A 286606-nucleotide genomic window follows, 5' to 3' on the forward strand; every position below is an offset into this window, starting at 1 on the left:
GCAGGAATTGTTAGCCGAGCAGAAGCTTCTGTGCTACGAGATGTTTCTCATACGGCACTGTTTAATTTGTTACAAGAACTCATCTTTCTGTTAAATTCCCGTCTTCACCCTTATTTTATTATGCATGTTCGATCTCACACTTCTCTACCTGGTTTTATTGCAGAAGGGAACCGACAAGCGGATTTGCTTACGCTACCGGTGCAGGTGTTACCAGATCGATTAGCGCAAGCTAAACTCAGCCACTCCTTTTTTCATCAAAACGCTGCAGGCCTTAAGCGTCAATTTGACCTCACTATACAACAAGCCCATAATATCATTGCGGTGTGTCCTGATTGTCAAAGGCACTCTTTCCCTTCTATAGCAGAAGGAGTCAACCCCAGAGGGCTACAGAGCCTTCAACTCTGGCAAACAGATGTCACTCATTTTGCTGAATTTGGTCATTTAAAGTTTGTTCATTGCTCTATTGATACATTTTCAGGAATGTTATTTGCTTCCTGTCATATAGGAGAAAAAGCACGTGATGTGCAAAAACATCTAATGGGCGCTTTTGCTACTTTAGGGGTACCCTCTCAAATTAAAACTGACAATGGCCCCGCATATGTATCTAAAACCTTAACAACCTTTTTTGCCTCTTGGGGTATATCACATGTTACAGGTATCCCTCACTCTGCTACGGGACAAGCTTTAATAGAACGTTCCCACCAAACCTTAAAACGTCTGTTATTAAAACAAAAAGGGGGAATAGGAGCCGCTACGCCAGAGGAGCAAATACAGAAAGCCTTGTATGTTTTTAACTTTTTGAATTGTTCCCAATTAGACAGCAATCCTCCAGTAGTTCGCCATTTTAGCACAAACACCCTTTTTGAACCCAAGATTAAGCCGCCAGTATTGATCCGGGACCCCGAAACAGGTAAGATAATGGGACCCTATCCCCTTGTCACGTGGGGAAGAGGCTATGCTTGTGTTTCCACAGAAAGAGGTCCTCGCTGGATCCCGGCTAAAAACGTGAGACCTTTTCGAGAGACACTGCAGCAGCCTCCTGAAGACATTCCTGGTCCTGATCCTGCGACTGATATAGAAGACACTACCGATCAATAATTGAATGAACTCTGTTCCAGAGGTTAACAAATGGGAGCTTAAATGTCCCCAATGTGAAAAATGTAATCCGTGGATTTGTAGAATTTGTGCTAATTGTGGAAAATCACAGTGGCTAAATCGCCATACAGTAGGACGCTGGTGTGATAACTGCCTAACAATTGAGTGGAATACAGTTCAGGTGTTATTGATAACAGGTAGAGAGACAGAATATTCTCCCTGGTATGATTATTATTCTAACAATTGGGGGAAAATTGTAGCACAAAGGTCTGGGGACATTTTATATTCTAAGATTGAATGCGCCAAAGACATTCAAATACCGCAGATTTGGGTAGTCACCCCCGGAAAGTGGGAATAGACAAAAAGAGAGTGTATACGGAGGAAGAGCAAACAATTACGAAAATGGGCAAAAGAATAGTTGTTTTACTTGTGATTATAGCTGCTGGTATGGGCTTTGATTTGCACCACATTGATCCTCGTACTAATGTGTGGCTTACCTGGGCTAATCGTACCGGGACTACAGATTTTTGTTTGTCTCTAGCGCAAGTAGGTGACCCGTTTAGGACATGTTTAATTGGATACCCGTATGTAGATTTGATGGATTTTGTAGGGTACGTAAACGAGTCAGACTTGGAAAGCAATCTCAACCGCTCATACTGGAGCTGGCGTAATGACAACCTAAGGGGCTTGTGAGTTTCTGTTCTTTTAATGATTTGTGCATTATTAATAGTAATCCCATGTGTGTTACAATGCTTGCAAAAATCAATAACTGCTTCAATGAACAAGATTTTCCTCGTGCAGCAAGGAGCAGACCAAGATCAGAAAGAAATTACGAAAACCCCCAGTACGGAGCTGTTAGTGAAATAAGATGTCCTCGAGTTGGTCGTTCGCCGACCTTGGGAGGGTCAGTTAATTAAAACAAAAAGGGGGAGATGTGGGTTGTCTGAATTTAGAGTTGATGAGTTAGTTTTCTGTATTTGGAGCTAATAGGCTAGTTTCCTGTATGAATAAAGTTAAGTGTTGCGGTAGTTGTGAGGCGACTTGGAGGCGGGGAGCTTGTGGTCGGTGGGGGTGCCTGTGCCCTGGAGCCCTGGAGCGGGGGACAGCTTGTGACTACGAGATAACGATCTTGTTACCATGCGAACACTGCCTGACTAAGATTCCCACCTTAGCTAGCTTAATGTCTGTTAAAGTGATTAGCCAATCAGCATGAAACATGTGTGCCTTAGACTATATAAATGTATGTTTGCCATACAATAAAGCGGACACCTTGCTTGCATCAAGCTGCGTCCCCGTCTCTCAATCGCGGCACCCACTGCCTCGTCAGGGCTGTCATTGGCTATGGTGAGTTGAGGAGGTGCAGGAGGACACACACAGGGTACCCCTAAAACCAGGCTGAGGATCCATCTGTCCCAGTGTCTTGGCTGGTGGCAGAGAAGGGCAACCTGAGAGGACCAGGGGGGTCTGTGACTACGTCGCTGGGACACAGTTGTGCCGATTTGGATGGTGTCTGCCTGGAGCTGAGGAAGAGCCTGTGTCCCCTACAAGATGACACACCCCCTATGGTGTCCCCTCATTGGGACTGGCCCCCACTCCTACAAATAAGCCCTGGCAGAGAAACCCTCTGGCATTATCTCCACCCTGGGTGCCTTAGTGTGGCAGTGTCTGTATGTCCATCAGCAGAGGGTGAGGGGTGCAAGATCTGCCCCTCTGGCTGGACGCTGCATGGAACCAAGTGCTACTGGGCTGCTGATGAGACCAGCTCTTGGAGCGAGAGCCAGGAGGACTGTGTGAAACGGGGGGCTGAGCTGCTGCTGCTGGGAGACCAGGATGAGTTGGTAAAGGGACTGATGACAGCAGGGATGTGGGACGGGTCCTGGGGCTGGTGGTACCTGAGGAGGGGTGAAGCCTTGCCCAGAAATCTGGGGTCAGCTACCAGCCCTGTGCCCAAACCTCTGCAAGACCTTTGCTCATGTCAGACTGTGGGGGACACTCGTGGGGCTTGGGCCTGGGAGGGGTCTAAATGGGGACAGGCTTGAGCCTGGGAGCAGTTCTGGGTGTTTGGGTGGGGGCATCCACATCACCTAAGCTACCCTTGTGACAGGGCACATGCTCACTCATTCCCACCTCCATCCCCACATTCCAGTTGAGCCCCTGGGCTGCAGGCAGCAGATCTCAGGTGCTGAGAGGAGACAGGATCATCTCTGATAACTGCAGCTGGGCCTGTCACTTGAAAGAAACAAGTTTCTCTCTTAGTGAATTTTACCTGTCAGCTAAAGCCTTCATAGTAGTTGCATTTCCCCAGAGAATTCAGGGACTTATTGATAAAAAGGTATGAATATAGAGCTAAGGGAATGGCAGGAAGCTGCGCCGGGGAGGTTTAGGATGGACATTAGGAAAAGGTTATTCACCCAGAGGGTGGTGGAGCACCAGCACAGGTTCCCCAGGGAGGTGTCACAGCCCAAAGCTTGACAGTGTTCAAGAAGAGACTAGACAATCCCTCAGACACATGGTATGAACTGCAGCCTTGTCATAGGGAGGGACAGGAGCTGGACATGATGATCGTTGGGGGTCCCTTCCAACACAGGACCTTATAAGATAAGCAAAAGGGACATACAGAGTTACAGCAGCAGACTCAGAACATGCTATTAGGAAACAAGACAGACCGATACACCACAGTGAAGACTTTGAGGGTTTAGAGCTTACTTCCAAGTTCAAGACGGCCAAAAATGCCAGCCTTCAGGTACTCAAATTATAAGATTTTCCTGCTCTTGGGTTTTCCTACATGTACCAGGCTTGGAGCTTTCACAGCTTCTGTTGAGACTTCTGAGGGGGCAGCTGTTGAAGAGGATTCCCCCAAGAAATGAACCATTCTGCTACAAGAGGGATTTTTTTACTGTGCTCTGTGGAATGCACTCTCTGCTATCTGTAACCCCCTCTCTCCCCAATAAGTTGCCAAAGAGTTGAATGTTGGGCCCACCTGTGAGAGCAGGGATGCAGAATTGAATATCCTCCCTCAATACCACAGTATGATGAGCCTTTGTGAAATACCACAGGACATTGATAGCACCTGTTAGTTAGACCAGCAGTTATTTTCCAGAGACCCTCTACCTTGATGCAAACATGCAGGTACATCACATAATACTATGAAGAAAAAGGTGCTAGCACTGCTTCTGTATCAGGCTTCCCTTTTCTAAATGCAAAAAAAGAAATCTTCACTCTAAATAGTGAGTGAGCATGTTTAGTCTTGGATTTCTCTTCATATTTCAGACAACATTCCCTAACTCACTGAACCTGCAGCCAAATAGACACAGGCTGGAGCTGCCCTGCCCAGCACACGCTGGCATCGCACTGTAACATTCCCTGAGCCCTTTACCCACCCAAAGGGGACTGTTCCTGGACTGCCCTTTCCCTTAACAGAACTTTAGCCCCGTCCCTGCGATTCCCAGCCCCTTCCCAGCCCTCGTGCCTCCACTTAGCTTTCAGAGGGCCAAGGGACCAAATCCATCTTCAACAGAGAAAATGCCATGTGCGCTAACGGGGATCTTCCTGCATTGCTGGATTCTTCTTCAATGTCTACAGGAACACTAGAAAACACATGCTTGCTAAGCTGTGCCAGCACACAGTGCCGTGGGGTAAACACCAACCCCTTCCGTAACACCCACCTCCTCCTAAGCTGCACGGCGTTCCGTTTGGCGTGTCGTGGGTGCAGTCACAAACCCTCATCGCTCGTGACGCCTAAGACAGCAAGAAGCAAAAGAACTGTAGCTCTTGGAACGAGTCCCTGGCCCCACACTCCTCCTCGCCCCCAGCCCGGCTCACCGCAAACGCTCCTCTGAGTCCAAAGGGCCCACAAGGAGCCTGCAAAGCAAGAAGGAAACACTGAACCCAGTCACCGGGCAATACTGGGCTCCTCCACACCCACCACCGCCTCACCTTCTCGGCTGCCAGCCGGCATGCGGCTTCGCCCCTCCCAGCTCGTCTGTGGCACCTGCAAAACCAGAGGCACATGCTCGGACACTGCCTGAAAACACAGCTAGCCTGGAGACAGTCCCATCTAGCCGGTGGGGAAGACAACGGGCTTGGCTAAACAGGGAGATTCTGAATGAAATCAGAAATAAGAGACTTGACCGACTGTGGAAAAAAGGGCTGGCTACTTATGAAGAATTTATGGAAATAGCTAGATCATGCAGAAAAAAAAAAAATCAGGGAAACAAAAGTGCAATTTGAAGTTAATTTGGCCAATTCTGTCAGGGATAATAAAAAGTCCTTCTTCAAATATGTTAACAAAAGGAGGGGCAAGGAAAACCTCCATTCTCTGTTTGACTCTGAGGGAAATATAGTTAACAAAGACGAGGAGAAAGCTGAGGTACTTAATACCTACTTTGCCTCAGTTTTTACCAGTAAGACAGGTGGCCCTCAGGACAACTCACCTCTGGAGGTGGTTGACAGAGATAGGAAGCCAAATAGGCCCCTTGTATTCCAGGAGGAAATAGTTGGTGATTTACTGAGCCATCTGGATCCTCACAAGTCTATGGGACCAGATGAGATCCATCCTAGGGTGATGAGGGAGCTAGCAGAAGAACTTGCCAAGCCACTCTCCATCTTCCAACAGTCCTGGCTCACTGGGGAGGTCCCATATGATTGGAAATTGGCCAACCTTACCCCAGTCCACAAAAAGGGCTGCAGAGCTGACCCTGGCAACTACAGGCCTGTCAGCCTGACCTCTGTGCCTGGCAGGGTTATGGAGCAGATCATCCTGAATGGAATCACACAGCACCTTCAGGATGGACAAGGGATCAGACCCAGCCAGCATGGGTTTAGGAGGGGCAGGTCTTGTCTGACCAACCTGATCTCCTTTTATGATCAGGTGACCCAGCTGGTGGATGAGGGGAAAGCCGTGGATGTGGTCTATCTGGACTTCAGCAAGGCCTTTGACACTGCCTCCCATAATATACTCTTGCAAAAGCTGGTAGCCCATGGCTTGGACAAGTGTACTCTACGCTGGGTTAAGAACTGGCTGGAGGGCCGGGCCCAGAGAGTGCTGGTGAATGGGGCTGCATCTAGCTGGCGGCCAGTCACTAGTGGTGTTCCCCAGGGGTCAGTGTTGGGTCCAGTCCTGTTTAACATCTTTATTGACGATTTAGATGAGGGGATTGAGACCATCATCAGCAAATTTGCTGATGACACCAAGTTGGGAGGGAGTGTCAACCTGCTGGAAGGCAGGAGGGCTCTGCAGAGGGATCTGGATAGACTGGAAAAATGGGCTGATTCCAATGGGATGAAGTTCAATAAGGCCAAGTGCCAGGTGCTGCACTTTGGTCACAACCCCCTGCAGGGCTACAGGCTGGGCGCAGAGTGGCTGGAGAGCAGTCAGACAGAAAGGGACCTGGGGGTACTAATTGACAGGAAGCTCAACATGAGCCAACAGTGTGCCCAGGTGGCCAAGAAGGCCAATGGTATCCTGTCCTGTATCAAAAACAGCGTGGTCAGCAGGACAAGGGAAGTGATCCTTCCCCTGTACTCTGCATTGGTGAGGCCACACCTAGAGTATTGTGTTCAGTTCTGGGCCCCTCAGTTCAGGAAAGACACTGAAGTGCTGGAGTGGGTCCAGAGAAGAGCAACACAACTGGTGAAGGGACTTGAACGTAAGACCTATGAGGAGAGGCTGAGGGAGCTGGGGTTGTTTAGTCTAGAGAAGGGGAGGCTTAGAGGTGACCTCATCACTCTCTATAACTACCTGAAGGGAAGTTATAGCCAGGTGGGGATTGGTCTCTTCTCCCAGGCAGTTAGCAACAGGACAAGGGGGCATGGGCTTAAACTCTGCCAGGGGAAATTTAGGCTGGATATTAGGAAGAAATTCTTTACAGAGAGAGTAGTCAGGCATTGGAATGGCCTGCCCAGAGAGGTGGTGGACTCGCCATCCCTGGAGGTTTTTAAATTGAGACTGGACATGGCACTTAGTGCCAGGATCTAGTAAACGGACTAGAGTTGGACCAAGGGCTGGACTTTATGATCTCTGAGGTCTTCTCCAACCCAGTCAATTCCGTGATTCTGTGATCTCGCCCTCACTTACCTGGGCCGCTCGCCCACCCTGCCGCCCTTGCTTTTGACTGCCATGCTGTTGACCACGAAGACCTTCAGCTACTGCCTGTAAAACACAACCAAAGGACGCTCAGACCTGCACCAGCAACACAGGACCTGAAACAAGCTGCCGCTTCGGCCCAGCACTCCGTGCTCACCTTGCCCAAGGAGCTGCGGTGCCGATACCCAGCTTTCCTCTTTGCTTCACACCTAGGAAAGAGAGAAACGACCATATTTAGCTAGAGCCACACAGAACAGCTTCCCTCCGGCACCACGCACCGACCCACCTGCTTACGGCACTCAGCTCGCCTCCTCCGTCGCTCTTCCGTGCCAAGTTGTCCCTCTGCATCTGAAATCAAGGTATTCAACAAGTTACCCAGGAGCTCATCAACAGCTTGACCATTCCACAGGTCTGCTTTCTATTCAGGAATCCCACAAAAAGGTCTAATTGAGTCCCACAAACACTGGGGAATGGACTGTCCTCTCCCCAGCCCACACCTACTCCATCCCAGATGACTGCACAACCTTGGCCTACGCAGGTTAACATGTCCACAGATTAATCGTGGACTCCTAGAACTCAGTCCACCCACTCCTGACTACACCACCGGGCAGAGCAGCTCCGAGCCAAATGCGCACATGCTTAGACAGATGCTCCACACAACATTACAGATGTCACGACGGCAACAGCACCAAAAATGCTCCACAACAAAAATTATTCCTAACCAGAGACTGCAACAATCAAAATAACCTGCGGGGAGGCAGTGGTGAGGTGAGGAGCCTCTACTGCAACCCCAGAAAAAAAAAAGAGCGGAATGTCACAGCCTCTTATGAGACGGCAGCTCTGGCACAAACACACAGACGGCGCGAATACAAGAAGCTGCTGCAAGACTTAAAACTTTCAAGATGCTGGGAAGAAGTGCCAGTCCCTTAGACTGCATGGGTAGAGAGCAGAGCTGCTGTTGCAGCCCACAACGACACCATAAAACACAACTGACCAAAAACGTTCAAGATGCAAGAACCATGCACCCTTTCAGCTGCTGACACAAGAAAACCAGCAGCCGATTGGTGCTATGCCGATCGGCACCGGCTTTCCAGACCCTGGGATGGCGCTTGAAATGACTTTTGTGCCCCTGGAGCACAATGATACCCCAGGATCATCTGACAGGCACGAGGCGGGCTTCCCGAACCACACGACAACGCAGACGCGGGCTGGAGCTGCCCTGCCCGGCACACGCTGGCATGGCACTGTAAAGTTCCCTGACCCCTTTTATCTGCCCAAAGGGGACTGCTCCTGGACTGCCCTTTTCTGTCTGAGAACTTTAGCCCCATCCCTGCGATTCCCAGCCCCTTCCCAGCCCTCGTGCCTCCACTTAGCTTTCAGAGGGCCAAGGGACCAAATCCATCTTCAACAGAGAAAATGCCATGTGCGCTAACAGGGATCTTCCTGCATTGCTGGGTTCCTCTTCAGTGTCTACAGGAAGACGAGAAACACACGCTTGCTAAGCCGTGCCAGCACACAGTGCCGTGGGGTAAACACCAACCCCTTCCGTAACACCCACCTCCTCCTAAGTTGCACAGCGTTCCGTTTGGCGTGTCGTGGGCGCAGTCACAAATCCTCATAGCTCGTGACGTCTAAGACAGCGAGAAGCAAAAGAACTGTAGCTCTTGGAACGAGTCCCCGGCCCCACGGTCCTCCTCGCCCCCAGTCAGGCTCACCGCAAATGGTCCTCTGAGTCCAAAGGGCCCACAAAGAGCCTGCAAAGCAAGAAGGAAACGCTGAACCCAGTCACCAGGCAATACGGGGCTCCTCCACACCCACCGCCGCCTCAGTTTCTCGGCTGCCAGCCGGCATGCGGCTTCGCCCCTCCCAGCTCGTCTGCGGCACCTGCAAAACCAAAAACACAGCTAGCCTGCAAACAGTCCCATATCGCCCTCACTTACCTGGGCCGCTCGCCCACCCTGCCGCCCTTGCTTTTGACTGCCACGCTGTTGACCACGAAGACCTTCAGCTACTGCCTGTAAAACACAACCAAAGGACGCTCAGACCTGCACCAGCAACACAGGACCTGAAACAAGCTGCCACTTCGGCCCAGCACTCCGTGCTCACCTTGCCCAAGGAGCTGCGGTGCCGATACCCAGCTTTCCTCTTTGCTTCACACCTAGGAAAGAGAGAAACGGCCATATTTAGCTAGAGCCACACAGAACAGCTTCCCTCCGGCACCACGCACCGACCCACCTGCTTACGGCACTCAGCTCGCCTCCTCCGTCGCTCTTCCGTGCCAAGTTGTCCCTCTGCATCTGAAATCAAGGTATTCAACAAGTTACCCAGGAGCTCATCAACAGCTTGACCATTCCACAGGTCTGCTTTCTATTCAGGAATCCCACAAAAAGGTCTAATTGAGTCCCACAAACACTGGGGAATGGACTGTCATCTCCCCAGCCCACATCTACTCCATCCCAGATGACTGCACAACCTTGGCCTACGCAGGTTAACATGTCCACAGATTAATCGTGGACTCCTAGAACTCAGTCCACCCACTCCTGACTACACCTTCGGGCAGAGCAGCTCCGAGCCAAATGCGCACATGCTTAGACAGATGCTCCACACAACATTACAGATGTCACGACGGCAACAGCACCAAAAATGCTCCACAACAAAAATTATTCCAAACCAGAGACTGCAACAATCAAAATAACCTGCGGGGAGGCAGTGGTGAGGTGAGGAGCCTCTACTGCAACCCCAGAAAAAAAAAAAGAGCGGAACGTCACAGCCTCTTATGAGACGGCAGCTCTGGCGCAAACACACAGAGACGGCGCAAATACAAGAAGCTGCTGCAAGACTTAAAACCTTCAAGATGCTGGGAAGAAGTGCCAGTCCCTTAGACTGGATGGGTAGAGAGCAGAGCTGCTGTTGCAGCCCACAACGACACCATAAAACACAACTGACCAAAAACGTTCAAGATGCAAGAACCATGCACCCTTTCAGCTGCTGACACAAGAAAACCAGCAGCCGATTGGCACCGGCATTCCAGACCCCGGGATGGCGCTTGAAATGACTTTTGTGCCCCTGGAGCACAATGATACCCCAGGATCGTCTGACAGGCACGAGGCGGGCTTCCCGAACCACACGACAACGCAGACACGGGCTGGAGCTGCCCTGCCCGGCACACGCTGGCATGGCACTGTAAAGTTCCCTGACCCCTTTTATCTGCCCAAAGGGGACTGCTACTGGACTGCCCTTTTCTGTCTGAGAACTTTAAACCCTCCCTGCGATTCCCAGCCCCTTCCCAGCCCTCGTGCCTCCACTTAGCTTTCAGAGGGCCGAGGGACCAAATCCATCTTCAACAGAGGAAAACATGACATGGGCTAACGGGGATCTTCCTGCAGTTGTCACTTTTTTCCATCATCACCTACAGTAAGAAAAGCAAGGACATAAGTACAATTAGGCACCCGAATAATATTTATCGGTCATAGCCTACGAGTCATTGCTCACCTTGGCTGAGTTCCGGGAGGTACATTTGAATGATCTACCAGGGGCTGCTGCACACTGCAAAGGTTCTGGAGACAAGACAGTCTTCTAGGAGAAGAGATTATATTAACAGCTATTAATACAGCAATAGAAACCAAAAAACAACACTCCATCTTCAGCATAGTCAGGAATTATTGGAAAATGCAAAGCACCTAGAACTAAATCAACAAATTAAACATAATGACAATCAACCTTTCTACTACAGCTGCTACTGAAGCTTTGCTGCACCCAAAGCTCTTACCTCAAATGGACACCTCCTCTTCTACTACGACATCTGCCCACGTAGCGTAAACAACTCAAAAGCTGCCGACTGCCGAAGGAGCAGCAGAGAACCACCAACGAAGCAGTCCTGGAGCAGAATGAGCTCCCTGCCTGGGGACTGGGGCTTAAATACCCTGAGCCCCGCCCACCCCTTCCCACAAGCCCCTGGGAAAGGGGAGGGATCAATCACCCCGGGCCCCACCCACCACCCTTATCAAATTACCTGGAATCAATCTCACTTGAAGTGACAGCACCTGCACTTTATTACTGCTATTGCATCTACAATGAGACTCAGCATGGATGTCTCAACGTCAACAAGTGAAACATAATGACAACCTTTCTACTACAGCTGCTACTGAAGCTGTGCTGCGCTCAAAGCTCTTACCTCAAATGGACACCTCGGCTTCTCCTAAGACGTCTGCCCATGTAGCTTAAACAGCCCAAAAGCTGCCGAAGGAGCAGCAGAGAACCAGCACCAAAGCAGTCCTAGAGCAGAATAAGCTCCCTACCTGGGGACTGGGGCTCAAATACCCTGAGCCCCGCCCACCCTTTCCCACAATCCCCTGGGAAAGGGGAGGGATCAATCACCCCAGGCCCCGCCCACCACCCTTATCAAATTACCTGAAATCTCACTGGAAATTACAGCACCTGCACTTTATTACTGCTATCGCACTTGCAATGTGACTGAATACAGATTTCAACTTAGATTTTCTAGGGAGTAGATAGAAAATCAGATACAATAATTATGTTACTAATAAAATTGTGTATTGAAATTTCCTATAAAAGGGGTCAGAGCTCAGTGTCAAATGTCAGAGGTCATCAATGAAGGGTCTGAAGTCAAGAGTCATATGTCAAGGATCAAAAGTCAAGGGTCATAGCTCAAAGGTCACATGTAGATGGTCGGGGGTCAGACTCACAGAGACCGACAGGGCCTGACAGGGCCCGACAGGGTCTGGTAGTGCCCAACAGAGCCTGGCATGCTCTTACTATTCCTTTGGCTTCTTCTGTTGTGATATTGAACTGCTTTTTTAGTCCTTCAGCATTCTGATGAAAAGTACTGTGTGCTTCTCGCGCTTTAACAAAGTCATTTAGCGGTACCGTGAACGCTACTAGGTGGTCAGCTCTGTGATTTCCTTCACCTAAACCTTCCGTCCACATATGGCTCCTTATGTGGATAACTGCATATGATTGCCGTCTCTGTTGAAGTGCAGACTGAAGTTGACGAAAAAGTTCGTAAAGGCGAGGATTCTTAATTTCCTTGAGTCTGGCATCTTCTATTCTTTGAAGAACTCCAGCGATGTAGAGTGAATCAGTCACAACGTTAAGGTTCCGATCATGCCACCAAAGGACAGCCCATAGCACCGCAGACAGGTCCAACGTTTGCAGCGAGTCTCCTGGCACAGCTGGAAGGATGCGGTGGTGCCGCTTAGCCAGGTGACAGCTGCACATTGCGACTTTCTTCCCGCCTCTGTGAATGCTGTGATCGCAATCGGTAGGGGCATTTAACTTCTCTTAGATGGCATAATCCAACTATTTTGGCTGATCCACTGAAGTGTTGGTGATTTAACAGAATCTACTACAATGTCATTTGCTGTTGATAGCAGACTGATTTGAAGTTCTTCTGATTGTTGAATACACCATTCTAACATTTCCCTTTTTATAGGTAACCTAATGATTCCCGGTTCAGATCCTGTAATTTGTAAAATGCATGTGCTTCCTTTCCTGATCAATTCAGCTAAATTTTCTAGCTTTTGTTGTATCGATTTCTGTGGTTGTAGCTTCGTGTACAACCATTCTGAAATGCGGACCTTCTCCCCCTTTTTCTTTTTGCACTGTGTTAGTGCACCTATGAGTTGAGAGGGCCCATTGAGAATGGTCAGATCCACAGTAACATTTGGGTCATGTCGATCAACCCGACTTTGGGTGACTTGTTCTGTGATTCGTTGGAGGATCACTTCTTGCTGCGGGGACAAATGCACAGATTTAGCTGGATCAACCCCCTGCAGCAAAGGCCGTAGAGTGTCAAGGTCGTCATTAGAAATTCCCACTACTGGCCTTAGCCATTGAAGGTCACCCATCAGCTTTTGGGCATCATGTAGTGTACGGATGTCAGTCTTTATTTCTAATTTCTGTGGCCGAATTTGGGATTCTGATATTTACCAGCCTAGATACTTCCATGGGGCTGCTGATTGAATCTTTTCAGGAGCAATTACCAGTCCTTCTTGTTCTAAGGTCTGTGATAGAAATGACCGTTGCTGCTCAGTAAAGGGATCTTCTTGGGTTACTAATATATCGTCCATATAATGGTACATCACTGCTTTGGGCCAGGCAGACCAGACTGGCCGCAACGCGTTATCTACAAAAAGTTGGCATAGCGTTGGGCTATTCTTCATTCCTTGCAGGAGTACTGTCCATTCAAATCGTTGAGCGGGCGACTCCTTGTTAATTGACGGCAGAGTAAATGCAAATCGCTGAGTATCTTTTGGGTGTAGGCATATAGTAAAGAAACAATCTTTTAAGTCAACTATTAATAGATGCCATTGCTCAGGTAACATTGCAGAATTGGGCAGTCCCAGTTGTAAAGCTCCCATGGCTTGCATTTGTGCATTCATGGCTCGCAGATCGTGTAGAAGTCGAAATTTCCCTGATTTCTTCTTAATTACAAATATAGGAGTATTCCATGGGCTTGTAGATAACTTAAGATGGCCTTGCGATAGTTGTTCCTCTACTAGCTGATGTGCTGCTTCAAGACTTTCCTTTTTCAATGGCCACTGCTCGATCCAGATCGGCGCATCCGTTAACCAGTGCAGTGGGATCGGGAAAGTCCATGTTGCAGTGACCGTTACTAAAAAGGGTTTTTGGTGGTGAGAATAACTCCTAGTTGGTCCAGGACATCACGACCAATTAGTCCATTAACGTCTTGAGGCAGGATCATAACAGTAATGTGAGTTGATGCGGTCCTTCCATCTATGACAATGGAGATACGGTCCCTGCTGTGCAGGATGGAGGAGAGGCCTCCTACTCCTTCTACTCCTCTGGCCATGGGCAACAATGGCCAATGATGAGGCCATCGTTCTCTCACCATGACGGTAAGGTCAGCTCCTGTATCCAGTAGTGCCTCCAAGCTGATCTGCTCTCCTCCGACGCACAGTGTAACTAGGGTCACTGGTCGGCGATTCATAGCCATTGTTAACATGACTAGGCCTCCTGCTGATCCAAATCCAGCTGTCCCTCTTTCTGTCGGAGATAACGCTTCCATGTCTTCTGTCAGTTGTGGAATAGGAACTAGCTGTGCAATTTTACTTCCAGATGGAATACATACAGGTGGAAACAATGTCTGTACTACTATAGATATTGTCCCTTTAAAATCCGCATCGATAACTCCAGGCAGAACAAAGACTCCTTTTATTCCACTTGATGATCGTCCAAATAGCAATGCACCTTGCAGTTCGCCATTAATCATTATAGGTCCAAACGTGGTCGTGTTGATCTTTTGTGGCCGTTGATCTACCAGCCTGCAGTCTACTGCTGTTGCCAAGTCCAGGCCGAGGCTCCCGCTTGTGGCTGGATGCAGGGAGTGGGCAGGAACGGGTTGGAGCTGGGGTTCGGTGCTAGGTGGTGCTGTTGTTGTGCTGGCCCTGGCATTCCACTCAGCTGAGCAGGGGCTGCAACTGTTGTCGTTGCGCGTCGGCCCTTCGCGCTCGGCTGCCCGTTTCCCGTTCACCGGCAGGCCGCGGTACTGTGATTGCTCATATCACAATTGTCACACCAGACTTGAGCGCGGCATTGTCTTCGGATGTGTCCCTCTTGTCCACAGCGGAAGCATTTATTTCCCCTCTGCATCGGGGGTCAAGGCTGCCTTTCGGTCTGTCGCAAGGGTGCCAAGGCTGCGAAGGCTTGATATTGTGCCTGTATAAGATCCTTCCCTAACTCTTGCGCCGCTTCTACCAACGTGGCTTGCAGTCCTACTGGTACTCTGCTCATGTGTTCTAGCATCTGTTCTACTGTAGCGTCTCCCGGCAGTGTTAGTATAATGGACTTTGTGAAAGGATTAGTATTTTCTAAGACACACTGCCTCAACAAAGCTGGCTTCATCCACTCTTGTACATCAGACTGATCTATGGCTGCACTTACTCTGTCTACAAACTGTGCAAAAGTTTCCTTTCCACCTTGCTTTATTGCCGTATATGATGGTGAGGGGGGGCTGGTTTTAACTGCTGGAATTGCTAGCTGCGCTGTCCGCATTGCTTCCAAACAAATATCTGGTCCCAGCTGAATTTGCACATCTATGGTAGCAAATCTGCCCATCCCCATTAACTGCTCAACTGTAACCCCCGAAAGGGGGTCACCTTGTTATCAAGGCTGGTGAGAAGATACTTCACAATAACGCTGCCAATTCACTTGCCACAATAAAAGCTGCGACTGAGTCATAATCATTCTAACAATTCCTTTGATATCCTCCAGACACAAAAGAGTTCCTCCTCATATATAATTTAGTAATTGCTTTGTGGGCTCACCATGTAATCCGGACTCATTCACTGTACTCCTTAGTTGAGATAACAACTTCCAATCCAATGTGTTATGCGTGCCATACAGCTCCCCGTCGTTTCCTACCTCATACCTTACTGAGAATGCAAGACTTTCAGAAATGCTTCTAGCAACGTCGAATTGTTTCTCTTCTGCTGCCTGCATCATGATCTTTTTCCAATTTACAGGGGTCATTTTGGGATGACCCATGGAAGCTGGAACTGTATCCCTCTTTTATCTTGCTTGGGGAACACTCCAGTTCTTTCTCCTCTGCCTCAGGGAATGGGGCGGGCAGAGGGTTCTACAGGGCAGTCATTGGATCGCGGGGGCGCTGGAGGTGGCCCTACATTCAACCCCTTTACATCGAGACTCACTAGGATAGGACACCCATTAGCAGGCACAGGAACATGATCGTTTCCAATAGACAAGCGGCTTGCCGTGGGTGTATCACCCCCTAAGCGTTCAGTGGCTACGGCTGCTAAATTCTTCTCTAATTGATATTGTTTAATGTTATTGACTACTTCACGCCACGGCTTAATAAGTTTTTTCGCAGATTTATCCTCATCTATTACCATATCCCATAACATATCACCTAACTTTCGCCATTCGCTGACATCAAAAAGTGAATCAGGGTTTTGAAAACACCCCTTCACCCTTCCTAATGCGACTAACCCCGACAATTGCTTAATACAATCTACACCCCACTTTTCTAAAAAGCGCTGTAATAAATCTAGGGCTACCTCAAGATCCATGTTGCCGGTACTTCTATGCTCTTTGATTAAGGCACCACGTCAACTTTTCTCGTTGTATTCGTTGCAGCCTTTCCAGCAGCCCCTGCAGACGGCGAACCCCTTCAGGACGGTCCAGGCTTTTCGGGTCGACACGCCGCGTTGATCAGCGTTCAGTCGATCTTGGCCCCCAGGTCGCTGCTACCGGTGTTTTCTGCATCTGCCGCTCCGAGTAGGGACGTTCGGGTCCCCGTTTGGGCGCCACTTGCGAGCGGTGGAGGAACAAGCTGAGACGACTCAATGTGAGTGATAGAGCATAATTCGCTTTATTAGTTCAAACAGCGCATACCTATACAGTCTACAATAATTATGCCTACTTGTCACTCACTAATTGGCTTAAGCTCTAACGGGCACATTTGCATGGTCCTCCTACTTGCGGTTTACTAGCTACACATGTTCCACGTTCCTGTGCTCTTACTTCCTTAAAGTTTTTTTATGAAACTCTGCCAAGGTCGCAGTGTCCTTGCCAATTCTGCTGATGCAGTCAGTAGTTTCCACTGCAGCCTAGTCTTGCTACTTATGCTAAGGCTTTCAGAGCAGGCTCTGCTCGTACAACTGCTCTGTAGACCCATGTCCTTTGTCCTTAAGCCCTTCCCCAACATTCTCCTACTGGGCTGTGGCTTTGGAAGGTGTGCAATTACTTCACAGCTCGTGGCTTCTGCTGTCCCAAACAACCCTTACCAGGACCCTTCTCCCAGACCAAACTATACCACCAATAACTCTTTCTCTCATGACAGCACTTCTATTTTAGCTCATACTCCGCCTTGGCTTTCTGAATTTTTCCAGGTGAAGGCAACAAACAGTCTAAATAATCTTGATGTGTGCAAAACATGAAGCACTAATATTTTAACTGGAGTGGATCAACTCCTACAATGCTCCATAGAGAGATAATAGACCACAAAGAAGTTATTGCTGCTCACAAGAAAGATAAAGATATATTTAGTAGGTCTAATGGTGAAAAGAACGAAAACACAGCAAAAAGTAAATAGAATAGCTTACGTAATATTTAGTCTCCTGCACTGTTTACAGAATTTGCTTAATGACATTTACACAAGAAGAAAAATGATCATAGCCTCTTCTGCAAATGCCCCTGAGCAGTAAATCTAGCCAGTCCGACTATTTAGCAAGGCTCCGAAGTGGAAAAGCCTCTTGAGCACAAAACACAACGGCGGGCTGAGAGTCTAAGGGATTTTCTGATCTCCCTTCATTATCTTACAGAGCAAAGAAGAGGCCACATCTTTTCCTCTTCAAAGACCCCCAGTGGGGCCCTTCAAATGCTAGTGGCAATCCCCGGGGTGGTTTCTGAGGTGACTATAACGACTTTCTCATTCATATTTCATTCATTTGCCCTTTTAAGCACCACTACAGTCCATGTGGTGCTTAAGATATTCAGATGCATACAAAACAGTCACCTGCACACAACCTGCGAACTCTCCTGTGAATTTTTGTGAGCTCACTCAGGTAGTTAGGGCTAAGTTTTCTTGACTTCACCAACTTCGTTCAGTGCCACAGCGCTTCATTTTGTTGTGTAGAAGACTAGTCACTAAATCAGTTCATCGTTAAATAAATACATGAACTCAATTAGATCCCAATACTTCAACTGTAATCAGCAGTGAATCTTCCTTGCAAAACCAATGAATCACTTAATTCACGTGACTTGTGCATTCATAGATAGGAACTTGTACTTTTAACCGGTGATCAAACACAGTATTGTCAATCATAATTGTAACCAACACTAGAAGTTCAATTAAGGCTATTTGTTTGTTCCTGATTATCATCTCTAAAATGTTTTTTTCAGGTGATGCTCTGAACTTTTCTGAAGGGTGAGAGATCTGCTAGTTTCTCTAACCAGGAAACTGCAATGGAGTGGAAACCAGGCTCAGTTACAGAATTTCTGGCTTCCATTAATACCAGGAATGACACAACGTCTGCAGCGGATAACTGTTAACATGACACAAGCCAGATAAGAACTCCAGGAATAACGCCCCAGCATCTCCACGCCTGAGGTAGATCTGGACTGTCAGCAGGCATGCTCCACAGCATATCCCTTGTTGTGGTTCTCTGATTTTTCAGCTCGCTTCCGCTCTGTTCATCTTTCCTTCCAGTGGAGACTACAATGTGGGGGCAGCATGGGGGACAGGGATGGTCTGCACCCAAGTCCTGGAACTAATGTGAAGTCAGGACAGTTTGGGACATGGATGCTGATCCAGGAACTGGGAAGTGCTCCCAGTTATGGAAAAACAAATTCAGAGTCAAGCTAAAAATAGCACTTACCATTTTTATTAATCGCAGTGATGTTTTTACATTATTCTAATTCAGCCTGAGAAAGCCAAGCTTCTTATTGTCAGGCAAAAAAGTAGCTTTATTTTTGGATGTGCAACATAGTGTGCAACACAGAACATAATCTGCGGTGTCAAACATCATGCACATTTCTCGTTATGCTCCAGGAGACACTCACTGGTTTTGAAATCAACTGGAGCTTAAATGTGGATCCGGGTAACAGGAACATTCATCCAAAAATAATCCAATTATTAGGATTGCCTTTGCAATCCTAACAGATCTGAGTGCATGAAAAAAAAATGCTATTCAACGCTAATTTTCTTTACTTTGTGATGTTAAAACTGAGCTCTGCAACAGCGGAGTATTTTGGAGTCTAGATAAACACAGAACAGTGCGTGTTTGTTCATGTCCTTTCTGCACAGTATGGAGTGCTCGTGAGACCAGTGTGTGCACTCCTCGTGTGATCATCGTAGCATCACAGAACAGTTTGGGTTGGAAGGGACCTCCAAAGGTCACCTAGTCCAACCCCCTGCCATGAGCAGGGACATCTTCAACTAGATCAGGTTGCTCAGAGCCCCGTCCAGCCCAGGCTCGGATGTCTCCAGGGATGGGGCATCTACCACCTCTCTGCGCAACCTGGGCCAGTGTTTCACCACCATCAGTGTAAAAGATTTCTTCCTCATGTCTGGTCTGAATCTTCCCTTTTAGTTTAAAACCATTACCCCTTGTCCTATCACAACAGGCCCCACTAAACAGTCTGTCCCCATCTTTCTTACAGGCCCCTTTTACGCACTGAAAGACCACAATAAGGTCTCCCTGGACCCTTCTCTTCTCCATGCTGACCAACCCCAACTCTCAGCCTGTCCTCACAGATGTAACACTCTGCTCCGCTTTACAGACATTAATTAAAGTCCTCGGCTATTAAGCAATCAACACACTTTCCCTCCGCTGGGCAGCACTTTCCTCGGAGCTGAGGCCGCGATAAAAACACGAGTGAGCTCCCAGCATGAGCCCCATCCCCGCAGACAGAAGAGGCCTGGGCAGCCGCTTACTCCCCACACCCGCGGCGCACAGCGGCACCGGCACCCGCGCTGCTCCCGCCCGCTGGGGAGCTACGAGCCCGCGGCCCAACATGGCCACGCAGGGAACGGCAGAGGCGGGGCGGGAAGCAGCGAACCGTGAGCCGCAAACACCGGGAGCAGCCCTGGGGCGGCCCCGGCGGGGCGGAGCGGAGCAGCACCGACCCTTGCCCCGCGGGCAGCCGCCGCTTCTGCGGCCGCCGGAAGCCTCCCCCTCCCCGCGCGGAAGTGACGGCCCTGTCCCGCCCCCTCTCTCGCTCCGTGCCTCTCTCCCTCCCCCCTCCCGGCGGCGGCGGCGGCGGCTCCGGAGCCGGGCGCGGTTGGCGGCGGCCCGAGGCGCGGCCGGGCGGGATCATGGCGGACGGCGTGGACCACATCGACATCTACGCCGATGTGGGCGAGGAATTCAACCAGGTACGCGCGGCCGGCGGGGCCGGCGCGGCCCCTCCCCGCCTTTCCCTTCCCTCGCCCGCCTTCGCCGCCGCGCCACCTGCAGGGCCCTCAGCGCGGCGGCCGCGCCGTTGACGCCGCCATTGTTCGGACGGCTCCGCCGCCGGGCCTTCCCGCCGCCGCACGCTGCGCGGGGGACAGGCCGCGCCTCGGGCCCGTCCCCGCCCGCGGGGCCCCTCGGGGAGCGCCGCCCGGCCGCGGCCTGTGAGGGGAGGCGGGCGGGGAGCGAGAGGGGCCGCGGTGCGCCGGGGCGAGCGGCTGCCCTCCCTCCCTCCCTCCTTTCCTCCTCAAGTGCCCGCGCAGCAGCGGTTCCGGATCCCGCTCCTGCCGCGGCGCGGGGCCGCCCGCAGCGGACGGGGCCCTGCCGGATGCGGAGCGGGGAGCAGCTCCTTCCCGGCGGCCGAGGGGAAATACAGCCATTGTTCGCGAACGGGGGAAAGAAGCCGCCGAGCCGTAGCGGTTTCTCGGTCGATCTCTGCGGGGGAGGCGGAACTAGTGCAGCTTTATTTTTGCATCGTTGGAGAAACTATCTTCCTTTTATATTTATTTATTTATAATCGTTGTTCTCCACTAGTTAAAAGTTACGCAGCCCTTCTTTAGAGGAGGAGCTCTATTTTGGTAAGGAGGTGAGGGTGAAATAAACAGAACTTCCTTGTATTACAAGCAGTCCACTTTTCTAGGTTGGTTTGTTGTTTTTTGTTTTTGTTTCTTTTCTTTCCCCCTTATTTTTTCCAAAAAGCTTTGTGTCTGCTTTCTTACCAAAACCGAAAACCTGATGATCATACTGGTTTTGTGTGCCATCTGTCCTGTTTGTGACTCTTGCACTTCTCCGGATCGTGTTGCCCCAGATTGCATTGTTCTTGCCCTAGAACATAAATAACTGAGAACAACTGCACTCACACGTTTACTGGGAGATAGGTAATAAGTTATGGAAGTCACAGTTAATTTGGATAGCAACTTATAACGATCTCAGGAAACTTTAATTCTTTAAATATCTATTGATAGAGCAATTCAGAAGTAATCTCAGAAAGGTATACTGTAAAAGAATACCAAACTATAGAGTAGATGATGCAGAGGACTGAGTTGCTTTTAGTTTGTCTACCTATGAAAGTTTCTCCCTTACAGTTGAAGACCCATTACATGAATTTAAACGGGGATGAACCGTAGCACAAATACCATTTAGCATGAGAGTACATCTCTTCAGTTTTTTTAATAACTTGGTTTTGTTTTGATCAGTTCCAGGTAAAACACTGATAACAAGTCAAGTCTTTCAGGAAAAGACCTCATTTGAATCCAGTCGTGTTTGTGTACATTCCTGTGTGCAGAAGCCCTCTGCATAGAATAGCGTTGTGCTATGAGTATGGTGCAGACAGATGCTGCCAGAACAAAAGTGATGGGGACTCTGTTTCACTCACATGCTTCTGGTCTACTCAGGTTATGGTTAATGTTAAAGTTCTATGTAGCCACGATGCACGGAAGGATGGTGGTACACATGAGAGACTTGTGATAATTTAGTGTTGCTTATTCCAGGAGTCAGAAGAATCTTTGCTCTTTTTGCTGTATTTACTACAGTTGCTGTCCTGCTACGTCTGTGTTTCTGCAGTCTCAGTTTGTGAACATTGCAAAAATATAGGGCAGAAAAGTGAGAAGAGGCTAGTGCCCCTTTTCCCTTAGCTCATGCAGACTGTTTTTCTGTCTCTTTTTTTTTTTTTTTTTTTCCCCCAAAAAATTTTGCTCTTTGTTTTTTGTGGCTTTCATTTTGCCTCAGGACCTGATCAGTTGAACTACATTACTTAAAAATAGAAAGTTTTACTGGGAGAGATTGACACCTCTGCACTTTCCTATTTCCCTCTGTAAAGCACAAAAGAAGGCTGGTAGTTACTGTCTACAGTATTACTTACTATTTTAATTCTGACATCTAGAAGCTTCTATTTGTGAATTACTGTTTCTGATTTGAAGATGACAGCTTAAATTGATAAGGCGGCCATGGTTCTGCATATCTGTGGATAGCTGAAGATGACAATTGAGAAAATGCTGTAGGGAGAAAGTGATTTGCATTATTATTTTTTTATGTAGCAGACATTTTATGGAACACATATTTGTAAGAAAAAAATAGCTTTATGTGTAAAGCACTAAGCGATTGTTTTTTGATTTTGTTGTACTATGTTAATTCGACCTGCCAATATTGATTTGAGTTGGACTATAGGAACCAAACTTTCCATTAGTTTTGTCGGTAAGCAGGAACTGAAAAATATACTGTGTAGTTTTGTTGTTCTTCTGGGTACAGTATAACTGTATTTATACCCAAGCCGGGATAAAACTTTTGTTTGCATCTGTAGCAAATGTGTCATTCAAGACTAAAAGCTGGATGAGCTTCCCTTCCTTGTTTTGTCTTGTTCTGGGCCTCAAGGTACTCATCCTTGAGGCTCTTCTGGGATATTTTTAAAGTCTTTTTCCAGGAGAACAGGGAAAGGGATGTTCTGCTTGATTAGCGCTAAATGAACCATAGGTTGTAAGGATGAAATAATGACCACAGAGCCATGGATTTACACGCTGGCAAAGATGGATGACAACCGAGAGCTGTCTTGGTTGCAGTGAGCTGGCTAACTTGACTTGAAGTCGGATCTTTTTAGTGAAAGTGCATCTTTCCCATTCCATCTGGAGCTCATCAAAACTAGTCTGTGTTGCCTCTTACCCGTTCGTTGACTTACTGTTCATCAGAATTGTAATTCTTTGTACTTAGGCTTACAGCCTTACTGAAGTTGGCTCCCACTATTTTTTTTCTGTGTGTGTTGTTGTTTGTTTGTTTGTTTGTTTTAAATTGTGCTTTCCTCTTTTTGTTTTAAGAACTTGGTTGAGTCATTTTCCATTTTCTTCTTTTAGGCTGGCTTCCCCATCCAACGATCTTTCGTATTGAGAGTCTTGTTTTAAAGTACATTAAATTAAAGTAAATTTAATGCTTCCTGCATGCATTGCTTGTGACCTGTAAGAAATAAGTATTGCATGGTATATTTTACTTTGGCCATTTCCCTACACATTGTACCTCTTGCTCTTCAAGAACGAGAGATAATGTGCTGCACATGAGAACTGCATTATCTGCATACAAGTGGCTGACGCTGGCATTCTCTTGATGCCAGAAGACCACAGACGGATTACTTTACCAGATTTTAGGATGTCTCTGTACATGAAACCTGAGCATATCCATGCATGATAGAAAGATAATGAGGAGCCTGTGCGTGAACCCAGCTTGGGTCTCAAGGTTGCCTGCAACTTTGGTCAGTAAACTCTGCTACTTTTCTGCAGTCCTAACAATGTGAACCATCAAGTTCTCTGGTGCTCTAATAAACTTTACATTTCCCATTTTTTTTTTCTTCTTTCACGTGCACATAATTAAATGGTAAAAAACTGCTTTTATTATGCGTTGTAATTTACTGTCATCTTATGCAGTAAAATAAATTTTATATGTATACATATGGGAAATTTTACATGGTTTTGTATCCTCTGCTTGGTCAGAAGGATCTCTTATTTTAATGCTATGGAAAAAGTGCTTGCTTTAGTTTATACTCTAATGAGTACACTCTCATAGTTGTGTTGTGGATATGTCTAAACATGCCTGTAGTGTTCTGGTTTGATATTTAAATACTAACAAATTAGAAATGAAAGAGCTTTGACTTTGTATTTTGTAACTGGATAATTAAAGTGATTTAGATGTAGTAACCAGCTAAGAGGCTAATTACCTGGAAACCTCTGTGGCTACAGATTCTTAGGAATATGTTAGTTACTCTCTTGATTTCTTGTCTAGAATGCAGAGAGAAAAATATTTTTGTGTAATTAATAATAAAAGCTAGTATTTAATTACCACATAAAACAAGCTGTTTTAAATGGCCTTTATATCAGGAAGGCAGTCAAGTCATTATGGAAGGTGATGTACACATTGTGGTATAATAAATTTCCCCTCAGATGGGCAGAGCTGTCCTGGTCATAAAAATCATAAACTGGCAGACCTGCATTTATTATAAAATGTATGTGCGATACCTTATTGCACATGAGTTTCGTCAGTACTGTTGATCTGCTGAAAGGGGCCTGGGAAAGAGATAACCTTTGTATATTTGCAAATATCAAACTACAAAGAAAACCTGAGACCATCTCATCTGATGCCTCTTTGCTTCCTTCTAATGCAAACAGCAGTACTACTTATATTTAATGTATGCTTTTGACTACTTGTGAATTTTTAGTTACTCTATTTGGCAAGGGATCAGATTGCTTAAATTTTAGTGGTGTGCCAGTTGTAGAGCTGAGGGCCTTTGGGCTTAAAGAATAAATGTGAATCTTATGGCCTAGCAAACTTCTCTACTGTGGTGGATGTTTCTGCCACAGGCAGCGTGTGCTATTTTAGAAACATCAAAGACCTGCTGTTCTGTTAAAGGTTCCAATCTGTGTGTACAGACAGCTAATTGAGACCAGAAATATTTTTTTGCTTATCTCTTTAACTTGTTCTTCAGGACATACAAACTTTTAATAAAAAGTTAGGATGCTAACAAGCGTTTAGAGGTTTTGGCCACATATATTGTAACTTGAATTTTTAAAGTGTTAAGGGAGAAGCTGGATAATTTGCTTCTTCTTGACCAGTTCTCTGCAAATCAGAGGAGTATGGCTGCTAAGTTTGAAAAAAAAAAAACCAAAACACTCTTAATTTGTCCCTTCTGGACATGGCCATGATGTTCCATGTGTTTATGGCTTTCATATTCGAATGTTGCAAAACACTGCAAACAGTAATTGAAATACAAAATACTGAGGAAGGGTGTAGTAACTGGAAGTTAATAGCTAGTCTGGCATCAATCTTTGAGAGCTTCTTTTCAGTACCCTTTTGATTCATCCAGTCCCACATAATAGCACAGGCTGTGGTATTTCAGTCCTGATTTTTCAGAGCAAATGATCTAGTATTTCAGACAGTACTCAAGTTAAAACACAGGCTTTTGAAATGTCTTGCTACTCTGAGTCAGTTGTGGAGGGGGCTGGAATAATGATGCTAACTTTGTTTCTTAACATGTTGGTAACATTTTGAATGACTATAATCAAGCAGAAATAATTTCTCTTTATGCTTGATGGTCTTCTCTTAACTAAGAAAGTCAGAAGAGGTCAAAACTAATTCCTGGTAGTGTCAGAAAATTTGTTGAAATAGCTAAGACTAGAGAAGTAACACTTCCTGTATTCTTTTTCATGCTCTTCTGCATCTAGGAAAGAAGAGTGTGTTTAGGTAAGTTTCCATGGTATACGTGTGAAGGAGGAAGGGTTGTCTGGTCTTGTGCAACAGCCATCGAGACACCTCTCTCTTCCATCTGCACTTGCAGTTGCTGACTCAGATCATTCTTAATCATCAAACCACACACCTTGTTGACGGCTCATAACTGAATGAAATCCATGCATGATGTAGGAGGAGATTATGGGGAACAACATCAGGTTTTCTGTTGTGTCTTTGATTTAAATTAAGACACTTAGGTTGTTGGGCATTTTGGGGCCCCCCAAAATTATATGCAGATGATGCTGCCCTAATAATTCTCTCCTTCCTTCAATCACGACTTGAAAGTTTATGTGATAGAAACTTGATCTGTTTCAGAGGAGTTTCTTGCCACTAGGGAAGTGCAGGAGAGCTGTGGACTGCTGCCTGCTCTGGTATTTTGGCAATTCTGACCTCAGCCTCTTCAGAGAGATAGGTTAGTGTACAACTGCTCTAAGACGGGTCGCTGCCTGCTTGGATCTGTCTACCAAGACTAAATTCTACTTCCCTGAAGTCATCATCCATACACACAGATGACTAGAATCACTGCACGTTTAGTAGAGGATTTCTTAAATTGCCTTGTGACATCATCCTTAATCTTGCTGTAAGATGTCGTGTTGCAGCTTGTCCCAGGCAGGTCTTGGAGCCTGCTTTCATTAGTTAAGATGATAGGAGGAATCAAACTGAGACAGATAACAAGAGAGATGAGGTGAAAATATGAAACCCTTACTTAATTTAATGATGATAAACTCACATTAAGAGAGGTTAATTTTCAATTGAAGTTTAGAGTGTATTGGGACAGTACAGTTTACTGAGGATCAAATCTACGTGATTGACAATGCCAAAACTTAGGTTATCTGTTTTTTTGTGTGTGTATGTTCTTTGCTTTTGTTTTATTTTAATTTAATTGTACTTTCTCTGTATGAGTAGCAGTTGATAACGAACGTGTTAGTATTTTCAAGACAGTGGGTCATCTGATGGCTGCTGTAGATAGGTTGGGTTTTCAATCAGGATTGTTAACTTTGCAGCCTGTGTTCTGTGGAATCCAGCTTGACTCTCTCTAGTTACTATATCTAGTACCTTGAACTATTCTATCGAGGATGCTTGTTTGTGTTTCTAGAGACATTTTCACAAGATGCTGAATGCTGAAATATGCCTTGCTAACAAAACCTGGTGAGGGGGTTTCTGTTCTGGATCAGGGCGGAAGAGTCCAGGAACCCTCTGCAGGCTTTTCAAGTCTCACCTTTTGCAAGTGGCAAAGCCACCTGTGAAAGTAAAGATATAAAAGCTTTGAAGGTTAATGTTAAATACTGCTTGTGCACTGAGAACTTACTGCCTTCCTGTCAACAGAAATTTAAATAGTGCCTCTTTTTCACACAAATTGGGCTGGTCTATCATAAGTAGGTGCTAGGATACTAGAAGAGGGTAGCAGCATCCTGTTGCATAGTTTTATCACCATTAAATATGATGAATGACGGTGTCTACGCTGAAAAATGCCGACTATCAAAAGTCTTTGTTTTAAAAATAGTTCCTTAATGCAAATATATAGCACCCAACTTAATTCATGTTTGGAATTAAGCAATCCTGCTGGTTAAGGTTACACTGTTTTAAAAAGGTTTTTTGCATGTTTTTAAGGAGATTGTTGTGATTTACAGTCAACATTTTACCTTTCTCCCAATGGTATGTCATCTGTGATGACAGTATAGCTGTCTCTAATAAAAAGTAATGTGGCTTGGTAATCAGCAGATCAAGGCAGTTGGTGCTCAGGCCCCTCTGTCAGCCTAACACACTGTTTGCATAGTCTACTTCAGACTATATTTAGTCTGGCTTTTTGGACCAAATATTCCTAGCACACTTACAAATCAAAGCTGTCTGAAGGATGACTGATTGATCTTGACCTATCTGTTCCCATTTAGGAGCTAGGATGCAGTTGTTGAACATATGAAGCAGAACTTCTGGAAGGAAACTCTCATTTCCATTCCTTCCAAAAGGATTCTGCTTCACTTGGCCAGAACTTTCCTGCAACCTGTACCAGCCCAAGGGAGAAGGGAGTGATTCACTCCAAAACACCTCAGTGCTTTTCTGAACCAAAATGTTTGAGAGGCAGCTGTGATGCTGTAGAATAGTCTCTCTGTAGCCCTAGTTTTATTTAATTCAATGAAACAAAATATAATTGTGTCCCTGTCTGGTCCCCCTGTGAATGAGGATATAAAAATCAAGTTAGGAATGCAGTAGAAATCTGAAATATAAAGCATTGTGTTTGTCAGTGGGGCTCTTGTTGAAACTTGATCTGTTCACTTTGTTAAATGTTTTGATGGAAAAAAGATTTGCTTGCGAGTGAATGTTAGACTCAGTTTGCACATTGCTTGCACTTGCTAATGTCTATAATTCTGGGAGTAGGGCTTGTGCGTTTTTGGATTTCTGTTTATATTACAAGGGCAAAAGTACTGCAGTGCAAAACAGTGACCAGAGGTATCTTTGGTTTTGTTTCTTTTTTCCCTGTCAGTTTAGGATATAGAAGTCATAAGAATTTTATATACTTTCAATGTGGATGAAATTGGGGGTTAGCTTTTCAGCAGGGATGTGATGTAGGTGTTATATCAGACTCACCAAGTCTGTGGAACGTGGCAGTTATCACAGCATTTTGTTTCAAGTAAGTTTTAAGAGTGTTTAATGTTAAATATAATCAAGTTGGTTTTTGTATTTTAGGAAGCTGAATATGGTGGACATGATCAGATTGATTTATATGATGATGTAATTTCTCCATCTGCAAATAATGGAGATGCCCCAGAAGATCGTGATTACATGGATTCTCTCCCACCATCTGTTGGGGATGACGTAGGTAAAGGAGCTGCACCAAATGTTGTCTATACATATACTGGAAAGAGAATTGCCTTGTACATTGGAAATCTTACTTGGGTAAGTGTCTTATTACTATTTAGGTGTAGCCAGGAATTTTTAAATTATGAATGTAGTTCTTTGTAAATACTTTTGGCTTACAACTTAGTTTATATGGAATATTAAGAGTACAGCAAAGCAAGTGGTGTGTTTTGGTTGTTCGTGGGTTTGTTGGTTTTGTTTGTTTTCATTTTTTCCTTTTATCTGAAATTTAGTAAGCCTGTCTGGAGCTGTCTTAATATCTAAAAAAATCAAAGATCTCTTCAGTAAATGTGAGCTGTAAAGTTTCCTGCTGTGTTTGAAGTATTATGAAGGGGTGTTTGTGTTACCATCTTGTTAAGGTTTTCGGAGAACTAAATGAAAGAGAACAAGCTTAAACTACCAAATACTTTCTGCCTGCAGATACTTTAGGGCTAGTGAATTAACCCATTTATTAGTAAACCCTTGCTGAAGTTTTGTGTTTGAAAAGGATCTGGAAGGTTCTCTGGGATTTTCTTGGAATTACTTTTCACCTTCTTCCAGGGCAGTGACTCTTGAACAAAACTGCTTTCAGGTATTTGCCTTGAGGCTTATTTCTGCTGTCCTAGGAGTAACAGGTCTGGGATAACTCACTGAATGGCAGTTGTGCTTAAGACAATTACTTTTGTTAGCACTACGGCATTTTAAAACAAAGTGCAGTTAAGCAAAGTGTGAGAGCTGGTCCGTAGCTGAATTGACTAGAGTTTATGTATCTGTTTACCTGAAGTCAGGTTCTTCCAAGTCCATGCATGGAAAGTTCTCATTCAAGGTTTTTTTCCCACCTGAATTTCTTACTATTGCGAAACCTGGAAAAGAATGCTTTATGGGTGCGTAGGTGTCTTTTCATTACTTATTACAGTGTCCTAATTTCAGGAGCTAATAGGTAAGTAAAGGAGCAGTTGACTTAAGAGTTGTACCATTTCAAAATACGTGAATGGAATGGGTAAAATGCACATGAATTAGCTGAACTCATCCAAGTCAAGTGTCACAATTCCTAAAACAGGTGGCCCAGTGTGCAGCGATATGTACTTATTGCTCATTATTTGGCTTCACAAGTGAAGTTATTCACAAAAAGTGCATTTATTTACTTTAATGTTGCTATTGTGTGGGTTTTCTTGCATGTAGCTCTCAGGAAAGTAATTTGTTGAATTTTTAAAAGATGCATTGATTTGAGAGAGAGCAGATAAGTAGTTTAGAATCTTAAAAGCCTGATTTGCACTTCCCATATGAAATCTAAAGAGGTAATGAAGTTACAGAAGTAAGAAGAAAACTATAAGTATTGGTCTACTACTGTACCATCAGATATGAGTGAAATTGTTCAATGTTGCATAGTAATAAATAGGAAGTTACAGCAAGTAGGTATGGTTAATTGGAAGCAGTTGTTTCTAACCATAGTTTCTGTTTCGATTTCCCTTCTTTTGTCTGGAAATCGTGCTATTTTTGTGAAAATAATATATAGTTCACTAAACTCTCATTCATCAGAGCTCTCATAAAGAGCACCTAGTTAACGAGTCATTTAAAATTTACTTTTGTGTGAAAATAATAGAATCGGTGGGATAAAAAATGGTTTGGGTGTTGAAAAAGTTAGTTGCTGAAATAGTTCTGTTGAAGCCTTGTGCTCTCAGAAGACAAGTGTTACTGAAATACAATGTTTTTTCTTTGGTAAACTGTAGCTGGTAAACTGTGTGGAGGGATTGGTGCAGTGTAACAAATGAGGAAGTGTGGATGTTTTTTAAATTAATTTTCTGAGAATTGTAGGATATAAATGACTGCTCTCCAAAAGTCAGAAAATACTCACAGCCTGAATAAAATATTCCTCTTGACCAAGTTCACACCAAATAGAGTTGCCCTTTTCGTGGTGTTTTAGATAAGCTTTCATAGTTGAATATTAAAAATATTTTTCAGTGGACAACCGATGAAGACTTAACTGAAGCAGTTCATTCACTGGGGGTAAATGATATTTTGGAGATAAAATTTTTTGAAAACCGTGCTAATGGCCAGTCTAAAGGGTAAGAACTTGTCATTTGTTTTTTCTCTAAATGAACTGAAGCTTGGGAGGGTGGAAAAGGGGAAAGGGTAGTCAATTTTCATAACTGTCAGTACTGATAATCTTTGTTTATTGATATCCAACAATTATTTGGTGTATAATTTCATACTAATGACTTAAATTTCAGGCATAAATTTTTATGACAGTATTGTGTGTCTTGTTATTTTGTGAGTTAAATCTTGTTGGCAATCTTCATTGTGAGTCTATTCCTTGATTTCAGTTAGTATTTTTCACTGGCAACTTAATCTTCCTTGCATGAATGTGCCTTTCTCTCTCTTTAGTAGTAATGAGAAAATAGTGAATGCTTATAATAACTTGGTCATATGAATTCAGAGATAGAATATTGATACTCTACCAAAAAGCTGTCTTTGTTGTGATATATGTTGGTGCGTCTTGTACTTGTGGTTTTAATATGTCCTAGAATTAATTATTGTATCCGTTCTGAAAACTGGGCTAAGACCTGTGAGACAATCTCTGTATTTTGTTTTCAAGTATTCTTTTGCTAACTGTGTGTAACCTTTTTCATGGTCCATCAGGATATCCAAGAAACAGGAAAAACTGGTGTAATTTTTTTTTCTTCATTATTTCAGGTTTGCCCTTGTGGGTGTGGGATCAGAAGCATCCTCCAAAAAGCTGATGGATTTATTGCCTAAAAGAGAATTGCATGGGCAGAATCCTGTTGTGACTCCGTGTAATAAACAATTTCTGAGTCAGTTTGAGATGCAGTCAAGGAAAAGTAAGCTTTTCTCATGTACTGTCTTGGAAAAATAGGAGATTATTCCAATAGTTTTTCTCTTAGCGTCCCGTAATTTCTACGCAGGTTTAAAGTAACTATAGAGTACTTCCAGTAAGGTGAATAAAGTTGCAGATTTATTTAAAGATGATCCTCTTAAAAGTAAAAATTAAAAAAAAAAAAAAATACTGAAGATCTTTTGTTTTAGCAGGTGAGAGCACTCACTGAAAGAAGGTTGCAGCTTTGTGAAACTCTTGTTTTACAGTTGGAAAAGCTTTCTCATCTTCTTGCAGATTTAATTTTTTTAAAACACATCAGCATTTAGAAATTTAACATTAGTAGACAAATTGGACTAAATTCTGATGTCTGGTTAAGCTGTGCTTATGATAAAATGGAGAATAGGAATTCTGTGTTGTTCTTTCGTCCAGCACCTTGTCTTCTGCATCCCAGTCCTAATGTGTGAATATGTTCTATTGTGGCCTTGGGCTGCATTGAAGGAAGGACTGATGGTCTCCCCAGATGCTGTTCCATCAGTATGGGAGTACTGGACCACTGCCATATTTTAGCAAAGCACTCTTGGGTTTGGTTACCGAGGAACAAGTTGATGTTCATAAGATCGTGCTTTAGCACTGAAGAAAGTTTCATGTCAAGAATTGAAAAGCTGTAGCCTATTTTGATTCGTATAATTACACTTTTGCTTTTTGGCTTTTTGCAGCCACACAATCTGGCCAGATGTCTGGAGAAGGTAAAGCTGGTCCCCCAGGAGGAAGCTCACGAGCAGCATTTCCACCTAGTAATAGAGGGCGAGGTCGTTTTCCAGGTGCCATTCCGGGTGGAGACAGATTCCCTGGACCAGCAGGGCCAGGAGGGCCACCACCGCCTTTCCCAGGTACAGTAATTCGTTTGTGGATTTAGAGGTTAATTTGCGCTTTCTTGTATTAATGTGGCATTATCTGGGGAATTACAAAGATCAACACAATCCAGTAATGTGCTATAATCAGTGTTCTCAGCTGGATTCTAGGATTCTACAGTATTTCTTTGTCGATATTCAAACAGGGAGTTTTACTTACTAAATTTGATAGCAACGTAATAACATTTTTAGCTACAGTCTTTCTAATGTGTCAATGTATGTATTTTCAAAGTATGGAAAAATTAAGATCATGTTAGCAAGCAGACTTGTTTTTAGTGCAGCGTAGTTCAGATTTTCTGAACTGCTATCTGGGGTGAGAATGCCTGTGTCGCAGAGTGCAAAGTAATTAGTTTTCTTACTGCATTACAAGTTTGCATGTCATCAGAAATTCGGTTTTGATTCATGCCCATTGACAAGCCAGTTAGGTGGCACTTAGAATACCACAGATGTGAAGAGAAGGTGTTCACGTTCAGTCAGGTATCTGATATGGGAGAAATCTCTGTTTAACAATCAGGCTTGCACTGCAGTGTAGTTCTCATTTCAGCTTAAGTATTTTTAATAAATGTTATTCAGTAGTAGATTGTCTACTGACAAGCAAAGGGATGTGGTCAAATTGAAAAACCACTGATGAGGACCTAAAAGTACATTTGGATACTGCATTTACCTTCTGCAATATAGCTTTCTCCATATTTTTAATGTATATTCCATCTTATGCCCCATATGAAAGACTTAGCTGCAGATATAAGTAGCGTGCAATATTTTCTAGTTTTTGTAAGTGTTTTGGGGGGTTGATAAGAATAGCAGGTGATTAAATTATTGAGTGGGGTGGGTTGTCAGTTTTCCAGTTAATGTTGTTTTCTTTAGATATTTTTAGTTAAGCAACTGTTAAAAGTTTTCTAAGCTACTGGAGCCAAAGTGGGACCATGCATGTCTTCTGTAAGTTGCAAATTGTTCAGTGAGGGTTGTTTTCAAGTTTTTGGTTGTTTTTAAGCATTAAAAAAAGGCAAAAATTTTAATTATTCTGGTAAGTATTTTATTTCTTTATATTTCTTAACTCTGTTTTTTAAAAAATTATTTTATTTTTTTATGTTTTAGCTGGACAAACTCCCCCACGTCCACCTTTAGGTCCTCCTGGCCCACCAGGCCCACCAGGCCCTCCACCTCCCGGTCAAGTCCTCCCACCTCCATTAGCTGGACCTCCTAATCGTGGTGACCGTCCACCACCACCAGTTCTGTTTCCAGGACAGCCCTTTGGTCAGCCTCCACTTGGGCCACTTCCTCCAGGCCCTCCACCACCTGTTCCAGGCTATGGGCCACCACCAGGTCCACCACCACCTCAGCAGGGTCCACCTCCACCTCCAGGTCCATTTCCCCCTCGTCCGCCTGGTCCTCTTGGCCCACCCCTGACTCTTGCTCCTCCTCCACATCTCCCTGGGCCACCTCCAGGTGCTCCACCACCTGCACCACATGTGAATCCAGCTTTCTTCCCCCCACCTGCCAATAGTGGCATACCTACTTCAGACAGCCGGGGCCCACCTCCGACAGACCCGTATGGCCGACCTCCACCCTATGACAGAGGTGACTATGGGCCACCTGGAAGGTGAGTGCCTTTGTAATGTGCTTGGTAGCAAATTTTACTTCTCTTCTAGGAAGCATTTGACTTTCCTTTTGAAAGCAAATCTTAGAAATAATGGAAAATAGGGCAGGAAGGGATCCAAATGGTCTTCTGATTTGTCCCTTTTCACTTCTCTTGATGAAATATCTCTCAAACGCGTTTGTAGCAGTAAGAAAATCCTGAAATGCAACACCAGTAATCTCATTCTTCCTTTTCAGCTCTGAACTGTTTTGCCTTCACTGTTTGTATTTGCAGTGTCATCATTCCATTTGTCCTATAAGCAAACGTGTCACTTCTTATGCAGCAGCTTCTGGTTGTGCTTCTGTCTTAACTTGAAATTCTGACCGTACCATTACCATTGTGCTTCGCAAACCATCTTTTTAGAACGCTCTGGAGTTCTGCTTTTTGGATGTGTGTGTTGAGTACAGTGCCATACCAAGCTTATACCATTTTCACCTTCCAGCAGCTCTGCTTGTCCCTTTTTTCTTTGGGATCCAATTCAAAGTTAGCCTTTGTCTCAAAAGCTAGGTGTGAGTTCACTGGAAGATACTTGTCTTCCTTTCCTGTCAGGACGCTTCTGCTCATTTGGTGCAGGCTTGTAGCGGTGGCTTTCCTGTGGTTAATCCTGTCTGGGATAGTGTTTTTTTGAGTTTCTTTGACTTGACTTGTCAAGTTTTTCACATCTTGTTTGAAACATCTTTTACATCTGTGCTTTCAGGAATCTCTGTCTTGGTCGTATTTCTTGATTTTTCACTGTATTTGTATTCATCACAGAAAATTTTGGGATAAATTGTAAGAAAGACACTTTATACATAGTTACATTTAGATTTTTCAGTTGTAATTTTACTGCTAGCGTGAGAGACACTTATCTTGCTTAAAATGTTTTCTGCAAAGGCACTTTCATTCTTTTACGAATTTTAAAAACCCCACGCGTCTGTACCTACTGTGTTCATACAGAAACTATAGAAATTCAAGAATTTGGCTTAATTGCCTGAAATAAAATGATACGGTGTTGGGATTTTTTTGATGGACAAAATTCAGGTTGTCTGCAGTTCGCAGAATGTCTGGGGAGGGAAGGAGTGGGAATAGGACAGTATAACTTACTGTCCAGTATTTTCATTGATAATGTTAAAGCTATTATCCATAACTATTTAAATTGTCATTAATTATATATCATAGGCGTTTCACTGGAAATAACATGTCCATAAGAGAAAAATTACATATTCCATTCTATGGGAGGCACACGAAAAATAATACTCAAAACTCAGGGAGGTATGAATTTTTAGACATTTCCTCTTATGCTAAACTGGCTATAGGATCTTGTTCCACTTCTTGCAATTAAGAGGATAGCATTGCTTATTATTCTGCATTTTCCTTCTACCAGAAGAACTAACACTGTTCTAGAAATATCAAGCAGTGGGCCAGTTTCATAGTCCGAACATTTGCCTCTAACACATTTCTCCAAATTTTCTGTGTGATAAAGAGACTGGCTAGTAGGACACTGCAAAACTTTTGGGAAAATTTTTGGATAGGTTAATTTCTGTTACTTTGGGAGCTCTATATAGGTAGCTGATAGTTAAAGTAAGAAAGTGTAATGAGTACGAGGATTCTGCTTTATCGCTTCCTCCTTACTGTGACTCTGTGACTGGTTTGGAGATCAAATTAGAGAACCTTGAATTAAACCAGAAAGTTTTAAAAAAAGAAAAAAAAAAAAAAAAGAAAAAAAGAAGGAATTAGCTGTGGAATGTTGAAGTATTGTTCAGAAAATTGAGTGGTTTAGAGATTATGGACTATATTTGCTTTGTATGAGTTATAGCATTCTGGTCTTAGTTAGAGTCTGGGAAACAGGATCATATAGTTCTAGTTCCAGTATTGTTATAAAAATTATCTCTAATTTTGCTCAAAGTCGCGTTGCCTATGTACACGTGTTTCCATATCCATTCAATTGGGATGATATCTACTTAGATACCTTCAAGGACTTTATGAAAATCATAAATATTTGTAAAGCACAATAGTAAGTGCTGCTTGAATCTTCAAAATAGATGGGATTAACAAAAATAAATCTATTTATACAGCAATCTCTCAATTGTTTTTTACCTTTCTTTAAAATTTTATTTTTAGCTTTCAGGATATTATACTTGTAAACATGGTCCTTAACAAAAACCAGAACCAAACCCAGATCCTGCTTTCTTTTCTGTTTGTCACTTCGCTTAAAGTTGCAATATCATCTTCTGAAGTTTTTCTTAACCTTTTAAATACAAGTTTCATTGCTTGCAGAGAAATGGATGCTGCAAGGACACCTCTAAGTGAAGCGGAATTTGAAGAAATCATGAATAGAAATAGGGCGATCTCAAGCAGTGCCATTTCGAGAGCTGTATCAGATGCCAGTGCTGGTTAGTAAAACTTGATCAACGTGTTTGCTATTCTACCCTACTGAAAAGAGTTTTCAGTTTTTTCTATTAGGAAACTGGTAGCCCTGAAGCTACATTTTCCTAATACAAAGCTGAATTTAGGTACGTCCTATGTCTGAGAAGATTCTCAAAATGGTAGTACTATTACAGATAAAAACCTTTGGTTTAATTTGCATAATTTTCTGATCGTGATTTTATGTCATTTTCAGGGGACTATGGAAGTGCTATAGAGACCTTGGTAACTGCGATTTCCTTAATCAAACAGTCCAAAGTATCTGCAGATGATCGCTGTAAAGTGCTCATTAGCTCTCTTCAGGACTGCCTTCATGGAATTGAGTCCAAGTCTTATGGCTCTGGATCCAGGTAAAACTTTCCTCTTCCATCTGCCCTTAGTTGTAAAAGGGAAGGTGTAGTGCAGGACTAGTTCACAGGGAAGAAAATAAGTCATATAAGAAGCTTAGTGATTTCCTGAGCTGCACAAGAAAGGGGTGAAAGAACCAAGCAGGGGTTTCTCAAGCTGCCTTTTAATTAATGCTCTTCTCGTTATTGATCCGACTAGCTTAAATTTAATTAGTCTAATTTAGTATCCTTTCCTACATGGTACTCTTGCAATGTGTAATCTTCAAAAAGAATGATCATTCCTCAATTTAGATGTCCAGTGCATAATTTTTATTAGAATTTGCTATTGAAAATTAAGATTGAGCATATCTATGCCATTTTTAATTTTGTTTAAAACTAATTTTCTCCACGCTTGTCACAGTAGAAATACACTTGAGTTGGGGAAAAACATAAAGTTGGGCAGAATTATTTTGCCTGTTGTCCTTTGTCATACAATTTAAAATTGAGAGTAGGTAGATATGAAATTCATGGGCTCTTCTACCTAGTACAAATAAGAGATGGGGAGCAATTAAATAGTCTGGACATCCATAAATCCATGTGTCCAGATGGGATGCATCCACGGGTGCTGAGGGAGCTGACTGAAGTCATTGCTGGACCGCTTTCCATCATCTTTGCCAAGTCTTGGGAAACGGGGGAGGTGCCCGAGGATTGGAGGAAAGCAAATGTCACTCCAGTCTTCAAAAAGGGCAAGAAGGAGGACCCGGGTAATTATAGACCGGTCAGCCTCACCTCTGTCCCTGGGAAAGTAATGGAACAGCTTATCCTTGGTGCCATCTCAAGGCATATCAAGGATAAGAGGGTTATTAGGGGCAGTCAGCATGGCTTTACCAAGGGGAAGTCATGCTTGACCAACCTCATAGCCTTTTATGAGAATGTAACAAGGTGGATGGATGATGGCAGAGCGGTGGATGTGGTCTACCTTGACTTCAGTAAAGCCTTTGACACAGTCTCCCACAGCATCCTCACAGCTAAGTTGAGGAGGTGTGGTCTGGACAATAGAGTAGTGAGGTGGGTTGCAAACTGGCTTAAGGAGAGAAGCCAGAGAGTGGTAGTCAATGGTGCGGAGTCTAGTTGGAGGCCAGTATCTAGTGGAGTGCCTCAGGGGTCAGTGCTGGGGCCAGTGTTATTCAATATATTCATTAATGATTTGGACGAGGGAATAGAGTGTACTATCAGCAAGTTTGCTGATGACACTAAGCTGGGAGGAGTGGCTGACATGCCAGAAGGCTGTGCTGCCATCCAGCGGGACCTGGACAGGCTGGAGAGTTGGGCGGGGAATAACCTGATGAAATTTAACAAGGGAAAGTGTAGAGTCCTGCATCTGGGCAGGAACAACCCCAGGTTCCAGTATAGGTTGGGAAATTACATATTAGAGAGCAGTGTAGGGGAAAGGGACCTGGGGGTCCTGGTGGACAACAGGATGACCATGAGCCAGCACTGTGCCCTTGTGGCCAGGAAGGCCAATGGCATCCTGGGGTGTATTAGAAGGGGGGTGGCTAGTAGATCGAGAGAGGTCCTCCTTCCCCTCTACTCTGCCCTGGTGAGACCACATCTGGAATATTGTGTCCAGTTCTGGGCCCCTCAGTTCCAGAAAGACAGGGAACTGCTGGAGAGGGTCCAGCGTAGTCAACAAAGATGATTAAGGGAGTGGAGCATCTCCCTTATGAAGAAAGGCTGAGGGAGCTGGGTCTCTTTAGTTTGGAGAAGAGGAGACTAAGGGAGGACCTTATTAATGTTTATAAATATATAAAGGGTGAGTGCCATGAGGATGGAGCCAGGCTCTTCTCGGTGGCAAACAATGATAGGACAAGGGGTAATGGGATCAAGCTGGAACACAAGAGGTTCCGCTTAAATTTGAGAGGAAACTTCTTCTCAGTGAGGGTGACAGAGCACTGGAACAGGCTGCCCAGGGAGGTTGTGGAGTCTCCTTCTCTGGAGACATTCAAAACCTGCCTGGACACGTTTCTGTGTGACCTCACCTAGGCGTTCCTGCTCCAGCAGGGGGATTGGACTAGATCATCTTTTGAGGTCCCTTCCAATCCCAAACATACTGTGATACTGTGATTTCTTTTAAAACTTAAATAATGCCCCTTTCAGAGTTGGGACTAACACTGAGCCTCTGGTTCGTTTGGATACTGTAGGAGTGGCGTAGTTTGCCTTGAATATTAAAAACATAAAGACAGCTGGTTTTGGCACATACTTTCACTATGCAGATCAGCAGCCATGTTATACTGATCGTTTTGGGGTATGGTGCATATACAAAAACATAACCTGCATCACAGTGAACAGATGTTTCTCTCATATAATTTTTTGATACAACTCTTAAACAGAATACAAAATCAGCATGCAAACAGTTTGTGTTTTGAAGAAAAATTTAATGAAGTAATTTCTTTTAGAAGACGTGAGCGATCCAGAGAGAGGGACCACAGTAGGTCACGAGAAAAAAGTAGGCGCCACAAATCACGTAGTAGAGATCGTCATGATGACTATTATCGGGAAAGAAGCCGTGAGAGAGAGAGGCATCGTGATCGCGACAGAGATCGTGACAGGGAACGAGACAGAGAGAGAGAATATCGTCATCGTTAAAGAAGGTGAGCATTTGTTTCATGTTCTTGAGCTTTAACCACAAGTAACTACTCTAGGTTTGGGATTATTTACACCGTTAATGTCTGTATTTCAATGGTCCTGCAGTATGTACTGAATCACTTTCTTCTTGCAGCATCTGAGGTGAAAATAGGTAAGTAACAACAGGTAACTGGTCTCAGGAGGGTGAGAGTATTTGTGTGATTATCATTTGCAGTTTACATGCCAGCTTTTTAATTTTAGGTGATATTAATGTTTGGCATTTTTATTAAACATGATTAAATGGATTCTTCAAAAAGCAGTAAGCCAGACTGATAAGTCTACTGTTTGTAATTTTAGAAGATTATATAAAATTTATGGGTTTATTTCTTATTTGTATTTTAAAATACCAACTTTGTATTTTAAAATCTACTTTTGTAAGGACTGCAGCATTTATACCTTCACATGTCATGTGTGGATTATTTCAATTTAGGGAACACGTGTACCTACAGAGGTTGTCCTTGCACGAGTATGGCCATGTTTTTGTTGGTTTTTTTTTCTGGTTTTGTTTCCCCCCTGCCCTGTGAGTTTTACTCAAATACAAGAAATACAGCGAGACTTTGCTCTTTATTTTATCAAATGTGACCTGTCAGTATCTTCTGCCTTCTAGCTAAATTCAGGTGTTATATTCAACAAGATTTACGATCAGTTGTTCCCCACCACCCTGATTTTTTTTTTCATTCCCTTCTGCCTCTGATAGTTAAGTCACTCTCTGAAGACTAGTGAACAAATGTATGACACAAGCATTGTTTCTTTTCTGGTTGTTCACAAGCTAATGTGTTGTTTTTATTCCATATATCTGCAGTCTTGAATGCATCAAATGTTTAGGTAGCTACAGAGTAGCATGCTAAATAATATTTTTTTAATTGTACTGCTGGGAGCTTTTAAAATACATAGAAATGTTCATCACATTATAAAATATACCATTTTGAGGGTTAGGAATTCAAGCTACACATGGTTCCCTATATTTGACAGTTGGAACAAACACGCCCGTTAGTTTCTCCGCAATGATATTTTCCCTTTTTAGAAGAATTTCCCACTACATCTACACTAAAACTGAAGATTGCAGGCTTGCCTGTCTGACCAACTTCCATTTCTTATGTTTACCTTCAGATTTAATTTCCAGATTTGTATGTGGTGTTTAGTCATGGAAGTTCATTTACAGAAGTGAAATAGAGCAAAGCTATTACGAAGTCATATAAAATGGAATGTACTCCTAAGTGAAAATATTATTTTGTATTAGTTAAATCTCAGTTTTTCAGTCAGGCTTTTGTGTCACTGACTCCTTTGGGGGAGAACAAATTCTGATACTGAATGCTCTAGTCTATTGAGTGTTAAGTGGGATGTTGTCTTGGATTCATATACTAATGGGACACACAAAGCAGGAACCAAACTAGAGAAGGGGAATCAGAGGCTTAAATAGGAAGGTGAAACATGGCAGCTGAAATTAAGTTGGCAGTATGTATCTGTTAATGCCACTTTTTGTCATAAAAAATGGATTGGTAGAAATATTGCTGGAATTGCATAAAAATAGCTACTCTTGTTCTTAATTTGTGAAGTATAAGCACATAAAAATACTGATTTAACAATAGTAAGTGGTGTTTCTTTTGTTGAACTGGATTTTTACCTTTTATGATAAATGCGTACTTGTGTTATTTGCAAGTAGGTGTTATTAGAAGGAGGTAACTATTGAGCTGAGTGATGGATGCATTTCCAAAGTGTTTTCCTTCTGGTGGAGATAAGCAAGCCATACTAAAAATCAATAATAACCTTGAATTTAAGATAACTTCTTGTCGTCCTTGGCATGCTTTATTAATCTAGCTTTAATTTTTGTGTGTTTAGTGTTGTGGATGTAGATACAGAGTTTCTGTGCCGTGTACAGATTTCCTACCCTGTCACCATACCAAATAGTGTTAGGTCGCATTTCATCATTTCCAAAGCACAGTTTTAAAAATAAACTGTGGCTTCAGTCTCAGTTCAGGTGGGATTTATATACGCAACATCCTTCTGCTTTGTCGTGTGCTGGGACTCCTCTTTCAGAGGGGTTGCGTAGGTAAGGTTCCCTTGTTCAAAGAAGAAAATAGGTCCTAAGAACTTCATTTAGAGGGCAAATTTAGTATTCTGCATGTAAACGAAAGCATTTGGTATTTTTTTCAAGTTAAGTTGTAAACATTTTGTCTCGTTGCTGTCTTAATGAAGAAAGGCTTTATTGTAGTTTTGTTTTTATATATTTATACACACACGCGTATAAAAGAAATACAGTTATCTCCTGGTTTGTGTGTTTCATTTTCACTAAGATGTATGTTGCCATACATTTTTTTTGTTTCATTCTTTACATTGATTAATATTCATAAGTGGATTTAACAGTCTCAGTCATTTAATAAATATCAGTAATGCTGAAAAGAGTTACTCCCCATATTACTATGTTTTGCCAGATAACATGAAGTTGCCTCTGTGCCTGCAGCCTATGAATGGCACCTATACTTCTTATTGTGTACCTATAGTCATAACTGTGATACTGTACTGGCATTTTTTAAAGTGTTACACATTTAGTTTAGAAGGGTTTTAAAGGTCCATTGTGAACATTTTTGTATACAGCAAAATTCAGTTTGTACTGTATTAAGTTTATAGAGATGGGTTAAATTGGAATAACTTACTAAATGTGTTTATGATAATAAAACTCTATTAAAAAGTTTAGATGTACCTACCTTAGCAGGTATTTACACTTCTGTTTGTACACTTCATGATTTAACATTAAATTATTGTAAGATTTTTTTGTACCTTCACTTGAGTAAGGCTTCATGTACATTGATAATCCATTCTCCAGAATTACTGTAAGTTGAACGTTTCCTTGAAATATCTTGCCTGCATTTGCTTGTACAAAACCTATAGGTAACAAAATAGAACAATGCATTTAAGACAAATGTCTAAACTGTATTAGTAAAAAAAAAATCCACTAGAATGATATTTAGAAGGATTAACAGCAAAAATATTGTGTACAAACAGAATAGTAATGTAACTTCATCAGCATGAGTCCTGACTCTTTTTTTAGACAGATTTTTTTTTAGTGTAATTGCTACTGGATGTATTTCTAGCTGATACATTGTCCCAATCTTAATCTGTCTGAATTTCTATAACTGCTGAATGTTAAATTTTTCATTTTATGTTTTTGTTATTGGGTTGATTATTTCCTATTTAAACTGGATTTGGACTGAATTGCAAAGACAAAACCACACTAACATTGTAACATCTGATATGTATGTAGACTTTGTACTCCATATTTCATGTTTTTTCTCTGATTTTTCTGCTCTCAAACCACTGTAAGCAAAATAATTTCAAATCTAATGCACTTCTGAGGCTCATACGCTTCTTTCAAAGCTGCTCTCAGCTCTTCTGAAGTAGTTTTAGCTTTGGAGTGATCTGAGAACTAACACGGCTGGAATATTTTTGGTGTCAGTAGGAGGGGGAATGGTACTGATAGTTGAAGTAAAATTCATTATATTTTTGCTTGTATAAGTGGGAACTGTCCTGTAACAGTGTGTTAGCAACCACTTAGACATCATTTGAAGTATGAAATTAGCCTTTTAAGAAACCTTGTAAATTAATAGGAAAATGCCTATTTTTGTAAGTTATTTTAATAATAAGCTTTTAGTCCATAATGGAATTTTAAATGAATCGTGGTAGCATGGTTCAAAACCTGGGTATATGTACCTGTCTAGGGTTATTTCAGATCTTCTTAGTATTAAGCTATTATGAATGTTATTTACCTAATCTCTCTTTTAAAAAAATCTGTATTTTTGAGGAAGCACATATTTGGGGCTGCATTATTTTATTGCATTTAGCATTCACCAGAGAGATAATGACTTGTGCATCTGTTTTGGTATTGGAAATCCACCACAGAGTGGAAGAGACGAGCAGTGCCCCTGTTCTATGTGCTTCTTAAAGTCTCTTTTGTGGCTACTCTGGTGCGTTTCAGAAACATGTAGTTTGTTTCTTAATGTTCAGTGATTTCTTTCGTTTTATCGAGGGTAATAAGGTGATTGAAAAAGTGAACTGAAAGTGTTCTGCTCTTATTTGCAAATGCAAAATTTCATAACCTTTATTTTTTTCTGTGGACATGTTGCTGTAATTTTGTTTTTTTTCTGAGATGTCTTCAGACACTTTTATATTTTTTCTGTTTACCACATCCTGTGCTTTTTTCTTTTGTTTGTGAAATCAGTAGTTTTGACAAAGTTGAGCTGTGTGAAAGTTCCCTGAGAAACCTTAAGGCTTCATAGAGCATTTGAAACTTGCAAGTGAAAATGTTGGCTTGATGCAGTGTTCTGCAAAAGATGAACAAATTCATTTTTCTCCTTTTGCTCATTGTGGTTTGAGAACTAAGATTTCATTTTACGAAAAAAGAGAGAAATGAGATATTCATTTTTATGTTTTCCTGTGGCAGCCTGACCTACCTTTTTGTGTCTTCCTCATATATCAATGTGAAAGATACTTGCCAATAATTCGAATCTTTTAAATTTGTAAGCCAAAGACTGAGTTTTCTGAACACATCTCTGTTCATTCATTATTTTTGGTGAATAGAAAGGCTGGGATAGTAGGAGAAAGACATATGATGAATGAAACTAGTTTGGGAGCATTCTTCCTGTGTAAAATCATTTATAAAATCAACAAATTGTTCTGGTGTTGATCTTACATTATACACCAAGCTTGAACAAAGGTACCAGGTAAGTACACTAATAATAGGGAGAAAAATATATGCAACAAATGGAAGAAGGTGCCAGTGGTGTAAAATAGTCTATTTGTACGTGTATGATGAACAGAATCACATATATATATATATAAAAATATATCTCAGCTTACATGCAGAAAGACACGTATAGAGTCAAGTTTAAAATTCCTTCCTTCTTACTGTGTTATAGCTAAAGTATTTGGAGTTTGTGGTGTTCTGGAATGTAGGTTAACTTCAAACAAATTTTGGCTTTCAAGCTGATACTTTGTGTGGGATTTTTACTTTGTGTATTTTTTTCCTTTATGTATAGAATAAAATAAAAATAAAGGAGAATTACATGAAGTAATTCTTAGGAGCTATTAGGATATAGTGACAAAAGTGTATCGTGCATTTTACTGAAATGTGAACGTGTTGGGAGATTTAAATTCAGAGTCTGAAAATATCAGAAATTACACTACTATAACAAAACTCGATGGGTATATACACATACAGCTTTAAACTGCTGTAGAATTTTCACACTTCTAAAAGCTGTTTAAAGCTTTTAGATACTTATTTGGATAATTGGAATTAAAGGGAAAAAACAGAGTTACTACTGCAAGATGCTTTATATAATAAGAGATCGGTTGGATTTTGTTGTAAGAGACTGTCTTAATGCAAAAAAAGCTTAAGTTCCGTCTTGCATAAATACAAAAATACTTGATCACTTAAGTTCTGGGATTTCATTTGTGAAATGTTCTGGCATAAACCCCTAACTTTTAAACCACAAAATACCTATTTAACAGATAAGTCTGAAATTTGGGGTTTATTAGTAGAAATGATGAAAAGCTGATTGCTGTGTGGTGTTAAATTGTACAAACCGAACACGCTTGGGATGGGTAGCTGATAGGAGCTTGAGGCAGATGGGAAGCAGCATCACTGAGAAGTACTGGCCAGAGATTTAATCTTATTTTTTTTTCCCCCTTAAAAAGTTGTTTCTTACTTCAATATTCTACTTGCTCGTAGAATACTGAAAAGGGCTGAGCATTAAGGTATAATCCATACAGATTTATTTCTTCCTTATGGAACCACAGAGGTTTGCAGTTTTGCCAAGGTGCAGTGGCAGAATACTTGGAACCAAAATGCGCACCACTTTGGATTTTAGTTGCTCCTGTTCTTTAAAATGAAGGTTCAGTGTGGTGCTGACCATCTTAAGAGCCCTATAATGAAAAGTATTAATCTCAAGTCCAGTTTATCACGCATTCTTTAAAGTTCCTGTAGTTCTATTAAGCACCCTTATGGATCTAGTGAATGGTTCTCAGGAACTGTAGCTGTCTTATGCTAGTACTATAAATCATATATATGGTGCTTTGGGTCTGTTGAGTGTTGCCATAGAAGTGATAAAGGTCCATAACTCTTGCTGCAGCAATTGTATGATGAGAGCAGCAAATTCTGACACGCAGTCTCACAGCTGTCACATACTTACATTCTCCACTAAAAACCCTGGGATTCTCCTGTCTGTGCTAACTTGGCTCCCAACTCCAAACACATCTTCTTGTGGAGGCAGCACTGTGTCACTTTGCTACTAATTAACTTTAAAAGTACGTAACACCTATGGAAATTTGGGTTTCTGGGGAAGGAACTTCTGAGAACTTCCCCAGAATTAATTACTGGCTGATACATTCATGACTTGGGAACAAAGGGAAAAGAAATTCCAGTCAGTGCTTTCAATGTGGATTAATTTATGTGCATACTGTAGTGTATAGAGCCTACTTGGTTATACATTTCTGAAAAAATATTGTTAAAAGTCACTTTGAGGAAAGGAAGAAAAAATGTGTCGGTTGTTCATGCAAAAATTGAGTACTTAGTATTCCCAACTGCTTTGAAGTTATTATACTAGAAGAAGAATATTTGACAGCTGTGTACCAATGTGTGTTCATGAAATTGCTCCTCTAAACGTCTTGTTTTTCAAATGAACCATTTAATGTGTTGGGTTTTTAAACGATTTGATTTAAGCTATTTTGAAATTATTGAATGTTGAAATTGTTAATTATTAATGAAATAAAGATAGCTAATTGTTTCGTAATGGAATTCAACTGAAATCCAATGTATGGAATTATACCATCCCGAGTATTTTGTGAACTCTTAGAGTAATTAACACTGGTGTGGTTCCTTAATTTGCTAAAATAGATGAGAGTAGGAAGTAGGGCCTGGGTTTGTTTTCTGGGGCAAGTAGGTGAGGAAACCTGAAAATCTATATTGTATTACTTGAAAAGTGGGTTCTTGTGATTGAACTGCAAGCGTGTATTTTTAGATGCGAAGCCGATTCTGCTTGCCACTAGTCTGAAAATTCTGAAGTACTGGCATCAGATTCTGTGCACTTCTAAATGTTACTGAGCTGTGAGCCATCTACTTCATTATACAAATCAGTGCATTAATTAAATATCAGACCAGCTTAAACCTCCTGTAAGTGGGCAGGTAAAAATGTAAAAATCTAGTGGCAAAATTACCTGGTGCGCTTGTCTGTTTACTCTTGCAGAATGCATACTTTAGGAAATGTTCTCTATAAATGTTTCCATCAGTCACAGGAACAGTAGCTATTTCTTCCTTTATCATTTGATAATTCAACTGCAAAATGCGTATTTCAATTTGGTTGTACAACATTAATTTTAACTATTGAATTGGAAAGCTATTTCATTCACAAACAAGTAGCTACTGCTTCTGGGTATTTTGTGTTAGTTTACATTATGGTGAAAGTAGATGCACGACTTGTGTATGTATAGATAAGCCAACAATTTTCTGTGTATTATGGGGACTAGCAAAATCTACATCACAAATTTTGACACATTACAGCTGAAGGAAGAGGAACAGCGTCCAAGACAAGATACGTTCTTCAAGGAAAGATGCTTGTCCAGCAGTTTGCTTCATGTGATTGAACTGAGCCTGTAAGGATTCATGGATAAAATGAACAGGAATAGATCTGAATAAAGCAAATCTGCATACATGGTAACCAGTAGCTCTTTTACTTTTTTATGTTGCTTAACTGTTTTATTTGAGGGAAACCTGTGTGATTTAAACCTTATAGCTTTTGCAAGTTTATTACTGGTTATATACATTTGGCAATTATAATGTGCAAGCAATTGGAAAAAGTCAAGTAAATGCTTGTTTTTATAGTAGTTTGTTCATGTTAGACTGTTCATATGATAATGTCTGTAAACAGCACCACTCTGATTACAGTAGATGTAGTGTTGTAATAAACTGTTTAATGGGGCTGATGTGTAAAGCTGTTCAAGTTATTTGATGTTTACACCTCAGGGAAAGTCTTGTGTTCAGCAATATTTAAAGATAATGTTACGATGAAAACATTGATGCTGTCTTTAAAAACATTGCAATAGTTCTTGCATATGCCTCAGCCTAATCTTGCATTCAGTGAGTTAAGCATACTAATGTTGCTCTCACACATTCATTTTTGATATGAAAATAGGTGGTTACGTAAAACCTTTAATGCTCTTTTGCTTTCTAGCAGTGTTTACCTAGGTGGCTTGTGAATTTGCGAATTGACGTGTAAAACTGTAAAAACTGCAGCTCTTTGTGGTCTGTTGTTTGGAGGAGAGGTGGTCCCAGGTCTGTGGCTTCAGCATGCTGAAGATTCTTTCTTTCATACAGCCTTGATCCCGATCGATGCTACAGTTTATATAAACTTAAACTGTCCGTAATAAGGGGTGGAAAGGTTAGGTTTAACGAACAAACCAAAACCCTGCAGTTGTTTACAGTTTTATAGGAACAGTGCTTGTGTGCGTTCCCCTCTGCCCCCAAGGCCGTAGCAGTCTGTACATAGCTGTATATTAGAAATGTGCCAGAAGAAACCAGGTGTTTCCATTTTTCAGACTTTATGGGTTTGGTATTTTCTTAATACTCCGGGGTTTATTCACACATGCATATAAAAGAGAAGGTGCACTTGTATGTCCTTGTTTAGTGATGGGCAATATTTAAATGTCTTAGCAAAAAGCGCTACATCTGTCAGATGAGGTTTTGTAAATTTACCTAAAAACAAGTTATTGGATCTCGCAGTGGAAGCTGACTTCAAATTTGAGAATTGGTTTTAAATTTCATCAAGTGTGAAATGCAAGCGAATAGAAAGTTCATACGAGTTGCAAAGACTTAGTTTCTGGCAGCCTTGCACAAAGGCTCACTCTTAGTACGTTGTAAATCGTTATGTAACGGATTCATTCTTGGAGTTTTCAGTTGTTCAAATAGCTGCACTTAATGTTTTAAGTTAAGTTTCAAGACCTCAGATGGCTTTAAGAGGCAACTCTTAAGACAACTCTTGATTTCTTTTTTTACCCGTTTCGGAGATTTTTTACAGCAGACCTAAAGTGTTACCCTGTTCAGGAAAGCACTTAAATCCCGTTGTTTTTTCCAGAGCATTTAAAGCAAGTGCTTACATTCCATAGATTTCAGGGGATGTAAACATATGCTTTAAGTACCTCATTTGCATACGTGAGTGATTTTTATGCTTTACTGAGTTGGGACCAGTAGCCTGTGCAACCACAACAGCTTTGCCTAAGTCTGAAATTGTCTAATATTTTTGTCACCTACGACTCAGCCAGGTTTCCTGCAGCCAGGTTGATGCTGTTGGACTTGGTTACAACTTCAGACCCCCCCGCCCCGTCCCCCTTTTTCTTTTTCCTTAAATTGTGTACCTCAGTTCCTCATGCATGGGATCGCTGGTGTTTACTGAACTATTTGCTACTGAGAAGCTATTTGACATGTTTGTTTAATCCTGTTTGAAAGTGGAAAACTGCCTTTTAAAATTTTGTAAAACCGAAAGTTGTATCGAACAAGTCATGACTCGTTACCTGCTTTTTGTGAATAGGTGTTGGTTACAAACAGTACTGTTGTAATTAGTTGTTTTTTGGGTTTTTTTTGCTTAAAAACATTGTTTACTGCTGTGTGTAATAAGTTTAAGGAAGAAATAATCTGCCTGTAGCTGTTACATGGGGTATAGCTAATACTGGAGAGGCAGCAGGTAAGTAATGTTCCATTGCATAGATATATTAAATCTTAAAAAAAAAGAAGTAAATTTACAAGCATTTTATGCAGGAACTGATATTTTTCTCCACACTGACACAGATTTAAGGAGACTGTTACTCCTTTTACACAGAGTGTATTTCTCACTTGCATCTAGATTTCCATTGCTGGCAATGGAAATAGGGAGGGAATAGCAGGGGAACAATAAGTTAAACTGAGCGCTCATTGTGACCTGAGAGATGAGGTCCCTGTATGAAGCCGCTTATTTCTGCCTGTTCTCTTAACACTTAGTTTTAACTGATAGATGTACCGTGTTGCAATTTGATAATATTCTCTTGTTATAGTGAATTTCATTTGTTAGCTTTTTTTTTTTAATGAAACAAAAAAAGTGTACAGAAAAAAAATCCAAAGACCTTGATAGACACCAAAAAGGAATATGTTTAATGCACATCATGTATAACTGGATCTGTAGTAGAATTTTTACCAGCTTTTGGTTTATTAAACATGCCTGGCAATTTCCTGTGCATGCTCAGGATATGGCAGTTTGGTAATTTACTGACTGGTGATGATGCCACGGTGGCTACTGCTGTCCTCTTTGATATTCATCCAGTTTTATTTCATCTCCTTTTGCTGATGGAAGGACAAAATAGTCTGTGAGGAAATACTTTTATTTCTTCTAAATATTCTTATTTTCAATGTTACTTATATATATATATAAAAAAAAAAAAAATTAAGGCTGTGTCCTTTATCTTGAAAGACAAAATCAACAAGTGTGGACTTAAGGGTGACAGTGCTTTAGCAACAGAAGTTGTTTTACTGGAGGTTTGTTTTTTAGCGGTAGAGTGGATCGGTTGGGTTTTTTAAAGTAGAATTTCTACTGGACTATACGTTTTGATAGGTCAAAAATACTTGTCCAGAAGAAGAACACAGCGTTTTGGAAACTGTACATACAGTCTTTTTTCCTCATTCCCTTTTTGCTTTCTGTGCCAATAATTTTGGTTCTGATTGCATTTTGACAAATGATCGGTCAGAACTTCCATGGTTTTTTTCACAGTGTGGCTGTAAGCTTGGATAGCCGTTGTTTTTGTGGTAAAAACGACACCCTATTCAATTTAGGCATTAGCTTGACTCTTTTTTTTTAAGGAGTGAGTTTTTTCTATTTTTGTTCCTTTGAAATTGGTGAGGCTTAGTTTTTCTAACTGTATTTTTTTACCTGATTGTTTAGTTGCATATCCAAACCCTTGTAAATGTTTTCCTAGTTGTATGTGGATAATTGGCGATATAAATGTTGTACATACTTGTCATCCGTGTTTGTAGTAAAAATACATGACTTTCTTTATAGAAATACTTAATTCCCGATTTCCTTTTCTTACCCACTTGCTCTCTCTGTGTACAGGTTAAACAGACTTTGCTCCTGTTTTTTATTTATAGACTTTTATACATAGCCTCTTGAAGTTATTATTGGTTCTCGTGTGAACTGAGATACAGCCTTAAATTTCCTAGCATAATGCTTGTGAAGATACTGTTAGTCGTATAGATTCAAATATAAAACGTGCATGTTTAAGACTGATACTCCTCAGAGATGCAAGACACTAAATCGCTTCTACATTGAAACGCAAACCCTTCAAGATCTTAGAGGAGGCAAGTGCAGGTCAGTGTGCACACACTTAAAGATTTCATTCTTTCCAAATAAGTATTTTGACATAGAAAAGAAGGAAGGTGGATTTGTTTAGGTTTTAAATTGTTCTGGTAACTGACCACATAAGTCTTAAACATAATGGTTGCAGCATGCTGATTAGTCATGTTTGTGCAGAAATATTGTCTCTTGCACCTGTTTACTACGATGCCTTGCAAATAATATCGCAGACAGGCTTGGGCTGGGTGGGGGTGTTCGGGCGGGTTGTTGTTGTTGTTCCCCACCCTGCGCCCCCCACCTGAAATTAAGATCTGACATGCTCTGTACTTTGAGGTTAATTTTAGCTTTAGAGTGTGAATTACTAAGGAGAAGTTTCAAGCTTAAAAGTTCTTCAGTTTGATGTTCTCATGGGATTTCCACCCCCCCCCCCATGCTGGACAAAATATGAGGGAGCATCTCATTCTATTTGTAAATTACGCACCTGTTAGTTCTTGCATCCTTTCTATAGCCCCAGTTATCGCAGTGGGTTTTAGGTTCTGATATGACCTATGTCTGTGCTTAAATCTTTTACTATATACTAGTTTTATTGAAGTCTCTTGAAATAGTAAACAGTATACCAGTATACCTTTGATCCCAATCAAATGGAGCATTTAAGTTGTAAAAATTCCCATCTATTCATACCATGTAATGTGATTTTACATGATTCAGTGCGAACACTTTGGGGTATATTCAAGTAATAGACTTTGACCTCACCCTCTTATATACTGTATTTTGTATTAAACTGTGCATATTATTATTATTATTATTACATTACAAAACAGACATTCCGTTGATCTTCAAATGTAAGAAAATGAGGAATGTGTGTGCTTTTATAAATACAAGTGATTGCAAATTAAGTTTCCTTACTACCGCAGATGTCCTCCTTTAACATGAACAGAAAAAAAGCCAAGTGTTTTAAAGGTGAAATACATTCCTGTTTGGTAAACCTTAACATTTTTATGACAATTACCAGCACTGCTGACTTTCTAAACAAAAGGCTGTGTTGTCTTCCTGTACCATTCCGTTTCCCGATTCCCATTTTGCACAAGGATGTACGAGTAAGCTTTTCAAGAAATGGTTTTGAAATACAGCAGGGAATGCAGAATTGCAATGCAAAATGTAAGGAAATGGATGCCTGTCAGAATGCCTGACTCCGAAGGATTTTATATATGTATAGTAAACAGTTTCCTGATACCGGCAGGCCAAAGAGTCTGTTGAATACTTGAGTTTCTGGAGACCTATATTTTTCAACAAGGTAAGATGGTATCCTAGCAAATGTGGATTTTAATACATTTTCAGCAGAGGTACTTAGTTAAGTTTAGGGATCATTTCATCTTTTTTAGATGTTATACTTGAAATATTGCATAACTTTTAGCTTTCACGGTTTCTTTCTTTCCAGCCTTTAGGAGACTGTTAAGCAATTTGCTGTCCAACTTTTGTGTTGGTCCTAAACTGCAATAGTAGTTTACCTTGTATTGAAGAAATAAAGGCCATTTTTATATAAAAAAATACTTTTGTCTCTCTTCATTTCAGCTTGTCTGATTTCTCCTCAGTGCTCGTTATGTCAGTCTTTTCAAATATTCAGACATTAAAACTTTAAGCCTGGATGTTCTAATGTCATAGCCAGATTCCGTGCTGTAATTATTTCTGAATTTAAAAATAGTTCTGTTATTAGCTCTTGTCCTTCTCCTCTGGTCTTCAAAGACTTTTTGCAGAGTTTAAAATCAGTGAGAAGTGCAGACTTCTTTTACTAAGCCAACCTCTTTTTTTGGTCAGGCATTTTTGTGTAAAACGCGGTGACCCACATGTAATGTGTCAACTGAAGAACAAAAGGCGGCGGCATAAAGCAATGTCAGGCTCTTAAAATTACCTTTTCAGACTCAGATGTGTAGTAATGCTTGGAGCAGTGGGCTTGCTATATAGGAGGCATTAAACCAGTGATGATAAGCCTTTTTATTTTAATCTGGCTTCTCAAATTGACTAAGTCTGGCAAATGTTGGTAAACCAGCTGCGTGGCAGGTTGAGCTGTTCACGCAGAGTTGTCTGATACCAGGGGCAGTTCCATCCTGCAGTGATTTGAAATCGCTTTGGGCACTGTGGTTTGTGGCCAAATGTTTCACTCTGCTCCTAAAATCAAAACGTTGTATGTGTAAAACACACATCTGTGCGTTATACACGAAAAGTCATTAAATTGCCATGCTTTGCCTCACTGATGGTGAACTTCTCATAATATTTGTTGAAAACTTTTCATAATATTTGTTGAAGTTAATTTACTGTAGCACAAAATGAGCTACATCTGTTGTACCACCTTAGCTTTCTGGTACCATTTTGCAGTGTTGTCAGCTTGACTTCTGTCTGTGACAAGCCTCCAGCATTTGGCAGGCATAAGATTATTTGAGAATGCTGATTTTCATTTAGGAAAAAATAACTGTTTCTAATCTTTATAGCTTCAAAAAAGTCTGAAACACAGTCTGATTGGCTTGGAAAATCACAACGTTCATGATTTTATTTGAACATTTTTGAGTGAATGAAGGGGGGTGACTGTATGGGTCTGTGTGGAGGAAACAATATCACTCATTAGGAAATGAACCTGGATTTCTTGTGACTCGCGCCCTAAACCTGTGATAAAAATAACATTTGCTTGCTCTAAATGGTTCAAATTTTAATTGTTCAAAATAGCAAGCAACAGGTAGGAAAACAAACTTGGCCACTGATTATTTACTGCACTATGTCTGAATTGCACAGTTAACCTGGGTTTTTAGCCAGGTGAGCGTGGGTTATAGCTCAGCTTCATTGACAGTGTGAAAGTTTGGACGTGCTGAAAGGAGTGTTGGGCTCGGAGGACTCCAGGCTTCCTTCTGCGTGGAGAGCGTGGGGAAAATCATTGCTAACTCGTTATTTTAAAATACCTTGCTGGAATTTTCCTCTGTGTTAGGGTGTTCAGCAGTTCCTGTTGCTGAATGGCAGAGAGTTGTGTTATAAAGCATCCTGTCCCCAAAAGCACGGGCTGTGTACTCAGAGGTAAACACAGTGAGGATTCAGTAGCGCGTGGATGAATTTGTTGGGGAAGCATTCAAGCACAGGTTAACTAACCAGGGCGCCAGATTGTCAAGGTCTGATTTGAAACTGTTTCAGAAGAACGAGGAAAGTAAACATTCTGAATATGGTTGGGTTTGTTTTTCCTTTCCTGGAGGCTCTCTGGGGAAAACATAATCCCTTGAATTGTTGTCCTTGCTTGTTCCCCCTGCTCCAGTGCCCAGTGATGTGGAAAGGGGTGCAGAACCTCTTCTCTGCCACCTCTTCATGCTGGCGGATTGGCTGCAGAACAGAGCTGACCCTTCCCATCCATCCTGTGCTCTGAGGGCTACAGGATTTAAAACAAACAAACAAAAAAACCCCATGACCAAAAGAAAACACAAAAGGACCCCCACCAGGATGAACCTGTTTCTGAGCACAGCGGTACTGGCTGAGTAACATCCCTGTGCACCCCGTAATATTGACTGGCAGTTTTTTGGGGAGGGGAGGGGAGGGAGGTGAAAGGCGTTTGTGAGGTTTAACACGGGGGCTTCAAACAGTCGCTTCCATGAGCTGTGCGTTCTTACGCTGCGATGGAAGGGCGATCTGTGGACTGCAGGAGCTGTTCCTGTGAGGGAGCCCTGGAGACCTTGTGCAGGTGTTGGGCTATGCGTGGTGCAGCCAGGCCATGGGACAGCGATGTCCCCAGGGTGTCTTTGTGCAAAGAGAAGATATCCCCTCGTGCTGCTGCACCCGTTCGGCGCAGCCTGGCTGAAGGCACTGCTGAGCTTTGGCAAAGCGGCATCCTGCTTCGTTTCTTGTCAGCAGAGGAGCATTGCTGGCTGGGGACAGGCTTGAGTTGTTGAAATCTGTGGAAACAAAAGACACCCAAGTGCCTGCCGGGAAGCAGACCTTGAGTAAATAGTTAGAAGTGTCCTTTTTGACTCCTGTTACATTTGGGGAGGGAAGAGATGCTCAGGGTATTATTCCTGTTCTCTATCTTTTTACTCTCCCCTGGTTTGTCTTTCAAACCTTTTCGTCATTTTGCAGCTGGTCCAGGAGAGATGGTAAGTTGTAAAGGAGGAGAGCAGCAGAATACAAATCAAGTTCCAAAAAAGTCAACAGAGCAAAGTGTCTGAAGATGTGGAAGGTAAGTTTGTGCAGCACAGGCTGAGTAAAGCAAGGCCTGGATATATGTGTAGCTTATGATCACAAAGATACCTTTTTTACAAACATTATTACAGGGAAATCAGATGCAAATACCCGAATGTCTTTATTCCCAATTTATCCTGAAATGCTGGACTATAACTAATCATGACATGCCAGGAAAGGAAACATTGACAATAGTTTTGGGGACAGAGCGTCTGTCTTACATGTGGGAATTAGCCAAGTCCTCTTGAGGGCCTGTAGCATCACACTCTGGGAAATAAGGCAGTCAACTGGGAGATGTGTTTGCCGAGTTAACATCTGCGTTCTTCCACAGATAACCACCTGGTAGCATAGCGTATTTGTTAAAGGAGTGTGGTCTGCACACTCAGCACCCCTGACAGTGGCTTTGGCATCTCCTAAGGTGGTTAAAGCACAACACGCCTGCTTGAATTTCTGAATGCACCTTGACTAACAACACAGGTTACCCCAAACATCCTGAAGAACTTAAAGAGTTGATGCTCATTCATGCTCTGAGAGCAGGTAAGGCCGCTGCTGCTCTGGAGAGCTTGCCGTGTAAGACATGGATGTTTACCTGGGAGTGCAAGAGGAAGGAAGTGTATCAGTATAATCAAAATTTATCTGTTTTAGCTCTTTGAAGGTGCACAAGCAAGCAATTGATTCTTAAAAATGTGAGTAAATGGCTGGAGATGAGACGATAAGCCTGCCACACGTACTAGAAAATTAAGTTGTTGGGAGATGTAGAAGAGGGAGCCTTCAGAGAGGCAATGGAGAAAAACCGAAGTGAGAATGAGGTAACAATATGTTAATGTTTTATTTTATTATTATATTAATAAAATGTATTGATATTTCCTTTCTTAGACTGGAGGTGAAAAGAGGGGTTTGGGAAAGGCACAGGAGGAGTTTGAGGCAGCAGCGAGGAGAGGGCAGGACGTTTATTTTCAAGGGTGTTGCAAGCTGAGAGTGTGATGGGCTGGGAGGGGGGGCTGGTGCCAACCAAACAGGTGGAACTTTTGCTGGTTAAGGTTGAGCTGGAAGTAAATCAGAGAAGAAACTCCCTTTTGGTCACGTAACATAATGTATAATATTATAGAAAACAGAGATGCTAGTCCATGCTTTTAATGCTGAGACACTGAGTGTATGGTGTTCAAAAGTGATCAAGAATTCTCTGCCTTTCTTACTCTCCTCTTTTAGTGCTCCTGGAGAGACGGCATGAAAAACTATTGCAGAGCATTTTTATTCATAGAAATAAGTGTCTTTTTGCTGCAGGTAGAAGATTGCTATCCCTTTTAATTATTTTTTACAAATGAGGCATTGGATAGATGAGTAACATTGTTATATGTCTGGGACCCTCATTAATGTGATGTCCCTACGTTGGTCGTGCATCACACATATCCACCTCCTTATGAGCTACAGGCTTTGTCAACAGAACTAGATGTAATAATCCCCAACTGCTCTAAGTTTAAGGAGATGGCAGTTGCTTCTTCCCCTTTTCCCACAAAATAAACAAGCTCTATTTTTCTCGTCCTTACCTTGACACCTCATGAAAAAGTCCTTGTTTCTTTCCTTATTTTCTCCATATTATTTGAATGCCTCTTCAGTGCGCTGCTGTTAAATTCCTGTGCATGTTTTCCCATATAATACACTTGGAGTGAAAGAAATGTTTTAATGCTCAAAAAGCCTTTGACACTGAAAACACTGGAAGACGCTGTCCGCACAGAAAATGTTGGCTGTAGCTGACGGCGTCTCCAGAACCCGGCAGAAGATGGGGGGGTTCCCAGGCAGCATTTGCCTCTGAAGGATCGGGGAGCTCTGCAGAGTTACTGTATTTCAGAATGGTTAAAATGATGCTTAAAACCAGTTTCCAAAGCTCGCTGGTGTTCCCTTTCCCTATTTAGCCATCTACTTCTTTTTGACAGACAGGCAGCTGCCCTCAACACCTTTTACAATCTACAGACTGTGCTTCATTTAAAAAATACGTGGTTCTGCCTGGATGCGTCACAGATCCGCGTTGGTTGGAGGGGATGAGAACAGAGACCATTCATCCCAAACAGAATCCTTATTCATGGATCGAGCTGTACAGGACTTGGGCTCCCACCTCAAAATGTTAATTGCAGCCTATGTGTAATTAAATCTGTAGTTCTCACTCTCCTGAATCACTTTAGCTGGGCATCTTTGCGAGATGTAGGTCCGCAGCTCCCATTTTCTCACAGACCCACAGCGTAAGCGTAGTGAAAATGGTGAATGGTGTGGAACAGCCAACAGAGCTCTGCAGAAGAAACTGTTGGAAATAATGTCTAAATTGTGTGCTGGGCCCTTTTTTAAATACATAAAATACTTAGAATGAAAAGGGTCAGAGAAGACCAATGTTTTATTAGCAGCTATTTAACCAGATGAGAGCGATTAGCCTTTTATTCTACAACAAAAGCTATATTTTGAGCTCACAGATCACTATAACTGACATTAAAAGGAACTTTAAAAACGTTTAATTTGAGAGGAGTGGGCTGTTTGTGGGAATGAAGCCTGTACATAAAAATTCTCCATAAGGATTAAAGCTGTCTGCTGGCTGCCTTCCATCTCAGCTGGAGTCCAGTACAAGTTTGTTGGTGTTTCTTTCACAGTGGTAGCGAACAGTCTGATACTTCAGATTTTTGATTCCTTTTTCTGTCATGTGGGATCCCTACTGTGCCCTCCTCATTTTAGGTTCTCTCCTGACTGTTCCATTCAGTGAAGCTATTTGGGAAATAAAAAGAAAACAATAATTTTATGCGTTTTGCTCAAATTTATTTAGAAATAAAACTCTTAACCCCTCTACATTACCACCTCCCTCGCCATTTTTTTTTTGTTATAATGACAGCACAAACTATCTCAGATTTTTCACTGTGTGGGGCTTGGGTGCATTACTGAAGAAGGGAAAGTTTATATAAATTCACATCTTTATTTAGAAAACTGGCAAGCTGCCAAAACCAAAACAACAATTAAATTAATAGTCTGTTAAAACCATGGGGGCCAACATGAGAGAGATTGGTTTGGTGTCATCGCTGGAGCCAGGTCTGTGCTGCCTCCAGCTGCGCCTGGTCCTTGGAGCTGGTGGCCTCAGCACCCACTTGGGTTGATCCTTTCCAGGACTGGAAGAAGCTTGGGGAACATCTTACACGACACACGTGTGAGGGCAGCTCTTGTGAGACTGTATGTGACACTCTGATGAATAAAACTGTTCCCACCTCTTTTCAAGTTGATAAAAATTGAAAAATTTAAAAGCACAAATTCTGGAATTAAATCTTGGACTTGACTTGACCTAGGTAAGGATGCTAAGGCACCTGGTCATTTTGCTGGGAGTCTGGAGTTGGGAGTTGTTCTTTATTTATCAAAACAGTGCCTGTGTGCTGTCTGAGGGAGCTGTAAAACGGGTGAGGGACTCGAGTCTGTGAGGAGCTGCCTGGGCACCGTTTCTTTCACAACAGCTGCATATGATAAAGCTTCACCTAAACCACATGCCTGGGCAGAGGCTGGGCTCAACAGTTACGTCACAGGGGCAGCAGCCCCCCAAAATAGGCTGGTAGAAGTGGGTTCAGCACCTGTATCCTTCATGGCACTCCCAGCCCTTTGCTGTAGGCAAGAGCCATTTCCAGTCCTTCCCACGTCATCTCATTGCGCAGATTTTTTCATTCCGCTTTGTTCCTAAGAAGGTTTCCCCCCATAGCCGGCCATATGCCACAACTTACTTGTGACTCTGAAAGTGGCTGCTTTGAAAACTGCTCCATTTAGGTGATTTCCTCAATTTCAGTCGGTGCGGACCATGTGTCCAATGCCCGTTTCTCCAGGCTGCTTCTGTTAGGTTGTTAATGGTGGTAGATTCATGATGAGCAGTAACTGCATTAAGACCAGGACTTTGATAATAATTTTATAATAATCTGAGTAGCAGAGTTTAGATAGCCAAATCCCCCTTTGGTAGGTATTGTGAGAGAGTTTAAACAAAATTCTGAGGTGATGTTACTTTGGCTGTGGCTTTCCACATCATATATGTACAATTTTGGAGTGATGCTTCAAGTATTGGAAAATGCCCATGTACTGAAGAGGCTGCGTTTCTGGTTGCTACAAAGCAGAGGAACCAAAAGGGAGTGGGAGAAGGTTAAGAGATGAGATAAGTGCAGGAGAGCTGTGGTTTCAGTATTAAGAGGCTGTATGCACCATGAAGTCTTGACTAATCCTCACATTTTGTCTTCTACCCCTGGCTGCTCCAGGGAAGGTCCATGAGAGGTGTCAGCTGTCAGCAGCTATGAAACGTCTTGGATCAAATAACCTTTAGGGACACAGCCTGGGATTCTCCAAGTCTGCTCTTGTGACTTCCAGGGGGCACATGGGGCAGGAACTTCCATTTTAACATGCTTTGTTAAAATGAGCACCTGAATGCCGGAGTTTAGAAGTCAGGATCCCATCGGCTTAGTCCATCTCTGCTGACACAGACTTGCTGTCACTGTCTGCAACTTTTCACCCTCTCTAGCCCTGCCACTCTTCCACAGTCTGAGCTGACCAATGGGTTCAAACTGAACACAGGAGGTGCCACTTAAGTATGAGAAGAAACTTCTCGGTGAGGGTGCCAGAGCACTGGAACAGGCTGCCCAGGGGGGTTGTGGAGTCTCCTACTCTGGAGACATTCAAAACCCGCCTGGACACATTCCTGTGTAACCTCATCTAAGTGTTCCTGCTCTGGTGGGGGGATTGGACTAGATGATCTTTTGAGGTCCCTTCCAATCCCTAACGTTCTGTGATTCTCTGGTCACCAGGAAGCTTCTCCCAGAAGCAGCCTGTCTCATCACACCTCCCCAGTTCCTGACTGCGTTGCTTTTCCTTGCTGCAGTTCCTTGTCCTGCTGGTCATCTGCCTATGGTGGCCGCACTGCTGGAGCGGGGAAAGCAGGTGAAGCTGTGGAGCAAACTGGAGTGGGAGTGGAGGACAGGTACTGCCGGGGGACCTGGGGACACGGAGGAATGAGCGGTGGCAACAGGCTCTTGCTAAACTGCTGTCCTTCGGAGAGAAGTATTCATGGGCTCTGATTGCGGGTCTTGGGAACAATCCATGTGTTGGCCATGGGCATCTGTGCTGGTTTGACTGAAAATGGGTTAATTTTCTTCATGCAGTTAGAAACCTTTGTTTTTCATAGCTAGCGTGATCATTATTTGGACTTAGTTTGACAACAAGAGATAACACCCCAGCACAGAGCTCATGTTTTTAATTGCTCTGGTCTGAGAGCCAGGGACACTCTGAGCGTTCTGCCCACAGGTGTGAGGCAGCAAGGAAGGGGAGCAGAGATGGGGCAGAGCTTGACTGATGTCCAGACTGATCAATATGACTATTCCAGCCCACTAGCAGCATGCTTCATATTTAAGGAGGCGGGGGGATATTCTGGTCTCTTTTGTCTTCATCACTATCTTGGTTCTTTTTGTTGAAGCTGGGGGAGTTCTGTTCAGGACTTTCATTAGTTCGGCCTTTTGCCATTTTGCAGAGGCCTCTGGGCCTTTCTGCCTTTTTTGTCTTTTCTCTCTCTGGGATCAGCTGTTTGGGACCAGGTGCTGCTGCTGCTTCCTGGGACTGGCTGCTCAGTGTGGATGGAGTTCGTGAGGAATTGCCTGAGTATCTTTTATTTCTCTTTTATATATATATATATATATATTTACTAGTAGCATATTAGAATTTTCTCGTTTTATTGAACTGTTTGTCTCAATCCAAGTTTCTCCCTTTTGATTTTCTCCCCTATTTGGGGGGCGAGGAGGGAGGCGAGCGAGCAGCTATCGTGGTTGTATTGCCAGCTCACATTAAGCCACAACAGCATCCACGTTGGCCAACACTCGCGTTTCAGATGAGAATCACAGTCCCCGTCCCTTCTCCTTCCTGCTGCAGATATAGTGGCGTGTCCATAGGACAAAACAGGGCAGGCAAGTCATAAGAAGGGAAGGGCAAAGCCCTGAGGCCCCTCACCAAAACCAGGTATTTGTGCAGCAAGAAGCTCCACAGGCGCGAGCCTGGTGGCAGGAGCGAGGTGAGCGGGTCTGTTTGGATACATCTATGGAGGCTGCCAAAAACACCCTTGGGGCTGCCCGTGAGAGCAGCTCTACCCGCTCTGGCTGTCAACAGCTTCAAAGCGCAGCAGGAGCTGCTGCTGCAGAGGACACCCTGCCTGCCACAGCCCACCCGCCAGCCCATGGCCCCTGACATGCACTCAAACCTGCAGGAGCCAGCAAAGAAACTTGGTTATCTTTGGAAGGAATTATTTTTTTTGGCCATTCCCCGTGTCTGCGCTTTCACCCTTAGGGCAGTAACGGCAGTGGGAGGGCCCCAGCACTGCGCTGGTTTCCAAAGTTTCCTCTGAAATCTTGCTTGCACTTCATTTCTGTCCAGGCAGAGGCCAGCATTGATTAAATACAGTCAGAACCACTGCATAAACTGGCCATGGTTGTATTTTCCTCTCTTGTTTTTGTGGAAATACATGTTGGGCTTGATTTGTACTTCTGTATATAGAGAGCAATGTACAGAATCACAGAATGTCAGGGATTGGAAGGGACCTCAAAAGATCATCTAGTCCAATCCCCCCACCAGAGCAGGAACACCGAGATGAGGCTACACAGGAAGGAGTCCGGGCGGGTTTTGAATGTCTCCAGAGAAGACATAATGGAATTTATTTCCAAAAGTAGAAAACCTGTGTTGTGTTTTCCAAGGGCATTTTTGAAGTTAAGACACATTGCATGTGTTTTTCATATTTGGTTGGATTAAAGAATAAAAGGACCACCCCCTCTAGCACGGGCATTCTCTATACAGTCATATTTTTTTATTTTCTGTATCAGAATCATGGATCCTACAGACCAACAGCTGCTGGTGGTGCAATGGTGGCAGGATCCCGAGGGCCAAGCAGATGTGCAATAGCCCCTGCTGAGGTGAGCACAGTCTCTCGAGGTGCTGCTGTGGTGGGCTGCCCTCTCATCTCCCAGTTGCAAATAGATTAGCTGGTTACAGCTCTGTCTTTAAAATACACAGCAGAGCAACATTCAAGCCCATCATTCCCCCTTTCCAAAGGGAGATCTGCAGGGCAGTCATCACACATGGGAGGAAAAGGTTTCTGTACAGCAGGAATGGCATCATTCTTCTTTTTGTCTTTGTTAATGTTTACGGAGTAAAGAGGTTAATTTAATTAGCAATTACATTAACCTCAGGAGATTTAATTTTTCTTTGAAGACAGTGAGAACTTGCAAAAGACTGGCCCACATGCCAGTGTTGCCAACTTGCTTCATTTTAACAAGAAGAGCTATAATACTGCAGGGCTGAGCAGCACTGTCACGTGAGATCTAGTTCATGCAAAGAAAGAGATAGGGAACTTTTGCTTCCCAGGAGTGGGTTAGGCATGGTATTCATAGATTCATAGAATCATTTTGGTTGGAAGACACCCTCAAGGTCATCAAGTCCAACCATAACCTAACTCTGGCACTAAACCATGTCCCTAGGAACCTCATCTAAACACCTTTTAAACACCTCCAGGGATGGTGACTCCTACACTTCCTGGGCAGCCTGTTCCAATGCCTGACAACCCTTTCCAGGAATAAATTTTTCCTGATATCCACTCTGAACCTCCCCTGGTGCAAATTGAGGCCATTTGCCATCTTCTTGTCCACCAGGAGCCCTGGCACACGCTGGATGCCATGGGAGGGGGCGCTCGGGAGAGCGGTTTGCAAGCAGGGTCTGGCTGCAGCTCCGTGGAGGAGTTCCTTGGTCCATCGCGGGAATGGCCGCAGCTGGGCAGACCGGAGGCTACAGCTGGGGCACGGAGCAGGGACTCACCTCCTCCTGAAACGGAGAAATCAGTGACCCTTGAGTCGGCTCAGCCCACTGTGTGTTACCCTGCATGGGCATCACTCCCCAGTCACCAGCAGTTCAGCAGTTCTGACCTCTGCTGCTGTTTGGGTACCACGGGATGCTGACCGCCTTCCTACAAGAACAAGGAAATATTTAGATCACATATTCTGTTATATCCAGCTGCTCAGGAAAACAATGTAAATAAGGGGTCCTGCTCAGCCAGCTCCTTTTGATGAAGACAAGGGCAGCTGACATAAGCTGCTCACACCTAAGCAGGGTGAAACATTGCCAGTTAATTTTTAATACCTTGTTCACCCAAAGAACTGTCAGGTTCACAGGGTAAATAAAATGGAAACTGCTGGAATTGAGCAATTATGGGTGTTACTTACATACAACTTTGAACCAGAGGCATAACTCGTTAGCTTGCAGCGTGACACCCTCCTGCTGCGCCAGAGCACAACTGAACAGTCACCGGCCAAGAAGAGTACCTGACAGCTCAGTTATTTCCCCATAGGCAAAGGAGCTTTTTTGCAGATTAACCATAAAATGGTGGCAGAAACTAGTTCGTTGCCACCCTACTAACCTAGTTCTGTATTTTAACTTTGCCATCCAAAGATAAATGCATGAAATACAGCATCCTCTTGCAGCCTAGTTTATTTTGCATTGTTTGTGGACTTGCTTCAATAGATTTATTCTGCTTGTTTTCTGGTAATTGAAAGTTGCCAGAGGAAAGTTCTTTGTTTTTTCTCAGAAACTACAGGGTGTTTCAAAAAGACAGACTCAATGTCAAACTGAACACAGAAACTGTCACACATCTCAGCCTTTTGGTTTGTGTTGCCTGGAAGACAACGGGATGAAGTCTTACCAAAGGTGATATCCCATATATTCCAAAGATGTACAAAAATTTCTGGACTGGTCAGCCCACAAACTGAATATTTTGAAGCCTGGAGTGGCTGTGCAACTTTTAGCATGCTTGCAACCCTCTTTCCCCCCCTCCTTTTTTTATTTTTAATAGGCTTTTCCTTCCCTCCTTGTGACCGCTCTGATTGTGCAGGATGCTTCATTTAACCAGGCACCGTGTGTGTCCATGGGAATGGTGCACAATGAGACCAGTGAACACCAGCATATGCTAGTTGAGTGTGTGTTTGAAGGCTACAAAAGTAAAAATATGGAAAGAAGAAAAAGAATCAATATAATTCCCTGCTTCCTTTTTTTAAGCACCGCTGAGCTCACAGCAGTACGGTGACCTGCACGCAGAGGCCTGTCAGCCGTGGGCATGGCGTGAGCGCGGCGGGTTTTTCTGTTTTAAAAAGACTAAACTGTGTTTGTAAAACACAGCCAAGAGAGGGAGCATCATTTAAAGTTAACTAGGCTTAGAAAGGTCACGCATATCAGAGGGGTCCTTTACATATCCATTTCAATGTGGAGGATGCAAGGAAGACAAGGAATTATTGGAGAGAGTCCAGCAGAGGGCTACAAAGATGGTGAGGGGTCTGGAGCGATTTTCTTATGAGGAGAGACGGAGAGGGCTGGGTCTGTTCAGCCTGGAGAAAAGAAGCTGAGAGGGGATCTCATCAGTGTTTATAAATATCTCAAGGGTGGGTGTCAACAGGATGGACCAGACTCTTCAGTGGTGCCCAGTGACAGGGTGATGGGCAATGGGCACAGGCTGAAGCACAGGAGGTTCCATCTGAATATGAGGAGAAACTTCTTTACAGTGAGGGTGCCAGAGCCATGGAACAGGCTGCCCAGAGGGGTTGTGGAGTCTCCTTCTCTGGAGACATTCAAAAGCCCCCTGGACACATTCCTGTGTGATCTGCTCTGGGTGACCCTGCTTTAGCAGGTGGGTTGGACTGGATGATCTCCAGAGGTCCCTCCCTCCCAAGCCCACCCACTCTGTGATTCTGTGAAGAGCGGTGACCAAACCGGGGAGCGGTGAGGCGGCGAGGCCGGCCAGGAGCGCCTCACACCGGCAGTCACTCAGTCAGTCAGTCACTCAGTCAGTCAGTCAGTCAGTCACTCAGCCCCGCCCCGCCGTTCCCGCCCCGCCGTGACGCGGACGCCGCCGGAAGCCGCAGGGGATGGCGGTCGCGGAGCGGCGGTGGCGGCGGGGCCGGGCTAGGCGGCCGTGGCGCGGGAGTTGAGCGCGGTCGGCGCGGCTGCGGGCGGCGCCCCCCACGCCGGGGCAATATGTTCAAGAGAATGGCTGAGTTCGGGCCTGACTCCGGGGGCAGGGTGAAGGTGCGGGCCCGGCCCGGCGCGGGGGATGGAGGAGCGATGGCTGCGGCGGGGAACGGGCCTCGCTCCGCGGGGCACCGGCTTCGTTCGGGCTACAAGGAGCAGCGCGGCAAACGCCTTTCGAAACGTGTCGTTGGTTTTCTTTTCTCTTTTTTAAAGGGCGTTACCATTGTGAAGCCGATCGTGTATGGAAACGTCGCCCGGTATTTTGGGAAGAAAAGAGAGGAGGACGGTCACACGCACCAGTGGACGGTTTACGTGAAGCCCTACAGGAACGAGGTGTGCGGGGAGCGGCGGCGCCTTGTCCTTACTGTGTCTTATGGCTTTAAACTGAAAGGTGGGAGATTCAGGCCAGACATGAGAAAATGTTTTACACCGAGGATGGTGAAACCCTGGCACAGGTTTTCCGGAGAGGTGGTAGATGCCCCATCCCTGGAGACACTAAAGGCCAGGCTGGACCTGAGCAACCTGATCTGGTTGAAGATGTCCCTGCTCATTGCAGAGGGGTGGACTGGATGAGCTTTGGGGTGTGAGGAGAGGGCAGGAGGGTGCTGGGGCATAAGGGGAGTGCACACACAGGCTGGGGGGGGGGGGGGGGGGGGGGGGTCCAAAAAAGAGTAAGAGAAGGAAGATGCTTTTCCACTTTTGTTTGTGGAGTGATCTTTCCAGGCCAGGGGAGAACTGGAGAGCATTCATGAGGACAGAATACTGACAGACCTGTGTGCCAGTACTAACCATTGGATTTACTGTCTTGCTTTCCTACTCACGAAGTCAGAAGAAATACTGTATTTAAGTCAGAAGAAATGATAGGCATGTAGGATGGATGAATAAACAATAGTTTGCTGTGCTGTCTAAATAATCAGAAATCATGGCATTTCTATTTTAGGATATGTCTGCCTATGTCAAAAAAATTCAATTCAAGTTGCATGAAAGCTACGGTAATCCTTTACGAGGTAGGTTTTACGTTTGGGCATTTGTTCCTGGAAACGGAATTTTGATTAGTTCTGATGAGGAGTTATCACCTGTATTAACACTTTTGCATCTCCCACTGCAGTTGTTACCAAACCGCCTTATGAAATCACCGAAACGGGCTGGGGTGAATTTGAAATAATCATTAAGATATTTTTCATTGATCCAAATGAGAGACCTGTAAGTACATTGAACTTGTTAACAACACTTAATCAATTATGGTGGCCTCAAGCTGTGCTGTAGGATATTTCTGGTCAAAATAGATCCCATCAGCCATGGAAATAATAAAGCCTGTTTGCATAAGAAATATATTTAATGGTTGGCCATGTTTTTCTGTTTCCGTGCTTTTCTACTGGTGTTCGTGATGGTTTTTTCTGTGCTTAACTTTTCTGGTGTTTACTGGTAGGTGGCTGCATGTTGCACCTTACCTGGGCTGAGCACACACCAGGAATTTATCTTCCTAGTTACAGGATTTTAGAATATTTTAATTGTCTTTTTTTCAATGGTGCTATGCTAGCATCAGTGTCTTTCCTAAGAAAAACACAAAGTATCAAGAAGCCTTTGGATAGTTGGTGTGTTTTACTATCAATACTAAATTTAAGTAATCCTGCTGAAGCTATATGACATTTAGTTTTGCATTCCTAAAAGATTTTAAATCCTACACAACTAGCGTGGGAAAAAATCCCACTTACTGATATCTAGAAGATATCATTCCCCTGCAGTTGTCAAGCTAATACAATTTTGTCTTTTTATAGGTAACCTTGTATCACTTGCTGAAGCTTTTTCAGTCTGATACCAATGCTATCCTGGGAAAGAAAACTGTAGTTTCTGAATTCTATGATGAAATGGTATGTTAATTTTTAATGTAATCCTCACTTTATATTTAACAGTATTGTTGACACCATGTATTTTTCTCCTTCGTTAGATATTTCAAGACCCTACTGCAATGATGCAGCAGCTGTTGACAACATCTCGTCAGCTAACGCTAGGTGCTTATAAGCATGAAACAGAATGTAAGTTGAAAATCAAAATATTTTCATTTTAGCAATAAAAAAGAGTTTGTTTTGGTTTTAGTTGTGTGGTTTTTGGTGTTGTGTTTTGGGTTTTTTTTTTCTTCCCCCTAGGCTGTAATAGTACAGCGGATTTGGATGCTGCTAAGAAGTCATATTTTTGCATCAAATTAGCTTCAACTTTTGCAAAGATATTAATACTTATTTGAAAACTTCCAAGATTTTCAGGTCTGTGTGCCTGCTGAAGAAAATTATGAATAATTTAGTATTATGAGTGATGGCATGCAGCAAAATCAGATAAAACTGAATAAATTCAGCCTGCTGAATTTGTGATAAAGTTGGTTTCATCAGGATTTTAAGTGCAAGCAAAGATCCCACTTTACCGCTGAAATCTAGAGCAGTTAGTACTGTGTTAGTCAAAGCAGCAACCCTTTTGGGATAGAGCAGTGTCTGAAAGCTCTTCCTGTCTTTTTCCCTTCTAATTCCTTAGGTAATTTAGCTGAATATTCTTCGTGTCCTTCCTATTTAATCTGTCTTTAAATATAAACTAGAATATTAAGGGAATGAAAGAAATGGAAATACATTGATTCATTTAGCGATGATGTATGTTCTGACCTTCTGAATTTCATCTCTTCCACTTTCAGAAAGTAAATGTAATATGTATTGAGCCCAAATCCTGCCATGTTAGTTGCAAACTCTGGTGCGGCTCACCTGGCCTTTGGCTTATATGCAGGTTCCCCTGAGAACAAGTATTTTTAGACAGTGAATACCTCAAACTAAGAGTAGCTATGTGTTTGAAGCTTTACAAAGTTACCTTTGTCATTTGCCTTATGTCCGTTTGGGTGTGTGGACTTGTATTTTCTACCTCAGCTTAGCCAGTCTTAAGGTGGACTTTTGGTATATTTCATGTTGCTGTGGTTTATGTGTAGAAAGTGTTTAATAATTTGAATAATAAAAAGGTCTTGTCCAAACGTAAACTTTTCTCACTTAAAATTTCTGGATGCTTCTCTTGAGCATAGATAGAAATTTTTAGTGTTGTTGTTTTGTTTATTTGTTTTAAAAATATATTTCTTTAGTATGTGCTACTGAAGCAGATAAAAAAATCAGTGTTTTGGTTTGGTTTTGTTTTTTTACACTGCCCACAACTCTATAACTTATGAGATATGAAGGGATATCTGTGGCCTCCTTAAATTTGTTGGCGTTACCAGCTTTGTCCAAAAACTTGTGCGTGAACAAATAATAACTCCATCCACAAAACTGATGAGCAGAATGGGGCCACAAAACAGGCTTTCTGGCTTTCTCTTTTAATATTTATTTTTCTTTATCGCCACCACAGTTGCAGATCTTGAAGTAAAAACCAGGGAAAAGCTGGAAGCTGCCAAAAAGAAAACTAGTTTTGAAATTGCTGAACTGAAAGAAAGACTAAAAGCAAGTCGTGAAACCATCAACTGTTTAAAGAATGAAATCAGGAAACTTGAAGAGGATGATCAGTCTAAGGATATGTGACGAGCGCTGACTTGATAAGGAACCTTTCAGGATACTGAAAACAGAAGGACTTGAGTCCTGGAATTGTATTTGTCCTCTCCAGTACTGTAACTGAGACTAACATGAATTTCACTTGCAAGTGATTGAAGTGCGTGGCAATTGACTTCATAAATGGAAGAAAAAAGAAAGGATGTATCCTAGTTTTATAGTTGAAATCTGTGGGTACTTAATCATTTATTTCAAGTAGAAGGGGTCTTGGAGACCGGACTATTTTTTTTTTTAAAACTGCATTTGAATGGTATATAAAAACTTTGTATTAAGTCTTTTATTAGTTCTATGTGATTTTACAAAATGCCGATGTTTACTTTTTTTACTTGTGTTGTTTTTTTTTTTTCTACTGATCGTTTAGAGATGCATCTTTAAAGCTGAAAATAAAATATGCTATTTTTTATTTTAATATTCTTTGTCTCTGTCCAGTTCTGGTCTTCAAGGACAATTGTAAATAGCATGCCCTGATTTAAGGTAGAGGTTGACACATAATTGTATGCAAATTGCTTAAGTCTAGTTACAGTGATTTCTGCATGTCTGCCTGTGATCAGCACAATGAAAGAACTTTCTGAAAACAGGATTTTAAGTAACTCGTATATTTACAGATTATTTACAGAGTTTCTAGTGTCACATCTGCTTTGAAGTACAAAGTTATGTGCAGAAGCAGAAAATTATTCTGGTCCTGTTTTGTAGAAGTTTGTTTAATATTTGCACTGTACTGTGTTTATTCTTAATTATAGAGTGTTCCCCCTGAAAAATCAGCAAATTAGTACATGATCTTTTGCCTGTAACTTTTGGTAGAAGTGAAAGAGTGTAATAGAGATGGTGCTGCTTCAGGTTTTGAAAAGGCCTGGCCTTTTCTACTGCTTCAAGATACTGTGTTGCGATAAACTTTGCCAGAGAAGCAAAAACCCCACATCCTTTCTCCCAGAGAAAACAGTATGATCAGTGCTTTGGGAAGACAACACTGATTTCTTCATGCTTGAAACAATTGATGATTAGCTTTTACAACAGCTTGGTAAAGATTTAGAACTGAAACAGTTTCAGCACTCCAGATGCAGACTTAAGCTTTTCATCAAGAAAAATAACTGTTAAAACTTGGCATGTTTAGTTTATGGTATTATATAAAAACATAGGTTGAATATACACATAGGTTGAGGAACAGCTTCTAGCACTGGTGTCCATACAGACTCTTTGTAGCACTGCAGACTATCCACATTTCTCTGGCTACTGAATTGGTTTGTTGATTCAGTAGCCAATTTCCTTTTAAGCAGTAGCCTAAGAAGAATATGCTAGGCAATTCCAGTACAGTGGAACATGCCATTTTCAGAGGTCTCCAATGAAATCAAGACTTGCATGGGCCACAGTATATTATATATTTTAAGACCGAAAAAACACTTCTCAGTGAAAACGTACAATTTTAATACAATTTGATTATACCTTATCATTCAAACTGTTTGACTGCTTCCTTGTCTTTGATGACCGTCAGCAGAATTTTAAGAACAAATGTAATAGTGTTAGCATGAAGTGACTCCTTCCATGTGTATTCTCTTAGCTTCTTGCATATTTATTCCATTACGTGAGGAGGTTTTTAAGGTCCGTTTGTGCATGCTGAAACAAAAATGGGAATGGAAAACAGAGTTTTGGTGATAACTAGTTGTATTCAACATTGTTATTTGTCAGTTAAAATAATACTAATGTAGATTAACTCAGAACATTAAATAGGTTCTGCAGGAGCCATGACTAACAACAGAGTTGCTGCCACAGGCTTAAACAGACCAAAAAGTAATGGAGTGGTACCTTTTGAATGCAGTGTTTTTGTAGCAGCCTAAAGTATTATTTTTGTCTACATTTTAAATAACATCCAATAATCAGTGTAGTATTCAACTTTAGGGAAGCAATGATGCTGGCTCTACTGTTAGTAGCCATCAACATGCTAAACTACTGATGTAATTTTTGTCTGTGGTTAGTGGTTCCCCCCCCGCCCCAGCTTTTTCTTTTGACTTTGTGGACTGTGTTTTCTTCTGCTTCATGCTCTCTGTAATGATTGTACAAGAGTTGTCATGTTCCCCCATCAATACTAAGTCAAGAAAATAGCGCTAACGTCTGTGCTGAGCAGTTACTGTTGAGAGAAAACAGGAAGAATATCTTCTGCTCTACAAAGTTCCTTATTCTGTTCTGTGTTTTCATTAGGAAATACTTTCTTCAGATGCTGAGAAAGCAACTGAGTCCTCTATTAATAATTAAATTCTGGGAAAAGTTCATGAGAATTAAACTGTTTAAGATTTTGGCTTGAGAATAAAATGTGGAAAAAAAGCAAACCAAACAAAAAAACCCCACCTTCCCGCATTTCACAAGTAAACCTGTAGCTACTTTCTCCATGAACAACTGCATGGTTCTCAGTTAACACGTTATGTTTGGACCTATGGGTCATTGAAAGACTTGTTGACACAAGCACCTGACATAGCATGTGTACACTGTAAGTGTACAATACAGTGTTGACCTTCTAGTGCGTATCATTTCCAAAGTTACTAGAACTGAAATGGAGTCTGGTGCCCAGGGACACAGTTGCATTTGACCCCCATTGCCTTGAAGAAAAAGAAAAACTCGCTACACCCTGCTTAATTCTTGGCAGCCCTAAGAAGATGTGATTCCAGACAAATAGTTACAGTTTGTCTGTGATTCCAGACAAATAGTTACAGTTTGTCTTTGCCAGGGGTGCTAACTTAAATGCTAGTTATTTATGTTGCTGAGACTGACTTTAGACTGTGGTTTCATCCTAAGTTATAATTGTGAAACACAGATGTATTTAAATTTGCTTTGCAAAGGAGAGAAAAAGAAAATCCCTCATCGTGCTTAAGTACAGTTTGATATCACTGAACAGCACAGTAATTCGTCCAATTGCCTACACTGAACCTTTAGGCCCCACTTGAACTAACCCTTAGGTATGTAAAGATAAAACATGGTTTATCTCAGTTTATGTGTTTACTGGCATCAATTTTACCAACAAAGAATGTTTACTTCATAGAATCATAGAATCATTTCGGTTGGAAGAGACCTTCAGTATCATCGAGTCCAACCATAACCTAACCTAACTCTGGCACTAAACCATGTCCCTAAGAATCTCATCTAAACGCCTTTTAAACACCTCCAGGGATGGTGACTCCACCACTTCCCTGGGCAGCCTGTTCCAACGCCTGATGGCCCTTTCCGTGAAGAAATTTTTCCTAACATCCAAGCTAAACCTCACCTGGCACAACTCGAGGCTGTTTCCTCTTGTCCCATCACTTCAGGCATCAAATACACGAAACTAGTAGTTATTGCCGTTGCTGCTTCCACTATAAAGACTTGGGATTTTAAGTAGTTTAGCTGAAACACATTAGTAGTCATCGCAGTAATTTCAAACCCTGACTGCTTACTACCCAGTATTATTTATCGCTAGTCCTTTTTCTTACCTAGCTCCAGCTCATACAACTTCTTTGCCTCTGGGTTTGGCACACTGTAGTTTACAGTTAGACTGTGAAGCTGTATAAGGTTGTGCCTGGGAGGTTTCTCATCAAAAGTGCCATTACCTGATGGGAGATTTGTAAATATACTTAATTCAAAGATGTACTTGAGAGTTTTTGTGGTTAGTAGAGATGGGACTCAAAGGAATGTTAAGTCACCCTGTTCCTTTTCTTTCTAGACAGATGCTGGTAGTAATACTAACCTAAAGACACTTTTGGTGCTTATCCATTTAATCCACATTAAATACATCAGTGTCTGCTTGCTTGTTAAGGGGAATCCAGTTTTAAGAGCATTTCAGGCTGTTTTCACACATAAGGTTGTTTTCCGAACACCAGGTGGCAGGTATGTCCAAAATATTCTCCAGTCTCAACAGCATTTTTATTACTGGGATTTTGGCAGATCTGTGATATCTTTGGTTGATCTTATTTGCTTTGAGACTTGACCATCTGATTAGATAATTTGTATTTGTTTCTATACAGATGACCAAATTATCTTGTGTGTTATGAAACTGTTCAGCAGCCTTGTGAGCAAATTGAATATACCGTGCCAGGAAGCAAAAGAAAGAGTGTGAATGCTTGTTCACAATTTTTGTTCATTTGGCAAGGGAAACAGCTTTCAAATACAAATCTCTGGGGTCTCTGGGGTTGTTTTTAGCGTTGTGTGGTTTGTGGTTTTTTGTTTGGTTGGTTGTTTTTTTTCCAGAAATGAACAAAACATAACTTGGATATTCCTCTGAACTGCATCCTTTGCTTGCACTCAATTGCAGGTGCAAAATGGCGGGATTTTCTAGAAGTAATTACTTTTAAAAACTTAATAGAATTCATAAGCTTCTTTGACTACTTACAGCTTAATAAATACTATGAATGAACCTCTGGCTCCCAAGTATACCAAAACTTTTGATTTTCCTGAATAAAGTAGGGAAGAACAGCCTAAGTCTAGTAAGGGAAAGAAGAAAGAATTAGGATGGTAAAAAAAGAATAGCAACAATGAGAAATTATTGTTATTTATGCATCACAATATACTTAGTTGGGATTTATTTTAACATTCACTTATGATACATTTATACTATTTCTGTTTTAAAATGTTTCAAGCTAGAACGTGATATCAAGTCAGTTTCTAGTGAAACAGTCTTGCAAATAGCTAATGCACATGCAAAATTAAAATTTATATTTCAATTTTCATAGGAAAAATCTCTTGAAGGACTAGTGATTAGGCCATAAAAAGAACTCACTAGCATTGGAACATGCACTATTTGTCCTGCTCCCTCCCTGATAATTACTATACTTTTTAAGGTGTTCATGTGTTAAACGAGTGGCTGGCACTTCTTATTGCCACAGTTGTGAAGAATTCTGTACTTCAGGACAGAAACAGATTTCATCTTATCTGCTGGCTTCTGCTTTGTGAATACTTTCACCTGAAGTGATCAGTAGCAGTTTTTCTTCAATATCTACTTCTAAAATGTCTGGCAAGTCTCACATTTTTTTCACACTCTACAATTCACCTTTATTTCAAATTTAACTTCTGATCTAGAATGTTATTAAAATGCACGAGTTTTCATTAAACACACTTCTAAATTTCTCAGTGAAACATTCCAGTATCTTTATTCATAGGATCAGGAAGTAAGACATATGGTTAGAAAGGTCTCCTTCACCTGCTGAATTGATCAGGCAAAACTGCACCTCAGTTACATGACTCCAAACAAAAGATTTGAAAAACTTTCACAGTTAAATCAGAGTCTCTAAGCTTGCATCTTTAAGCACGAGCACACTGGGTAAATACAGGTATTAAGAGCTTTCAAAACCAACAAGGTTTATGTCTCTATACGTGTAACAAGGGTGACAGCTTTTGGCCTTAAAATCTGGAGAATTAATACCACTGCAGCACTCTGCTCTTCCATGTGTAGCAGGGCCAGCACGTGGCTCCTTCTTCCTGTCCGTTTATTAAAGCAAGAATGAATCAAAGTCACTTTTGTTTTCATTCCAATCCTGATTAGGGTGATAACTGTCCCACCTAAAGCTCCATTCAGGTCCTAAACCACCTGAACTCTGAGTAAGCAATATGGAGAATCTTGGAAAGTCAGGTCTGAGGGGCTTGTGGTTAACTTTGGTGTTATTTCCTGGTTTCTGTATGGAAGTCTATGTAGTAGTTAAAGCATTTACCCCAGGAACTAAATATTCCTGAGGAAGACTGAATTTGCATCTCACAGTTTTAGAAGTTCTTAACCATGAGGACACAAGATCTCTCCCCATTGCTGCTGGCCACAGTGAGCTTGTAGACAAGACACTTCTGCAAGACTTCTCCAGGACTGGGCAGGGAACAGGCGAAAGAAAACCATCACCTCGCTTAGTGGTTAGGGCATTGGGGAAAACTAATTGAGTGCTTTTGAGCTGAATAAAGCCACCACCTCAGAAAAGGGTAAATGAACATATCTAAATTACATGGAGTTGATTTTTTATTGCCTTCAGAAATTACGCACCTTTTTAGTGACTGTAGAAGAAATATATATATTAGACAAATAGAAACTGATTTTTTTTCCTTCTTGCTACAGGTTAAGCCATTTACATGGTGAGGCAAGACACAGGATAGACATTTAAACTAGACAGGCTGGACTCTACTACACTCCTACGTAGTGTTTGGAAATGATCCAAGCATCTGCTGCTTTGCAAAGCTTTGTATTTGCTTTGAATCTTCCCTTTTCAGTCCTTATCAGCAACAGCCAGGAACTGCAGCGTTAAATGAACATGGGCATTGCCTTGGATCATGACAGAACGTTGTGGGCAATATCAGAGGGTGAAAGTGATTTGGTATGAACTCAGCTGCCAGGCCCGCAAGTCAGCACGTGGCTACTCCTCTTGGGTACTAGTTCATTTTAACATGGAAAAGCAGTGAAACTTTTCATGGTTTCGTTGCCTGAAAAGTGAAATTTCATTAAAGTTTGTTCTTTGTCTAATGGTACTGTGTGGTACTGTGTGGTACTAAATGCTACCAAGTGTCCTGCCTCTGCATTTAGAGCTGGAAATGCATAGTACTTCAGTAAATAAACCTTCAGTCCTCGTGAAGCCAGTGAGTTTCAATCAGACCTCTGGTGAATGAAAGTTATAGATCAGTAAATGAAGAAGCCACATTTCCATACTAGAAAGGCCACTTGAGAAAAGGGCTACTTTAGTAATGTTTTATATTTCCTGATAGTTAGGCTTCCCAGCATTCCTTTGTAACTATTAATCTAAGGCTTTTGGAAGTCTGATAGGTACCTGCGCATAAATTTAAACAAAGTATGTTTTTCAGTTTATCCCCTAGCCATTGCTACTGTACGCCCTCTTGTTGATTCTGCAGTAAAATAATTTTCTTGTACTGTATTTTGTACATTTGCCATTTTTAAGCTCCTTCTCAGTTTTGTGCTACAGCTCCTTCGCCACTCAACAAGGAGCACTAAAGAGAAATGATCTATAAGACAAAAAGCTGTTTTGCTTCAAGAGCTTTATTTGACACTGACGCTGTCGGGTGTTCTCTTCAGAGATTTACCTCAGTCTAGAGCGAGTTTGTGTGACAACTCTGAATACACTTTGTAATTGTCTAACAGCTGTCCCCACATGAGCATGTTGAATTTGGTTAGCGGCCATTATACCTGTGTCATCTCTCTGTGGTCTTGTGTAAAAATATCCCCCCAAACCAGAAACCTGTTGCTGAGCATCTTTTGTAGTGTCCTTGATACAAAAAAAAAAAAAAAAAGTTTGCTGATCTATAGTATTTTAACAATCATAACATTTTGTAAACTGCCTCTAATGCTAAATCATTGATGCACTGCGTCAGACACTTGTTCCATTACAGCTTCAGTTGAAATTTCTGCCTAAAAAAATCCCACCACCAATCAACTCAGTTACTTGGGTGCCTTCTGATCTCTTTACTGCTCTGTAGTCATATCTGTTTTCTGAGGATTGTGGTTTACTCCACTTGGACTAGAATTGCATCCAACTAACTTCAGTAAAGACACTTTGTAATTGTGAAGCAGAACTGGATTTGAAATAACATTCACATGATCAAAGATGCTAAGAAGCTTTTGTAGTAATTGGAGAACAACAACTACATAAAATGTGTTTGCTTCTCATATTTAAATTAAGCATAAAGATAAAATGCATGTGAGGCTTATTAAATGAACACACAGATACTGCATCTGATAAGATCAAAGCAATTGAGTGGGATTTTAATTTAGGCATTTGACTGACTTTGTCTGGAAAAAAAATGTTTTTGAAGTAATGCTGGCCTTATTCCATAATATCTGAGAGGTTCACTCAGTTGTGGATTGCTCCACTGGGCTATTCACTCCACTGCTGATACATTATTATTTATATCATATCCTGAGAATACTGTACATGCAAAATGCACAGGCAGAGCTCCAGGCCTGAAGGCCTTTAATGTAAATGGGCAGCATAGGATGGGTGGTATAATAAACTGCAGTTCTTTACTTGAACTGTAAACAATGTCTTTCAGCTCTAAAATTATACCCTTAATTCTCTTTGAACTGAAGAAGCATTCAGTACAGTTCTCATCCCATGGCAATATAATCCAGTGTGACTATAGTGGATTAGTGAAGTGACTGCTGTCTGTGGGTTTCACCATCTTTAACAAAATAGGCTTCTTTTAAAAAAAACAGTACTCCTGGAAGTCACTTACATGAAAATTTTTCTTATGGTTTTAAAAAAGGAGATGGAAATAAGACTTGAGCCAAAATTATCTGAAAATCTCCCGTTTGTACAAAAAAAGGCTTTGATTTGAGGGCTGGAGTGGGCATGCAGTTGTTTGGTACAGAATTAAGTAGCCTTGGGAAGAAAACTTAAGAATAAAACCTCTGAGCATCTTCATTACTTGGACAAAATAAGCTTGTATCTGCAATTGTGAATGCAGAACAACAACAACGAAAAAAGACAAATACTTCAGGCTGCTTCACAGAGGTTTGCACTGACAAGTGAGTCTTAAATAAGACCAGGATACGCAGCCTGCCCTGAGCTCTAACACAAAGAGCAACTATTTGAATATCTCAGGAAAGGCCAAGGGTATGACAGAGAGAGAAGGAAAAAAACATCAAAGATCACCTATGGTTCACAGTTACCAGTTTGGTTCTTGTGTCACAATGAAGCTCTCTTCTGTGAGGGGGCCGAAGCTTTTTTAGCAGTGGAATTAACTTCCACAAGGCTCATAAACTTCAAATTTTCTCACTTTTTCTTGAAGATCTATTTTATTTGGAGTTGTTCAATATAAGCACGAGCTATTTTTTAAATGCTTCATTACAGCACAAAAGCCGTTGTGTCATCTTTCTCTCCCCCTGCTAAAAGGCATTTGGAATAACACAGTTGGGACAAATATCTGTCTACAGTAGCATTAGCTCATCCCACCCGAATCAAACTGTGTTGAGAAAAATTCCATGAGCAGGACTTCTTTGGTCTCCATCCTTCAGACTTCCCCTATACATGTTTCTGCATGAGAGAATGATGTTGGTATACATTTTGGTTCTGTCCCCGATTTGTCTTTAAAAATATGCTACTACACCTAATTGAAGGGAAATAAAATTATTTCTGCCTAAAACAATTAATGCTTAAAATACCATTAAATTAACAAGTCTGTTTTTATTTCCTTTGTTTCAAGCAATTACGTAGTTTGCTTCTACTAGATTTATGTGTGAATTTAGGCAGTCCAAAATAAGGCACTGCAAAAGCAGCTTTATATTGCATTACCAATATTTCTGCTTTATCATACTTCATCTTTTCTTCTTCCATGCCTCTTTGAAGGGAACATGCCCAAAATCTTTTCACAGACCTTTATGTTGGCTATATCAGCTCTAATTCTGAAAGTTATTTTGCAAGGGCTGGAGTGGTTCCTCACCTTGGATGGCCTGTTACCCTCACTCAGTGGTTTCTGCCCACATGGTGAGAAGGTTTTTGCTTTCCTGAAGAAGCCCACTCCTTATGTACTGGGGAGAAATAAAAACCCCTGGATTTTATGTTTTTCTTCTCTTAAAATGTCAGGCTGTGATCAGTAGTTCAGCAGTGGCTTCATAAGCTGAGCCTTCCCCCCAAGCATGGGAGAGACCCTTCAGGAGAAGGGTAGGTGATACCTTTCGCAGTCCTCCAAGTTTCATCTGTCTGTATAAATCACAATGCTCCGTTATCCATTCATTTCTAGATGTGATTCTGGATTATGTGGCACAAAGGCACATGCATGAAGGAGAGTGAAGCCTGCTGTACCAGTGTTCAGAACTGTTGATCTTGCACTTTCTCTGACCACTGCTTTCACTAACAAATTATGATTAAGAGGCAGAAGAGTAATCCTGCCAGTGGGAGCTTGTGTTCCCTGTGCAGATTTACTGCTGAGCAGGCAGAGTTGTTTTGGAAGACAGAAAGAGAGTGTGTTTCATTGTTTTTCAATGTGACAATCTGACTTCTTTAGAAAAGCTTTTATGTCTTGCATAAAGTAATACATCCACCTCAGAGAAACTGCACAAGGTCACTGTGGGTCCAATTTACTTCACTATTTACGTCAAAGTCAATTTGAAGGAATGTATTTTATCTTTTCTACTCCAGCTAGGAAAAACAATGGATGAAAACAAACACAATTATATCTAATATTGCTAAGTCAGATGTATCACTTCTAGGGGGAAAAAATGTAGGCTGCAACTTTAAATGTTCCTTTAAATGTTCTTCCTGGGCACACCGAAAGTTAATTTTCTTGAAAACGCTAGGGTATTTCTCTCATTGCACAGGACACAGTAACTTGAGTGTTAGAGGAGAGAGTTTCAGAAAGGCAGATACATAACTCTGGCATGTAATGTAGATTATGGCCAGACTTTCTGCTACGAAAGTGCTTTATCTGACTGGAAACTGTAGCAGGACACACTGTAAGGATGCAGGCCGAAGGAAAAAGTAGTGTTGGTTTTTGACACTTTCTCTCTAGTAGTCACTGTTCGTAACTTACAATATATACTGTGAAAAGACTAAGAAAACCATTGATTGATTTAAATCTGCCTTAATTTTTTACCAAAGGCAAAAACTCCACGCACTGGTGCCTAATCATACTTTGCATCATGTACAAGCATGCAGTTTTCCATACAAATTCCATAAGGTGTTTAATCTGCTATTGCAAAAATACTCATTTGCATACAATCACACCCTGCTGTGGTTTTAAATGTTTTCTGAGAATACATTTTGAGCCTATTATCTTAACCTCACTGCCTTTCTACCCACATATAGACTAACAGACATGCAAACCCTTTAATTTTTATTCAGGCCTGACTGCAATTAAGTTGAAGTGCATTTGTTCTTTAAAACTATAAGACTCAGCTTATTCCTTAAGTATTGTTGGTGAAAACACTGTCATTCAGCTGCTGAGCTGTAGCAGAGTCTGCATCTTACAAATGAAAGTTCTTACTACAGGAGGTAACAGTTATGGGCAGTTTTGGGTATTTTTTGTAGCCTGAAATGTTTGCTCGTGCCATGCATGCCAGCTGTTGAACAGAAGCACTCTGTGACGAACTGTGGAGGGGTTTTTAATAGATAAAGATTTGTTGCTGAATTAGTCAGGCTCAAAGGAATCTCAAGGCCGCTTCAAGAAGCTGAGAACAGAATCTGCTGTGAGAAAGAGGGGCGTACATGGCCTCAACGTGACGTGAATCATCGGACCTATCATCAGTGAGACTCCAGCGCGTGGACAGCCCATGATACTCATTTAGCGAATCCATGCTTGGAGCGTGGACGTGTGATTAGAATATAGTTGCATATATAAGGAGGCCTGTTTCTGTAATAAATGGCTTTGCGTAGTTCATATTGAATCGGAATGCTGAGTCCTTTATCGTTCCAACAACAAACAGCACTATCTTTGTTTCAAAAATTTTAACCCAAATACCAAGAAGCGCTGACCTTAGGTAGAGAAATCAAGGTGAAGAAGAACATCTTTTTACTGGCTTTCCTGTGGGAGACACGTTTCATCCAGATGCAGAGAACACATGCTTACACAATCATATCGTGTGACATGGCAGCACATGCTACACTGGGTGTACTCTTCCCTGCCATTCAGCGTCTGACAAACTAATTATTTATCATTTGTTTAAAGAAGACATTGGAAGTAAAGACCAAAAACTGTGAGCATGGACAACTGTGCCATTTACTGACTCCTGCTATTGCCGCACCCTGACTAACAGCTCCTCTTCTCGATGCATTTTTATGAAGTACTTTCATGACTACTATCAAGACACAAGACAGAAAGTACCACAGCTGACTCTTGCTTTCTTGATGGCAAATCCAAAGTGTCTTGTCTCCACTATTTTCTTGCACTGAGTTTTAATATATATTAGTTAATGCTGATCAAATCCACCATATGGAATAATGTATCCTTTGGGTACAAGCACATGGTAACAACCCATCTGAAGAAGACAGAACCATGTAGGTTGCAATGGGACCTCTGCAAGTCACCTGGGAGCACCTACTGCTCAAAGTGTGACCACTTAGAGCAGATTGCTCAGGACCATGTCTAGTCAAGCTCTGAGTATCTCCCAGGAAGGCAGTTACACAACTTCTCTGGGCAACTTGTTCCAATGTTTGACTGTGTCCATGGTAAATATAAACAAACAAACAAATAGATCTCTGTATCTAAGCAGAATTTCCTGTATTTCAACTTGTGTCCATTCCCTCTCAGTCTCTCTGAGCACAATCTGACTTCATCTTCCATACAAACAACAGCAGTAAGTCCTTCTCTTAGTCGCCTGCTTAAAGCTGAACAATCTCAGTTCTCTCTACAATCTCAGTTCTCTCTCTCTATTGTCTCCTACAATATACCATTTTTCAGTCTCCTGACCATCTTGGTGTCTCTCTTCAGTATGAGCTGCACAATGGTCATATTGCATGGGGACTACACAGGTATCCCAAACTTTCTTCTGATCCTAATGACCAAGACTGATCAGTCAGGAAGAGAGTATAAAGAACAGGTCAGGTATAACACCATCCTTCTAGATATATAATCAGAGTTTTCAGTAAATAATTGGTTAGGGAAAACCTGAACCAAAGGTTACTGTATTCTATTCTATTTACTAGCTGCCAATGCACTGCATCCCTCTTGAGTTTAATCCCTTTTTGAAAGTAATGGTAGCTTTAGCTTCCACATTTTTGGAAGCAGTGAGCTCCATTCTACAGTTCTGCAGCATCCGAAAAAAATACGACCTTTTGGTTGTTTTAAACCTGCTGTCCATGATTTCCCCTGTGTGCCACCTACTAGAAAAAGTGAGTGAGAGCTCCCTACCTTCTTTTCACAAGCCACCATTTTATATAATTCAATCACGTTTCCTTAGTCACCCAGACGTTGTCACTTTTGTCTTTTTCAAACAGAAAAGTCCAAGTGTTGACAGTCATGCTTTAAACAGAAACCATTCTCTATGTTTTATTATTCTTTTCTACCTTTACCTTCTTTCTGACCTGGGAAACCAGAGCTTCGTACTAGATGTGGCCATACCATTGATCTACACAAAGATATCATGATTTTTTTCTGCTTCATTCTGTCTTCCTTTTCTAATAATTCCAGTTATTTTCGACTTGGAGCTGGAAATGAAGTTTCCAAAGAATTACCTATAGAGACTCTAAGGACTCCTTCTACAGCAATAACAGCAGATGTGTAACATACTACTAGGCGCATAAAATTAAGATGGGTTTTGCTGTATGTATTACTTTACATTTATTGATACTGAATTTCAACTTCTAATTTAACATCCATGCTGCGTGGCAGAATAACAGTCTTCGGAACTCCTTGCTGTCAGCTTCATACGCCACTACTGTAAAGCACTTTGCACCAGCAGCAAAACGTGCTGGTTCCTTTCTCACTCTCTTTCCATGACAATTTCTGAGTATGCTAACTAGTGCAGGTCCCAGCATGAATCCCTGTAGGAGTCCAATCGTAACTCTCCAGCAGTGTAAGAAAATGACTATTTATTGCTACCTCATTAACCCTTCTCTTTCAGCTAGTTACTAATTCACAAAGCATGCTTCCTAACCTATGACAGCTAACGTTCTTTAGCAGCACTAGTGAGGAACTGTGCCAAAAGCTCTTTTGAAATCATTACAATGAACATATCACTCTGGTTTATCAGTTTGTTGGTTTCATGAAAGAACTTCATAACTATGACAAAGCTTCTCTACAAAAACCCATGTTGATTTTTCCATAGTCTGACGTATTTGTCTGTATGCTGAAGCCTCACCCCAGCTCTCTGTCACTGATTTGCTTGTGTGACCTGAGACAAATCTCGGTGACTAAACCAGTAAGAGGACTCAGATGCTGAAAACAAACACTTACAATCCTTTAATTCAAAATGACAGTCTTCAAAATTCTCATCCAGTTGCTTTCCAGCTATGGAAGTGCTAACGTTCCATAAATTCTTACTTCAGTGAGGTTCCCAAAATGTCTCTGATCACTTTAGCATATACTTCCCAGCAAGCTAAATTTACTCCTAAAGGTCCAGCCCAGACAGTCACAACTAAACAATTTCAGTAGCTAAGATGACAGGCTGCCCAGGGAGGTTGTGGAGTCTTCTTGTTTGAAGACATTCAAAACACGCTTGGACACATTCCTGTACAACCTCATCTAGGTGTTCCTGCTCCAGCAGGGGGATTGGACTAGATGATCTTTTGAGGTCCCTTCCAATCCCTAACATTCTGTGATTCTGTGATGAGGGAAGCTGTAATAACCACATGATTGTTAGAGCACAACCCGAGCGAAGGAAAATATTAATCGTTATGTTCACAAACAGAGGATGAAACCAAAACCAGGTCCCCCACAAGCAGAGGTTTGGGGTTTCTAATTACTGAACTATAGGAAAAGGACAGAGTGGTTTCTCCTACCCCTTAAATGTTCACATTCTGTAATAAAGGGCCCCCCTCAGGCATCTAACATGAAATAGTGTACTGAAGTAAATTCCAAGTAGAGCAAGCAGCTCCTTCCAACTAAGTTTTGAGGGTGCTGAGAGATACAATTGTAAGTTTTGCAGCTGTACTTGCCTGCCTGCTCTGCCTCTGCATCGAAACACCTCCCATGTACCTGTGTGGGCAAAATGGACTATTGGTCAGTGTCCTGGTTATGAACTTGGCAGTGTGGATCTAACTTAACATTCCTGAATAAGCGCTGTAGAGGCTGAGGCGAAGGCGCATAGTCCATCTACCAATTTTCCAACAGCAGTTGTAACACCTGCTTATGGGACACAACAGACAAACCCGGCATCTTAAAAGATTCTGCAGCACTCAGGCCTGGTCACTGTAACTTCAGTCACATAGATGTAATTGGCCTTTCACAGTGAAAAGCTGAGCCAGCTTCTTGTTCATAGTGGATCCAACATAAGCCTATTTATTCCTCTACTTGCTTCTGCCATGTACCATACAGGAAACCTGGACAGCGAACTAGTTGCAATTGATTTCACCCAGCAGCAAGGTTCTTCAATGTTAACTGCCACAAATTTGAGCACAGCAGCACCAAGACCCTCCGTGGACCTAATCCATGCTCTCTTCTAAGTAAAATGAAACTGTATTTCTTCTCTCGTACAGAAAACATAGAAAAAATTCCACTAATGCTAATGAAGTATCAACTAACACAATGATAAGTGCCTGAAGGACACCTAAGTCGTTGTTCATTGAATGAATAAATAAATAAGGCAAAAGGGCACTTGCCGCATGCAGAGATTTGAAATAACCAGCTGTTTTCTCTTGTGAGAAGCACCTCTTCTGTGTCCTGAATGAGGAAGGGGCAAAACAGAAAACTGGTCTACGATAGGCTACTTAAATTTATCATACTTTGTGCCCAGAACAGAGTCAAAATTACAATTGCACAAGTTGCCTAATTTTTAAAAGTCTGACATTGTGACGAGGCTCTTTGAACACTGTTTTGTACACAATCAAGTGTGTAGTTTTGAGGACCTGAAACTCTGAAATACAGAGGGGTGAAATAAGAATGGAGCAATCTTCACTTGGAATTTCCTTGCTTTTGTCAGTCAAAGTCTGATCTTGAATGCTGTTGCAACACACTGTAGCTTTTTTCTGCATTTAGTTAAATTTACATCCCACCTGGTTATCACAGGCTAGTTGGAAAAAGATGTGTGTACACTCTACTGCCAATACATTGATGCTCTTCCTGGCAAACAGCCTGCAAGAAGTTACAGGAACTGCATGCCTTTGTTAGGGGAATGAAAACAGTTCAATTTGGTTAAGCAGAACATTCATTTGTGAGGAGAAATGAATTTGTATTTATATTTTGGAGGCCCAAAAGGCAGCTTCACTTGCAATGATGTTTTTCAGGCTTTCAATATTCAAATGGTAAGGGACCAAATACCTAGTACCTCAGCCAGCAAGCTCAGCCTATAAACAGGTCAGAGAAAACAACTAAGCTTCAATTTATGTTCTTGCAGCTCATTGTATTATCTTTAAAAGTCTACCGACCAACTGCCACAGTGACAAGTATCTGCTTCTTCACACTATGTTTACTTAGAGCTCATGTATCCTTTAACCATATCAGTGGTATATTTGTTCAAAAACAAAACATCTGAGGAAAACAAATTATAATACAGTCACCTGAGGAATTCCTGAATGACCAGTTCTGGTCCACTTTTCCCGGGATATCACAGGAATGAGAGCAGAAGATTTTTCATATTCCAGCAGTCATTTCAGGAAAAGTTTCACTATGTGAATTAAAATGTCCATCTGCAAAATGCCTTTATTCACTATTGGATTGAAATTTCTATTTTCATATTTACCTGAAATGTTGACAACTTAAATAATTTTGACAGCATCCAATGACGTAGTGAACTAGTAGTTTAAATTATTGACTCAATCTTGTACTTCCTTCTGAAAAAAAGAAAAGCCTACTAACTTTACAGAGGAGGTGTTCTTTCTTAAGAAATGCAGGATCAGGCCATAAGTGGCTGCTATCTAGCCCTTACTATATGCAAGGGCTTTGTTCAATTGTGAAAACAAAAACTTCTTGATTGATATACAAAGGGTCATTCCACTTAGCATGCCACATGAGGGGAGGCAGAATGTGATGTGACTGGCACTACTCTGTTCAGCTAACACACTAAGTCCAACTCTCTCTCTTTGTAAATCTGTTTTCTAGCTCCTGAAATGTTGTTATAGACCGAATGTGTTTCTTTTTTTTTAAAAAATAAATTTTGTTACAGTGTCAAATGGATTTTGGAAAGAGGAGGTCAGGATAAAACCACACTCTAGGTAGCCTCTTGCAGCAGAGAACGAGCTTCTGTACCACATTTCAATCAGAAACATACTTTCACTGCTGAGTCACAAACCCTGAAAGACAATATTTATAACAGAGCCCTCACCTATAGCTGGGTTTGGTGGTGCCTATAGCAATATCAAAGGCCTTATTTATCACAAAACAAAGTGATTGCAAAGTTCTGTCATTTGTCATGAGGCTATTGCTATGGTTTCATTTGTAAGAGGAACTGTTTACTCTCTTATGTTTACTTCAAGAGCAGAATTTATAGTTGAAACATTAAGGATCTGAATCAGTATCTATCTCCAAAAATACATCCAGGCTTCCTGCTGGGGGATACACATTTATACTGATCAAAAAAGACTTCCCTGCTGTGAAGACAAACTATACATGAAATGGGATATGTTCCAAACTTCCGGGAGAGAAGAAATGTAACTCCTTCTGTGCAAACCCTTGAGAAGTTTGTTGCCATTAATCTCTGAACAATGTATGAAAGGAAACTGCAGAAACACAACACAGAATCTGGCATCATATTCCCCAAGAATCCCCTCTTTGTCAGACCCAGGCATTAGGAAAGAATACAAGATAAACAGGGAAGCGCTTTCCTAATCAGATAAATCTGCTGTAATTATAAAACGTTGCATATGACTGGACTGCTCTCTTGCTTACAGAATTGAATACTGCCTAAATCAATGTAGATCACAGGCAGAAGCACTTGACCTGTAGAGTCCAAATTTCATAATAAAACCCACCACAAAATGTTGTTCCCATCTTGTAAGAATCCAAGAAATGGAACAAGAGGGATCTATGAATCCATACTGAAATACATTAAGACAGTGAAATGAGAACTTCTGGAAATACAAGCTATAGTATATCTGACACAGTTCAAGCTTATTTCCTCTTCAAAGACTATTTCCAAAATACTTATTTGACCTTCTAATTTTTTATTAATAAAGGAGTTAATTCCAAACAGTAATTGTGCAGAACAGCTATGAATTGCAGATTGGTGAAATATATGATTACTTTTGTTCCAAGCAATTAGCACACCCAGTAGCCACTCTGTAAGACCATATAAGAAATGCCCAAGCAAACAAGTTGAAATGTTTAGCTACTAAAATAATAATTTTACAAATTTTAGCCATGGGCTAACCACTTATGGAAAAGCTTTAAAGGTGGCACCAGCATCCAATTTTTAAGAGAGAACAGGAACTATAGCAAAACAACACAGGAGGTCTCTGACTTCAAAGTTGATCTAAAGAAAGTTTAGGAAGATGCAACAGAAATGAAGATGCCATCAAAGGACTTAAAGCAACGTAAGATTGTAATTTGCAGAAGTCTGCAAGCAGCTATGTGATCTTTGAAAGACTAGTAATCATTACGGCAGCCGAGCAGAGCTGCAATAATCTCAGTCTGGAATGACAGAAATGACCGTAGCTATGACCAGCAACCAATACGCCATGGATCCAAAGCATCTATGAAGTGAAAAAGAGAAGGAACAACGTGACCAGTCAGAAATTCCCAGCAGGAATGAGACACAGCAAGGTCCTAAGAAGCCAGAAAACCACATGGAGAAAGACACAAAGCAGCCACTGAGCACCACAGACTTCTAGTATCTAAATGCAGAATTGGTCTGGCAGTAAATCTGGGTGAGCTAGGTAAAATAACACTTAGGTAAATGCTGAATATGACCAGTTTGACAAGTGTGCTCGGTCGGTCAAGACGGGGTTAATTTCTACACTGAAGACATTTGGGTATTCTATACCATATAAGGTCAAGCTAACTTATAAAAGGACAAATCAAGGGGTTGGTATATGTGTATATGTATTTAAGGTGGTAGTAATTAGTTGAAGCATGTGGGTACATGTACGACCTGAGCATGACATAAATGGTATAGAATAAGGGGTGGAATGGCTCAGCTGGTCAAGACGGGGTTAATTTCTTCACTGCTAGGACATCTGGGTATTCTATACCATATAAGATCAAGCTCACTTATTAAAGGGGGTGGTCTTGGCTGACCCAGCACAACAGGTGAACAGAAACAGCACTTCACCTTTGATGAAGACATTGAACTTGACTGTTGAAGAGACACTATGCTATCCAAATTTAATATAAATCCTGACATATGGTTTAAATGCAGCCATTCACAAGAGCTGGTGATGGCATGGTGAGAGGTAGAGAGAGCAGAAAAAGAAATAAATAACCAAGACCAAGCAGAACAGACATGTGGAGGCTTTGTTCCCTGCTCATCCAGATGCTGCTGAGAATGCTATGGAAAAACTGCAACGTACAAATACTTAGTTGGATGTGGACTCACAGACTGAGGTCAACGACTGGAGCCAAGCAGACTTTATGGCAAGTCTGCATAACAGAGGACCTGAAGGTCATAAAGAATCCTGCAGATGTTTGTCTTAAGCGCAGCTCATTGCTTTCTAGCCCACTGATATATTACATTGATAGGATATGAGCATGTACAGTATGTTAGATGACGGAGTTTGCTATGTGATTTTGCATAGTACATGACTCAGCTATAGGAAAATCCCATTCCCTTTGCTTTATCCATCTAGCTCTCTGAGCACTGACTCACATGCACAGAAGCCAACAGCTGCAATGGTACAAATATTAAACCACAGTTGTGTTCTCTCTACCCTTTTCCTTCTAGATATTATCACCTTTCTAGCATGTGCATGCAAAGAAAATATCTGCATGGACTCCAGCTTCTCCAGCTCTCGTACATCCTACAGATTAAATGAATATTGGAGTATATTGGAGAATATTGGAGTGGCTTCTGCCACTTCTGCTATGAAGCAGTAACTGCCTAGGGAAGCGAAGAGTGAGTGGCTATCATCAGAGCAAGACTCTCCATTCTCCCTGTCAAAGGCTTTAGATAACTGAAACAGTCAAAACATGAATTGCACAACCTGTGAGAAAGTAAGATACAGGAACAGAGCAGTTCTGTGAAGTAACTCAGTGCTTGGGATTGTTTGGTAGAGAGGACAAAAGTTAGAGCAAGGTCAAAGAAGCCAGACAAAAAGAGGGAGCCATATATAGCATGATCGCAGACAAAGCTGAGAGTTTTGTGCAGGCTGCTGGCTGCTCTAACTGCGAGCCATGTGTTTGATTTTTGCATGTTTTGGGACACTAATTACACATTCGAGATTACAACTGTAGATTACAAGGTGTTCTGGTGCAAGACCTGTCACACGCATCGGTCTGCAAACAGGCGTCAGACAAGATGACGTACGGGCAGCGACAGTACAACCAAGCGTGTGGCCTTTTGTTGCTGTGCCTGACAGAAGCGCCCGGCATTTCCACAAATCACAACGCGCAGGTGTGGCATCTTTTCTCATTCTTGTTTCCCACACTTCTTTTTGCAGCATCTTTGGCTTTAATATCTACTCTGTCTACCTTTGCTTCCAGTCGCATGTAGCGTAGTTTATGTAAAGAGATCAGCTCCCTTGGCTGTAGCGGAGCTCCCACACCGCGTGCAACACAACCACCAGAAATAAAGAAATTTAAAACAAACCACACCAAACCGACTGAACCAATGTTTCCCAAAGCTATGCGCGCAATTACAGCTTTAATTCTTTATTTTATTTTATTTTTTTACCTGAGAAACCAGTAAGACCCGCTTCGTGGCCGCCTCCCTGCACCGCTCTGGGCCGCGCTCTTTACTGCCCGCCGTTTGCCGGGAGAAGCCCTGCCGGTTGACCCCGCCGGGCGGGTAACAGGCTGGGGCCGGACCAGGTGACAGGACGGGTGACGGGGCGGTCGCCACCCCCCTCACCGTTCAACGGCCGCTGCCCCCGGAAAGCGTTTTTGCCGTGCCCCGGAAGTTGTCGCGGGCAAAGTCCGGCCCAGAGCGAGGCCCTGTTGCTGCCGCTGTCGGGAGGCGCAGCCGTTCCCCGCGGCGCGACGCGGGGCCGCCGTCTGGCCCGTCACAGGCGGCCCGGCGGGCTCGGCGCGGCGGCCAGCGCGGGGCTCATGGAGGAGGTGGGTGTGCTGGTCCTCCCTCCCCCCCCCTCACCCCGATTCCTTCTGGCGGGGGATGCCCAGCCGGCTCCGCGGGGAGGGGGCGGCGGCGGAGGCTCCCGGGGCCGGGCCCGGCTCGCCCGTGGGCGGGAGCAGCCTCGTGTCTCGCCTCCTCCCGTGGGAGCCGAGCTGGGACGTTCCCCGCGGTAGGACCTGCGGTCCCGTTCCCGGCCGAGGTGCGGGTCCGGGTGCGGGGTCTCGCTGTGCCGGTGGCGGGAGCTGCCTGGCAGCCGGGGCCGGCTGGGGCACGGCGGGGGCGGGAGGCCGAGGCCCGGCGGTTGTTTGTGGGCGGGGAAGGCCGTGGGGGGATCGCCGCCTTGCTCGGGGGCGGGAGGGAGGGGAAGAGCGGGGCTGGGTGAGTGGAGTGTGAGTTCAAAAACAAAAGAGGAGCCGTTGGAGTTGCCCTGGCGGTTGGTTTGCGGGAGGCGGGTCTGGCGCGGGGTGCGGATCCCGGCGGCCCCACCGCCCACCCGGCCTGGTGGGTGCTCGGTGTGCCCGGCGGTTCGGCTCGTCGTGTGTGACCTGTCAAGCGCTTGCAGCGTCCTCGGGGTCAGCTGCTTCTGTCACATGCCTCTCCACACGAGTGCGTTTTCTGCTCCACGTCGCCGAGCAAGTCCAGGGGGGGGCTTCGGAGGTGCGAGCCCTGAGGCTCATGGAGAGCTCCGCTGGGTCGGTTCAGACAGAGTCACCCCAGGGGATGGGGGTCGCACGGGCTTCTCAAAGTGCTGCTGTGTGTATGAATGAAAGCGAGACCTAGCTTGCTTGCTCCTCGTTTTAAACTCCCTTTCCTCTGACGTATCTCTGCATGCCAGTGTAGTAAGGGTAGGTCTGAGGAATCACAAAGGTCGAAAGGTGTCTCTGTACTGGTTTGACTCAGTTCTCCGTCTGAACTTGATTTTCTGGAAAATGGAAGCGCGTTTTCTCATCTTCCTGGTCGCTGCATCTTGTTCGGCATTCACGCATGAGAAGTGATAATTATGGTTAGAAATCACAAGGAATGTTGTTGGGCTGTGAGTTGAAAATAGTACTGTTATTGTAATTAATACGTACAGTAGAAATCTGTGTTGATTTTAGTAAGTGTTGAAAAAGTTGCCATCTGTGATTTGATGTTCATTATATTTTTTAAAAGTTTTTTCATTTGTGGCTTTTTTTGAATAGTCTGATTTTTTTGTTAGCCTTTTTTTTTTACTTAAAGTGCTAGTGGTAAAGTGACATTTGTTGTAATGAGCAAAAAAGTTTTCTGAATAAGTACTTTTTATCTTTAATGGTGTTAATGTCACCAGCCATTCTATATTATTAATATGGCCTTAAATCTGCTCTGCTAGCTCTGCAACATATTTCTATTCAGGAGAATTAAAAACTAATTTTTCTAAGATTTATTGCTGTGCTAGAAGTGATTTGGTATTAAGACACATGGGTTCAGATCCAATAAGCATCCTGTTTTCTTGTTGAAGTCAGCAGAACTGCCAGGGTAGTTCATCGTCTGTTTTCCTCGGTTAGCAAGTGCATTTGAAGAGCACACCAGTCTGTGCCTACTTAAAAAGGAACTTTTATCAGTGCAGATCACCAGTTCAAGTCCAAAAACTGCTAACTCCATTCCAAACGGAAAGTGATTAATAATGTTATTCCTTGACTGAGATTCCCTGAGTCTGTCTCTGTGTCAAGATTGCTTTGAAAATGCTCCTTGAAACAATGCACCAACAGTTTTATGTACATCTGGTTAAATGGCTTTCTAGGGTTTTGCTCACTTTCCAGTTCAGTGTCTTGTCTTAGGTGGTGGTGGTGGTGAGTTGAAGTCAAAATAAACTGTTCTTATTTCTAATTCTTACAGGTAGAGTAATATGTGACAGTTCGGAAGACTGATTTGCAGATGCATGAATCTGATTCTGCACTTCAGTTACACAGTTCTTGAACTGTGATGTTGATATGTTTTGCCTTTTGAATTGATATGATTATGTTTCTTTTCTTTGTTAACTGGATGAACATAAATATCTTTCCTTGCCGTAGAAATAATTCCCTGCTAAATCTAATGATCCAATAACAAGTTCTGTTCTTTGGAAGTTAGCAAGATTATTTCTCACAGTCTGTCTGTGTACTCTTCCTTACAATACTTTACTGGCAAAAAATAGCTAGAAAGTAGCATGTTTATTGAGGGTCTGATTCTGAACTCACTGAAGTGAATTTTGTTCACTTCTGTGACCATCGGGTCTCGTAGCTTAAACAGAACAACTTTTTGAATAGTGGATGAAATTCACTCCTGAGCAGAGAGGTTTATAAGACCACTTTAATCACCTGAACCATTGTTTAAATTCCTTGCAAATAGTAAATTACAGTAAATATAATACTTAACATGACAGCATTGGTTTTATTACAGGTATGTTCTCCTGTGGAAATATCTGAGGTGATTAAATTAATGATATTTAAAAGAATATTTGGTGAAAGGATCATTAGAGTAACTAATACTCTGTTTTACTAAACATGAAGAGTGAAATTGGTTAATGTAGTGAAGTGGCATCACTTCCTGCTACTTGTGCCCAAGTAGACTATGGCTGCTTACATTTCTGAAAAAAAAAATGGGACAAGCTTTAATCTTAAGAACAAATTAATTAAAAATAATCACGTTCAGCTGCTCTGGCAAGTTTAAATTTAAAATGTGGCGGTGTACGAGTGTTTCCACGTAAGGTGATCAAAACTGGACCTTCTGCCTTCCCAGCCTCTTTCCTCCTCTTTCTTCCATGTGCTGGTAGCAATTGCACCAGGAGCTGTTTCAGGGAGCTGAACTGGCCGAAAACTAGCAACTTTTTCTTTTGGTAGAGTTAGTTTAGAATTGACTCAGCACCCTGAACCGACTCACCTCGCAGTCACATACCTGTCAGTGGCCACATGAGCAAAGAGGTGGGATCCAGGAGAGGGAGGGGAGGAGCTCGGAGGCCGTGAGGCTGATGTGACGGGACTCCAGCCTGCAGCCTCCTGCTTTGCACAGGCGTACAGCTGGCATGGACCAGCTCCACCATTGAAAAACACCGTCCTGCTTGTTTCCACCCCGCTCTTCTGCTTCCTCCTTTGTGCAGGCAAATACTTGTAGGGTTATGTGGTGAACTGGGTTGAGGTTTGAACTAACTTGGGGGAGGGGCAGGGAGGGGAGGGTTAGGTTTAAGCTGGATCAGTTTGCTGCACAAACATTTGTGCTGGCGCGAAGATGGGGGTGGAAGCAAGCAGTAAGGGGAGCAGGGTGTGTCTGTTTCTTTTGGTGACAGTGACACTCTATGCTAGTTTAAAGCGTGTTCAATACTGGCCTAATCCAGTGAGGTTAAGCTCATATGGCATTGATGGTTTGAATATGTTGCTCAGTTATCATTCATGGGTATATTTTACATCTAAGACCTGTGGCACTGCATCTCTGATGTCATTATGTACTTTGAGGGAAGAATCTGGCCTTTTGTATAGTACCCTTTTTTTTTTTTTACTATTTTTATTTGGTACCTCTTGTTTCATTTAGTGGTACTTAATGGGAAAAATATGCTCCTGTTTTTAACTGCTATTCATCCATCAAATTCTTGAAACAATGAATTTGTTCAGCATATATGTTGAGCTTTTAAATTGAAAAGTCTAAAACCAGAAAAGATAGTGATCAGAGCATTCACTAAGAAAACTGCAGGATACTTTGCAGCAATAAGTAGATTAAAAAAAAAATAATGAACACACCTATGAAAATTATAAGGCTGACCTAAGACATATATTATAACTTCAGACAGTTTCCTAGGAGGCAGTGTGTGACTTTTCTTCTTAAGTAACTATTTAACGTTAGTGGTTTTCAAAATCTTTCTTAAGGCTTTCAGGCTATCACGGAAGTTGTACTTAATGTTTCAGGATATGGATAGGCATTGATTTTTTTTAATTTCTTTTTAATTTTTTTTTTTTCAGTCATCCATTACTATTGTAGATGCTCTGTCCCCCCAGCCATTTGCCTCTGCCACTCTGACATAGATTGCCGTACTTAATGATCCTTCTCACCAAAGAAACTGGATGCAGTGTTATGTGCTTTAGGCATAATCAACAGTTAAATGGGCAGTATAATATCAATCTACCTTCACTAGTCGGTTACTTTGATTAATTTTTCCTCAAGTGGATTAGTGTGCTTTTACATGATTCATTCTCTTACAAGTCTGTATGGGTGGTAACCTCTCTTTGCTGGGTGGCGATGAGTAACTGTGGGCAGTAGCTACTGCTGGAAGAGGTTGACCTATCTGCAGTTTTTCAGTGATGTTTTTTGGAACAAACGTTATGGGTTTTATTTTTGTCTGCTACTGCATAACATTGTTTTTTATCAAAACTATTTGAGGAGCTGTTGGCTGAAAATTGCTGTCCAGAGATGTGTAATTTCATGCAGCATATGCAGATGATATTTTCACAGAATCACACAGAATCACAGAATGTCAGGGATTGGAAGGGACCTCGAAAGATCATCTAGTCCAATCCCCCTGCTGGAGCAGGAACACCTAGATGAGGTTACACAGGAAGGCATCCAGGCAGGTTTTGAATGCCTCCAGAGTAGGAGACTCCACAACCTCCCTGGGCAGCCTGTTCCAGTGCTCTGTCACCCTCACTGTGAAGAAGTTTCTTCTCAAATTTAAGTGGAACCTTTTTGGTTGTGTTATTGGTTGTAGAATAGCAGTCATAATATAACAAACTCTGACTTTTCTGCTCTTAAGCATCATCTTTCCTTGTTGGCCCTTCTGTGTAATTTGTGTTAGAAGTGAGCATTCTTTTTGAACTTGAACTGGTGCTAAAGTAGTATGTGGTGTTTTCTCATATAAGTATCTATGCATATAAATGTGTGTATATGTCATGTATTCTCCAAATATAATATACTTCTCAAAGTTTCTTCTTCACTGCTTCTGGTGAGGTGGCAATAATCATGACAACCAATTTAGTTCCCTCTTTATTTAGGCATATCTTCCTGGAGCTGTGTGATTCTCCAGAATTTCAGTCTTTCTCTCAAGCTTGAAATGACAACAGAAATAATTATCCCTTGGCTTTAATAAAAAGAACTAATAACTTATTTCTGATGTTTATACAATAAAATTTCATGATTATGGCATGTTTGGGACTGATTATTATGCATTCTTTTCTAATTAGTGGAAATGTTGTTGTGATTACTGACTGTTTCCTCCTCTTGTCTTAGAGTACTTTAATTCCATGTCTTATTTGTTCTTTTTCTAAAATGTTTTCATGTCTGTATTTGGGTAGTGAGATGGGAAGTTTCTTTTCACATGAGCAATACTTAATGTCACTGACTTCTCAGGTGGTCCAGGATAATTCCTAGATTTTTTGCCTGAATCTCAGTCAACAGAGTACTGCTAATATCTGTGTAAGGCAATGTGTTCCCCTGAATTACTGCCAAGTGTGAGATGATTGTGTTGCGTGTCATTGCTATCATAGCTGCCCATGCTGGGCAGTCACCTTTATTCATCTTCCAAAATCAGTCACAGTTATTAGACCTGCCACTTATTCTTGCAGAACTTTTTATTTAATGTAAATGTTCAGGTTCCATATTGGCTGCTGGTAGAGACACTTTTGTGTTGGTATGCTTTTGAACAGGGATTTTAAAAGAAGATCCCACTGTAGGTTTGAGCTTATCCTTTTTATTTCCCCTTATTTATGATCAACGTGTATCTTACAGCAAAGGTAGTCAAGTACATCTTGCTGTTCAGCTTTTTCTTGTACATTTGTCTATTACTTTTCTGTTGAGGAAAACATGGTTCAGAAATACTGTATGAATTGTCTATTGTTTTGGTAAAAGCTGAGAACTGTAGGACAGTTGGCATGTCTGAAATAGTGATGGTTTTCCTAGACTGTGCTCCAAACTGAAATGAGGCCGATGGACCATGTTTTCAGTCAGGAGAGCTGACTACTTTCCCTTGGCCTTTCTTCATAGTGATTTTGGTCCTGGCAGGACTGAGATGCTACAGCTGTCATTCATACAGTGGTGACGGTTACTGTAAACCACTGATCTGTTACTGTGTGCTGACTCAATGGTGAAAAGTTGCTTTAATTTTTTGCCTTTTCAGGGGTAAAATAGACTCTCTATCCAGTGTGCACCTGGTACTTAGGTTCCTGTGTTTCTAGTGGAAGATACAGAACTTGCATCTATCTCTCACTGGAGCTGCAGTTTAAACTGATGTGTTGATGTTTGCACTGTTTTCCTTTGGCTGATGCCAAAGTTAAACTGCGTAGTAGTTCTTATCTGCTGGGATTACTCACCTTGGCACAAAGGAATCATTTGTCTTTTGAGCAAATTTTCTTAAATGCTTTGGACAGGGATATTATATTTTTGTGCATTAGTATGGCATCTGGCACAATACGTAGGTGGGGACATTTTATTCTTACCATAATTCAGTCAGTAAAAGCGATTGTAGGAATACCATTTTGTTTATTATGTGAACATTGGAAAGATAATCATCAGCACAATATTAGATACATTTCTGAGATGGAATGTCTTTATTTCATGACTTGCAAGATATTTGGCAGGGTGGAGAGTTGACTGGTTTTGCCATGTCTTAGCACAGCGTGGCATCTTTTTCCCAAATGGAGATGCTGAAGTGGTAGCTTTAAAGGAGAAACTCCCACTTTTTAAATTTTATTTTTTTATTTTGCAGAAATGCAACCTCTGATTTATAAGCGAACTCCCAGTGGAAAATGAACAATCTAGTACTAACTGTGTTCCATCTTGGCAGCAATGTATCTGATGCTGAGCTTTTCTGGAATGACAGCAGTAGCTTTTTGCTTAGTTGCACAGCAGAGCAAAACAGAGCTGACTGTGCAGCAGTTATCCTTCAGACATGTCTAAATTTTTCAGTCTATTTATGAGTATCAACAAACACTTTGTGCATACTTTTGCCATGCGTTGAATGCTTCTATTTTCCTTTAATTTCGCTTAAAACTAGTAATGGAATTCCTGAGGTTTTGAAAGGAATAGCTCTTGGCAAGCCTAGAGTTTTGAAACCAAACGCAAATTAAGATACCAAGCAAACACAGGGAGGGCTACTTCAGGGAAGTATGTTAAGATTCTTCCGACATCTTAGAGTTTGTTGTATTTATGTTTAAAAATATATATATATATATCTTTTAATTACTCTGTTAAAGCACAGTTGTTGTTATTTTTCTTTTAAAAAATTCTTACAGGAACACGAGGGGACTTTTTTTCCCCCTTGATGTCACTCAACAAGTTTAGCCAGCCATTGGAAGCAGAGGTTGTAATACTTCTTTCTTTGTACCTGTCTGTATTTTTCAGTAATTCCAACATTGATTGAAACATATAATTAGATTACTAGTTTTAGTTTAAAGAAAATATGCTTTTGCTTTTAAATCACCACAATAATTGTAATTGAAAATAGTTGTTATTATGCAGCTATCAGGTAGTACAATAATGCAATCAAAACATTTATTTACATTTTCAATGTGTAGTTGTGCTTTTTATAAAGCATATAGCTAAACTGCTTTACCTTTGTGGGGATAAGAGGAGATATGATGCAGGGAAACTTGCCTGGCTGTCACAGCCTTGTCCCTCTTTGGCATCTGTGGTACTGCTTGCTGCATCTTCCCTCTTTTGTTCCTTCTTGCCACTAATCCTGAGGTGTACAGTGTTCATAGAAGTCTTGCAGACTATCCTCTTTATTTAGGTTACTGCATTTCTTGGTAGAATTTCGTGGCTCTTTGTGCCTTCATTCAGTCCTGTATTTCCTTGCAGTGTTTCTAATTTTCATAAGCGTTTTAAATGTCTCAGAGCTCGTTCTAATCTGTCTCAAACTTAACTCATTTGCTTGCCATTTGTGATGCTGCTGACAGCAGTATAATCTTCTGTTTCCCAGGGCAGTTGTTTGGCAGTAGCCCCCCCCTTTTTTTCTTTTAACCTCTTCTTGAATCCAGAGTCATGTTTTATTCATGTCCTTCTTCTTCCTTTTCCAAACAACATTTTCAAGACTACACTTTCTGTCTTTACAAATGAAATTTAGGCCTGTATCTGTCATCTGGAGTACTTCAAGTACCTCCTCCCTCCTCTCCTGATATTCGTATCTTTGCAAGCTGTTTAAAATACAGCTGGTATGATTTTTCAGTAGTCTGTGAGACTGCTAGTTTTCCTCATCAAGCTAAAGCCCATTGTCTTTGAATTCAAAGATCTGCATCTCATATTTCTGCCTCCTACTCTGTGTTTTTTTTTTTTTTTTGTGCTACTCTTGGCACTCAAATCTATGTGTTGTTTTTTTTTTTTTTTTTTTTCTTTCTCCAATCCTCATCTTTACTTATGTTTGATGTCATATTCTTCACTTTGATTTAGGAAACTTTGGAGTATAATTGTATGTTATGTATGTTAATGCTACTAGAAGAGAAAAGGATTGCACCTCTGACTTCATGGGTATTAGAGTATCCTGTTGTCTCTCTACTTATACAAATGAACTATATTTTTATCTACCAAAGCTGACAGAGATACGTGCTACCTTGGGATCTTTTTTTATAGACACCTGTGAAATGTATGTTTCTGTACATCTTCCAAATCTGATTCACTTGTCTGATGACTATACTTTTTACTTTGGGATAAGCAACTTTACTGTATTCTGAGAGTAAGATGTCAGACTTTGTGGTCTTTTATTATCATATTTGATTTCAGTCAGTAAATATTTTTTTCTGCACTTGGCAGGTTTCTTTGGTGAGACAACTCAGATGTGATCTGCAGCTTTTATTTAAATAATATCCAAATTGAATTAAATTGCCAATAAAAGTAGTATTAAGTGCCATGTCCTATACTTGACTTATTGTAGAACTAAAACTAATATGAACAGAGTTAATACTTTTTAATAAGGAAAGCCAAGTGACTTACATTTTATTTTTCATGTCTCATGAAACTTTGGGTCACAAGGTTCAAGGCTTTTTGAGCCACTGACGTGTTTCAGTTTTTTTGTTTGTGGGTTTGTTCCTAAAAGCATTTAATTGGCAAATGTTTGGCTGCTTCTGTGAATGCCTATATTCTTATCTTTTGGTAGCTCTCCATTTCTTCATTTACTGTGTAAGTTTCAGGCAATGGTGTTCCTGAGAGAACTTCCTCGGCACTTGCAGTTGTGCTGGGAAGGATACCATTACATTAATCTTTGTTATTAAAAGGCATTAGGCTAAGACATTTTAGGTCTTAAAAATCATAGACTCACAGAATCATTTTGGTTGTAAAAGACCCTCAAGATCATCAAGTCCAACCATAACCTAACTCTGGCACTAAACCATGTCTCTAAGAACCTCATCTACCTGTCTTTTAAACACCTCCAGGGATGGTGACTCCACCGCTTCCCTGGGCAACCTGTTCCAATGCCTGACAACCTTCTCTGTGAAGAAATTTTTCCTGATATCCGATCAAAACCTTCCCTGATGCAACTTGAGGCCATTTATTCTTGTCCTGTTACTTGAGAGAAGAGACCAACACTCTCCATGCTACAGCCTCCTCTCAGATAGTTGTAGACAGTGATAAGGTCTCCCCTCAGCCTCCTTTTCGCCAGGCTAAACAGCCCCAGTTCCCTCAGCTGCTCCTCATCAGACTTGTGCTCCAGACCCCTCACCAGCTTCGTTGCCCTTCTCTGCACTCTCTCCAGCACCTCAATGTCTTTCCTGTAGTGAGTGGCCCAAAACTGAACACAGGATTTGAGGTGGGGCCACACGAGTGCTGAGTACAGTGACACAATCACTTCTCTAGTCCTGCTGGCCACTCTATTCCTGTTAGAAGCCAGGATGCTGGTGGTCTTTTTGGCTACCTGGGCACACTGCTGGCTCATGTGCAGCTGCCTGTCAATCAACACCTCCAGATTCTTTACCTCCAGATCCTTTTCCTCCAGGCAGCTTTTCAGCCACTCTTCCCTGAGCCTGTAGCACTTGGGGTTGTTGTGACCCAAGTGCAGGACCTGACACTTGGCCTTGTTGAACCTCTTACAATTGGCCTCAGCCCAATGATCCAGCCGGTCCAGATCCCTCTGTATGGCCTTCTCACCACTCAGCACTCCCTCCCAACATGGTGTCATCTGCAAACTTACTAAGGGTGCACTCAATCCCCTCATCTAGATCATTGATAAAGAGATTAAACAGAACTGGCCCCAATACTGAGCCCTGGGGAACACCACTCGTGACTGGCCACCTACGGGATTTGGCTCCATTCACCACAACTCTCTGGGCCAGGCCTTCCAGCCAGTTTTTTATCCATCGCAGAGTACACCCATGCAGGCCATGAGCTGCCAGCCTCTCCAGGAGAATGCTGTGGGATACAGTGTCAAAGGCTTTACTGAAGTCTAAGCACACGACATCGACAGCCTTTCGCTCATCCACTGAACAGGTCAACTTGTCATAGAAGGAGGTCAGGTTGGTCAAGCAGGACCTGCCTTTCATAAACCCATGCTGCCTGGGCCTTATCACTTGACTGTCTTGTATATGCAGTGTGATGTCACTCAGAATTATCTGCTTCATGACCTTCCCCAGCACTGAGGTCAGACTGACAGGCCTGTAGATTCCCAGATCCTCCTTCTGGCCCTTCTTGTAGATGGGCATCACATTTGCCAACTTCCAAAGTAATGAATAAAGTATAAAGAAAAAGTAATGAATAAGCTAATATTAAATACAATATTATACAATATACTTTTCTCTAAACTTGAACTTTGTGGTATTTATTTAGTATTATTATAATGACATTGTTATGCCTATATTTAGTAAAATTCTGAGTAATACATGCCAGTTGGTCAGTTCTGGAGCCCAGAAGAGTGCTCTGTTCCTAAAAATTGCTGGACTAGAAAATAATGCCTACAGGAAAGGAAGAACAGAATGTGCTACATAGGCTTCAGATAAACTATTTTCCTTTTTGATATTTCTTTTCTCCTTTTTTTAATAGACAGGTATATGGGTGAACCATTATTATCGAGTGACTTACACCTCCACCCCAGGTTCCAGAACTTTTTCTGATTATAGAGGTGGGGAGAGCATTTCCAGCTTGTCCTCCGGGTCTTCAGTTCTAGAGCAATGTATGTTTTGTCTTAGAGGCACAACATATACCAAAAACTTAAATAAGCTAGTTTCTGTTGAAGTGTATATTATGACTGTTACTTTAAGATACCTATGGCCACTTAGGATCTTGAAATATTTCTACTAGGAAAGGGCAAAAAAGTGTCCTTCAGAATCTAAAGTTCAAGTTATTTGCCTTGGTTTTTCTGTTCCGACAGTGAATGTACATCATCTGACCTTCACAAATGTGTTTTATTATTACGTTAGTTCATTAGTGTCAGTACATTTGCTTAATAAATACTTATTTCTTCCTGCTTCAGGGTTCCTTGTTCTGCTAAGTCTTCATAAACTCATCCCGTAGAGCACAGCTTTGTGTATGTCTGCAATTTGCTTCTCTTGCAGAGTTTGTATTTCTCAATGTTAGGTCTAATATAGAATTTTATTTGTTAAAGGATGTAACTTACTAATTTTAGATGCTATGTTTTTAAATAGTTTCATATTAATGTAAAAAGTAGTTTAATGTTGTCAGTAGTGTGAAATCAAAAAGAAAGCCAGCTTTCCAGAGGTTTGATTGTGCCAATACTGTATCAGTTCAGCATTTTTTCTGTGAATTCTTCACTGTTGATGTTAAATCAATAAAGCTTATTTATACTGAAGCTTGTCCTGTCTTCCTCCTCCAAGAACATAAGCACCTCTAATTTATGCTTGGGCTTAGTGTAAGGCAAGCTGTGAATGTTTGTGTCCAGGTCTAAATATTTGTGAAGTGTTAAGGTTCAGAGGTACAAGTGTATAAAAAGAAAAAAAAAAAGTTGGCAAGCAGTTAAATTACGTTTTATGTTCACATCTTGCCTCTGATGACTTCCTGTACTCTTTACCTGTTGATAAGTAAATTGAAGCACAATTTTGAGCAGATTCAGATTCACATAGTTTTCACTTAGTGTTTTGAGTTCTTATTGAGCTATATGTGACAAAGCTCAGTGAGATATGTAGGAAGAATAATGTTCAACTTAAGCATATGCTGGTCAGTTTGGAATTTTATAAGCTCTCCTTAGGAAGGATAATTTCTTTGTAGTTGGGAGTAGGATGATGTCTGAAGAGGGATAGACGGGAGTACTTAATGATAAGTAGTGTACTCTAGGGAAAGCTCTTAATGAAGTGATTAAATGTTGACTACCATGAGATACTTTATGTTAATGAGTAGAGAGACATTAACCAGTGTTTGTTATGTGATATGTCAATCTGCTCTTGTGGTACTCTTAGATTGATGGGATCTGGTGCTGACTTGCAAAGTGAGCTGTGTGTTAAGGATGGTGTATATTGGATTCTTATGATGTGTTCTGTCATACGCATAAATTTTTATGTTGTACATAAAGTGTCTAGTTTTAGGCTTTTGCACTATAAAAACTAAGTATTTGTTTCAACATGCTACACATTTAGTAGCTAATTATTTTGAAATTGTCTGGCACTTTTTTTTATGAACTACTGTAGTGCTTGGTTACATATAGTTCTAGAATTTTTTCAAGAAAATAAATTTGAAGTAAGACTGTTTTCTAATCCAGCTGTCACGTGTCAAAATGTCTAGAAGATAGTGTTTCTTCATGTTGCTTTCCAGTGCCCCACATAAAAGTGCCTGACCTACATGTGTGTGGGTTTTGTTTTTTTCTTTTAATGGAGTTATGCAAGTTAACATAGCTTTTATTGTTGATTAATAACTAAAATTATTGAGGAGATAAGATGGGGAAGAGACGGCTAGTGTTCATTCTTTTACAGAAAGAAAATCTTCAGCTCTCCTCCATCACTTGGGTGCATTTAGCTTTGTTCTGCTCCATACTTAGTCTGTAGAAATGCTAGCAGTCAGGTTGTTGGAAATTGGACATAACCCAGGAGCGGAAAAGAATGTAAACTCTTGCATAATTAAATATATAAAACCTCCTTGTCAGTTAAAGAGGAAAAAGTGCGATACTGCATTAATGTGTTTTTTAAATAGTAAGTTTTTACATTTGTCCTGTATGAAATGTTATTTCTAAAGTGTGCTATACCAAGGAAGTGTAGCTTCAGAAAGCCTTCTCTATTCTTGATTTCATGAGAAGGAAATATCACAGAAGAATGCTTGACAAGATGGAATAATAAAACCTAGCAGTCTATGGTCAACAGTAGAAGCATTTTACACATTATTTGAAATAGTAAATATTGTGGGCTGGCTGTTAGTGATTTAAAAGAGGTCTTTGTTTACATTAATTGTAAAGGCTTTCTATGAATTAATTCCAATACCAAATACAAACTCAGTGAAGTTACATCATTGATTACCTTTTACTATGAATGGACTACTTTGAGGTGGGTGGTTATAGGAAAATCTGTAACTACATAGGGACACATAAAAAGAACATAAAACTAGAAAGAATAAGAGGGCGTTGTCTAGAGTTATGAATAAAACGTAACTAAAACTGTCACCAAAATGTTTGATGTTAGATTTTGTGTGTTAAAAGCTACTTGCCAAGTTACTCATAGGCTAACCCTAATAATAAACTTTATTTGAACTTTCTTCGTGTTTTGAATCTGTATTTCTGAATATATACTGAATATATACTGGTGAGAGTAAAACTATTGTTGAATGGAAATTTGGCAAAAATCTGAGAAACCTAGAAGCTGAGTTTCTTCTGCTCTGTGCTAGAATGCCATCACTTTTTCCAAACCGAGATATGGAGAAGAAGCAACTTATACCTTTTTTTTTTTTTTCCTTCCCATAGTGTATCATTAGGGACTAGGGACTTTTGCCCCTTCCTCCCTTCACCTTTTAAAGTATTTTTATAGCAACACATTATTACTGAGACTTGAAATTTTTGTGCTGGTGCAGATACACTGTGAGTAGATCATTTCCACATCCTCTAGATATATTTTAAGTTGTTTGAATGGCACAGTTTTGCTCAGATGCTTTACACTTGAGGGAAGTGGTAACAGTTACATTGGATGTCAGTAGGTTTTCTGTTTTTACTTTAACTCAAAAATAGTGACAGCATAGCTTGAGGCAGGCAATGCACTTTTTTTCCATCGTTTGCTTTGCACAATCATCTTGTACGTGGATGATTAAACTATTTATAAACCAGTTTACAGTATGCCTTACAGTATTTTTTGTTTGTTTGCTTTAAAAGGCCATGATGTGAACTGCAGCAGTTTAACAGCTGATTCGTGAGTGGTTCAGTGTTTGTCTTCTGGATGAGGTAGGGATTTTGTTGGGGGGTTGGCACCTTGTGAGGGTAGTGAATTTATCCCCTGGCTCCTTGGTGATGGTGGTTGCTGCTTCCCAGAATTTAATTTTATTTCCAAGAAAAGCGTAAATGCTTCCTTATGAAGTGTGTGCATTCATAGGCACACATTAGACTTGTGCCTGATGTAATGAATCATGCCAATAGGTTATGTGGTGCTCTGCAATTTTTCATATAGATTTTATGGATTATTTATATACCTTTTTTTTAGTATTTTTTTTTTTACTAACTAAGCTACTAGATGTGTTTCATCTAAGATTATATTTCGCTATAGATGGTGTAAGTCTATAGTAGTGACTTGGCAGGGATTTTAAACACTTGCAAATGTAATTAAACCATTCAAAAGTGTCAACTATAGGTGATCCTCTAGGGAAGCTCTCAAATGAGTCATGTATAGTAACACACAAGTATTAGACTGAGTTCTGAGGACCTTATGATTATTTCTTGTCCCCTAGGCTATCTGATGACAAGAAAGGAAGCCTAGATGTGCTGGAGATTAAAGAACTCTGCTATTGCTTCAGTACATAGTGAGTTACATAAATGTCTAAAATTAACATACCCATAGAAATTTGTTCTGTCCAGTTTGGCCCTAGTTCAGTGAATACAACAGACAAAATGTATCACCTCAGCAGCCAAGAATTAATGCATTTTAGATTGAATAATATAAAAATTATACCACTGGGGCTAACTGATCCATGTTGCAGCTGTGTAGGGATGTTAGAATGGGGAATGTTAGCGTGTTCATGATCCTGTTCAACGTAGGCTGGTGTGGTAGGACTGGCTGCGAAGGCCACTGTCTCTGCTGCAGAAGAATTTGCATCAGTCTGCAGCACGAGACAGGCTTCGGAATTTGACAGCAGCCCTCCTTGCAGTATAACACACGTTTTCAGTTGCTGGCACAGCAGAAGTGAAGGATTAATATAATCTGGCTGTGGTTCCATCATGTACTATTTACGTTTTCCAACTGTTTGTTTTTCCCTTTTGCACTATACTGTGCTGCCCTCTCACTTGGGATGCTGTAGATGTATATAGGGTGACTGAAAATTAGAAGTCCTCTTTCCCAAGGAAAGTAATATCAATACATGTGCTTTGCATTATGTTCTTGGTTCTCTAGTTATTTTCCAGAACACTTGTTCTTGTATTGACTTCTAAATGAAAACAAACAATTTTTTCCTACTGTAATTTAGAGGGTAATATAGAGAAATTTATCTGGATATTCAGATATTTAACATAAATGGGTTGGAATTTATGAAGGAGAGTAGGACTGTTAGGTTAATAATCTTTGAAATATTCAAGGTTAAATAATTTACTTGAAGTTGTACAACAATATCAAAGCACACATAGATGAGGTTCTTAGGGAGATGGTTCAGTGGTGGACTTGGCAGTGTTAGGTTAACGGTTGGACTCCGTGATCTTAAAGGTCTTTTCTAACTGAAATGATGCTATGATACTATGTTTAGAATAAGCAAATTATTAGTGTGTTGTAATGATGAGGTATTACAGAGAGAATACATCCAATTCAGATGTAAAACTGGACCTGTGGAAAACAGAGGTGTTTCACATAGGTGAGCAGCTTAAACATTGGTGGGGTTGAACAGAAGTTGTAGGAGCTGTGCAAGTTAAGATGAGGTAGTGGATGAGTACAGGGAATTGAATGGGAACGAATAAAGAACAGGGACTAATAATCATTAATGAAGAAGTTTTGTTTTTTGAATATTTTGAATTTTGTGTGCTTGACTGAATTTATTCTAATACCACTTATTACATATAGAATTTGAATTGCAGTGTTTTACTGTCTTAGCAGTAGCTAATTATCATGTTTCTTAGTTCTAAGTTACTTTCAAAATATCTGCAGTATTGCAGGGATTAAGTGGCTTCTGTGCCTTTGTTTTGGGATGTCTTCCAGTGTAGGCAAAGAGGTTGCAATAAACGAATGGAGTATCTGGGATTAAAGAGCACCATAATGATTATTTCGCACTGCTTCTGTAACTGCGTCTAAATTTTCTTCATAGAATCACAGCATCCTTTTGGTTGGAAAAGACCTTTAAGATCATTGAGTCCAACTGTTAACCTAACACTGCCAAGTCCACCTCTAAACCATCTCCCTGTAAACCTCAGGTTAGTCAAGCAAGAATCATACTTGTTTGGGGCAAAGCACTCGACTAATGGCCCTGCACATCTTTTATCGTACTGCGAGCTCACAAGACTTGATTGCAAAGGAGCGAGGTCTCGCTCATTTCTGAGGCAACTTCAACCCCACCAAAAGTTCTGCTAGGAGCTAGAGACACTCTCATACTGAAAACAATCATGCCCAGAGGCTCCCAGGGGACTGTCATTGCCTTGCAGCAGGTGGTCATGGAGGGGGTACCTCATTAATTAAGCCTATCCTCATATAAGGTTGTAGCTTTATTTCTAATTCAGTTCCTAGGGATGCAAGGTGAAGCACCAAAGCCCTGTTAGCAGCTGCCCTCTGTGAAGCAGAAGACCCTGTATCAGCATACTGTATGTACTTCTAAGACACTGAGCTATGGAACACCAAAAAGAACAGAAAACATGGCTTTTGTAGGGTTTGCTGTATTAGTTTCTCAGGAGATTCACTGATGTGCTTTGACAGAAGCTATCTTTTCCTTGAATATAAATATCAGGGTGCAGTCAACAGATGCCCTGCTAACACTGGCTTGCTGGGGCAGATAGACAGCCAGTTCTTCCTTATTTCTGTTCTAGAAAATAATGTAGCTTTTTCAAATTTCATTGTTGGATTGCAGTTTCTGTAACATAGTCTTGTTGACTAATTCAGTTATTACTGGATGTGATGTGTTGCTTTGACAGGAGCTTTTGTTTTGTTTGCTTGTACAGTCTGAGACACACAATTTTCATTTGCTTTTGAATTTTCTATATTAACTGCAAAAGTACAGAGAGAAAGGATTCATGGTTTATCTTGGATTATCCAAACTTGCTTTGGAGCATTATTGCCAAAGGCCATTGCGCTTAGTGATTATTATGTTTATGAAGTTGTTGTATTTTCTCAAACCACAACTCTTGTAAAAGGATAATTAAGTTAAAGCTTGGGCTATTCTTTGCAGATTCTGTGCCGGCGCCAAAATATTTTCAAACAATATGTAGTTATCATTTCAAAGATATCCTTTTAACTTGAAATACTAAATAGTGTAATAAGATTTTTAAACATACTACTGTCCTTCTAGTTTACTGAATATTAATTTTAAGGTGAAAGCAAGCCATTTGTCTTGCACTGCCGTTAGAAATCAGATGTGAAATGTGCTACTTCATATGAAGGCTTCAGCTTCATGTTCTTGCTCTAAATTAATCTTTATGCCATTGGTCTTTTGGGGAAAGGGAGAAACAACAAAAGTGTTGCTGTTTGCAGCTGTTGTTGTTGAACACTTTAAAAATCAGTTTTCGTGAATCACAAACTACCAAAGGTTTTGTGCTGTGTGTTGATATAGAGTATAATTTAACACTACGTTGGATAATGCTTGAGCTGGAGTTTGTAAGGATGCTTGATGTTAGTAGTTGACTTTTTGAAAAATGAAGGGAATGACTTCCCATCAGTCCTACAGCTTAAATGTCAGGTGCTTAATCTTAATTAGCACACTTAAGCTTTATGTTCTTATTTTAAAGAAAATGCAAAAGTAAGATGACTTTTTTTAAAAATCAAAATCTGTACTGGCTAAATGGTCACTAATCCTATTCCTAAACATCTAGTAACTTTTGAAGCTGTATTTGTGCAGAATTTTTGACACTTGTGCTGCAGTGTAAATGGAAGTTAGAAGTAGCACTGTTAGAAGTTGTATAATGACAACATACTGCCTTATCAATACCATTCTTAATGTTGCACCTGAAGTACTATGGTTTTTATAAAAATCTCACGTTTCTCAACTTTTAAACATGCTTTAGTATTTGCTTGAGATTATACTTTGCACACATAACTAAGCTTTATATGAACTTATATTTTTGTAAGATAATGTTGAAGGAAAGCTGTTTCAGAGTTTACTGCCTGTTTTCTTTTCCCATAGGTGTTCTATAGGTTTCTGTAAAAGTGATGTACAAGATGATGTAGTTGATCTGTGTAATATCTCTTCACATTATAATGAAGCTGTATTTTCATGACCACATGCCAAAAAAGAAGCACATGATTTCTCCTTAGGCTTCATGGTCCAGCCTCCCTTTTGTTGGCACTAGTAATAGTGTGGCCTTCTGATGGGCAAGATCAGCACAGTGATTTGGATTGAAGCTTGTCTGGCTAAATGGAAGATTAGCCAGAGCAGGATAGACCATGTCTTTCAGCTGCAGTCGTCTTTAGATCAGCTGAAGGTAACACAAAATAGCATTCTGTGAAAGGAGGGCACAGCAGTTAATTTAAAATATCCTGTCTCATGATGGCTGTTTCATTCATGCATGGAGGGTGTTGGTCTCTTCTCTCAAGTAGCAAGTGATAGGACAAGAGGAAATGGCCCCAGGTTGGAGCAGGGGAGGTTTAGATTGGATATTAGGAAAAATTTATTCCTGGGAAGGGTTGTCAGGCATTGGAACAGGCTGCCCAGGGAAGCGGTGGAGTCACCATCCCTGGAGGGGTTTAAAAGGTGTTTAGCTGAGGTTCTTAGGGACATGGTTTAGTGCCAGAGTTAGGTTATGGTTGGACTTGATGACCTTGAGGGTCTCTTCCGCATGAAATGATTCTATGAAAGGAACATTTCACACCACTTCATAGCTATGCACCTATTTTCTATACATGGCAGGAAACAATATGTCCTTGTTATAAATTGAATTTGTATTATCTCAAACATGAGCTTGGTTTTGAAAGGGGTGTTTTTGTTATCTCTTATGTCAGTCTAGTAGAGAATTAGAAATTTTTTGGCATTTTACTGGGCTTCAGTGTGAACATATGAAGAAGAGCAAGTTGAGTTGGATGTAGACATGTAAATATTGGTATTGAGTCATTTGAACCTCTATGTGACTTCACAACAATAGTAAGAAATAAAAAAATATATATATATTTATTTTCAGGGAAGCAAGCAGGGGTTGGAAGTATAAAAGTTTATGGAGTAGCCCAGTATTTAATCTGCAGTATTTCAAGTGACCTTCAGTGAGTGTTTCATAACTGTTTTGATTATCAGTATTAACTGTTGGGTTTTTTTTAAGTTGTACAGACATCTTAGTTATTCCCTTTTATGTAATTAATATCAAATGCTCTAGTTAAAGTGCAAAGGTACTACTCATAATGGAAATCATATATGAACAGAATACAACTGTATTTCTTCTGTAAACAGGATTTTTTACATCCTTCTTCCCACCTCCCAGTAGTCAGTCCTGTACCACACATACTTAAATAAGACTATTGGGACACAATTAAAGTAGTGTGGTTTTTTAAATTGTGAACGAGAATATTTAAGAGAAACTCAAAACTTTAAAAAGTTTGGATTTAATTTTGAGTATATGATTAAAAGAGCTTTCGCAATTCCAACTGTTTTAAAAGCTCTCTGCCTGTAATTTAAAAATCTTTGATATAAGCTGTGACCCTGATTAACATGAGTGTCTGCTTTTAAGAGAAGAGAAAGCACCCATTTTCTTTAATCTTAACCCGAATACTTCCTTTTCAGTGTAAATACTTGTTGCTACCTATAAAATAAAATATTGTTCACCCTTCTCCTATCTGCCTGGAGTACTGCTGTTTCTTTGATGTGCAGAATAAATTAAGATGCAAAATAATTTGGGATTTCTCCTCACTGTTAAATTCAGGCTGATGGAAGGATTATCACATGAAACTTAAATTCTTAATGCTAACTTGTAGCTTTACTAACTGTGAGGTGTGGTCTTAGACACAGCTGGTCAACAGGATTTTTTTCTCTGTTCTCCCCAGAAACATCCTATCTGTCCCCATTGCCTGAAGACAACAGAAATGCCAGGTTTCTAGGGTTGCACTGAATCAGTAACAAGCTTGTGATGGTAATTGCCTATTATTAATAACATCTTATTTTGCTATTCATATTGCTGCCTTCTTCGGGATAGACTAAATTAGCAAGAACTCTTAAATACTTTGAATTGGAAAGCATCAGTTTCTGGTAATTGAAGATGTGGCTTTTAAGGAATTACTTGGAAAATGCATATAAATCTTAATGGCATTCTTTAGTGTTTTATATTTATCTTGGCATTGTTTAAAATATTATGTTGTGTATATAGGTAAATTTCTATGGGAAAATGTGCACAGAGTATGATATACATGCCTGTGCTATTGTTAATCTGTTTGACCATTTTTAGTAGTGGTTTGAGGGGGCGTTTGTCTGTTAACTCAATGTGAAATGATAATTTTTGTGTTAGTTCTCACAGATGTGTTAACTTTTTGAGAATCTGTGTTTATTTATACAAGTAGCATGATTTATCTAGCTAGCCCAGGCAGCAATAGTAATGAAGAGATGGAGGCACATGCAGGCAGTTAGGGTCTTAAAGTTTCGAAAAAGCTCAAAGAGTGTATTTCTTTCTACGGAATGAAGACTGGCAACCTATTTCAGAGTATTTCTGTGTTATGAGACCATATGTCAAGTCCGTCCTGCTTAAAACCAGTCACACTGGGTAACTCGGGGCTTCTTGTGCGTGGTAAAACTTTGGAAAGGAGAAACAGCCTGCTCAGGAACTACCTGTGTCTGTGTTACTATGCCAATGGGTACAAATGATTGTGTCCTCCTGCCTGGTTAGTATGTAGCTTTGGTGAAGATTGACCTTTTTGCATTAGAGACTCTGAACTTGGATAATTCTGCGTATTTTGGGACTAGATAATTATTGGGTGTTTCAATCCAACTGATGACCCAAGTTCTTTGAAGCTGCCAAGCATACTTGCTGCTGTGTTTCCAAAACATGCCGATATCCAAACTTACAAGTTTGTTGGGCCACTTGGGGAGATTGAGATAATTTTTATGCATTTGCTAGAAATAAGTTGCACCATCCTAATGAGTATTTATTCACTGATGTTCTCACTGGTTGTTTACAGTGTAATCCATACTGACATACACTCAACTTTGTTTACCATGCAGCAACAGTTTTTTTAAATGTTTGGTGGGTAGATGTTCTGCTGACTCATCTTCTCTCCTTGCCACACAGACTTTCCCTTGTGTAGTCTTCAGGTTGTAAGGGAATGGTGGGAGAGTTTTCAAAAAGGTGCCCTCTTTGGCTTCGTATATGAGCGCAACACTGTAAAAATGGTTATGGAAAATATTTTACTCACACGATTGAGCCTCCTAGATATGGATCTTTGAGCTCACTAGCTGTATTGTTTCTAAGAACACAGTTCCTGTAGGAAAAGTCAACTACTTTTGGTGCAGCATGTCTTGAGAATGTCTTTATCTCAAGGTCTTCCACCATTACTTTTTCTTCTCTTGTCTTTTGTACTATTGCAGGCAAAAGTTTAAAACATTAAAAAAAAATGGACTTGTCAGCGCTGTGTGCTGACTGTAAGGTATAGCTGGAGTCCCTTAGGAACTTTCATGCAAGTCAAGTTTACTGCCAACTTGTACACTTTCCTCCTTCCAAGCCTGTACTCATGTTTGATGTCTTTACAGTTGTTGGTTTGAGGGGTTATAAGCAGTACAATATCAAATATAATATCTGTAAGTACAGAATTGCATGTAAAATCTCATAACTTCTACTGAAATTAAGGATGAAGTGCAAGGCACTTACATTGTATGATAAGCGTAACGCTGTTGCAACATCATTGAAATGATTCTACTTGTTGCTAGTTTTGGGACAGAGAATATTTTCACTGCATGGGAACAGACAAAAGCAACAAGATAGCTGTGCCATAAAACAGGGATTCCAGTTTGGACTGGTAGAGGTGTTCCTGCCAAGGAATTGTGGTTGAACTGACAGTTTTCATGTCTGTTACAGTGTGTGTAATGGTCAGCTGAAATTACCTCTCTCTTGTGGTAATAGCAGTATAAATATTAGGGCAGGGATTACCAACCGTTTTTTAGAGTTCATAGTCTAAATGGATGAGACAGGCATGCAAAAGAAGAAAAAGACATGTATTCCATAAGTGACTGTAGATTGACAGCAGTGGTGGTAGCAAGGTCCTGGATATGGACTAGGGATGAGTTCCACAAAGAAAAAGGAATGAGAGGCAGCAGAGATGAGGTGTGGTGAGAGGAGCAGGAGCAAAGAAGCGAGATGAAGGCTGTAACAGAAAGAAAAGGTCAAGCCAGTGTAGGAAACAGTCAGTGAGATGTACAGAGAATCTTCCAAATGTCCTGGAAACCAAAGGTCCTGGCCTTAGTTGCCTCTGATCCTGTCACTTGGGGTCCTTTCCTGGCTTCATCTGACTGGCCATCTCCACTGGACACAGTAATTGGCAGCGTGGTGACTGATACTCATCAACTTACTGATTCACTAAACCCCAAAGCTGGTATAAAAGGCCCAGTTGTTATTTTCAGGGTATTTCCCAGCTGGCAGTAGAATGCTATAGGAAAAACGGGAAAAAATAGATTGAAGTAGACAAAATGTTCAATAATTATGCTTTACGAATCAGTTATCGCATAAAATTATTACCTGAACAGTGTATTTCTAGAAAACCTTCTGTCATACATACAGTGAGGGTTGGTTGTTTTTGGTTTTTGTTTTTTTTAATAGATGAAACTCATTATCAGTGACAGTAGATCAAGAATACCAGTTATGTTAATGAAACCTTAAAGTTTACATTTTGGACTTTGTAGCTTTCTACACAGCAAACATTTTGATTTTTCTATCTGAAGATGCACATACTTTCAAATCGTGTGTGTTCATTGATGTTATTACCACTGTTTCATGTTTTAAGATACTCAGTAATCACTTCTGCAATTTATACTAGTCTTGTATGTAACATGGTGATATACTGAAATGTAGCCTTTGGTAGGAATATATTTCAACACCAAGTTCAAATGTAGTTTTTATTCTAAAACTTGCTTTTGAAAATCTTTAAATATTGAAGAAAGTGATTGGGTTTTGTTTGTTTTTGAATGCCAACATTTATTCCTAGTCATGAGTTGCTTAAGGCTAGAATGGAGGAACCTAGTCTGAGTCCTTTGTGTTCTGTTAAGTTGCTACATCTCACCCATTTACTTTTGAATTGAAAGCAGTTAAGTTTCTGCTTAAAAAATATATTCCAGAAAGTTTTGACTTTGATTTCAGAGTTACTCAAGACATCAAAGCTCCACCAGTTTTCTTGTCAGCTTATTACAGACATTAATTACCATGTATTTATTATATGTTTAATTATTTGGTGGTTTTTGTACCTAATGTTTTTTGAAAACATTTTAAAGTTATTTCTCAAAGGTTCTATCAAGGTATCTCATCGTGAAGTGTAAACTTTTTTTTTCCCCCATTTGACCAATGATTTTTAGGTGTAAATATTTATTAAACTGTAACTTCTAAACCTAGAAATTCCATCTTAGTCCATTTGTAATGAATTTACTTCCTTAGGATAGTATTGCTCAGGTGACAGGGTGTTCACCTAATAAAATTTATATGAAGTAGCTCCTCAGAAATTACTTTTAAATTGCTGTATTTTGTTATGATAGCTGGTAAAAACAGATCCTCTCTGTTTTGTGCCGGTTCAGTTTAGCTGGTTTAGACCTTGTGTGTATCATTCTCTGGCCTTTCCTGAGCAGTTGAAATGTGTTCTAGGGATTAAGAAGATCCTTTAACTACTTTACAGGAGTTTGAATATTAGCAATGGTAACAAGCAATTTCCCTTAAAAAAAGTATTTGTTAAAATGTGTAGTTCACTGCAGAAGTGCTAATAACCTGGAGTAGAGAAACATAACAAAGGAAGTCAGTACTTTATATGGATGTTTTACTGCTTTGAGTTTTCACCTACAGAGTAAATCTAGACAACTTAAATATCTGTTGGAATTGTATTTTAACTTGGATTAATCTGTACTTGAAATCCGGTTTAAGATCTTGAATCCTGTAAATTAATACTAATTTTAAAACACAAATCTAGTTCTTGGAATTGATTGAATTATAATAGATTTTTGTTTTTTCTGTTCTTGTCTAAATAAGTGCCAGCAAGCTTTATGGCCTTGTTATTTAAATGGGTTTTATGCCAAACATTTTACATCCCATGCTCTTAAATAAATTGTGCTGTTTTGCTAGAGACCACTGAGTTTTCATCCACAAAATGCTGTAGTAGAATCTGTGAATGATTGGGTTTTATATCATCTTTGGGCAGACTTGTAATACCCTGAAGCAGCAAACTGGCTGTTTAAACTACGTAACTAAAGTTATCTGTCCTCTTCTAGAAAATCGCTGGATTTGGGTATTATCCATTTTGCTTGTTGCACTTGTTTTAAAATTAAGATAGAAGTGCCGTTGATGGGTCAGAATCGTAAGGTTTTTTTTAATGTGTCTGTTAAAAAACTGTGCCTAAATCTGAATTCTTCTGTGTTCTGTCCTTCCTTTCAGGTTTTCTGCGACTTTTCATTGGCAATAAGGTGTGGTTGATTATATAACTGCAGCACTGAATAGAGTAGCTACAAAGGTGTATCTGGGCATAGTTTCCAAGAACATTTGTCTCTGTGGTGCTGTTGGTATAAACAGTGCCACCCCCTTATTTGTGTGTGGGTGTTCATGTAGTGAACTTGATCAGGAAGCTGGTCCAGATTAAAAAAATACAGCAGAGCAAGGAAAATGATGATGATTTTTAACCCAAATCAGGTATGAGTGACATACTGATGTTTGGAAGTGAGGGGTAACTGAAGAAATATTTCTAGAAGTAAAACCTGAGAAACCTGAAATTCAGGTGCGTATGGGGTTTTCTTATTAGTTTTTTATTTGTATTTTGTTTCTCAGTAGCAATAAGTGATGTTTTGCGTACATTTAGGCAGAGCTGTACGTATTAGCTGGAGGAGGAATGTAAGTCCCTTTATCTCTGGTCAGGTAGTGCTAATGAATGTGATCTGGATATGGCTTGAAGTCCCAGCTGAGCTAAGCATGCAGCTTGGTGCCCTCTCCCCTGGACATTCCTGCCTTCTCTTGATTGTGCCAGCTCTGCCACTAGGCCAGCAGGGGGGCAGTTCAGGAACCTAAACTGGCTGAAATGTAAGCTTCCAAAAATATATTTTCTGCTGGCCTTGCTCCATGAAGCAGCTCACCATGGAGACCAGTGAGGGCCAGAGCTCACCTGTGGCCAGGAGCTGCAGGAGAGCCCATCGCTGTGCCTCTGATTTGTTATTGTGTGTAGCCTCTGGACAGCAGGAACATGATCTCCTGAGAGGTGGCTCCGCGTCGTTCTAAGCAGCTCTGTTGTCCTTCTTCTGCTGCTCTTTGCACTGCCTGTCTGTCCCTCCACACCGATTTTTGCAATCACCTCTCCCCTCTGCTCCCCTGGCATCCTTGCAATTCTCCATCACCTCCTGCAAAATGATGCTCGAACGGGAGGGGAGGAAGGATGGGAAGGTGAAATGAGCCTTGAGCTTGTGGACTTCAGTTTGAGGAATGCTGGTTTAGAAGTGGTGGCTGGCATATGAATAGGGACCCTTCATAAAGGAGGCAACTTGTCTGCTTTAGCCAATAAAGCTGTTAATGTCAAAAATATTTCAGAAAGAGTGACTCCCATGGAGGTCTGCAGGGCTTTCAGAGCATCAGTAATACATTTATTTTGGTTTCTTGTTTGCAAAGCCTTTTTGAAGTTTAATAATAAAAATGCAACAGAAGAGCCACTGTTTGTACCTTGTAAGCTAATGTACTCTACCAATTGGTACTACTTCAGTATCCATTAAATAGCACAGCTGGCACAGAATAATGAGAGTATGATCTGTTTGGGTAGTGTTATTGACTGAAGAGAGTATAACATAAATATGAAGAATTAATGTAGTGTACCCTAGGAGCACACATGTTGGTTGTTTTTCCTCCCACCCCCACCCTTCAATGTATATGTTTTCCATTGTGGAAGATCATCAGCAAATAAGAAAAAAGTGTAAATGTTAAAGACTTTAGTCACAAATAAAGACAAGACCCTGTTATGAAATTGATACGCTTTTCAAAGGTTGCTAAGGGTGTTGCTTTGGTGTAGTCATGGCTAGTAATGGTGATAGAGCCGTTGCGTCTTCATCAGTCTCTAGAACTAATATTTTACGAGAGAAAATGGGCATTCAATATAGCCATCAGATGGTAGCATAATGGATGGGCGAGGACAAGCTTGTCCATGCTAGCGATAAACTAAATCAGTTGTTTTCCATATGCAGAAGTCTGTGAAGTTTTAGTGTGGTGTTTTAAACTACATCACCCTCAGTCTTCATATCTAGAACTTGCAGTAGTTTGCAGCACAAAAGATTCACTCACAAAATAATACAGAAACACAAAACCGGTGTGAGCTTGTAGGCAGAGATTACCACTCAATGCAGTTGGTAGAGAAACAAAAAATCTATTTGAAGGCTACAGTATTTCAGGTAATATTTAACACTGTACAGTACTCTGAATTCCCATAGCCAAGGAGGTTGGAAGTGTGTGTGGTTTGGCTGAGGATGGAACTTGAGGCTACTGTCTGAGCACCAGGAAAGTTCAGTGCACTTCTCAGGCCTTTCATTTAAGATTTTAGTTTTTATTTTTAAGCTGAGTTCTATCATTCTTTAGCTCATTCAGAGAGGATTTTAGCTGAGTCGTCTTATGTACAAGTAGATCAAACTACAGTTTTTGGTAATTTCCATCTCAAACAGAAAAATACTTTTTAGGGCGTGAATCAGCTAAACTAATGGGGGATGTGTTAAATCACTGACAAAGGAGTACTCAAAGATGTTGTAGGGGGGATGACAAGTTATTTTATTGCATAGAAATTGACTGGAAGAAATTCAGTCAGCAACGAAAATAAGGAAGTGATTGCTTGGATGCACAAATATTATTATACTTGGGTTTTACGTAAATCTGCTGGGCAGATCCCAATAGTCAGAATTTTGATCAGTTGATGTAGAATCAGAGAATCATAGGATACCAGGTTGGAAGGGTCCACAAGAATCATCAGGTCCAGTCTTTTTTGACAAAAGTACAGGCTGGACAAGATGGCCCAACACCCTGTCCAGCTGAGTCTTTAAAGTGTGCAATGTTGGGGCATCCACCACTGCCTTGGGGAGATTATTCCAATGGCTGATTGTTCTCATCATGAAAAATTTCCCTCTTGTGTCCAATTGGAATCTCCTCAGAAGTAACTCAGTCTTTGGCCCTCTTTCTTTTTTCTTGGTAGCCCAAGGCACAGACAGGCATCTATATAGTAAGGTTACCATAGTTTAACAAATCAGCCATGTTAACTAAATGTTCTTATGCTCTTTTTCATTGCAAATGCAATGAAAAAAAAAAGTAGTGTAAACCTGCTTTTTGGCAGAAGCAATTCAGTGTTGACAAAGAGTACCCTGAGATTGCAGATTTTACTTCTCATCAGCTACCAGTGAATAACATACATAGTTTTATTTAGAGGAATAATTAGCTATTGTTAATCTTCCCCTTTTATACAGTGAATTGGCGTCACAGGGGAGGTAAAGATAAGTGATTCTTAGAATTCCTTCTTAAAGTGGGAAGAAAAAAACGTACAAGAAGCACATGAGGAGGCCTGTAAACAGAAATAAGAAAATCACGTGTCTTTGAAATGTGATGAAGATAATTTTTTTGCAGAAGAGGGAGAAATGGTAAATGCAAAAGCCAAACTGTTTTGAAAAGAGCCAAGATATAATGATATTTTGGGAGGATGGGATTGTCAGTTTTTCAAGCAACAAAAAAAAAATGTATAAAACCTAGATGTTCAGGTAAGGCCAGGTTCCTTGTATCCAAGTGCTAAAAACTTGCTGATAGCAAAAGAGCAGCCGATGGGTGGATGAAGAAGGGCACATATTGAGAATACATACTGATAATATATTTATCTGTATTTCTATAAAAGACAGTGGCATGTCTTAGTTTTTATAAACCCACTTAATATTTTGGTAAGAAAGACCTTGCAGGCTTTTCAATGTTGTTTCTATTAATGTATTAGAAGACTGTGTGCAAAACACGTCAAAAACATAAAAGCAAAACTTAACCTTTCCTGAAATGTTTGAATGAACAATATTTCAGAGATTAAAATATTACCAAATATAAACTCAGTGTGATTTACTTAATTACAGAATTTGGAACTTTGCTGGCTTTGAAGACTTGGCAAGAGCTGTGGGCCTCAACTTTTAGGAGGCATTTGTGGTTAAATACTGGAGAGCTGACTCACTAGTTAAACAGTTTTGAGCCAGGCATCCTTTTCAAGAATCAAGCTTGATTCTCTCTTCCTCTTAGGCTCCATTACTTGGCTTGGTTGTTGTAGCTGACTACTTTATTTTCTCATCACTTTGCCTTTCTCCTTGATTCTGTATCCAAAAATATTTTCCATGGCAGAGGTGCTTAAAACTTCAGTCGCATTTCTGCTGTTTTGTTGTTGTGTAAAAATGATGCTTTTTGTATATGCTGTTCCTCAGAGGACATTTTTTTAAGAGGTTCAGATTTTCCAAGAATAAAATAATTTAGTGTGCTTGCTTGTTTAACCTAATGTCACGGTTTGGAGCTTGATATTCTGGCTGTTTCTTTTAAAAGGATATAGTTAATCTGGCAGATATTCACAGAAAACAATACGGTGGTGTGGATCTGGAGAAATTGTTTTAGTAAGAAATTGAAAAATATTTGCATGTGTGTAAGTTATTTTAAAAATGATACCAAGTAAAATATAAGCGGTGTTTCTCTGGAAGTTTAGAGTAAGAGGATTGTTTTTTGGAGAGCGATTAAAGAATCAAACAAGGAATGTTGTTCCACATCCTCAGAAGGATTAGTAGAAATGGTAGAGCAAAGAGCTTGTGTGTTCCTGTCCAAGATGCACGTGGATTTAAAAACGTCGAGTTTTTGAAATGTGCTGAGGTGAAGATTTGAAACTCCATTTCAGGCCACATATGTATTTATACACCTCTTGAATAGAGCAGTTGTGTCACCTAGTACCTGGATGAAATGTGTGTTTACCTTTTATATAGCATTAGGATAGGTCAAAATGTGGGGTGCCACACCTCAGAATAAGGACGGAATGCTGGTTTTAAAATGTCATGCTAGAGTGAAGTGGAGAGGTGTAAGATCAGTGTCGTATAAATCAGTCTCGAATGTCATGAAGTATGTAAGTGTTGACACAACATCGCTGCCTGCGGCCCTTCTCTCTGCTTGTCTAACTCAGCTGTTTAAGTTGGTCTTTAATCTTCATTTCTGCTGTAATTGTGGCAAATAGAAGAGCTTTTCTGTCAGAATGAGCATGGTTTTTTAAGGTATTACTAGTGAACAGTGTTCCGACAAATGTTTAACTAACTTACCTAAATTTGAGCATTTTGCGAAAATGATAACTTTTAAGGAGAACTGTAAAGAATTAATTTAATACTAACGTGCCATTTCAAAATTTTACATAGTGGCTCTTCAAGATCAGTTGGCAGTCCTGAATTTAAACAGACAAGGCTCCTAGTTTTTGGTTTGGTTGGGTTTTGGGTGCTTTTTTTTCCTCCTGTGTTTTACATGGCATTGGGTATTTTTTATACAGCACCAAAGCAAGGTGGGGTGGGGAGAAAGACGCAAAAAGTTGCTAATGACTTTGAATCCAAACATACTGAAACACATACAGCAAAACAGGCGGAATCATGAAGGAATGTGTGTGTTCAAAAGGGGGAGGAAGAAAAGGGAAGAAAGCAAGCCTCCTGTGAGGCTGAGGAGCAGGGGCTTGGCAGTGGCAGGAGGTGCTGCCGGAGGAATGTTGCTGAGGGAGCCGTTCCCAGTGCCATCTGCATCGGGCTCCTCGCCCCGTGTTCAGAGGGCTCCCAGAGCGGCGCGCCGAAGCGGCAACCTTGTGTGCTGCAGCTTGTGTGTGGTTGCAATAATTTTGTCTTCACAGGAGCCAGAAGGCTTTACAGTTTAGCTTGGGTTTTGCCAGTTTTGTCTCCCCCTCCCCCTTGAAAACGGCTGAAGAGAGAAAAGGAGTGTACCTTTATTACTGTATTTTAATCGTAAGTCTGACAACATGCTCGTTTATTAAAAAGCTTGAGGTAAAACTTCACCTGCTAGCATAAGCGAAGTTAGAAACTAGATTCTGCAACTTCACCTCTACCATTTATAATTGGTTTTCCGTAATTGCAGCCAGCGGCACCAAACTCTTTCTCAGCATGTTTAGTTTCTTGGATCTCCTTCATTGTCGTTTTTAACTCTGTTATGGTTTGTTAGCACTGTTGTTTTTTCATCCTTTTAGTACTTAAGCACCCTCAATATTAATTTTCTTAGTAATTGTTGCCAAGTGGATGAAGGGCAAGGATTATGTCTGACATTAGTGGAGCTTGCTTTACAATTAAGATGCCATCTCCCCAAAATGCATTTGCTGTTTCGGGTGAGTTGTTATTATGCTGTTGTTTACCAGACTGTGCAATGCAAGGGCCCTCCAGGACACCTGAAAGGAGTTGGTTTGAAGGATGGCAGCACACGTGGGCAGGCGAAGAGAGTGTTATTGCTGTATTTCTCAGGGGTTTCTTGCTGTTCTGCTGAATGCTCATGTGCCTTTAAACTGCTCTGTTTCCATGGGAGAGCGTTCCAGCTCTGGCACCTCTTACGTCTGTTCTGTCTCCAAATGTTAAAGTGAATTAGTCAGTCTTTGCTGATGTACAGATTTTGCCCCCCCTCCCCTGCCGCCAAATAATTATAAAGTGAAGAGGTCCTTTTTGTGACCATTGGGGGAATGAGGCTCTTGGAGCTGACCACACTCAGTAATAACTAGTTCAAGGCAAATGCTTTATTTTGATGCTACATCTCTTATGTGCATGTGAGGTCTGGTACGTGGGAGTCCCGTGTTCCAGAAACCTAAGTTTTGTTTTCCAGTTGAAAGAACTTGGCTTCATGGTAGTGAAGATACGCTAGCCAAAATAAATAGAAGGTCAAAGTATGGGCTATTTTAAGTCCTAAGTAGGATACCAGGATTCTTAAATCATATAGAATTTGCCACCATGGATTACATCACAACGCTGAAGACGCAGGATTTGCCACATCAGATAAAATGATTATCCATTTAAGTCCTTCTTTTAGTTAGTGATGAGATGGGCAGTATTTGGCTACCAGCAAAATTCAAAGGACAGATTTCAGTACCTTTTCTGCCTTCTTCACCTATCTTCTGGAAGGAATAAAATGGCAATGAACCAATCATTATTTTACTCAGTAACATTTTTCCTACATGGTAAGTTGGTTCATCTGTTTATTAGTCTGCTTGCTGTTTCAAATGCCTGTAGGACTTCTGCTTTCATTCAAAAGCTGGTTTATGTGCAGAAAGATTAAAGCTGCTTTGCTGTAGTGACAACTCTGGTTAACAAGCAGAGGATGTAATCAGTTACTTAGAAATTGTCTATATATAACCTGAAACACTCAGATTTCTACTCTCAGCTTGTACTTAATCTTTGAGGTGATGGTATCTAGGTGAAATTATTCCACGCTCTAGAATAAGCGTTAGCATCAACAGCGCTCCAAAACCGAGCTGAGAATATTACTTATCATAATGTATCTGTAGGGATTTGGCTGTGCCTTTCTTCAAGTATTTCCAATTGTGAGAGTTTAAAGAGGAGAAAGATGTACTGGAATGAGCTTTAAGGAGGGGCAGGTTCAATGCTGTGTGGCTCATCATGGGGCAGACAGAAAAACAGAAACCAGAAGTTGAGCGGAGTTACTAGCTTTTGAAGGAATTGAGTACGTAAGCTTCAGGTTTTGCCATAAGAAGATTTCAGGGTGGTAAAGATAGTGCAAATCTCGCCATCATTTGTGGTGAATTTTTAAATAGAGGATTTAACTCACAGTTCATGCAGTGTCTCTTAAAGTATGTGTTCCCTTTGACATATTAGGTCATCAATGTTCTTCATGAAGGATCTAGAAAAATAGGCTGCTTTATAAATTGCATCTCAGCCTTGCTGCTTATATCTTTGCAGGGTGGGAATTCACTGTTAAATCTAATTACACTGGCTGTAGTCAAATATCAAGAAATATTTAACATGGTAATGCAAGGGTGGAAATCATGAAACATGAAGAATGTAAAATCTGAAATGAATCAATTTATAGTTAGTAGTATTCTGTAAAAATTACAGAGGAAAAATAGGTCCTTAAGGAAAAAGTGTGGGAGAGGGAGAAAGAAAAAAAAAAAAGTAAGTTGCAGACAGCAATTTCTATCTGTAAATGTTTGACATTGTTTCTGTATACTGAAAGCCATAAAAAGAAAAAAAAACCAAACATTGATTTCTTTTAAAACAGAAGACAAGATATCCATAACATTCCTATAAGAAGCCACTGATCCAATTGTAATGAAATTAGGTTTCTTGTTTTGAATAGGTCACCTCTTGCCAAGTCGCTTGTGGTGTGACATTTGTCCTGCAGCACTTGCCAGGCAGGTGTCATGATGGAGGCTGTAATACCCACTCTGAATTGGGGATGCTGCTTCTCTGAGCATCTGTATAAACGTAAACCTCCAAACACTTGGGGGATGAGAATTTTGAACTTTGAGAGGAAATTGTCAAAGTTAGTTTTTCCTATTTCAAGGTGTTCAGTTGCCTAGCAAGTTATTTGTGATGTCTACTGCTACTGTCTATTGTAGATGCAATTTAGACAACCAGAATTTGAACTCTGTTTCTTACATACCAAATGGAAAGAGGTCAGTCTCTGTGGGGTGAAGGCATTGATTGGCAGTGTCCAGGTTACTGACCTAGAATACAGGATGAATCTGGTGCCATACTTCAACAATAAAAAACCTTTCCCTAGGTTTTCCTTCACACAGGGAGAATTTAATAGTAATAGTTTTGAGGAGTATAATGTTAATTTTTAAGGAGTTTTATAAGAGGTGACAATATTAACATGCTTGGAGGAAGGGAGAATGGGGAGTTTTACTTAATATTGAGCAATTTGTGCGTATTTTTATATAGCTATTAATAATTTGCCATTGCCATAACTTCTGATAATTCCCGTGCTCCAAGGCATCAAGAGAAACAACCTTTGGCACAATTTGAGTTTGAAACAGCTTGTAGAGTCTGTTCTTTTGAAGTTTTAAGAACCTAGGAAGAAAATGTGCTAGCCAATTCTGAATTTTCTAGCTCACACACACACTGGTTTCAGCAGAATACTTTTTTTGTTTTTAAGTAACAGTCGTCTTCTCATAGATGTATCTCACGTTCCCAAATAACTTTAATGTTTAAAAGGCCAGAGAGGACCCAAAATGGGGAGGAAAAGAAATTAATAATCTGCTTTGTAACTGCTAAGATCATGTAATACCAAACTGCAGCAAACAAAAGTCTGCAGCAAAAAGAACAATTTGAAAAAATGAATTTGGAAATATCTGAAGGTTTGGGTTTTAAAAAGAAGTAAATGTTTGACATTCTGACTGTTCCCCAGGCAATAAATTGAATTTATTTCATAGAAGGCAGTTATGATATTGAAACCTTCCTGGGCTCGGTACAGATGACAACCATTACATCGTCTGTTCCCTCCACACCCTTCCCAAGTATTGGACTTTTCCCTTGCAAAAACTTAAGGGTTTTTCCAGAAGCTGTCGAGTACAACTAATTCCTCTCCCCTCTACACCCCTCTCCCATTTTTTTTTGTTTTGTTTACTGGATTTATTATCAAGCATTTATTATCAAGTTAAGAAAGAAGCAGGTGTTGAAACAATTCATAGAACTTGCATTCTAAGAGTGTGTTAATAAAACTTCAAATTGAATACAGTCTCTTTGTTCTTTGATAGTAAACAGCTGTGAGAACCCAATTCTGTAGTTCTGAAATACTCGAGTATTGTAGCATTGGTGCAGGTGAAAAAAAAAATCTTAAATTGACTTAATTTTTGCGCTTTCTGAATGTTAATGATTCATTTCAGTGTTGGTATAACGCACGGCTGGCTAACTTGCTTCAAGCTTAGGTAAACCATGGGTAACTCTTTACAATGTTTATGGAACACATTTTGAGAAATGTATTTTAGGAAGTGGCAGAGTTTAAACTATGAGCGTCAACATCCTTGTGTTGTTATTGAGGACAAAAGAAATATGAAGACTTGGGCAGTTTCAAATTTTAAATATAATGAACGATTTGAACAATACTATTCTACTCAGTATGCTAAATAGAGTTGTTAAAATAAATTAATGAAAAAGGTGAAATACTCCTGATTTTGATTTATCCATCTGTCAATAAGCTTGCAATTTTAATATACCTCCAAACCTCAGCATTTCTGTTAGTTTGAGTTTTATCATAACTGCTTTATTTCCACAGAAATTGATGTTAAACGTAGAGGGTTTGATAATGATTTTTTTTCTTCTACTCTACCTTTTAAACTAAATATTTAAATAAGAGTAGGAAGTAAGAGTGCACAGGAGTTTGGTGTTCTAGTGATTTGGATTATGATCTTATTTTTATTAATACCATAGGCCAGACGAAACCCAGAATCTTTGAAAATGGTGGATGCTTATGCTTCAGGATTTTGAAAGTAGACAGAATCTTTCAAACGGAGTGACTTAGAATATTATAGGCAAGCATGGTAGTAGAAGTATGTGTTTATATAGTCTAGCTGTGGAGCAAATATTATGAATTCTTGATACTATGCTTGATAATACACTAACAAATAGATGCAAGTGCTTGTTAGCCTGAGTGTGAACAATCTGCCACAGGCACCTTAATCCATTTACTTCATTAGATTAATGGATCTTTCCAGATACTGCAGTTTCTGGAGGAGGAAAAATTCCCAATCATAATCTTAACAACCTAAAGTTCTATTAACGCACTTCAGTATATTTTGTACTTGTAGGTCTGAGAGGATGACATATCCAAGATCTAGTAATGTGGCAGGTAGTGGCTTGAAAGGCTACTTTTTCTTTCAAAGACAATATGTGGAAAAGATCAGTTTACAGACAAGGCACCTTTGCTCCTCCCTGCCTCTTCTGAGGTTTGCTATGGTTTGGGGTTTTTCCTTCCCTGATTTTTAAAAGATATGGGCTATAAATTAACGCATACTGAAAATATCCTCCAGAGTTAATGTTTGATTCTGCAGCCAAAGCATGCAGAACATAGTGAATGCCACTTTCTAGATCAGCTGTGCAACTGTGAGCCCACTTTAATGGGGTGACCAGTTACCATGAGTGAAAAGAGAAGTTGCAGCTTGTCCACATGGCCTTTGTTGCAAATGTTAGAGTTTCTACAAGCTTTTGACTTTTTAAAAAAATTTATTTTAAAAAGGTACCTACTGTGTTTACACTGGTGCCTTGTCTTCCTTGACTTTTCAGAGATTAGCATAACTTGTTGCCACTGCTTAGTCTATAAGGGAAAGAGATGTGTTTTACTTGACAAAGCCAAATAATGTATCTTACTGAAGTTATGGCAGTTCCTATTTTTCACTCCTGTTAACAAGGTTTAGATAAGGGCTGGTCCACATTTGTCTTGCCTGGGATTTTTACCTTGAAATGCCCTAATGAATGTGTGTTAGGGAGAAGCAGAAAATACTCTCCATCCCCTTCCCCCTCCTTGCTTGACTGGACCCAACCACCACTGATGCTTCATGAACGGGAAATCGCAGCTCCTAAATTTGACATTGTAGACATAACCGAAACTCTTAATTTTGGGGGTTATAACTGTGAAAATGTCTGCTTCTCCTTGTATGTGTAAATTTGGGTAAATATTTTGCAATCCGGGAAGATTTAAGAAAAATCCCGAACAGAGTAAATAGCCAACTTGTAATTGGAAACAACTGGTTGGAGATTTTTCTTATTGCTTTACATTTTAAAGAAGTTAGGTGCTGTACATTTGTGTGCTTTATTTTATCCATTAAAAACTCTGTTTAAGATAATTTAAGAATTATTCTTAGCTAACTGAAACAGGCTAGTCTGCTTTAGGTAGCCAAACCATGTGAAGGTTTTAAAACTTTGGTAGAAAAATATCAGGGTAAATACCCAGTGCAAACACACCTGCATTAGTGTAGCTTGCCTGTGAAAATTTTTGATTTTATTATTTTTCTAATGACTACCTGCAAGATTCCCCCAGATTGAGTGGGTCAGGCTTTCTGCTTTGTCTTTCCTTTCTCCTGTCCTGAAGGTTTTAGAAGGGAGTTTAGTAATCTGAGTAAATTCCAGTAACTAGCCCTAGGGATTAGGTTTTCTGAACACTGGGCAGAGGTGACTAAGGCTGTGATTCTGTTCCCAGCTGGCCCTGGCACTTGCCAGACTCTCTGCTGTGCTGGGTTGGTGTGCTAAGGCAACAAAAATCTAACCTGACCAAAAAACAAATTAGACAATACCAGCTAGATTGGGTAGGGCTGTCACAGAACCAGAACCCGTGTGTGGTGCAGAGGGATAGATCTTTAACAGAACTGTCTACAACTTTGTCCAAGATCAATAAAGCTTATGGCGAAAGGGCAAATGTATTACATGAAGGGCTGGTGACTTGCTGCAAGTTCCTGATGCTAAATACCACTTATGCACAGCAGAGAATCTTTATGTTAAGTATGTGTTTGTAAATATACATATCCATCAAACAGTTCAATAAGGTTATCCTCTGTACCCTCGTGAAATCTAGGTTTTAGTTTCAAGTTAAATACTTTTTTTTAAAATCTCTTATGACACTGCACTAAAAATTTGCTGAGTCTGTCATCCTTTTTGGTTAACTAGGAATGGCTTTATTGGGTCAGGTGTGAAGCATCAGTTTGTATAGGATCCTGTTTCTGACAGTAAGTAGTAAATTCTGACAGCCAATAGTAAATATATAGGGAAGGGAATAGTAAGAAGGAGTGTTTTAAGATCATTCTCTAATACCCTTCTAAGAATCTGCAGTTTAGAGACTTTTTGAGCCAGATGTGACATCCTTGAGTGTAAAAGCTCTTCATGGAGACATATATATATATATATATATATATATATATTTGTGATTCTGTTTTATATATACATATATATGTATATATAAAATATGTATTTCTTTCTTTGTATTTGTCCAGTTACTTTCTGAATCTTTACATTTTTGAACTCATTTCCACAAGACATGGATGACAGTTTAACTATATACCATGTGCAAAAACTACTTTTGTGGTGTTTGTTTTGGTTTTGTATGTGTTTGTTTGTTTGCTTGTTTTCCAGCCTACTCCTTATTAATGTCAGTTGCTGCTCCCTAAAGCTTGCATTTGGAAAATAGTTGGGCTTTTTTAATCTTTACCATGTCACCTATAATTCAGTACTCATCATTTCTGTGGCCTGTGTGGTCCCTTTTTGCATGCTGAGCACTTCTAGTAGCATATTTCTGGTTTTACTGTATATTTTTTATGGGGAAGGCATGATTGCATAAATTAATACATATGTGGATGCACTGTGTATTCATTCAATAGAATTATATTTCTGTTCCGACTCTTCTTTCTGAACAGTTCTGCTTCATGTGCTTTATGATAATTATTGAGCTAATGTTTTCACTGAACGATGTGAATCCATGACTGATCTGCCTTCCTGACAGATAGAGCTCCTTTGCTGGGTACATTATTTTGCATTTACCAGTACTGAATGTATGCTGTTCTCCTGCACAATCCCTCCATAGTAAGAACATTCTGCAACTCTTACAGTGATGGGGCCTGGGATGAGCTTGGGACTATGTTACACTTGATACTATGCAGAAAAGAAGAGTGTTTTAGTTTCCCAAAGTGCTTTTAATTCAAGTCCAAGGCAGCGGATAGCAGATGAATACAAAGAATTCCAGCAGCCTTGATAAGCAGAGCTGTAGTGATCTCAAACATGTTGGCACTGACCTCCTGAAAGGCTGATAAGGAAGGCTAGTAAAGCCCATTTTAGCCCTTCTCTTGAGTTCAAGAAGCAGCCTCAAAGGAAACACCAAGTGCTTGTTTGGCAGTTTTACAAATGGAGAATGGAGGCTGCCAACTGTCAGCCTGATGGAAGCAGGAGTTGAACTTGCAGTGGTAAATGTGAGAGGAGAGCGAGTATGAGAATGATCGGGCGGGGGGGCTGGGGAAAGGTGAAATCAAGCAATTTATGGTCAAAGTCATGCAGCAAGAATGAGAGGGAAACAAAGAAAGGGTGAGGTGTTAGCCGTACAAGTCGGCATTGGTATGCGTTCAGCAGGAGAAGCAAGAGGGAGTTAAGCAGAATTGGATGTATTCTATTTGCTGTGGTTTGGTTGATATATGCTAAAGATAATCGGAACTTTGCATCTGTCGTGTCCACACACTACTTTGGGTAAGGAGTGAGTAGATGATGAGTCGAGTTGCCAGTGTGACAGGCTACACTGCAGAAAGGGACACCAGATTATTTTCTTCCAAGACCAGATAGGCACTAAAATGCTGGGAAAGCTCTATGAGATCTGTTTATTGTCTGCAACTCCACTTAAGATGCACTCTGGCCATGAAGACCTCACTTGACATAGTATTGCTAAAATAGAAAAAACATATGTATTTTTATTACTTTACTAGCTGGCATCTTAAACCCAAGAAAAAATACATTTTTATGTACTCTTCTAGTTCTAGGTCCAATGATTAGTTCTGTGACAAGACATCATGACACTTTGAAGTATGACAGAAGCCCTGATGCTGCAGCAGAGCCTGGGAATATTAATGGCCAAATCTAGGTGAGTGATTTTTAACTCTGCCAGTTCCTTACCTATTTAATTTCTTCCTGTTAGCCTTGGTTCACATCTCTCCTTTGAGCAGCGTTACAGTTGTTGGTTTTCTGAACTATTACCGTTAGAGACCGTTACTAGAGACAAAATAACGAGCTTTTATGATTATTGATCACATGCCCTTTCTTTGTTGTTCTTGGGATGCAGTAGCTATATTTCCTATGCCTTCACATGCTACATATTTTCACTTGCATCTCTAGTGATTTCTCCTGAACTGCTTCACAGTAAGTTGTCTCTTTGAGTTTGCTAGCACCTCCCTCCAGCAGATTTGATCAGTTATCTTTTTGACGAATGCAAAGGCAATCATGATGCTGTAACAGCATCCTGCTATCTAGTTTTGTTTCCACTTTGTCAAAAGGTTTTGGGAGGTTTAAGACTGGACTTTATTAACTGTAAGCATCTGTGCTTGAAGGCTAATAGAGGCTTCTGTTTTGCAACACTTGAGTGCTGTATGGACCAGAGCTTGAAAAATCTTAGCTGCAGATCTATATTATATTTGTTGTTAATCTGCATTGCAGCTATTTTCACATTTTGCTGTCTTGAGCGGTGTATTCTCAGAATGAGGAGGGTAGCACATGAATGTTACTGTAGTGAGGAATTGTTGGGTGCCAGGGTAGGAAATTAGTAATAGATGTCCTTAGCTGTATCTACCTTTCTAAATAAAACAGGCAGAAATCTTCAGGGGAAAAAAATGGAGTAGTTAAAATAACAATGAAATATATGTGTGAAGACTCTCAAAAGTAGTTTGTAATTGAGAGACTGAAAAAATTCAGGACCTCTCATCACTTTGCAAAGAAACACTTGTATGTAGCATAGCTCTCTGCAAGAGTAGAAGCCAACAACCAACCCTCTAGTTCCATGTTGAGTTAGGGGAAAAAAGCTCCGTCATATTAATGTGTGTTTTCATGTTATGGCCAGGAATGACATTAAAGAATCCATGATTTTGACGGAGTCTGTCTCTTTGTTACTGGATTAATCCAAGCCATGCTGTTATTCTTTCTGTTCAAGTTCTAAATTGCACCTCTGCAGATTTGTACAGATTTATCTAGTCTCTAGAGCAGCAGCTTTTGGGTGGCTTTTCTGGTCAAGAAGATGAGAAGAGCTAGATGTGCTGCCTTCTATTTCTTGCACCTTATTTCTCAGCAGACTAAAGAGCTACTTGGATACTACCATTGCATGCTAATAATACAAATGCCTGTCTAGAAAGCAAGTCCCAGTTTTCTTAAAGTGACATCTGATTTTTTTTCCCTTTTAGTCAGAAAAAGTTATTAACCAGTTCTGTCTTCCTTCTTCTTGATTCCTAATATGTCTTCTTTTGACTTACTAGCTCTCTTCCAGGATTTTGCCCCACTTTCCATTTGTGTAGTGGAAATTTTAGTTCTTATCCAATACCAAGGTCATGCAAATGGGTTTTCTTTTGCCTCATATTCTTATATTTAAGAAACACAAAACTTACTACTTTCTGCAAGGTGGTAGAGGGAGGAGAAGCAAGTTGTGAGATTTGGTTCTATGAACATTTTCTCATACTGTTTTATGAAAGTTTTGCCATACATAAAAAATAGATGAAAATATCAAAAATATCAGATGTGTATTTTTGTTTCCTTAATTTAGCCGTGCTGTTCTGTGTTGGTTGAATATTTTACTGTTTTATGGCAAATGAAATAGACTGTGTAACACAATCCAAACCTTAATAGAAACAAAAACCCCCAAGTTTTAAAATATTTGTGTTGAATGTGGATTTTCTTTTTCCTTCCCCGGACTTTGATTCCATAGTTTTATGTACATTGCTATATGGGAAGCATTTAAAAGTGGAAGCACAGAGAGCCTCACTGCACAGCTGCCAGCACAGGGCTGCCTCCAGGCCTGGAACGCCTCCACGCTCCCCTGCAAACCAGCCCTGGAGCTGCCAGAGCCAGGGAGCCTTTCAGGAGCACCGTGCTGGCTGTTTGTCTTGCCTCCAGCAGCCCAGGGCTTGCGTGGGCCTCATGAGGGCTGTGCGCCCCAGTTTAAGCTTGGGGAGTGCTCGTTCAGATGGAACCTGAGTCAGGTAGTTGCCTTGTATAAAGGCCCTAATTTAGGAGATGAGAATCGCACCCAGTAAGTTTTTGGGTTTTGTTTTCCATCAAGCTGCTACCATGGGAATTAAGATGACAACTCAAACTGGTCTGTTTGGTAGTAACGTCAGGTTGAATTGTGGTAGGACTTACGCAGCTTGGTGTTGTCGCCCCTTCATGCCAAATCTAACTTCACTGTTTAAAAATATTTGTAATATTAAGTTTATTTTTTTAATTACTTGTCACTGCAAAATTCATCATGAAGACTTATAATTTCAGAGAGCAATTTGTGTTGGGTTGTTTTGTTGATGATACTGTATTTTTACTTAACTAAATAATAATTTTTACTTTTTTGTATCCCCTTTAGACATCACATGGTCTTCTAAAGAAGTCATGGGTAGCTGTTGTAGCTGTCCAGATAAAGAAACTGTCTCAGATAACCATCGAAACAAGTTTAAGGTAAGCAGCTGACATGGTATGCTGTGAACTATTTTGTTGTTTTCTTGCAGAGTAGGTCTGTGGTGGAAAAAAAAAAATAAATGAAAATAGGGAGAGCATTACTGAACGGTTAAAACATGGCACAGTTGCAGATGTGTCTGTGGCTACAGGTTTCTCTTGCCCCTTTGAGAAATACTCTCTTGCCAGCAGTGACAGGAATTCTCTAGACAGTCTGGGTTTTTTAATGACGGTTTTAATCTTCAGGAAGGAGAAGAGGCCCTGTGCTTTGGGTCCATCTCCATGTCAGCCGGTAGGGCCCAAGTAAGTGGTGTTGCCTCTGGAAGGTTATGGAAGTTAGGAAGGGAGTCGTAAGCATTAAGGAAGAGCTGTTGGAGAACTGTGATTATGAGCCTGGATATGGGGCCAGCAATGGAAAATTTTAGGACTGCTGGTTTTACTTGAACATCACTACTGACTGTAGCATTTTGAGAACTTTTATCCTCTACCTGAAGAAATTTTATTGATAAACATGCTTCTGTCTCTTACGTCTCTGGAATTTGTAAGCTTGTGAACACTTGTTCATGTGCTTAACATGCTTAATGTAAAGCTGCTGACGTCAGTGACTTTAAGTAAATATACCTTTGCATAGTCACACAAATAAGATTTGCTTCTGTGCTCCAAACTGTCTCTGTGAGTTGGCAAACGAATGTAATGCTTCCATGGTGAAAAATGATTCATGCGTTGCCTTAGGGCAACACTGAAATGAGCTTTAAAGCCATGGGAATTTCTGGAAATGTTTAATATTATCAGTACAAAAAGCTGAAGGATAGAATATTTTTCTGGTTTCTTGCTTTTTATGCATTTGACATCACTTTGTGTAACTAGTTCCTATTTTTTTTCTCCTCGCAGAATTTCTCTATTGTTGGTGTGGGTTACTGATTTAGCAGCAGGGGGGAGTAGATGAAAGAATGTAATTTGCAAAATGAAGAAAGTTGGCGTAATCCTCAGTGGCAGATGAAACTATTCCTAATTCTTTTCAATTTACTAGGTTTCAAGTTGTCTCTTGAAGGAGTAACATTAATTGATACCATAGGGAAGATTTTTTGATAGCCTTTTTATTGGGTAAGAAAGAATCCCACTAAAAGAGTATTGTGAGATAAAATACATGCAGAGGAAATACACATTGTCCAAATTCCATGAAAGATGTGGATGACCTCCAACTGGTTGAAAAGCAGAAAGAATAAGAGTTTAAGCTTTATACACATGTTTTCATGCCAGATAACCATAGGGTACTTGAATTATTTGTTGATGTTAAAAAGGCATGAAAAAAAATCTAAACCAGTGTGGTGATTCAGCATAGTGCAAAGCTATACAGGTATGTGAAGGAAGCTTTATCTTGGAGCCCCTTATCCTTTTTCATTCCTTTTCCCAACTGTAAGTGGGGTTATATGACAAAGCAAATATTTATTTTAGGAATGGGGCTCTGAAGGATTCCATTAGCTGGGGTATGCCTTATCTGTGTGGAAATACTAGAATACGTACATAAAGCCAATTCAAAAAAAAACCCCAAACTTATGTATCTCTTCTATTTAAAATTTCTCCTCAGATTTTACAACGATGTTATGCAGTCTCATTCATATTGCTTTAAAATGTCTATTAATTCTGTGCTGGGGGAGGAAAGGAACTGGTTTGGTGAGGTTTGTTTTTTTAAAGACTTTTACCTTAAGGATCGTAACTCATGCCACAAGGCAGATGAAGCACGTAGGTGAAACATTAACATTATTAGTAATGGTATTGGTGCTCAAAAGAGTCCTTACCTAACGCTATTAAACTTCTCTTTTTATAGGTCATTAATGTGGATGATGATGGTAATGAACTGGGTTCTGGCATAATGGAGCTTACAGATACAGAACTAATTTTGTACACCCGTAAAAGGGACTCTGTAAAATGGCACTACCTCTGTCTCCGTCGCTATGGCTATGACTCAAATCTTTTCTCTTTTGAAAGTGGCCGAAGGTGTCAAACTGGACAAGGTATGTGGAATTTTTGCATACAAAGCTTTTTGGTGGTGGAAGATGTTTTAAAAAAGTATGTTTACCTATTCTTTGGCAAGGGTTATAAAGGCTGTAGTTTGAATGTGGTTTCTGAAAAGAAAAAAGTAAGTTACCTTATGGCGAATGGTCTTACGGTCAAATCAGGATTTGAGTTGCACGTAGTTTTCGGCATTGTCAGTCTGGAACACTTCATGTATGTGTGGATACTTCTGGTCAACTTGGGAGATGGTTTTGACAGGGAGATTCTCCTACCTTAGAGGCTGACTTGACTTTCGGGGAGAGGCAGTGAAACCTGAAACTGTGGAGGAATCTCCTCAGAATTCAAAGAAATCTCTATTTTTAGATTCTTAAAGGACTGGAGCATTGGCATGGGTTGAATGTTCCTACCCTTCAGTAACACACTTGGGTTTCGTCTTCGTCCTAAAACAAATGCCACTTTCATTTCTATCAGTGACATCATTCTCAGACTTTGACACATTTTTCTATGAAGTGTGTGAACTCCAGCTACGCTCAGTTATTTTCTGTGTGGCTTTAACTGGGAAAAGGTGGTTTACCTTTCAAGTTCCCAGATCATGCCTGCCTTGCCCAAGGTTGGCTCCCAGTGAGAAAATTGAGGCTTTTCTCTCTCCCCACTGCAGTGCTGAGGAAATAGCTGTTTTGGCTGAACTCTCTGCCTCTTTTTGCATCTTTCTGCCTCGATGTAGCTGTGTGTAGTTGGAATTCTTATGGTTCACACTTTGTGAAATGAAGTTTTTATCAGTAATGGTATCTAGCAATTGCATTTTTTTTAAATTTCACTGTAAAAAATCAGGAAGTTGAAAGCGCTTGATAATAAACAATCTTCATTGTCCAAGCAGAGGTAAAGACAGGTGTGTTTTGTTTTGTTTTGAATAAGAGTTTAGAAGGCATTCTGAGCTCATCTCCTAATGAGAAATAGAGATATTTTCAAGTGTTGTGGTATACTCCATACTAAACTAACTTTTCAGACTTCTAAGAAAGCAATAAACTTTGTTTGGAAGAAAATCGTTTTATTTGATTTTACAGGTTTAATTTACTGCTGCTTCTAAACATGTAAAATAGATACTAATAAAATTCCATTGAAAATACTATTTTGAAGGTTCTTTTCCCTGGCCTATTAGCACATCTGCAAATTTTTCCACCAAGTCTAATTGACTTCCCTGCTTCCCTCCTGTTTGTTAATAGAGAAGATTAAGCAGGCTGTGTGAGCAGCAGCCCTTTCCTCCCTCTTTTGTTTCTTGCCTGCCTTATGTAATATTAAAATACTGTGAATATTGAGAAAAAAAGAAATCTGGCAAAAAATGTTCTTTTTGCTTCCATTTTGCAATGGAGCATTGTTCCTCAGACCTACACTGGCTTTTGTGGGCACAGTTGCAAAACTTAATCTTCACTTGGTGAGATGACTGAGGAGTTTTTCATTTGAGAATACTCTCAGTACTGCCCCACAACTTTTACCGATTGCATGAGCCAACATTCTTGTTTGTGTTTTCCATTTAATCTCAAATTATACCTATTGATAAGTTGTCAGAATGCACTGATGGTGAAACATTGAGTTTGTGCTAGGTATTAAAAACCTTCAAGACATGTTTTGGGCGCACAGCTAATAGATAATTCGGGACAGAAAACTTGGAGGAGCTGGTGTGTCACCATATTGTGTAAGGGACAGATCACATTGTATTTAATGTGACTGTATTTAATAAAAATGAAGGTTTCATCAAGTTGTTTTTGCTTGCAGTTTCCGTGCCAGTTTGGTTCATCTCATATTTTAAGGAATCAGCAATTTGGAATCACTTTTTTTAAACAAAGGGATAAAGGCAGCTGAATTTCTCAGAAACATACTGGGAGCTTTTTAAAGCTTGTGAACCTTTTTTTCTCCCTTAAGAATTAAGTATCCAGTGTGAATTTTCAGAAATAATTAAAAAGTTAGGTGTGGAGTATTGCACTTGAGCTGGATCATGAGTTGGGGACATGTAGCAGAAGCAGCTCTACAGCTGCCGTGTTGCAAGCATGAAGCTTATTCACTACACCAGCAGAATACTAATTGCTGAGCATCATTCCTCTTAGCCCATTTGGTATCTTCCCAGCTGCTTTTTTATGAACTTCTCCCATGTGAAGCATTTCTCCTGGTTCTGATCTGTCACAGTTCTGCATCCTTAAATAAAGATACGATGATAGTAATTGCCAGCGTATTATCCTAATTGCACGTAGAGAACAAACTATATGGGTAGGTAGTTTTTAGTAAAGAGTGTTTTAAGACTGTAATACTCACTTGAAAAAATGAGCACCTGCACCCACGGTTAACAAGCATGTCAACTTTAACTTCATGCTTTCAATGGAAGAATAATCCAAAGCTGCGACTTTGCTGGTGAGGGTAAGTTGGGGCGCTCCCTGCTGTTTCAAGGCAAAGTGGCACAATACATACGCAAAATAGATGGTATTGCTGCTAACTTTGTGTTCTGTGTTTATCCTTTAGCCTAAAGCAATTAGTTTGTTGCTGTCTGTTTCACACAGTTTGTCTTAGTAGCTTTTCATTGTAATCTTCTTAAAGAAACTAAATTTTACCCAGTGTTTAAATCCTTCTTTCCAGTTGTGCAGGTTTCTTATTTTTATGGTAACTTAATAGAAATCTGGTTTAAAAAATATGACCTTGTAGCACCACAGTAGTTTCATTTAAATATATATATGTATATATTTAACAGGTATCCTTTATATCATCTTAAAAAAGAAAAAATCTTGCCCTGTTGTTTGGTTTGGTTTGGTTTTAACCCCCCATTTAGCACTCAAAACTTAGTTTTGATTTTAACTGAATCATTTTTCTAATTTAACTTTTGGTGCATGGGAATCTTATTCTTCAAAGGTTCTTGTAGTAATTTTGTGTGTTTTGATGCAATTAAAGTTTCTTAACGTTTTTGCTTCTTTAACAGGTATTCATTACATGGATTCCAGTTCTATTGTTTGAAAGTTATATACGTTTTAAGGCATGTTTCGTATGTTAAAGGATTTTGATTTTTTTTCTTGTGTACTTATAGGAATCTTTGCCTTTAAATGTGCACGTGCAGAAGAGCTATTTAATATGTTGCAAGAGATAATGCAGAATAATAGCATAAATGTGGTAGAAGAACCAGTAGTAGAAAGGAATAATCATCAAACTGAGTTGGAAGCTCCAAGAACCCCTCGAACGCCTACCAGTAAGTATGGTTACACTGTCAGATGACATACCTGAATGTAATGTGCTACTTGGCTTTAAATTAGTTTCCTTTTTAATTACTTGAAGATTTAGTGCAAATTAAATGCTATTTTCAGCTAAGAGGCTAATTACCAGTAATGCACTCGCTTGAGGTACTTGCTGAGGATTCTCTTTTGACAATCTTAAGTCTTGGGAACAAAATTGCCATCGTCAAGTTATTCAGCTTTAAGAAATAAGTTTTGGGAACTTAGTTGTTGCATAGGTATACACTGCTTTAGTGCACACCTGTTGAGTTGCTTTATCACCATATTTTACTTGTAGGATTTCTGAGAAATGTTAATATTGGGCGATATTCCAACCTTTTTATTAGGAAAAAAAGTGATGGTAATATCACTTGTATAGTGGTTTTGAAATCTTTCTTTTGCTACGGGTAGATGGATGAGTAGAGTGAAGACCTTGTAAAAATAGCAGAGGTTTTTAAGTAATCCGAGGCACATGGCTTGATATTTGAAATTAGGAATTCCAGGTTATTGATTATTTCAGGGAAAGCTTCGGTAAATAAGTCCCTGTTTGTTAGGGAAGCATAATGTTAATGGTACAAGAAGTTGAACAGGGAGTTTACTGGGAGGACTGTGGTATGTAATACACCTAGACTTCAGCGATTGCTACAGATGTTTCCTGGTAAATACTGGGATGCTATACTCTGCCATTTGCTTTCCTTTTCTTTCCCCTCAGCAAAACTGAGTCTTGTGGATATTTAATACTATTTTACATATTTTAATTTCTCTTTTGCGAATCATAAATGAAGATATAAAGCATCTTACTCATATGCAGTAAAATGTCCTATTTTAATATGGTTTTGCTTGTTTTCTAATTGAATCAGCTCCTGGGTTCAATGCACAAAGTTTACCTAACGGCTATCCCAGATACCCATCTTTTGGAGACGCTTCATCACATCCTTCCAGCAGACATCCTTCTGTCGGAAGTGCACGCCTCCCCTCTGTTGGTGAAGAATCAACACATCCTTTACTTGTAGCAGAGGAGCCAGTGGGTATTTTTTTTTCCCCCTTATATAACTTAGGTTCTACAGTACTTCAGTTTTTTTCTAATGCTTGTTCTTTACGCTTTCATTTGTGTTTATCAGTAGTAATGTATTTCTATAATATGCTAACTACCTCAGAATAGTATTTGCTTTTCATCTTTAAAATTATACTTTGTAGCATGGCTTGTTGAGGAAGAGTAACTATTTTAAGTTGTTCTTCATATTTATATACAAATAAAGATATAGAAAGTTTGCATAGACTCTTCAACAATTTCCGTAATGATTTTTAAACACATAAATTGTGCTTTTTGCATATATAAGTCTACTATTTCGCAAATAGAAATCATGGAATAATTTAGTTTAGAAGGGACCTCTAGAGTCCTCTAGGTCAAATTTTAAAGTTAGATGTGGCTGTACAGAGCCTTGTCCTGTCATGCTTTGAGCCTTGTGTTCCAGTGTTTGACCACTTTTGGGAAAGCTTTTCTCCTTAATATGTCATCAGTTTTTTTTTCCCCTGTTACAGCTGTTGTCCGTTGCCCCTTAGCCTTTTGCTGAACATAAGCTATTTGGTTTATTTCTGTCAAGGAGAAAATCTGGAACTCCTATTGGCAGAATCACAGGGTGGTTGAGGTTGGAAGGGACCCCTGGAGATCATCCAGTCCAACCCACCTGCTAAAGCAGGGTCACCCAGAGCAGATCGCACAGGAATGTGTCCACACGGGTTTTGAATGTCTCCAGAGAAGGAGACTCCACAGCCTCCCTGGGCAGCCTGTTCCAGTGTTCTGGCACCCTCACTGAGAAGAAGTTTCTCCTCATGTTTAGATGGAACCTCCTGTCCTTCAGTCCGTGCCCATTACCCTGTTGTTGGGCACTACTGAAAAGAGTCTGGTCCCATCCTCTTGACACCCACCTTTACATCTCCATAGAGAGTCTGGCTCTGTATTTTCTTTATCTGTTAGGAAGCTGAAAACAGCTATTACTTTTTCCTGACCCTCTCTTAAGACTGAACAAGGATGGCTCTCAGCTTATCCTTGTATGTCACCTGCTCCAGCCCTTCTAATCATGGTCCTCCACTTGACTTGCTCCAGTATGGTGATGTCTGTCTTGTGAGACTGAATCTGGGCTCCCCAGTGCAAGTGCTGAACTGATGGTAATAATCACTTTCTTTAACCTACTGGTGGTGCTTTTGCTAGCACGAAACAATGCACATTTGGTTTTCATTGCTGCAAGGGCACACTGCTGACTCCCATTCAACTTACCATCCACCTGGACACCTGGTGGTTCTCTGCAAGGCTGTTTTCAAGTCCATTGGTGCCTAGCCTGTGCTGTTGGTGGCATTCCATACTGGGCACTGGACTTTGCCTTTGCTGTTGCTAAACTTCATGAGGTTTCTATGAGATCAATTCTTCAAGCTGCTGAGATCCCTCTCAGTGGAAACCCTGCCAATCTGGGATAGACTGAAAACTTTCAGGTGGTCTGTTCTGTCTCTTCATTCAGGTTGCTAATGAAAATGTTAGTCATGTGTAATAAAATGTAACGTGGTGTAGGAAGACTCCCATGTGTCACAACAAACAGTGTTGGAAATGGGAGAAGGTAACCAGAGCAAAGTGCAGTGAGTTGTCTTGTGGGAAGGGATTTGTTAGAAGCCCCCACAGAAAGAGTGAAAGTGTTATTGTTGGAGTTATTGAAGCGTAAATGAGTTTAAAGTATCAGTGTAGGAGTCACATGAGCTGTAAATAACACTTCAGCTTATAGAGCTTGACAGAGAGGTTGGTGACTGTTGCTATAAAATACTACTTTTGCTGTTTGGGTATCCAGATATAGAATTAAAATGTAGAGAAGGAATCCATTACTCCAGTCCTTCCCTTTCAGCTTGTGTTGATCCACCGTGGGAACTTGGAGGGATAAACTAGTGGTGTATTTATGCCTTTCTTAGTGGCATCTGGTGCCAAACCTGCTCCTTTTTAATTCTGAGTGCCACAGTTCATACGGAATTGTGTATTTTTCTACTTCGGTTTTTAAATGGACCGTAAATTTCCTTTGTGGTGTGGAAATGATGAAGATAAATTTAGCCAAAGTGACTATTGTCATTGTCTTGGAAAGTAGACAGCAAAGTAGAGCCCTGCATCACTGATTTGTCCAAGTGATCTAATGAGTTAAGTTGAAGCAGCCCGAGGTTTCCCTGACCAGAGCAGAGCTGGAATAGACCCTGAAAAGCTGTAACTAGGACACAACTGAGATAAAATAATTATTAATGCAGTATGTAAATTCTGTTCTTTTGTTAGAATAATGTTAACAAAACCAACAACAAAATTTCAGGGGGAGAAAAACCCCAAACCAAACTGTGCACAGTTCAGCAAATTTGAGAGGGATGACCTTTGCTTTTCAACAGCTGTTATCACAAGATTTGGTTTTCAGGTAGGGAGTAGGGAGTAGAAGTAGAGAGTTAAGGAAAGCAATTTAGAGGGAAAAAAAAAGGTGCAAATAGCATTTGAATTGCCTTTTTTTTTTTCTTCCCCCTTCAGGTGCACACTTACGTCAACACTACTGGGGTACAAGAGGAAAGAAAAAATCGATCAAGTGTGCATGCGCCACTGGAGTCAAAGCTTTCCAACACTGAGACAACTAAAGAGAAAGAAGATCAGATGTGTACTGATGACAGAGATGCTCAGGTTCTCCTGGAACCTGAAGGAGTCAAGTTTGTTTTAGGACCAACACCTGTTCAAAGGCAGTTAATGGAAAGAGAGAAACTGGAGCAACTTGGGAGAGACCAAGTCAGTGGCAGCAGCACAAACAACACTGAATGGGACACAGGGTACGACAGCGATGAACGTCGAGAAACACCATCTGGTAATAAATTGGTGTATGAAAATATAAATAGGTTATCAATCCCTAGTGCCTCAGGGGTCAGGAGAGGTCGTTTGACATCAACCAGTACCTCAGACACCCAGAACATTAACAACTCTGCTCAGAGGAGAACTGCACTGTTGAACTATGAGAACTTGCCATCCTTGCCTCCTGTTTGGGAAGCCCACAAGCTGAGTAGAGATGAAGATGACAGTTTAGGACCAAAGACCCCGTCTCTGAATGGCTATCACAATAACCTAGATCCAATGCATAATTATGTCAATACAGAGAATGTAACAGTACCAACAAGTGCTCATAAAGTAGAATTTACACGACGTCGGGACTGTACCCCAACAGTCTTTAACTTTGACATTAGGCGTCCAAGTTTAGAACACAGGCAGCTCAACTACATACAGGTTGACTTGGAAGGTGGTAGTGACTCCGACAACCCTCAGACTCCAAAAACCCCCACCACTCCACTTCCGCAAACTCCAACCAGGCGCACAGAGCTGTATGCTGTGATAGATATTGAAAGAACTGCTGCTATGTCAAGCTTGCAAAAAGCACTGCCCCGAGATGATGGTACTTCTAGGAAAACTAGACATAACAGTACTGACCTGCCTATGTGAGCCTGGGAAGCATTAAATCATTTGCACCTTTTGTGAAGTTTATAAAATTGAAGATGCAAATACTTTGCATTTCTTAACACTAACGCCTTTTATAGACTAATAGAACTTTTTCTGCATACTTCATGTACTTGTCTAACTAAAGGGAATTAATGTAGAGCAAGTATTCATTTAGGTAACACTATTTCATTCTACAGTAGTAGTAATTACTGCATAGCAGCATCACCACCTTTCACAGTGCCTCTTTAAATTGATTAGTCTGAGTGACATGCCAGTTTTGAATTTATAAATATTCTGGTCTGGTGCCTATACTCGTTAATGGCATTTATAACACTTTTTAAAGCCTCTTGATATGTGCATTATTAGCAGGTAAACCTAATCATTCAAGGTATCTATCTTATGTTCATTCTTCATTGAAGTGTCTCCGCCAGGATGAAATGTGTGTAATGCATTAATTCACTCAGTTTGACGTACACAAGATACATTGGTTCATCTCAAGGGATATGGACACCATACCTTTTTTGTCTGTGTTTGGTTGTTTGCCCTTTTTTTTTAATACCGCATGGGCAAGAAGGCCTCTAATTCCCAATAATTTTCTTAACTTGTGTGACATTTGAGAGGTCACATTGAAGTTCATTGATCAGAGCTATAAATGCATCTAAACTCAGCCTTAAGCTTCTTCCGCTAGAAGAGAATTCTGAGTGGCATATCAAGTTCCCTGTGAAATCTGACAGAATTTTAATCTAATTAGAGTGGTGTTTTTTGTTTCTGTTTTTTGTGAAGGAATTCACAGGTTGGCTGTATGAATTAAGGCTCTCTTGTCATTTCTTAGTTAAGTGTGCCTTCCTTTCTTTGCATTTGTGTGTTTCTCTTTTATCTGTTCAGTAATGTCCTGTTTTAAAAGTAAAAATTTTGTACATAGCTTTAATTATTGTTCAGGGTCATTTATGTGTTTGTCTTACTCTCCACATTTGACAGACTCTTGAAGGTCAAATGGTTGTCTTTGTCCAGTGTTCTACTTGTTTTATGCCTGACAGAAATACCCCAGCTCTCCAGCAGCATGCATTATTGCACAACTGGAAAGGTTTATTATGCAGTTATTGTCTTCCTCTAAAGCATCAGACACAGGTTACACGGGAGGCAGGGTACTGGACTTGATAGTTCTTAAAGAAAATTGTGCATTCTAGCAGTGTGCATCCATAGTCGATAGTATACTTTAATTTAGAAAGATATGTACTAAATTATCTGAAGGTAGTATTATCTACAAGCGTACTACTATTCCTTTTGCAGTTGGTGAACTTGGTTACAATGATGGCTGCTCAGTGTTACAGGTACATCCAGGTAGAATGGTGTTTGTTGAACATGCCAGATGCACCCTTAGCAGAAGTTTTGGGGTTTGTTTTGGTTTTTTTAATACTCTGAATAATTTTAGAATTCTGGCAGTATTGCAGGTGCACCTTGGTACTAGCAGCAGAAGAGATTATTCTTGAGCCTGTTATTGCAAAGGAACTGACACTTGTGTGAACTGGTGTGATGTAAAATAATCCTTGAACTGTGATTGAGGAAAAACATGCAAGAAAAGCCATTTGGAGATCTGAAAAATGAATTAAGGTCTTCATGCAATATTTTAATTGAAGTTTTATAAAGAACTATGATTATTTTCAGTCTTTTAAATTGGAGTGTATTCCTGTTCCTTTGGTAACTTTTTCTTTGGTGTTCTCTCAGCTTAGTAGCGGCAACAGTGGCAACACCTGAAGTACGTGCCACATCATCAAGGGATATTGGGCAACTCTGACTTTCATTATTCTTTACAGACTGTATGGTACTGAAATATCAAATGCACAAATAATGCGATTTGCAGAAGTAAAAGATGGGAGTCAGTGAGACTGTTATGAGGAAGTTCAACAAGAGTAAAAAAAAATCCCAAACCAACTCATTAATGATTTCATGGTCAACTTACGCATACTCTTGTGATAGACTCATTGACTTGTGGGGACACCTTGGTACTCAAGAAGGTAATGATGACCTAGGGCTAGACATTTTACAGGTCTGCAGCATTCATGCTCCTTCAGATCTTTGCCATTGCCTCACCTTATGCTATGGACCAGTCTTGGTCTGTACTGAAGAGAAATTACCAGGTACTTTAAAATATTTACCGGGTTAATGACACTGGTGTGATTCTTGTTCTTAGCTTATAATTTGTGGGCTGAGTAATGCTGACGCATGTGTTTTGAGGCAAACGTGTTTGAGCTAGCTAGCTGCCTAGAAATATTTGGTCCTCATCTATATAATATGGGGTTTTTAGAAATACTAATTAACTGGACCTTTCTAATACACCTGTGAGGCAGGAAAGTAATATTCTTAATTGAGAAACAGGGAAACAGAAGCTTCAGGTAGATCCCAAATGACCTGCCAAAATTACACCAACCAACCATATTCCTCCTTAGTTCCAGTGCACTGTCCTATGTGTTTATCCTGAATAGTCTCAGATGCAAGGGATGGTCTGAGTAATTTTTTTATATTATTGCAAGTTTCACAGTACTTCATAGGGGGAGTTTTCTTAGCTCTGGTCCCTGGAACTGAGAACATATTGAAATACCAACTTTCTGTAGCCTTATATTAACACGTTATGGCATATTTCCAGGACTATTTTTTTTTTACTCTCTTACATTTTACAGGTGGGATAATGCTTTCTCTTTTTGTGTACGCTGCAAACATACTGGGTAATCCCTGTTACCCATGCTATTCGTCTTTAGCATTCCTTCTTTTCACCCCTTGAAGTAGATATAGTTTCAATGCACTTTACCCTTTGAGACTCAGTAAATATTTTTTCAATTCAGTCTCTTTAAAGGCTGTGATGTTAGGTTTAGTGTCTGTAATCTAGGATTTGGTTTCTAGCTGAAATCTCTCCACAGTATTTAGATCATATTTATTTTGGGCCCACAAGTGTATAGTCTGAGAGATGGTTACAAATATGTGACCATTTTCTGTAGTAACTGAGATATGTTAAGTTTACAGAAACTAGGTCCTGCAAAAATGGCAGCCTCTCTGTCAGTTCTACTTTTCATCTGTAACATGCAGTTGGCTGCTACCCTTCACGCACATTTGACAAGGGAAAGCGATAGTCTGTAGGTATGTCCTTAACGCAATGATTTGGGGAAGACATACGCTGGTGTATCTTTGAAACAAGGAAACTGAGTTGATAAAGAAGGTGAAACAGCAACCAAAAGTACATAATAAAGATTGTACTAGAAATACAGTTAACGATAATTTAATCCATAGCAGGAAGATGTTTGGTTATTTTTTTTCCTCAAATTGATGCCAAGAAGAGGACCAATTTTAATTTTGTGGTGTTCCTTGGTGACTCCATAAAACAATACAAAAAAGACCATTCTGAGAAGCTGATAAGTATGTTTTGCTTATGACAGGAGTTGAGCATAATGGTGGGCGTTGAAGCACACCTCTTCATGTTCCTATTAAAGTCTTTATAGACTTTTGTAGACATCTTAAATGTTCAAATAGACATTTCATACCATAAACTACTTAATACCTGCTCCCCTCCAGACGTTTGGATTTTGTGCGTTTGTTTACACCTCTGACTAGCGCCTTGGTGTAAAAAGGGCCACAGAAAGGTCTAAGCTGTACAAAGTCCAAACCAATGTCAAAACAGGGCTGCTCTTTTGCAGGTGACAGACCAGCAGCTGATTTTGCTGGTTTTATAACGGTGTGTGTTGGCTCAAAATCTGGCTGTCCTTGTTTCTGTTTTATACTTAACCACTTTTCAATGAGAGAGAGAGAGCAGATTGTCTTTATTCATTGTTGGTGAAGTGAAAATGCAAGTTCTGATTAATGTCAGTTACTACTTTGAGCATATAATGATGGATCTGATTTGGACCTCTGTTTCTAAGCAGTATTCTCTTCTTCATGTAAGGTGGGATCAATGGTGAGATTAATTTCTGCACTGTACTAATTTATTTAATGGCTGCAAATAAGATAAACGGATGTAGTAGGAACTAATAGTGGACTTAAATCTGAAATTCTCCTGTTTCCCTTAAAGAACTTTGGTCCTTCAGTTTGATAGATAGAATTATTGGTTTTTTGAATTTAATGATAAGATCTTTCCCATCTTTTCCTTAAGGTAGCAATTCAGGCATTTATATTTGACAGTATTTACTTAATATAAACATAATTCATTTACAATATTTTTATTTTAAATTCATATACACTCCAAAAATAAAAAGTACATGAGAAATTCCATCACAAAAAACTGCGTTAAGATGGAGTCAAGGTTGCTGATGTCCTTAGAGAGCATATATGAAAGATGGGAAGTCATGAGTTAAGGTTCTTCTGCAATCTTTAGGAATTACTTCCTCTTTTGGACAAGATAAGTGAATAAGAAAAAAAAAAAAACATAGCAGCTGTAACTCTGACCATGTATATGTTATTTCTTGTGATACTGTGCTGTAAGTTGTGTGACCAAGTCTGTCAGATGTCTTAAGAGGATATTATCCTAACACGGCGTTTACTCCAGATTAACGCAGTATTTTGTTTGGAAATACGTAGGTGTACAGATAGAATATGAGAGATAAAGTTACCTTTAAAGTTGATGAAACAAGTGTTGGACATTTCTATATTTTTATATATTACAAAGGGCATTTTGAAATTTTTCTTGCAGTTTTCGTAATTATTTAGTGTGGTAATATACATATATTGTGACAATGTTTTCTGCTATATCCATTACTTCGGTGTAATTCTATTTTATGTAGCAAACATGTGTATATACAAAGGAGATTATGTAAAAAATACGATTAAGAAATAGGCTCGAGCCCTTCCGAACAGGGACCGTCTTCCTCTGTGTTTGCAAAGCCCTTAATGCCTTGGTGTCCCAGCCGTAGCTCACGCCTGAGACCCATGGCGACCGAATTGCCAAGCGATGAGCGTGGAGGAGCAGCTCCTCCGCTTTCGTCGAGAAGCCTTAGTCCACAAGGTGCCCCAAAGCTCCCCGCGCTGCTCTCTGGTGCTGGGGCTCTGCTCTGCGTGTTCCCTCCGTCCTCAGCCTGGAGAGCCCGGAGTTCCTGTGTCCTTTGCTCCGGTCCTTCCCCTTGGCAGGAGGAAAGGAGGTGTGAGGGTAGTAGCTTTGATGGCATCGGGGAACCTTCCCTGGTAGCAGGGCGATCCTTCTGGAGCTCGTTTGGGCCCCATGCAGCATCCTTTGAAGCCAAACGAATGATTCATGTTGACTTCGAGGGCCGCTGGATGCGTTTCCTACAAGATCAAGTTCTGCTGATGTAACAGCTCTGTTACACCTGAGGACCTGGTTGGTCAAGTTCTTCAGGAATGGTCTAAAAATACTGTAAAAATATAAATATATTTAAATACATGTACTGAAAAAAAATCCTATTTGTTGTGGTCAGAGTTCAGATTATTATGTGAATTTTGATTTCTTAGTCATACTTGCATATATATTGCTTTAACTATTATGTATGAAAGAGGAAGTGATTCTAAAGTGTGTGAAAGATCAGGATTACACCTGTTTTTTAACGGTTATGTTATTTAGGAATGGATGTCAGCAAATTCAACTCCATATTAATGCAGTTTTTTTGCATTAGAATATGTGTGTATATCATACACCCACATTTTATATATAATATATATTTGGTACTAACTTTGTATTTTCCCTGAGATTTTGCCAAATCTCGAACACAGATGTTCTCACGTGTAAGACTTTGGTACTTAAAAACTGAATGTATAAGAAATGCTCTGGTATGAAAGGAAAGAGTGTTGTCTGGGGTCCCACAGCACAGATGTCGCAAACAGCGGGCACGTTGCCTTTTTAACATCTTGCGTCACTGCAGCATCACCTTTCGTCTCCTGAAAAACAGCCCGGGTTCCAGCTCACCTGCAGACCTGCCATTACAGTGCAGCCGAACGCCGCTCTAGCATGAAAGCCAACTGGTAGTAGTAAGAATACAATAGTCACCAGTGTGCCACAAATGCATTTATTAAATGCAGAAATAGACATTTCTACAAAGGCCAAAATCTTATGTTGTATGTTCCTTTCTTGTCATTACATTGTATGATATTGTAAGATTATTGTATGTCCTAATTTGCATTATAAAATGTTTTTTTTCCTACTTAAAGGCATAAATATAGCAACTTTGTATAAAGGTAGCTTTCTAGATTTTTATTTCTTTTATATAAAAAAGTCTAAACAGTGGGAGTACCATTGCCAAATTGTTTCTAAAACTTCAATTAATTTGCCCTGTTCAATGCATTTGTTTTTACAAACATTCCATATTTCTTTTATGAAAAAAGTGTTGTTATACTATGCAGAAAGAGTGTATTTTTATGCCATTCCACATTATTCTTAAAAAAATTTCACTTGTTTTAAGCTGTCCTTGAGAAAGCTTACCAAATGTGCATTTTTAAAAAATGTGTTATGTACGATGACAACATTTTTCCCCTTTACCAGTGCCAACTTCACTTGGAAAAAAAAATAAATTGTAGCATGGCAATAAACTATTGATTTTACATTGAAAATTGTCTGTGGGTTACTTCAGTATTTCCCAATGTTAGTGTTACTGTATTGCATTTTGTTAGTAGAATTTCTTTTTGCTTTTCTTTAAATCACTGCTTCAGGTACCTGTCTATTCCTCCCCCTGCCCCTCGTATTTCACTCATTACTCAGTAGTTTAAAAACAAACAAACAAACCTTCAACAAAACGAAGCCAAAAAAAACAACCACCAAGCAACAACAACAAAAAACCAAAACAAAATCTGATTACCTGGAGTCTGTAAATTTTTCTCCAAGTTTTTGTTTCCTTTTTACTGCTGTTCTGTCACATGTTTCTCATGTAGGTAGGCTTAGAATTTTTTGTTGTGGTAGTACTGCATGCCAGCAATTTGAATGTGCTCCTTTCTCAGATAAGTGACAGAGATTCGACAAACCCTGAATGGCCTCTGTTAGCGTAATACTGATAAATTCAGAAAGTAAGTAATAAGAAAATACAAGGTTCAAGTTTTGTCCAGGTGGCCTTTTTGCTTTTTTCTGGAGACTATAAAATATGGTGGTGATTTATCAAAATTCAGTATTTCCTCTTCTCTCCTTCCCAAGCATAATGGAAATAATTATGTCATTAATACTAGCCAATAAATGAAAAAAAAAACCCTAGAAATGTTAGGGGTAGTTCTGTTCTCAGAATCTCTTGAGAAAAAACATCAAGTGGTCCTTGCACGATTTTGATTCAAAAACTTTGATGTCTGAAAACTCGGTTCTTAAGAAGCTTTTCACACCCGTGGCCAACAGCTTTGCAGCTCTCCTAACAGTAACAGCTGCTTGGCCGTCCATCACGCTTTGTGTTTCCACACTAACGTGATACAGAATTCCCTAGAAACTTTGTACCTTCATTTCAAATAGGAGGTTTTCCAGTTATGTTTGTCAAAATGCTTGAGTTGCACCGGTGCTGATGTGTGACAGCAGGTAATATATATGCAATTTAGAATTAATTGCCAGCAATATTGTGAATAAAACATCATGCAACTGATAGAAGTGAGTCAAATTTAAATATGTGTATGCCTTACCTTCTTGGCCTAACGATGCTTTGTTTTGAAATAAAATGTTGAAGCTGGCACAAAGTAGGTGGCGTTAAACAGCCAACATTAAAGAGCTGACCTTCCAGCCACATGTGCCTAGTGGCAGCATTGCCAGTAATTACGTAAACTGGCCTGGGTAAAGTCCCTGTATGTAAATCACAATAACACAGCTGTTCTAAGTCGGGAGCACTTGAAGAGTTGAGTTTTATGAAAAGTTCCTTTTCCTTTTTCCTTTTCCTTTTCCTTCCTTTTTCCTTTCTTTCTCAGAGGGTTAAGTGTCTGGTTTGACTGAAGTAAGCCTCAAACTAGATGCTGTGATCCATGCTTGAATTATCATTGGTCTTGGAGAAACCAGGGAACAGTTGTTGCTCTGCTGTTTCTCCATCATCAATAACTCAGCTGTAAGAGAAGGTCTCGGTCTGAATTAAAGCACTATCAGTAGATAAGGAGGTGGGTGGATGGCTGATCGAGAATTCATCCCTGAAACAAGGCCTGTGCTTTGCTCTGAGCTGTCTGATGTGTCAAATGGTCTTTGGGACTGAAACATGCTCCAGAGACGATGTGACTTACAAAGCATATGTGTTATGAAAATATTTGAATGTGGCACTTTTTTTTTCTCAACTAATGCACAGCATGACCTTACAAACTGCTGTCAGCCAAAACTAGTGCTGGGCACCTCCTATTTGGGTGTTGCTGCTTTTACACATTGTAAATCATACCTTAGCAATAATCAAAAGCCCCTTAAACCCAACTTACAAATTCTCTGTAGTAAGTTTTTCTATGAGCATTTCATCTTCAAAAGGCCATAACTTGCTAAATAGTCCAAAGCATTTAATCTCTTTTCCCCCAGTTCACATCACAGTAGGAAATGTGAATTAATGCTCTGATTCTGAGAGAAAAATAGTTAACATTGTTTTAATTGAGTCATTAGCCCTAGCCAAAACTTAAGATACTTTTCTACATAACTATGAGGAAAACTGAAGGTGTTAAAATGCACTTAGTACTCAGGTTTTCAGAATAAGTTTACAAGGGAAAACATGTAACTCTCTGAAGAAAACAAAGCAAAAAGCCCAAAGAACTCAAGAAAAAAGCTAACCAAATATTGACTTATTTACAACCAGAGATGGATGTGAAAGCTGGTAGTTTCAGTCATGGGTTTTTGCTCTCTCTACTGGGATAGGTACCTGTCTTTGGCCAGCTTGACTCTACAACAAACAGCTTTACATATATTCCAAGAGATTTGTATCTGGCAGCAAGATGAGGAACACCAGCTGGAATTAACCCTTGAGGAAAAAGTCACACAAAACCTTTTATTTTTTGTAATACAAATGGATAACTATCAGGATTATTTATTTATTTATTTATTTATTTTTGGCGAGGGGGTGGAAATCAACAACAGAACAAGGCTTGGATGTGTTCTCACACATCTGCAAAGCTGCCAAGAGAATAGTTACCAATTAATATTGAAATGAAGAGTGTATTCAGCAGGATTGTGACGAGGTATCTTCTGTTCACTGCTTTGACTGGCTACATGGGTGATGCAACAGCAGATGCCTGGGATGGACTGGGAAGTGCACTGGAAACCAGAAACTGTAATTTAAAATAGTTTTGACCAGTTTTGAGAACAGACCTTTGGAAATACGATTAAGTTAAATAGGGGGCAACTGCAAGCTCCTTTGCTGAGGCAGAAACAACTCTAGGGGTACAGCGGCAGCTTGGTGCCTGCATGGCAGCTGTTGGGGAAAAGGCCGGTGCACTGCCAGGCAGGCTGCTGTCAGGTGCTGCTGAACAGAAGCTGCCAAATTAATGTACGCTGTGAATAAGTGACAAAAGACATGCCCATCATTAACCCATTGACATGACAGATGCTTTGTGACCACCTGCAAAATGAGGGGATATTTTTCAAGTTTTAGATCCCTCTGCATGACAAGAGGGAGACAGAAGACTAAGTGATACATTGTTTACGAGCAGAGTGCCTAGTTTGTATTTAACTAATAATTAATAGATGTATTGTAAGTAAGAAACTAAACAACTAACATCATCAATTATTTCTTAGTATAGATGTATGTCAAAATTTTCAAAAATTGTAATGCATATGTAATAATTACGTGAATATAAGCAAAGCAGGAGTGTCCAACCTTCAGAGCACTTATGGAGGATGATTCCCAGTGTTCCCCACTGCTGTCAATAAAAAATGCCACTTAGCAGTGTAATAGACTCTTTTGTTAAGCTTATTCCCTCCCTTCAAAAAAAAAAAAAATCCTGTTAGTTATACGTTCGTATTAAAAATAAAAGGTTTTGTGTGACTTTTTCCTCAAGGGTTAATTCCAGCTGGTGTTCCTCATCTTGCTGCCAGACACAAATCTCTTGGAATATATGTAAAGCTGTTTGTTGTAGAGTCAAGCTGGCCAAAGACAGGTACCTATCCCAGTAGAGAGAGTAAAAACCCATGACTGAAACTACCAGCTTTCACATCCATCTCTGGTTGTAAATAAGTCAATACTCGGTTGGCATTTTTCTTGAGTTCTTTGGGCTTTTTGCTTTGTTTTCTTCAGAGAGTTACATGTTTTCCCTCGTAAACTTGTTCTGAAAACTAGAGCACTAACTGCATTTCAACGCCTTCAGTTTTCCTCATAGTTATGTATTAAAGTATCTTAAGTTTTGGCTAGGGCTAATGACCCAATTAAAACAATGTCCCCGTTTCACCGCTGCGCCATCGGCGGGCGTTACGCAGAACGGGGCAGCAGACCCCCATACCATCTCACTCATTAAAAACCAATACAGCTCCCGCACCGGGGCGCGGCGCCCACCCCCAGCTCCGAGGTGACGGGCGGCGACTCCCACAACACCGCGCGCCGCCGGAAGCGACGGTTCCTCTGACGCCAGTTCCGCCAGGAGCTTCGTCAGGGCTTGCGGGGCCGCGCGTTGTTTCAGTGGTGGAACAGGAGGCGGCTGGCGGGGTCCCGGCGTCGGCACCGGCACCATGGTGAGCGGCGGGGCGGCAGCGCCTTGTGCCTGGGCTGGGGGGACGCTGGGGTGCGGCAGGGCAGGGCGAGGCGGGGAAGCAGCCGCGCTCCCCGTAGACACGCGTGCGAGGGCCTGGCGGCCGCGCCCCTCCCCCCCCCCCCCCCGCTTTGTCCGGCGGCAGTTGCAGCGCTCGCGCGGGGGCGGCCTCGCGCGCTGCTCCGCGCGCGCGGGCGGAGAGGGGCGGGGGCGGCGTGTTGGGCCTGGAAGGTTCCAGAACGCGCGCATGGAGGGTCCGTCAGGGGCCGGCCGCGCCCAGCCCAGCCCGCAGCGGGGCGGCCACGGGCGGTTGCCGCTCCCGCCGGGGGCGCCCCGGCTTTCCCAGCGCATCCCCCCGCCCAGCCCGGCAGGAGGGGCCCCCTCCGCCCCGTGCCAGGCGCCCGCAGCATGGCCGACACGGTGCAGGCGGCAGGGCGGCCGCTCCTTCCCTCCTCTCGGCTCCAAGAAGACCGGGAGAAGCCGCCCTGGCGGCGTGGGGCGTCTGCCACCGCAGCCTTTTGGTTTTGCTTGTCCAAGCAATAACGGAATGGTCGTGAAACTGGTTGACAAGCGTAGGCTGATCACGCCGCAGAGTGAAAGCGCACGGAGCTCTCGTAAGAGGGTTGATGTATTCTTTTTTTTTGGCTTCTGATCCTAATGAAGTCCTTGAGGTTTTCGCAAGTGTTAGTCTTTATCAGCGTGTATTCATTACTGATATAGTTTGCATGGAAACAAAAAGGCGAGTGTTCAACACAAATATCAAAATACTAAATCCCCATTGTGTTCAATAACTACATTTTTTAAAGTTCTGCAGGTTGTACTGATATTTAGGTTGTCTGTACGTAAGGGTTGGCTACACACAGCAGCCACAGTTATTGGCCAGGAAGTAAGGTACTGGTAATGGCCTTTCAGGCTCATAGTGCTTATCAGAGAGTAGGGTATGAAGTCCTTAGGAGTAGATTGCGATCCATCTTGTAGTCTCTTCACATGATTAAGAGATTGCAAGATAAATCTCACCTTGACTCTTTCTTAAAATTCTATTGTGAATATATTTACGCAAACCAAATGGGCTACACACGTTAATCATTTTAATAATAAGAACATTATTTAGATTGTTAATTTCAGGGATTTGTTTTTAAAATGCATTGTTTTATTAAAGCTAAAGGAATGTTCTTGTATTAACTCTGTTGTAGGCATCCCTTTCACTTGCTCCTGTGAACATTTTCAAGGCAGGTGCAGATGAAGAAAAGGCAGAAACAGCTCGTCTGGTAAGTTTAGTTCTCTAAGAAAGTGGTAATACTTGGCATAATTGAACTTTGCCTTTTCTCCTGTTACATGTACTTGCATTTTATGATGATGCGGAGCTTCATCTGTCTCACTGTTTGTTCTTGTTGCATATCTGTGAACAGAAGGTAGGAGGAATGTTGTTTATACTAACAAATAGAGAAACTCCTCATAAGTGTTCAAAAAATAAATACCTTAGCTCAGAAGAATGATGTTCATTGGAAGGCGATTCTTTTGCCTGGGAGACACATTTTTACGATTTCTGTGAGAATTTAGTATATTTGATGTGGTTATCAAAATGTAGCGGATAAGAAACTTGGACTCAGTCTCTGCTGAAAAGAGTGCAACTGTGGAAGGGTTGGTTTAGGATGTCCTCTGGGAAGTTATGTGGTAGCATCTGCTTCTTGTATTAAAGCGGAAATAAAGCCTTTTCTAAGGTATATTTGTCTTCATTTCAGTCATCCTTTGTTGGTGCCATTGCTATCGGTGATCTGGTCAAGAGCACTCTGGGGCCTAAAGGCATGGTAAGTCAGCTGCAAGTTTTCTGTGGTCATACCTGTTAATTTAGTTTTAGTAGTTACAGTATGTTTTAAAGCAATATTCTAAACCTTACATCTTGTAGGACAAGATTCTTCTAAGTACTGGGAGAGATAGCACAGTAACAGTTACAAATGATGGTGCAACCATCCTGAAAGCTATTGGAGTTGACAACCCGGCTGCCAAGGTCTTGGTTGGTGAGTTTTTAACAGCTTGTCATTGGAGTACTTGGTATTTCTTAATTTATAGCTGTATTATGTAGTTTTGATTCGTTCTTAGAAAAGTATTTTTCTAATAATGTGAAAAATTGAAGGGAGGGGAAGCAGAATTCCTGAAATAAGGAGGTCAAAATGTTCTAAGACTTGTGGTATCTGCAAAAGTATCATTGAGGTACATGTTGCTCTTGCAAAATTGTTCTGATGTCTCCTTGTTTTCCCTCGATCTTGGTTTGTCCCTGGAGTCAAAAGGGACAAAAGGCAGCTGTGTGCCCTTCCATTTTTTTCAACAGGAAAATTTGAGACAGGAATCTGCTGGGGTACAGAGGTTCTCTCTGGTTGTCCCTGATTTAAATTTGTGTTTTTCACTTAATCACCATTGTACTCTGGACAGAGTTTACCTTTGTGATCAACTGTCTTAGTGTTCAAATGGTCCAGTTCTAGTGATAAGTAGGACCCTAAACAATTTGGTGTCAAGTTTCATGATGTTTTTGTGTTTGCTGATTCCTTGTTTATCAACAGTTCATGTGGCCTGCTTGGTTATTATATTCTGTCATTCTGTATGTATACCTTTGAGCTTCCATCTGGCACTACTTTGTTTTGTTGACCATCTTGAGGAATGGGAAGAGAGAGTAGCACTTGACCCTTGCCAGACTGGAGTTGGTGTTTAGGTTGCAGATGAAGAGCAGGAATTTGAAGGATGCTGAATGTGATTTGCATCTCGGGTTTTTCTGTGACTTACAGAGTGACCTCTAAGTTATTGAGGAGTAAGGTGCTTTTTTTCTTCTCCGAACTAATGTGAGATAAAAGCATTTGTATGTAAAGCTGGTGCGAGCGACTGTGGTATTTTGAATAAAAACATTAATCGAGTGGCTCTTTTCTTCAGATATGTCAAAGGTTCAGGATGATGAAGTTGGTGATGGAACTACATCTGTCACAGTGTTGGCAGCTGAATTACTGAGGGTGATGTATTACAGTTTTTCCGATGTGTTTCTGTTTCGCAGTGTACTCCTGTGATATCAATAGGATGTTTATTATTTGATGTTAATGAAGAGGGCTTCTAAAGTATAGGAATATCTTGCTCCATTGCCATTGAAATTGGTAGCAAAAAGACCCTTAGGCATGGCATCATCAGTTTTTCATTATAGACTATTGCTTATTTATAAAATCATAAGTGTTGTAATTTGATACATTTTAGAAAATTATTTCCTATTATTTCATGTGCAAGTGAAACAGAAAAGTATCACTCTCACAGTTTACTTCCTAGATTTTGCACTAGGCAGCATGCAGCACAGTCCTCTGAAATAACTTTCCATATTATTAAAGAGGAAAATAAAAAAAAAGACATGTTAAATTCTGTTCTTTTGTATACAAGACCTGAATTTGTACTGTTCCTTTAAACTGTTTACACAGCCAAACTCTAAATCTGAAATTACTGTGAAAGAGACTTCAGAAGTGAGGAACTCTTGTTAGCGGAGCTGTGCCAGTATATCCAATCATCTCAGATCCAGGGACTGTGATCAAGAGCATCTGAGAAATAATCCATCAGCTTGCCAAGTTCCTCACAAAAACGGAGTTTAAAGATATTTTTTTTTCCAACTACACTTTTAAGTTCCAGCTGTAAATGAACAGGAAGCTGATCTGAAACATGAAGTGAAAGATGGCTGTTTTGAAGTGTATGTCTGCTCACTGTTCCTATTTGAGCTAGGATTTGTTTTTAATTAATCAAATTTCTTGATGATATTTCATGGGCAGATCATATTTGCCTAGATTGAAGTCACTCTACTGGCTGTTTTTTTTCCAATGTCATTGTTATAGCTCTCTGGCTTTTATTGCCATTCAGAATTTTCTGATTACTTAAAAGTGTCTTTCCTAGTTAGTGTAAGTGTACCTTGGGTAGAAAAAAAATTATTATTAATTTCATTTACACAGGAGGCAGAATTACTGATTTCAAAGAAGATTCATCCTCAGACCATCATTGCAGGCTGGAGAGCAGCCACAAAAGCTTCAAGAGAGGCACTTCTCAAAGCAGCTGTGGATCATGGGTTAGTAATGTACATTTGGTTAACACTTTATTAATCAGTGAAGATTAAAATATCAGTGAGAATTATATACCATTAGGAAACTCTTTGCTCTCTTTTAAGTACTGTAAATGCTGAATTTATTAATTTTAACAGTTAAGGAAAAAAAGAGTGCATTTTCTTTAGATGAACTGCAGAAGCTTTATGCAATTATTTAAATTTACTTATCATGTGCAGAAACAAAGTGTGAGCAATAATTTGCTCCCTAGAACGAAAATCTGAGCTGTTATTTCAGATTTCAGACTCTGATTTTAAATGTGACTATTTCCTTTACCAAGCACTTTGAGAGCACAGGCTTTCTAAAGCTGAATGCAAAGGTTCTCCTACTTGAATTTGTGTTTTGAAGAGAAGGCTGTATTCTGGGATGCTGGAGGGATTCTGTGTAGCATTCCTCAAAATGGGACATGGTTCACCTAGAAGTGGGGCAAGACTGAGAGTGATAGGTTAATGATAGTTAAGACTTTGAAACTCTCCACTTTACTGACTTCATTTCAGTAATGATGAAGTGAAATTCCGTGAAGACTTGATGAACATCGCAGGAACAACTCTTTCATCAAAATTACTTACTCATCATAAAGATCACTTTGTCAAACTAGCTGTGGAAGCTGTTCTGAGGTTGAAAGGTTCTGGTAATTTGGAGGCTATCCATGTCATTAAGAAACTTGGTGGAAGTTTGGCTGATTCCTACTTAGATGAAGGTAAGTCTTTGTATGTTGTTGCCTGTAAGTGCACTTCAGAAATGAAGCTGTTAGAAGTCATACATCTCTGTACAAATTTGTTCTGGCAAACATTGTGATGTTATTATTAAGTTCAATAATAAATATGAGGAATTTGGGTAATAATGTAAATGGATTTTCCATTTTTAAGATCAAGTCTTACAAGACCTTTCCGTTACTACAGGTTTTTTACTCGACAAGAAGATTGGTGTAAATCAGCCAAAAAGAATTGAAAATGCAAAGATTCTTATTGCAAATACTGGTATGGATACAGACAAGATCAAGGTACGTGACAGAACTACTGTTGTGAAACAATGTTTTTGTAAATGGAGTTCCTTTTGAGGCTGAACTCTTTGTTTTCTTTGATTTAGATTTTTGGCTCTCGCGTTAGAGTTGACTCTACAGCAAAGGTAGCAGAAATAGAACAGGCAGAAAAAGAAAAAATGAAGGAGAAGGTAGATCGTATTCTTAAGCATGGAATAAACTGCTTTATTAACAGGTACGTATTTTCTGGGAGAAGGGGTAGACTTGACAGTGCAATTAGAAAGTGGCAAGATTTTAATACTGTGAGTGTGAGGAACATTATTTATGCTTGTATCTGTAAAATTAGGTGATCGTACCTAATGCTTAAATTATTCCTGTCAGTAAGGCCAGTGTTTTTTTCTGTGCTTCCCTTTGTGCACCATGCCCTCCTCCCTCCTGTTTTGGTTTTGTATTTTAATGAGGAAGAAGTGATATTACTTAATCACGTCACTGTGCTTTCATACTAACAGATGTATTTAGTTAGGAATACCAGCAGCATTGTCCATATCTATATTCCCCCTTCTTAAGGGAAGTGGGTGCTGAAAGAGTGTGCTGCTGAATTAATTTAGTTCAGATGGAACCTACTGTGCTTTCTCCTGCATTAAAATGCTTGTGCTGGAGTACTGCTCCACATTCAAGTGTGTTTGGGAGGCCTCTGTGTTCCCTGTCATGGAGCCTTTTATGCACATCTTTGAAAGTATGCAAGATAACCATTTTCACTGAAGATATGTCACAATCTGAGTTACTTTTGTTAGCAGTGCGCTTTTCTTCTGAACTGTTACAGCGCAAAATAAACCCCATTCAGTTTAATGATGAAAAATGCTTCTGCCTTTCAGTAATTCTCATTTGAGTGAAAAAGGCAAACAAACAAGCAGCTTGACGCTCGCTGGTTTAGCGCATCATGTAGTCTACGAAGAAGCGGATTAGTAATAGTTGTAAGAGTAGCACTGGTTTTTGCAGTAGCGAAGATAACACTCTATAGGAGAGACTGCATCTTAGAACTCACCTTCAGAGTTTGTGTTCTGTAAGAACCACTTGCAGACCCGTGAATCTCATAGTCCCTTCATCTATGTCAAGTTTCACATATGTTATATTCTAGTGTAGGCAAAATGGGTGTCTAGCAGACATGGTACAAATACAGAGTCCTAGAGTCAGGAGTCCTGTTGGAAAATTGCTGGAAGAATCCTTTGAAGTATGAAAAAAACCACCAAACTTTGACTCCATGGCTGCTATCCAGTGTGCCTGTAATGCAGTTGCCCTAAGGAAGTTCAAGTAGCAGTCACTGTAGTCAGGCTAATGGTATTCCAATTAGATTGACTCTTGACTTTGAGATTTATTCCCTGATAAAATTGACCTCTGCTTCTAGGCACACTGTAGATCCACTTCACATCTGATACTGTTAAACAGTGTTAAACAGCCAGTTAAACACTGCTGAGGTGATGCGTGGCAGGGGTCAAGGCTATAAGGATCCAGAGTAGGAAGAATCTTCTCTGCACATACCCAGAAGTGCTAACTGGCTCTTTTGAAAATAGATTAGAAACTTCTTGTTAGACAGAGGTAGTATCTCCCAGCTCTTGCTGAACGTCTACAGCACTCTATCTCTAATTCGGAAGGGAAAAATAATTTGGCATAGCACTCCTGAATGGTCATTGACCATTCATCTTCAGATGACTACTTCGTTCTGGAGACAGCGGGATACATATTAATAAGGGAGCACATATTCTTCTCTGTGGTCTGCTATTTGTATACCTTCCACAACTGGCCATTTGTTGTTGCCATAGAGTTGTCTACTGTTTAGATTTCGTATTGTTGAAGGAGTTAAAGATGTTACTTCATGTCTTGTTCTAGTGCACTCTGCTAGCATAGGCCGTTAGTGCCCAGCAGGGACTTAGGATCAAAGGTCTTAGAATGTAAAGCATATGGGTCACTGTGCATTGATAGTGTGTCTTCAGGGGAGGGTTTGCCCTTCAGGGGAAGGGTATATCGGTATCCTTTGTTAATCTGGTATTTTAGAAGGTTTATTCCATACGTAATGTGAAGATGTATTTTAATTGTAGGCAGTTGATCTACAACTACCCTGAACAGCTCTTTGGAGCTGCTGGTGTCATGGCTATTGAACATGCAGACTTTGCTGGTGTAGAACGTCTGGCTCTCGTTACAGGTATGTAGAGTACCTTGTCATATGAAACTTGCAAGATCACATTATTTGATCTTCAGTAAATATTAATGCTTGTTCATTTAGTTTGTACGTTTTTCTATTAAGCAGATCTTGTAACATGAAAAGTACTCAAAATAAGCTTTATTTTACAGTACTTAAATAAAAACATGTATGGAGGACCCTATGAAATTGACCATAAGAAACTTGTGAATTACTTTGTTGATTTATCAGCTGCTATATAATAGTCAGTATTTTTTTAGAAGCAGGTATCTCAGTTTTCTGTCTTCAGTATGTTCACGTGTAAAATGTCCGTTTTGATTCTGAATACTCTGCATAATGATTTAAATACACTTTTTTCCTCTAGCAACTGTGAATAAAGGGTCATAATGCTAACAGTGGAATATAATTTAGACAGTTAGTCATTTGCTTTCATACTTTAAAAGTATTTTCGTTAAAGCCACTGCTTGCTAAACTTTTGAAAGATCAGTTTTCTAGTGAAGAGATTAATTTTAGCAATAGAAGGAATAAGATGATGAATCCACAAGTGAATTAGTGCCATCATGTTATAAATGGTGACTGTTGAATGTAATCGTAGAGAAGACTAAAGAGTCATCCTTTGTTAAAAATGTGGGCCTGAGTCATCAGCTTGAGGTTGACCTCAAATAACATGGACAACCTGGATTGTCTAAATGTGACTCTAGTCTCTAATAAAAATGAAACATCTGGAGTGCTACAAATGATTCTCATTGCTGAAGTTAGAGATAGTTAAGTGGAGCATCATAAAAAGTTGATTGTGAAAGTGGTCAGAAGAATGGAGAATTTGCTTTGCGGGGAGAAAGGGAAAGATACGGACTTGTTGAGCTTAGAAAACTGAAGTAGCAATTGTGTATAACTGCCTGTAGACACATTGACATAGGCAAATGCTTGATTGAGAGGAACGTTGCTATGTTCTGGAGTAAATTCAAAGCAAATTTTGTAGACAGAGCAAGGGGACTGTATCCGAGCACACTGGATATAAAACTATAGCTGAAAAAGTAGACAAGCTTTTAGTAAGCACAATCTCTACTACAGATACTCTCTTACCTTGTACCGCTACAACTACAGCAGTGCTGCAAGCTAATGTGGAATCATTGAGTATACGTTGGGAGTGAATAAATGTAAATGGTTTTTGTCATGGGAAGAGCAAAGTACTGGAACAATGTGCTGTTCATAGACGTTTTGGTCTTTGTAGTATCTGTTTTGATTACAAATTGGGCACAATGTTGCTGCTATGACATAGCATGAAACTCATGACTCGGCTGTGGTGCGCGGTGGTTCTCAGCCATCATCAGGAAAACAAAATTAATTCTGACACAAGGTCAAATTAAAAAACTTAACCAACTTGATTTAGTATTTTATAAATACTTCATTGGTAAATACTATTAAAACTTTAAACACATTGACATTTTAATACTGGCAAAGTTGAATATTTAGTCTCTTATCCAGACAGGACTCTAAAGTATTACAGATATTGTATTTCTTGTGACATGAAACAAAATATTGGTGTTTTAAGGCCTTGTCATTATCAATATCAGTTGAAGGTTTCTGGTGCCATGTGCTGACGGGAAAAACTTGGATTAGCAGTATTGTTAATTTAAATTTATTTTGGGGCAATTACAAAGGTGATTTCTTAAATATTTTTTTTTTTTGCTTAGACCTTGCCTAAATGGATGCTTTCATCATAAGCTCTTTGACTTTTGTATGATCTTACATTCGTAGGTGGTGAAATTGCATCAACCTTTGATCACCCTGAACTAGTAAAACTAGGAAGCTGCAAGCTTATTGAAGAAGTCATGATTGGAGAAGATAAACTCATTCATTTCTCTGGAGTGGCAATGGGTAAGTGTTTTAGCACTAATGGCATGTTGTAACATTTGGGTTAACCCTTTGCTAACATTTTTCAGTTACCAGCATGGTGTAGGGATTTTATAATGATTCATGTAACCGTTTTTATTAAAGCCTTTCTCTTAAGTAAAAATCCTGCAAAGACACATGCTCATGGTTGAAACTCGGTGTGTTTAATGTTATGTGAATTAACGCAGACATTTGTAAGGATGGGAACCAAAATTTCTGCTTTGGGAGATTAACTTGACAGAAAAAGTAGCAATGTCATACTTCAAGAACTTGAGAGCTTGTTCTAGTAAATGCTAATGCTGTAAGCTTCCAAGGGGTTGTTTTGAGATAACATTCATTTCCTGTTAAATTAAATGAGGTGTTGTGGAACAGTTCATTGATAAAAGCACCAGCACAGTGTACATCATTTCATTCTACCTGTGAAATGTCATTGTGCTTTCTTTTCCCTTCAAAATTGATCTATGTAAAACTTGACTGCAGCGATACCAAAACCATTACAAATGCTTTGTGGTAGCCTCTTTTTGTATCTTTGGCTAGTTTTTTTTCATCCTTTTGCATTTGTGCTTTTTAGGTGAAGCTTGCACCATAGTTTTGCGTGGAGCAACACAGCAGATTCTAGATGAAGCAGAGAGGTCTTTGCATGATGCTCTCTGTGTTCTTGCTCAGACCGTGAAGGACACTAGAACTGTGTATGGTGGAGGTGAATATTATATTCTTTGTATGTGAGATAAATTTTGTAATACTGTTCAAGTCAGATATAAGACATCTGTGTGTCTTCAATGAATAGGTTGTTCAGAGATGCTGATGGCCAATGCTGTTGCAGAACTTGCCATGAGAACACCTGGTAAAGAGTCTGTTGCAATGGAGTCCTTTGCTAAGGCTTTACGAATGGTAAGTTTGTTTAATCAGATAGTGAATCATTTTGTGTATGAATTCAGCAGAGTTTGCTAACTTCTGATATCAGATAGTTGCTTCTCTTTTGAAGATTTTGTTTTCTGAAAGTAAAAAAGTGAAATTTAGCAACACATCTTGGATGAACAAAGGGGAAAAACTTTTTGTTTTCTCTCTCAGAAAAAAGTATTGGTGTTTTAATAATTTCAGATGTTGTAGAATTCTCAGTGTTCATATGCTCACACTCTTCTAATTGATCCTTACTCCTCTTATCTGCAAGGTGAAAAGTGCAGCAGAAATAGCACATAAAAATCTCAGCTTATTCACTTGACAACTGATTAGTAAAGAGCAACCCTTCTGTTCTATTGATATTCTAGTGCTATTTGTACTTATGCTCTAGTACTATGTAGAAATTTCTAGACTTGCACTGGAGATTGCATCTTAGTAGGAAATAGAGTATCAGAAGAAACATTTACACAATGTTATTGTGCTAACAGACTTGTTATTTTGTGAAAAAATGCCTCCCTGTAATTTAAATTGGGGAAAACATTTCTTAGCAAATGAAAGACCATGGGAAAACATTTCTTCACAAGAAAATTGAAGAGCATGGTGACTTGCTGTTACTTCTTCAGTCAGCATGTGCAATTTGCGCTGCTGTCACTTAAACAGTGAGCAGAAGGATATGGTGCTTAATACTTACCAGCAGGCTGGTGTTCTTACAATGCAACCACTTCAGTTGTAGTCTGAAGTGTTAAGAAAGAGACAGATTTCCTTCTGTCCATGTAAAATGAACTGGCAAATCTGCTAACACATTTCTGTCCTCTCAGCTACTCTCTTATAACAAAGTCTTAAGCAAAATCTTTAGAAAGGTAGTTTGATTTTTCTTTTTTTTTTTTTTTTTTTTTTAATTTTTCCCTGTCTTGTGATCACTGTAACAGATCATCTGCCATGTTCTTGAAACTTCCTCTTGTTGCAAATGAATAGTAAATTAGTAATATCAAAGTATGTTTCATGTTTACTAGGGATCAATACCTACATTAATTAGAAACAACCTGTGTTTATCCCCTTAGATACCAACTATAATAGCTGATAATGCTGGCTATGACAGTGCAGATTTGGTTGCTCAACTCAGAGCTGCTCACAGTGAAGGGAAGACTACTTACGGACTTGGTAAGGGGTTTGATGTTACTTCTGTCATTGGATTGTTGTTTGGGAGGGTTATTAGGCTTATTAAACTTGGTCACATCTGTTTGTCACTGATATATTCAGCTGGAAGAGTTGAGTATGTCGATTTCTGTTTGCTTGGCGTGCAATGTTAGATTCCTTTATCATTCTACCAGACTTTTCACAATAGAGTGGAAAGCTTTGTTTTTGAAGGGGATGGTCTCCACCTGTAAAAACCACTTTCCTTACTTACATTGAGCCTAGTTATATGAAGCTTAAAAACAAAGGGATTGATTTAAAAAAAACCCAAAACCCCAACACAACCAAACACCCCCCTGCTCTGCCCTGAAATAAACTTAACAAAAAGTTGTGGAAAACTCTGAAGTTGATGTACCTAAGAAAATAGTTCTTAAAGTCCTGTTGGGATCTTGTCTCCTCTTCCTAGTATATAGTTTTCATCATTAATTTTTTTGTATAAGTGCAACATGTTAAGCTTAAGTCAGCAGCCTTGAGGTACAAGACTTTATTTAATAGTTGCTTTGTTGTCAATATGGTTCAGTTGAGCCTGTGAGTTTAGCATACTGTCAGCTTCTTGTAATTTCCTTTAAAAAAAAATACCCCAAGTTAAAGAAACCAAAACAACCGCTTAGTGTTTCTCTCCTTCCAGATATGAAAGAGGGTACCATTGGAGACATGGCAGTCTTGGGAGTAACAGAAAGTTTCCAAGTCAAGAGACAAGTTTTGCTGAGTGCAGCTGAAGCAGCAGAAATGATTCTTCGTGTAGATGACATCATTAAAGCAGCACCAAGGTATGATCTGAGTATCTACATGGCCAGTGACAGTGGGATAGAGTAACCTCCTTCTGTGGGAAAGTAACTGTGCAGAAAAGTCTTGTTCTAAAAATACTTTATTTGACATAAAGACTGATACCTGACATGCTAACATTCATGTTACATGATGGTTTTTGCGTTATGAGTAGGAGCAGGCCTTTAGAGCCATCGGTGTGCTTAAATTAGCGTGTCTGAACAATGCCTAGTTCATCTTAGGTCACCGGCTACTCATGTGCCATTTATAGTACTAAAAGATCTGCAAAAGTGGCTGACCAAAATGTGAAGGTTCGTGCTTTTTTAATTTTGGCAAGAATTGTAGTGAAATGCCCAGCTGCTTCCAAAGTAGAATCAACAGCTAAAACAAAAACATGTTTGTTAAAAAGTTTGTTTTAAATGCCACTCGTGGGCAGGTTATCCCACACGTGCCTACTGCCAGGTAGTTTGACTATTTTGTGAATCACGGGGGTTTTCTACTATGGTCAATGGTGGCATATTAGCTTTGAGATGATACTGCCTTTTGTGCTGTGTGATAAAGCCAGCACTGAACACAAAATACCAACTGAAATTAAGAATAAGGGTGGGTGGGGAGGCAGGTGGACATCAGAGTGAGGTGGAATTTTCTGATTTTTCTTTTTCTCCCCAGAAAACGTGTACCAGACCATCGCCCATGTTAAATTTTCTTCAGTGCCTGAGGATGTGTGGACCAGATCTCACCTAGTAATTTTTTTCAATAATCTAGTTTTCATAAAGTTATGGAACAGAAGCTTGAGAAAGGCAGATCTCCATCAGTGGCATGAAATAACTGTCTTTATTTGGTTTTAACTTATTTCAGGTCATTTGTGTTGTGGGGAAAGAGTTCACTTTCAAGTAAAACATGGGTTTTATACAGCCCTATTTCCTTCTGTTCCTCTCCAGGTTCCACTTAAAATACGCAGAAATAAAGTTAAAAAAATCCAAATTCACTGAAGTTGTATTAGTGTTTGTGTAGAATTGGGAGGGGCAGTTCCATCAGAAAAGCAGTGGTGTGCATCCTCAGTCCTCAGCTGCGTACCCGGGGCAGGGGGTTGTCCTCTTCAGTCTGTGCAGCTCACTGGTTCACACTGGCCTGGTACATTGTCAGTGGTTTATTCCAGTCCTGGCTGTGTAGGTTTTGAGTTGGCACCCTAGAAATAGGCTCTGAAATTAAATGTTACCCTTTCCTAGTGATACTGGAGTACTACTCATTTTTTTGATGATGAAGAGGAAAAAGCTGAAGAGGAACCTTAAGCAATGCTCAGAATTACAACTTAAGGGATTTTACAGCATTTACATTACAAATTTTATGTAGATAGGTGTTCTGCTGAGGGGAGGTGAGAGGATGGTGCACTTTGGGGGAGATACCAGCATCCTGGACCAAACAGTATGTGTGTTTGACTATGATGTAGCAGACTCAGGCCAACTTTACAAACACTGTAGAGGGCAGTTAGTGGAAAATGAGCGGGCTGCTCCCTTTTTCATTTTTCTTTCCTCATTCCTGTCTGTAGTAGCCTGTGTTTACAATTCTCTTCCCTATTCCAGTAGTTGCTGCAAAGGCATTGTGCTGCTTAATGGGACTAGTATCTTTATGCTCAGGTGACAAGGAATTCCATCATGCCTGCAGCAATCTTCATGTGCTGGCTGTATGGGACCCGCTTAAGGAGGTGCCAACTGGGTATTGTCACCCTTCTGGCCCTTGCAAGGATAACGCAACACCTTGGCAAGCACCAGGACAAGTTTCCCAAGGCAGGGAGATGAATTAGAAGAAAGTATCTGTGCAAACGCTTTTCTCTTGTAGGTTTCCTGAATTGAACATTCCCCCAAACTCTCAAAACAGACTCTCTTCAGGTCTCCAAAAGTGACCATACTGGGCACAGAGTGCAGGGTTAAATACAAACCATTGTCAAGCAGAAGAAAGCACCTTCTTCTTTACCTCCCCTGCCACCCCCCTGATAGATCAAATACCAGGACAGTTCTGTTGGCAATGAAATATTGAACTTGGATGTTAAAAAAGCCCCAAACTATTGTTCTGATGGATAGTTCTGTTTTGTAGGAAGGAATAGTTGTTTGGAACAAGGTTACATACAGAATTTGGATAGAGAGAATTAAGTTAATTCTGAAGAAGGATGGTTTAACTCAGTGAGGCACTAGTACACTTTATTTAATGTAATGTGTAAGCACACTGCATGGGTGCCAGCCAGATCCAAATTCAGACTTCATCTAACAAGACAGCAAGTGCTAGCAGAGTTTATATATATTTCTAGATAATTTTCCAAGCATGCAAATGACATTAAGCAGTCACAAACTGGCATTGGATCAAACCTTTCCTGGGCAGTCAGCTGCCGCTGCTGCAGGCTGTGCTGGTGAGGCAGTTCCATGGATGAGTGAGGCGGAGGGAAGTGGCTGTTGTGCGCCACCAAGGGCTGCTCACCCTTCTAAGAAGGCTGTCTTTCACCAAACTCAATGATCCGTGCGATGGAATCAAAAGCTAAAAATGTCATTTTGAGCCAGATTTCTGTGTTACACAATTAAAGCAAAACATACTTTAAAAAAAATTAGTGCAGCGCACTTCCAAGGGCATTTGAACTGGTCTGAGTTGCAAGCTGGAGAATCACCCTGCTGAGGTCAACTGAGTAAAGTTCACCTCAGCTTCCAAGTCTGTACAAGCCTGTAGCAGCAGGCTCCCAGCCCCCAGGTTATATTCATGCAAGTTTACCTTTGCAGGTCTCGTGGTTTTTCTGTTTTAGTCAGGCTTTGGTTTTCTTCTTTGCTACTGCATGATAACTCAGCCTGTACAGCTGCCCTCACAGGTGGCATTGCTGGTTATATAAAAGCTAGCAGCAAAGCCTCCAGCTTTCCTCACCATCGTTTAAAATGCTGCTTGGCGATAACAAAATAAGAGTGGCCGCTAATTTTCCAGGAGGAAGGCAGCAGTGGTAAGATGAGAGATCACAGGTACCTACGTGCTGTTTCCTTGATAGCACAGCCAGGGATCTGCTACTGGTTCCCACACGGCTGGTGGGGAATCCTTCAAGCTGCTGCTGCTGCGGTGGCATTTTGGGTAAGTCATTTGAGATGAATGTTGTGGGTTACTCCATCATCACCTTGAATGGTTGCTTCCAGCTGAGCCGAGACACCTCAGCAAGGTAGAGAGGAGAAGAGCCAGCCCACAGGTGAAGAGCAGTGAGTCCATACATGCTCTGGATAATCCACCTAGACTGTGTCTTCATCTCTACTACAAACTGTGGTCTCCGCTTGGGAGGAAGTCTTTGCTCTAGAGAGAGTGCTGGGTGCTGTGTAAAAGGGGTGACTGTACAAGAGAGTTCTGCTGTCACCTAGGGCTAAACCGCTGCACCTGCTCCTGAAGATGAGCCAGGCGGCGTGGTGCTCCCTGGACACCAGCAAGTGAGGGAGAAATAGATGTTGGGCAGCGTTGTGGGTGTGCTGTGCCTTTGCCAGCACGGGCAGCTGAACATCAGCAGGGCTCGGCTTCTGGCTCGGGCTTGGCAGGGGGAGGTGGCAATGGTATCTCATCGAGTGTGATTTCTATCACTGCCCCAGACCGCTTGCGGGGTTCAGGGCTCTCCTCTGACCACCTTCCCACCCTGCGCACCCCTTTGGCCACCTTAGGTGCGTTCCGGCAGGGGTTGTGGTCGTAGATCACCAGCTTCAGGCCGGGGAGGTGAGCCAGGCTTGGGAAGAACCGGATGGAGTTGCGATCCACGTCAATCACCTCCAGAAAAGGCATGTCCAGGAGCACGGGGGGGAATTCGGACAGCAGGTTGCCGGACAGCCAGATGGTGCGCAGCTCCTGCAAGCACCGCAGCTGGGGAGGAAGTGTGCGCAGGGCGTTGGAGCCGGCATGCAGCGTCTTGAGCAGGCTGAGCTCGCACACGACCTCGGGCAGGCACTGCAGGCAGTTGGACTCAATCCAGAGGGTCTTGAGGTTCTGCAGGAGCCGCAGCTCAAGGGGTAGGCTGCAGAGCTTGTTGTTGCCCAGGTAGAGGATGCACAGCTGCTTCAGCGTGCACACAACCAGGGGCAGCGCTTTGAAGTTGTTGAAGTCCAGTGCTAGGATCTGCAGGTTTTGCAGCTGCTCCAGCTCGGGGGGCAGGTTGTTCAGGTTGTTGTCGCTCAAGTACAGCTTGACCAGTTCCCTAAAAGAGCAAATGTGCAGAGGCAGCCGCCTCAGCTGCATGCCACTCAGATCCACCATTTTATCCACTGGCATCTCTTCTAGGTCTTCCAGGAGGTATTTCTGGCACTCATTGGAGGGCACAAAAGCAACTATGGCTTTCAGACTGTTGCCCATCCCGGGACTTTGTTTGGGGATCGCCGGGACTGCAAAGGACAGGAGCCCGCCTTGGTCTCCTCCTGCTGTGCACTGGCCTGCCGGTAACTCTGTTGTCCCAATATAAGGCTCTGTTTACTTGGCACAAGCCATTAATCTCAAGGACTCTGAAATGTTTCTGATAACCGAATGAGTGTTTGGTGACGGGGATTACAGACAGGATGACTTTGAGCGCAAGTCTCCCTCTCTCACTCACATTCACCACTCCCCCAAAACATTCCTTCTTGCCTCTTCCTGTACACTGTCAATGTTCTCCGATTTTGCCCCAAACTGCTGCCACATGCCCCAGCCCCTCACCTCTCCCTCCGGCTGTGCTGGCTGTGCAGCCACTGCTGGCTGCGGGGATTGGCTTGGGAAAGTAAACACCACGGAAGACCAAATTTTTAAACTCAGATGTTTAGCTTTCATGAAACTTTCAGCGGAAATGTCAGATGTAATTGAATTGTTGTTTAAAATGCCTGTCAAGACTTGACTGACTTTCCAGACGAGTGGCACTTTTAGGGATTTACTTTGCAAGGTGCCAAATACATAATTTCAGAGTGTAACTTGCCACCCAGCACTTATCTTAAACCTTTAACACAAATACTTGGCAAACTGCTATCTTGAGCTGTTCTACTATTTATGTTCCTAATTTAACGGTGTTTACTACAGCCCCTGGCACTCTTGACTGTGTAGGGCCTTTTTCATTACATTGTGTTTTGCTTCTTGTCTGAATCCTTGCTTAATACCCTTACTATCACAGCCTGCCAAGGCTGCTCTCCAGCCGCCTTCTGACCGTGCTACTGCAGCTCCTGTGTCCGTACCAAAACCTGGCAAGGAACCGCCATGGATTTAATTCCATCAAGATTATCACTTGTTATGAGTGAGATTAATATGATGTTAAAAGTTATGTACAGGGCACCTCTGATTTTTAGGAAGAACTTTGCCGCATGTAGGCACCTCTGTATACTTTGACTTCTTGAGCTGCTGCTGGCTTAAGCTTTCTTGGAGATTGTCCCACCTGCGTGTTGGCCATAGCTCTACTATGATCTTTGGGTTTGAAACCTGGCAGAATGTTTTAAGGTGGAATAACCTTTCCAGCAACTGTCTTTCTATTATACTTTGGTATCTACAGCTCATTTCTGTAATTTTCCACACTTACCGCAATTTAGGGAGGATACTCCAAACAATCTGCAGTTGGTTTCTGGGCATTGGGCGCTACACAACCAAAATACGCAATTGCTGAGAGCCACGTATTCTGGGAAAAACCAAAGGCAGGACAAACAGAAGATTGAGAAAAAGGCCATATCAAACAGTTAAGGTGGCCTCTGGATCTCTGGTCAAATCTGGTAATACAGATTTGTAGTGCCATCACTTGCTTTCAAATGTAAAGCAGCTGCTAGCTATCGATTGTGTATAGGCTATAGGATGTTTACTAGTGTTTCCCTGCAAGATGAGTGGCTATGGCATGCAGCAGTGGTGCTATGAAGGATTTATGGAGGTTTCCTGGGGAAGGAGAACAACAGAGAGGGCATCTGGGGACCAGTATTGCAGCAGGATGGAGAACAGCAAGTGCTGTGACCTGAGTGCCATAAAATAGGATTTGGACGGAGAAGCTGGGCAGAATACCAAACCTGGAGAACAAAGATACGTCGCAGTCATCTGTGTCTGTGCTGTGGAAGAGAGGTGCTGAAAATCCTCTCTCACAACAGACAGCAGGACATGTTGGGAGCAGCATCCCAGCGGCACAAGTCAGTTTGTGTGGAATGAGCATCTCAGAGCAGCCACTTCTTCACTGCTTTGACACTGCTCCGTGGGGAACGTGTCATTCATGGATTTCACAGGGCGTCCTTTTCCAAACTGTTGCCGTGGAATGAGGTCTGGCTCTTTTGAAAATATTTCCATGGCCCTCGGCAGGGTTTTGTATGTGTTTCCATTTCTAAATGTCTGTGGCACCTTCGAGAGACAAGGCTGCCTGCTGTGTTGAGACATTCTGTGCTTCAGGTGTGGAAAACCAAATGCGTTTGGTGTAAATAATAATGAATTTACATCCATGGCAAAGACAAGTGCCTAATCCTGCTGATTAGAACAACATAAAAGCCTGAGTAAGAATATATTAATAATATCATTTAGGTACATTTTTCTTAATAATCCATATGGAAAGAAATAACTTTGCAGTATACCTTATGTCTATAGACACATACACATATATTTTTTCTACTTGAGTTATTTCTGCTTAATGAAACTTCTAAGCTCCAGACAACTATTTCTTAGGGATCTTCTGCATTGTAGTTTAATCATTACTCCGGCTTATCAAAAAAAGTCACAATGACCTTTTGTTGCTGCATTTTGTACCTCTGTTGGCTAAATGAATGTCTGCTTGGAACACACTGTGAGATCAGAGTATTTGGGGAAAAAAATAACCTTCGTATGGTGGGATAATAAAGGGCTACATTTGCAACAAAACGAACCATCTTGATCCTTCCGAGGTTCAGCGACTCAGTGGAGGCTCTAAGGCACAGGCAGTCCCCTCAGTACACCCAGGGCGGTGTTTTGAAAGCCACTTCTTGTCTTCAACGTTATCCTGATGCCCTCCAACATGAGCACTAATGACTTCCCAGAAGCACTTGTGGCATTTGAGGAAAAGTTCAAGCGATAAAGGCGCTCGGCACAGACATCGTCTCGCTCTTGTCAAAGCGACGCTGCCCTACCAGAGGGCACGACATCTGCTCTGCTGCGCATCAGGTGGCACGTGTGGGCCCCTTGAGAAACGCCTTCGCTTTCTGAAAGTTCACAAGTGACTGCAGCTATTGCTCACCACTGTCACTTCCAGCACCCAGCTCCTGCAGCTTGGTGGCTGGGACGGCTGTGGGGCAGAAAGTGTGGTTGCTTGCTGAGAACTTGTATAAAACCCCTGAGTCCTGAAAAACAACAAGGACCACTGCTCAGAGCAATTAAAAAAAATCACAGTATAACGGAAATCAATATAAAAGCTGTGTGTTATTCTTCCTGCATTTTTGAGGTGCTATTTTTTTTTGAAACAAAAGATTAGACTAGAGATGCTGGTGTTTTTTCAGATCCAAAGCACTGCACACAGCAGTGTCGTGGCACCAGTGGGTTGTGTAGCCCTCACAATTTTGCAGATAAGTTTGGAAAAGCAAAACATGCATTTCAAAATTCAGGGGGCTAATAAATAGAGCTCTAAATCAGTTGATTTTAATGTTCTCATACCTGTCTTCTGTCAGCCTGACATAACAAGAGAAGAGACTTAAAGGAACAATTTTTAAGAATGTCTTTAGTATGTGCTACTGAATATTTGCTTTACATTTATTTGAAGCCTGTGACAGGTCTTTAGACCCCTTCTTCACTCACAAACGCTATGTGGTTTGGTTTTTTTCTTCCTGTTGTATTTTCTTGACTGGAGTGTTGCTGCTAGAGCAGATGAGGCCTCCTACATGATCTTGACATTCATTCTTTGCCATGCGTTCTCACACGCTGGGTCTCTTTTGGGGTGATTTGCTTGGTTCCAGTTCACTTTCACATGGTGAGCAGTCTATTTTAAATAAGTGAGGTACTGCCAGGGAAACACCCTTGTTGGAACGATAAAGGACTCAGAATTCTGATTCAATGTGAATCACTCAAAGCCATTTATTACAGAAACAAACCTCCTTATACATGCAGCTATTCTCTGATCATGCGTCCATGCTCCAAGCATGCATTCGCTAATTGGATATCATCTATGTTCATGACCTGTCCACGCGCTGGAATCTCACTGCTGATAGGTCTGTTGATTTACACCACGTTGGGGCCTTGTTATTTCAGAGTTGCTTCTCTCCCACGGCAGGTCCTGTTCCCAGCCTTGAAATTCCTGGCTGGTTCAGTAACAAATCTCCATCTAACAGCAACCCCTCCACACACCCTCATTGCTCTTTTCCCAGCATCTTAGCATAGTCTTTTGAACAAAAATGGCTGATTATTCAAATTTAGCCTTAATGCATGCTACGCTGCGGTAATTGCTCACCAAAATTCTTGTGCAGAAGGAAGATTCAAGAAGTCTCATAAGTAAATTGCAGACTCAGTGCTGAGCTTCCTCCCAGGCGGCTAATGGGTTTGGGGCTGCTCTCTGTCAGGGCAGTGCCTCTTCTTGACACCATTATTTTTCTGCCAACTTGACTTGAAACCAAGTGCCGGGCAGGGGTGGGAACTGCTAACACTCAGGAAAATAAATCCAAGCGAGCGTTTCCAAATGTCTGGCTGAAATATGTACTAAACCACTGGCTGTTTATTACTGTGTGTTGCAGGCTGTCATCTTTTGGACTTTTAAGACCCGTTTATTGAGGAGTGGCAAGCACATTTATGTTTGGACTAAAGCTCTCCCATAAATAGGGAATTCTCAGTTGTTAGGGGATAACTTGTCACAACCCTATCAAATGTCCATCTGCTCAGTCCTGCTGAAACATATCCATGTAAAAGGGGAAAGTTAATATATATTATATTATCTTTCTTTGTGACAGACACTTCTGGACCAATTGTTACTGAAGCAAGATTAAAAAGCAGCTTACTTGGAGGGAACCAGTCAAGTCCTCAGACCATCACCTCCTTCCCATGCTAGTGGGAGCCAAGCTCATCCCGTTTATTATGTTTATGTAAAAGACATTAAGGATCGTTAGTAAAATGTCTCTTTGGTCTACAATGTGCCCTGATCATCTGTGCCTTAGTAGCTCCGCTGGACACCAATATTTGCACAATCCAGCAGTTACTCTGAGAGCAAATGAATCGGTTTTCTGCCAAAGCACTGACCTCCTGTGATTGATTGACCTGGCGAGTGGCCCTCAGCTGGCAACGGGGTATAAAAAAGGGACTTCTGAGTAAATGAGTGTCATTAGATTCCAAACTGCCTGGAGCCATGAGGGTGATACTGTTGGCTGTGGTTTACATCCCGTTCACCGTGGCCGTAGAACGGTAAGAAACACATCTGGCATTGCTGGCACATCTCAGCTGGCTTCCCGGGGTGACCTGTGCTTGTTGCTACCTGACATCTCAAAAATGAAAAAATACAATTTAAAAAAAAAGTATATGAGAGCTCTAGAAAGGAGAACCAATTAATTTTTGTGTGTTTATTTTATTTGTATAGAATCCCCCTCATTCGATTCAAATCTATCAAGAAACAGCTGAAGGAAAAGGGAGAATTAGAAGAATTTTGGAGGAATCACCACCCTGACATTTTTGCCCGGAGGTACCTGCATTGCTTCCCTGCAGATATTGCTTTGTCGGTAGGAACCGCTTCAGAAAGGCTGTATGATTACATGAATGTAAGTACAGTTTTGGTAATGCAATCATGAGGACTCGTCGTTCTCTTGAAGGCAGATTTTTTTCTCAACACATTTGAAACCTAGTTTCTCAATGAAATTATAGGGCTCGAGATGGCTTGTTGCTCTGTGCTATAATACTAGATCATCAAAAGCTAGTTTACCAGTCTGCAAAACAAAGCACATAGAGATCTAGGTGAGCATGGCACCTGGGTAGAAAGCTGATGTAGTGCAGCAGTGCCAAGTCCTGTGCCAAGTTTTATTTTTGTACAGATGTGTATTGGGCTTGGTTACGTCTCCAAACAAATGTGGAAGGTTTGCCTGTACCAGTGTTGGTTCAGGACTGGGTTTTTAGTAGCAGAATCTGCTTACTTCATTTAGCTATATTTATTTATCAGAAACTTGGACGTTTGCATGTTGTAAAAAAATCTCCTAACTCTCATTTATTTGGTCATGTGGAATCACAAATCAGCGATAACAAAGACCTAAGTAGAGTTTTCATTTTTCTCTTGTGTCCTGAGCTTAATATGTACTAAATATTTGAGACCAACTTGGGTCTCACACAGACATGGGTGAATTTGCCATCTAAACTAAGAAAAGAAAAAGATGAGTTTCATTGGATCTCAGACAGGCAAGTCAGCAGGTCAAGCATTTTTGTAAACTGTCTTTCCTGGGTTTAGCATTTTGTCCATTTGCTTGTGTCTGTTTTCTATTTTCTTTCATTATTCTGGTATGTTTCTCTAAAGGAAAGATAATTTGCAGATATGTGGGGGCTGCATCTAAATGGGGAAGAGAAAGACAAATTAATTCAGCAAGAACTTCCTGACACTTCATAGCCCTAAAGAAACCTGTCAAGAGGAGCTAGAGATGTGTGTGAAGAAGAACAAAGGAGACTGAAAAATTTCAGCCTGCTTTAAAGCTTTTCAAAGAGGGATAAATCTCAAAATAACAATAACAAAAAAAATCACTTTACCAGTGCTTTGTTTTTTTGACCAACATGTCTTAGAGCTGCCTCACTTTACAGATTAATCAATAAAAGTGTGTTTCATATAGGAAGAAATAAAATCCTGCTGTACAGCTGGATGTTCTCTTAAATGGTGCACTTGCTTGCCTTCTTGTGATTATCCCATTCAGATCATAAACTCCAGGGCCAGAAACTGTATTCAGTGCATTAATTAACAAGTATGCACTTGAAGTTACATATTCAGATATTTGTATTGCCACAAAAGGCTTGGCACTGGGTATTGCTTTTCTATCTGGGTTTGAATTCCAGAAATGCCTCTTCCTAAAAATAGGTCTCTTAATGCTGAAGTGCTCTTACAGGGCCAGATAGGGGCACTTGGACACTTGCATTTGGGATGTGGATAAGCTCTTCACTCCAGCATTCATGTGTTCATAGATTATCTCTCGCTTCAATTGGCATGTGAGGATAGCCAGTGGTTTCTTTACCCAGTGGATGAACTTTGTTCAGTACATCATATACAGTCGGTGAAACAGAATTAATTTTCTGACTTGCTAATAGCTGCTAATGACAAAGGAAAAAGCTCAGACACCTGTGGTAGCGTTGATGCCACCGGTCAGAGCCCTCTGACGCTGGCAGAGGTGGGTTGTGCTGTCTTTGCCTCTTTGATTTCTCACTGACATCTGTAGGGAGCTGCCTGGAAGCCTGTGTGGCTGTGTGGGATCTTTGTCTTGGGGCTGACCTTGCCACCACTGAAGCTGGTGCATGAGAGCTTGTTGACTTCATGGGGAACCCAACTGAGTGTTTGCTTAAATGGCTTCAAAAATGCTGCATTGTTACGCATGCAGCTGGAGTGAAATCTGCCGTCCGCAGCCACTCATGGAGCCAGACACGCTTCCCTGTGGCGTGCATTTACCTCGAGATGAAGTTGCACCAAACCCCCCTGAGAAAGTGGTGTGTGCTGCTCCCAAGTCTCCTTTTTCCTCAGGAATGGCTCACCAGGAGGCAGGCTGGGGCTGACCGGGTTGTTCCTCCCCCAGGCGCAGTACTACGGAGTCGTGAGCGTTGGCACACCGCCACAGAGGTTCACCGTCGTATTTGACACCGGCTCCTCCAATTTTTGGGTCCCTTCTGCTTATTGCATCAGCGAAGCCTGCAGTAAGAAACGTCACTCTCCCTTATGCTCCTCGTATTCTCGTATTTCGGGTACCTCAGCCATTTATCCTTTTCCAAGGAGCAGCAGGGATTTGAGGCGGGGGGATGGTGTGTGTGTGGAGACCCCTTGAGGGCCACTCTCCCCTTCATGGCTTGATCCTCTGTTTTTGCCCCTCTGTGCCACCCCACAGCCAGGACAGGTGCTGGCTGCAGTTGACAAATGTCTCTCCACACCATCAGGTGCCTGAGGTGAAAGTCACGAAAATAATTTTGAGAGAGCTACAAATAGTGGTGGAAATGCCCATTTTAGTTTTGATTTACATTTAAAACCCAAAACAACCCTTGAGGTACAGAAAAACTGGTCTGTCTGCACGGTAACGGGCATGTCCATCAATGCTTGTCTCATAAGACAAGCAAAGGTCTGCCTTACCTGCACCTCGGCTTGTACTGGGGAGCGGGTACATTGCAGGGACCTCCCCTCCATGCATAAGTGTAATTTCTTTTCTGTAGGAGTGCACCAGAAATTTAAGTCCTTTCTGTCGGATTCGTACGAGCATGGAGGGGAAGCCTTCTCCTTGCAGTACGGCACGGGACAGCTTCTGGGCGTTGCTGGCAAAGACACGCTGCAGGTGAGACTCTGCCTAAAACGGGTGTCAGCCTCCAGGTCAACCAGGTTCTCAGAGCAGTTCAGATAGTGGCCTTACCCTGGAAAACCTTGCCTGGTTTAGGTAAGATCAGGGCGAGGTCTCACTAAGCTGTGTGCTGAGAAGTTTGGGTGCTTCTCTAGCTTTGGGCTAACTAGACAAATCCCTAATATTTTATTTCACATTTCTGCTTCTCTCCTTGGGTCTTGTCCTGGGTTTATGAAGAAACACACACATAATTAAGGAATTGGTATAGCCTTCTCACCAAATGGTCACCTGCTTTCTTGATGCAAGTCACACAAGGATATTCAGACTTCACAGGGAGAATGAATGTATTGATCTGGAACTGAAATGTGGCTAATTTCTTGTAACTGATGGTGTCTTTACTTTTGCTTGTATCGAATAGATAAGTAACATCTCCATCAAGGGACAGGACTTTGGTGAATCAGTGTTTGAACCAGGATCAACCTTTGTCTTTGCCCACTTTGATGGTGTGCTGGGCTTGGGCTACCCCTCCTTAGCAGTGGGGAATGCTCTGCCCGTGTTTGACAGCATCATGAACCAGCAGCTGGTAGAGGAGCCAATCTTCTCTTTCTATCTGAAAAGGTCAGTCTTTAAAGTGATACTGTCAAAAAAGAAGCAAATGTGTTTTAATTGTTGAGACAACCATGCATCTGTAGAAATCTTCAATTCTGGGAAGTAACTTCCCCCCACCCCCCTTTTCTTTTCAATTTGACACTGAAAAATATGGAGTGAAAAGGAAGAATGTGCTGGAGAGGACCATGAATTTTTGGACAGACATTATTTTTGGAACTAGTCATAAACAAAATTCTCCCAGCTTAGACTCACTGTATCTGAGTTGCCAAAGGTTTCCTTCTGGCCAGTGAGGATGAACAAAAATGCCGTGCTACACCCAAGTAGCCACATTTCAGAAAAGAAATGTTGTTACCTCGTCTGGATCCATCCGCAACTCCACCATTTTATCTAGTGTTTATTCTGATGTGGGAGCAGCAGCTGGCTCTATCTGTTCCTTATGCTTATCTCAGCCCTCGGCAGCCTACAGTGAGTCTCCTCAGAGATTGTTTGGAGGCTCTGAATTGGGACTTATGCAGCTAAAACATAGAAATTATCCTTTTCAGCCATCCAAATCTGAATTTAGAAAGGGCTGTGGTTTGTCTTTTGCTTTTTAAGTATAATATAATCAGTGCCTGCTGGTACATTCCCATGTCGGTGTTAACCTGTCTTCTGCTTCCAGAGAAGATGACACCGAGAATGGTGGTGAGTTGATCCTGGGGGGGATAGACCATTCCCTCTACAAAGGTTCTATCCACTGGGTCCCAGTCACTGAGAAAAGCTACTGGCAAATACATCTGAACAAGTATGTATGTATGTATGTATGTATGAATGTGTGTATGTGTGAAACACCTGGTGGAACTGACCTCCCCAGGTGAAACCTGCAGAGGCAGAAACACCTGGCAATACAACTGTAGAAGGACTTGGCTGCAGGGCTTTACCCTTGTGCCTCTCACAGAAGGAGTTTGCCAGGATCAGACTAGCGATTATTAGCTCTCTAAAAGTGCTGTGACATGGGGAGGTGGTTTCTGGGAAAGCATTTTAGTACATTTTAATATGATACAAGAATGGTCAAGTTGACTTGTGGTGGACTATTCAATTAAGAAGTTAAGGCACCTGGGAACTGAAACCAGCTCCAGGTCCTACTCTCATCTTTCCTGTTAAACTTGGCCAAAGTAGTCAGTGTCCCCTCATTCCTGCTCTGCTGCATAAAATGATGAGGACGCATATCTGTGGGTGAGGACAAATGCATCAGCAGGCAGCAAATGATTAGGGCTGTAGGAGTCCTGAGAGAGGAACGTGGGTCCACAGATGAGACATCTTCCTCATGCAGTTTCCTTTTATTAATTCTTGTCTCCTAAAGACATTCCTGTCTTTTAAGACTAGCAAAGCTTGGCAGCTAGTTTTAACTTCAGTCTGTACTCTGTTACTTTATCTAGCAGCAATATGTTGCTTCAGTCACAGTGTACACACATATACATGCCATTTGCTTAAAGATGTTTTGTTTTTCATTTACAGTATAAAGATCCAGGGCCGGGTGGCATTTTGCTCCCATGGCTGCGAAGCCATCGTTGACTCGGGCACTTCTCTTATCACTGGCCCCTCTTCACAAATCAGGCGATTACAGGAGTATATTGGGGCAAGTCCGTCGCATAGTGGAGAGGTAAAAACTTTACAGTCAGAAAACAGCCAGAGGGGATGAGAAGCTGGTATTTGGTGCAAAGGGCTCATAGGGTGGGAAAACTGAGAAAATAACCAAACTAAGGTCTCAGAGAAAGGTCTTGGAGGGAGCCTTGTTTCCAGGATGACACTGAACTCAGACCCAACCTAGTTTTGGCCCATCTGACTTGCCCCAGCCCTTGTCCCAAATGCCCACCTCCTCTCCCGTACTTTTCAGTATTGGCATCTGTTTGAGGAATTGATCCGTACTCTGTATCAGAGATTATTTTCTTTTGGAAAAAATCAGAAGAGCATTTGCTTTCAAAGTCACTGGCTATAGCCATTGGCTCGCTCAAGGCAGGATGGATTCGGTGCTGATGACCAGCCCCGCCACCATCAAACGGAAAATGAAAGGTATCATAATTGCAGCCCCACAAAGGCTGCACTGACAGGACCTCTCACGGTCAGCTTGCTGCAGAGCAGGTGGTGTGGTGCCAGGGCTCCCAGGAGGGATGTACAGTGGTGCTGCTCACAGTGCTGACTCCTGGCAGATGAGCCACAGGGTGCGGGACAGACCTCACTTTCTCTTATTCTTACTCCTGAACCTTACCCCTCTGTCTCCTCACTGTCTTCCCTCTCTTCCCCACTGCTCTCTCCCACATCCCTCTTGTTGATGATCCCCACCATTCCTTCCTGCCTGCCCTCCAAGGAGCACCCCCACCTCCTCCAGCAGGCCAAAATGGCCTGGATGTACTGCTTCATAGCAGACATGTGGTTCTCAGCTCCCTGTGACTCTCGGGGGGGCTTGCGTGAGCTGAAGTTGCTCAAGGTATGTCAGGCTTTCCCACCACCTTGCCTGCGGGATGGGCTGGGACATCTCTCTGCCACCTGCCACCCTTTGCATCTCCTGCTGGCAGCTTTCAGACAGCATGACCAAACCGTTGTAACATCTAAAGCACTGAGATAACAAGGCTGAGATGGATAAACCCACTCACCTCCAGGGAAAGAGCAGCTTATTTTTACTGTGCCTTATTGCTGGCCCTTGGCTGACTCCCATGGGTAATTATCACGTCGCCACAGCTCCAGTGCCCCAAGCAAAGCTGCTGCCTACTGTTGCTGTTGTCTTGGTCCTGACGCTAAGCCACATTTGGAAGAGAATTAAGAGTGTTACGGCTGCCTGGTGCACTGGGCAATGATCAAAGACAAAGTGGACTTTTAATCTGCATCCTTTTGTAGGAGGAGGACCTGAAGTTGCATCTGAGTAACTCCTGAGGCTTCTAGTTCTTTCTCGACTAAACCTTAAATTTTGTTTTCATTCACATTTTCAGATAAATGTCAAACAGTGTGCTTTAATAACAAGTTGGTTTTATAATAGCACATACTATTGGATATAGATAAAATATGTATTCCAAATGTATTTATATTGGCATAATATAAGCAGGGAACAGGTCATTGCAGTATAAGTTTATATACTCCAGTGCTGACATAAGAACACTCAGTTGACATCTCAGATTCTCCAAAAAAGCATCCTGAAAAAAAAGACTTTCTGTGACTGTTTTGGTAGCAGATACAGACAAGATAACTATTGACTCAAAATTATCCCAGTATAGGTGGGTGCACCTATCAGTAATTTTACCAGAACATTTATCTCTTTTCAGCAAGGTTTAATTTGTTCTGGATGTACAAGCTATGTAAATGAAGGATATCTTGCTTCTTGTCACCTACAAACCAGTATATTGTGGTTTTTTTTATTCTCATCCTCTGTATCTCATTGTTTATTTTGTTCTAATGGTATGATACTTGATAATTATGCACAAGTTTCAGGTCTATGTTTTCATAAAGAAGATTTAACAGTAACAACAAAAGTAGATTCTTCCTTATAGGGAGCCTCTAAAGCAATGACTTTAAACACTATGCTTTACAACAAAGATCTTCCTGGTGCTTAGAGCATTCTGCAGGACAAATTAACACACCAGTTGTTTCATGAAATAAGTAGAACGGCCAGGAAATTATCTTCTGTGTTGCTGTAAGTGAATGTATTATTTATGGAAATGAAAGACTCTGCCAGAGTTTATTCTTTCTTCTGCTCTTCAAATCCCACTCCAAGGTGGAGTATAAGCATGAAGTGCTGTATTCCATACTGGCTTTTTTTCCCTAAAACAATGATGTTAGTGGAGGGAGCAGAGTGAGCAGCAGCTGTAGGGTGCTGGGCTGGAGGCAGCTCCCTCCACCCAGTCCCAGCCAGGGCATCAGAGGACTTTTGCCCAGCAAACCTTGCTAACATGGGTTCACCAGGGCTCACATGCTCAGTTTTGCTTCTGAGCTGTACAGGGGGGACGTCAGAGTGCTCCTTCACCTTGTCCCTTTTGGGGGTCATGAGGGTTTTCATCAGCCCTGGGTCCCCAGGGGTTTTGCTGCAGTGGTCTGGGCTGCTGGGCTGGTTTGACCCAGGGCAGGAGCTGGACAGCCGGAGGGCAGTGTTGGGCCATAAATCAGTCTGATGGTGTTTCCCCATATTAAATTCACTATCACCTGCCACAAAAATCTTGAATCCGAAGAGCAATATTTAAAAAGAGGCAAATGGATCCTGTCTCATTCAGTGCATCGCATACAGTTTCTTGTAGACTGCAGAAGACTATCCAGCTTGCCTCACATAAGCTTCACGATCGGACACCACGAGTACAAACTGACAGCAGAGCAATATGTCGTAAAGGTGCGTAACTGTGGGCTTCCCACTCCCCACTCCCTGCCCCTGCAAGCTGGGGCTGGAGCAGGTGGCTCCAAGGACATTTGCTTTCCCTTCCAGGAGTCTATTGAGGACCAGACCTTCTGCATGAGTGGCTTCCAGTCTCTCGACATCACCACTCGCGCTGGCCCGCTCTGGATTTTAGGAGATGTCTTTATGTCTGCATTTTATTGCATTTTTGACCGTGGGAATGACAGAGTGGGATTTGCAAAATCTGTTCATAGGAAGGATTACTACTGAGCCGTAAGAGCATTTACTCTGCCTTAACCCAAATTTTAATATAATGATCTTCAGTGCACGTGTGAAGAAGGGCTTTAACTGAAACTGTGGACCTAAACACAGTCATGTTGTCCCCTCACAGGTTTTAAGGGCTTTGGGGTAATCCTTGTCCCAAATTATGTAGTTTGGTTCAATCTCTATATGTTTACAACTGAGAAACAATTTTTCCTGAGTAACTGATGGACACTACAGCTCTTAGGATGAAAAAAAAACAGGTCAGCATTCAGATTTGCAAAATAGGAGGAAGGATAAAAATGCTGAACAGTGTCAGGCTGACAAGACAGCAGTTACTAGTGGGGGAAGCTGATCCCCATCCAGTCTGGTCTGGGTACCGTTTTTTTTCCTCATGTGCTAGTTTCCTCCTCATTTCCTACTGCTTTCCTTTTCCTCACTATTTTCCACATCAGGGGTTTTGTCAAATACTCTTTCCTTAGTGCCATGTAAATTCTCTTTATATGGGCTTGCTCCAACCAGTTTATATAAAGGGGAATTTGACTGATGCCTGTATGGCCACTAATTTCCCCTACTGTTCCTTGCATACTGTCTCTCAAAACTGCGTTTTCCCTTGGGTTCATTCTTGCTTGGCAATTTTTTCCTCTTTCGGGTCTCAGTGTTTAATGTCCATGTCTTAGGTCAGATGCTGCTTTTAGCATCTGACACCGCTGTCCCTCGGTGTTGCGGGCAGCTGGGAGCAGCATCTCTTGGCATTACAAAACCCAGACCGCAACCCTTGCAAAGGGGCTGCAAAGGAGTACTGCAGTGTAACTCCACCTCAGATGAGTTAGGAGACCAACATGCCAGCACTAAACATCTATTGTCCCTTGCTCAGCCACTTCTTGTCAGCAGTGGCAGCAGCTTCAGCACTGGCAGAGGAGTGAAAGAGTCACAGGTTGCTGTGCTGTCAAAAGAAGATGCACTTCAACTATACCCGTTGGAGTATTTGTTTGGATAGCTAAAGCTGACACTGCCCCCGTACCTGCGAATAAAACTTAACCAAACAAAATCTGCTTTGGACTTTGTGTTGTTTCAATCTCATTTTATGTTTTTGTACAGCAGTTTCTGTGTGGTGAGGCCAGAAAGGAGGAGGAGGATAGGGTGCAACAGTGATTGAAAATACGGGTTGCTCTGCAGTTTAGAAGGGAGAGATGGGATGTATTAGGGCGTTGAGACTGCTCATTGTCCCCTAAAGTTAAAAAATGTCTACAGCCACAGCCCCAGGCACCAGGCACATCCTGGGCAGGGCAGTGGGGAGCTGGAGACTGACCCTGCTGTGGCATTGCTGAGGCAGGTGGCCCCAGGGGACTTGCTGTTCCTGCTCGTCTGGATGTGCTCAGCACAGACGAGACACCACATCCATCACTGGCCTTGGCAGCGTTACGATAGCAGCCCCTTAGATTTGAAGGGCTCAGCTGTAAGACTCGGTAAGTATTACTAAAGCGAGACGGTTTGCCTCGAGGTATCTCTGAAATACTGACCTTGCCTTCCAATATGAAATAATCCCTCTCTCCAGTGCGCATTTTCACAAATCCGTATTTGTAGCCACATTGTTTTACACGTTTGGCATCCAGGTGATGAATTTCTAGCAGTGGGGACTCTGCTGCCAGCTGTCTCGTTTTGCAGACAGGACTGAGTTGTACGAAGTTACCGTGTATTTCAGACCAATCTTGCCTTGTTTTCCCATTGTCCACATTACTTTTAAAGAACAGAGTGACCACAAGCTAACTCTTTTGTCTAGGAAATGTTATTTGTTTGGTCATAAACCAAGACAAACAACAATCTATAAAGTCCTATCACTCATTTAACAACAGCGGGTATTTTTGTTTTCTCTACTATGCAGCAGACTTAACAATGTGGAACATTTCCATTATTTCTGAAATATGTATGTATTCCTCAAACATGAGCTTGCAGTCAGAGTTAGACACCTGTTACTTATTATGGAGGATTTTAAGGGTGATGGGACATGTCCCTGCAGCTGGTTGTTCCCTGCACTGGCATCTATGAACTCTATGAGCTCTATGAACTTTGAACTCCAATGCAGAGCGTGAACACATCCTAGAAATAGGTGGAAGGTCAGGCAGCATGTGCAGAGACCAGCCTTCTCCTTGTTCTGATATATCCCATCCTGTTCAAAATTAACATCATTTGATGGGGCAAGCTGCTGCTCTGGCCTGTTTGTCTATCCTGGCCCTATTATCTCCTCAGTCTTTTCCAGCTCTGCCAGCTTCTGTAGGTCTGCCTCACTGCTCCTGGTAGACATCAAGTTGACTTGCATGGGAGGTCGAACCTTTGCCAGAAGTGCTTCTTGACAGTTTAATACAGTCAAGATGACTGTGTTTCTCAAAGTGCCTTTATTCGTGCAATAATTCAACATTGTTTATACCTGTGAACATGAATTGTAAATTGTTGGGTTTGCTAAAATAGCCCATTTACCATGCCGAGGCAAGTAGTTTACTGAGAGAATTGCCTAAGAGAGCACATAATTCCAAAAGATAACTTAGTACAAATCAGAGCCCACAGATGTTTGCAAAAGTGAGAGAACAGACTAAATAAGGAGAGGAAATTTTTCTGATAACTCATCCCAGCACTGGCTTCTTTACAAGCAACAAACAGAATATTATAGCTGACCCAGAGCTGCCCACTATGTGTGAAATGCTATTTGTGTATCGCAGATTACACTGTGGGACTTCAGAGCTGTCATTCCTAATTTAACATGTATCTACATGTCTAATAGACACCTCCATGAAGCTTTTATCTACCTAATGGCTACTGTGTGGCCACCCTTAATCTCCATCAAAGAATGAACATGGTTGCTGGGCCAGGGTGTGCTGGCACAGTCAGTGGGACAGGTAGCAAAATCACAGCTCATGAGATGCATGATGTCCTGGTGGAAAGCAGCAGTGTGAGTCCTGGGTGGTGGCCAGGCTGCGAAGCAGATGATGGAAGATGAGCAGAGCTGGATGATGAGAAACTGAGAAGGCTTCTTCAGGCTTACAGTGCCCGGATGAATCATGCTTATGTCTGGGTTGGAGGAGATGAGCACTTTGGTCCAACACCTTAATCCCTAGTGGAAGCTGCATGAAGGAGGAAAGTGAGAAGGTGTGGTGAATTGGACCCTCAGTGCAGATCTGTAGCGGGCACTTTACAGTCATATGTAACTTCTGGCTTAAATTCCCTTACGTAGAGAAGCACAGTTCCTGAAGTTCATATGTTGTGAGGAGAGAGCTAGATAATAGGCCAGACTTCCTCCAGAGCTGCTGGAAACCCTTATTACACATGTGCAGCTGAGAGGAATATGGCCAAACTCTCCTGAACCCTGCCCTCCTGACTTTTACAAAGTGCTATAGAAGAGTGTTTCAAGCTCGCAAGGAGAGCAGCAGTTACTTCACCTTTGTGTCTAGCTGTGTGATTGGAGTGGCCAGAGTATCCTTCAAATATATTGTTTATCCTTAAAATTAGCCATTTGTTAAAGTCAAGCTTGTTGGTAACTGGAGAAAATATTGAATTGAGAAGTGTGGTTTCAGCTAAAAGAAGAAATAATAGGGAAGAAAGAGAGAATGCTGGAGGAAAGTATTTTTTTCTCTCCTGATGTTGGGAAAGGAAAACTATGTGATTCCACCATTGTCACAGGCCAACAGAGTCCTGTTCCCCAGGAAGAGTCAGCAGTTTGGAGCTCTGATGACTGAAAAGCTAGAGGATGCTGCCAGAAGCCGGGTATTGCCTCGTAAGGGCGATCCAGAAAACAGGACTGCTAGGCTAAGGTGCTGTTTATTTCAATATAATTTCACTTTGCTGAGGTTCTAATTTAGTTAGTCAAAACTGGAAATAGGAACTTGATTTGCCTGAGGACTCGTTGCAAAGTGGCAAGGGTGAAGCTGCACCAGAACGCCTTACACCAAAACTGTGATCAAACCTCACTGCTCAGCTGCTGTCAGACACTGGCATCACCTCATCTCATGGTGCGAAGAAACGACTTCATAGGTGCCTGTGAAACTTCTGCTCGGCTTTTCTGCATACCTGAAGCTCCCATAGTATGAGTTTGAGCAGCTCTTCCTTGCGCTAGGTGTCCTCTGCTTCGTGATGGAGATACCTGTGCTTTTGTCTAGTGTCTTTGAAGGGTTTGAAAGGGTGGCACTGTTCAGTCCATGGCTATTGCACACCAAGAGGAGTTGGTTCCCAGACTGAAACAAAGCTGGAAGAAATTGAAGTGGGGAGGGCAGATGAGACAGCAGAGTCCTGCTGTACGTGATAGCCTACTGCAAGGGCTCCTCACGTAAGCTGCTGGCAAAAGGAGACAGAGCAGGCGGATCCATTCATTCCCTTCCTGGCTTCTTGAGGTCCCAAAGACTCCCACCAGCCATTGGTACTACAAGTTACCGTGACAGAGACACTGGTTTGCTGTTTGAAGTTCAGTCTTCTGGGCAAGAAAGCGGTGTGGACTTGCTGTCCAGACAGTCCGCATGGCTTGCTGGCTGCTGTCATTTTCTGTGTCTCCTTTCTCCCTGTATCTGTTCTCCCTGACCCCTGATCTACCTGGTCCCTCCCTTATCTAAGGTGCCCATATACTTGTATACTCCCAATCAGGGAACGCCGGCATCACACTCTAGACTGCGTTCGTGTTTATATGGGTGAGTCACTGCTGCTTTTGGGGCCCACTTTGAGACTTCTTGCAGGAGCAACGACGGAAAGGCCAGGCTGCTACCTGGGAGGTGGCTTGGCCACCATTGGAGCAGCAGGAGCCACCGATTGCTGGCTTGGGTTTGGGTTAATTGACAACATGTGTGGTACATCTGACCAGCATGGGAATGGGGTTCACAGGAAGGAAGCAGAGAGCAATTTTTACTAGCAGTCCTGGGCCATTTGGTTGTCTCCCTAGGATAAATGCAACCTGCCATCTGAAGATCCCTTCAAGAGTGGAGCTCTAAGCTTAGTTGTCTCTGCAGCTCTATCACCTCTTGAGAGAGTGCCACAGCCCTGTCCTCACTAAGGAGGCCACCTGGGAATGGCGTTTTACAGTGAGCAGCCATTTGGTACACCACATAGATGCTCCAAGGAGCAGAGACCGAGGCTTAGGCCTCACATGCCCAACTCATTTGCAGTTTTGTCTCTTCTATTTTTCTTAATGAAGTTAAACATTGAATCCTTTTATTTTTCCACTTGGTAGTGTCACAGCTTCAGCAGAAGTGGGGCAGGCTGTCACCTCATACAAATGAGGAGCTTGATTTTTCGAGTATTCCTCCAGAGAGTGAGAGATGTTGGGCTGAATCTCTACAGGCCCACACATCCCCTTCCAACCACTTGAGCAAAAAACAAAACTGTTGGTAGGTCTTACAAGGCTGTCATGGGCCTTAATCTGAAGGAGCAGCCAAAGGTGGTGACGTTCAGGGTGGATCCAAAGTGGGCAGAGCCACCTCTGCTCTTCTGATGGCCTTAGTGTTTCCTCTAGGTGAGCCCACACAGCTCCTTGCTGTGTGCACTGGTTGGTTTGCATCCACTCCTGAGGCTTCCATCTCTCCCCATAAATGTTTTCCCCACAGGGCCACAGATTTCAAGCCAGTGACCAAGTGACTCAAAGCATGTCACCACAATGCCTCCTACTTAGGTGCCCAAATCCTCTGCTGGATCTTGCTCAGGACTTGTCTGAGCATCGTGTCTGCCTTTCTGCACTTTCGGCAAAGCTGTGTGAAAACCACTTTCAAGAGAAGATAGGAAGTTCAGTCAGATCCACAGGAATCATGGTCAAAGTTTCCTTTCACTTTTCTCATTAGAAAATTCTACTATGGCTGTTTCTTTAGTATCCAGGTTTTCCCATAAATGCTGCATCTCAAATGACTCTGGAGCAGCAGCAGACGTAACATTTTTTCCATCACTGACAGTCCTTTGTTGTGAAGTTGTCCCAGAATCTGTTGAAGGCAGATCAGCATCGGCATTTGGCGTCGTACTAGGACTATGGAAGCTTGGTAAACTCCATCGCTGAAGGTTTCTCTCCGGATCTGTTATGAAACCGGCTATGTTACTACCGGGGGGTTCATGTTTGGGCTCCCCTATCACAGTAGGAAGCGACTGATGCACGTCAGAGCTTGAGAGGTAGGTAGTAACTTCTGGGGGGAAAAAAGGGTGGTCCAGAAGAGACACATTTGCCTCAGTGAGGCTCCTCTGGAGCTTCTCTTCTGGCATGCTTGCCAAGCTCTCTGTTTGCAAATCTGGTCTGCCCAGCACATCAGGTGCTTTCTCCTTGGCTTCAGAGATGACGACCTCAGGAACTGGCTTAATTGTCTCAGATGATATGTCACTGTCACTGCACTGTGTCTCGTTCCTTGAGGTTTCTGTTATGGGTCCAAGATCTCTGCTACTATGAAGTCTGTTACTTCTGTCAACTCCTTCGTGTTTCTTCTTGAAGCTCGAGGTAGAGTGTCTCCCTCTTGTGTGCATTTCTTGCAACCGTCTGATGTGGCCCTTTTCATCTGCTGGGAAAAACACTGAATTCTCGCTTGTCTGCCGATTGTAGCGCCGGTGAGATGGTGACGAAGGGCCCTCATGGACACTGAGGAATCTCTTGACTCTTCTCAGCACTGATCGTTGTCTTCGGTGTTTCTCCTCTTCCCAGGGCCACTCTTCCCCATAGAGGAATTCAGTATCCGCCAACCTGCCAAATAAAGCCAGATAGTAGGTGTCACGTACAGATAGAAAGCATGCGGTCTATGTACACATATATCCTGTTGTCTCAGCAGGAACTCAAGCCCCAGTGTGTCCCCAAGGAAGGGCATGGAAGGGGTGAAAAAGCGGTAAGGGTGTCAGGAAATAGTGCTTGTGCCTTTGGACTGGCTGGATCACCCAGAAAGCTCTCCATATCTTGGTGTCTCTTCTCCTGAGGACCAAGCTGTAAGGGCATCCAGGCAGGCACCTGGTCTCATTTCATATTTGGGCTGCAGCCCTCTGCAGCAGCTCTGCATGCTTAGGCTTGTATTTATGGTGAGCAAAAGGGGAGAAAGAAACCCTACTCAGCCTATAGGTACTTTTTGACGAGGACCTTTCAGCCAAAAATAACGACAATGAAAAAGCTGCTCCTGGAAGTATAGCGTGATGGTTTCAAAAAATATTGGAATTACTCAGATGGCCAAATCTCACTTACTTCTGGGGCATGACAGTGTGTTTGAAAGCCCCTGCTGTACCTGGTACTCTTCTCCTGCCCAGCTTCGATGGTTCATGAGAACGACTATTGCTTCATCTTCCAGGCAATTCAGTACATATTACGACTTGGTGCACCCCAGAAGACAAGTCAAACTGGCCCACTGGGGCCTGTCCTAAGGGCAAGGATGGCAAAGGGGCTTGGGCCAAATCTGAGGTGAGGAGCACATGGAGGCTTCATTGATCTGGAGGGACAGCGGAAATTCTTCCAGCAGATGTGAAGATGTTGGCCTGAGGGGACTGAAGAAGACTTTGGATTTGGGCTCAAGTTTTATATATTTGCTTTGGACTTGTTTTTAAAGTCTGCATAAGAACTACCCATTATTTTTAGAGAGATGAACAGAGAAACAGTTCAGAGAAGAAAATAATTAATAAAAAAATCAACACATCAGAGCTGCTTGCATTTCACAGGGGCTAACATGGAGCTGCTTTTCATTCACTTCTCCTTCAATTTTTTTGTGTGAAGTGCTTCTTACTAAAAAAATTGTTTGTGGACTTAATAATGTTTCTTCCTTTCTTCACCACTTTTTCCCCTCCTAGGAATTGCAGTAAAAAATTTTATATTCTATGGGCTTTTCTTCTTTACTGTTTTACTTCTTTTATTTCGGCCATTTTATAGTTTTTCAAAAGGGAAATAAATTCTGAAAAGGCTGTGTGTGATAAAAGGAACTCATATAAACCATTGTTCTTTGTACCAGAATGCATGCAAAAATGGAAAAATGAGAGGAGTAAAAATAAGAAAACACCAGTTTCTAAGCCAAACGAAGCAAAAAATTAAGCACCTTTTATTTTGACAAAGGCTGGAAAACCTTGGGAAAACAGAGAAATTCTTGAGATAAGTTTTAAAGTTAAAAAAATGGCTAATCTAAAGTTTTAAACAAGATTTTCAGATGAAAAGGTATACTTGCCCTGTTGTTTGTTCAGGCAGTGGTATTTGGTTTGTGGTGGTATTTGCACTTACTGGCCTATTCATACAGCATGTCATGAGTGTTTAAACTCAATGGCTTCTAAGCTGACTGGCCTATCACTGATTTCTGATATAGATCCTGACAACATGGGGAAATCCTGTATGCTCTATATGTTTCTTTATAATGATAGTTCCTGTGTTGATCTCTGCAATTAACTAATTTTCTTTATCTCTTCACAAAATCTGGTTACTCCAACTTCCATGCCTAGATTGTTAGCCAATGAAAAGTCATACAACATTTAAGATAATTTCTTGTTTATCTTCACAAAACTCTGGGCTGGTTTTAGCCATCATTTGCTGACAAAAGAAGTAAAGGAATATCTGTTTTGCTAGCTGGAGGATGTATGAAGAAGAGGTAGTAAATAAAAAATTATTAAGAAAAGTCAGTCACTGCCTTAGGGTGCCATCCTGTACTCAGTGCCTATCAACAAACCCTCCCTGCAAATGTACTCTATTTTTCAATTACACAATTTAAGCAATGGGTGCACAATTTGTATGAGCACATGGACCACTGGAGACATCATCCCACCAACACCAGCCTCTCTACGTCCTGCCAGTAGCATCATTGGTGATGATGCTGAGGGTGGTCATTTTTCTGACAGTGTTAAGGACCCTTAGTGCCACTCACCCCATTTCAATAGTTGATCCAAGGAATGAAGGAATACAGTAATCAGCAGCTGCTTTTGTGTAGGGTGGCCGGGCAGAGGAATCATTCCAGTAAATATCTTTCTCCATCCTTGGTAAGTTCATGTGCATCTCATCCACCGCCAGAAGTGAGACCTTAGATTTTTTTGGTATAAATCGTGTCACTTTCAACATAGTACAGTATACAAAATAATCTGCTTTATATTCCTTGGGTCAACATTTCTTTCAGAAGCCCTTTAAAATAAGCTGTGTATGCTGGCATGGGCATTGGGAAAAGACTCAGCATTATAAAATATACCCCCTATACCCTCCTATACTCATAAAAACATAAATTTTATTGTAACTTGAGTCTTCTATGCTGCAAAGATATTTGTGTCAGATTTAATTCCTTTCCTCACACATGATGTAGTTAAACGGATTTATGATCCTCCATGTGCTATGGGAAGTCTGTGTAGAGTATAAGCTGTGCTTCTTAAAATGTCCAGAGTTTGAGAAGCTTTCTGACACACTTTGTCCACATTCTAAGATATTCAAACCCAAATATATGACGGTCCTGTTCTAGGGCCTTCCAATATATTTTATACAAAGAGCTCTGAGGCACCGTAGCACAAGCAGCCTGAAGTGGTGTTAGAGCCAAAGAACATCTTCAGCAGCGGCGAGGCCTTTCCCACCCCTGCACATACCTCCATGACTTGGTTTGCTTCTGATGCTGGTTTCCTTGCCCTGCTCTGGCTCTCTCTAACACCTGGGTTCTGCTTTGCAGGCTTAGTGGTCCCCAGCAGACGTGGGGTCTGACAGCAGCTCAATCTTGTGCTTGGCTCTACTGCAAGGGTAGCAGTGGGTGCCATGGGACCTCTTCATGTCTTTGGGCTCCTTCATTACACGATCAACGGACAGGGGCTGTTTGGGAACTGGGGTAGTCTGCAATATATCTGTACCCTGGCCACCTCACAGCTCCTGCCACTGGGGACGCTGGCTCCTGTGCTGCCCACAGATGCTGCTGTGGGTGGCAGCATCTCAACACAAATAATGATATGGGCCCTGCTTATTAGTTCAGGGCCCTGCTTGGTCTTTTTGATCTCTTTACTGCATTTTTTAAAAGGAAGATTCATATGCAATATTGTAATCTCTAGACATTTAGATTAGCAAACCATGTTTGCACCTCTGTGGGAATAGATGGCTTTTGGATTTGCAGGATTGACCTACATTATGTGTTTTTCCAGGCATAAAGTGAGCTTATAGTTTGAGGTCAGCTGTTTGCGTGTTTAGTCAGGCATCAAGAAATGCCAGATACCTAAATCAGAATGCATTATCTTGTAAAAATAAAATCTGGGGATCACAGCCATAGATACTCCTTTGGGGAAAGAATTTGTTTTGATGATGTTTGTTGCCCTTAATTTGTACCATGATATAAGAAATGGGGTTAAATGTAATGATAATCCATGGTACCGTAAAGCTGCAAGAAGCAATAACAACAGCAACCTGTAAATTTCTATCGATGCACCAGTTAGTTTCAAAGTCATCATCATCTTCTCCAAATGGATTAATAAGTTGTTCAGCAACCTGAAAGGAAAATGAGATAGTGAATAGAGGTTGGCATGCCATATCAGGACCGCTGCTGCAGAGAAAATAGGATCTGATTTTTCTCTCTCTCCCTGCCTGTCACTTGCAATCATTGCATGAGCTCCTGTGTGATGATTTTGCCAGCCCAACGAAGGAACAGCTTGCTTTCCCTATAGATTCATACCTCGCTGCCTTGTTGATGCTGTCAATCATGATTGTCTGTGCTGGCCTACTGGGAATGGAGACATGTCTGGGCCACGGTAATTGTCACATAAGATAGTCATTACCTTTCCTTACTGTTGTCTTGGGCTGATTTAAATGAACGGTTTAGCAGCTGGGGGCTCTGTTATTGCATTGTGGTCTATGATACTTCGCCAGGCCATTCCTGAGCCCTGCAACTGGAGTCTGCCAGAGGAAGTACAGCTCATCCCTCCAGCTCAGTCCTCAGCCCCTGCTTCTTTATCAGGGGTGGTGCTGATAGCATCCCTCTGCAGCTTTTCAGGAAAAGCAGCCCACCAAAAGACTTGACTCAAGTGGATGATGTGCATCGTGGTTATCAAAGCCAAGAGACAGGATCTGAGTTTGTTCCTTAATGAAGCCTGCTGTTTTGTTTTTCTGTACATGAAGTGATTAAAACTGCAGGGCAGAAGCCCATCCTGTGGAGGAAACAACTAACAGTGAGCTCAGGCACCTTTGTGGTAAGGCACCTTAATCTGGGAACTAGGCTGGGAAAGGTAACCTCTCTGGCTGCCCATAGCCTCATCCAGTCCTGCTGCCTCCAAAGGAATAAATAAATAAATGGAAAAACAACCAGAGACTTCTCTTCTCCTGACATCCTCTCCCCTTCATGCTTTTCTCCTTCTGTTTGTCTTGTTAAACCCTGGTTTTGAAGCTGGTCATGCTCTTGCTGACCCTACCAAGCCTTCCCGCTGGTCACCAGGGCCATGCACAGGAGCAGTGGCCAGGTCCTTTGTTTAACATGGATATGGGTAAAGCAACTATATGCTTAAACAGCCCTGCTCATAAAACTAGCTATGGACAACTGACTTGTCATAGTAAGGCAGTCACTCCCTGGCTATTTATTCCTATGTGCCTCTAGGTTGTACCAGTGGGTAGGCCTTCGCTGACTCTTCTAGGCCAGGATTTCCCAGGCCAGTGGTGGAAGATGATGAATGAGCTGCTGAGCAAACTAACATGACAAAACCCCCACATAAGGCAGAAGGAATGAAAAGGAGGCAGGGGACACCTCTGCTCACACTCATTGACCTGCCCCATGGCGTTAAATTTGGGGTGAAGCTATAGAAGTTCTGCAATAGCAATAAGGAAGAATGCAGAAGCCAGGGAAGATACTGGACCAGATCAGTGTAAACTGAGGGATCACTGCCCAGAAATCCACTGTAATACCTGTCACATGAACTAAAAATGTCAGCAGGGCTGGGACAGAGGGAATGGCAGTGGTGGCCTTTTTCTTGGCTGACCTGGTCCTGTGATATAAGACAGGACTTAGTTTTCTGCAAAGTAAAGTAGTACTGGGCAACTAAGCTCTGTATTTGGACAGCCTGTCTATCCCTGTAATGAAAATGGAGATTTAGAAGTGTCTCACGTGATGGGAAAATTTGCCCCTGTATTGTAGGTATAACAAACCAGGCCCAAGGCCAAAGAATGAGCTCAGTTTAGCCATAATTTCTGAGGAATTGCCAAGTTACTGGAAGTCAATAGCTGGGGGCCATTTCTGCAGCCTGGCAGGCAAAGCCCAACACACTCAGCAGGAAACCGGCTGTAACCTTCAAGACAGAAATATCCTGACTCAGGGGCACTGCAGGCTTGGACAAACCTCCGGTCTGAGTGAGCACCGCCAATATTAAATAAGCTTTTTAAAACCACTTCTCCTCCCTTTCATTTTCTTATGCAGAAGGTTTTTCAATTTCAATGGCATCTTGTACCTGCCATAGACAGGAGCTGGCTGGGAGCCCTGAGCCTAACTGGAAGAGATGCTACTGACAGCCTTGGGTGCTAATGAAGGGGAAACGATACCCCCCTCGGTAGCACCAGCAGGGCAGTCAAGAGAAACAGCGTACAGTTTTGTAACCCGCTAATAAAACCCTGGAAGACATTGCCTAGAGATAGAGCCCCACACTTCTGCAGGAGCAGTGGACTTGTCCAGCCCTGCCAGCCTCCCTTCCTCTCTCCTGCTTCCCCTCCAGGCTGGTCCCTGTGTGGCAACCCCCTTCTTCACCCTGGCCCCCGCTTGCAATGTCCTAGGACACAGGACTAGAGGAGCTTGCCCTACAGGCACTTTACTGTCTGCTGTGATCTGCCAGCTTGGTGTGCTGCCCTCTCTACTCCGCCGTTTGGAGTTGGCTGTGGGAAGGGAGCTCTAAAACTGGCCAATTTTGTGCAATTATAACCTAACAGAAAAGCTAGCTCCAAGTTTCCAGCCATGATTAATAATCCTGAAGGGAAACCTTAATGCACATGGACTCTAATATACCAATTTGCTTTTTATTCAAAACTTTTTTCCAGTTAGCCTACCTTGATACTCATTGCAGAGGAGAGGACCACTGTGGGGTATGTGACTTAATTGCTCAACTATAGTTGACGGTGATAGGTTAACTGACCAGGCATCAATTAGCTGATGGGTAGCATCCAATTCCTTCTATAACTCTTCTTTTTAATGAACGTTTTTATGTGGCGGGGTTGTAATATTGGCTGTCACTGTTCGATAGCCCTCTGGAACTGGAGACCTTTAATTGCCTGTGTCTGATTAAGTTAACGGCAGATACTAAAGTCTGGCTTTGATCCTAAGAAGAAAGTATGATTCAGTCCCTTTCAGACTATGCCAGGTCTGCAGCAATATTTGCCCATCACACAGCAGAGTGGAAGAAAGTGTGGATTTGTAGTTACTTTTTTTTTTTTTTAACCTTTCATCTGCCATTTTATAATCCAAGTCCTGGGACCTGATTTTGCTGGAGTAACACTTCCTTAGGGAGATATAGCTGCACTGGTCCTACGAAAATGGGCTCTTTCAGATTCTTGACTGTTTCTTACTGTAAGATCTGGCAGGTAGAATTAAAAATGTATCTGGATTATGTTTCCTTATAAACACAGGACACTTTGGGCTCAATGCAGCTTTTCTGTAACTTGATTAATCTTCGGTGATTTTAGAGTGTGCCACAAATCTGACCCTTTGACCACAGCTCTGACACCTTCCCCAGCTTCCTTAGGGAGGGTTCCCCCATGGCCCTTACAGAAAGCTAGTTTACCTTTAGCCATCCTGCGTAGAAGAAGAACTGTAACAGCGTGAAGATTGGAATGTAAAGATCTAAGTCATGTCCCTGATACCCTTGGTCAGTATCCAAAAATTGGCGCCCTATCAGGCAGGCAAAGAAAAAAGTATAGACTGCGAGCGTAACAACCTGCAGAGAACAAAACTTCATTGAAATCATGCAATCATACAATCTCATGCATAAGGCAACACATAACCAAAGGTGTCTGACTGCCTTTCGCCATATAATTTACGAACCTGCAGCGAGATATTGCAAATAGAGAGGCCACAGGAATAATTATAGCCAGGAAGAACACCCAGGAAACATAAAAACATGTGCTTCCCTCCCCTTTCCCAAATTATTCAAGGCCTTCAAAACATTTCCACATTGAATATAACTTAAATAGTTAGCCAGGCATCCATAGTCATGTGGGAGTCAACAAGTGTTCAACAGCTCAGAGACTCTGGTCGAGTCTATGGATGTCCTGCACCAAACTCCCTTTTATGAAAATGGTGTTTCAAATATTGTATAGGATAATGTCTCAGTACCTGGGTATAGACCAGTGGAATTCCAACCCAGTCATAACCAAACAAAAGACTACACCAAGATCGGTACTTGTTCATCTCCTACAAGGAAAAAAAACAGGAAGAAAACAACTCCCAACAAAGTAAAATTGCATCAGATCCAATTCAAAATCATAAGTCTTGTGTTTGATTCATTTTTGCACATGTAAAAAACCAGGAAGATAAGAAAGTGTAGTGTATATAAACTGATATAATAATTATATCCTGTACCCTATTGTCATGTTTGAATATTCACTTAGTTTTTGGAGTTGGAGAGTAGTACGTATTTCTTCACAAATTACCTTTTGTTTCTATCTTATCTACATTCTAGTGATACATGAAAGAGAATATATTATATCATAAAAAGATGTTTGACCACTTCATGAAATATTCAGGGAAATTAACTTCCTGAAACTGATATTAAAATCTTCAAAATGTCAAATTATTCTCAATGGAACAAGTATAAATTTACAACAACATTACAACAATTTTTTACTCATCAATTTGTTGCTTCAGTTAATACTTTCTTAATCATATAAATATAATCCCAGCAATCTGCTGCTGTGTGTGCTTGAGTGTATACTGATACAGAGAAAAGTGGTGCAAATGTTGAGAAAGATCATTTTGATGACACTGGAGAGCTGTGTGCACTAAATCAAACTATGTAAGTGAAAAGCTACCGCATAGCAATTTCAGATTAGTTTTCTGTAGATTTACTTTCTCTACTTACGTTCATCAGTGTCTGAAGATCTACACTGTCTCGAATTCTTCCCTCTTTTCGTGCTTTCGATGCCAAATTTCCAAACCAGACAAATGGAACCCAGTATTTAAGGTGGGGAGACTTAAGGTCATCAAAAATTTTTCTTTCATATCTTGTCATAAAACCTAGTTACATAAAAAAAATACTTCAGTCATTTTGTGCAGTCAGTGCAACCGATGTTATACATTTTGAATATGTTTGAATTTGTTTATGTGTTTTTTGCATAAGACTATGCAAAACACTATTTATAATTCTAACTAGTAACCTCTTCCGTTTTTCTTTAGTATTTTCTGTCAGGATAGGTCTTGCTTGAAACAACTTATTTTTGCAATAACTACCTACACAAAATCCCTCTTGATCAATGTATGCAGTAATTTGCTGTTATTGTGATCTCACATCTGACTGCTGACATATTGTAGATACATATAATACTAAGAATGGTACAAATTACTCCCTAATTTCACACTCTCAGAAAAGTAAGGAACTGGATACATCAGTCAAGAAACAATCACTTTTCAGCAATGATGGCTTTTAGCAACATTTCAACATATGTTGTAAGGGCAGTTACTTGACCTTCTGATTGTGATGATTTTTGTGTTAATCTGCAAAGCAGTGAACAAGCAACAGAAGATGTAAGTGCATGCATGAAACAGAGCTCAACAGAGACCGTGCCTTCTGCCAGCGAAACACTTCCCTGCCAGATTGTGTTTCATGTTTTCTTTGGGGTTACGGAGGCGTGCAAAGAGATGGAAAAGGAACCATGCCCAGAAATCCCGCTGCTAGCGGGACACGGGGCCAGACGACGTGCTGAGGGGCTGCAGGCTGGAGCAGCTGCTCTCTGCCTGGCGGTTTGCCTGGCCGGGTGCTGGGAAGGTGTGATGTGTCCTGCAGAGTTCCCCTGGCCCCGCAAAGCCCCGCTCCCCCTGCTGCGAGCAAGTCCAAGGTCAGAGAGCAGGGCAGCCAGGGCTGTGCGGGACTCAACCTGCCGCCCAGCAGCTCGCTGCCCGGGACTGCCACAGAGGTGACTGGTTTTGTAGCAACACCTCCACTGCATCGGGCTTTGTGGGTGAGAAAGCTCAGCCCTGCTGTCCTCCTTCCACCCAGCCTTTGAGAAAAACAACCTCGGAAAATTCATGAGGGGGAATGTCACATTTTTCTTGGTCAGAATCCTGGATTTTCTGGGGTTGGAGCAATCTTCAGGTTTGGGGGATCTGAGCTTTTGCTTGTGTGTGTTTGTGTGTCAGCTACTAGGGTGGGTATAAAGCTTCTTTTGTTGTGTTGGCATTAGCTCCAAAACAAGACGAAGTTAGTAATAAGGCAGCCCTAAAATAGGTGGCTTGGCCAATTAATTACAAAGTTTGAGTGCTGAAAATTCAATAAAGGAACTTGAAGCAGACAGGACTTTTTTTTTCTAGTCTCCAACTAGTAACGAAGTATTGGCCCTTTACTGCTAATATTGCTAAAGGTACATGAAGTGACAAAAAGAAAAATATACACACACACAAACTCAGTCATGTTTTGTATAAAAATGTGAATAGGGTAAAATGAAAATGCCATTGTTGTACAGTTGCAACAAGTCGAGGTATGAAACACTGCAGCTACCAGGAAGGAACACAAGGACAGGACAGAACATTCTGTGGAAGATGAAAAGTTCAGCATCAAGACACAGTACTCCTGCAGTATCCTGGAATTTGAGAACAGAATAAGATATAGCTTTGAAAAGATCCTTCATCAGTTTGCAGCCAGTTCTCATAAACAACTGCACAGAAATAATCAGGCAACAAGACAAATTGACCTGCTCGTCATGACTCCTGACTCCTAAAAGTCAGTCTTTCAGGCTGCCTTTGATTTTTGGCTGCCTAGCCTGCTCATTACGGGACAGAAGAAGATGTTTCTATCAGGCTGAAACAGACAGAGAGAATAGCAGAACATTGACAGTCTGGAGTAAATGCTGGACACAAGTCACTTGAGAGGCTCTGGAAAGTCATTATCTGGAAGGACACAGCCTGAGGGGGTCACAGAGAACAGCAAAGCTCCAGGGATCACTTCAGCTCTCCACTTACACTGGGTACCTTTTTGTTAAGAAAAGCTCAACAAAGCCTTGTTCTTTTAACAATAACATTCAAATTGTAGTATTTTTTAAAGTTCAGGTGCTTGTGTTTATATTAATTAAATATTGTCTTTGATTAATGTTAATAATGCCTAGTATTCTTCTCACAGAAGTTATTAAACAATTCTAGTTTGCTCTTACTTCTGATTAAGGTTATAGCAGTACAAACAATATGCACTTCAGAACTGCTAGCCATTATTGCAGTGGTAAAGAAACACTTCATATTCCATCAAATACAAGGGAGAATATTAAACCTCAGTTATTAAAATTAAATGGTTTCTAAATATGGTCAGGCTATTTTTGGTCAAGAATATTCAAATAATTAACTGAGGAACTCTCCAAACAAGACGGTTGGTTTTGACAAACGCTGGAAGACTGGAGCAGATCCAGAAAACTGAAAATATTTGACAGATACTGTGCCAAGATCTTGAAAAGGATGATCTAAGGCATGACAGGGCACTGAATCCTTGTGAAAGGATGAAAAGGTTGACATGGGATCTACTCAATAAAGAATCAAAGGATACTAATGTGAGCAGTGTCAGCAAAAGTGATCTTATGGGAAAATCATTGATGAGAACACAAGCCTGGCTGGAAAAAATCACTTGTGTTCTCCCTCAAGGGTTTTGAAGAGTATTCAGTTCTCCGATCAAAACTGAATGGTTTGAGATGTGACTGCTTCAGGGTACCCACATCAAATACTCCGAAGACTCTTGGTTTGAGAAGAAGGAACTGAATAGTGATCATCTCCCATGTCTCCAGAGTGCGCTAAGAACAGTCAGGCAGATAAAAGTTTCACTTTCTGCTTCTGTGTTTACATGGGAAATAATTAATTTCAGTACTTCATTCCAGTAGAAGGTTTGGAACCGTAAACTTCAGCTGTCTGTAGGCATTCATTTAGTTGGGCTCACACCTCGTGTTTCTCTTCAGCATTTCCCGTCAGCTGTTTGGGGCTGCTCTCTGCCCTTCTGCTGACTCATTACTCATGTTTTTTGAGACTTGTGCTCTTGAGCATCCAACTGCCCTCTGGCAGCCAACAGGGTTGGTATGCTCAAGACTGCTGCTAGTCATTTGATGCTTACGCCATACATGCCGCAGCACTCAGCATCAAAACATCGTGAATCTACGTGCGTCTGCTCCATACAGCTCCGTAAAGAACGCTAAAAAATTGGAAAGCTTTAGAAAAGAGTGAGAAGATCCAGCACTAAAGACTGTACCTTGTAGTGAGAAACTACAGAAGGTGAAGCTCCTAGGTTTATTCAAGTCTTTATGCACTCTGCTAGCAGGTAGCTTTTGAGAGAAAACAGTGTTTTCATATAAATAAAAGAATAACTCAAACCCATTAAAAAATCCAGTGATTAGAAGATGACTCTGTGCAAGTTCAGGCTACGAACAAGATTTCACTTTTCAACAGGGAGTTCACCATTGTGAATGTCAGTTCACCTAGGATGTAGTCTCCATTATCCTTAGCTGAATTTTAAATAAGGGCTGGTTATATTCCTAGAAGTTATTACAGCTCAGTCAGAAATTGCAACATGATAAAGGATGTTGTGAGTAAGCTTTTCTGCCTTGTGTTATGGATGAGTCAGACTAGATTGTCATGATACTGTTTTCAGATTTGAAATCTATGAATTTAAGCAGTTCATTTGCTGAAAAGGGAAACGTGAAGCAATAGTTACGCTGTGGCAGTGCTTGGTTTGATAGCAAAATGGAAAATGGCACAGGCGGTTTCCATGAGGACTGTGCTGTCCTGCCATTCAGGTTCACATTAGATATTGTGCTTCCATGCAGTCTGACATGTAATGCCATGGGGAGCTAGAGAGGGAATAATTGCAGAGTACTTAATCACTGGATGTTAATAGGAGCAAACTACACCCTCAAGTGCCCAGTACTGCATCAACAAAGATTCTGTGGCGCAATGTGCATTAAAACCTACAGAGTAAGTACTGAAATCCACAGAGCTGATTACACTGCCAATACTTAGTTATACAGTTTACAGTAGAATATTTTCTACTGTATAGAAAAAAAAAATCTTGTTCTCCTGTCTACAATTTTTGTACAACACTGTGACATTTTGTCTTTTTTGGAACAGATTGTCTTTAGCAATAGGGAGGCAGAGCTGGATTAGCTTGCTGGAAATGTTGTAATTTTCCAGTGTGTACTAGAAGCAGATTGCTGGGGAGAGTGACAGAAGCTTCCTTGACCTCTTACAGGCTCAGGTAAACAGTCTTGTTGAATGGCACAAGGAAGAGAACTTCAAAATACAAGTGAATCCAATACAAATTATTTCCTTTCTGTAAGATCAGTGCATTCTGTGTGGATTTTTTTTTAACGCTCGAAGCTTCTCACACATATTTGAAATGCATATATACATATACACGCTGCATATTTTAACCTGCTACAACTTTGCTTACTAACCTCTGCCAAAGGAATAATTGTAAGAAATACAAGATATTCAATAAAAAATGTATGACTTCTATTTGGAACAGATCCGCACATCTCTGCACTGGTGTCCTACCCCTGACACTGACCATGCCATTTAGAAGGCACAGAATCACACTTTGCCTTTAAATACTCAGTAGTCAGTCCTTCATAGACAACAAACTCTTATACGATTAACTCTTCTTTCCCATCATCACACTCACTGTGTTATCAAAACAATCAACAAAATAAAGACGTGCTTAATAGTTATTTATCTCTAAAAAACTGAGCTTCAGTTGAGGTGTTAAATTTAAAGAAAACACCTTGGGGGTTGGAGGTTTTTAAGGGTATCATAATAAATCTATGACCTATGCAATCTATTTACAAATAATTGAGATAAAGCTGTACTTCCAAAGTGCCCGCAGAGTCTCTGATACTCAAGACAAGGTTATACCCTAGACAATGAGGCAATGCCGTATAACAAGCCACCATTCCTCCTGCATCATGCTACAGTGCAACTACATTATTTTTCATCCTTTGGAGAACTTTGTACTGGCTCCATGTGCCTGTGTGTTCTGGGCAGGCCTATTGCCTCCATGATATCTGAAAACAGCTCCACATAAGAGCCTCAAACGCCTTCTGATTTCTATAGTGTCACTAGATAAAGACTTTAAGAGCATTAAAGATGCACACTTAAGGGCACTTCATGTAAGCCAGAAACATCGCAGCTTAGATATGGGTTAGTTCGAGGGACATACAGGGACAAAGATGAAAGAAAAAAGAGTCATGCTCCTTCCCTCCCCTCCACCTCTGAGGAAAAGGAAAGAAATTCTGGAGAGAAGGACTTGGCGGTACCTGCTCCTACTACGTGGTCCATGGTGGGAAACCTTTTGTACACGGCTGTGCTCACAGAGCGAAAGATCAGCAGAGATGTTAAATTCACATAACGCATGAGAGTCCTCCTCAACAAGCGCCCATATTCATCTCTGCCCTGGACACAGCTGGAGATGAGGAACATCAGTCGATCTGGCCATGGCAAGTTCACAAACTGGTTCCACCAGCGATTCACCACCAAAGTAACATAGAAACCTGGGGGTTGGAAGGAAAAAAAAGTCCAGTGCCTATCAGGATTTCTGTTTAGATTACTTTAAGTAAGTAAGTTTGTAAAGTGTTATTAATATCACTGAGCAGCTACATATCCCAGAATAAATGCAGTAAGTCACAACAAAAAAACCCAGGATGCAATCAATGCTTATAGTTTAGTGGACACTGTAACTTAATGGCCTGTTCCAGCTGAATATCTCATACTCATGAACTTCCAAATATTCTCTTCTGTAGTAAATACTGAATGGATTTAATGCTTTAGAAGATATGGCACAATGTATCAGTGTTAGTGGGCACTATCAACTACAGCACCTAGGGGCTTAGATTAGTGGTGGACTTGACAGTGTTAGGTCAATGGTTGGACTTGATCTTAAAGGTTTTTTCCAACCTAAATGCTTCTATTCTGTTACTATACACATATGCACATATGGAAACCTTAGTCTTTTGTTAGTATATTAAGAACATGAACATAAATGTTGATGTGATAAATGCAACTCAAATTTAAGGAGACCTGTTGGAAGCTGATGATTTTATTTGAGCCTCCCATATGCCCCTCAGCTCTGAAATATGTCCATGCATGGAGATTCAGAAAATGCCTGAACAGAGACAGCACTGGAGAATGTCACATATAACCAGTACTTACCAAGCACAAAAGTTACCGGGATTTGTTCAGCATATTTGTCACAGTAAATTGATAATTTTTCAAAGAACCGTTTTTGGCTACCTGTAAGAAAAAATCTGCAGCAAAAATAAAATGTATCTGTCCTTTCATAATACTCTGTCACTAACTACAAAGTGCAAATATGTATAAATAATCAGGCATGTGCAATTGGGAGCAAACCTGGCTAATGTTTTCAAGTGAATTCTTAAAGGTAAAGTGCTGAACACTTTTGGCACATAGTAAAGAAGTTGGAGAAAAAGACACTGTTATTCCCTGGTCTTTGCAGTTTTCTCATGACAATTTTGACTGGCACTACTAATTAGGATCAATATACCTGGAGAATTAGCTTGCCATCTCATACAGACCAAAGCCACACGTCCGCAGGTAGAGCTTGCTCATTTTTCAGAGGGCTACTTAATAAAAAGGCTCAGGGCTGCTTCAATTGCAAGAGATTACTAATCTCTAATTGCTCTTATTTGAAAATGCTACGTTGGTGCAGTAGTTATTACTCTTACTCCTACAAAAATTTTCTTTTCCACAAGACTAAAAGCACAACAACAGTATTTATTTTGCAGTGAGGAGGAGAATATTCACCAGGTGATAAAATATGAGTGGAGCATGGCAGCTTCTGCCCATGGAGAATGATATACAACAAGCTCAAATATAAACAATTATTTTATTTGTATAGATGAGTATTACAGTTATTATTTGATTTCATATAAAAGGAAAACATGACAAATTTTTGCCAAGTTTTGCTTACAATTCTGCAATCAAAAGTGCACATAGAAAGTTTTCCATGGTGTACTTACCATGGTCTTTAATTGCCTAGCATTTCAGTAAAACTACTAATAGATTAATTTAAATAAATGTTTGACTCTGGTGTTTCTCTACATATTAATGTAATAATCTTCTTTCCAAATTTACAGGTATAGATTACTGAACACTTTGGAAAATTACTGGTTAATCACAGACAAACTGGACATCATTTTCTCCTTGCTTCACATAAAAAGCAAGCACTGAGGTCTAACTACAGATCAAGGTAAGAGCTGAATCATGATTTTGATGCTTCCGTGTAGTGTACTTCATCAGTTTAAAGTTTCTAATTGATGTACTAATTGATGCATTGCATCTGTCATACAGGTGTTTAATTCACACCTTGGCGGACAAAGCAACTCTCCTTCTAATGTGACCCTCCCAGATGCTGGGTGACACACAGGTAATAGCCATGTCTGGTTTCCATATAGTTTTGCTTGGCCCTCTGCAAGCTTAAAAATAAAGTTTGCCACACTGTCCTAGCTTTAAGCATAACTTTGTGTTTCTTGACTATATAGCCTGTCTCTCAAATTATTACCTTTCAGGATTGTTAAAGAAATTACCACTGAGCAACAGAAGATACAGTTCTGCAAGTAGAGTGAAAGCTCTGTACTTATCATTTAAAGCAGAGAGACATGTTCACTGCTGCCAACTTGACATCATAATGATAAAAGCTATATAGCATCATCTAGCTATGGGTGTTTATTTAGCCTAACTTCAGTAGGACAGTTCCTCAATACTGGGCTGAAAGTAGAATCAGCTGATTATAATTTTATATTTCATTTATACACTGCAGGCTTTCCCTGGAACACTAAAGTAAATGTGAAAAGGAATGGATATTAGAAAAAGCCCAAGGAAAAGACAACATTTATGTAGTAACCTCCCCCCCGCAACCGTCATTCATCAGCCTAACACTATGAAGTGTGAAACTTCAGTACAACGTTTATTGAGATGTGAATTGGAAAGAGTGTACCTGTATAATACACTTATCGCTGTGTAAAGAGTAGCAAAAACAATAAATTCTCTGTACAGCAATTTGTAGATGCTGCCTTTCCACTTTAGGAGTAATCTGTGAAATCCAAAGAAAGTGGCATTTGCTACTTTGCTGGAATAAGTGACTGTCATCGTCCTGGCAGGTTGTGCCTAGAAACAGTAGAAGAGAAGCAGGAAAGCAACAACATTTTAGACAGTGTATCCTAACCTGAATGCATAATTTTATAGATACATAGATATATATGCACATATATGCATATAATAATATACATATACATAAATACATGCTGTGTACATTTATATATATAGAAAGAGAGAGAAACAAAAACTTGCAGTTACAAGCCCCATTGAGACATGCAGATTGACTGATGCGAGACAGTATTTGGGCTGTATCTCAAAGGCCACCCAAAAATGAGAGCCAGCGCCGAATGTGGCCATCGACCTGGGTGGTCGTGGCAGGGACACTTTACACCTTTGAAGCCTCTGCTTATTCCCAGTTTGCTTCAGTCTGGTGTCATCAAAGAAAAAGAAGGAAATTTGCTTGGATTTTATTTTCAAACCTTTGTCAGCCTTCCAGCAACAGGAGTAAGGATAAATTGCACAAATGCACCTTCCTTTCCAGCCAGTATTTTTAGCTGGCTTTGGTAATTATGCTCATCTAAAGCCAAACGAGATTTGGAGACTGCCTCTTTCATTAGCGGTTACGACAGCAGCTGAGATCATCTTGGGAACCCTATTATTTCTTGGCTTGGCAGTTGGACGTACTCATCGATACTTTGGCATTGCATGGCCGTGCTAAAAAAGCCACAGGGTTGCTCAGGTAGGCAGCATGTGACACAGAGTAATTATAGCAATACTAAAAGTATACAGGTAAATATTTTACACTTGTTTTGGTACTTGTTTACCCAGTGTAGGGAGATGTTACAGGAACTTTCATGTGCTTGCAAAAAAACCCCAAACCCTAACTCCAAATGTGGATGAAAGCAGTTTAAACAGCATGCATGAAAGGGAGTAACTAAGAAAAGCACAAAGCCTCAGCGTAGTTATTGTGCACCATAAATGTGATTCTTGCCTATATTTTCTTGATGCTGCTGTAGGCTATTTGCTCTTAGAAAAAAGAATGAACTTCTAGTTAATCGATGGCAGAGCATAAAGTAAACCATTAAAATCCAGGTGCAAAAGTGCCGCTTATTCTTTTAGTCACCAAGGGAATCAGCGAAGACGCTGTAAGTCTTCTGTTGCTGACAGACTGTCTCTACTCATCTGCAGAAGATATTTTATTTTTTTGTTATTGTCTTTTTTTTTTTTTTTTTTAAGAGGCATGGGTTTTATTCTTTAGCATCCAAATGATAGTTTTCCTGTTTCCAAGACTTGGCACAGGCCTTTACATTTTCTGTTGTTGTTGAACTCCAAAAAGTTCAGTTCAGGAGCCAAACTGGCTGACTGGCATGCAGCAATGCAGTCCTGTCTACTATAAAGCCTGTGGTCAGAATGCAACGCTTAAGAAAATGGAAGCAGAGCTCTCCGTTCTTCAGCAGAAACAGAGCCTTAAAAACAATGGGAGAAGCCTGTGGCTGGGCTACGGGGCAAGAATGGGCTAAAAAAATTCTGTTAATGATACACCGAGTTTCCTGAGATCACTGTAGGAGGTTTTAGTCCTTGCCATTGATGTTGGGGAGCACATATGTTCAAGCATTATTGTCAAGCAGTGTCTATCTCCCCACTAATATCCAATTTGTAATGGAAACTTCCAGTGGGACTGCGGGTGTGTAGGGACTTATATATAGAGAAGGTACCTGACAATGTGAGGGCTTATAGCTTGGTGGGAACCCAGACCCCCAGTGTAACATGGTGCAATGATTAGAGGATGAAGTTAGACAACTGCAGTTGGAAGTAAAACTTAAAATGCTAACTGTGGGAGCAACCAAATATTGGAGCAGGGGTCTGGATGGACACCCTGTGGTTTAGGATCTTTAAGATGACAGCAGACAGTTTGACAAAAGGTGATCTTCAGGAAGAACTCACATAGCTGGGACATCCAGGTGATGGGGACAAAAGGCTTTGCTGGTCTCCCCTGATATCTGGACATCTGTGAAACTTTCTGTTCAGTTCTTTCTGTCATGGGCCACGGAGGGAACAAGATTGCCTGCAGCACCCTCACAGCATCTGCGATGATTAGGGCTCTCAGTTTCTGCATATGGGGTTCAGGAAGGAGTCATCCTTCCAAGCATCAGTGACTGGATGATGCCAGAAACTGAGAAACTGGCCACTAGCTGAGCTGGACAAAAGTGGTCCACCTCCTCTATGGAGCTGCATCAAATCCTGTCTTGAAATGCCTAGTGGATGGGATTTGGCCACAAATGCAGAGCTGTGATGATGATGGGACTAAGAATATTTCACCCACATTAGACTGGGAAATGAGAGTTTTCTCCAAAACGTGCAATTTGCTTGCTTGATTCAAGCAACTGTATTTCACTTAATCAGATTCCAGCCATCTCTCTTAGCACTTTACTCAATGCCCTTGGTTCTGAATAGAAACTTCATATTAGCTTGGGAGGCAGCTTTTTCTTTCTGTCTCTGAAGTGGGCAAATAAAAGTGGGACTGATACAGCGATATTGGGCTTCAGTGCCTTGTTTTCCTTGCCTTGCTCCTCCTGTGATGTACTGTGTTCTAGTTTACTGCTAAGCAAATGTTTTACTGAACATTTATCACAGGGTTCATATAGGGACTTCAGGGTAATATAATGTAATATCCTAAAATATACATTAGGTCACATTATGTGATCTAAGAACCCTTTAAACTATATGAAGCTATGAAAGAGCTATGCCTGATGACACTTGACAACATACCAAGCACAGATTTAAACCTGCACTTGTGTTTTTTCCTCTGGGAACAACTACAACCACTTGGGTAAAGCTCCCCAACCCCCACAATGGGAAGTTTTGGCCTAAAACTTTGCACTGGATCTGGTTCTTGCACAATGGTTGCAAGCCCTTGGTTCACGGGCAGCATGCTGGCTGAGAGTCCTTCCAACGTTACTTATGGTCACAGGAAATTAAAAAGCTAAAACTGAGATGGACAGGAAGAGCAAAGCATAATGATGCCCCCCAGCACATTCCTCCCTGAGCGCTGGTTTGGCCCCGAGCCACAGAAGGACAGAGAGCATTAGATTAGATACCACAGGCACTGGTGTCATGGAAGACTTTCCTGTTAATCGTGTTGCCCGTAACTTCATTAGCAGATATAGGGTTAAGCTTTCTGCTGGTATGGATATGCAAATTTTGAGGACATAACAAAAACTATGTCCATTTTCCGCCTGCAGAGTCTTTGGCTCATATCTGTGATGCTGCTTTTCCTTTTGTTCAGAGTTTGTTCCCTCTCTGAAACTTTATCAAGTACAGGCTGAAATGTGAGTTATATATTACACCGCTTTTGCTAAGATCATTAGAAGCCTTTAGGTATAAACACCTAAAAATAAAATTTACCCCCCCCTCCCCAAATATTGAGCCCAACGGTAAATGAGATTTTTGCCTGGCTGAGAATTTCAGGATGCATTAGGATTCAGAGAGAAACCACAGTAAAAAATAACAGCCATCAGTTTTTCCTTACTGACCATGAAAGGCACATTACAGAATGTATAAATAAATACTGCCTCTGTGCAGACCTACCCCTTGTCATTGTATCACCTTAATTCATGGTTTATAGCATAGTAGAGAAATTGAGCAAGAGAGATTTGAGTTAAGCCAACTACAAAAGCATATTAAGTTCACGCTATATCCACTGACCTGCTATGTTGATTCGGCAATCCAAGCCTGGAGACAAATCCCGGACCCTTTCTCTTTCTCAGACGTCCCAAACAAAGTCCCCTTCGGGTCTGCAATAGTCACCTTGCTCTTCCCTTAACCTGAAGCAAGGGGTTGCTGCTGCCGAGACCCAGGAGGAGTGGACTGACAAGAACAGGGGTTAAAATGTCTTTCCACTTCTGGAAGTCTGTTTTTGCCAAGTACTCTGCCCTGTCAGTTACAGAGGGAACAAACACAAGCAGCAGCAGCAGCAGCAGCTGCTGATCTTGCTCTTTTCTAGTCTATAATTATAACGCCACTTGCCATCGGAAGGACCCCTTTCATTTGCATGAAGAATCTTGTGATGGTTTGGCTGGCACCTCTAAGTTTTCTATATTTTATTTCCCATCCCCAAAGCAGGACAGACAAGAAGGGAGTATTTTTCTCTGAGACTTCTTTTGAAAAGGTGGATCTCTTTGAGCCAGCCCTGTGAAAGCACATCAGTGAACTGCACTGACTACATCTGAATGGGAAAACTGGAGACAACTCCACCCAACCTGGGCCTGTGCCCCAGGTGCACCTCGATCCCACCGTGGAGCACACCTTTGCTGCATTGCTGATTCAAACTGGGAAATCAGAACGTCAGGGTGTGCTGTAGAAATTACCCATTCCTTCAAATAAGCAGAGTTGATGCTACCAAAAGTCGCATCAGAATCTATGAACCCAGTCACGATGATACATTTCAGCATGCGAAAGCCTTTCTGTAACTGGATGAACTGCACAGGGCTTCTTTGCCTCTTTTTCTCTGTAAAAGGAGATGAACTCCGTCTTTTATGACCCATGGCATTAAGAGGGAGCTGTAAACAGTGATAGACTGTGAAAGACCAGGAGATGTTGTATAATGTTGCCATAAATCTCTACGGAGAAAGAAATAATGTGACTGTGAAGTAAATAAAGAAAATTCCAGGGGAAGAGAGTAAGCAAGATTTATAGATTTAATACATTTTATGATGAAAGGTTTTTTCCCCCAGCCTTTGTCCCATTCAGCTATTTGAGACCACTTATTTAATTAAAACTCTTGGAAAGAAAATCAGCTGCTGCCATTGTTTGCCTTTCTTCTCGCTGGCAATGGCAGAAGGAAGACACTTTGATGTCAAAGCAGGCGAGACATTAGACTGTGGCATGTGTGTGTCAGGCAGTGGCCTGTGGCAAAAGATGACAAATCATTTTAGCATTCAGTGACTTGGCATGAAGAAACATACTGCCTGATCCTATTACAGTCACTGCCCTCTGCAAGGAAAACTCCTAACAACGGGGATATTTTAAGGTCACTGGTAAAATAATTACTTAGACCTAAAACATTTTTCTTTGCTGAGTATAATAATTTGGTGGTCTCGCTGAGCAGTAAATAATAGCACCTCTCTGTGTCAGTGGGTATCAGGTGTTTTTTTTGGCAGCTCTTTGGTCTTCCTGCAGATTGGGCGGCTGAGATTGCTCCACTGGCTCTAAGCTGTTTTGCAGAAGACACAAGATTTAGAGCTCCTGTGTGTTCAGAGGCAGAAATAAATATAGGTTTCCAGCCATGTAGCTCCACTGTGACCAGTTCTGTAGGAAATACTCCTCTTTTTATCACTATGGTGCCCCTATGTCCTTGCTGGGTTTTCCCAAAGGCAAGAGACATTTTTATCTTTCTTTCTCCATTTTCCCCCTCCCCAAGAGAAGCAGACTTGGTGTAGAGCCCTTGCTAACAGAGGCTGCAGTGTGGCTTTACTGCACCCTCTGACTTGGCTAAGCACATCCTTTCCCAGCTAATGGTCCCATCCAGCCCCTGTAGGTTGCCTTAGTCCATCTGAATTGGGGGGTGAAGTGGAGGAAAGAGTGATGGGTTTTAACTGCTGTTGCATTGTCTCCAGTTAATGAACTTACTGTCTTTTCTCACAGATGCCACTACCTGTGTTAGCATGAGTGAGTGGAGACCTTCACTGTGAATTTTAAGGCAGTCTTACATTTTGACTGAGCTCTTCAGTTCAGCTTTATATTGATATTTTGGACCCACAACATTAACACCACATTGGTAGTAGGATCCAAAAGTGTATTTATTACAGGAGGGCTGTGGAAGCCATCAAAACAATTTCTTCAGTTCAGCGAGGACTAGCTAGAGAGTTCTGCAATTTTTTTAAATTCTTTTTTCAAGACACTAGGAGCTTCCTTAAGCTTTAGGGGCAGAAGAAGGGGACTTGGGAGGAAGAAAACAGCAGTGAATGCTTTTCCCAGTCTTCGACACAAGTGTCAGCTAAGGCTAAGGACTGTGAAAATATTGGTTAATGACAGCCACACTCCTTCGCTTCTGGGTGATGCTGACATGGCAGTGACAGTCCTGCTGTATAAGAAATGCCTGCTGGAGGTTTGAGACACTGATGGCAAGGAATTTGTGTGCAGGACATGGCTGCGGTGAGCACACAGCCAAGCGGAGCTGTAGAATAGAATCATAGAATCATAGAGTGTCCTGAGTTGGAATGGACCCACAAGGATCATCGGGTCCATCTCCTGTCCCTGCATATGACAACCCCACAGTTCACACCATGTGTCTGAGGGTGTTGTCCAGTCTCTTCTTGAACACTGTCAGGCTTGGGGCCGTGACACCTCCCTGGGGAGCCTGTTCCAGTGCTCCACCACCCTCTGGGGGAAGAACCTTTTCCTAATGTCCAACCTAAACCTCCCCTGGCACATCTTCCTGCCATTCCCTTGGTTTCTGTTGTTTGTCACCAGATAGAAGAGATCAGCACCTGCTCCTCCTCCTCCCCTTGTGAAGAAGCTTAGACCGCAATGACGTCTCACCTCAGTCTCCTCAAGGCTGAAAAAACCAAGTGACTTTAGCTGCTTCTCATACAGCTTCCTCTCCAAACCTTTCACCAACTTTGTAGCCCTCTCTTGGACTCTCTCTAGTAGCTTTATCTCATTTTTGTAGTGTGGCACCCAGAACTGCCCACAGTGCTTCAGGTGAGGCTGTAGGGAGGGTATACACCAGGTGAGGCTGTGGGGAGGCATTGGGGCAAAGGGTGGCCCGTGGCACCCATTCCTCTGCCCCTCCACCATTGGGCTGCATCTCACGGGGCAGTTACAGCACCAGGGATGGAGAGACACTGGGCACAACTGTCCCATGTGCTCCTCCTCCTTCTTTCCTCTGCTGTTGGCCTTCACATACCAGTGGACAGAGACAACATGGCTGCAGTGGCAGCGGAAGCAGGGTGCCCAGTGGTCTCTTTGGGGAGAAGAGATGGAGCTGGCAGACAGAAAGATGAAGGGAGCAGTTTCATTGACAGCGATGATCGTCCGACCTCCTCCCGGGTAGCAGTGTTGACCAGTTGACGTTGTGTGGGGTTGCTCCATTAAGACAGGGGTGTCAAACTCATTTTCACCAGGGGCCACATCAGACTCACGGTTGCCTTCAAAGGGCAGAATGTAATTTTAGGACTGTATAAATGTAACTACTCCTACTACTAGGAGGTGACTCCCTTTGAAGGCAGCCACAAGGCTGACTGATGTGGCCCCTGGTGAACATGAGTTTGACACTCCTGCCTTAGGGCAAATCACCATCCAGAACAGGGCTGTTTTCAGGCAGCCTTCCTCCAGTGTGCCTAGAAATAAATCCCTGTTGCTGCATGCAACATCACTGATGAGCTTTCATCAAGGTTGGGTAAATACGCTGTGTTGGGCCAGTAGGCACTTTGTGGGCAAGGCGGCCTTGGGCAATTCAACAGGAAAGGGGATGTGGGTTTTCTGGAGCATTGTCTGCCTGGAGTTATCAAGGAACAAGCCTGGACTAGTTCCCAGAGATTCAACAGAAAGCTTTTTTAAAAGCAATTCTGATTATTTCTTCCAAGCTGGTACAGTAAAGACTACTTAGTCAAACAGTGAGCATGGGAACAGACTCTGAAGAACAGAGAGACCTGCAGTCTGTGACCTGTTATTAGGAACTGGAACTCCTTTCTCGTACTTTCCCACAACCCCCTCTTTTCACCAAATTTGTCGAATGAGCAAATCTATGCTACGAAGAGACACTTGGGCAATCTGAGTGATCCCCCAGCACTTCAATACACTATTTAATGAAGAAGCACATTCAAAAAGGGTGCAAACTGATTAACTGACTAATAGGCAACTGATGTGTACAACGCGATATAGGAAATAAATATTTATTTTTGAAGGGAAAAACCAAAAAAAATTCTGTAAGGATTTGCCACTGTATTGCCTCCCCTCTGCTATGTGACTGTTTCTACCATAGCATCTTTATGACCATTTATTAGATTTTCAAACATACCCGAGTCCACTGCAGCAAATGAAGTTTTACAGCAAATTCTTATAGTCTCACAGTGATAAGCAAAGACCTGCAAACTGTTGCTAGAATTCTGCTGCTCTTTGTAGTATAAAACACTGATATTTTCACCTTCATATATAATAAATTATTTTGCAAACCTTGGAGACCATTTAAAATCTATACGGAGTATTATTACAGACTATTAATCCAAATGAAGATCTCTTCAAGCCACGATAAGTAATATTTTGTTAAGACATTCACACCTTTGCTATCACATGCAATTATCTTTAATGAGCATCATATTGCAGAATGCATGCAGAAATCCTGTTTGTATACACTGTGTCCCTAAAAAGTTACCAAGAAAAGGATAGATTTGCAAAATGTGTAAAATAGTATTTCACATTTGCAATGAATAGTTAAATTTTATCTCTTCTTGTCCTTTTCTGACCTTTCCCGATAGATGTCCTTAGAAAAAGCTTTTGTATCATCATGAAATACGAGCAAAAGAGATGAATTTATTTTGCAAGTGTATATGGTAGAGAAGAATTCGAGAGGTCTCATCTACAAAGACTAGTTTTCAGGGGTCCTCTGTATATGCAGGTCTACTAATGATCACTGTGCTAGCAAAGCTTCAAGTAAACACTTCAGTAACAACAACGCGTAACACTGATATCCGAAGAAATGCCATAATAACTAGGCTAAAATGCGGTCTGAACAACATGAAAGAATTTTCTTGTTGAAAAGAAGTGAATAATTAAAATACTGGGAAGAGGGCTGTATTAAAGAAGCTCCTGTCAGATTTTCTACGGCGAGAATATATTGAGGTTTTTTTTATTTTTCTGCTTACTGTCACTCGGTCCTAGAATTCCTGTTTTAAACAAATGAGTAAATTAACATAAAATATCCTCTGCTTGTAGAATGGATGTGTAGAGAGCCGCTGTGATATCTTACAGTCTCTTTCATGGGAGAAATTGCAATAATTAAAAGTTAATCTAGTGGGAGAGATACCACCGTACTTAGCATCACTCAGTGTGGGTTGTGGAAATATATTTTAAAAGGAGGCTCTTTTATCTCTGGAAGTCACATGGTAGAATACTTCAGAGGATTACAAATGAAATTGTCTGCAGGATAAAGCCTGCTGCCCCGACAGATTAATTCTCTGAGTATTGTAAAACCGTATTCAGAAACACTTTGCTTTGCAACTTCCTTGTAATGAAATAAACATCATTTGTTATGCCATAGTGCTGAGTTTGGTATTAGAAATATTATTATTACTGTGACTGTTATCAGCCTCAACAATCCTTTTATTGCCAGAAGGCACAGACACACAAAAGGAAACTGCTGTCACAGCGCCGGACTTGTCAGGCAGAACACAGGATTAACAAAACAACCAGGAATAAGGTGACCAGGAATTGGGCTCAGAAGTCAACACTTGGACTGACTGGGACAGCTTTCTCTTGACTTAAGTCTTACCTCCCCTAAGGGCTACTTATCTTGCTTGAATTTGCTCTACAGACTGGCTCTTCTGAAGTCAGTGTCATCCTACTTGGCGAGATGACCAGGGTTTCAAAATTTCTTGCACAATATCAGGCATTTAACACTAGATAATTTCCTTGCTTGCCTAAAAATGCAGCCCATGGCTCAGCCACGTGCATAATAATCCTTTTGTACACATGAGATCCTGCAAATCCCTGATTTCTCCTCTTTTTTAATAAAGAAATCATGTTACCAGAATTTTATATTGTTGTGCACATTGAAGAATAATGATGGTTGATAAATGGTCTGTGCTTTATAATACTATCTCCTGCACTTCTTAGTGAGGTAAATGTGAGAAAGAGGGATCTTTTCTCACATCAGAATATTTCATTCATAAGAATACCGAAAGTGTTTATTTGTATTAGAGTTAATAATGCATCATTGTTTGTACAACAGCCATGTTTGTGCTCTCAGTCAAGATTTTTGAGGTATTACTGGAAACACCATAAGCTCATGTTCTTTATGGCTTACAAGGCCGCGTTTTCAGTAGGCAGTGCCGCATCTTTGAGAGTAGCAAATAGTAACTCTCGCTCCCTGCATAGAAATATAATAGTAGTATTAATAATAATACTAGTAATACATAATAATGCACAATACTCATAACAGTACAAGGGAATAATTCTGTTTCTCTCACTTAATAACTAACAAGGCAGCTTTGCTTATTCTTTGAAGAAATTCTCTGTATGAACATATTTTTATTTGTATATAGGAAAAATCACCTGTAAGAATGGTGATCCAGATTAGTGCCTGACTTTAAAATATTAACACTGTGCAGTAATGACTGATGTAAAGCTGTGGTGAAGTTTACCTTATATGACACTGTTAGAGGTGTGATCAAACCAAGCCGCAACTGACGGAGAACCTATACTCTTCATTATCTGTATTCAAATTAAAGGGGTGCTTAAGCCAAAGTGCAGAGACGTGTTACTGCTGAATGCCACTGGGACTGTAAGAATGGAGGATTTTCTTGAGTTATATCTCGGGTAGAGAGATTTGTGGGAGTATCTACTTGTGTGAGAGAGAAAGGGAAAGATGGGACAGAAGAGATTCAAAGAAATGAGCAGAAGGCAAAAAACAGACAGAAAAGCATTTGGAGGAAAAAGTGTTTAGAAAAGGGAAGTTCTTTTGAGTTAGGTATTGTCTGGAAAGGACTTGAAATGGTTGTTGATGCATTTGTAAGAAAAGGATTATTGGCATTTATGCATAAAATAGGATTACATCAGGATGGCTGACCACCATCAATTTCTTTTTGTAAAGGAAACAACTCACAAATTCATTTTCTTATTTGACTGGCTTTAGCTAAAAAAAAAAAATAAATTAAAAAGAGTAGTACTTATTGCTATTAAAAGTGGTGCTTGATACACATGTGAAAAGGATAAAACTGAGGACTTTAAGCCTTGACGCAGGTGGTCCTGCCAGTCCTGTATTAAAGCTAGGAATGGCTTTCCTCCCTTGAATAATTCAATGCTAGATATTTCCCTCAGAGCTTTATTTGTTCTCTTTGCAGATATTAATTAAGAGGGGAGAAAAAAGTATAAAAGGAGAAAGTAGAATCCAGGAAAGAGAATAGTGAGTTTAGTGCAACAAAGATATAACCAGTCCTTCCTTTTTCTATGGACAAGTCAAATCATTTCCACATGAAGTGCAACAAACCTTCTCTTTCTCTGCTTTCTCCAACTTTTCACTTGAAAAAAAGCCTAAACAGCCTGAGTAGCTTTTGCAAAATATACACCAGAAGTGCCAAACTAATTTTCACCAGGGGCCACATTCACCTCATCGTTGCCTTCAAAGGGACGAATGAAATTTTAGAACTGTATAAATGCACTAGTAGTACTAGTGGCCCCCAGTGAAAATCCATTTGACACCCCTGATATACATTATGCTGTGTTTGTTTAGCTTTGTTCAAAATTGAAATTCTCCTCGCTTCCCCAGACCTGAGGTTTAGTCTGTGAGCCGACAGCAGATAAAGCAAACCCTACGCTTGTTATGTCATTGCTGAGCCAGCACATGGCCCAGAACACACATAGGCATCAAATAATGTGAGTTGGGGAATTTATCCCTCACACTCCTCTGGGTAAACCCATGCTTTGATTATTTTAGTGAGGTGAAGGAAAACTTCTTCTGCCACCGTGAGTGCTGGTGCATTTCCAATCAAGGTAATGCAGATAAAAATGCTAATAGAGACAAGACTCCTGGGTGGCTGGCACTTTTAAGGTCACTTTGGGAGGTGTAACAGAGTAATCCCTCTCTTTTGTGGAGCTGGAACTCTTCTGGTTTCAGTATTATTTCAGCATTTTTTACCATCTACGCAACTGAGTAAAGGATTCAGATTACTTTTCAGAAATGCCTCTTTGCTGTGCTGAATTTGCCGAGCATTGTCACCATGAGTGTGCCAGCTCAGGGGACAAGGAGAAAAAAAGGCCACTCTAAACTGGGAGGCATTCCTGTGCCCAGTGTAGTGATGTCTGTGCCAAATAGGTAATGCTGGAGAGAAGATTAATGAAACAGTATTTCTATCACATAGGGAAATGTTTCGTACCTGCAAAAACTTTTCCAGAAGACCAGCAGAATGTAGCAATAACTGGCAGCCTTGATTAAAGTCTGGCTTTGAATGCGTGTGGCATTGAGCAAAAATAAAGAAAAATCAGTCCATTAAAGCCACATCTTCCATTTTTATAGCAACTTCAGTCTGAAAGAATGAACCCCTTCAAAAAATTCATTACTTAAACTTTATCATGTGAACACATCTTACAGGAAAGGAGGAAGAAAGCTCATGATTTTCAATTTAGAGATGGGTAAATTAAAGCACAGAGAGGGTTACCAAGGCCCAAGGCAGAACTGTGAATAAAACATAGAATTCCTGAATCCTTACCCTATGCTTTTCATTGTTATTATTTGGAGTATTTGGTGGAGCTATTTTTGGTGCCTCATCAGGTAAAAGGATTCTTGAGTTTTAACAACACATTTGTCAAGGCTACAAAGTTTGTTTGGCTTGGTGGGGTGCTAATTTTCAGGTGAAAAAGTACCTTGTATTTTTATTTTCTGATTTCTGAATTCAGGTTCGGCATCTCTGCTGTCTTCCAGCCAGGACTGAACATGTTGTACTATTTTTAATCGCACTCTGGATCCATCCCTGGCTTGCTTCTAAAGATAAATGAAACCACATGTCAGTCCTTACGTAAGTTGGTAAGGCCATTTTAGTTTTTTTGTTTCTTCCGCTTAGTTTTAAGTTACATTTATAAGCACCTTCAAAAAACCTAGAAGCGTTTTTTATTTTATATGCAACAGCTGGATGTTGGGCAGCTTGTTTGCAGAATTGGCCCTATGGTCAAAGTGGACAACTGTAAACTAACATATTCAAAGGGGAAATTTCTTTTTCATCCTTGTCATTTAATAGTTGTCAGTTCATAGTTAATAGACAGTTGATATTCTTTATTCATTTTTATCTTTCCTTAGGGTGTGTTTGGTGTTGTAGTATTTTTAATTTTTTTTAACATAGTAAAGAATTTACCATTCTTGTTATATTTCATCAATCAGTTCTCCAGGCTGTGTACAGATCTATGCTGTGTATAAAAAGGTATTCCCATAATTTATCTTTTTGTATTCAAGCCCTGACTTTTCATTAAGGAATGCAGGGTACTCACTTCTTAGGCATAATTTTAAGCTCTTGTTTCTGACACTGATTTAATGCATTGACAAGGCTGACAGAGGAGAGAACTATGATCTTGTTTGAGGTTTTGATACTGCAACAGATTTGTTGCATGATTTGAGCACATCATTTGAGTCATTCCATGACAAATAGGAAAGAAGTAATATATGCGATAGAGTTTCGTAAGGCTTTTGAAATTCCCTCCTATGATATCTCACAAAAGAGAGGGATACACTGTCTAGCATAAACTACTGCAAAGACAATAAAAGGCTGATATGAAAACCGTGCTCAAACCATGGTTTTGGATGGCTAATTGTTAAAGTAAAGCATCTAATCTCAGAGGATCGTTCTCATTCTATTAATGTGCAATACTTTAATTAATGGCTTGGCTGACAGAGTAGGGAGTGCACTTACCAAATTTGCAAGATACGAGGGGCCAGAAACTTCTTTTTTCAGGACAAGATTAGAATTCAGTGAGAATCAATAGACACAGAAGAAAGTTCACAAGTGAAGTCACATGCAATTTGGAGAAAAACTGGTTAAGCAGCATTCTGCTGCCATCAGAAAAAAAAGCAAGGGATTTTTGCTGGGATATATGAGAAAGTGTGATAAGTTACAGCCAGAGCTGCTCAGACCTCAGCTGGAGTGCTGTATCCAAACTTGAGCACCGTTCTACAAAGATGAGGACCCACAGGAAGAAGCCCAGAGAGAATAATAAAAATAACTGCAGGCCCAAACCTCATCACCTATGAGGAATGATTAAAATAACTGTTTAGGCTTTGAGAAAATAGAGGGGATAGGTGGTGCCATCAAATACCTTAAAGACTGTTGCTTCCCACATCCACTGAGATCAGCTCATTATCTCTTGTCCTACACTGCAGCAAAGGAGATTGGGTTAAACTTTGGGAAATAGTTCTAACTCCAAGGTTAGTTTGCTACTGGAATGCATCCTTGGGGTGGCTGTGCTGTCTTCCACCACTAGAATTTTTGAGAAAGAGGTTCAGGAGCAGTTAACACCAATCCTGCTGCCTATTTGCTGTTATGTTTCTCCAAGAAAAATACCGACCTCACTGGTTTTAACGTTAAATCAGGGAAAACACCAAAAACACAAGATCTGTAGTTTTAGGACTTCTATAAGGTAGATGTTTATTTATGCCAACTTTATATAACTGAGCTAGTAGAAGGAAAAAAATTCCTCTAAAATAGGTAAGATTTATAGTCTGTCTTTTTTGTACAACATTCTTTGTTTCTTTTCACTGTGCTATGGGTTTGCAATGAATGTGTGACTTTATTAATAGATTAATCCTTTAGTTTGCTGGAGTTTATTGTTTTATAACATTTTCATTGAAAGAGAGGTAATTACAATTATACTGTTAAAAAATTTAAAAAGTAGGAAATACCACAGGCAAGTAGAAAATAAGATTTCAAAGTTTATCTGTTTTATTTATCCATGAAATTATTGAGACATCCTCCCCCACCACACACTTAAGCATCTTCTATAAAGAGAACAACCATCTCATTCTTTTATTTCTTCCAACCTGTAGGAGGAAAAATTTGATTAGCTGGCATTTGTATTTGAGTGTACAAATGAGAAACCTTAATTAAACTCAGATCAAAGAAAAATGATACACTTGGTTTCTTTAAAGTCCTGCAGCCATTCTTGCCTTCAACAGAGAAATCTGTCATGGTCTGGCACTACCTTCTGAAAAACACCTTTCTCTCTTGAGCATTTTCCTCCCTGAAACAGATTTCTTAGGTCCAGTGGATGGTAACTATTAGTGAAAGAAACAGGCACATTTGAAGACACAGTCTTTCAGATGGATGGTTCAAATGTAGCAGGATACCTGGACAGACAGAGGTGCAGTTCAAGGGTCTCTCTGCAGTGAGGGAACTGTTTGCAATGATATCTACCATATTTTGCACCAGTACAACTGGAGAGAAGCTACACAAGCAAGGCTATCGGTTGTTAGTACATGGATTGCTGTGGCCAAGTCTGTGGCAAGATCCCTATCCAGCTTTCTGTCTAGCTGGAGAACAGGAATCTCTGATTTGGGGCATTTAGCCACACCCAAGAGTATAAAGGGAACAGGTGAACTGACTTAACAAGCTGAGTGAATAGATCTGGTGGGTGCAGCAAATGTTGGTATTCTTAGAAACAATGCAGTTTTAGCAAAGCCCGTCCTCCAGATTTTGTACATTGCGCAGTTTTGTTGAATGGTCCTGTCAGATTACATCTATTTAATCAGTGATGGCACCCATGGCATATGTTATTCCACCAAAGCTGCAAACTGTACATCACTTTCCACTGGCAACCGTGACTTTGCTCATTTAGATCAACGGAAATGCATAGTTTTGTTTCTGAAAGGACTTCCAGTTCTCCTGATTGCCAGGGACCTGAGGGCACTAAAAGGCCTTAATTGCCCTGATCAGTCTCATCTGAGACTCTTAGCCAGGCACCTTCTTCCCATAGTGGGAGGGGACTCTGGGGCTCCATTTAAGCTGAGGTCCAGGCCACCAGCATTTGCCTGTGCTGTGTCTTGGGTGATTCTGTTTTGGTTTCTCTCTCCTTGGATGAACCTCAGGCATACATTGTAGGTGTAAGTCTACATATAGGTCTCTACTTCTGTCTCTTGCTGTTCCTGACAAGACTTCCTGGATGGATTCTGGATCTGATTTGATATCTTGCCTTGTGTGATGGTCACTCGGTGTATGACAAAGCCTGTAGGTATGAGCAACCTAGCATTGCTCGACTGTGTCCTCATTTGTTGGGTTACCCTTGGCTTGCAGGAGTAGTCTTGCTCTGACATGCAGCTCAGGAAGGAACTGAGGGTTGGATAAAAGTTGTCTTTTAAAATAGATTTTTTTTCAAAGAAGTGCTTATTTCTCTTATTTATGTCTCTGGATTCAATCCAAATTGTTTCAACTTTTATTTTTAAACGTGTAGAAGTTATATCTTCTGTGGCTTGTTGCTGCCTGACTTTTAAAGTATTACATACAACAAAATATAGGAGTACTTTAACAAAATAAATCTGTTGGTGATTAATTTTAGCACAGTCAAATGTCTTTGGAACTGTATTGCTTTTATTTCTTGAAATGCAAGATGTCTAATCTGGTTAAGAAAGCAGATTGTCATGCCAAGCACAGTTGTTGTACAGGATTAGGAACTACAGGATTACAGATTCTAATTATAGACTCTTGTCAGCTTACTATGTCTTAATACATTGTTTTCAACTTCTGATTCCACTTGCCATGTCTCCTTTGCAATCATGTCTTTAATGAACTTTCTGATGTGTCTTCTAACTTGGAAAACCTGTATTCTGATAGCACTGCCTGGGTTCTATTGCATGTCAATATTAGCAAATCAAATAATTTCAGATGTCGGAGCTCCTCAAACTGAGGATATCTGTTCTATGAGGCTTTTCACAACAAACTTCATATTATGCTACTATTTGAATATTCCCCTTTTTGCACCGCTTGGTTTCTTAGTTTTCCAATCACTTCCAGAAAAGCTGTAGATGTTGATTTTCTGTAGCCATTTTTGCTGCCTGAGCTCCCTTGTAGTCAGTGTAGATTTAGATACCAAAAAGGAATTTGAAAGGTATTATTATTTATAGGTAATGTATTTACTTTATGATGATATTTACATTGATACATTTGCATTTTGACATCCTCTTTGTCATATTATTTTGCCCTCAATGAACTTCTTGCTTGGGAGATGCTACAGTGAATGTGCCACAGAGAACATTATTTGTCTGTGGCTACATCCTGCGGGGCTGGCCAAACAGGATTCTTTCACATTCAGTAGAAAGCTATCAAGATAATTAACATTTCAATTATTGACTGGAATGTGGCCTAGATTCCTTAACTGACAAATGGGACAAGATCTTGTTTACTTTAGCTTTCTGCTAAAGTTCCTCACCATTGCAGCACATGGTTCAGTTCAGCTGCACTAACAACGAGGAAAGTGCATCCTTCAGCCAATACTGCTGTCATTTGAAGCATACTTTTTTGGCACCATAATCGGACTGGTGGTAAAATGGAGTCTTGTTTATAGCAGCTTTCCACCACTTTGCCTACTGCTTTTAAAGACAGAAAGCAAAACAGAAGAGATCAGGACATCAAAAAGAAAAATGTGAAGGTTGTGTGTTCACCTCTGAAAAGCCAGAAAATTGCCTGAACTGCTGTGGTTGTGTCAGGGAGCAGTAATGATGGCTTAAGGACAGAGGCAAGCCAAGATGAGAGGTAGCAGTGGTATCTCTTTATTGGACAAACTAGTGGAGCTGGAAAAACACATCTTTTTAGCAGGTGACCCCTATTTTTAGGTCTATATGTAACCTTATTTCACAAGTCTTGTGCGTATAAATTACAGTTCAGTCTTTAATTATTTCATACGTTACACAGGATCAGAACCCTCAGAACCTGATTTGGGGCAGTGCATGCCCCATGAGTGAAAACCAGTGGATAATGATCTTGCATATATTTAAATTTTTATTGGGTAATCCTGTGTCTTTGTTACTGTATGCCAGTAAATATAGTTATTAACTTGTGTTAATAACAACATTCAGGCTTTAATAGCCCTGTCCTTGAGTGCCCTAGAACAGAAGCCATGTTTTGTTAATGGCAGGAAGATGCACCAGGGGAGGTTTAGGTTGGACATTAGAAAAACGTTCTTCACCCAGAGGGTGGTGGAGCACTGGAACAGGCTCCCCAGGGAGGTGTCACAGCCCCAAGCCTGACAGTGTTCAAGAGGAGACTGGACAAGCCCTCAGACACATGGTGTGAACTGTGGGATTGCAGGAACAGGAGATGGACTTGATGATCCTGGTGGGTCCATTTCAATGAAGGATGTTGTATGATTCTATGTTTATTAACCTCTCTTCCAGGTGATGAGCAGAGGCACAGAGATGTTGGCTGGTTTCTCCCAAAGCTACGAGTGTATGCATCCTCCCTTCTCAGGAGGTGTGGCACCTGAGAGTGCTTGTGCCCTGTGCAGTGTCAGTCTCTGTCACCTTTCCAGCCAGGCCCCAATGAAACGATCTAACAGCATTTGATGGTCAGAGTGATTGCCCTGGGCCAAAGAGGGACGGAGGCTGCGCCTGACCCACCTGACCTGGCCATGCAACCTGTTTGCCTTCCTTCAGCCTCGGGTGGCCTTCTGCCAGACCTGGCTCCCAAAACCCCCTCTTCTCCCAAGTAGCGAGTGATAGGGCAAGAGGAAATGGCCAGTTGTGCCAGGGAAGGTTTAGATTGGACATTAGCGAAAAATTCTTTGTGGAAAGGGCTGTCAGGCACTGGAACAGGCTGCCCAGGGAGTGGTGGAGTCACCGTCCCTGGGGGTGTTTAAAAGGCATTTAGATGAGGTTCTTAGGGACATGATTTAGTGATAGTTAGGTTAGGTTGGACTCTATGATCCTGGGGGTCTCCCAATTGAACTGATTCTACGACAGCATGGTTCACCATGAGGCATGTGAAGGAAAGGCCTCATTGAAATCGGCCCTCAGGAGTATTTTGGGTCCCTGGCAGGTGCTCTGAGGCCTAGGTGGCACCACTACTGGCAGGAGGCTCCTCTGGCAGGTCTCACGTCTTGGCTCCCGGGCTGGCACCTGGCTTGTGCTCCGTCTCGGGCTGCGGGACGCGCGGGGACCTCCCCGCCAACCCTCACGGACGCCTTGGGCGGTTACCCCCACCTCCGCTAGGGGGCGGCGGGGGTCGCACACACCTGCCCCCGCCTCTCTGCGGGCGGTGCGTCCGCGGGGCGCATGCGCGTCGGCTGCCCAGCGCCCCGCCCCCCCAGGTTGGCTGAGGAGACTCGGTGCGGTGGTGGCGGCCGTTCTTGCTGCGCTCGGCAGGTACGTGGTGGCGGGGCTGCACGGCCCCACTGGCGGGAGGGGGACGGACGGGCGGGCCACGGCTCCCCGCTAGTGCCGCCGCACCTGCCTGGCGCCCCGCCGCCGGGAGCCTGTGCCCGGGCGGGCGGAACCGGCGCCGCCTGCGAGGGCTGCCCCTTGCTGGGGTGCGGTGGCCGAGCTCGGGAGGGCTTCCCCGGGCGGGGGGATGGCGGAATGCGAGGTCCCCTCCCGGGAGACCGCGGGGGCAGGTGGCGGCCCGGGCTGTGCTGTTGTGGCTGGTTGCGGCTGGAAGGCGTCGCTGGCCCGGGCGCTCCCGGCTTGGTCGGGGTTTGCGTGGGTGCGGAGGGAGTAACGAGCGGTGCGGGGGCGCTCGGCCCCCAAGTCCAGCCGCGGTCGAAGGCAGAACTGGGCAAAAGTAGTTCTCGGGGGTCACCGGAACGCGTCGGGCGCACCTGCCCCGGGAGAGCCGGCGGCGGACAAAGAGCTGTCGCACGCCCAGAGCCGGCGGCGCGGGTTGGCCGTGCCCCGCTCAGGGCTGCCTGGCGGGGGCGGTGACCCTTCCGAGGCGGGTGGGGAAGGGAATGGAAAGTCTGGGCCGGAATGACTAAAATGAGGAGGGGGATGTTTGCCGAAAGAGGCTGAGCTGGCGCTGAAATCTACTCTTCCCCTCACAAACCCCTCGGGCGGTGGGGTGGGAGGTGTGGCGGGCAGGGCGGCTCGGTGGCTTCCCGAACTTCACCTCCCTCCGCCTGGGCTCGGGGGTGCCCGGAGCAGCGCAGGTGGAGACCGGAGTGGAGTTTTGCTTGGTGGGACTGTGGAGCTGCGCTCGCCCGTAGCGTTTCTGGGTTGCTCTGAGGTCTTAAGAGTAATATTGAGGTTAATACCTGGTCGCCGATAAGTAGTCTTGTAAGCTGTAGCAGATAAGCAGCAGGGATTTCGGTTAACCTGAATTTCGTAATGCAGTTACGTTAGACAATAAGGTGCAGAAAGGAGATTCTGGTTACAAGTTGATTGCAGGTGATGAGCTGCGCAGAAATTTGTGCTGCCGAAGTGCTGATGCTCTACGAGTTTCCTGAGAGTCGCTGGGCTCTGGAAGCAGGAGAACACGGACTCACTAAAGCCTCAGTGATACCCTCAATGCTTGTCTTGTTGACAAACACCAACAGTGTTTTCCTCGGTTTGAGAGTGTTGTCTGTTTTGTTTGCAGATAGGATATGAAGCTTTATATTGCTTCATTTGTTAGCATGGTTTTAGGAAGTCTTGAAAACAGTGATCTAGATAGCTAAAATAATTAATCTTCCACAGGCTCACTGTAACTGTGAAATTATCAGCTTCTCTTTTGAAGCAGATGTAAGGTTATTCAGTCTTGAAGCATGTATTGGCAGCTACCATCTGTTCAAATATTTGTATTCCTCAGTAAAAGACAGGGCAAAACCTGAGGTCTTGTTGCTTTAATATTTTTATTGTTGTTTTTATTGTAGATCTGTTTAATAAGCACTGGGAAGGGTTAGAGTCAGGCCTGCTGTGTTTCTGTCTTGGCAGTCATTTATCTGCTCTGCTTGGTTAATGTTACCTTGTGAGCAACGAAGAATAAATAATTTACCATTCTCATTATGCTTTTAATAAATAACAAATGGGAGAGTACCTCACAGCTGCAACTGAAATATCTATCTTGTTACAATATGTTTAAAAAGGATTTTTTTTTTCTATAAGAAAACCATCACAATAAGCCTTTTGATTCTAAACTCCAGCTATCTTCATAGCTTCTGTTGACTTGATTTAAAATTAGTGTAAAATACCGAATGAGCTGGTTTCACTATTTCTCCTAAGTTTATGGATTTTCCCAGAAAATAAACGTGTACTTTGGCTTTTTATTTTTAAGACCCTTTTAAATATGACATTTAAAATCTTGTCTACTGTAACTTGACTAAAACTTGCATTACACACTTTAATTGCACTTAATAATGTGCTGTTTTTTCCAGAAATTAAGAATATATTTATTTAAATGCACTTGCAGATACTTGTAGAAAGCTTTGTATACTATGAAAATTACGATCTTTTTTTACTCAAGTTTACTAGTTGAATGTTTTCAGTGTTAGTTGAAAATGAGAGGGGTCTTTAGGTCCAAGCCTTGGCAAGAATGACACTGCAGTCACTGTTATCAGGCTTAAACCTGAGATGGGATTGTGAACTTGTTTCCAAGATAAGGCAGAACAACGCTCTGTCTTGAAAAGAATGATGTCTGTAAAGACAGTAATATTTACAGCTAAATTAACTTGGTTTAGAGAGTCTTTGTGAACCAAACAGCATTCTTCAAATGTTTGTTTACAGTAAAAGTTTGCAGTATTCTACCTTGCAAGCACTGATTTTTCTCTCTAGTAAGAGGTGTACTGTTTACCAGACTCTAAACCATGTTTATTGATAGGTTTCACAAACACTTCATAAATATAGATAGCTGAATCTTGTGTGCTCCTTGTTTGTGTAAGAGAGACACTCACTGTCCGCACCTGTATTTTTCAAGTTGAAGATATCCCTATAAAAAAAGTTTTCAAAAGAGATTTTTTTTTTTTAATTGTCAATTCAGCAAAACAAGAATTCTTTTAACTTTTATAAAATCTGGCTGTCATATAGATGAAATGTTTCTCTAAAGCAGCATGAAGTAGTGTTTTGCATACCTAAATTGAAAATAAAGAACAGAAAAAGATACACATCATAGCATTATATGACAACAGTAGTGGGAATGCATCAGAAAAATATTCTTATGTTGAACCCAATGTGTTTTTGCTAGCTGTCAAGTTTTGTAGACTTGTCTAACTTACAGTTTACCTTCTGCTTACCATTTTACCGAATTTACCATCTGGTGGTAAGTACGTAGTGTAAGCAAATAAAAGTAGAATATGTAAAGACTAGAGTAGTTCAGTGCTTAGTTTTTTCTTATTGTAACTGCCTTGAAGAAAAATGAGTTGTGTATTTGGGCACCTGAAGTAGAAATTTCTATCATAACCACAATACTGTAAAGGTGGGAGTTGTTTTTTTCAGACTTTAAGGGCATTTCTGTATTCCTGTGCCAAGTCTTGAATTGCGTTTGTGCAGTGAACTGGCATTGGTAACAGTGTTTAAACTTGCTTGAGTTTTGTGGCTAAGCTTGAATATAAAACCCTTAAGGAAAAAAAAGTCTACCAACATCTGATGAATATCTCATACTGGATAGGTATAATTGAGTTGGTTTAGAACTTAAAATTAGTGTCCATATATGCCTTAGAACAATTTTACTTTTTAAACTGCCTGGTTGTATCTGATAGGTATAGATATGAAGTCGCAGGACTTAATTGAACTACTTCTTTAATTTATTACTCTGCTACTCTGATTCCCCAGTGAGTTCTTTAGAGCTTAAAACATATTACATTCCAGACTGTATAATGCCAAATATTTCAAAACATTTATTTATTTATTTATTTATTTAAACCCACTGAGAAGAATGCAGGCCCAGTGTTGGGCTAATGCCAGTCCTTCTGAGGAACAGCTACAAAAAATCCGCTTTCCAGTCTCCTCCAAAATTAATGGAAGCAGACATGGGAGTCTAATAAATGAAGTCCTTGAGACTTTATTACATTTTGAAGGACCTGCTCTGTGAACATTAAAACACTCTAGCTAATAGACACCTGTTTTTGCTAAGTGCTAACTAGAATTTGCTTTTCCACAAAATGTTTAGAAACAGTAACTTCTTTTTCCTTATGTGATTTTTTTTTTTAAATTATTATTTTTTTTTCACTTGAGCAGGTTAATGTTTTAATGGTGCTCTTTACTATTAAAGCTAAAATTGGGATTTTTCGATGTGTGAAATGTTTGGTGCTGGCATAGTTTTTAAATGGGCTGTGAAAGTTAAGAGATTGTTCAAAGTTGTCATCTTCAGCCTGTCTTGTATTTAAAGCAGTCTCTGAAAGACAAACTCCAGAGTTTGTAATTGGCAGTTTTGAACAATACTATTTTTATTTTTTTTTTCCCTTCTGGAAGAAAACAAACCACAGTAAATTATTGCTTTTCAAGGAGTTTATTGGTATCTAGTTATTAACTGCTTTTATTCAGACAAGTAGCTGAACTCCTCTTAGAGTTATAACAGGAAAATTAGATTAAGCATTTTGATTTGACTGCTGTTGAAAATGTTCACTGTCTTTGTTCCTTGTTAGAAACTATAGAAACATGTTAAACTGATTTCTTTGTAGTATGTTTTTGTTTAATATTAGATGACAAAACAAATTTGAGCATCATTTCCTCATGAAGTTATGTGGGTAGTCAGCAGTGCAAGTGTGGCAGTGGAGAGATAGGGAAAAGCTGCAACATTTTGACAGCTTCCACGAAATTTGCATTATTTCTATATGGAAGTATGAGGAAATTGATTTATTTTGTTGGTGTTTCATCCTAATTTATTCCAGTACTTGAATTTTGTACGTCATCCAAATTGCATACTATCAACTAAGACAAAAATAATTGCCTATTTGGTAGGCACTAGTGCTATTCCAAGATTTCACCATATATTAATGTGGTAGAAGAAGTATTAAGAAAATGCATGATTTTGTTTAATAAGTGTGCTGCCCTGAAATGTCAGAATATCAGCTTTTGTTCGCAGTAGCAGAATTACTACTAAAGAGTGCTGTGTCAACACTGTGGTTTTTTACACACTGTCAGCTGGGCTCCTAGTAAAGCTCTGCTCACCATGTGCTCCGTGTTCCTTCACAGCAAGGCTGCTCACTGCTGCCTTAGTCAATCGTATGAATTCCCCTAAAGCTTTAACCAAACCTGTATATCTTTAATGACACTGAAATATTTGGTGTGTGTTGTGTTTGGTTTGTTTATATATTTTTTCCTTTTGTTTACCATTACTTTTAAGAGTTCATTCCCAAAAGACAGCTTTTATTTTTAGGACCACCTAGCTTTTTGCATATGGCTTTGGTTTCATTAATGCATAACATGCATTCAGCTGGTGCCTTGGTGAAAAACTCATGGTGTTGGTGAGTCTTGAAATGGAGATATTTAATATGGGCTTCTTTGTTTTGTATGGGTCACGTACCCATCTTCTGTGTGCTAAGTGAGAAGTAATGCTACGAAAGAAAAAAGATGTGAATGGAAAGTGTTTTACACAGATGGTACGCTTACGAGTGCCCGTTTGACAGGCTATGGAAAAAGTTTAGCTGAGGGACTTTATTTTTTAGCTCTTCCAGGAATAACTTATATAACTTTTTACTTATTGTATCAGAAAGAGTTTTTTCTTTCTTTTTTTCTGATGTGGCCCCTGGTGAAAATGAGTTTGACACCCCTGGCTTAAATTGATGTGCTGGTCCAGAGGGGGAGCTAGAAATCTGTTTGAATGTTTGGAGGATAATAAGCAGGTTTCTAATAATTTTCCTCTGTATGAGTCAGTGTGACCTTCTGCACTTCATAATGCAGCTCAATTTGTGTAAATTATTGTAAAGGAATGGTGCATTGTTGAGCCTGTTGCTTGCTTGAATGTATTTAAAGTATTTGCTACAAACAGCCCTAAGATTTGTACAGAAATAGTAAAATACATTAAAAACTGACAAGTTTTTCCTGAGCCTTTTTTCTTTGGAAATGGCTAAAGAGTACTTTTTAAAAATAAGTTTGCGGGAAAAAAAAAACTTTAATAGAAAATTTCAGCCCAATGTGGTATGCAGCTGAAAACAACCGGTGATGCGGAATACTATGATACCACTATTGAACGTCAAGTCAGATGGTGAGTTTTGAGTGGAACTGCGAACATGTCTTTCAAACTTGAAATAGAAACTGGTCCACAGAAGGGAAGATGTGGCAGAAGAGCTGTTCCCAATTTGCTCTGTTATGTTCTCAATCTTTGCTGCTTTTGGGTGGGTTTTGATGTGCTTTCCTACCCTGTTTCCACGAAAATAAGACCTACCCTGAAAATAAGCCCTAGCATGATTTTTCAGGGTTTTTGAGGATGCTTGAAATATAAGCTGTATGGGAATAGTGGAGTATTGGCGAGGAGGTTGGTTAATTGTAAATACGCTCAAGCGGCTGCAACTATGGTGTAGTAAATGCACATACATCGCACTAATTGTTTTGCTGACCTTGTATCCTTGACAAATAGAACCTCTGTGTTAGGTAACATAGGCCTGTGAGAAACTCTAGGACGCCTTGTCATTGTGCCTGAGATCCGTGCTTTGTTGTGAGCAAGAGCGAGAGGCTGCACCTGCTTGAAACCTTGAAATACAGGCGACTGCAGGTGGCCAAGTCATCTTCTACAAGGGCTGAACTTACCAATGCCTGTGTCCCTGCTTGTGTCACCTGTGCCCAGTAGCTTAGGTGCTGCTTCGGAGATCTCCCGGTAGAGAGGTAACTAAAATAAAACTTGCTCTTTGCAAATACATTCGTGGCCTCTGGCTCTTCTTACGATGTGCCTGCATTGATTCACACATAAGCCCTACTCCAAAAATAACCCCTAGTTACAGTTCATTAAAAAAAAAAGTAAATTTAAATAGTGTCCAGGCAGCTATATATGTTAAAAAGTAAGCAGTTTTGGAGTAAAAATTAATGTAAGACCCTGTCTTATTTTTGGGGAAACAGGGTAGGTGTTGTAGACGTAGAAATGGCAAGGTGTCTAGGCAGCCTTTCTGCATCTGTGTTCAGCAGCCTGCACCTTCCTGCATCTTTTGTTAATTGTGAAGACTGGGATCCAAAGCATCGGGAATGTGAAAGGACATCTTGGCGGCATTGCCAATATAGTAGTATTGGTTATGGGTTACTCGGAGGTCAAAAGAGAGTGAGGGAAACAATGGAAGCGAGTGTGTTTGTGTAGATGTGAGACTGGCAAGAAAGTTATTTCTCGACTGGGCTGATGAGCTTTGAAGGACTGTTTCTGCAATTCTGTTTTTTTCAAGATGGCTTTTTTAGTTTATTAAATGTAAAATGATGTGTAATAGTGGCTCTGTAGAGCTGAAAACATTGAAGAAATGTCCTGTGGCTCTGGCAGTCCCTCTGTTTTAATTTGTTGAATCAACAGGCTTTATCATCATGTAGAACATATAATTAGAAGGCTTATAATAGTTAAGAAGAACTATAGGGAAAACAAACAAGAATATTTTTCAAACTTTAACTTAAAAATAAACTGTTCATCTCGGTGTTATGGTAGAAAAGCTCTAAAGCACAAAATGATAGCAGTGTTTTTCTATGTAAATCATGTTTGTGCAACTGCTGTTGATAGTTCGAAACAGGAAAAAAAACAAAGCAAAACCCAACCAAAAAAAACCCCAAACATCCCTTCTTATTCATGTAAGATCCTTTTTGTCCCTTAAGCCTGCACAGTTTCTTAGAGGTAATGGATATTTTTTTGTGGGGGCAATGAACAGCAACAGAGAAAAATTAATAACATATTCTTGCTGTCTGAACAAATGGATTTCTTCCAAAAGTACCTGATAATATGTGGTAAAACAACTTGTTTAGCATGGGTGTATGGACAGTCAGTACAATACTTAAGACCCAAACCAATTTTGAACAGTGTTCTTTGTGTTTAAAACGACCAAAAAGTATTGAAGTAACTAAAACATTACTGCATATGCTAATTTGAGGATACCACTCTTGGTATTTTCCATGTGTTTTATGAAGTAGCTGAGGAACTGGGCATACATGTAAGTAAGATGGCATTATCTCTATGGATATGACTATCATCTTTCTAAATCTTCTCTCTGCCTTGTCTTTTCTAAGATCCAAGCAGATTTCTCTGTAAAATGAAAGGTATTAGACGCTACAGGTTTTTTGGTGTGGGTTTTTTTTTTTTTTTTTTGCATGTTAAGTATCTTTGTGAAGCCTTAATTTCTCTCTTATTTATACAATGTGGACTTCTTTTCCAGTGAATAACTACTGTTAAGTAATTGCTTCACAGATTTCTACATACCAGTTCCAATTTCTAGTTTTGAATTGTACAAAGATTTTTGTGATCTCTGATGATAAACTGCTGGAAAATAGGAGCTTTCTGATTTGGCTTACAAAAATTCATGTGTTGTACTAGTTTTCTATTGATTTTTATGAAAGACATATGGAATTAAAAAAATAAAAATAAAATTAAACAATGCTGTCAGTTAAATGGCCAAATCATAGTACACTTTTGCCTGTAGTATATTTTTGGCATGATACTTATTCACAGTTGTCATAATCACTGAATCATGTGATGCATTAAATACACATCATCATACTTCATAAAAAGTCTTATTGGCTCTTTCTATCATTTCAATGAACTGTTACGAGATCAGATGTATAATTTACCCAAAACTGCCATGGACTGTAATTTGTTTAAAGGTTTGCTGGCTTCAATCTCTAGATTATTTGCTCCACTGAGATTAAAAGTGGAAGCTTAAGTTAATTTTTATTTTTTTCTTACTGGTTCCCAAGTCTCCCCTTTTGTGAATATATTTATGTTTTGATATGAAGTAGCTCTAGGCTGTAATTAAGGTGACTTTGTGCTTTGTGACATAGATCATGGTCCTGATTTTATCACCCCATTTAGATGTGAAGTCTGCTATTAGGTCTTCTGGACTCAACAGTCCAGTGTGTGGAAAAGCCATTTTTGGTGGTTGAAGTTGATACTTTTGCAAGATTAATCCACAGTTTCCATTATATTGTGAAGTATTCTGAACGTATTTGTGTGGGTGTTTTTTTTAATTCAAATAGTTGTCAGATATAATTAAATATTTCCTGTTTGCATTCTGATAATGTGATTATTTAATTCAGGGTTTCGTATGATGAGGCTTTTATTATGGCCAGTGACCCCTTGGAAGGCTTTCATGAAGTGAACCTCGCTTCGCCCACTACACCAGATCTTCTTGGAGTAAATGAGCCAGGGACTCAGGAACAAACTACCTCACCCAGTGTTATCTACCGACCACATCCTTCTGTTGTGTCCTCCACACCAATCCAAGCCAATGCATTAAATGTTTCTGATCTTCCCACCCAACCTGTTTATTCATCTCCCAGACAACTGAATTGTGGAGAAGCATCAGGTGTCAGGTGAGTTCGGTAGGTTGTTTTATTCAAATTACTGACGTTTGTTTGCATATAAATTGCTTGCTCTACTAAAGATATCACTTTAATATTACTTATGATGTTGTAATATTGTGTCCATAATGGTACATTCAACACCACTACTGCCATTTCTAAAATATTTCTTCTTAATGTATTATATAAATAAAAAAACCCTATATCACTCTCGTTACAGCATCAATGTTACCGACGCAGTACTTTGTTCTACCTCTGGACCCCAGGGTGGGTCATTCAATCACAATAATTCCAGAAAGGAGAGCAATAACGCAGAGAGAGAGTTTTTGCAGGGTGCTACAGTAGCAGATGTTGCTGAAGGAAATGAAGATATTTTTGGGTTGAGTACAGACAGTTTATCTCACTTACGGAGCCCATCTGTACTGGAAGTAAGAGAAAAGGGCTATGAAAGATTGAAAGAAGAACTTGCAAAAGCTCAGAGGGTAAGGCTTTGTCTTGTCTCCTCCCGCTTTTTTTTCCCTTTGAAGTGGTTCTAATATTGCAGAATGATAGATGGGCCAGAAGGTGCAGTCTGAGTCTACTCATTTCTTATGTAATTATTTTACGTAAAGTTATTCTGAATGTGTGCAGTGCTAATGTCTTTGAATTATTCCTTGATAGTGTGTGTTGTCTTTTTTTTCTAGTGCTGCTGCTATTTAACCATGGAAAGCTTTTGCTGCAATATCTGGTTTATCACGCTTTTTCTTTGAAATGTAGACCATTCTTTCATTTTGACATTTGAGAATAAGAGTAATTTTCTATCACTCCATTGTTACTGTATAAGTATTTATAGACACTGATTATATACCTCTCCAGTCTTCTTTCTCCTTGAGTATAAAAGTGTAACATGGGTCATGGAATATAGAAATGCTTTAGAATGGGGTACTTGAGATGTTTTGTAGGGGAATGCTTGTGTAGGAAAGATGCAATGAAGATGTGACTGGTGTTTTTCAGTGTACTGCTCCACCACACTTCAAATGGAATATGAATACCTTTGAAGACACTGTGGCTCAAATCATTAATATTTGTAAAGCGCTTTGTCTTGTTTGGATGGATGGTGCTATATAAATGCAAAGCCATTATTTATCATTTTAACATCACTCTGTGCTTAGACTTGCAAGTAGGTTTTGTGCTATTTGTATCTGTGCCCTTTCCTCTCCTTTACATGATTCCACTCCTGTTTAGATTTAAGCTCATCTTATCTCGTGTTTGGACTTGTTTTCCTCTGTTTGTGCCCTCATCTTGTTGCATGTAGTCATAATTTCTGTCAGAGTTGCATTTGTCCTTGTTAATGTGAATCTTAAATGTGGATTCTGACATAACTTCTTCTGTTGGTTATTTTATTGCTGAGTAGTTGCTTCCTTTGCTAATGTGTTTGTTTGCTTAGCATTTGACTACTGAAAGGAAACATTAACCTGAGCTAAGTTTGAGCACCTTGCACGTGAATATATAATCCTAACAGTTAAACTTGGAACCTTAGAAAATAAGAGCAAATTAAAGTTTAAGCTTTAGAAAAGCTCTTTCAGCTTCTGACAAGTGAATACAAGTGAATACTACTTTATCTCTTAAAGATGGAAGTGTTTCCTATTTAACTCTGAAATTTAAAGTAGTTTTGAAATAAATGGCATTAAGGCTGCTAGGACATACTGACTGCATGGTGTGTGTTTTCAAACCCTTTGTGTCTTAAAAGCGATTCAGTGCTAATTTGAGACCGTTGATGTCGCAGTTCTTGTTAATTCTCAACCCGTCAGGTTGATTCTTACCAGTGCTATGCTGGGTGGAAAACTTTGCCTTTCTTCCTAAATTTGCACTATTTCAGAATTGCTCAGTAACACAGAAGTCATAGCAGGAGTCTTTACAGACTATACATAAGTAAATTCTATTCTTTCTGTAATACCAACTTTCTTCCACTTCCTGTATGAATGAGGACTAGTTTTTCTATCCCTAATTAATTTCTGATTGCTTCCTTCCAAAAGTCAGGGCTGTTCACAAAGGGCTGTGTCCACTCTGCAGTGTTTGATATGTCATGCAGTCTTTAAACTTTTGTTTCCAAGTATATTCACTTTTGTTACTGAGTACTCGGTTTAAAAGTCTGGGGGCATAATTAGTAGGTAGTGCTTGTGTATAGCTGGTTGGTTTTTGCATAGTAGTCTTAAATTCTCTGTAAATCTCTGTGGTGTTTATTAGGAACAGTTAGAAGAATGAGAATTACCATTTGCCGTTGAGTTTTATGAGCTTTACTGAGCCTGGAAACCTTACAGACTTTCCAGGAGTGAACAAAGTAAACACACATTTGCTGTCTTGCATTTTTCATGTGTTCCAGATTTCTTACCCAAACTGTATGTTATTGTAATATGCATTAAAGATTGATTTGAATTTGTTCCAGTTGTGATTAGAAAGGAAACAGGAATTTTGAAGCTTAAGGATCCACTCTCTGATTTTTTTCTTTATTTGCTCTAATTTTTTTTATATTAGAGAATATATGAGTGGCATGTAATTATTAGACATTTAAGATGGTTCTTGAAGAAATTATTCAGGAATAGAATAAAGACTTATTAATTTTTTTCCCTCCATTGCTTATGTGTTGTATTTCTTAAGACTACAGACTTCATTTTTCAAAATAAACAGCATTGCTGATAATTATTAAAAAGAAGTCTTTCAAAAATTTGTTTCTTGGTGAGAGGAAATACCCTTTCTACTAGAACTTAGGTTGGTTGCAGCACCAAATCATGTCATAAGATAGGGAGAAAGGCTGGGTCAGAGGTAACAGCAGGGCAGCATTCTACACTAATGGAGCATGTAAGATTGGACATACTTTTGCCTTAAAATACCCTCTTAATTAAAATGACATAGATTCTTCACTCTTTGAGACCATTCAGGTCATTTTTGCCTACTTTTTTACTGAAGACTTAAATTCTGTCAAATGGAGCTGAAGAGCCCTTGCTTTAGGTGATCTGAGCCTTTCCTTGTTTTGTTCCCCTTTAAAACAGCATCAGGAAAAGTGAGGAGGTGTTAAAAGGCTTTAGTGATTCAATGCCTGGGACCTTATCTCCTCATGTCTCGATGCATTTGCATTTTTTTCTGCTGTATTGGGCTTGAGCTATGGCACTGTGGTTACTGAAGGCAGATCAACCACACGTAGATAACATCTGGGAGAACAGTGATGGTATTTTGGTACCCGGTGTTTCTTGATGTGCAAGTTTAGTGGTGTCCTTGCAAAGGCATATCTTTGTTTGCTTTTCATACTAAGCAGCACTTTGTAGTTTCTGAGCTGTGGCATTTCATAGTCATGTTTTCCTTGATATTTTGTATGATTTGGCCCTGAAGATATTTCCTCATCGGTCAGACTGTCAATATAATGATGTCATCCGTGACTGTAGAGGAAAATGGGTTTGTTTTGTTACGTCTTTTTCTTGGAGTGTTACAATTATCAGCTGCCACTGACATTTGGCCTCTTTCTCTGATGAGGAAAGGGCAGTCTACCAGAGATATTAGTTGCAATTATTGCATTCAGTTTGAGAACGCATTTCATGCTTCCTACGGTCATTCGAGTAATATCTGTAGGCTTGTTGGTAACACTTAAAGCCATGTTTGCCTTGTTGTTGTACCCTGTTTCCCTGAAGATAGAACCTACCCCAAAAATAAGCCCTAGCATGACTTTTCAGGATTTTTGAGGATGCTTAAAATATAAGCCCTACTCCAAAAATAAGCACTAGTTACAGTTCATTGGAAACTCAATTTAAATAGTGTCCAGGCAGCTATACATGTAAAAAAGGTAAAATTAATTGGCTATAGAATGCAACAGGACAGATAAACTTTTCATCAAGAAAAGCAGACACCTCCAAAAGAATCACACTCAGAGGACGCCATGAGACCCAAAACAATAAAGATTGGCAAGAGCCGGGCTCATGCACAGATCAAAGACTTATGATTGTGTTCCAAAATATGATGGCATGACTATATTTGAATAAATGTTGATTTTTTTGTTCAAGAATAAATGTAGATTGTCGTTCATGGAAAAATAAGACATCCTCTGAAAATAAGCCCTAGTGCATCTTTTGGAGCAAAAATTGATATAAGACCCCGTCTTATTTTTAGGAAGCAGGGTAGAAATCTGAATTACTGATATTGCCCTAGTAGAGTGAAATTGAGAGGTTTTTTGCACACTGATACAGTGATTCTTGTGACAGAAGTGACAGTATAGAATGTGGTATTGTAAACTTCAACATAGTAATAGTTTAAGAACCTGATCCTGAGCTCTGGATTTTTCTTTCAAAGGCCTTAATTTCTGTATGCATTATTCATCTCAGAAACAGAGTATTACAGTTTGATCTCTGGTCTTCAGATTTTCTGTATTGATAGAGGTTTTGAAGCAGATTTTTGTTGTTGTTAGGCCTGTGTTGTCAAAGAATCCAATGTAACAGAGGCTCTTGCCAGGATTATGGAGGTTTTGTACTGGCAGTTAAATCTGTTTTTCTGCAGTAAAACATGACATTTTAAAACTCTTCATGAATTAATGAATAAATAGATTCACAATAAGTATCCAGGAATCCTAGTAGTACTGTACAGTCCATTCAGCATTCTTGAGTTTTTGTTGTAATTTGTTTATAAGTTAAGGAACTATAATAATGAATATGCTCCAGAATAATACACCATCCCAGAACTCCACTGAAGAATGCGCTTTCAGGCTTTTCTTACACAAATTGCAGCTGAATTTTACGGTCGCTAGCTTGTGATTGTTAGAGATGGGTTGGTTCTCTGAAGGTGTTTTTAGCAGCTCCTCACTGTCTTTCAGTGATGAAAATCTTCAGTTTCCACACTGCTGACTGATGCTGTTATAGGGTGTCATAGGGACAGAAATTTTCTCAGGCAAGTAGATAACTGCATGCGAGCAAAAAAGGAGCATCTTCACCTACACTATAAGATGATAATTCAGTGCTTTGTGAAATGCTCTTATCTCTGAAAAGATACTCAGGACCTTTGGTTACATTAAACACCCTTGTAAGTGTGACTGCAGTTCACTAAGTTTTGTGTAGCTTGTTTAACTGGAGTGCTGAGTGAAGACCAGTCAAGCAGAAATGTATTTGAATATAAATACAAGCTTTTTGACAACTTCAGAATTCAGAAGTATCCCTTGGTTCTGATTTTAGGTGATATCTGTAGAAAATTTTTGTTCTTTCCTTTATCTTCTGCTTCTAGTTCTGACTTGGTTAAATTGCTGATCTAGGTGCAGGGTGAATTTATTTCTAGAATTTAAAATACAAATGATTTGGAAGCAGTAATTTGCATGTCTTGTTTCACTGGTTCTTTGTAAAGACCCACCTTGCAGTCTGTGTGAAGATCAAAGTTAAATAAGCAGTAATATGACTCTTTAATATAGGAAGGTTTTTTAACTTTAAGATATTTTTTTTTCCTATGCAAGTTATATTTTTTTTATTGCCTATCATGTGTGGTGTGCTTTGTAATAGTTCATCTCCATGTAGCTACTTTTTCAGAACAGTAATGTGAGAAGGACTGCAGCCTAGATGAGTAGTCCAGCACACACAGTTGTCTTTTCTGTCTCTGTATAGTGCACGGCTGGGAAGGCTTCAGTAATGCCTTTAAGACACAGACAGTAGTAATGTTTCTAACAACTGCGGAGCTTTTGCTTTGGGCACTTTCTATTTCTGCTCTGTTTAAAAAAAAAAAAACAACAAACAAACGGGAGCTATTAAACTTGCTTGGCAAAATAATGTGTTATATTATTCTCCTCCTGAATCATGTCATGGAAACTCGCCCAGTGTTTGACAAATCCAGCTAAGCAGCCATGCGTAGTAGACTGCCTGGTATTCTCTCCTCCTTGTTTTCGTTAAGTAGCTTTACTTATCTGCCCAAAGTTTAATCTAAACCTCCCTAACCTTTCTAGTTGCAGGCAAAACTATAACCACCTTACTTAACATAGTGTATTGATAGTGGTAGCCCAAAAGTGAACCTGGGGTACTTGTGTCTTCGTTGTATGTTAATTATTGACCTGAATATTAATATAACCTCCTTTTAAGATGTGTTGATGTGTATGTAGCATTTTCCTTACAAATCAGTGAAGTAAAGCAAAGGAATTGTGTTGGTGTATCCTTTGCATGCATAGGAACATGTGAAACTTCAGCTTTAAGCATTTTGCCTCAGAATCTCTAATTCCCTTATTAAGAACCCTACTTTATATGGGAAATACTATTAATTAATTTTTCCCCCCCTCTCTTTTTTTAACCTCTTTTTTTTTTTTTTTTTCCCCAGTATTTATTTTCTCTGGCTTTTTATATTCCTTTTTCCTTTTCTTCCCTCCACATGTAGCTATTTTCTTGCCTTTTTGGAGAGAGAGAGCAGATAGGTCACTGTTTACAGATTTGTAGCTAGTAAGTAAAAGTTGAGTACCATTTGAGAAACACCATGTTTGGAAAAACCCCATTGTTCATGTGGTACCTTTCAGAATAGTTAAAAGATCACATTTGGAATGCAAAGAATGAAAATGGAAAACAAACTAGACTAAAAGTCAATCTATGTCCAAAGTGAAAACCAAATAAAAGAAGGGAGAACTAAGGCCTTTGATACTAAATGAGTCTAGAACAGTCCTTAAACACTTTTTGATTTTAGCAGTGCAGAAATTGAGAACAAGACCTAGTATCAGCATGCTACAAGGCAAGATGTAGTTGCCAAAATAATTGTGTACAACGTTACTCAGTCATGAAGACCTGAGGAGAAACACTAACCACCTCCCAAAAACACAAGGGAAGCTGCTGCCATTTGGGCCTTTGTATGGCTTTGTAGTGACTGGCCTCCCAGAGTTTTCTGAAGGGCAGCGGTTTTGTTTGCTGGTTTCTGGACGTTTGCAAAGCCAATCATTGCCAGATCACATTTGGAGTCTTTAACATGTCAGTGACAGGCTTGAGTCCTGTATTTCAATAGCTAGCCTGGCAGTGGGAAAATAAGAACAACAATTAGAAGGGGGAGAGCTATGGCCAAAACCAGAAAAAGCTTGAAAGGTCAGAGCGGGCTGTCTGCTACTTTTCTTTCCCTTTTCCTCTCCATCCTTTTTCTTGCAAGAGATTCCAGGGTTTAATGGTTGGAAAGGGGACAGGAACCCTTCTATCAAATTCCTTGTCAAACTTTTTGTACTTTTCTGCAAATTACCCCACTTTTTCCCTCAGATATGGGACGATACAGATGAGATTGGGTGTGTGTAACCCTCATGCTGCCAAATCTGTGTTAAAATGTTACTTTACAGGTGGTATGGTTAGGCTTTCTTCACTCAAATTGTAGTAGTGTAGACAAATAACATTTTGAATTTCATTTAAGTTGCTTTAGTTTGATTTATATACCTGCATAAACAAGAACAAGGGTATGATTTTTGGAATTGTATTAGTTATAAGGAGATATGCAGGAGAATATTTGTAGTAAAATATGTTTTAAGCTTCTTTTAGCATTGGAAATCGTCTTGCAACAAAGCTTTTTCAATTTTTAAATTTTTTTTAAAGGATTGCTTTCTTTAAGTGTCTGTTAAAGAATGGATAAACAGAGATGGTATTCTGTCTGTCCCAATAATTAATTTGATCTGTAATTTAAGTGATTTAAGTCTTCTATACTTTTGGGGAAAATAAGCTTTTTTTTTTTATTTTTTTTTACTTCAGAATATTTTGGCAATGCTGATGTCTAGGTTAGAGATACTTTAGATTGGCCTGGTGTATTGTTGTATAGCAGGAAGAATAGCTATATGTATGTACAGCACTAATTTAATTGCTTCTAGTGTTAAGATTACTATTTTGAAAGGCTTTCTTTAGCAAAGGTTATATGTTCCTCTAATTATTATTTTTTTTTTTAACTTTTCTTCCCCCTCTCTTTGGTATTAGCTTTAAAAGGGCAAATTACTACTCTAAGTCAGAATAAATAACTTTCAATTTTCCATAGGAGCTGAAGTTAAAAGATGAAGAATGTGAAAGGCTTTCTAAAGTGCGAGATCAACTTGGACAGGAATTGGAAGAACTTACAGCTAGTCTGTTTGAGGTTTGTTGGAGTCTTCCATGTGATATACTTAAAGGAAGCTGAGACAGATGTTTGATGTAGAATCAGTATATTGTATGCTGAATTTTTCTACAATAAGCTTATAAAGGGATTTGTGTCCTGAAGACCCGGGTGTGTTGAAGCAGAGGCTGAAGAGCAAGCAGTAGACTTTTCACTTAGTTGAAAGAGACTTTGTTGAGCTTGTCCATCTGCCTTGATACAAAATGAAGAAAATAAGGAAAGTGTATCAGAAAACTTAAACCTATTTAGACTTATTTTTTGGCATAACTACTTCAAGATGTGTTCTCTGTCTGACAACAAGGCTATCTAGATAAAAGCCAAATCTGGGGTTGTCATGGTGACTAAACAAAAACCAACCAAAAGAACAAAACCCCAGCGTAATTGCAGATCAACGGAGGCAGCAAGTATCTAACTAAGCCATGCTTTCAGCTTTTGAATTTTGGGTCTGGCAGCATGCTAGTTGCACAAACTTGAAAAGAAACTTGAAAATTTCGTGATGTACCAGGGTAGAACCTGGTTACCCAGTGAGAAGCCTGAACTTTAAGTGGGACATTTTCATTTGGGGAAAAGACAGTAGTGCTGGCAGAGATTGTGAGCTTGTATTACATAGAAAAAAAAAATCTTAAATCCATACTTGGAGGATCACTTCTCATTTTATCATAGGAATATATATAGGAATGCCTAGAGGCTAAATTGCAATACCTATAACTGTCAGAATTAATTTCATAATGCAGAGATGATCATAAGTATTGGGTTTCAGCATATGCGTAGATACGGTATTAGGTATGTTTTAGAAACAATATTTAAACCTATGATGTTGTATTTGTATAAAAGTTCTATTAAAACCTTGAAAATACTGACATTGAAAAATCAAATTCCAAGCTGCTTGGTGGGTTGGCAGAGCATTTATTTCGTCATCCAGGCAGAGCAGTTACTTAAAATATTAAGCAGCTCCTGTATATAGAGGATAAATAGGAAACTGGAAAGGTACTTTTTAGCATAAATACTTGTGTATGATGGTGGTGAGAAAAATGTTGGGCAGATATTTTATCCACAGAAGAATAAAAATAAGATTATCAGTGAAATTTTATGTTAGTGACACCTGGTAACTTAGAACAATGTATCATTTTGTTAAAGCTATGTTTGATACACAGTGTGTTAGTAATAATTGTTTGAGTTTTAATTGTTCAGAACTCCCAGCTGTTGTGGGCATGTCACCTTAATTTTCTTTTGTGATTTTGTTTCATTAAGAGACCCTAACAAAATACATTATTGAGGTTTCTTGTTTTTTGCACTGGAATCTACAGCTCTTGAATTCATTTTCTGTTTTGAATCCCACTAATTTCAGCAACCATATTAGTGGATAGGCTGGAGCTTATAATAATGCATCCCAGTGGAGGACTGAGACTTGTTTTAAACAGCTGGGTGTATATATTACATTATTACACTGTAATAGCACTCTAACATGCTTTGCGTTTAAAGGTGCATCACTAAGCAGAAACTGCATGGTCAATGTTAAATGTATTTGTACACATTGTATAAATGTGTATGTTGCCATTCCTGCATGTGTCTGTTGTTACTTAAGAGAATTTTACAAACCCATATTATACAGCTGTGTTGTATGCCAGTGGGAGCCAGATCTTTTGGTATGATGACGTATGAACTTCTTTTGGTTTATTTATATAGCGTCCAGATATGTGCTAGGCGCTTTACAGATATGAGAAGCATCCTATCCCAAGTACTTTAGCTGGTGGCCCTGATCTTTCAATGTTTGTTGCCTCCAGTAAGTACCAACTAAGAACAGTAATTTGGTCACAGGTACAAATTGCTGGCTCAGCGCCTAAACAAATACATTATGAGAACAAAAGGCTTAGAGGTATGAGGTAAAAGGATGTTTAAAAAATTCCCAGTCCTTTTACACGTTCTTCTTTATTGACTTATCCTTGTTTCTTTACTTTGATTGTTTTTTAGTGCTTTTTCTGTTCTACTTAAGAAATGTTTATTAATCCATAAAGCTGTGGCTTTGTCTTTTATTGATGGTAAGAATTTAGACTTCATAGTTGTTCGACCAGTTCCTTCGTGCAGAAATTTCCAGTTGGCTGAAACTGGTTATTCTGGCCAGAAGAAGGGAGGAGTTCTTTTCAATGCGGTACTGTGCACATGTTGCTTTTGGTGCTGCTGGTCAAGTCTTTCTCTTGGGGGTCAAGGAACTTGACTTGTCAGCCACTGAAGTGGGATGGGAGCCTGGTGTTCATGACAGGTATTGTTCCTGCTGGGGGGGGATGGGTGGACTTGCTGAATTTTTTAATCTGGGCTCAGGACCAAGGAGAAAATATTTGGTGGGCCAGTGATGAATCCAAATGATAGATTTGTAGGTATTTTTTGGTGTGTAACTATTTAATTTCAGATTGTTGCACAACCTACTATTCAGAAGTAGTCTTTGTGAAGCAAATATATGTCCTTAGTGGTTTTGGTTTGTTTTTTTTTTTTTACTGGATCTTGTAAATTTGTGTGAAGCATTTACACTAGATAATTTTTTTTTTATAGGAAGCACACAAAATGGTTAAAGAAGCTAATGTCAAACAAGCTGCAGCAGAAAAACAGTTAAAAGAAGCACAGGGAAAGGTGAGTTTTTTCTGATTTGCTTGCTTTGTCTTTTCATGTGGTTATAAAGTGTGAATCGTAAAGACGAAATCATAGAATCATTTTGGTTGGAGGAGACCCTTGAATCAAGTCCAACCATAAACCTAACACTGGCAGTAAAATAGAGCATTACCTGTATGCATTATTAAAATATATACTAACTTGTTTTGTGTTGCCTTGGCATATTCTTAAATAACACCTATGGACACAGAGCTCGTGGTTCAGCATCATATCAGATAGCTAGACACATGCATAGGAAACTGGTGTTACTACGCTATGCAATTGCATAGGCCTCTGTGTGTTAGTACTGTTGGAAGATGGAGTCTTAATTTGAACCAAGATAACTGTAATTTTTGTTGAAGTATTTAACAGATTCATAGGATAGTATATTTTTGTTTGTTACTGACTTTTTTTCCCCTCCCTCCCCACTCCCCTTCAGATTGATGTTCTCCAGGCTGAAGTAGCAGCATTGAAAACACTAGTTCTGTCTACTTCACCAACATCTCCAACTAAAGAGTTTCAGTCTGCTGGAAAAACGCCTTTTAAGAAAGGCCATGCGAGAAACAAAAGTACAAGCAGTGCTATGGGTGGCAGTCATCAGGACCTTACCATGATGCAACCAATTGTGAAAGACTGTAAAGAGGTAACTGTACAAGGATTGTCTGCTTTTTGTTGATAAGCTGGCTTTATAGTTTTGCTTTACTCACAGTAAATCTAGTATATATTAAATCTCCCTGTTAATAGTGACCATTTTAGAGATATTTTTCATTAATGAAAGGAAGTTTTTGTTTTGTTTTTTTTTTTTTTTTTAATGTACCAATAGGTGGTGATTTTTCCAGGTCTTGTTTACCTTGAAATCATTAAGGGAAGACTCAGATTTGAAATAGGGGAATAAATAATTTAAAGATGGAAATGTTAAAACGGAAAGAAAAATACAATATAACTGAATGATAAGTCCTGGCGCCTTTTTACAAAGTCCATCACCAGAAGTTCATAAACTTTCATAAATGTTTCATAAACTGTCACAGAGAAGAGGAAGAATCGTTTAATATATCAATAATGGGAGAAAGAATCCAGAGAAAAGACTGAATCAATGATTTATTAGAGAACAGGAGGCAAGTTACCACTGGAGTCCCAGAGGGGCCTGTGATGATTTTTTTTTTTTTTTTAATCTACCCATGTGATTGAAAATGGGGAAATTGAGTCCTTGGAATGGTAGTAGCAAAAAATGATTGAGGACTAGAGAAGGATCTTGTGATACTGAGTGGTTAGTAGAACAGTGGGTAAAATTCAAAACCAATAAATAAGAAATGAGGCATCTAGAAAAAAATGCAATTCTAGCAGCCATGCAGTTGTGGGCTTAGAAATAGCTGTACTGTGCTGGAAAATAATATAGTGTACTTGTGGATAATCATCTGAAAATACCATCTCAGTGATGGTCATAGACCCATAGAGCCTTAGAATTTGTTAGGAAAGGAATAGGTAGCAAAAGAAAAAGCATTATACTGCTGTATAAACATGTAGTAAATGTGCGTGTCTATGCATGCATCTATAATATCTTCTTCTCTGAAAGGACATAATGAAAATATGAAGAGGTGTGATATAGATGGCCAAGGCTATGGAAGTATTTCTGTGTAGAGAGAGACACTTGAGGAAGATCAAAAATCTCTACGGTCATATGTGACATGGGGAAGATGAGTGGTGCACAAATATTAATGATTTCTTGTAATAAGAGAACCCTGGAAGCTAAAAGGAAAATAACTTTCAGTCAGTACATAATGAAACTTTACAACACATTGTCATGAGATAGCAAGATTAAAAATATGAATGTGTTCAAAATGTAGTCATGCAAAGTGACAAAAGGAAAGCCTGTCAAGGTGTATATATAGAAGGTAGATATGACATTTGGCTTAAGAAGCTTCTTTAAGTACTGTTGCTAGAAGCTGGGAGGCTGTAAAATGAAGACGTCTCTGTCTTTCCTCTCCAGCTGCTCTGCAGCCAGCTCTGTGATTCTGGCCATTGTCAAACAGGTAACAGGCTCACTGGATCTTTAATGTGATTGATAGTGGCCAGTTTTAGACTTTGTTTTGCGAGTTATCATTAAATAATTTATACTATACATCTAGAAAATAAAGGCGTTGTCAAGTTTCTGTTTCATACTTTGGCTTAAAAAAGTTTGCATCCTGCCTGCCTTTTTCAGTGGTATCCAGGACGATAAGTTTTTCTTATTCGTATTGAATCCTTGTTGCTCTTCGGAAAAGACAAGAGCTGGGATAGAGTCCAATTACTTTGTAAGCATTACACTTGAGGTCATGACTCAATGAAACTTTTAAGTGCCAGGCAAGAGTGAGAGAGGGGAGAAATCTGTTTTGCCTTGATTTTCTTGTGGAGAAAAAGTGGTGAATGTGAAGCACGTGCTGCAGAAGGTCCAGTTTGCTTGGCGTGTTTCTTTAGTTCAGTTTCCTTTCCGTTGGCTGTGTAAGGAGACACTTTGAGGCTGCTCAGAGTCACACAGAATGTTTAGGCTTGGAAGGGACCTCTGGAGTCTAGTCCAGCCCAAAACAGGTGACCTGCTCAAAACAGATGACTGTTTCTTCCAGTGACAGCCCTGGGGATCAGTGAGAAAGACATGGAGTTTTCACTCACTGGGACTGGAGTCTTTTTGTCTCTCTTTCTAAGCAAGAGTATTTAATGAAGTGGGGCATGGAGTGAAGAAAGCAAGGCTACCTCTGGCATGGTGGTTGACATGTTGTTTTAAGTAGAGCAGACATGCCTGCCCTGCTGCTATTGTTATCTAGTGCTTTGTGGTTTTGTTTACTCCTTTTGTTTATTTTTGGTTTAAGGTAAGTGTCTTTGCGTTTCTGGGAGCTGGGTCTGAAACCCTAATTATTCCCCCTTCTTGCTAAATGCTCTTGCCACTGAGTTGGGTTCCCCTTTTGCATGTTGTTCTTCTGATGCTGAGTGACTCAGCTTCAAAAAGGGAGCTGAGAGTACCCTTGCTCAGGGGTATGTAATGGCCTTGTGGTGCGGGCAAATACAGCTTTGGACCCTTATGGAGAATCTACCACCCAGAGCTTTGCACTTTGAGATGTTGGATAAAGCTGGGTGGAATACCTGTCAACTCTTGGGTTTCTTTGTGGAATGTAGACAGAGTTAGAGTGGCTGGCTGTCCACCTTAAGCTGTAGTGGAGACAGAAAGGTGCCAACCTTGCATAGAAATGCTTTCTAGTGTGTGGGAGTAACCTCTAGGATAAGTAGAAATGTCTAATTAATTTAGGTACTAAAAAGATTTAGCCAAGCTGAGTAGCTGCCTGGGTCTTAGGCAGGTGAGTAGCATCCATTCAGTGTAAATGCTGATAAATGTATCAGTGGTGTTCGAATAGCTAAAATGTTTCTCTGATGTTGTATTTTGCTGTAAAATGAAAACATTAGAAATTTATCTAGAATTATTATTACAATTGACTGTATATTTAATTGCAGGTAATGAAAACTTTGATCTAGTTAAAGCGCAAATAAAGGCAGGGAGGAGATAAACATGTAGCACCATGCAGGTTGGAAAGGCAAAGCATCAAGCGTTATTCACTCAGCAGTTTTTTTCAAGGCAGCTTCCTTATACATTGCAGGTTTGGGGGAAATTGAGTTAAATCTATAAAATAACCAAGTTAAAGAATGCATCTTAATTTTCAGAAGCATATAGTACAAATAATTTTTTTTTCCCCTGGTGATATCTCTTGATTGTGTTCATTTTAAAGCCAGACCTGAGATGCGTTTTAAGGTATATGGGAAATGTTCCTTTAGGGAGCAACTTACACCTATTGAATTTCATTTGTACAATGAGGTTGGTGGCTTAGCAACCAGAACAATTATGGACTGGCTTAATTAAGATGATTGTACCTGAGTGTAGGGCAGGTAGCAAAACAAATTTACCAGTCTAATTTTCGTAGGTTCTATTTCAATTAAAAAGAAACCCAGCAAAAATGATAAAAGAACTCCCCAAAATATATAGGTAAAAGAATGGTGAAATGCTGGGAGTTCAGAGAAGGGGTAGTACATGGGAAAAGAGCAAAAGACTGAAAGAGGTTGGTTCAAAGCAGTGTACTGATCTTTTCATAAGATTAAAAATCAATTGTTTTAATTATTAGCATATGTTGTTTTCCCTCTTTTACTATCTCATCTATATTATTTGTTTTTAGTACTACAAAATTTATAAAAATCACATCCTGGCTTATCTTTGACCTGCAGCATACATCCTTTACTATAGCTTTAGGTTTGGGTTTTAGGAGTATACGTCTGCTATAAGCAAGAAAGGTATTTAACAACCAGTTGCAGGGGAGAGGTCCTCAAGTCTGTGTCAGCAGAATGTCAAAACCTATCTGAGGATAGTGTTGTATCTGAGAGGCAGGATGGCATTGTATATCCCTCTGAGGACTGGCATTAGTCTTGTACATTGAATTAGGAGTATGTGTTGGAAGCGCTTAACCCCATGCTGCTTGGTCCACGTCTTGGAGCAGCGTTGGCGCCTGTGAGCAGGATCCTTCTCAGTAACCCCAGCCTGTGAGACAGGCTGTCCCATAATGCAAATGTGATTTTTTTTTTATTGTTTTTTTAATAGCAACCTAGTACTAGACTCCTGAAAGCCAGACTGGATATGTGCCTTCCCACTGCTAAACTGATCTCGATGTGGAAATAACAAAACAACGTGTTTTTGAAGCAGATAAAACCATCTCTTCCTAACACAGAGCATGGTGTAGTAGGGAGTTGGGGCATGAAGATGAAAAATAGGGGAATAGTGTTAATTGATTTGTATATTGAATTCCTTTTTTCCTGTGTTAGTATGTTTAATGTGTTAAAGGTCTGTTTTCTTTTAGTGTTTGGAGAGCACTATGTTATATTCAGATGCAGGGTGAACATATAAGATGTATAGGATTGCAGTTGTTTTCTTTAGATGTCTCTGCTTTAACTTGCAGAAATGGAGATGGACTAAAATACTGTAATGAAAATGCATCAAGAAGCAAATTAATTTTGGGCTTTTTTCAGTTAAATGTTTCAAAGCTATCCTGGAAGCTTTGGAAGTGGAGGAGCGGTAATTAGTTTGTCCCTGGTCTTTTGGTGATTAATGAATGCATTGAATCTGTGTCTTGAAAATGATATGTTTTGACTTGCTTATATTTACAGTCTTAGGAAAGTGGATTTTAGAAGGTGTTTATAGCTGAGTCACAATAGTATTCCTTCACAGTACAATAGAAAGCATTTAGTTTTAATGCTCATTATTTACCTGTGGATATTTGCAAATGATAGACGCTAGTGTGATAATCACAGTACTAAAATATATGAATCTTTGTGTTCTAGGCTGACCTATCTTTGTACAATGAATTCAGATCTTGGAAGGATGAGCCTACTATGGACCGAACATGTCCTTTCTTGGACAAAATTTATCGGGAAGATATTTTTCCATGTTTAACTTTCTCAAAAAGTGAGGTAATAGAAATGGTCGAAATGTGGTCGCTGACACTTTTCCCCTAAATATGTTATGTGAAGCCAATAGACTATTAAAAATGTTTTCATATATGAAGTTTAACAGGGTTTTTTGTTTGTGTGGGTTTTTTTCTTTAGAAATTTTCTTTAGAGTATGACAGTGAAGTGCTAAAGTTTAGTCTGAAGTATTGAAATGATCATTTTTTCTTCACCATTGTGCTATTCCAGATATGGTCTTTTTGGTCTACTTCTCTAGATGTTACTCCTGTCTGGCAGAGTCTGATATTCGTAGGAATGGATGGTGGTGTTTTTCCTGATGTTTCAAATATACTGTTTTGTAGAAAGTGTCCTGTCACTGTCTCTTGTTTATATAGGGGGCAGTAGAGACCAATATGTTTAGTTTTGCAGAGAAGTTTTCTCACATCAGTCAGAGCAGGCTGCAAGCACAGTCTGGGTGTTTTCTTGGAGGGGTTTGAGTTACAACACTTAGACTTTGGGATCTGATGTGATTCAACAAGGGCAGTTTGGGAGTATGGTTTAAGATGAAACAAATTGAGACCCTTCCATGTGTTATTCCCGTGCTCTCTCCCATACAGAGGAAAGACTGGAGTTTTACCCATTCTGGGAATAATGTGGTACTGATTCCAACTGCTTTACTTATTTTTTGCTCTTAAGCAGAATTTACAGGCTGTAGTTGTGGTATCAGTCTCTAGGGGAAAGGGACCATATTCTTAGTTTTTTATTAAAATAAGACTAACAAATTTTAAAACCCTCTGACTTTGTATTTTTTTCCCAATAAAATTAAACACCACACATGGAAAATTTTCTTCATAATGTTTAATCTGTTGTTTTCATGTGGCGTTATGTTCTTTTCCCATGCTTTTAATCTGCTGTTACTTGCTGGCCATAAGCATACACAGTCTCTTGGTTAATTGTGTGCCAGTTCATTATGGTTGATGTGCAGCATCCTATGAACCTCTCCCACTAAAAACTTTACTTCGTTACTATAGGAATTAAATTGCTCTGTAGTATGTGTAAATAGGGCACCCCATTGTCTTTCCCAGCAACTTCATTTTGTTTTGTTTTGTTTTTTCTGCCTCAGTGGTGATATAATTACTGTAGATTTGTATTTCCTCTTAAGGAAAGAAAGAGGCTCTTAGCATTTTTCAGTTCTATCATTTATTGTTTTGAGATGCTGTGCATAGTGACCAACTTCTGTTTTCACTTAAATAGCAATAAACTAGTGTACAGGTAAATTAAACAATAAACGACACATGTATAGCATTTCTGTATAATCGGGAATCTGCATGGTTGAAGTATTACGATAACCCTCAGTAGCCTCTTGTGTATATGTGTAGTGTTTTGTTTTGCTTTTGAGAGATGGCAAAGCAAGAGTGTTTCATGTGAACTACTGTAATAGTAACACTCTGGTTTTAAAATACTCAAGGTACAATAGAAAAATATATTTATCGCTCAGTAGGAAGGAGCTTTGGCACAGAATTATTTCACTAATAACATAAATTGCATCTTCTTAAATCAAGTAAGGGCTATTACTTGTCCATACTTAAACAGGAGTCTTGGACAAGTGTTGAGTCTAATCAAACAAATTGAGGATATTTCTAGTGTCTTATGATTGCGTGTTTATAAAGAATTAACATAAAAAGCCTGAGGAAAGTTGCACTTTGTTTCATGAAGATGATATTTTAACTGGACTAGTGTTTGAAAGTTGCAACTGGCTTTTTGTTATGTTATGTGGGCTTTTCCATATATTGTTCTGTCTTACTTGTATGAACACCTTTCCAAAACTATCTTTGGCTGAAAAACAATGACACAATATTTACTTGTTTTATTGCAAGATGGGAAAGCATGCCGCATCATTTTGCGTTTCCATAGAACACAATACAATTAGAACAGTTTTTTAAAATAAAGTTTGTACCATTTCCAGTCTCTGACAAGAACACTGCCTGTACAATTGTATGTGCTACTTGAGCTTATGAAGAATGACTGAAAAGACAGTTAGCATTTTAAACATGCTTGACTACTTTCCTGGCTGTAAAGGCAGTTATCTTGCCTCAGGGATGGCAGGGTTATTTGGAGGGCAAAATTTAAACAGAAGTCTGGAAATGGAACCTCTTGCTCACGATGATAGCAAAATCTCATTTGTAACTGGATTTTTGTTTGAGTTGATTTTTTTTTTTTGATTTTTTTTTTTCAAATTTCCCTGTTTCTAGCTTTACAGAAGAAGAGAGATGTCACTGCTTTGAAGCAATAGATAATGCAGAGCTGTTTTTAACTGCTTTCTAAATTTCTTTTGCAGTTGGCCTCAGCTGTTCTGGAAGCTGTGGAAAACAACACTCTGAGTATTGAACCTGTTGGCTTGCAACCTGTTCGATTTGTGAAAGCTTCTGCAGTTGAATGTGGGGGACCAAAGTATGTTAAGCAAACAGACAGAGGAGGAATCTTGACTGATTTAAGATAACTCGTTGATTGAGAAAGCTGCTATCAGCTGATCACCTCAGTCAAATTTCTGTATCTTAAGCTTTATTTCCTAAAATTTAAGACTTTGAGATTGCTGCTACAAAATTTTGCGGCGAAAGTAAGCAAGTAATAAATTAAACTTAATAAAAAGACTAATAAAGAACAAACCTTTTTAGACAAATTCCCTTTTTGGGAGAGCTATTCACTTGATGCATTGACCACAAAATGAACATTCACTTCCTGGGAGAAGACCATCATGACGCTGAAAAGCGCCACGAAAGAAGTAGGTGTTGAAATAGTAGAGGCTGAATATTGGACATCTAGAATATTTGTAGCACACTGAATTTAGGACGTAGCACACTGACAAGGGTGAATTTGAACAGGAGGCATGCAATGAAGTGGGAATGAAGATGAGTTTGAACCTAAAGCAGGTAGTGTGCTTCAATGACAGGAAGATTATCTTAGAAATGTTGGAATGTTTCTAGAGGAATCTGAAGCAAGACTTGTCAGGTACTGATAGAGATATTGATGGTAGGTGGGAGTGACTTGCTGAGGCAATGGAGCTTTGATGGATGGGATTTGTAGTATGCTTTAGTGTAAGTTGAGCTTAAGCAAGCAAGGTCAGTGTTAATCTAGAGCTTTCCAAATCTTGGGAAAGCCTTGACTTTTCTGTTGTCTTTTGGACAAGTTGACAACTCTCTGTAATATTTATTTTGTCAGAGTTCAATTCTCTGATAGAAAACTTGCATCAAAATGTTTTCAGTTGGCTCTTAGGATTTTTTTTAAATTTCTCATTGCTTATTGGTTTTTAGTTTTTGTTTTTTTCCTGTTTTTGAGTGGGAGAAAAAACACTTTGAACAGATTTCAAAACCTTTTACTTTCTCATTAAAGAGGCTGCATAAAATGAGAACTTTGGGTTTTTTAAACTTAGTATTTGATCCTTTCTAGCTTACAAAATTCAGGGATTCATATATTCTCCAGCTTACTCCTGTCACCAGAAAAGAGGCTCTTTGAGCTGTACCCCCTCATCAGAAGGGGCCCCAGCACCAGTAATGGAGCTACTCAGGGGGTGGTGATTGCAACTCCCAGATACACCACTGTGAGCTGTGTTCCATGAATGGAGCAGAGAAGCTGGACAGCCAGAAGCTCCTGAAACAAGTCATGTGTCATTAAAGAGCAATTAGGAAATTGATTTAAAATAATTGCTGTTCAAGAAACTTCCCGATGACTTAACATGATAAAATACTTACTCAAAAATAGGAGACTCAGTTGCATCATTCAGAAGTCTTATGAGTTTTTAAACCTATTCTCTCCAGCATAAGAGAAATTTTTGATTAGAACTTATGTAACACTTAAATAGTTGGCACAAATTGTAATTTAGTTACTTTAGATGTATCAAGAGGCACAGCCTATTCCTTTCTCCCTTTACCTGCTGTCACATAGCAAAGAAAAGTGTAGTGTTGCTTGTAGATAACTAATAGGTAGAGAATATGCAGTATTTAAGTGTAATTTGACAGCATATGTGCTTTGCCTTATCCATGATTACTGGCACTGAATGGAAAACAGGTGTTCCAGTTTTTGCTAAATCTGAGTAGTGGTTTGACATTTTTTATTTTTATATGGTGCAAAGCACTATTTTTATTGTAACCATGTTTTCAAATAGGTAACAAAACACAGACAAACTGTAAATAAATAATAACAAAAACTAGAGTAAAGTTTTGAAAGGAATTATTTTATTGTACTACTGCCGGGGGGGGGGGGGGGTGGGGAATGGGGAAACAGATGCATAAAATAGTGTGTAATCGCCCAACAGCAAAATAAGGAGTGGAGAGCTGTGATAATAGTGCAGAAAGGTTCTTGATATAGGAGCTGCTGAATAGTGGCTGTGATGGTGAGTAGTAAGTGCTGCCTTAATGTAAGGCAGCTGGGTTTCCCCACAGGATTGGAATAACTGTCCCCATGGGGGACAAAGCGCTCAGCTGCGTGTGTGCTCTGTGGCACAGAGCTGAGCCATTAGTGGGAACCATCGTGCCAGCATTTAACCCAGTGCGATGGGAGATAACATATAGAAGGTAATTCTATAGCCAGAAGGGGGAAAAAAAAAGGCTTTATTTTCCTAGCATTGAAAGGCTGTCTGTCTTCTCACAAAAGCTTGACTGAAATTGTGATCAGCTTGCTTCAGCTGTTGCAGGAGTTCTTGGATAAATGGGCTGCTGTCAGTCCTCATAAATCGCTATGGAAAATCATATACGCTCTTCAGTTTTCTCCTGTCTTACATGGTTCTATGGACCAGCTGCAGGCTATTTAAAAGGGACTCTGTGCCACTGTTTAGAACTACAGAAGCTTAGTAATTTTTGCCTCACTTTTGAAGGGCTGCTTGTTTTTAGACTCACCAATTTCATGAGGTAGAAGTGGAAGGGAAGGAGCCAACGGCTTTTAAAATCAATGAAACAGTGGATGTCATGACAACCCAGTTCATCTGTCATGCTGCATATAGAAATTCCAAATAAATAAAATTCCTGTTTTCTTTACATTTATTAGGGTTGTATTAATAGCAGTTTTTTCAACAGATTTAAACCTTCTTTTTCTAAAGAACGTTGGAGGATTTTTTTTTTTAAATTCTTGGCCTTTTCTTGATCTTTTATTTTTTTGTGAAGGATTCATGGTTGACTACTGAATTTTCCTTGTTCCTAAGTACGACATACATGCAATATTACAGAAAAAGTAAATTTGATTGTTTTATCTTATTTTACTTTTTTTTTTTAATGGCAATGGAGACAATTATTGCCAGAGAGCCTGTTTTCCTTTGTCATAAATTATTTTATACTCTGAATATAAAATATTATTTCAGTTTGATTATAAATGCAAAGCTGGTCTTAGAATATGTCTGAGAGGGCCTTCAGAGAATTAACTGCTATTCTGTAGGGCTGGTATTTTTTTTATGATGAAATGTAACATGAAGCAGCATTTTAAAAAAGTGTTTGAATGCTGGCATCAACTGAGATTTTAAACAATCTTTATTTCACATATGAAGAGTTAATTAAAGAAATCCCACTGTTCCAGTGTTATCAAGCCAACTTAAATTAGCAAATGCACCAAGTACCTGACCAGACCTGGAATAAGTTTTAAAAATCAGAAATGCAGCACAGTATTAAAAAGAAATTAATCCTTGTGGATCTAAAATAGTTGACAACATAATGTAATAATTGCGACTTGTAAAGTGAAGGCAGAGACTCAAGTATCTGTGCCAATATGAAGCAATTAGATTAACACTTTAAAAGGCATGTGTTTAGATATTAATGTCAGATGTGTTCATTAAATCATGCAAACTTTCTATTTTGTAGGAAATGTGCTCTCAGTGGACAAAGTAAGTCATGCAAGCATAGAATCAAATTAGGAGATTCAAGCAGTTATTACTACATTTCTCCGTTCTGTCGTTACAGGGTAAGTGAATTTACTGTGATTTCATTTTGAGTAGTAGTTATGCAGTTATTTTTCTATAACATTATAGAGAATGATATTAACCACCTTTATTTTTATATGGATACAGATCACTTCTGTGTGTAACTTCTTTACATATATTCGATACATCCAGCAAGGGCTGTTGAAGCAGCAAGATGGTGAGTAGGAAATTGTGTTTGGCATATATAAATAGGCATTTACATAGCCCATGTGCCTGAAACTTGCTGTCTGTGCACAATGGCAGTGACCTGACATTACAGGAAAACTATCTGTAGTCATTCTTGTGATTATGAGAATTTGATGATATCCCACTCTTCATTGAAGTTTTTTTTAATTTTAACAAAAAATTAAAAAGCAGTGAATTTTAGTCTATTTAAAAGCCCCTTATGTTATTCAGTAAGTAATGTTATGAAAAATTCTGCAATGAGAGAAGTTACAGTTTTTCCACACAGTGTTCAAAAATAGTCTCTTTCGCAGAATATGGAGATGCTATAGCCCAAAAAAACCTTTTGGTTTCATCTGGACCATTTTTATTTCTTTCACTTGGTGTTTGGGTGTATCTTCTTATTTCATGCGTGGAGAATTCAGACAGCCTTTCTTGTCAGACTACCTTTCAGGAAGAACTGGCAAGGATGACAGTATTTTAGGTTAAAATGTAAGAAATAAACAGGAAACTGTACTGTAATCATTCATCTGAGTGCAGCTGAGGGATGAGGTGTTGGTCATTGCTGCAGCATGACAAAGTGTCTTGATTTAGGGCTCTGGTTATAAATATATCTGACAATGTAAGGCTTGATTACCCCCCACCCCAAAAAGGATATGTGGTTTTCACTGCCGTTGCTTCAGACTGTTGTGTTGTGTGTTGTTTTTTTCCCCATCAGAAATACCTGGTCACTTTGTTCCTGTCAAAATAGCATATCCTACAACTGCGTATTTAAACTTTATCTGCCTAGTAATTCAGAAGTTCAGGAATTTTCTTAACTGTGTTTTTCAGTTTCAGTATGTCCATATGAAAGAAGATGGTTATGAAAATACACACACTGTACACCTACTTACTTAATTCCTGGGGTGATAAATAGACCATTGCTTACAAAAAATAATGCTGTTAACTTCCCTTGTCAAAGGCAATTTTTTCTTGGAATTCACCAGAAATTCACCTGTTTCATGAACTAAATTATGTTTAATAAAACCTTCAAATGGTGGTGATTTTTACTGATGTACCAGCATTGCAGAAGATCTTGAAAATGTGTTATTTAAGTTTTAATTTGGTTCATAGTTAAAAGGCTTTTAATTTGATCAAAAGGACCTACATAGTTTCAACTAAAATTTGATTACTTTGCTATTGAAATAAAGAAATCAATATTTTTCCATCAAATAATGCAATATTTTCAGCATTACCAGAATTATTTATTCTTCACAAGAAGTTTTGGAAAAAACTTGAGTTTGGTGTTGCAGCTCAATGGTCACTTTACCATTAAAACATTGAATTTGCATTTGTAGCTTTATGTAAATATTTCAACAGTACTTTTAGAAGAATGTAGACACTCATGCTAATTATAACAAAATTACAGATTCTCTGATGAAACAATTCTTATCCAGCATGTTCTACATTTTTCTTCTTGCAGTCCTTTGATTTTACAGAAAATGAGTCAAGGGGTTGGGCAATTAAATTGGGAAACAGCAATAAATTGAAGCTGACAAAAAGTACTAATGTGTTCTTGTTCCCAAATTTAAAAAGAAATATCCTAAAATTTGGTGAATGTTTATAGGACCATCATTTAGAATTTTTAAAATAAATAACAACTTATGTCACAACCAAGCATAAATAGCCCTCACAGATTTTAATTCCGGTTTTACTAGATGTTTGTTACTTCTCAGTTTCCCCTAAACTGATGTACAGTGAGGCAGCCTGTGTACATCAGTTAAAATAAAATACGAATTCAGTATGTTTAGTGATATTTCTGTCTTGTCTGTTTTAGTGGATCAGATGTTCTGGGAAGTGATGCAGCTGAGAAGAGAGATGTCACTAGCAAAACTTGGCTTTTACAAGGAAGAGCTCTAAATCTTTTAGCTCTTGCGCATGCATGAACTTCATTGAATATACATAATTAAAATTGCTGAATCTTCTTTTGTCACTTGATATTTATTTCCACAAAGTGGGTCCAAGATCTTTCTCCTTCTGCAGATTGCACTAAGAAGTACTGTGATCGTTTTAAACTGACCTATGCTGTATATGCGTACATATAATATTTAGTTGAACAAATGTGGTAAGCACTTGCGGGTGTATTAGTGATTGTAATTTACATTTAAAAACAAAACTTCTGATTAAAGTGTTAGTCTGAAGCAGTGTCTGTTTTCTGTTCTTTGTGGTGCAGAGTGATGTGAACCTCCTTGGTAAGTCATTTAAACATGTAAAACTGACATGATTTTGTGAAGAGGGAATAAATGCCTGATAGTTTCTTCACTGTGGTGTTTAGATATATGCATGCATCTCTCTATGTGTGTACCAATACAGTGAACAGACAATTAGGAAAATGTAGAATTCTTTACAGTGCAGGTTTCCTATATTTTTCTGATTTAAAACAATATAAGAAGAGAAGCATATACAGTGAATTGTCAACAGCATAATAAATCTGGATATCTTCTCTCTAAAGTATGGTGCTTTTCAAAGACCAAGGAACAGTAAAATTTCCTTGTTCACTCTTTGGTTAGAAATCCGTCCTGAGCCCTCTTGGACTGCTAAAAACTTTCCCTTCCCCTCTTCCATTAGAATTTTTCCATTACTGTAAATGATTTCCCCCTTTCCCCCTTTGCTTTTTGGGGATTTGCAGTTTCCAATGTTTTATGCATCAGTTTCCCAAAGCTGTCCTGGAAACTGAAAAATATCTATTACTTGATTTCTTTAAGATGCTGATGATAATTTCCATCTAATGTTTGTTAGCATTTTCTTCACGCACACAATTTGTTACAAAGAGAAACCAAAAAAGGATTGTGGCGTCTTAAGGGAGATGCTTTTTGTCTTCAAGTGCTACTTTTGCACTTCAAGTTCAGGTGGTCCTTTTTCCCTGGCCATGGCCTGAGCTTAAAGCAGACAGTTGATGAGGTTACAAGGCACATAGTTGTGAGGATGTGGTAGAACCGTTGTGCAAAACCCCTTTTGGAAAAAGACTAGATCTTGATCATGACAGCTGTTTATCAATTACAGCTAAGCTTAAAGCATTGGCAGGTAAACTAACAAATTAGAAGTAAAAGCAAGTTTATATAGTTAGTTCTTTAACAAGAAGCATCGTGGGGGCTTGGTGGATACAGATTTATTTTGTTTGATGCAGAAGAAAAATAACATCACCACCTTACTGGAGCATTCTTCGTTTTTACAAAGGTAAATACAATGAGCAGTGAAATTTAATACCATACTTGTGTGTCTATGTGCCTGAAAACACTTTGCAAGTGTTGGCTTGGACCAGACATTTCAATGTTAAGATTAAAACAAACAGTTGTACCAAAATATTTTACTAGTAATGGAGTATGTCCAACCTGGGCTATTTCAGTACTGATGAAATATTTTTATCAATCTCCAGTCACTGGTTCTGACTGTAGAAACTTGGAAGAACTCTGTGTTCAATTGTTAAAAAGTTGTTTATTATTTCAATAATACTAAGGAAGTGTGGTTTTACTCACTCTTAAAGAACAAACTGTATTTGTTGGTATTACATTTTATGTTAGGCTCATAAATGCTTCCTAAATGATTGTTAATCCTTAGTTTACATGATGAAATCAAGCTGTTTCCAGGATTAGCTAACAGTAGTTTAATGATAGCTGATAGTTGCTGCTATTCTAACTTAATAATCCTTTATAAGCATTGCTCATTCAAGCAGAGGGAAGGGTCTGTTCCCTACGCAATAGTGTCAAGGCATAAATGGTATCTGAAGTTTTTCTTGTACTAGGGACTAGAAGGGTGTACCCAGTGTAGCTAAGTTACATCGACATGATATAAATACTGATCAGCTTGCTTCTGTATTTTTTTTTTCTTCCCCCAAACTCTTTTCTCTATTTCTAATAGAAGCTGCCTGTCATGAGAAGCCTGTGTCACTGTGAGTGTCTGGGGCTTGTAAACATTGCACAACAGTTATTTGTCTGGTGAATGTAACCACTTCAGAAAATGGCCTTATTCCAGACTGCTTGACTTCACTGAAGCTTTTGTTCATATCCAAATGCGTCTTACAGGTGCCTATGCAAAATCGCTGAACAGCAGCAATTTTCAGTGTACAAAGATCAATTTAAATAAAGTGAAATAGTGTTTGCTACCAGTCTTAAGACCTTTGTACAACGTGCAGATTTCACATATGTTTTTCATTGTTACCTTAGACAAACAGGTTAGTCTGGAATTTAGTTTTCTTAATAATGTACAAGTTCTGCTTCTACATAGTTAAACTGCTGGGAGGCATAATTTTTTTAGAGCAACCGGGTAGTCTGATGCTCAACTGCTTAAATGGGATGGTGCATATGGTGAAACCAGTGATAGCTTTGCTCTTGCGTATTTGATTACTTTTCTTTTCATCAGTATTATTAATTGGTAATTACGCCTGTGTGAAAGTACAGAGACAAGATAAGTAATTTTTATTGTCACATTTTTTGCGCATGCGTAATTATGATTAGTACCGGGACCAAAGGTCCTTAAACCAAGAACATTAGACGTACTGAACGGAAGAATGCCTGTTGCCTTCCTCTTGCCTCAAAAGCTTTGTCAGATTCTACTTTATATGTAGCGGAGTTTAAGTATAGACCTGGCTCTAGTTATGAAGGAATGAAACCAGCTGGGACGAAATCATTGGAACCTCCGACAGCGATGTGATGCGTCCCTTGGCACATTCGTAATCACCTGGGAGAGTGACGGTGTGTTTTCCCCAGCGGGACTCTTCAAGCAGCAGGAAAGCAAAGCACTTCTATTGGCTTTTCATGGATGTGGTGGGAGAAAATGAGGCCTTGCAGCAGTTCTTTGAAGGTGAGAGTCTGGTTTTAGGAGAGAGCCTTAACACTGCCAGCAAGGAAAACTGGGAAGTGGCTGAGGACTCCTTGCCATTTATCACTTACGAAATCATGGTGATTTTCATGATGTTAGAGAGTTCCCTCCCTGCTCCATTGTACCATGTCAGGTTGAAGAGGTTCTTCTGTCCATTAATAATCCTTCTTCCAAAATGGCCAGATTCTAATTGTGGGAATTGTGCCAGATCCTCAGGGTGCTTCTGAGAAGTTAAACTCAGTTTTTATTGTCTTTTGGCTGGAATCTGGCTTTCTGCCTTAGGTTCAAGCAGTTGTCATTAGCCTCCTGCCATTCTCTTGCCACAGAATTTACTTTCTAATAGATTCCATAATAAAACTGCATTTCTCAGGCCCTGCCATAATGTGATTGAAAATGGCTGTTCAAAGGCTTATGTATTTTCCTGTCCTCCAGTTTATACTTCTGTTTCTGTATATGTTTTCCTTCTATTACCTGTGCCAGGTACTCAAGTGATACTGATCTTAAAGTAACTTGGGAACCTACCTTTTCTGGTTTAGATAACACAGCAATTCTGTCCCCCACCCCCCGCATTTAATTTCCATTGTGTTGAATAAGTGAGGGGCGTTTTGTTTGTTTTTCCTCTGGCACTCTGGTCTCAGCAAGAGGTGGCAATTCCAACTTTGGAGTTTTAGTTTCAAACTAGGAAATTAATGATTGATCAGCATGGATTAAGAAAATGTATTTAAGCCAAGATATTCAAAACCACAGTCTAGTGCTGCTAGCCAGCAAATGTGGCATTGATAGATTTTAGCAAAATAATACCGTGTTTCTTACGTTCACTTTAAGTCATGGAGATCAAAAGCCAACCAACATACTTGGCTTTGCTTTCAGCAACATAGCACTTGGTTTTATTTAGTTATATGCACGATATAGCTGTTAAATACTCAAAATAGTATTGGATACGAATTACACAAAAAAAAAAAAGCCTCATCAGAAAAATTTTTAAGAACTGACTTGGAAAACAGGACTCTAGGGAGGATGGGCTGGGTTCCGTGGTTGGCTTTTGTGACAACAGTACTTTGATCATAGAAGGTATCTCAGATATTTTACCTGTATTAACTCTTTAGCTAGAAATATTATTTGTAATTCTAGAATTACTCAGTTAACTCTTTTTAGAAGGTAGTTTGGTAGAACATCTGTCTGGGCCAGTGTGAGGCGGAGAAGCCCTGCCAATTCCAATTAATTGCAGGAAAAATACAACATATTGGAAAGTTCTGTTCCTTCAGTAACATCGTGTAGTTGTGCTATGCAGCCTTAGAATACAACGAAGCTCTGCTAACGCTGTGCAGGGATGCTGTTGGATGGCTGAATTTCATTATCTGCATTAAGGCTACAAAGAGCTAATTGTTCTATCATTCAGTAGCTCCTGTCCTCTTGCTGTTAAACCATAGGTAAACATGGAAGGGGAGCAAACTCATTTAAAGTGGGCTTTGCATTATTTTCAAGCAGGGCTTAGCTTCGCTGAATGCAAGGCCAACTTTAACTGGTGGCCTCTCTCCAACTTAGCCAGTACAGCTTGTGGGTTGGCTTTAGAATGCCAGCTCGTGCGGCAAGAGCAGTAAACTCATTCTAACTTGTTGGCCTCTGAGATTTGTCATAGGAGCATTAGAACTTTATCTTTCAAGGCTACAAAAAAGCTGAATCCTGCAGTATCAAGTGGAGAATGCCTCCACTGAGGATGTCTCTCTGCTTCATCGGTGCTTCAGTTTTGGCTTCCAAATGCGTCAGCTGGCACCTGAGCATGTGTGTAGATCTGTTTTGTAAGATTATTTGAAACGCATGAGAAATAGGGTCCTTTTCACCCTGTTGCTTTAGTTCTTTACTGTGCATATTTGTTTTGACACTCAGTAGTAAGATAAACTCACATTTGCAATATTAAGAGGGTGTCTGAAAAAGAAGTTTTTTCAAGGGAAATGAGATAATGCTGCTTTTCCTGCCTATCACGACTTTCAATAAGTAATAGACCTCTTAGATTAGATATGTCTCTCACTGGGATTTGACCTTGGCTTTTTATCTTTCAAGGAAATGGCGTTTTTCTGGTGGTGTGGCTGTTGTGGGAAGTTCTTGTCTTTCCTGTCTTATTTCACTCCTCCCACAGTAAAGAATTCACCTTTGCACTTTTTTTCCCTCTATGATTTCTGTTGAGACTGATGTTTTAAATTTTAAACATTTGTAATTTTGCATCGATAAGTTCCAGTCTGTCAAGGGATGGTCAGAGCTCTTGATTAGCTCTTCTGCCTGTCTATGTACAGCCAAGCAAGCTGCTCTTTCTGATGTTATCAATGGGTTCAGGAATGAATGAAAGCTGGCCTAGTTACACTGTTAAATTCAGTTTTCTCTTTTTTTTTGTTGTTGTTGGAAGGTACATTGAGGTACCTGAAATGTGTGTGTTTGATCTCTGTGCTCTCTGTGATCTAAAGAGGTCTCTTAGTGTAATCACCTCTTCTTTGTATGTTCATGCCTCCTGCATGGGTAATACTGAGCATAGTTTGGGCTATTGGTAAATAAATTAAACCCCAGAACAAACATACCATTAAACACAAACCACTTAAAATGCAAAGGTTTACATACCATTTTAAGGATGAGAGATTGAAAAAGGAATAAAAGATGAAATGAGGAATGTAAAATTTTAAGTCTGTTTCTCCAGAAAATGTTACTTTGGGGAAAACCCAATCTTGACACAAGCTCACTTCTTACCAGCTGGAGTGTTGTAGGTGTCCCTGCTTCTTGTCCGTAGCTCTGCTGGCGCAGCAGTTTTTATTCATGACTCCAGGTCTGTTCCAGTCAAAATGAACCAGACTATCTTGAACAGTTTAAATAGTGATGGGTATTCAGAGTTCTTTAGCTTGAAAGAAGCTTATGAACTATCAGACCCCGAAGTAGGAGTTACCATTGCATAAGTCCATGAAGTTCAACTGGACTTTTCACTGAGCCTATATAGTGGAGCTCATAAAGTGTTGAGACCTCTTTGCCCGCAATGGTCAAGTATCTTCAGATGAAAACCCTTCCCTCAAGTTGCACGAGTTTGTAGCAAACATTAATTTGTCCTTTCAGCAAGTAGGTATTAAGAAGCACTGACCATGTTCTCAATGTCATTTTTACATCTCAAGGTGTTGTTTAAGGATTATTCCCTGTAGAGAATGGCTGACTTCTTAACACAGATTTTACTACAAATAGCTGGACTTGGCTGGGAACCTCCTAGCATCCTCTTTTAATGTCAGTAAATGATCAGTTTAGTATTGACTTTTAGACAGTACAAAAAGCTTGAGAGAATATTTTATTGCTTGTGGACTAAATTTATGTATGCAGAAAGAGCATCCTATTTGCCTGGTTATTTTGGTACTCCTCTGAAAAGTGATGGCTCTGGTTCCAGCCAAATTCACCACTGAGTGTGACTTTTTCTGAAACAGCTACTCTGTTATAATATAATCATAGAATGTCCTGAGTTGGAAGTCACCCACAAGGATCATAGAGTTCAACTCCTGTCCCTGCATAGGACAACCCCACAGTTCACACCATGTGTCTGAGGGTGTTATCCAGTCTCTTCTTGAACACTGTCAGGCTTGGGGCCGTGACACCTCCCTGGGGAGCCTGTTCCAGTGCTCCACCACCCTCTGGGTGAAGAACATTTTTCTAATGTCCAACCTAAACCTCTCCTGGCACATCTTCTGCCATTCCCTTGGGTTTTGTTGTTGGTCACTAAAGAGAAGAGTTTGGCACCTGCCCCTCCTCCTCCTCTTGTGAGGAAGCTGTAGCCGCCATGAGGTCTCCCCTCAGTCTCCCTTTCTCCGGACTGAACAAACCCAGTGACTTTAGCCACTCCTCATACGGCTTCCTCTCCAAACCCTTCACCAACTTTGCAGCCCTCTTCTGGACACTCTCCAGTAGCTTTATATCCTTCTTATCCTGTGTTGCCCAGAACTGCACCCAGTGCTCCAGGTGAGGCCGCACCAGTGCGGAGCAGAGCGGGATAATCACCTCCCTCGCTCGGCTGGCAATGCTGTGCTGGATGCACCCAGGACTCGGTTGACCCTCTTGGCTCACAGGGCACTGTTGGCTCATGTTCAACTTGACATCGACCAGAACCCCCAAATCCCTCTCCACGGAGCTGCTCTCCAGCATCTTGTGCCCTAGTCTGTATGTACAGCCAGGGTTGCCATAGCCCAGGTGCAAAATCCAGCACTTGCTCTTGTTGAACTTCATGTGGCTGGTGATTGCCCAGTTCTCCAATTTGTCCAGGTCCCTCTGCAGGGCCTCTCTGCTCTCGAGAGTGTCGACAGCTCCCGTAACTTTGTGTCATCAGCAAACTTGCTAAACAATCCCTCAAGTTCTGAGTCTAAGTCGTTTATGAAGACATTCAAGAGTGCTGGCCCTAAGATGGATCCATGTGGAACCCTGCTAGTGACTGGTTGTCAGCCCAACATAACCCCATTTACTAGAACACTTTGAGCCTGGCCCGTCAGCCAGTTGCTCACCCACTGCATTGTGTGTTTATCCAGCTGGACATCTTGTCCAGGAGGATACTGTGAGAGACAGTATCAAAGGCTTTACTGAAATCCAAAAAGACTACATCAACTGGCTTCCCTTGGTCAACCAGGTGGGTAACCTTGTTGTAGTATGAAATGTTGTTAAGCAGAAGCTTAGCAATAACATAGAACCAGAAACTCCTTCCAAAAGGTTCTCTGTCCACCATCCTTCACTATGTGTTTAGATACTAATCAAAATGAGGCAACTAGGCAACTGATTTAAATGCAGTGGGATGTAAGGCACTACATGGAAGTGCTGGGAGAATTAAGCAAGGCAGGTAATTTGGGGGTTGAGACTGTTGGCTACAGCAGTGTGGAGTATAAAGTGAAGCTCAGGAGCCAGATGACTATGGTTTTATGACTGGAGGAAAGGAGAGGATGTCTCCACAAGAGTAGATGAAGTAAGCAGCTGTCAGATTAGGAGCCTGGGGTTCAGACTAGGCCTTGCAGGCCTGGGGCTGGGAATAGGGACAGGCTAGGAGAGAACGAACAGGGAAGCAGAAGCCGGGGGTAGAACTGACAGCTTTTAGACTGCAGGTTGAAGGAGAGGTAACAAGAGAATATCAGGCTTAGGAAGAAATGGGGAAAAAACACAGTCATGTGCTGCCTATGACTGCAGTCTCTGTTCTGCAAACAACCATGTATGAAACCCCAGTCACTGTCTTGGCGTTTCATTTTCATCAGCACCTGAGAGTCCTCTGCGTAGTGACACTTGAGTTGAATGTGTCACCTGGTGCAGACTGTTCCCACAGTTGCCTGGGCACGTTGTGGTGTGGAGTGTGGACTGGGAGCAGAGATCCCTGAGTACAAGCTGATAAAAGCTGCTGACTCCACATAGTCTTGCAGTTCTTAGCCAGGCACGTGGTTCTGCCCAGGAAGCTGCGTGTTCTCAGGGACCTCTCACCAGGGCTTGTCCTGTGACATACACACAGGTTAAAAAATAACAAATAATAAACAATAAATTTGCATATGATCCAACAGTTCCTCCCCTGCTGAAACAGGTGTCAATTCAAGCGCATGGTGCCACAGACTAGGAAAGTACATTCAGAAAGGAAGAAAGTTATTGAAGTTAAGCTGGACACAGCGTCCAAATGTGCTGGTTCTTCTGTGCACCTGTATCACGAAGCTCTAATTACCTATCTTCTTCCTGGTGTGGTTCCTTCCTCTCTCAGCACAGAATTACTTCTTCCTTCTACTCTTATCCATTTAACTATGCAAAGTGAAGAAATTAGGAGGGGATGATACCTGTTGCTGTTGTCACCGCCTAGCAACAGAGACAGTTTCTGGAGTCTATTAAAGGTCCTATTCTTGTTGGATTGATAGCTGTCCTTCAAAAGACCTTGTTTCTGACCTTGGTCAAAATAAGGAATTTTTGCTTTTGTGCTACAGGAAAAACTCTTTGTATCTGACCTCTAGCCTCACGTTAATAACAAAATTATATCGTTCTGCATGAGGTCCAGGCAATTTGAACAGGAGGAACAGATGGGGAAAAGGAATAGAAAGTGATTGAATCATTTTCCTGTGAATTATAGCAAAAGGAGAACTGCTTCAGATTCAAGGGGGGGATATCTTAAATTCAGACATGAAGAAAGAAAAGATGAGAATACAACAAATTCAAGGAAGGCTGCTAAGGGAAGCCAGGCTCTCTTGTCCTCTCAAGCTGGTTTTGCAAAGTGCTTTGCTGCTACATAAAGATTTCCTGTGTTATAATTTTGCTGAGGCAAGTATGCTGCACTTATCGAATCTGCTCTTCTCTGGTGTGCGAAGGTTTGTGTACAACACCAGTATATTGGAGTGCAAGGATCTATCAGTAGCGCACCTGCAAGTTGCTATCTCAGTGAAAGGCAGGCAAAATTAGATCTGCAGCAGCAATAAGCAAACAATGTCTAGATTAATCTGTGACCACAGCAATTCAGGAGTTGTTTATTAGCAATGTGAATTTATGTATTAAGATGGACACATGAGGGAATTCCTGTGCGAGGTGGTCAAAGTGGATTTTTAGATGCTGCTTGCAGTTAAATAGTGTCTAAACACTGGAAGAAGAAGGAGCCATGTTGGACAAGAGACATTAGAAAAAAAAAAACAATAGAAAAAATATTATGATATGACTTCTTACCATGCATGTGTCTGCTGTTAGCAGAGTGGGAAAACAGTAAAAGCGCCAAAGGCAGTTACTGCTCTTGTGCCCAATGACAGTGATTCACCTTTCGTGTTCTACCCTGCTGCAGACCTGAGGGCAAAAGCTCGGGGCTGAGTCACGCAGTTTGAGATTTGTAGGCTTGTCCATTTTATCTTGCGTGGCAGTGGGCAGAGCCAGCGCTGGAGACAGCAGTAACTTGAATGTCCTTATCTTATTTGCTTTTTGACTGCCCGCACCCGTATTTATGGCAGGCTTGCTGGAGAGGTAGAGAGCCTACAAAGAAGTGCTGTTTGTTTGGTTTTGTTGGTTTTTTTTTTAGAGAGTTCCGGCTGACTTTCCTCAAAAGTTGTCATGAATTCTGGAGGATTTGAAATCATAAAATCTGTTTATAGCCTTCAGTTACCAAGCAACAAAGGACAAAGTACTGAACCTTTCTATTTATTAATACATTTAACATGTTAGTGGGCTGTTTGGTTTTTTTTTTTGAGAATGAAAGGAAGCCACCAGACATTTCTAAGGCTTTATTTTTGCTTTCTTTAGGCTCAGGATGGTGGATTTTTAAACTGAGTGTTTCAGAAACTCACTTGCAGTACGAACACATAAAGTGGATCTGTGTGTGACAATGTCTGAGCTTTGACCCAATCGCCTCTTTTGATCCCAACGTACCAGAGCACGAAGTTATCTTCAAACCCCCCGATTCCAGTTGCAGACTGGTCCCTTTCATACTCTTGCTGTGGTAACTCAGTGAAGCCCTAGTGCTGTGCATGAACTGGTGTTTGCCTGGTGCTGCTGTGTCTTCATCTGCCCCTGCACATCCTCTTTTACTCTGAATTATGCATCATCCGTTCTCCCAGAGTGACTAAAGCCAGAAGTGTGGTGCACCTGCTACACACAGACAGGATGGACTTGGGTTTTCCTTTGTGCAGGAGAGCAGGCAGTGCAACTCACTCTGAAGTACTGATCATTCCCTCTCAGTTAAACTCTCATAACTTCCATCATTTTAACATTTTTAATTTTAGGGAAAGATGTCCATGGAGCTTTGGAGAATCCCATGGTGGATACAAGTATGTTGGAAGAATTCATCAGTAGTGACCTAGAGTTTGGAACTTTGTAAGTATTATAGGAACACGTACCTCCTCTCCTCACCAACATCTCTTAAATTGTTTTCATTAGTACCATGATAAAATCTGAATGCAAGGATCAGACCTGAAATCTGAGTTTAAGAGGATTATGTCTCTCTTGATATAGTTACTTAGTTGCAGCTGTCTAAGAAGACTTGGAAAAATTAATTACAGGCAGTAATGGAAATAGGGCTGTCTTGTCCAACAGAATGAATGATAATGAAGTCTGGGGTAATTCACAGCTGTTATACTAATTGTGGCATTAAATGTAAAGCTGCTATTTTAACATTCCAGTAAGTGCTAGTTTAGTGTTTATGGACAGAATAAGTGATGTGAGACTAATGTATAATAAATTGAGAGAATAATGTTAATCTCCCAGTTTGAGGGAAGCAAGGCTACTGTTTTCATCCTAATGCTTCATTCATAACAGAGAAACTGTTCATTAATCTCTTCTGACACTAACTGTAAGAGATACAAAGGATACATAATGCAAAGGGTAGTGGACAAGGGTGGAAAGTTAAGCCACGCAGATCTGTCAAAGAGTTCAAACCCAAGTCTTTCATCTAGACAACTGTCAGACCCCTGTTGCTCAACACAAAATACTATTAATGGGCTGACAGTTGCACTTGCCAAGAAACAGAGCAAGAAGGGATGCTTTAAAAATAATTAAACACTGGATTTTTTTCATTCTGGCCACACTCAGCAGCACGCATGCTTACTTACAGTGGGTTCAATAGCCTTCTACCTGTTCTAAATCATGACTAATGAATTTATTCTCTCTCTGCCATGCTATAAAATTAAAGCAGAATGAAGAGGTTATTGTATATAATTATACATAACCTTTATTTTTCAAGTAGCTACACATGTACCAGGTTAAACAGGTTATTGAACTCCTGTATGACAACTTTAAAAGGCTGTTCTTTTGCTTTTATACATAAACCATAGCAGAAATATAAATGTGCATACATATATGCTATTATGTAGCTTAGATATGTTAGATATTATAGTTCAAGTGCTACTAAGTATTTACATGCAAGAAAATAATCTCTAAAGCTACTATGGGTTTGGAGGCTCAACAGGATTTTACACTGATACTACAGTAAGACTTTATTAATTATGGGATTAAGAAGAACATTTACTGAATCACTAGATCTCTAAAAGTGAAATTATGAAGTATTTTTCTGTGTTGCAGACTATTTCTACATAAACAGAATCTCATAAAGGAACTTGCTAAAACATGTCAAAGTAGAAAAAGACTAAATCCTTCATATATATATATATATAATGCAGATCAACATAACAGCATGTGCAATGCAGAATGCAGGCTGCAGTGAAAAGGGCGCAGTTACCACCAAGGTCTTGGGTACATCTAGAAGTGTCCATTAAAGGTTTTCTTACACCAGACAGGCCATCCATGTTACATTTATTCATCTCTTACATCACACGTGGCGCACCATGGAATTTTGTCATCTTCTCCTACAGTAACAGCTTACTTGTGAGTGGTGAAAGGAGAACAAGGGCTGCATGTCCTTTTCTAAGTACACATTTAGTTGCTATACTACGTCTGTAATACAGAATCATTTAAACTACAGAATATTTTTTCCTTAAAAAGCACAATACCAGTTTGAGCAAAGTTCTAACTTGGAGACATATCCCTACTACCTCTATACTTTACTTTATTTGTCCTAGAAAGTGTTTGTCTCCGTATCTTACTGAAATACTCTAACTTAAAGCAGAAATTGAGTAGCCAAGACAGTGTTTAAAACCAGGAACATGAACGTGAAAGGAAGTTTTAGACTTTCATGGATATATCTTTTTAAATTTTACAAGGAATTTGGAATTCAGTAGCTATGGGTCAAGTATCCCACATAAAAACAATCAAATGTTTACTAGCTCTCTGTTGAAAACAATGTTTAGAGCAGTAGACATGGTATTTAAAAGCATTAGAAAATTTGTTTTGAAGGAAATTAAAGATTATTCTAATGTGAAATCTTTATTTTTTAAGAGTAATCATGTAGTTGAAGCTAACACAAAATGCAGGCTTGTGGATGCAATTTGTCAGAAAACCTGTAGTGATACCATTAGGAAATACACAAGAACACATCAAAAGTAATAGGCTGTGACCAAAACGCAATCTGTTCTCTTGCATGCCGTCCAACCTCAAAAATACAAAACCTGAAGCAGAAACACTAGACTGAAAATCAGGTGATGGAAATTTTCCACTGATGCCTGAAAATATTTGTATGTGGGAACACACGTGTTTTCTGAAGAGGAAGGTGTCCCCTTAAGCAATTTTATTTTGCTCAGTTTCTGCCACAACACTGTGCCTTAGTGAAGGAGATGTGCCTCACGCAATTTCTGTCATCCATTCTCTGCTCTAGCATTTTTAGCCTACTATGCATCTTAAGCACTTGTCTTCCAGGTAGTGCTTCAGAGTAGTGTTTGAACCTACAGTTCATATGAATACCTGGAAGGGCTAAAAGTCGGTTTTTTGAACCTCCATCTGTTCCTAATGTAACAGAGGGACGCTCTGCAGTTCCTTCAAATGGCACTCAGATGGCACAGGATTTTGCCTCCCTTAAGCTGCTTTGAAAGCACCATCATCGGCTGAAAAACAAAATGGGGGATGTGACAGACCTGTGCACTCAGTGGACTGGAGACAGAAGCATAGCCTGTGGTGTTAGGATGCTCCCGTTTTCAAGGCAGAAGGAATGAAATGGTTTTGTTACATAGTGTGGGAACCTCTGCTTGTTACCGTGAGCTACTCACAAAGGACTTGGCCTAGCTTAAACTATGGTGTAGTTCCAGGTCTTGCTCCAACAGAGTTATCCTTTACACACCGTCTGATAGGAGAAGCTCCATAAGTATAAAAGCAATACAAGGTATCACAGGGAGATATAATAACGCACATGTGCCAAAGAATAAATAATCAAGAACCTTCCTTCAAGCCTCAGGCATGTGAATAGGCTGAGCTGCTGGGAGACAAGCTGAGAGTAAAACTTGGAGTATCACCTGCACATGAGGAAACATCCACTTCCTGCCTGAACATCAGGAGAAAGCTGCACAGGAAAATAGGGGCTGGCATGTTCTTGTACAGAGCAGTGTGCTTTTGAAGTTCTTTAGAAAGGAATGAGGAGAGGTTGTGTTTTCAGAGATTTAGCTGTTTAAGTAACAAACAGTTAACACTAAAAGTCACAGAGCACACTTGGTTGTTTGACCTTCCATGATGACCTCCCCAGGCAGTGGTGATAAAACATAAATCTCCTGCTTGGCTGTGGGGTTTGGCAAGGAGATGGCTGCGTATCACATGGAACTTCTTGATTCCCAGCCAGGATTCCTCTGTCGTGCCTCCAGTCCCCAGCTCCTGTGATGACTGTCAGAGTGTAACTGGCCTGGCTGGGACTGTGTCCTGCTATTACTGTCACAGTTTAGCTCCAGGCCCTCCCAGCCAGAAGCTAAAACCACGTACCACTCGCTTACCACTCCCCCACCCATGGTGGATGGAGGGGAGGATCAGAAAATAAAGGCAAAACTTGCGGACTGTGATAAGAGCAGTTTAACAGAACAGTGAAGAAAAATGAGCAAACAGTAATAACAATAATGAAAGAATGAAAAGAGAGGCTGCCACCCTGGTCCACCCCTTTGTAACTGAGCATGACTTGATATGGTATTGAATAACGCCTTTAGTTCTGGGTCCTGGCAGAATGGAAATTAACCTTATCTCAGCTGACCTAGCACATTCCACCCCTTATTCTATACCATTTATGTCATGCTCAGGTCTTACACTTACCAACACATTTCAACTAATTACTGCCATCTTAAATACATATATATATATATATATATACAGACACACATATATGCAGACAGATATTTTCTCCCTTAGTTCATGGCATTCCTTTGAAATATTCATTGAGTCCATGATTTTAGACTCTATCAGGACAGGCAGGAAAAAAGGAGTGTCATGTTGGACTGCCTCATTATTGCATGCTGCATCCGAGACTTGTAGACCATACTCATGGTTTGCAGATCAGAGGCATTGACCTCGAGGAGGTGTCTGGATGCCAGTTATTGGAGAGAGATCTGCTTCCATCGTTGCTGCACTTTGTTCGGTTTTGTTGAAGTTCATTCTTCATTAACCTGAAAGGTACTTGCTGAATAGTGTTAGTATGGTGTATAATATTATGCAGCAATTACCATTATACAATTCACATCATGAGAGTGTTCTCACCCAGAATCAAATCCACCTGAGGTATGCATTGGGGGTGCATGTGCACCCAGGTTCCTGAGCAAAAGCAATCGCGTGGGTGGGTTTGCCTTTACCCAAGGCAGGAGTAACCCAGACTGTTTTCCCCAACACATTCTTCATGTGCACCACAGGGACTTTATCCCCTTCTACAGTGTGTGGAAGCTTCAATTGGGCAGAACCAACTTGATTGGTAGATCACCTGGTGTTAAGTAACGAGGTGGCCTTTGCTAAATTTGAATCCCAGTTACTCAAAGTTCCACCACTCATTGTTCTTAATGTAGTCTTTAACAGCATGTTGTACTGTTTGATTTTCCCAGAGGCTGGTGCATGACAGGGGATGTGATGTACCAAATCAATGCCATGCTCTTTGGCCCAAGTGTCTATGAAGTTGTTCTGGAAATGAATTCTGTTGTCTGACTCAGTTCTTTCCAGGGTGCCACATTACCATAGGACTTGCTTTTCAAGGCCCAGGATAGTGTTCTGGGCAGTGGCATGGGATGTGGCATATGTTTCCAGCCATCCGATGGTTGCCTCCACCATGATAAGCACATAGTGCTTGCTGGATTCATGGGAGTGCAATACAGTCGATCTGCCAGTCCTCCCCATATTTATACTTCAGCTATTGCCACCCCATACCACACAGGCTTTAACCACTTGGCTTGCTTGATTGTAGCTCATGTTTTACAGTTGTGAATAATCTGTGCAGTAGTGTCCATGGTCAAGTCCACCTCTCGATCATGAGACCATCTATATGTTGCATCCCTTCCTTGATGACCTGAGGCATCATGGAGCCATGGAAACCCCACATTAAGCTTCCAGATCTTTTTTGTGAGCTTGTGAAATCTCTTCTTTCAAAGTGGGCAAATGCACTTGCCATGTGTGTGGCAACTTCCTGCTTTCCTTTGCTCTTTGGCTGCCACCTCTGGTGAGCAAGGTGCTAAAATGAGACCTACTAACATCTGGTAGTGACTGAGAGTGCTTTGGCCAAACTAAGGTCTTAAGAAATTTGGTAGTGGATAAAGACGCTATAGATATTTTAACCTCTATTCTGAAGAGAATGGGTTTAAAGCCTCTGCGAGCTCTGTGTATTCAGAGTTGCTGGTGTGCCTGGAGATAACTGAAGAATGACTCATGGGAAGGAAGAAGGACTGAAGTCAGTGTGTCATGGTGGAGAGGTTTGGGCAAGAGCTGGTAGAGATGGAGCCTTCCTGCATGGAGGAGAGGTGGAGGACCATAGGAGATGGTCTGATGAAGTGTGACATTGCTTCTGTGTGTAGGGGCAGCGACCATGGTGAGCAGTGATTCCTGAAGTCCCTTGTCAGTAGCCTGGTGGTCTTTCAGCTGCTTTCAGCGTTGCCTTGTGGTCATCCTCCATGTCTCCTTCCATTAGACATTAAAATCTCTTTTTCATTCCTAGGCAAAGCCAGTTGCCAGACTCTCCACCAGACTCTGGATCAGAACGGTGTTCACCGCCACAGCTTCAGAGTAGGTCACATGAATTTATCCTCTTCCAGCCTCATAGAAAGGCCTCCAGCTCCCCTTGTTTCTCCTTATTTTCTTGTCTGTTTACTTCTTACAGCCCCATGGTATGACCCTGCATGGCCCAGTGGGCTGCAGACTCAGCTCCCATGCTCATCTGCTGTGGCACCAAGCAAGCTTCCCTGCAGGTTGATGGAGACGTACTCTGACCCCAGTGCCAGTGGTCATCCTTGCACCATCCCCCAAGGCTGCTCTCTGAAGACAGAAAATTCTGTGACTGCTTGGAATAATTCTACATCCTCCAACGTTTTGGGTTTTAATTATTCATATTTTCAACCAAATGCATCTCAGATTTCTGGGTAAATTATAAAGCTTTTATAAAAAGGATGAGACAGATACAAAAAAAGAAAAAAGTAGAGCTGGTTGAAGTCATGGCTTAAGACTGGTGTAAAATCTCCCGTGGGTGTAGGGTTTTCCACAGGATGGCAGTGTTTAGACATTTTTGAGACACTTTTCGTTGAGGGTTCTTAAAACAGTTGAAGTTCAGAGTGGAAGTAGGAATGGATTTCAATTTTTAAAAATGTTAGAAGTCTAAGGAGGGATCAACAGGTGCTTCATACCTGGATTATAAAAAATATTCAGGCACTTTGCAATACCTATTGCAGAGATTTGTCCATAAGGATCTTGTAAGTGTTCTGACAAGTGGCATGAGAGAAAAAAAAACAAAACCAATCAAAACTGTCACATCTATGTAGAGCAAGTTAAATTGTTTCCATCTACCATCTGCCATATTCACACATCAGCATGTTGTGGATGCTTAATTATTTAAAATACACTGGCTAGTGCAAACATCCAACCACGATACCTAGTAAGAATGAATTGACTGATGTGTGCCAGAGGGTGACTTCCCTGGTTATGGGAAAGAAATGTGAATTCATCATTGTTAGTCCTGGGCTTGCAGATGCTCTGTCTCCTATTCTGTACAGAGCTCAATTACGTGGTAAATGTGATGAGGGGGAAGGAAGCTGGGCCTGGATTTCTCAGTAAAGCTGTTTATTTTCTTTATTAGTTTGTTTTCCAGTAGAAGGTTCTAGTTAGTCAAAATCATATTATTTTTGAGGAAATACTTTAGTTATTGGAAATTAAGATACAAAATACTTCTTAAATAAGTGTAGAACTTTTGAACAAACCCAGAAAAAGAATAACAATATGGCGGGTGGGCTTTTCTTCTGCTCACGGAGAAACCTTATTTTGAGTACCTACTGGGCCTGACAGCCTGGAGTTTGGCTTGTATTTTCCCCCATCCAGAAGAAATTACCATCTGTCAGGATATTCCAGCTCACATTTTATAATATCAAAACTCTGGAATAAGGTTTTTCCCTTGCATCTCAGTTTCTGGGAAAGGGGAGAACTGTTACCCATCAGTTGCCCCTTGAGATCTCCTCATTAATGCTTTAGTTTACCTGATACTAGTGGGCTTTGTATAAGAGGGAAAGTGAGTTCACACTTGGTGGAGTACAATTATTTAAAAGAAAGCTGTGATTTTAATGCAAATGTCAGGAGGTGACAAAACCATGCCACGGATTCACTATGTAAATTTTTAAAAAGAGATCGGCTTCTTTATTCGTATGAAATAAAAATGTAAAACAATTTATATTTTGGAAGGAAAAATTGCATAATTCAGTTTTAAAAAGTCAACAGCAATCTCCACCCCCTGGGAAATCAGAATTTAGATGACAATATAGTTAGAATGAGATACCTGGGTATTCTCTTGTTATGATTCTGTGATATCTGTATTTCTACTTATAAATGAGTAATGCCACATGTATTTTCTAAAAAGTATTTCTGCAGCACCAGGAAAAAAAAGGAAGCTCTCACAATTATTGGGAGATGCCACTGATTCTCCAGTCCGATCTCAGGACTCCAGACAAGGTAAGCAACTGTGTGGAGATGAAATTTAATGTTTCATGCTGTAGACGAGTAAATATTTTAAGAGCACAGCTTCTCCTGGCTCTGAAAAGGTAGCAGTATTAACAGTCTGTACTCCACTGCCAGGTTTGGAGGAATTTACCTTTTCAGTGTTTTTGAAAGCCAGGACCTATTTATATTTGATGAAGAGAGAAGAAGTGTTAGAGTTTCATGTTTCTTGCGGACTCCAGGCAAAATATTCTGCCTTTCTCCATGAGTGAGCCTGCAGTGCACAGATGATACCGCACTCTGCTGACTTTGCTTAGCGCTAAATTGACTGGGCAAAGAAACCATCTTGGGTCAGCTGAACAGGGGATTAACGTGGTGGATGAGCAAACAGATTGCAGTTTCTCTTTATTGTCTCAACTTCATGTTGTTTTTTTTCTCTTAAGTGTGTCCATGTGCAAGCTTGGTAAAAGCTGTGTGTTCCTCCCCACCCCTTCCCCAAATTAATTTGGTTCATTTTTCTATCGAGATAAAAAATGCTAAGCTTATACGAATTGATACAAAAAGGCTTATCAGGCGTCTACAGAAATGGATCAGCTTCTGTGAAGCATGAGGGTCTTTGTGAATGAACAATTTGTAATGAACAAATTTGAAGAATTTCACCCTTGTCTGTTAGTGGAAAATCTGAGAGTAGCTTGTTATGTCTTCAGAGTAAGTTATTTTATGCATTAAATCAATCTTTTGGGACACTTTTAATGATTAGCAACTGGGTTTTGTAGGCTATTTATCCTTTCGTATCTTTTATTTGATCAGTGTTGCTTGCTTGTGACTAGTCCTCTAATTCTACCACTGCTGGAAAGAGAAGATGAGCAGACATTTATATATCTAAAATTGCTATTGTTCTTTTTAATATGTAAAAACACAGCTTTGAAATATGCTTTCCTTGGGAGTCATTGTTATTAAAATCTCACTGGCACACGTGCTATTGAAAATTGAAAAAGGAACACAGCTATTGGTAAAAGTGGCATGGGGATCATTTAGAAAAGAGGTGTGAAATTCTTTACTGTGTCAATTTTATTTATTTATGAATATTTTCACTCTGCTGTGTGTCAGAAGTGGGGTATTATAAATGAAGCTTGGATCTGAAGTGATTCTGTTGCCTCTGTCTTACGGTGCTGCCACTGGCTGTGGACACAGCTTATACTCTCAATGACATATTTTCTGCCGTCCTTACTGCACTCTCTTATCTGTCTCTCTTATCGTATTCTCCTCCATTTTCATAAAATGTTTAATATTTCAGAGAATTATGGCTGACCCGGTCTATCTCAGAGTGCTGTAATGTACAGTTAGAAAGCATTAACCCATCAACTAGAAGCAGTGGTGGATGTGCTTTCTATTGGAAAACTGTGCCTCCTGCTCTGGAATTAAGTACCTGTTGCACTGAGTTAGAGTATATTCAGTTTAAACCTGTAGTAGAGAGAATGGGAAACGTATGTAATTATTTTGCTTAGTTGCTTCTTGCAGTGTTGCGGATTTACTGTAAAATGCTTTGCTTTCCATTCTTCTTATTTTTCCCAAAAGGAAACTATCCATCCTTTTGGAGAAAATAAAAATATGAAGTGCTTCTTGTGTAATATTTTGAAATCAGGAAAGCGGAAAGGTTTGTTTTCTAGAGCAAAGGAATATAACACTATCTTTTGGAATAACTGTAAAGGACAATCAGGTTTAAATATATATGCAATATATTCGTGCTTTATCTGTATGTATATATGTAAATATATTTATAAATACGCTTATGCAAGATTTTTGGCTATTCGCAGAAGTAATAAGTGAATTGTTACTATCTCTCTACAGCAACCGCTAAGGACTGTGCTGCTGAAGTGCAAGAATATGACAGTGATGGACAGAATGCAGCTTTGGAAAAATGCTGTCAAGCTCTAACATGGCAACCTTATCAAACTTCTCAGTGGAACAGCTTATTTAACTCTAATTATGAAAAACTGTAAGCACTGACGTTTGCACTTGGAAAAGTGGTTTCTTGGGGTGTTTTTGCTGCTAATATACTTTTGTAGGAATAAATTATACATTGGGCATCCCTTGTTCTTACTGAAAATGAGGATGGAGAAGGAGAGGTATAGCAGGCAGAGGCATCAGATAAGCAGAACTTTAAACACTGCTTGAAATTCATGCCAAGTTTTCTGATTTCCTTTCAGGGATTTAGGGGCAAAAGAAAAAATGAGTTTAACTTAAAATACCTGTTATTTTTTGCCAAGAGCATTTGGGCAAGTAATTGCTGAGTATATGGCACCTTTCCCTCTAATAGCCTGAACATTAAAGAAAAATGGAAATAGAAGATACCTTCTAGACTCATATAACCTAAGTCTTAATAACTGTAGACATATATGTATGACGTGCAGCTGTTTAGTCAAAGATTTAGAATTTTCCTGCATAAATGAGAACTATAAATAATTTTTTTGCCCACATGATCTGGGAAAGGCCATACCTTTACATCCCTGGTTTTCTCCATTCTAGTATTTAGTGAATAAGCCCTTTTAAAGATGCATCTTCTACAGTACCTGATCAGTTTGCCAGGATTGGTGCAAACAATTTGTCACTGTCTCCACAAGACTTAAATAGCATAGTAAACTTTAATATTCCTCTAGCCCAACCTGCTAAGAGCATTCCTGGGAGTTTGGAGTGTAGCAGTGTCATTGTTGGACACTGATGTTCCCTGGTTGTGCACAGTGACAGGGGCAATATGCATCTTACTACGTCCCACACAGCCTTTCTCCTAAGGTATGGACATGGCAAGAGAGCGGACAGCTTAGTGTCCATACCCAACTATTCCTTGGGAGCTGGATGGGCCAAGAAACCACCAGCTGTGTTTGTGATGTGAATTGTCAGTCCAAATAGAAGTGGCTTCTGACTCCTGTTCAGTCAACAACTACATGAGAGCTGTGAGCTGACAGCGAGAGATTGCGCTCCTGCTGCTACCCAATTACTTGTTGGTTCCCATACATTTAAAATTCAAGTTCCAGACTCATGTTTCTTGGTGGCTTGTGTCAACAAAGACAATGTTATGCTGAGCATTAAAGTATCCAAATATAAGCATCCAAATACCGTGTACCATTACCATTACTGTGGAAGGGGATTGAGATATTATCTGCAGAGGAAGTCAGTGTTAGTTGTAAGTGAGGCCAATGGCAGTGCCTTTGTTCCAAGATGCCCTTTAATTATGGCAGAGTACACAGATTTTCTGAGCAGGGATCCTGTATTCTGTTAGACTCAAAAGAGTCATGAACTTACCAGTGCTCAGTGGGGATGGATTGGTCCTGTACCTTGAAACTGCTGTGCCCACTTTAAGGGTATTTCTCAGGTTAATTATGATTTTCCATTTTATTAATCCATTATTTTAACCTTTTGATTATTTCATTTTCACAATAAAATGCTGTTAGGTGAGGTAGATTCATTAGAAAATGTTGCTCTACCATTAATTGTGCCCTGCATTGTGTCTGCTTGGTACTTTCTTAGTCCCTTGCTCCATTACTATAGTGATTGATGGGACTCTATTCCAAATGTTGTCCGAAGACTCAAATTTTGAACAGAAAGAGGAATTGTAAGTGTATTTCTAGTAGGGATGCTTGTGTGACAGGGATATCCTTTGCTACCTAAATGTTCTTCCAAGATTTACTGTACTGTTTGGTAAAGACTGACCATTCTTTGTGCAAGCAAATGAAAATATGTATTTGCTTTTAATTACTGTAAACAGCATACTCAGAAAATTATAAACATGCAATTCCTCTTTGGGAGTCATTGTTCCAAACAATTCAACTTGGAGAAATCGGAATTTGTACTTTTGCTTCCCAATCTGCTTGCCAGCCTGTTAGCAAATACTCTGAAATTGCTTTAAGAATGTCAGCTAAGGAACTTGCTTCACAGCTAAATCTGAAAAATGACTCCTCTCCCTACTATGAAATACATACATTTCCTACATAAATAAAAATAATTGACAGTTGTAGGACGAAACTGAAAAAGTTTTCTTCTTTAATAATGATGGTTTGAGGATATGGCAGACACTTCATTATCATTTTAAATATGGATTAACCTATGACTGAGTAGTTTTGGAGTAGTTGCGAAGTAGTTTTCTCTTCATTCCCTGTGTCAGATAATCAATGATTGTTTGAAAGGGGCCTTTCGTTCATAATTTCTAAAAAGATAGCAAAGTGTATATGTTTCTTGTAAAGTCTGTACATTTTGATTTTTCCAACTAATAATGTGCAAATGAATGGATGAGTTCTGAAGAACCATCTTCAGTAGTTGTGTTAAGGAGGTTCTCAGTAGCATCAGAAGAGATCAACATCATCAAACTTTCATTAGTAAGAAAAGCCAATGTCCATATAAGAGAATCTTGCCATGCAGTCCTTTTATTTCAGAATTATCCATTACTTAAATCAGAGGACTTGAAACATTGTTGGGATGGACAGTTCATTGGGTGTTTTAGAAAAACCTTTTGATACCTTTCCTTGTTTGCTGTGAATCATAAGGACAGAATACCCATTTTGTCTGGGTGACAAATTAGCCCTTTGAATAAGCAGAGTGGGGTTTCCTTAGTTGGGGAAGGATAGACAACCTTATATTATAAATGAGAAATTCTTAGTCATCTGGCTAGAGCGTCAGTATCAACAGCTTTTCTTTGAGTTTGAGTAAAGCCTTAGTTGAATCCCATCAGCTTCTGCAGAGGCACTTGGTGTGGGAATTGGGGACCGAACTAGGGAGTCTGGCTGGCTCATTAGCACGTTGTTGTCTGCAGCGCTCGTTCAGCTCTGTTGTTCATAGCGATGTTAAAACGAATGCTTGGATACACTAAAAGGTTTGGTTGTGATTTTGGGTGCATGGAATTCTTGTGTACAGACTTGTAGGCGAGGACTCTGTGAGCTTCCCCACCTCTGGTTTTCAAACTCTTAATGTGTCAGTCTAGAATTAGAGTACGCTTTATATGCATTTTCATTTTTACACTTCTAAGAGGCTAAGAAGAAAATACCAGTAGAACTAGTGATTGTAAAAATGTATTTCAGCTCCCATTTTGACAGTAAAAATCAGATCAATTTCCAGACCACATAAAAAATAGGAATTGAAGATGTCATTCGAATATCCCTGTAGTTAAAGTTGCTATTCTTCCTTCTTGTTTTTGTAGACCCACTATAGGATGTCACATTGTCACAGATAAAGGATTTAATTTTTCAACAACAGATGATGCCTTTGTGTGCCAGAAGAAGAATCATTTCCAAATTACAGTCCATATTAGAGTCACTGGACATCCAAAATATGTAAACACTCAGCTGGGGGGAAAACTAATAGAAAAGTTTTACTTGAAAGCTTTTGGAATAAAGGCAAGTATTTATCTTCTTTGTACTTATTGCTTTTAATAAGTTAGTATGTAATTTTCTATAGAAGAGGGTAAATAATTGAAATGAACTATTTTCTTAGTAACTATTGATCAAGAACTGACAAAAGAGAACTCTTTGAAGTTCCTAGTAACTTCTGTGGGGAACTCTTGCAAAAAGTCCCCCATGTTTTATGGATGCTTGTGCTGATATATGCTGAAAGATGTCATGTTTGCCTGTTTGCCATAGTTTCACTGACTTCCATTGGCTGACTTCTCTTTGGCTAAAATTTTGTTCCCTCTGGGCAGTGCAGGGGTGTCGGCTGGTGTGTGGGTGGCTAGTTTAGCCATTGGACAAAAAGATCCACAAAATAGAGGAAAATCAACACAATTTCTCTGTTTCTTCTTGCTGGGCTTTCCATTTTCATTTTAAGAACCAAATTATTCCCAGCCAATGCGGGTCTACAAACTCACATATAGAGAAATAGGAAACTTTAATCTTTCTGAAAGATTTTACCAGGCTTTTTACTTGCTACCAAAATTCAGTGATGTAGTTCTTTTACGAGGCAGTTACTACCAGTTTTGCTTAATGCGTTCTAATACAGAAGAAATTAATGAATATTACTGTCATCTGTTTCCATCTGAAGCAAAGTGCTGCTTGGTATCATTCAAGAAAGTTATAGGACTTTACATTACAATAACATGTAACTACCTTGCTTAGGTTAAAATCTCGTGTTAAATATCTGTGTTTATGCTTTGGGATAGAGTGAGCCAATAGCAGTCTAGATTCAGAAAGCAATTTTTCTTTTGTAAATTAATGCATTACTCTTTTTTTTTCATTCAAACTACGTCCACAAGGGCTTCAGACCAGCTAGAACACAACAGTCTCAGGTGTCAGTTGATCAGGAGTCACTTCTGATATTACTTTCTCTACAGTTCCATGAGAAATGAGAGAGATTTCACTGTTAAAGGAACAACTTGCCTATTCATGTCTATTGCAAATTTTACCTCTTTGAAAACCTAATATTCTTGTTATTTTTGAAAACTCTTTTTTCTTTGTAGGTGGAAACTCCAAATCAAACGATTGCTATTGAACAGTCTCAGTCAGATCGAAGCAAAAAAACTTTCCATCCTGTTAAGTAAGTATTTTGAGAAGTTTATTCCATTTTCTTTCAATACTTGATTGGTTGGAAATGTGAAGTAGTTGTTTTCTTGGAAACTTAGAGTAGGTCTAAGCCAGTCTTCTAATCTTTATCCAAATTTGATTCTGGGTGTGCACACAGAATTATAATAGTAATTATATACATAGTGTTCCTTCATTAAGGAAAAAATTTGTCAGCTTTACAAATGTGTGAGTTATGCCTATCCAAAATATTTAGATTTAGCTAGCAAGACTGTTGTATGGTGTGTAGAACTGTATGGCAGATGCATTTCTCATCTTCAGAAATGTCAATAATGTTCCTTTTCTACATGGCCATGAGACATATTTACAGTGCTTTTAAGGGAGAGAAACGTCCGTGCAGCTTCTCCCTGGAACTCTCTGCAGCTTAACTCCCTGGCAGCATCTATGTTTGTTCTTCTGGCATAAATGTCTTCTGTTGGAGCTGCCGTGTTCTCTATAAATAATTAAATAAGGCTTAAACCAAACAAAAGATAGACAGTGTTAAGTTCAATTTTCACTAAATTATGCCTATCATGGCACTTTTCTTCCTTTTGTGTACTGAAGAATAAATTCTGAGTTTGAATTGTTTTGTGGGTGACAATGGTGTAGTTTTCATTTATACCAGAGGAAAATGCAGTTGGTGGACTGTTATTTTCTCCATGCAAGCTCTTTATTCATATTATTTATCACTAACAGGAGCAGTGCCACTATGTATTTGAGATCTAGGTGTATATTTTGTACTTCCAGACATATGAGCTATGTGCACGTCAAAAATAGGACAAGTAGTGAAATTTATTTATTCTAATGTGGAAATTCAGATCCAATAATTAGCAATGTTACCCTTGGCAAGCAACATATACCCATCATATGGAACACATACAGTTTTATTATGTTTAAGAATGTATACAAACAGGACTCCTATGACTAACAACAGTTTCCCACAACTGATGCTGTATCCTCTTTGTTTATCTCCTTGATGTAGTTACTGCGGTTTTTGTACATTTTTATAAACCAGGGTTACTGCATTTTTACTGGGGTTCTGCTGTTTTTCCATTCGTCAGTTTTTCTCAGAACTGTTTTAACGAGTTTGAGGAAATCTGTCTTGAGCCAGGTAGATCTCCAAATGCTTGTTTCCCTGATCTTGTTCCCTTTTCTGTTTTAGAGTTGACCTGCCAGGGGACCAGATAACTAAAGTAACACTGGGAAGGTTGCATTTCAGTGAAACAACAGCAAACAATATGAGAAAAAAGGGGAAACCTAATCCTGACCAGAGGTATTGTGGTACCTAGTTGGCCTATGTGTGTGAACTGGAAAAGAGAAGGTCTGCTTTACAATGGAGCCGATGTTTGTGAAAAATCTCAGCATTGTCAAATTCTGTGATTTTTTAAATTTCAAATTCTGTGATACTTGATATTTTCTTAAAGACCTCTCTTTTAGAGTCACAGAATGATGTAAGAATAAACAAAAATATCATCCTGGTTAGAGACTGTTTCTGGAAATCATAGCCAGTATGTTGGCTGATGAAACCAGGAAACTAAAAAGCCAAATAATTATAGTTTCTTCTGGAGAAGGGATGGTCTTCATCTCTCAGTCTTCATTACTTAAATTTGTCAAAATTACTTCATTCATTTTCAGGGATGATGCTGACCGAAAGAGCATATTGTTTGAGAGTGACGAAATCTTTTGTCTTTCACATTGTAACATAAATGTATTTTTAAAATGTTCTGGGTATATTTTTATGTACCAGTAGTTGCATTTAAAAAAAAAAATATATTTTTTTTCTTCTGTGAGAAGACATTATTTCAGTTATTGTCTTGTTAAATCGATTTCAAATTAGATACTTCATGCTGGTAGTTGGACTGTATGCTGTCTCTCAGGACCAATTCTACCTACTGACTGCGAATGTCTCTGAAAAGATCATTGTGAGGGTAGGTAAAAATTTATATTTCTTTCATGTGAAATATATTTACTGTTTTGATATTCATGGGAGACTATGTGAAAGTGATGCTTGAGCATAAAAATTACCATTGAATCAAAAAGCTTGAGGAAAAACAAATATAGTTGCGTATTGTATGAGTATGTTGTTGTCCTTTAATTATCAGGACTATCAAAAGCCTTTAGTTCCAGCATAATTTTTTGCAGGCTATTGTTGGAGTCCTTTTTGGTGGCACATCATCTGCATAGGCTTATGATTACAGCCTGGCTTAGCATTAGGGTTTGGAGAGAGCAAAAGCGCAAATCCCCAGTGTGTGTGGACTACCAAAGGAAGGTGAGGGCTTTCAGGTGGTTTCAGTCCTGGCTTCTTTTTTGTCTGGAACATAACTTTGTGTCCTCATGTGCCATAAACCCTGTTCCTGCAGTTAAGGTTTTGCAGGGCAATATGGCTGAGAGCTCCTTTCTGGGTGGAGCTGTGAAAGGGCTTTGAAAGCGATATTTGGAGTTCAGTACTCTTCCGCCCTGCTGAGAAGTTTTATCACCCTGGCTGTTGTGGCTTGTTCTGTTTCAGGACATTGATGCATTGTGTTTGTATCATCCCTGCGTATTTTAGTTATTTTCTTCTTTTATCCATTAATTTTCACAATACTGCTTTTGTCTGGATTTCTGTTTCTGCATGTAGCAGTGTTACAAATATAATCTCTTTACTAATTTTGGAAAGCTGTTGAATTTTCACATTTGACTCATCCTTTGATTATTGTTAACTTATATGAGATACATTTTATGGGAGATTTAGAAATCTACATTTTTCTACCATTTTACTTTTAGATTTTTTTAAATTTCAATGAAGAGATCTCCTCTGATGTGTGAGGCAATTTTTTTAATAGGAATCGAGGGAATGAGATTTTGCAAACCTGACCACTATTCCAGACAATGAAAATAGAAGGCAGAAAAGCAGAAGGATGAAGAGTCTGTGGTTTGAAGTAGTGAAAATATCAACAGGAAAGCTGGAAAGAAATAAAAGTGATTTTCCAGATATCTGACAGGGCTTTAGTGTCAGGGTACAGCAGTGGCAAAGTTGTGTAAATGCACCGTGAGAGAAAGCAACTCATGTTCTGTCCCTTTATTCACCTGCATATCACATAACAAAACTGCCAGCTGAGTAGTGGTTGTCAGGCATATCAGATCATTCTCTAATTGTGACAGTGACAAATACACAGCACCTTGCCTTGCAGGTGACCAGGCCTTGTAAAAGCCTGGTTTCTTTAAAAGTTTGGGGTTTTCTTGTTTTGTTTTGTTTTTTAACCCAAACAAGCCAAGATTAATTATTGAAATGAAATGCCTTTTCTAATTCTACACACTCTCTAGTTTTATTTGTGTTCTTTGAAAGACCCTGTTTCCTTGGCATGAAATTGATAATATGGGTTAATTCAAAACATTACAGAGGAATTTATGAACCACATACGTTTAATCTCTGCCTTGTTTGCTCTTTTCTGATTTCCAGCCTCAGCTAAAATTTGCTGCTACATAAAGAATGGTTATGTGGCATAATGTCAAAGTTAAAATTTGAAAAGCTTTGGACATTGAAAATTTAGCTTAAAGTGATAGTGAAGTAGAATTCAAGGGAAAAGGCAATGAGGCCAATGCGGTGTGAGCAGCAATACTTAGAAGTGACTCTGCTCTGTTGTCTTTTCTGTTGGTGCATCAGGAAAGCTCTTGAATACAATTTAAGTGTCAAAGATTCATAATTTCATTTTGGATTAAGCAATAGTGCACCCATGCTATACTATATCTTTAATGTTTTTTTTCTTCTAGGCATCTAACCCAGGGCAGTTTGAGAATGACAGTGATGTACTGTGGCAGCGAGGACATGTTCCAGAGACGACAGTCTATCATGGTCGAGTAGGAATTAACACAGATGCACCAGATGAAGCACTGGTTGTCTGTGGAAATGCAAAAGTTATGGGCAGAGTCATGCATCCATCTGACAGCCGAGCAAAACAGAATATCCGGGAGGTGAGGGCTGTGGAGTATTTAGGGCATTTATGTTTGCACCACAGCACACGTGTGGATTATTGTTCTGACAAGTGAAGCAGCTTCTTTACCCTCAGTGTGCTGAAATGTGGCCTAAAGAAATGGGGTGTACTGCTGTGCTCCATAGAGCCATCACCTACAGACACCGGAAGAAGCTGAGTGTAGAAACTGGGGATATCTGTGTAAATGGGAGATAACAGACTGAAGGGTAGCTGGCAATACAAATACAAATAGCACTCTGCTAAGGGGGAATGGAAAGATCATCCCTATTTATCGTTGTGAAGACTGGCCACATGGCCATGTCAGGCTTGTTGCTATCTCAGTGTAGTCCTAGATGCCGTGACATTCTAACTGTTTCAACATGTGAATCTTGATATTTGTCCAACTAGGTCGATACGAATGAGCAGTTGAGGAGAATAACGCAAATGAGGCTGGTGGAGTATGACTACAAGCCTGAATTTGCATCTGTTATGGGAATAAAAAACACCCATGAAACAGGTATTCGGTCAGCTCTGTCCCTATTTTTCATTTACTTCCACTGTTGCTCACTGTGCCATAGTGCCTTTTAACAGCACGCTATTTCATCTTCATTTCTTAGGGTACTACAATTCCACACATTGCTGTGTTTCTTTTGTGATATAAAAATGCCAAAATTAAGTATTTCTGGTAAATTTCCAACTTCTGTTTCGTTTTTTAAAGATGGGTAATTTTTTCTAGAGGTTTAATGAACATGAACTTTGTCAGCACAAACAGTTTTGTTCTTATTGCGGAATAGGGAATTCTAATTCTAGGGAAATAGGAATTCTAAAGGTTTCTGTTTGTTTTCTGTGGAATGGGGGGGGAAGGAAAAAAAAGGTGAAATTCTGTATTTTCCTACCACAGAGAAATTCTAGGTCATGTTTGACCAAACCTTTAGCTTTTAGGATGGGCAGTTCAAAGCACACAACCATGGTCAATGATATGCCACTGTGTTTCCTGACTTCAGTTTTTGTTATCTTGTGAACAGGAATAATAGCCCAGGAAGTCAAGGATCTTTTGCCTCAAGCTGTTACAGAAGTTGGAGATGTTGTTTGTGATGATGGACAAAAAATAGAAAACTTCCTCATGGTTGACAAGGTACGGTCTTGAGAGAGAAAGTGGAGGTGTGTGTTTAGACTGCCCCTTTTGTATATGGAGCTATAAACACACACTATGCTTTATACAAAGGTGTCAGCCTGCATGTGTTTACAAAAATAGCGTTTGGCAAATAACTGAGAAACACTGAACAACCAGGTATTAGTAAATAGCAGAATCTTTTGATGACAAATGGATTTACATTAGAATATTGTTAGAATAATAAATAAACATACAATAAAAACAGAAAAAAATCCTAACTTTGCTGAATTAAGGTGGATAATAATTTCATAGGATTAGTCCAACACATGTGAGTCCAAAACATTCTTTTGTGTTTAAGTGTTGAAGTTAATTAAGTATTCCAGATATCAATTAAGCAACTATGGCACAAATAGTTAAATAAAAACTTCCTTACTCTATTCATTACAATAATGCATTTTTTAATTTTTCTATAGAAAAACACAAGTTCCTATAGAAAACACAAGTTTACACCACCAAACTTGGAGAAAATATTTATAAATATATTGCATTTCACTTGTCTTCTTTTGACAGGCTACAAATAAGTTCAATTAATAGCTTAAAT

General features: G+C 40.5%; 9 protein-coding genes and 1 long non-coding RNA gene across 33 annotated transcripts in view; 7 read left to right on the forward strand and 3 right to left on the reverse strand.

Annotated features, from left to right (window-relative positions):
- Positions 1-19860: 19860 nt before the first annotated feature.
- CPSF6 (cleavage and polyadenylation specific factor 6) lies at positions 19861-57428 on the forward strand. 7 transcript variants are annotated; one of them, XR_010467782.1, is made up of 14 exons: positions 19861-20057; positions 28081-28290; positions 30193-30296; positions 30925-31070; positions 31783-31956; positions 33073-33577; positions 34772-34864; positions 35870-35985; positions 36213-36366; positions 38799-38993; positions 54498-54597; positions 54931-55136; positions 55245-55408; positions 56534-57428. XR_010467782.1 is itself a non-coding variant. In XM_065039744.1 (11 exons), exons 1-10 carry the CDS (start codon positions 19998-20000, stop codon positions 38986-38988), a joined length of 1752 nt encoding a protein of 583 aa, XP_064895816.1. In that variant the 5' UTR covers positions 19861-19997; the 3' UTR covers positions 38989-38993; positions 46580-51941. The 7 variants fall into 7 exon arrangements, 4 of the variants coding, with proteins under 4 accessions (XP_064895816.1, XP_064895833.1, XP_064895839.1 ...); XR_010467779.1 differs by having other exon boundaries at positions 54931-55408; XR_010467780.1 differs by lacking the exon at positions 54498-54597 and having other exon boundaries at positions 54931-55408.
- On the reverse strand, positions 52908-92055 carry LOC110356194 (uncharacterized). 3 transcript variants are annotated; one of them, XR_010467869.1, is made up of 4 exons: positions 91860-92055; positions 88569-89998; positions 56147-62592; positions 52908-54316 (listed from the first exon to the last, which is right to left on the reverse strand). It is a non-coding gene; the product is annotated as an uncharacterized LOC110356194 (long non-coding RNA). The 3 variants fall into 3 exon arrangements; XR_010467867.1 differs by having other exon boundaries at positions 52908-54359; XR_010467868.1 differs by having other exon boundaries at positions 52908-53796; positions 54035-62592.
- YEATS4 (YEATS domain containing 4) lies at positions 55266-68618 on the forward strand. 4 transcript variants are annotated; one of them, XM_021282747.2, is made up of 8 exons: positions 55266-55408; positions 61457-61546; positions 64857-64976; positions 65584-65650; positions 65752-65846; positions 66422-66514; positions 66592-66679; positions 68013-68618. In XM_021282747.2, the coding sequence occupies exons 1-8, from the start codon at positions 55382-55384 to the stop codon at positions 68180-68182; spliced, it is 750 nt and encodes a 249-aa protein (XP_021138422.1). In that variant the 5' UTR covers positions 55266-55381; the 3' UTR covers positions 68183-68618. The 4 variants fall into 4 exon arrangements, with proteins under 4 accessions (XP_021138422.1, XP_021138423.1, XP_021138421.2 ...); XM_021282748.2 differs by lacking the exon at positions 61457-61546 and having other exon boundaries at positions 55268-55408; XM_021282746.2 differs by lacking the exon at positions 55266-55408 and having other exon boundaries at positions 61325-61546.
- FRS2 (fibroblast growth factor receptor substrate 2) lies at positions 88811-146759 on the forward strand. Of its 7 annotated transcripts, none has more exons than XM_065039811.1 (10): positions 88814-88951; positions 103168-103236; positions 103737-103808; positions 105703-105783; positions 127796-127902; positions 130375-130466; positions 132292-132478; positions 135547-135705; positions 136588-136751; positions 139272-146759. In XM_065039811.1, the coding sequence occupies exons 6-10, from the start codon at positions 130401-130403 to the stop codon at positions 140220-140222; spliced, it is 1527 nt and encodes a 508-aa protein (XP_064895883.1). In that variant the 5' UTR covers positions 88814-88951; positions 103168-103236; positions 103737-103808; positions 105703-105783; positions 127796-127902; positions 130375-130400; the 3' UTR covers positions 140223-146759. The 7 variants fall into 7 exon arrangements, with proteins under 7 accessions (XP_064895859.1, XP_064895883.1, XP_064895876.1 ...); XM_065039804.1 differs by lacking the exon at positions 105703-105783 and adding an exon at positions 109160-109245; XM_065039780.1 differs by lacking the exon at positions 105703-105783.
- Positions 146760-150600: 3841 nt separating this feature from the next.
- Positions 150601-164095, forward strand: CCT2 (chaperonin containing TCP1 subunit 2). Its single transcript, XM_065040216.1, has 16 exons — positions 150601-150798; positions 152009-152083; positions 152558-152623; positions 152722-152833; positions 153738-153814; positions 154784-154896; positions 155428-155630; positions 155833-155933; positions 156020-156147; positions 158009-158112; positions 159868-159987; positions 160574-160702; positions 160790-160893; positions 161964-162063; positions 162725-162866; positions 163531-164095. Exons 1-16 carry the CDS (start codon positions 150796-150798, stop codon positions 163559-163561), a joined length of 1608 nt encoding a protein of 535 aa, XP_064896288.1. The 5' UTR covers positions 150601-150795; the 3' UTR covers positions 163562-164095.
- A 2192-nt stretch (positions 164096-166287) lies between these two features.
- LRRC10 (leucine rich repeat containing 10) lies at positions 166288-167287 on the reverse strand. The gene has a single exon (XM_065040236.1). It carries the CDS (start codon positions 167212-167214, stop codon positions 166378-166380), a length of 837 nt encoding a protein of 278 aa, XP_064896308.1. The 5' UTR covers positions 167215-167287; the 3' UTR covers positions 166288-166377.
- A 23-nt stretch (positions 167288-167310) lies between these two features.
- Positions 167311-181551, forward strand: LOC102097331 (cathepsin E). Its single transcript, XM_005503228.3, has 9 exons — positions 167311-172194; positions 172367-172544; positions 174543-174660; positions 175168-175286; positions 175708-175907; positions 176557-176679; positions 177393-177537; positions 180148-180246; positions 180340-181551. Exons 1-9 carry the CDS (start codon positions 172139-172141, stop codon positions 180517-180519), a joined length of 1218 nt encoding a protein of 405 aa, XP_005503285.1. The 5' UTR covers positions 167311-172138; the 3' UTR covers positions 180520-181551.
- A 1336-nt stretch (positions 181552-182887) lies between these two features.
- Positions 182888-207770, reverse strand: BEST3 (bestrophin 3). Of its 3 annotated transcripts, none has more exons than XM_065040193.1 (10): positions 207393-207770; positions 203587-203756; positions 201783-201877; positions 200891-201124; positions 195478-195632; positions 194733-194810; positions 194182-194334; positions 190805-190918; positions 189339-189490; positions 182888-187201 (listed from the first exon to the last, which is right to left on the reverse strand). In XM_065040193.1, exons 2-10 carry the CDS (start codon positions 203736-203738, stop codon positions 186295-186297), a joined length of 2040 nt encoding a protein of 679 aa, XP_064896265.1. In that variant the 5' UTR covers positions 203739-203756; positions 207393-207770; the 3' UTR covers positions 182888-186294. The 3 variants fall into 3 exon arrangements, with proteins under 3 accessions (XP_064896265.1, XP_064896273.1, XP_064896281.1); XM_065040201.1 differs by having other exon boundaries at positions 190838-190918; positions 207393-207766; XM_065040209.1 differs by lacking the exon at positions 207393-207770 and having other exon boundaries at positions 201783-201863; positions 203587-203685.
- An 11687-nt stretch (positions 207771-219457) lies between these two features.
- On the forward strand, positions 219458-256251 carry RAB3IP (RAB3A interacting protein). 5 transcript variants are annotated; one of them, XM_005503230.4, is made up of 11 exons: positions 219458-219480; positions 231496-231771; positions 231980-232241; positions 239737-239832; positions 242398-242475; positions 242933-243136; positions 247843-247971; positions 250286-250398; positions 253791-253890; positions 253997-254066; positions 255888-256251. In XM_005503230.4, the coding sequence occupies exons 1-11, from the start codon at positions 219461-219463 to the stop codon at positions 255968-255970; spliced, it is 1431 nt and encodes a 476-aa protein (XP_005503287.2). In that variant the 5' UTR covers positions 219458-219460; the 3' UTR covers positions 255971-256251. The 5 variants fall into 5 exon arrangements, with proteins under 5 accessions (XP_005503287.2, XP_021144355.1, XP_064896334.1 ...); XM_065040262.1 differs by lacking the exon at positions 219458-219480 and adding an exon at positions 222528-222738; XM_021288680.2 differs by lacking the exon at positions 239737-239832.
- Positions 256252-266615: 10364 nt separating this feature from the next.
- The window catches only part of MYRFL (myelin regulatory factor like), a gene marked incomplete at its 5' end in the record, with an annotated part of 38746 nt that continues 18755 nt past the window's right edge, over positions 266616-286606 (forward strand). The window contains 12 exons of the mRNA XM_013367229.3: positions 266616-266743; positions 272421-272488; positions 272583-272841; positions 274323-274414; positions 276251-276398; positions 279591-279786; positions 280842-280918; positions 282104-282214; positions 282779-282869; positions 284692-284892; positions 285300-285408; positions 285917-286026. Coding sequence (XP_013222683.2) covers positions 266616-266743; positions 272421-272488; positions 272583-272841; positions 274323-274414; positions 276251-276398; positions 279591-279786; positions 280842-280918; positions 282104-282214; positions 282779-282869; positions 284692-284892; positions 285300-285408; positions 285917-286026 — 1590 coding nt within the window. The remainder of the gene's footprint in view (positions 266744-272420; positions 272489-272582; positions 272842-274322; positions 274415-276250; positions 276399-279590; positions 279787-280841; positions 280919-282103; positions 282215-282778; positions 282870-284691; positions 284893-285299; positions 285409-285916; positions 286027-286606) is intronic.

The sequence above is a fragment of the Columba livia genome, chromosome 1 (assembly GCF_036013475.1).
Source record: "Columba livia isolate bColLiv1 breed racing homer chromosome 1, bColLiv1.pat.W.v2, whole genome shotgun sequence".
Classification (NCBI taxonomy): domain Eukaryota; kingdom Metazoa; phylum Chordata; class Aves; order Columbiformes; family Columbidae; genus Columba; species Columba livia.

Excerpts from the sequence above, each read along its gene's own strand:
- FRS2 (XM_065039787.1), top strand. The coding sequence starts at position 130,401 with ATGGGTAGCTGTTGTAGCTGTCCAGATAAAGAAACTGTCTCAGATAAC. Across the intron at positions 130,467-132,291 it reads ACCATCGAAACAAGTTTAAG|GTCATTAATGTGGATGATGA; the intron begins GTAAGCAGCTGA and ends CTCTTTTTATAG. Across the intron at positions 136,752-139,271 it reads TACTTGTAGCAGAGGAGCCA|GTGCACACTTACGTCAACAC; the intron begins GTGGGTATTTTT and ends TTCCCCCTTCAG.
- LOC102097331 (XM_005503228.3), top strand. The coding sequence starts at position 172,139 with ATGAGGGTGATACTGTTGGCTGTGGTTTACATCCCGTTCACCGTGGCC. Across the intron at positions 175,287-175,707 it reads CTGGCAAAGACACGCTGCAG|ATAAGTAACATCTCCATCAA; the intron begins GTGAGACTCTGC and ends TGTATCGAATAG. Across the intron at positions 177,538-180,147 it reads GTCCGTCGCATAGTGGAGAG|TTTCTTGTAGACTGCAGAAG; the intron begins GTAAAAACTTTA and ends CATCGCATACAG.
- CCT2 (XM_065040216.1), top strand. Across the intron at positions 160,703-160,789 it reads TAGAACTGTGTATGGTGGAG|GTTGTTCAGAGATGCTGATG; the intron begins GTGAATATTATA and ends TTCAATGAATAG. Across the intron at positions 162,064-162,724 it reads GAAGACTACTTACGGACTTG|ATATGAAAGAGGGTACCATT; the intron begins GTAAGGGGTTTG and ends CTCTCCTTCCAG.
- BEST3 (XM_065040193.1), bottom strand. The coding sequence starts at position 203,738 with ATGACAGTCACTTATTCCAGCAAAGTAGCAAATGCCACTTTCTTTGGA. Across the intron at positions 201,878-203,586 it reads GCGATAAGTGTATTATACAG|ATTTTTTCTTACAGGTAGCC; the intron begins GTACACTCTTTC and ends TTTTTGCTGCAG. Across the intron at positions 201,125-201,782 it reads CCCGGTAACTTTTGTGCTTG|GTTTCTATGTTACTTTGGTG; the intron begins GTAAGTACTGGT and ends TCCAACCCCCAG.
- RAB3IP (XM_005503230.4), top strand. The coding sequence starts at position 219,461 with ATGAACCTCAGGCATACATT. Across the intron at positions 250,399-253,790 it reads GTTGAATGTGGGGGACCAAA|GAAATGTGCTCTCAGTGGAC; the intron begins GTATGTTAAGCA and ends TCTATTTTGTAG. Across the intron at positions 254,067-255,887 it reads GCTGTTGAAGCAGCAAGATG|TGGATCAGATGTTCTGGGAA; the intron begins GTGAGTAGGAAA and ends TGTCTGTTTTAG.
- CPSF6 (XM_065039744.1), top strand. The coding sequence starts at position 19,998 with ATGGCGGACGGCGTGGACCACATCGACATCTACGCCGATGTGGGCGAG. Across the intron at positions 33,578-34,771 it reads GACTATGGGCCACCTGGAAG|GCGTTTCACTGGAAATAACA; the intron begins GTGAGTGCCTTT and ends TATATATCATAG. Across the intron at positions 34,865-35,869 it reads AATACTCAAAACTCAGGGAG|AGAAATGGATGCTGCAAGGA; the intron begins GTATGAATTTTT and ends CATTGCTTGCAG.
- YEATS4 (XM_021282746.2), top strand. The coding sequence starts at position 61,358 with ATGTGTTTTTCATATTTGGTTGGATTAAAGAATAAAAGGACCACCCCC. Across the intron at positions 64,977-65,583 it reads TGAAGCCCTACAGGAACGAG|GATATGTCTGCCTATGTCAA; the intron begins GTGTGCGGGGAG and ends TTTCTATTTTAG. Across the intron at positions 66,515-66,591 it reads CTGAATTCTATGATGAAATG|ATATTTCAAGACCCTACTGC; the intron begins GTATGTTAATTT and ends CTCCTTCGTTAG.
- LRRC10 (XM_065040236.1), bottom strand. The coding sequence starts at position 167,214 with ATGGGCAACAGTCTGAAAGCCATAGTTGCTTTTGTGCCCTCCAATGAG.